At 47.1% G+C, this 286,958-nt stretch overlaps 2 protein-coding genes and 1 pseudogene across 2 annotated transcripts; 1 reads left to right on the top strand and 2 right to left on the bottom strand.

Moving 5' to 3' along the window:
- Window positions 1-38,707: 38,707 nt before the first annotated feature.
- On the bottom strand, window positions 38,708-38,771 carry LOC130829597 (U2 spliceosomal RNA; annotated as a pseudogene).
- Window positions 38,772-81,534: 42,763 nt separating this feature from the next.
- On the top strand, window positions 81,535-248,736 carry GRAMD1B (GRAM domain containing 1B). Its single transcript, XM_057750692.1, has 20 exons — window positions 81,535-81,908; window positions 124,520-124,597; window positions 206,317-206,527; window positions 213,444-213,464; window positions 223,711-223,795; window positions 224,323-224,426; window positions 225,144-225,239; window positions 226,620-226,700; window positions 231,082-231,197; window positions 233,019-233,175; window positions 234,236-234,428; window positions 236,036-236,179; window positions 237,147-237,265; window positions 237,530-237,672; window positions 239,616-239,719; window positions 240,328-240,531; window positions 241,492-241,582; window positions 245,176-245,283; window positions 245,604-245,721; window positions 248,223-248,736. Exons 1-20 carry the CDS (start codon window positions 81,535-81,537, stop codon window positions 248,310-248,312), a joined length of 2,637 nt encoding a protein of 878 aa, XP_057606675.1. The 3' UTR covers window positions 248,313-248,736.
- Window positions 248,737-258,872: 10,136 nt separating this feature from the next.
- SCN3B (sodium voltage-gated channel beta subunit 3) lies at window positions 258,873-278,693 on the bottom strand. The gene is made up of 5 exons (XM_057695064.1): window positions 278,593-278,693; window positions 270,825-270,988; window positions 268,242-268,467; window positions 263,948-264,086; window positions 258,873-258,936 (listed from the first exon to the last, which is right to left on the bottom strand). Exons 1-5 carry the CDS (start codon window positions 278,645-278,647, stop codon window positions 258,873-258,875), a joined length of 648 nt encoding a protein of 215 aa, XP_057551047.1. The 5' UTR covers window positions 278,648-278,693.
- Window positions 278,694-286,958: the final 8,265 nt, after the last annotated feature.

Here is a 286,958-nt window from a genome sequence, read left to right as displayed (position 1 = left end):
CGAGGACACAGAGGGGGAGGGGAGGCTGGGACGCAGTGAGAGAGTAGCATTGACATATACACTACCAAATGTAAAATAGATAGCTAGTGGGGAGCTGCTGTATAACACAGGGAGATCAGCTCGGTGCTTTGTGATGACCTAGAGGGGTGGGATGGGGAGGGTGGGAGGGAGGCTCAAGAGGGCGGGGATATGGGGATATATGTATACATATAGCTGATTCACTTTGTTGTACAGCAGAAACTAATACAACATTGTAAAGCAATTATACTCCAATAAAGCTGTATATATTAGAAAAAAGAATGTTGGCCCTAAACCCTGCCCACCAGACAGGGACTCATACCATACTTGCCAACCCTTGCCCCTGGTAAATGGGATTCTAATTCCTATAACTCTAGTTATTCTCAGGAAGTGAACAGATCTCCTAGAGTCATAGTGAAGCTTACTTTTCCTCAACATTCTTACCTGCCCACCTCGAATTTCACATTTCTGTGTCCAGGGAAGAGAAGACTTTCCTGGTATCAATCCTTTTCTGAATTACACCTAAGATTTCTTTATCTATAGCCATAGGCCTAAAACTGTTTAGCTGTCCTTAATAGCTCAGGCTCTATAGCTAAGACAATCTCTCTTCTTATCCAGGCCTGGTTCATTTCCCAGCCTCCTTCTACTACTCCCTACCTCCATCTCAATTCTTAAGACTCACCTCAAATGCTACATCCTATAGCCCTTAGGATCCCTTGTTTACATTCAATTTATTTCATACGAATACTATAATCCTGTGCTTATCTCAACCTTCTTCCTGGATTGCAAATTCCTTGAGGGAGCTATCTCACATCTTATAACTATTGAGGCTTGTGATCAACAAATGGAATTGAGTTTGAAAGAAAACAGTTGCTAGGGCTTCCCTGGTAGCACAGTGGTTAAGAATCTGCCTGCCAATTCATGGGTCACGGGTTCGAGCCCTGGTCCGGGAAGATCCCACATGCTGTGGAGCAACTAAGCCAATGTGCCACAATTACTGATCCTGTGCTCTAGAGCCAGTGAGCCACAACTAATGAGCCCATGTGCTGCAACTGCTGAAGCCTGTGTACCTAGAGCCCACGCTCCACAATAAGAGAAGCCATCGTACTGAAAAGCCAGTGCACCGCAACAAAGAGTAGCCCCAGTTCACCGCAACTAGAGAAAGCCAACGTGCAGTAACGAAGACCCAACATAGCCAATAAATAAAAATAGAAAAAGTAAATAAATTAAAAAAAAAGAAAACAGTTGCTACTTTTACTATTGACAAATAAATGGAATTAATTAAAAAGAAAATAGTTTTTTTACAATCCTAATTTTTGTAACTGTATACCCCACCCCAGCCCTCAGACAGACTAGGGCTTCATAGTTCAATGAACACAGATGCAATCATTTAAGCCTTTCTGGAAAGCAGGTACCCTTTCTCTTTGCAGCAAAAGAACCAGACAATCTTGGGTTAGGAGAAAATTGAGAAGAAAATGGGCCTCGTGATTGGGAGACTCTGGGAATTCAGAGAGAAAAAGCCTCATGTCTTTGGTATCAGAGAAAACTGTCTGTGCTGGGAGTAGACACCAACAGCTTACTAAATGACAGTCATAAAGCCAGAGCCTGACACTCAGGTTTTGACACCTGTAACTAAAAGCTGTGTTTGCAGCCTGGCCAAGGAATCATGTTATCATTGCCTTTATTATTAAGCAGCTGGTGCTCCCAAGCTGCTCCAAGCTTTTCCTTCCTTTATGCTCTTTTAGCAGGAATATTTACTATTGCTGTCTCCTTCCATTAGTCTGCTGGGATTATTATCCTACATGACTCTATGTCTCCAGAGTAAACTGCTCCTTTGTTCGGGGGAAGGGAGTAATAAGAGATGCCAGATTCTTAGCAAGAGAAATAGGTGCCTAGTGTAGACACAGTAATTGCAACTCCAGTGAAATCAGAAGTCAGTTTCTTGGCTTAAGACTAGCAATTGATATAATCTTTGAACTTTATAAAAGATGTTTTCCCCCCGTGAGAACTTTTTTTCACAGGCGTATTGAGAGGAAAAGGAACGTCTCAGATCCTCTGGAAGCCCTTTCTCTCACTGCAGCAACTGGCTCCACTCTGGAGCCAGTGACAGCAAAATTTTCTGTGCCCAGTTAATGAAAGAGACACACGCATGCAGGCTGCTTTCGTGGGTGGTGCAGGAAAAAAAACAAAACACTGTATGCAAACGGTACACAGCCTAGGAAGAAGTAGGCCAACCAAATCTGTAGCTTAGAAGCCATGGGAATGATCGAGAAATCCTATTAGACTGCAAACATGGTGAAATGGGCCAGAGACTCATAAATGCTCAGCTGGTCCTGGATTCCCCTCTGCAACAGCCATTATATGCTATACATTATATACGGTCCGCCTAACCCCCCACCACCCTGGCCAGAGCTGGTTAGAGACTGGCTGCAGTCCAAGTGTGTTGTATCTACTTAGAGCTGCAGTTCACAAATATGGGAGCCAATTTAGACCTGTTCCTGGGATAGCCATGAGGGAGACACTATACCAGCAGTGCCTGTGCAGGTCACAACCCTAAAGGGAGATGCATGGTACTGACAAACAGGAGACAGCCAAGGCCAAAGCTCTAGCAGCACTCCTTTAGAATTCTGCCCGAGGGAGCTCCAGCTTATTAAAAAGAATTAAATATAAAAGTTAAAAATAAATTTCTATTTGCTCAAAAGCTGAAGGTATTATCTATCGCTCCAAAATATACCCTTAACCTAACCCACTGCACCTTCTCTACTGGGACCACCCCTGGGTCAAGCCACCAATTTCTCTTCCCTAAACAAATGCATTAGGTCTCTCGCTGGTTTCCTGTATCCACTCATGCTCTACTTCCAAACTGCTCTCCACAGAGCAGCCAGAGCCATCTTCTCAAAAAGTAATTTGAGTCGTGTCATTCTCCTGCTTAAATTCTTCCATTGCTTCCCATTTCACTGAGGACAAAACCTGAATTCCTGACTGCAGGCTGCAAAGCTTTGCCAAGCTGCCCACTTCCCCGCTCACTTGGGGCAACGTCCCATTCCCTCACTGTAGGTCAGACATGGTGGCCTTCTTTTGGTTTCTGAAACATGCTAAATTCACTCCAGTATCTGGAACTTTGCGCCTAATGCTTCCTCTTCCTGGAACAGCTTCCTCCACACATCTGTCTCCTTCACATCACCCCAGCCTCAGCTCAAATACTTTACAGAAGCTTCCCCATCGTTCCGGCTAACAATCATTAGCCAGCTAAGAATTCACTCATAATCATTCTCTAGTCTATGGCTGTGCTTAATTTTCTTCTTAGCACTTACCCTTATCTGAAATTTTGTTTGTCTACATGTTTGTTTTCTGACTCTTCCCAGGAGACTCAGTGAAAGAATTTTTTAATTGAAGTATAATTAACATACAATGTTATATTAGTTTCAGGGGTACAGTATAGTGACTCAACATTTATATACATTGCAAAATGATCACACAGTAAGTCTAGTTATCACCTGTCACCATACAAAGTTTATACAACCTTCCATGCTGTACATTTTACCCCAATGACTTTTTATTTTATTTTATTTTATTTTATTTTATTTTATTTTATTTTTAAGCTCTTTATTGGAATATAATTGCTTTACACTCTTGTACCAGCTTATGAGGTACAGCAAAGTGAATCAGCTGTATTTATACATATATCCCCATATCCCCTCCCTCCCACGACTCCCTCCCACCCCTCCGTCCTGGCCCTCTAAGGCATCGCCCATCATCGAGCTGATCTCCCTTTGTTATACAGCAACTTCCCACTAGCTATCTATTTTACAGTTGGTAGTATACATATGTCTATGCTACTCTCTCACTTCATCCCAGGTTCCCCTTCGGCCCCCGCCCCCTCAACCCTGTGTCCTCCAGACATTTATTTTACAACTGGAAGTTTATACCTCTTGATCCCCTTCACCCATGTTGCTCACGCCCCAACCCCCTTCGATTGGTAACCACAATCTGTTCTCTGTACTATGAGTCTGGTTATGTTGTGTTTTGTGTGTTCATTTGCTTGGTTTTTTAGATTTCATATATAAGTGAAATAGTATTTGTTCTTCTCCATCTGACTTTTTCACTTAGTATAATGCCCTCAAGGTCCACCCATGTTGTCACAAAAGGCAAGGTTTCATCTTGTTTATGGCTGAGTAATATTCCGTTCAATACACCACATCTCCTTTACCCATTCATCCATCAGTGGACACTTAGGTTGGTTCCATATCTCGGCTATTGTAAACAATGCTGCAATGAATATAAGGGTGCACAAAAAAATGTTTAATTGTCTTGCTAATTAATGTTATCCCACATGGCAAATTCTCAGTTAATGTTTGTTGAGTGAATGAAAGACATACACAAGGATTTAATAAGCATATTTTGGCTTCCATAGTAAGTCTATACAAATGGTACGTTAACAAGTTAACTTTTGTTGGCATGACTGGTTCCTAGGGACTGTAGGTTGACTATGCTTTGGTAGCATTAAGGTATGTATTTAATCATCTCTTGTAGCACTTTGTTAGAGATTCTCCAATCTCTGCTTTTCTGGAAAGTATAGTTGAGCTCAGGGCTTTACTCCTTCACTTTCCTACAATTTCTCAAAATGACTGACTCTGGGTCTGAAGTTGCATTTGATACATTATTTCGGCACTCTGGGATGAAACGATCTGAGCGTGCACCCTTGAATTAGAGTGACTAGAGGCTCTCAGTGTCTCTTCACTGAATTGGGGTTTCACTTCCGTGTCTGTAGTATCCCGTTAGGACCCACAGGAGAGGCTCTTCACATAGTGGTTTACAGTCATTCGGTAAACATTTTCCAGGATTGGCTCTGTAATGACCTCCTATGTTTCCATCAGGCCCCTAAACTGCCTAAACATGTAACTCCAGCCTTGCCTGGGAGGCAGTAGTAGAGGGGTAAGGTACCCAGGATCTGGATTCTGGCTGCCTGAGTTTGCATCTCAGCTCTGCCACGTGCCGATGATGGAACCCTGGTCTTCAGTTTTCTTATCTGTAAACGGTCCTGACTTTGTAAACTTCCCAGTACCCAGCTTTCCTGGGCTAGAACCCTTTTTCTTCTCCCTAGCCCTTTCTGGAGTACGATCTGGAAACTGCGCACCCCATAGACCTCCCTGTTGCTGTCATTGTTCTCCTCCTTTCAGAACATCTCCTGTTTGGGAACCTCCCTGCTTGGATCACTGCCTGGTGCCTGTCACCATCCCCTCCAGGTGTCACGTGCCATCTTCCTGGAAGAGCTTTCTCTTTATCTGCTGCTGTGTCTATCCCCAAGCACAGGCCTCCTCCGAGGCAGAAGACTTAACTATTGGGTCCTAGACTCTTTGTCTGCAATATCTTGCAGCCAAACTACAATTCTGGGGGTCCCTGTCACTAGGCAAAGCCCCTGGTGGCAGAGAATGAGCAATGAGATTTTGACAAAGGACAGGGCATTTCATCACCAGTCTTCACTACTAAAAGCCTTTATTGATTGCTTGTAGGTTTTTGGTGCTGTACTTAGTGCTGTTTGTAGCCATCCAATCAAGACTCAGCACCCACCCCTGAGATTTATAGTACAACCCAAGATACCATGCTGGTTTCCTAATTCTGCTTTTCCCTCACATGCTCTGACTTGATTTTCTTTTTAGCCTCGTCTCATTTCTTTCAGACTAGAGGAAATTAGAGCCAGAAAAAGCCTTTTAAAAATAAAGCATCTAGCCCGCTGCAGTCCTCAGTAGCCACTGCCTGTCAGGGAGAGAGCCTGACGTGGCTGAGGAGGTGATAGATTTTCTCAGTGAGACACTTCATGTTGCAAAGCATATTAACCAGATTTCTGATTAGCTAATTGCCTGTACCCTGCAAGGGCCCATCAGGCTTTTTCTTTGTATTGATCAGAAAAGGAAAGCAAATTCAGAAGGCAAATGAAGACCTAACTGTAAGAGAGGCAGCCAAGGAGGCTCAGCTGAGAGAATCAGTGATAGTTTTTAGAACCCAGACTCTGAACACTTGCTGCTTGGAGCCCAAGGGAAGCCGTGTATTCACTCCTTGAGGATTAGGGACTTCGGCCCAGCAGCCTGCACAGTGCCCACTGTGCCATGTCAGTGGGTGGAGTGCTGGAGGACGGGAGTTCTGTATTTTAGAAGATGTCCCAGGGGAAGGAGCTGTGGAATGCAGAGCAACATTTCCCATTTTCTCCTTAAAAACATGCCCCTTGGAGGAGTCTTCCCATTTCACGTAATATGGAAGGAATCTCATAGTGTCCATCTAATCCAACTCTCCCATTTTATAGATGAGAAAAGTGAGTCCTAAAGAAGGGAAATTCTTTTCCCAAGTTCACACTGCTTATTTCCAGCAAACCTCGGACTTGAGTTTGGGCTTCCTAGGCTCTAGGCTTGTATTTACCCACCATCTCAGGCTGCCACTCTTTCATACCCCACCCATATCCTTTTGCCTTTATTTTCAACAATGTGTCATAACACCCAGTGGGGAAAGAGAGAGTGGAGGAAATCATCCTTAAATCCCAGAGGTCTAATGTGCCACTGAAGAGAGGCCTAGATGCCCTGTCCCTCTCTGAGGCTGGACTCCCGGTGGAGCCGTGTTTCAAAACAGTAGTAGATCCTGCAGGGCTGGGCAATGTTCACAATCAGTGAAAACACCTGATTGGATTAACTACATGGCCCCGGGGACTGAATCCCACTGGCCTCACTTGAAAGCTGGCTTTTCAAAGCGCGCACATTGGCTGGTGATATAGGCCAGATGGGGGAGGGGGAGGGGAAGGGGGGGGAAGGGGGAGGGGAAGAAAAGTCCCCTGCTTGGCAAGAGGAGGGAGGGGCACCACTACCCCACGCCCAGCCAATCTGGCTTCCCTTTGTGCTGGGCTGACAAGGGGCAGCTGGTGACTCCGGCAGGGAGACGGGCAGAGGAATCAGCCACTGCCTGTGGCCAAAGACCAGCTTGCAGTAGGGAGAAAGATGGTCCCAGAGCATCCCTCCCTCACACGCAGGCACTTACCCCTGGGTCTCCCTTATCTATTCTGGTAGGCTGGTGCCCAGAGGAACTCTTCAGAGCAGCTAATGATACCCTGGATAGCCACTAGCTCTTTTGCACTTGGATTTTGGCACCAGACTCCCTGAGCTTAAATCCTATCTCTACCCTTCCTAGCAATGTCATCGTGGGCAAATTCCCTCACCTCTCTGTGCCTTATTTTCCTCATTTACAAAATGGAGATAATAATGTCCCTACCTCATAGCATGCCTCCAGATACAACAAGTAAGTAAAATGTAAATCCCTTCTAACAGTGCCTGAAATTTGTAAGAGCAACACAAGCCTATGCTTTTATTGTCATGATCATTAATCGTTCATATTTTTTTCTACACAGGAAAAACCGAACATTTGGCCTGAAAGTCCGTGAGAGACACAAACACAGAAGCTCTGGCTCGTGGAACCTCCTGCCCAGTGACTGGAAATCCCAGGGATTCTTCTGTATCTTTTTTCCCCTTAAGCATTTGCTGTTCACGGTGACTGGCTTGACTGTGGGAATATTATCAGAGGCATTGTTCAGGGAGTGACATGTTTTCTGATTCCTGGGGCATCAGGATGGCCGGAACTAGAAAGTCTCTGTTTGCTGGCCTGACTCAGTGGTAGTAGAATAAGCCTAAAATTCAAGACCCAGCTATGTCATTTTCGACCTGCTTGAATTCAATAGACTTCCTTCCCTGCTCTGAGCCTCAGTGTCCTCATTGTGCACATTGGAAGAAGTGTTGGACGGACCTCACAAAGTTGTTCGCTATCCAGTAAGAATATATTTGAAATGCGAGCTAGCTGAGACGATTATTTGACACAGATAAAGGATTAGATTCCCACATCAAATACTGCATGGCTTTGGCCAAGGTGCTTAACCTTTGGAAAACTCAGCGTTCTCGTCTATAAAGTGGGGATAATGAAATTAACTTCACAGGACGATGATGAAGATGGCAGCAAATCTTATATTGAGAGCATTCAGCACAAAATCTGATACACTGTAGTAGTTATTATAAAACGTTGGTGTTATACCCACCCCACACCTCAGCTCCTTAGTACACACAACCCACACAGCCACGCAGCAGGTGTTTCTGAGAACCACAGACACAGTAGAATCCTCTGATGGGAGAACTTGGACTTTGGGAGGTTCTGTCCCCTCCAATCTCAGCCTTGCAGGTGCAATTTTTATTGCAGAAGCTTCTTGTTATATTTTGCCTGAGGAAATAGCAAAGCCTTTCTTTCTTCTCTTGCCTTTTCTCTCTTATTAGCTTGGTTTCTTTCCAAATCCCCTTGAAAAAAAAATAGCCTCGTTATGTTTTCTGCCAGGAGTTGGAGCTGACCATGGCTGCCTTTAGGGTCCTGACTGCCTGGAGAGGGCAGAATCAGCCCTTTTCCCAGCTGAGGCTGCAGCCGAAGGGGGGCTGGTGCTTGGACTTGACCTCGTCAGGAGCAGACTGGGAAGGGTGAACTACAGGTTATTAGGAAGATTTAATTTGAAAGGAGTCACATGTTCACTCTGGGCATGGCTTTCTGGGGATGAAGGATGAGATGGGGGTGGAGAAGTCTGAAAGGGTATTTTGGGTGAGAATGAAAGTTACAGAGGAAGCATTAATTCACTGTCCTGGTTCCACATGCCTGGATTCCTACCACTTGTGGGAAGAAACTATGTCTTCATTTCTCTATTTATACAAAATGTCCTCTCTGATGCACTGATACCATAGTTCCTGTTATTTATTTTTCTAGTTTTACTGAGATATGATTGACCCACAGTGCTGTACAAGCTTAAGGTGTACAGCATAATGACTCAACTTACATATAATTGTGAAAAGATTAGCACGATAAGCACAGTTCCTTCTAGCAGGCTGATGGGAGTCCTACATACTTCACATATAGTAAGCTGACAGGCAGAGTGCGGTGAGTCAGCCCTTGGGGGAAACAACTGAGAAAGGAATTTTCTTGGCTCCATTTCTTACTTAATTGGGCATTAATTAACATCTGTTCCACAACTGCCCCTTCCATAAAAGATAGAAATATTTCCAGCCAAGACACATCCTGTAATGTGTGTTCTAGTACACAATATATCAATATGCAACATACCTACCTCCCTGAGGATTGAAATGGCAACATACCTACCTCCCCGAGGACTGAAATGGCGATAGAGAAGCTGGTTGTTGTTCATTTTGGCATTGAATGAATTTGGCCTCTTGCCCCAATAAACTTTCTGAACCTTAGTTTTTTTATTTACACAATGGGGAGGTGGACACCTCCCTCTTCAAGTGGTTGTAAGGAGTGCAGAGAGATATAGACATAAATAGATAATAAACAGAAGCAGAAATAGAAATCACCTAGCATAGTGTCTGGTGTTTAGCAGCTGCTCAATTAAAGGAAGCTTTTTATTATCTTACTGATTAATATCCTTTTTAGCTCATTTATGAGTTTGCTCAAAGAGTATCTACCACTCATTTCCTCCCAGATCTGAGGCAACAGAGCAGTTGATGGGGTGACTGTAACTGGCATAATCCTGTGAGTGGGGAGAAGGAAGAGGAGAAGGACTGAGCTTTGGGATTCAGCAAAGCTCAGCTGTATCACTGTGCTATCTGTTGACAACTAAGTGCAACAGCTACTTACTATACACCATTGTCATTCTTAGTAATACCGCCAGAGTTCCAGGGTGCTTCCTCTGGGCCAGGCACTGTGCCAGGGGTTTGAGTGCAATATTTCCATCCAGCATCATGATGCTAATTTCATAAATGAAAGAACTGAGGCTTAGGAGGTTCAGTAACTTGCCTAATAAATATCCAACAGCTAGTGAGAAACGGAGATGAGATTGATACCTAGGACTGTCTAGCTCAAAAGCCCACATTCAACCCACTGTGCTCTATAGCCCAAGCAGCCTGGAAACTTGCTCTGAATCAAAGCAGGGAGGGAAGAGCTATGTCCTGATAGCTGTGATGAATCTGTCCTGTTTCCCATGCCAACCAAGTTGCTCAGGGAAGAGGGGACCCATGGAGACATGTGTCCCCTTCATCTGAGGATTGCGTCTAGAAGACAAGTTCCTAGACCTCGAAAGGGGACTGACGAACGCCCAGGATGCGTTAACGCTAGACTTCTCTCTGGAGGTCACACAAATGGAGCAGTCACATCGGTTGGTTGCTTTTCCAGGGTACAGCATCACATTCCCTAAATCTGTGTCTTCAATCCCTAGTCCCCCCAGATGCTTTATGAGAGAGGGTTTCCAGATGGAATGAATTGAACAAGGGAGGTGTACTATATTCCTCGGAAATTCACAATGCTCATAAACATAATAAAGGTTCTGAAAAGTCTTGCAGGAAAAAAACAAACAAACAAAATAAAACATGGTTTGCTTTCTTTAACCCATTCTTTCTCAAACACACTTGGCCACAGAACCCTTTGGGTTGGAGTGTCACGTATTAACAGTCCAAGGAAGTAGTGTTCATGAAACAGTTGGCAAGAACTGGTGTTCATGGAACACTATGCAGAGTTCAAAGAGCACTGGATAAGGAAACAAGAAACCACCATCATTAGCTTTAAAATGCGTATAAGTCAATTACCCGCTCTGGGCTGTAAAATGAGAATGTGGACCAATATAGCCTCTAGGCCTCCTTCTAGCTCAATGACTCTCTGACTATGACTACATCTATAGGCAGTGGTGAAAGATTAAAACACACTCCCAGGGACTTCCCTGGTGGCCAGTGGTAAAGAGTCCGCCTTGCAGTGCAGGGGACTCGGGTTTGATCCCTGGTCAGGGAACTAAGATCTCACATGCCACAGGGCAACTAAGCCTGCACGCCACAACTAATGAGCTTGCATGCGTCAACGAGAGAACCTGCATGCCACAAACTACAGAGCCCACAGTACTGGAGTCCACGTGCTAAAACTAGAGAGAGAAACCTGCACGCCACAACTAGAGAGAAGCCTGCAGGCCGCAATGAAGAGGCGTGCACTGCAAGGAAAGATCCCACACGCCGCAACTAAGACCCGACGCAGCCAAAAAAGTAAAAAGAAAATAAATAAATAAAATAAATCTGTAAAAAATAATAAAGTACATGGACTTTGTCTTGTCAAACTCTGAGACGCTGTAATATTTTAAAAATGCAACATTAAAAAAAAACACATTCTCAGTTCCTGGGAATTTAAAATCATTCAAAAAAAAAAAAAAATACACGTGGAGCCCACGCACCACAATGAAGAGTAGCCCCTGCTCGCCACAACTAGAGAAAGCCTGTGCAGCAACAAAGACCCAACACAGCCAATAAATAAATAAATAAATAAACAAATCCAATAAATAAATAAATAAATACATTTAAGGCCAAAAAAAAAAATTACATGCATGTCAGAGCAGAGCACAGTGCCTGGCAGCACACAAGTGCTCAAGAAATTTTTGCTAAATAAATGAGGGGATGTGAGAAAAATGTAAATACATTTAAATGAAACAAAATCAGTATAACTAAAGAATGTGTGAGAACATGAGTGACTGAGATGTGGTGGGAATGCTTCCAGATAAAAATAAATTTTGAGCAATTTCAGAAGGGAAGGGAGGTAATTAACATATATTCAGCACTTACTATGTATCAGATAATTTACATATGCTATGTTAATCTTTGCAATCCTATGAGGCTTAAAAAAGTTACCTTGTTCAGGATTGCACATTTGGTAAACTGGAGAGGAAGAGGTTGGAATTAATACACCTTGGATGTTCATTATGTATCGGGCACCAGGCTAGGTGTCTGACATGCACTATTTAATTTAATCCTCTAACAGTCCTACAGAGGACATATTATTATTCCCATTTTGAAGATTAAGATAGCTTGGATTAAGAGAGAAGTGGGGAGGGATTAAGCATCTTGGTCAGAGTTACCTAGCTAGTAAGTGTGAGTATGAGGTCTCTAAAAGGACTGTCTGGCCCTGAATAGCAATGTGAACAATATGGATAACAGCTAAGACGTATTACATTCCGAGCACTCTGCATTCAGAATCTCATTTACTTTCGGTTACTTTCTCCATTTTTCATTCAGGGAAACTAAGGCTTAGGGGAACTTTCCTTAGGTTGAGGAAATTGTCCAAGTTGACAAATCTGGTCCAGGGTGGTGACAGATGAAAGGAAAAAGAAGATATTAAATATATTTCCCTGCACTATACAGTAGAAACTTGTTGTTTACCTATTTTATATACAGTTGTTTATATCTGCTAATCCCAGACTCCTAATTTATCCCTCCTCCCCACTTTCCCCTTTGGTAACCATACGTTTGTTTTCTATGTCTGTGAGTGTCTTTTTGTTTTGTAAATAAGTTCATTTCTACCATCTATCAGATTCCACATATAAGTGATATCATAATATATTTGTCTTTGTCTGACTTAATATGATAATCTTTAGGTCCATCCATGTTGCTGTAAATGGTGTTATTTCATTCTTTTTTATGGCTGAGTAGTATTCCATTGTGTGTGAGAGTTCACTCTTCCTCACTCTGCTACCTGCTTCTCAGTGGCATTTGACAAAGGACCCCTTCTTGATTCACGGTATAATTCCAGGGGAGGTTTCATTTTTCTCTGCATTACCTCGGTACACACACTTGTGCTATCACAACTTCCCCAAAGAGAGTATGAGAGTGCATCCAAAATACTGCACCCGACATTCCCAGAAGGAGGTGTAGGTGGTACCACATACCATTGCCCTGAGAAGCAGTTCTAGAGGAGCTCTGTCATTGAGGTCGTGAAGTGCCGGAGGGAAGGACATTTGTGAGGAGACTCTGCCAGGGATAATAATATCTTCTGGGAAGGGAATTAATGCTATGACCCCCTCACCAGTCTTCCACTGAGAAAGCCCCTTTGATTTATAGGCTGATACTGCCAGGTAGTATTAGTGTAGGCGTAAGAAGTTGATGGGGAAAAATGTGTTCTCTTTTGTGGGTAATGTGAAAATATCTGCGTCAGAGAGCAATCAGAATGATGTGCAGGATGGAGAGGAAAAAGGAAAATAAATGGAAAATGGGGGTTTAAAAGCAGATCTTGTTAGCTGGGTCTCTGGAGGACGGCAATGAAGAAAGATTTGTCATTTCACTTTTTTGTGGGTTAAGCAGTTCCTGCTCCTTTGGTGTTTTTCCTTCTTCACCAGCCTTCCTGGAAGAAGGGATAGCTTTAGAAGTGGTTCTGGTGAGAATGGAGTGTTAACCTGTAAATTGGCTAATTATGTTTTCTTCCTGGGCTCAGGTGACCCCCTTGAGAGACACAGGTGCCCTGGGCAAGAGTGACTGAAAGAGACTGACACTGTCCCTCCGGGGCCACTCCACACCCAGACAGTTCTTTTCCACCCAGTGGAAACGTGCATGCCCTGACAATCGCATTACCTAAGGTCCTCACTTCCCTCGCCAGCTGTGTGACCCTGAGCTAGTCAATGCACCTCTCTGAGCTTCAGTGTTCTCATCTGCAAAATGAGCGCTTTGAACCCGCTGACTCTTCAGGTCCTGTCCCGCTTTGCAGTACCCAGACTTCCACACCACCCATCCGGATTCTGCCCCATCCTGGAGACCCTGCAGGTCACCTGTGGGCTCGTGCAAATCTCTGCCATTCGCCTTCCTCACATGCCTGTTCACAGCTTTGCGTGAAACAGCGGCGATCTGGCTTCCAGATGGGCTATCATCTCCTCCCAGCCACGGGGAGCTGCGCTCCTGGGCTTGGTTTCCGCACTAAACTTGATGGTCTGGTTTTAAAGGAACTGTCTGGTCGCGTGTCCCCGAGTTACACTGCAGTGCTAAATGTTGGAGCGAGGCAACACCGGGAAAATCCAGGCAGGCGGCAGGCTTCACCCGGCGGGGGAGGGGGAGGGGAGGAGGGAGAGACGGAGGGGAGCGGAAACCACGGAGGTAGAGTCGGGGACGACTCGGAGAGCCGCGCAGAAGCGCCGGGAGGGGGGCAAATATATATTTATAGAAAGCGGGAAGGCGATGCGGTAACAAGTACACGCCGAGCCAGCAGGAGCCTCGCAGCCCGCGGAGGGGGAGGGGGTTCCGCTTCCTCCCCCGGCGCCCCCGCCCCCCTCCCGCGCAGACGGCGGGCCGCCCGCGTGCCCAGCGCCCCTCGGCCCAGCCGGGCTCCGCGCTCCTCCTCCTCCTCCCCGAGGTGGGACTGGCTCTCCTGTTCACAGAGCCGGGCTCCCCCGAGATGTGCTGAGCGGTCGCCGGCAGCCCGAGTGCCCTGGACGCCGAAGACCGGCGCGCCCTGCCCGCCCGGCCACATGAGTGCCTCTCCCAGCAGAGCCAGGTAAGAACTTCCTGACCTTCCTGAACCCCAGGAGGAGCACACCTGGATGCTGGGGGGAGATGCTGAGGGATCCCTGGGAACCTGGAGGCTGTGGGAACATGGAGTGGGGGCGGGGGTGCGGTTCTCATCTGAATTGTATTAGAGCGACCTCAAAGTTACCGAAGGGCACAGTAAAGCTATTAACATGGATTGTGGCCCCGCTGTGGTGTCCACACCTGAGATTTGGCGTCCCCAGGAAACCACTGGGAGCGACTACTTCTTCATGAATTTCCAGAGATGGCTAAGCTGGCTTCATTCTCCATTCAGTTCTGGAGATGTGCTTAGGCGAGTGGTGAGGGCAGGGCTGTGGGCAGGGGGTTATGTCTGCGTCTCTCCACCTTTCTGGCCAACGTTTGAACTGGGGACACTGGCTTTCCTTGTTCTGGGCAGTGCTTCCCTGGCCCCACCTGGCCGCGCCCATCAGTCAGTGCCTGTTCCCCTGGCATGGTGGAAATCGAAGATTTGAAAGAAAAAGTAGACATCGTGAGGTTTATCTGATGGTAGCTAGTAAGGCTAGGGAGAGGTTCTGCATTTCCTAACTTCCTGCTAGGGTGGAGGTGGAAGCTCTAGTAATGGAAGGAATTCCTGGTTTGGACCTAGGGATGCATGGAGTCCCATGCTAGAAGAAACGGAGTCACTCTTACGAAGTGGATGGAGGGATGAGAAGGTGTGGCCGTTGGAATGAAGTGGATAGAGCCCAAACAACTTGTTGGCAACCATCAGCCAACCTCATGCCTGGACAAACTTCATCCACCCAAAAGTTCTTTAGCAGGGTGCCAGTAGCTGATAGCGTACATCCAGGGTTTGAGTGCTGGGGGACCTCAGAGCAGCTGTGAGAGACAGCTCCATCACACACCCAGAGTCAGAGAGGGAGACGGTGGGAGGACTGTGCACATCACACGCACTGGAAGATCCCTAGCTTTATCCAAGGAGACAAAAAAACTTGTAAAAAAGTAATAAAATGTTTTCATGACAGGAGCAGATGTAAAACTCCCACCACTCTGGATGAGGACAAAGACATTTGTACAGGAGGCTGAGCTGTCTCCCCTGACAGTGCCCACGTGGGCACATCACCTTTCGGAGCTACAAAAGGATGTCTTACGGATGAGGAGCCCTCTGCCTGGGGGCTTTTCAGGAGGGATGTATCTCAGCTGGGGCTGTCTCTTTGAGCTCAGGAAACTAATATTGGAAACAAGTTGGAAATGCTGGATTTCTGTCCCCCATTCCAGTGTCCCACTTTGCCCCTAATCTGATCTCAAGGCTTGCTGTGAAACAGGTGCATTCAAACAAGGGTGTCCACACTGTTCTAATGTGACCCATTTCCTCTCTCTCTCTCTTTTTTAAATTAAATAGCATTTAGAAGGTTAGAGGGCAACATATAGATATATATCTCTTGTGTGAGTTCAGTCTTATGCTCTGGCTGAGGGTGATGTTTATTCTGCCTATTCAGCGGTGCCTCTGCCTTTGTTTCTTGTTTTTATTTATTTATTCATTCATTTATTCATTTATTTATTTTATTTGGTTGCGCTGGGTCTTAGTTGCGGCATGAGAACTCTTAGCTGCAGGATGCATATGGAATCTAGTTCCCTGACCAGGAATTGAACCCAGCCCCTTGCATTGGGAGCACCGAGTCTTAACCACTGCACCACCAAGAAAGTCCCTGCCTTTGTTTCTTACTTGAAGATCATGTCTCTTGCCCGTACCAGATGTCCCTATCCGTGTCACGTTGTCACGTTCACTGCTTCTTACAACTTGAACTGGCTGCCATTGATGGTGTGCAGTGAGGTCACTGGTGAGGTCACCCGTGTCTGCCTGAGGGCCCTCCCCTGGGCTCATTCATGTATTTTATAACTTGCTCAGAAGATCCTGTCCTCAGCTTGCAACTTGGGCCAAGAGCTGTGCTGGGCAACATCAGCATTCAGAAGAGCCAGCGTCTCTGGTGGGCACCGGGAAGTTCTGGTTTCCCCTGTCCATACGCAAAGGCTGCTAGGTTTTGGAGATTTGGGGCCGGGCTTTGGTATTCGTGTTGGACAGAAACCGTTATGAGTAACTGATCAATACCTAGCCAAACGGGGGTGGCGCTGCAGTACCCGGATGTGCCACCCTCATCAATGTGAGTGCTTTGTTTGGTTTCTTGCTCAGCTGTATTCAAGGATAATAGGCCTTGAATGAAACTGCGTCTGTATAAGGAGACGGCATAATAAAGGGGGCCCCCGCCACACCTTCCTGCCTTTGGTTTTGGACCGTCGAAGTCACGTGATGTCTTTGCAGCTTGGCTCACTGTTGCCTCTCCCGTCAGGGCTCTCTGGTCAGAAACATCTGTAGTGTGCACACCTGCAGCTGAAACCACCAGCCCAGGACTGCAGCTGCCGTTTAGAGGTGTCTCCGTGGCTCTGCTTCCACTGTCTACCACTTTCACACAGACGGCACGTCGTTTTCAGCTATTTGTGGCTTTGGGCTGCTATTTACAATTTTGCTAGGAATTATCACCCATTCCGATTGCCCAGCCGAGAGGGTGCTTTCTCTTGGAGTGCCTGCTGTGGTTTATACTCTGTTTTGATTTTCATGGTCCTTTCTTCTTGATCCGGATCCTTTCTTTCTGCCTCTCCTTTCCCCACTTTGCACTTGTGGATCGATACATCTGGAACCACATTTCATATTCTGCCTGGGCATGATTATTCTTCAGATTGTACTAAAATCATCATTTCCTTGGTTTGATCCAGCACCCTAACATGCACAAAGCGGAAACACCACATGTATCTTTGAGATGCCAGGGTTCCATATAGCCTTTTTTTTTTTTAATTGACTGCATTGAGTCTTTGTTGCTGTGGGCGGGCTTTCCATAGCTGCAGAGAGCAGGAGGTACCCTTCACTGTGGTGCACAGGCTTCTCACTGTGGTGGCCTCTCCCGCTGTGGAGCACGGGCTCTAGGTGCACCGGGCTTCAGTAGTTGCGGCACATGGGCTCAATAGTTGTGACTGGCAGGCTCTAGAGCACAGGCTCAGAAGTTGTGGTGCATGGGCTTAGTTGCTCGAGACATGTGGGATACTTCTGGCCCAGGGCTTGAACCCGTGTTCCCTGCATTGGCAGGTGGACTCTCAACCACTGCGCCACTGGGGAAGCCCCCAAATAGCCTTTATTCTGGTGTGTACGTGACTCTGGCTTCTAAGGGATGCCCTTTTATCCTGCTTTGTACCTGGTGGGTACACATTGCACATCTGCCTACTGAATGAACATGGCCAATAAAAGGCAGGAGGGTGGAAACAGTGTTACAGCAGAGGGGGATGTTTTAGGAAATGGGATCCTGAATAGGCATTTGCTGTTATGAGGGTCTGCCTGATTTATTGAAGCCTCATTTGGTGTGTGTGAAAATAGAGTTCTTCAGATAGGGGAACACTTGGCATTGGACACGAGTACAGATCTGTAAGATAGCAATAAAAATAGGAGTTTAAGTCCTTTTCTAGTGTGGGTTGACGTTGATGAATCTGTGTTAGTGGTCTGCTAACCACTTTTTCATATAGGCTTTCCTCAAAGCAACAGTGAAGTTCTGTGTGCAGAGAGGAAGTTGCCGGCAGTCCACAGGAGAGGAGAAAGATGGGTCCACAGTCCAGGGGCCCGTCCTGGGCAGAGAATGAACTCAACTCTGTTGGTTCCATCGGCCATATTAACAGACTTGAAATAACCCAATCCTTTGGTTTGAAACTAGGTCAAATAGTGGGACACGTTCTGAGACCACCCCCCTTGACAGGGATGAATGAAGCAGGAAGCATCTCTCCCCTCTCTGTACCCATGTGGGCTTTCGGTGCAGCTCTGGAGCCCCTGGTTAAAGAAAAGTTTCCCTTTCTGAGCTGGGATTGTGTTAAGTTGCTGTGGAGGTGGCTGTGGGCTTCAGGGATCAGAATTGGAGAGTGCAACTTGGGCATTTATTTTTTTAAACAAACTTCATGAAATTAAAAGTCGATTTGTCCAGAAAACAAGACCAGTGAGGTACCTCCTGCCTGCCCACCTGCCAGGAGCTGCTGAGCTCAATGAATAATAATATTTGGCTAGATGAGGGAGGATGAGAAAAGGCAGCCCCTGCAGCTCATTTGTCATCGGATCCCACTGATCTCTGAAATTCCATCTTTCTAAAGATTTTCAGTGTCTGGGACTTGGTGGAAGGGGTAAGGGATAAAGATAGGAATGAGGTAGGAGAGCAATTCCTAGAGAAATTTGTGAAACCCTGTGAGCCTGTAGGCAGGCAGCCCGGGGAAGCAGGGGCAGCCCAGGTGAGGGTGTGGAGCACTACAGGAGAACCAGTCCCTGGGAAGGAGAAAAAGAAATGACACATAGAAATGATGAAGGAGGGCGGGCGGGTGGGGCAGCAGAGAGGGGAAGCAAGCCAAGTGGGAGGAGAGAGAGGGAACAGATGGAGTAAGAGGAAGATGCAGAGAAGTGCAGAAAGGGGTGAAAAGGGGGAAAAGAGCAGAAGATCGTGAAAGCTGCACCTCGCTTTCAGGTTTTTTCGCTTCCCCTTTTTCCTCTGGAAGAGGGAGGAAGCAGGTGATCCAGCAGAACAGCGTGGTTTTTGTGCTGTTGGAGCCTTCTCATGAAGCTGTCAAGCCTCAACCCTTCACGGCAGCCCGTTCTATTTTTACATTGTGCAGAATTGAAATTAAACAAATGACCTGTGATGGCGTTTTCATGAAGATTTTATCCAGCACACCCACACAGCCAGTGCCGGGGTGGCTGAATATTTCGCATAATATTCCATTTAATCAGATAAGAAGGCATCCTCAAGAGAAGCCTGGGCCTTGAGAAGAGCTGCTTTGAGGAGGGTGGATGGAAGCCAGAAAGGAACCTTGTCTGCTGGCTCCCTTGGGCTTGTTAGCAGGAGAAGTTCCAGTTGACCAAATTCTGGGGGGGACCTGTATTTCCCCTCCCATTCCCTCCCCCCCCCTTTTTTTTCTTTGGCACTGGCTTTGATTTCCAGCATTTGTGAGACTTGGTCCAGTGGAAGCCCTACTTAGAATCTGGGCACTCACCCTGTTTGTTGGTCAGGTCAGGGAAGCTTGTGTGTACTTTGCTGGTGTGATTACTTTGCTTAGGTGGCAAGAATAACGATGTTGTACATCTTGTTCCTGGTTAGAACACAGAGCAGATAATGCTTTGTTGGTTTAGACGTGGTTGGTTTAGACTTACTTCCGTAAGTCGCAGGAGATTGAGTAGCAATTCAATGCACGTCCCTTTGCACATAACCATTCTTTTGGAGGGAAACAAACAAACAAACACAACAATGCGTGTTAAGGGGGCCAGTGAAGACAATTTTGTTGGGCAGATGTGAAAGCGAAAGATTATTCAGAAGACCTGTCCCTTCCCATGCACATGTTTGTGTTTAATAGGGTATTTATGAGCTCTTTTGCCATATGCATTGAATGTTTATATGATTTACCGTCTGTTAACCTCTAAAATGCTGTTTTGGCACGTCCAGCAGTCAAGGCTGGATAACAGTGAAGACTGTGGTTGAGTCAGTTTTGACTTCAAAAGGAGGGATGGATGGGACAGTGCGACTCAGAAAGGAACTCTTCTACCTGCTGGCGAGCCTTATAGAGACTGATCTTCCCTTCCAGAACTAAACAGGCTTACTAGTCAGAGACTCTTCCCTGCAGTGGCTATAAAAAGGTATCTTCGTTTCTGACGCAGAGAACAGTTGAGAGCATTGACATGCGCCGTATGGATGTGTGTTCAAAGACCTGGGGAAAGGAAGGATTGACAGTCCATTAAGAGAAAAGTAGAAGCCAGTTTCCTCCCTTTCTCTCTAATGGGGCATCCGTGTGTGTTTTCTCTCTGCATTCTTTTCTCTTGGCTATCTGTTTCAGGCAGTTTATTTGGCCTGGCTTTGAAGCGAATGAAACTTTTTATACATCTTGGGGAAAAGGGGGAAAAAAGATGAACTCAAATCAGGACTTCTTTTACTACCCTCAGGTTCAAAGTATGGCCCCCCAGATATAAAGCCTCTCTCTCTCACTCAGGCCTCTCAACTGTGTTGTGCTCAGAATTGAACACGATTCCACGATGTCAGCCCCTCAGCCATTGGAGCCACACATGACTGTCTCCCTCATTGCTTTGTCTTATGTTTTCCCCGGACTTCTCTACTGGGACCCTGAGCTTTTCATGCTCAAGTCTTTATGTAATTGAATCCTCAGAACAAGTTCCTCAAATTTTTTGGAAGTAGAGAATTGATGCAAAGACTTTATCCAAAAATTTCCCCTTTCCTGGTGAGGTTGACAAAGTCATCTCATGAGTCTTGACAGTAAACAAAGTACCTTGAAGTCCTCATTCTTCTTATTTTATTACAACTAAAATAGCATCTGCATCCTGTATTATAGAGCTCTTTTATTATTTGATGTAATTGTCATGAGAACCTTATGTCAAATAAATTATTATTACCCACACTTTATAGTTGCAGAAACTGGGGCATTCAAGACACGATGCCAGAGATCACATAGACAGGAAGTGGTAGAGCCAGGACTTAAACCAATGTTCTATTTTTATACACTGTGATCCATTCTGAAATACCGTGGTATCATTCTTTCTTTTGTGGATGCTACCCTAAATTTTCAGTGCCATCTTTTTTCTCATAGCCTTCCCTATCAGCGTTCATTAGTTCTCTATCTCTGCAGGTAGGGATGGGTACATGAGGGATTCCTGAAAATATGGACACCCATGCAAAACTAATTAGAGGAATTTAGAACAGAGAGGCAGACTATATTACTTTCCTTGACACCTACTTCCTTTCTTTTAGGTTTTGGTGTGTTAACCCACTGCGAAGTGTTCTTGACATTTAAGTCAAAGAAAATACTGAATGAAAGTGGGCATTATACCTACTCCTCGTAGCTCTGCTATCCCTCCTTTCCTCATAGATTGTCCTGAAGGAAGAGCTCCGCCCCATGGGCTGCCCCAGCTGAACCAGTGGCTAAATAAATTGCTGGAAGGCAAAGAAGTGATAGAACTTGAGGGAAACTACCACTTCCAAAAGAGAGCTGAAGCCAGTCTGTTAGGATTCAAGTCCCTGTTATTTGGCCTTTTGAGGCCTTTCTTCATCTTGGCTGAGGCCATTCCTTCCATTTGAATTCAGTTGGCAACAGTCAATAGAGAATGTTAATTTCTGGTCCTGGCTGCTCTTCTGCATGCATGAGCTCCCTGCTATTGGTCTGAGAAAGTACAGACCCAGGTAAATAAGGCTGTGCGGATAGCTTTATTTAGCAGTTAGCCCACCCCAAGCTGAATGATATATTTTGGCTTGTCACAAAGCAAGAACAGGTGAGCAGGGACAACAGGTCTATTTTCCTAGAGTGTTTGCCCAACTGAGGATGAGATGAGAGGATTTATGAAATTGGCTTAAAATAATCTTACCTATTTTTTTCTCCCCAAGTATGATCATTCTTAACACATCTGGATGCCTCCTGCACCTGAGTTCAGTACTAGTCCCAGGTTTTTACTCTTCTTTCTGAAGCCTGATATCACTTAGCAACAGCCAAATTTGATTCAGGCATTGAGCCTTTGGGTATCTTTTTTTTTTTGGCTGCACTGCATGGCATGTGGGATCCTAGTTCCCCAACCAGGGATAGAACCTGCGGGATAGAACCCATATCCTCTGCATCAGAAGCGCGGAATCTTAACCACTGGACTGCCAGGGAAGTCCCCAGCCTTTGGGCATCTATACCTGCACTGATGATGATACTGTGATCAGTTTGGACAACTGATCCTGGGAGAGGGTAAAAAAGTGGTACCCACAAGCCTGAAATCAGAAAGAGAAGAATACAGGCGTTTGCACTTTCTGTGGAGTTGATGCCTGTGTTGACAGTGGAAAGAAATGAACCGATGGACTGGAATGTAGGTTTTCCAAGCGCTGATGAAGTGTCCTTATCTCTTGTCCTTTCCTACTGGGGTATCTTATCTTTACCAGTTGTGGACATGATGTATTCTCACCACAGTTTTATTCTCTTCTTGTTTATTTTTGTCATATTTTTTTTAACCACATCCTCTCTTTATATTCTTTTTTTTTTTTTTCGTCTCTTTATATTCTTGTAGCGAACATTTGTTAAACAAGAAACCAGATGGGTATTGGGGATACCGAGTTAAGTAAGATAATTCTCTCTTCAAAGAGCTCATGGTCTAGTGAGGAAGGTAAACTGAGAGGAAGAGTCAGAGACAACTTGTTAATGGCTATAAAGAGGTAAGACTAAGGTGGCCCAGGAACACCAGACCCAGAGCAGCCAGCAGAACAGCCCAGGTGAATCTGAGAAGGCTTTTGCAGAAAAGGTTATGTTTGAGCTGGGGTTTAAAAGGGGAGTAGGCAGGTTCCAGATGGGAAAGGGTGAAATCGTAGTTCAGTCAGAGAGCCTATACAGAAACAAGGAGTTGTGGGATGTTTGATGTGTTCAGACAGTAGGGTGTGCTGTAGGAGAGGTGATGAGGCTGGAGCACTGAACTGCAGTTGGATTCTGAAGGTGCACAGCTGTACTTGAGAGGGGCAAGTGAGAGCCCCAGACACGCTCCAGCAGGAGAGTGAGAAGAACAGAGTAGCGTGTGTAGGAGACTGACTCTGGCCGCAGTGTGGAGGATGACCAAGACAGGGAGAGGCTGAAGGCCAGTTGGCATAAAGGGGCTGCTGAGTAGTCCAGGTGAGATTTGGGAAACTCAGATGGGGTCTAAGCCCTGGCAAGAAAGGTTGGAGTAGACTATCCAGATTTGAGAACTAGTTTAAAAAAAGAGTCATCAAAATTTGGTAGCAGGTGGATGGTGGAGGCTGAGGGAGGGAAGAGGAGGAGCCACAGCTTGCATTAATGTTCTAGCTTGATGTTATCCCAACTAGGTCAGTAGCCATAAACTGAGATATGAAGTATCAGAAAAGAAGCAGAGTCTAAAGGGAGGGTAATGAGATCAAAATCTAAACAGGATGAGTATTGAAAAGAGGCCGCCAGAGTAGAGCTGCAGGGGCTCGTTCGTAAACGCAGCCACAACAGTTCCAATGAAGTTGTAAAGGAAGATGGACCGAGAACAAGACAGTACGGTTACCCAGAGCTGAGGAGTTGAAGGCAGCAGAGAGTTTAGGGGCACCACTCTCAATGTTTGAAAGAAAGGAGGACATTTAGAAGAGAAGTAAGAATAAAAACAAGATTTTTAAAAAGAGGGAAAGCACTTGAATGTGTCTGTCCATAAGGGGGTGGGGGCAGCTAGATAGAAAGAGAGAGGTTAAAGATACAAGAAAGAGAAGAGGCAGCTAAGAGAGTAGGGTCTCTAATAACTCAAGAGGAAGCAGAATCTAATAAAAACAAGGATGGCTAGATAGATAAGTTGATAGGAGGGATTAAATTTGTAAGAACCAGTATTATAAACCACAAGATCCTACTGTATATCACAGGGAACTGTATTCAATCCCCTGTGATAAACCATAATGGAAAAGAATATGAAAACATATATATGTATAACTGAGTCACTTTGCTGTATAGCAGAAATTAAACACAACAGTGTAAATCAACTATACTTCAATAAAATATTTTTTAAAAAGAACCAATATTATTTACGGCCTGCTAAGCATTGTGCTAGGTATCTTACATTTATTGATTGATTAATTTAATTCTCATTAAAACCCTATAAGGGGAGAGAAGGAATGCCCCTTTCTTAGAAAAAAATAGGAAAATAGCAAAAGATGAGTGCTACCTTCAGAAGTGCAGATGTGAAGCACCATTGGATGCCACTTCAAGAGAGATGTTCAGGGGTAACTTTAAGAGGTAACTTCTGTGTCCTCTGTGAAGAGGAGGTGAAATCGTCTTCTGAGAATAAAGTAGGAAGTGGAGTAGTGAGTTCAAAAAGAATGGAAAAGTTTTAGTTCAAGATTATTGACTGCGGGGACTTCCCTGGTGGCCCAATGGATAAGAATCCACCTCCCAATGCAGGGAACATGGGTTCGATCCCTGGCCCAGGAAGATCCCACATGCTGCAGAGCAACTAAGCCCGTGTGCCACAACTGCTGAGCCTGTGTGCCACAACTACTGAAGCCTGCTCACCTAGAGCCCATGCTCTGCAACGAGAGAAGCCACAGCAATGAGAAGCCCGAGCACCACAACTAAGAGTAGCCCCCACAACTAGAGAAAGCCCACACACAGCAACGAAGACCCAACATAGCCAAAAAAAAAAAAGAGAGAGAGATTATTGACTGTCGGAAAGCAAAAAGATTTCCATATAGAGCTAATGATACCTGGGCAGAGAAGGCAGCTGGTTTGGATTTCTGTTGGGTAGGAGATATACTGGGAAGGTTTGGCAAAACCACAAGGTGTCAAGGGTGCTGGTGAGACTATTCTTGAGGAAAATGACCCAGAGGAAAGTAAAGCCAGGAGGTGACCAATAAACTGGGAGAATGATGAGACAGAAGAAGAGATTTAAGGTAGTAATGGAATGAGAAATTTCAAAGGATTGGAGTTTGAGATCCTGGTGACACATCTCAGAGGTCCTTTGAGATTCTAAGTTTGATATCTGGATAAAAGCTTGTTTCGGCAGGATGTATGCTAGTGACCACCTCCCTTAAGTTAGCGTTGCCTTAATTGTATTATCAAAAGATGGAGCTCTTTACTGTTAGGTGGGTGACCAAGAAAGGCTGTGAACTCAACATTGGGTGTCCCCATCCATCTGGGATTAATTAGGTGTGGATCTCACTGGAAACAGAATACTGTGCTAGGTGACATCTCGTGATCCATCTGCCACTAGGTCTTATGATGATGTACAGTTGCAGAGCCCAATTAACAAGTATTTTGAAAAATTTCTAAAACATGTGATTGCAAACTTTTTCCACCTGGGACTTTTGAAAGTCCAAGCCACAGAATCATTTTTTTAATGGACTTTTAAATTAAATATTTAATTTAATTTAATTTTACATCATCAATACCTTAAAATAAATTTGTCCCTTCCAGAGGACAGTTCTTAGCTCTCACTTTGTGAAATTTTAGGTTCATGAAGTGAATTTTTTAGGTCATTCCTCATACCTCACTCTAGCCAGGTAACATCATGGTTTCCATTTTCATCCAAGCTGGCATATTGTGTAGGGTTGATTCACCACCGAGCCACATGCTTCCTACAAGTGTTGTCACCAGAAGCCAAGCAAATGATGGGCCTGCTGAGGCGAACAAAGAGTCTTTCTGTCATCCAGGGAACAACACCAGCATGGCTGTCCGGACCCTTCTGACTAGTTCTATTAGAGTTCTCTTTGGCTTGTTTATCCTGACTCTCTGTCCTCACCCTCTCCCCCAGGCTTAGCCTCAGGTCCTCCCCTCTCCCCACCACTGTTTCTAGGTGTCGTTTGCTGCGTCATTACAATATCTGTAGTTTGGTGCAGCTGCATGTCTCTGTTCTACATGCAATCAAAATAACACAGGTCTCTAGGTATCTATGAACAGCTAGTGTCATGCAAAAAGAGCTTTAGAAATCAGGGGAAAAAATGTCTCAGCTCTGTTTCATCTGCTTGTTTATTTACCGCAATTACAGAGCACTGAAGCAAGGTTTTAAAACATCCTTTCTTTGTCAGTCTGTTATCCTTTCTTCCAGGTATTTCTGATTTCTTCCGCTACTGTTCCTGTAGGAGACTAAATGTAAGGCTTTGATGTAAACGCAGACACATTACCCAGGAAACAATCTGTAAGAGTGTCCTTCTAATGATTCAGTTAAAACTTGGTTTTATAATGAATTCGGGATAAGAAATATTTAAAAATTAGGATCTCAGTTGCCTTCTGTGGCTTCACCTTTATGTATCCCTGGCTATTTAGGAGCCTAGAATCATCTTGTTTAACCTTCTACAGATGAGGGAAATGAGGCTCAGAGAAAAGTCAGTCACCCAAGTCCATAAAACTGGTTGGTGGCGAACCCGGGACCAGCGCTCCCATCTCCTGACACAGAATTTAGAGTCAGCAACAGAATCTCCAGGGCCTGGAGAAGGGTATTTTGAAGGGTAGAATGATGTTCCCATTTAGGTGACAGCTTGTGGGGCAACCTGTCTGGTGTTCTGGTCCTCAGTTTGCCTTCTGTGTAGATGATCTTGTGAAGTTTTCCTCCTGCGCCCCTTGAATCTGTCTCCTCTTCCCCTCGTTGTCTGTGGGTGTGTGTTTGGCGGGAGAGTAAATTCTGTTTGACCACCACACATTTAAAAGTTGTATGCACCCTAATTGCAAATAAAAATTAATCACCTGATCATTTATAACGTGTCACCCTCTGTTAACAGGCAGAGATTCATGTTAATAATTCATGTTGATAATTGCGAGCTGCCCCTTTCTACAGCATTGTTGGTCTCTTCCACGGCAGAGAGGCTAGACTCACGGCAGCAGTCAGGTTTGCCTGGTCCTGTAGCTGGAAGGGTGAGGGGTGTGGAGGAGTTTTCAGTAGCGTGGGCACAGACCTCCCTGGTGGCTAGACATCGATTACCCAGCTTCTGGCCTGCTAAGGTGTGGCACAGTCTCCCTGTGTGACCTGCCCTCACAAGGGAATCTGAGTTAGTGTTTTCCCTTTCAGAAAAAGTGGAAGTTCTCCCAGGTCACTGCCTTGTCAGTGGCTTGGATGGATTAGATGCTTAGGGCTGCAGAAACTGGTACTTAGCAAATGTTCCTAACTCAGACTTTTGTCATTCCACAGGAAAGGCATGCTGGAAAAGGGTAAAACATGCTTAGAAAAAAGGCTCTCTCCAAGGTATATCTCTTACATACATAGGTAAGAGAAGATCATTTGACCATAGACAGGAAAATATATGGAAACCAATTATACTACTCATAAGAAAATTATGGAGGTCCACTGAGAAATTTTCCTGGTCTCCCATCCTTGTCTCCTTGGAACATGAGTTCATAATCTACATTGTGGAACCCTCAGTGAAATCACCCAGGCTCTTTTTGCCGGAGCTTGAGGTCCCTAAGAGTTTAGCTGTACAGAACTCACAGTCATTTGGAGAATTGTCTCCTATTTGCTGATTATTTTGTTCTCTGATTTGGTTTCCCCAGGGAGAATCCCATCTGGACAAAATATCAGTTAACAGCCATGTAGCCATCCATGTTAATAGCTTTACTGAGTGTGTATTTAGACATGCTACCTGTGAAGAGCAATATGAGATGTGGTAGGTGTTTCAATACATTGATGGTCTCTATGGTTTGACAGTTTTCCTGGTCTTGTTCAAATGCTATTAACTGCTTCCAAAATGTTATGAAGTATGTGTTTGTCGTCTGGATTGTCCCTGTGTTATCTGTGTTATTGTTTCCATCTGTTCTTAAATTACTCACTCAGTAATTTTGTGTTTTGTCTGCCCAATTATCCCCTGCCCCAGTCGAACTGAATCTAGTTTTCCAGGGTAGACCATTTTGCTGTTGAGTCTCAGAGATGGAAAATGTGAACACAAAGTAAACATTACTACTTAGAGGCCCCTTCCTTTCTCATGATAAACCACTGTCTCTGTTGAACTCTTAACTGAAACCACAGTCCAGAGTTTCAAGGAGCCATCTCTCGAACTCGGGTATCATTAAGGTCTGGAGATTTCCAACCACAGATTTACTATCTTTGGAATAAAAATTCGGAGAACTGCCTAGCTCACGTCTAATGCAGGAAGGGCAAGTTAAAGACTGCCTTGGCATCCTTCAAATCACTGACCCTACAGGTTGACAACCTTCAGGTATTACTTTGGTAACAGCCTCCTGGTGCGTTTCTCTGCCATTTGGTTAAATTGTTGCAAAGCAACTGAAAGTGACCCTCTGCTTTTGCTTCCATATCACCCCAATGTAGAGCTGATGGGCTGTCACTCTGCTGAGTGCTTAGGGACAGATGCGGGAGATGCAACCATAGGAGTGAGCTATATGAAACATCATTTAAAGCTCTGTTGCTTAGTTGCCACAACTGAGGTGGGGCATGATGGCATCTGTCTTCCTCGGTGTCGCACAGAGCAAGAAAGTACTCCTCTTCTGTGAGTGAGCGTCCTCAAAGTAGTCACAGAGTTTCAATAAAAGGTATCCATTTGACCTTGGCATTGAGCTGGGTCTAATCTATAGCTGAAGACTTAACATCATTTTCATCTTTGTCATCAACAATTTTTATTGAAACTTTTATCATGGGCCAAACCCTTTGCTAAGCATAGTGTGCTTCTGGTCTCACTTAGCTTACAACACCACCATGAGTCAGTACTATTAATTTCCCAATTTCACAGATAAGAAAAATCAAGATTTAGGGGACTTAAAGACTTCCTCAAGGTTATTTGACTAGCATTCAGAGCTGAGATTCTAATCTAGGTCTGATTTCAAGCCTGAGCTTCCAACACAACTGTGTTACATGAAACAAAGCTCTCAGAAACTACTTACCAGGAATTGTACAGTACGAAGTTACGCTTATGGAGGTGGGGGTGCAAAGAAACATAAGATACTCCCATCCCCATGTGGCTTCAAAAGTTGTTGTGCGAGAAGTCATTTAAAGATAATTAACAATACACTAAATGTCCAATATGTGAAACATAATAAATATTATATTAATAAGGAGGGGAGGTCTTGGAGAAAGTGAGATTCACACTGGGCCTTGAGCAGTAGGCAAGATTTACGTAGATGAAAAATAAATAGCAAAAGCATTTCATACAGGGGAGGTGATGTGAACAAATCTTAAGGATGAGCAAGTGCAAGGCCTATTATATGGTTGAAGGGCAGAGAATGATGTGTTGTCTGTGAATGAAATACTTGTGTACTCATCTGTTTGGTCAAAGATATTTAATGAATGTCTACTCCGTGGAGGTGTCCTGGAGGGGAAGAGTGACAGATAAGGTTGAAAATGTAGATTAGAGCCTCCTAGATATAAAGTTCAGGAGTTGGGACTTTCCCTTGTAGACTGAAAGTTTTCAATCTGTAGTCTAGGAGTTATAGATGGATTTTAAAACCTTCTCTGACAAATGTTCAAACTGGTTGCCTTTGTCATGTCCCTCTTTCTTAAGTTTTTCTGGGCTTCACATTGAGGGGTGGGCGTTCCTCTAAAGGCATCACTTATCTATATGGAGAATGCCACGTTTAAGGGATGGGGGAAGAAGGAAAGCCTATTAAAAAGTCAAAGGAGGACCAGTTGGGGAAATTAGCCTACTGTCAAGTCACCAAAGCTCAGAAGGAGAGAGTTTGAAGAAAGTGTAGAGGGAAGGGGTCATGGGTGTTAAGATGCAACAAAGAGAAGAAAAGGAGATTGCCGATCACGAGAAATTTGATGATTGACTTTGATGATTGGTCCATCAGTGATCTCGGAGAACACGTTTCACTAATGCGGTGGGGACAGTAGCCCTATTGCAGGGGAATAATGAGCAAAAGGAGGGATGATGGTCACAGTAGTGCAGGCTGCCTGTTTTACGAGGTCAGTGGCCAAAGTGGGAGAACATGAAGATACTAACAACAGAATTAATCAAAGATTTTTTTTCTCAAAATGGGCTAAGCCAGTACATATTTGAATGTGTCGGATATAGACAGAAGAAGAAACTGAAGAAATTGAAAACAAAAGATGTAACAACTTTTTGTAACAAAGATGGAAGGGAGCTCTTCCTGTCTGTCCACTGGGATTGTATAGCATTATATTCTAATGATACCTGGATGAGTAGAACTTTTAAAAACTGGCTGGTTTCACTGGTGCAGTTATTACCACCTTCCCATACCCCTCACTCAGCTCTCTGCCCTTAAACCATAAGTACGTATTATCCTTAACTCACCTGCTCCTGGATGGTTACCGTATGGCAATGATTGTTCATTTATCTTTGGAATTGTCTTTTTTCTCAAGCAGGTGAACTTCTTGTTAACTGTGTTTACAGCACTCTAAAGAAATTTCTATTTGGCTGTTTTGCTTCAGACGTCTATCTTCATGACTTAGGATTGTTGGATTACTGAAGCTCTTCTCTTTTGTAAAAATGAATGAGTGGATGAATATTTGACACAAAAATCCATCCACCCACCAACATGTATGTATGTGTGTATATGCAGACACCTGAAACACAGCAACAGCTCCTGTGTCCCAGACGCTGCAAATATTAGGGTTGCAAAGAAGAGTAAAGTTATAGGCCCTGTTGTCACAGAAATTCACTCTTTAGAAAAGAAGTCAGATTTGCAAACTGACACTTTATCTCTAACATGAGTAGGGCAAAGATAGAAGTATGTCCAGGTGCTCTAGTAATATAGAAGATGGGCATTTGGCCCTTCCTGGGAGTATGGAGAAAAATTTCCTGGAGGAGGTGATGCTTAAGCACTTATATTTTGAAGGATAGGAGAAAGCAGGCAAAGAAAAGTGGGGAGAACCTTCTAGGCAGAGAAAGCATAAGCAAAGTTTCAAAGGCCAAAGAAAATGTGGTTTTTATAGGAAGCATTAAGTTATTTTAGAATTACAGATGTAAAGTTAAGAGGGATGGCTTGAAGGAGATGAGATATGCCTGGGTGGGTGTACCATGTAAGGTTATCAAGGACCTTCTATACATGCTAAGACCCTTAGACTTTGTTCTAAAGACAAGGGAGGTCTATTGTGGAATTTGAGCAGGGTAATGTCATAATCATATTTATGTGCAGAGCTGGTCTGGTTGCAAATGATTGATTCAAGAAAGTGATTCAATTAGTAGTGTCTTTGGTTTCAATTTACCAAAAACTCAATCAATATCAGCTTACACAAATATGTAATGATATTTTTCATGCAATAAGAAGTCCAGGGACTTCCCTGGTGCTTCAGTGGTTAAGACTCCGCGCTCCTAATGCAGGTGGCCTGGGTTTGATCCCTGGTCAGGAAACTAGATCCCACATGCTGCAACGAAGACCCAGCACAGCCAAATAAATGAATAAATATTTTTTAAAATGCCTTAGTGAAAAAGAAGAAGTCCAGAGAAAGGTGGTTTCTGGCATTGGTTTAGGCACCTAACAATGCAGTTGAGGACCCAGGGTCATTTCTACTACACCATCCTCTCCAGTTTTGCTTTTGATCCTCGTGCTGTTATTTTGTGGTCATGAGAAGGCTGTTCCTACTCACGTATCATGTTCATGTTCAAGGTGGAGAGAAGGGGAACATGGTGGTACCAATGTTGTCTATCCCTTTTCAAAGAAGCCTAGAATTTCCTGGAAGCTCCCTGGTACACTTGCCTTCCTATCTCGTGGGCCAGAGCTGGAAAGAACCACCACTGGCTGCAGAGGAGGCTGGAACAAAATATTTATTCTTTTTGGCTTCCGTAATAAACAAGGGCAAGGAAAAAAAGGCATTTGAAATGAGTGTTGAGGTAGCCAACCAACAGTATATGCCACAGAGATTTATCTCTACGAGAGGCTCAGAGATTGGACTGCTTTCCAGTAAATAGCTTCCCGTGCCAGGCAGTAGAGGTGACAGAGGACCCAACTCAAAGCAAAGCAGTGAACACATCTCTGAGCTGTTAGAAGAGACAAAGCCAGAGGAGGAAGGGCGCTGGGGCGTGGGTGCCATGAGCATAGGTTGTGGCCCAGGTACCATAACGACCTTCTCCCTGCTGAACCAGTACACATTTGGTTCATATCCAGGTTGGTTATTGAAAATGGACAAAATCCAGCTTTCTGCCACGGAACCGACTTCTCCTTTACCTCTTTGCACGCCTCACTAGGTAGGCTTCAATAATTATTTATTCCAATGCTGGAAAGATGCTAGATACTGTTGGAGGATATGCAGGATGGAGTTGAGGAGGTGACAGCAGAAGAATAAGGACCATGACCTTCCTCAGGTTGCTCGTGGTCTCTACACGGAACAGTTTAAAAATTGTATAAGTGAAGATGGGAGCAAGTGCTGCCGGCTTGGTAGTGTCAGCAACCGAGCCCGGGGCCACAGGTCTCCTACAGATCGGAGTTTAGTGATTCAAGGTCGGATGTCACCACTGTACCTCTCCCCGCACTACTTTGCAGAGTTGTCTGGCTGTTCTGTCCCATGCAGACATGTCAGGAATCAGTGTTTGGTGGGCTGCTCCCCCCCCATCCCCCCACCCAACCTCACCTTCACAGATGCACGAACACTTGCTGGAGTCTACCCTGTCTTCAGCCCCTCTTCCCCAGCCAACGTGTCAGAAGGAAAGAGAACAGCTCTGGCACATCCATCTTAATGATTTATTTCTCAATTTGAAAAATTATCAAAGCAATATGACAGAGTTACAAAAGCGTTTGGAGGAAATGGACAATCACTCATAGTCCTACCTCCTTAATATAACCAGGGTGTCATCTCTTATAGTTTTGATCACGGAAATCATGCTTTTTTGCCTTCTTGTAATCAGAAAGTGGGTGCAGTTTTGCATCCTGCTTTATTTACAGACTTAGAGCTCATTAAAATTGTTGAATAAATGAATATTGACACAGAGTCTTCACAAGAACAAGATGTACTACATCATCCCCATTGTTGTTACGGTAAGTTGCTTTCCATCTTCTCTATTCAAATAGAGATGGGGGAGATGAAGATTTTCCGGGCACACTACTTCTAAGGTGTAGCTTTTGAGCTTTGATAAAGACAATAGGAAGTCTCTTGGCATGGAGTCGGGAAACTTGACAAGAGTTGGAACCCTGATGGTCAGGATTGAGATAAGGGTCACTGTGGTCCCCTCCATCCCTAAGACAAACCATTTTAAGTGCAAAGACAATCTCTGTCATTCATGACCATGGGCATGATTCTCTCTTTCATTTCTAGTTGCCCAAATCTTGCCCTTTTGTCTGGTGGCTATTCAAGGAACTCCAGGATCTTTCTGGGTTAAAGGAAGTGAGGGACTTGGACCAAGTCCTTGGAATCTGAATTCTCTCCTCCCACAGGGATTGTGTCTGAGTTGCTATCCCTGCTCCCTCTGTGATCCAGGTAGTTGCTATGTTTTAGAATTGCCATGGGATTTTGGAAACTCAGTGAGTACTAGTTAACTAAAGTAACACATATGGAATTATTGTAGTTCACGATTCTTGTAGTTCAGTTCTGCAAGTCCTACACTCACAAAATTTACCTAGGCTTCCACCTACCATATTAATCAGCATCATCCTTTTCCCTCCCACCCATTCCTACCTCTTGAATCATTCCCAAGAGCTGCTCTATAAGGACACAAGTGTCTGCTTTGACAAACTCATTCATTCCCTTCGCTCATTCCTCTTCTCAGCTCCTGAATCCCTCTGACAGTATAAGAAATAGATCCAATAAGACAAGATTATTGCCTTCATTTCCTTTAGGCTGATTTATCTTCGGAAGCACCTCCTCTGTCTTGTCTATACGTGTCACACCAGGATGATAGCTGTTATGAAAATCCAAAGATAAATGCCTCAAAATATCAGCAGCCAAATTCCAGAATTTATCTCACGTATGCAAACTGAGTGATCAGCCTCCAGTTTGATGAGAAGTTCTGGGTAGTCCAAGCATTAGTGCTAAGAGGGTAGACTAGGTGCTGGGTGCAGGAAAAAGGCAAGTTCCCATGGAGGAACTGACTCACGGAGTCTCTGGAGTGTGACATCTCAGCAGTAACACCATCAGAAAAGAAGGAAAGGAGACTCTGTCACCAAGGAAGCTGGCACCAGGTGTGGGGACCATGAGAAGCAGCAGATGAGGAGGCAAGGAAGCAAGCTGTAAGGGAAGGGGTGAGTCATCAGCATGCCCTGTTTATCCATTATTGCTGGCTTTTATGAAGCTCCCACAGTGACGGATCTCTGAACTGGACATGCTCCCTGCCCTGTGCCCTCAAGCACCACCCAGAATAGCTGGAAGATAGTGTATACTTAAAAGTTTCAGTAGCTCTCTGTTATTCTCTAAATGGGAGGTCCTAACGTAGGGACTTGAGGAGAAAGGTTAGATACCCAAAGAAAAGCTCACAAAAGATATTGAACTTGAATGAAAAGGATTTCCCTTCACGGCCATGTGCTCCCAGCTGAAAGAGGGCATCTGTGTGAATGGCAGTTGTTCTGCCCCTTTGTATGTGGCTCCTCTGTGTTTTAGATGAAGAATGGAAAAGTGCTTAGCATATAGGAGGCACTTGGAGTTGGTGTGTCCCCATCTTTTTTTTCCACTTAGCATAGACATTTGGCTTTTCCTACAGGTACAAAGCCAAGAGCACTGTGGTGGACAGAGCACTGGACTTGGTAATAGTTATCAAAGCTACCATTTACTGAGTGTATCCTGTGTGCTAGTGACTTGGTGGAAGGTATTATCTTTCCCGTTTACTTTTGAAGACACCAAGACTTGGAAACCCTGATTAACTTGCCCAAGATCATGGCATTAGTAAGAGGAAGACTTGGCATTGGAACCCAGTTTCATGTGGTTCCAAAGCCTGTGTTTTCTATTCTTATGACATTCTGTCTCTCACAAACCAGAAGAACTAGTTTGGATTCCCAAGCTCTGCTACTTCCTAGCTGAGTATTTCCTCACTCTGGCCTCAGTTTATTCATCTGTCAAATGAAGGGGTTATGCTAGGTGTTTTCTGACGTCTCTGTTAACTCTCAAATTCTTGCACTGTCTAGTCTTAACCAGGACTTTCATCAGCATAATCTTAATCAGTCTAGATATAAGAGGAAGGACGAAAAACTCTTCATTCATTTAATTGCTAGAGATTCAGTGCCAAGCTGCGTGGTCTGGCCTTTGGAACTTACCAGTAGAGCAGGGAAAACAGACACAGAATATGTTACAAGCACTGAGTGTTATGCAGAAAGATAACAGTGTATGTAGACACTTCTGAGGCTAGTTCATGGAACTCAGTTCCTTGAACATCTGCATGTGTCTCAGAGCCAGCAAGCGCTAGAGATTTCACAGCAGGTATAACAGGCGCAGTACGCCACCTGAGTTCAGTCTTCAGTCCCCATTATTCTTTTTTCCTATTTTCTTTTGCTCATATCAGCCAGTTTCAGTGGGGTTTGTGGAGGAATGCATGAAACATTGTACTGTGTCAGCCTCAACAGGGACCATGGAAGATGGTGACAAGGAGGAAGGAGGGCTGGAGAGCAGAGTTAGAGGGATGGAATAAGGTCAAAACCATGGGTTATGGCTTAATAACATCTTTCAAATACTCAGTACAGTAGAAAGCATATGAAAGGCTAGGAAGGAGAAAAGAAAAGAAACATAGATTCATAATGTCTCTGATTTGGAAGGGACCCAGTAAGACGTGAGCTCTGACCCCATCTAATTATTTAAATCCCATCTACAACATCCCAGTAAGGCTTTCTAACTTGAATGCTTTCTTTGGAGGTAACTGTCTACCTCCCAAGGCAGGCCATCTGACTGGAGGACAGCTCAGGCTGGTGGGTGGGGGGTGGGTGGGTGGGATTCTTTCAGCTGAGCTGATTTTTTTTTTTAAACTTCTATTGTATGGCTTTAAGTCAGACCTTCTAGGTTACATTAAGTTGATTCAGTTTTTGTTTCTGTTTTCCTTTATTTGAGTCCTTCAAATATTTCAAAGTAGCCATCATATTCCCCTTATAGCTTCACTACTGTGCACTAAAGACCTGACCTAGAATTTTTTATTAAATGTGTTTTGTAAACTTGATTCTCTGCTCCAGCCTCATTGTCCTCTGGAAGCACTTCATTTGGTTTGTGTCCCCTTAAAAAGTGGAACCCCCAGAACTGAGCACAGTATTCCTGGGAAATCAGTTAGAGAGTAGAGCAGGCATTCAGACATTTGGACATGGATGTAGCCCAAGGTCAACTTAAACTTTTTTGCAGCTGCTTTAACTATTTTGACATATAGTGAACTTATAGTGAACTAAATTCACATACCATCAATAAAATGGCTACGACCCTTCCGAACATGCAATCATCTTGCCTACATTTCTTTATCCTGTTAGCACTGATGTAGACATACTGCTGGGTGCATTATTAAAGTCTAAATGTTGACTGTGTTTTGTAATTCCCTATTCTATTATTGCAGTCTAATAACTGTGTCAAAAAAGGCAAAGAGGTTCATTTGACATTCCTTGGTTTTAGCGAAACTTGACTGGCTGCTGTTGGAAACAGCTTTGCTTTCTGAATGTTTATAAACTCATCTTGGGAAATAATCCAGTTTTGGAATTGTGCTAGAGATTCAGTTCATGCACACTGGTCTATACTTTGTAGAATGTGCTTTCTTTTCTCATTTTTTGAATACTGGGGTAGTTGCCCACTTTCAGTTTTAGGTCATTGTTTTTATTCTTCATAATTACACACACACACACACACACACACACACACACACACACACACACACACGTGCATATGCACACATAAAGCCAGTGGGAGAAAGTGTGTATGAAGGAGCAGCAGAAGGGCATCAGGAGAGTTAATGGTGAAGCATGTATTTGACAACTCAGGTTGAGAGGGAGGGGAGAAAACTGAGCAGTGTGGGAGGAAGCCTCCACAGACCCCTCTGGGGACCAGGGAAGGCTCTTTAAAGGATGATGTTTTTGCTACCACACCCAGTTCAGGGCTGTGCTAGGGTAATGCAAGTAAAGCACTGGCCTCGGGCACAAAATCTAAGAAGGTAATAAAAAAAACTGAGTTTTCAAGATAAATAATATATTACTGCAGTGTATTTTTTGAAATAATAATAATGCAGAAAATCCTGAATATCAAAACTGTAAATGACAAGATCAGTATATGACAATTTCTCCTATTTTTCTTAATAACAGCTTTATTGAGCTCTAATTCACAGACCATACAATTAACGCATTTAAAGTATAGACTCCAGTGGCTTTTAGTATATTCGCTGGGTTGCGCAGCCATCACCACGATCAATTTTAGAATGTTTCATCACCCCTAAAAGAAGCCCTGTACCCATTAACAGTCACTCCCTATTTTCCCCCTAATTTCCCCAGTCCTTGACAGCCACTAATTTACTTTCTGTCTCTGTGGATTGAATTTGCTTATTTTGGGCCTTTCTTATAAATGGAATCATACAATATGTAGTCATTTGTGAGTAGCTTCTTTCACTTGGCCTAATGTTTTCAAGGTTCACCCATGTTGTGGCATGTGTCAGTACTTCATTCCTTCTTATGGCTGAATAATGTTCTATTGTATGGTTGTGCCACATTTTACTTATCTAATCATCAGTTAATAAATATTTGGGTTGTTTCTACTTTTTGGTTGTTATGAAGTTTTCTTGTGGATATATGTTTTCATTTCTCTTGGGTATATACCTGACTAATTGGTGGATCATATGGTAAATATATAAAAGCTCTTAAGGAACTGCTAGACTGTCTTCTAAAGTGGCTGTGTCATTTTATATTCCACCAGGAATGTATGAGGGTTCCAGTTTCTCCACATTCTTATCACTACTTTTTATCATCATTTTTATTATAACCATCCTCGTGGGTGTGAAGTGATATCTCATTATGGTTTTGATTTGTATTTCCCCGATGGCTTGTGACGTTGAGTACCTTTTAATGTAATTATTGGCTATTTGTATATCTTCTTTGGAGATATGTCTATTCAGATCCTTTGCTTGTTTTAAAATTATTGAGTTGTAGGAGCTCTTTATATATTCTAGATATAAGTCCCTTATCAGACAAATGATTTATAAAAATTTCCTCCAATTCGTTGAATTGTCTTTTTACTTTCTTGAGAGTGTCCTTGAAGCACAAAAAGTTTTTCATTTTTATGATGTCAAATTTATTTGTCTTTTATTGCTTGTGCTTTTGGTGTCATGTTTAAGAAACCATTGCCAGATTCAAGGTCACAAAAATTTATGCCTATGTTTTCTTCTGAGAGTTTAAAAGTTTCAGCTCTTACATTTATTTCCTTGCTCCTCATGGTCTATTTTTGAAAAGCAAATTGCATGATATTTAAGACTCAGAGACTCCCTCCTTACTCAGATTTCATCTTAAAATCAAGATTAGGAGAAAAAGAGTTTAATAGAGTTCTTCTTTACAGGTGACCTAAAGCATTGCAGTTTTATAAGGCAAAGATGTACGGGACACCTCCAGACACTTTACTATTATTTTAGGGTGTTCAAACATGGACATTTGGGTGCTAGACTGATTGACTCTGCAGGTGGTCTGAGGAGATAAAGAGTATAGGAGGCTGCTGTCTGTCACCTTCTGAACATACCACCAACTCTGCTCTCTGCCTGCTGTCCTGTCCTTTCTCCTCTGGAAAGGACCTTTGGCCTGAGATCCTTTCCTGAGTTGACTCTTGGTCCCCTCCTTTTCTCGTAGTTGCTTTCACATGCTAGTGCCCTCCCACCTCCTCTCCCTAAGCCGCATACCTACCTGTGCACCCCACCCCCTCCTGATTCTGTGCCTGAAGGCAGTCTGGTTTTCACAGAGCCTTTTTTGTGTATCAGGGTAATGGTCAGCTCTTCTTCTTCCCATGTGAGCCCCTCACTCCCTCCTCCTCTGCCTGCCTTCCTTGGAGCTAATTCATACACCCCTCAGATACTACACTTGATCTTAGCCAAAAGGCTGAGAAGTGATCATACATACCTCAGGATGCTGCTTCTTTTTAATTTTTTTTCTTTTCCTATAGATAGAACTGACGAGGTTTCCATGGAAACTCCTGGCCAGAGGTAGGGGACTTTTGAACGGGGGTGAGATGATGGAGAGTTGCTCATTTCTGTGGGGCTTTGGGAGTGCTTCCCTCACTCTTCTCTCCATTCCCTCCCCGACTCTTCCCTGGGCAGCTCTTGGATCTGTTTTTGTATGATGCTCTAAGAGCCTGGAGCCTTGTGTCTTAGGATTTCACAGATGGTGATGATAATGGCCCTGAAAGTTGCAGCTTTAGGAGAAGTCTCCTTCCCGGTGGTTGTCTGGCAGCTTCAGAAAAACTTGAATCTGGTGTGTTTCACAGGAACAGGGCAGGCTCTTAGCGACAGTCCAAGTTCTCCCTGTTGTGCTGTGAGGCAAGTCCCAGTTAGAAGAACTGGGTCCCGGATCACCACCATCATGTTCATGTTATTGGACAGAGATAGAAGGATCTTCTGAAGGTCATCACAGCCACTCCTGTGCCTCTTGATGGCACTGCGTTTAATCTGACACTTAAGGTAATTTATCCAGGTGCCTTTCTCTATGTGGGCTATGCTCTTCTTGAAATCCTAAGTGGGGTTTCGGGTTTGGGGGATGACACCTGGGTTGATCAAACCTTGAACTGTGAGTAAGAATCTAGTCCCATACAATAGGGATTTTTTTTTTTTTTGGAAATGGGCTATTTTGAGTGGGAGCCTTGAAGGTCAGTCCTCAGTATCCACTGTCTTCCCAGTGAGGTAGGGCAAACCCGGGTGGATGTGTGGGCTGTGGCCAGTGGCGCAGCCTCCTCCTTGGCATTAAACAGCCCTTCCCTAGAGAATGTCTACACCGCCTCCCTTTGAAATCTCTGACTGCCTTGGAGATGCCAATCTAAGCTTTGGTTAGATCTGAAGTCTAGAGTTGGGGGAAACCTGACCCAGTCCTTGAGTAGAGCAGGTCTGCCTCTAACTAGGGACTTACACCCCTGAGATTCAGGGCCATTTGTTTTACTGTCCTGGGCCGAGCCTGGGGTGGGAAGGTGTTGAGATTCTTGCGTGATGGGTCTTTATGTGAATGCTGGGTCTTAGGCATTCACAAAAAACCCAACGTGCTGGAACTGGAGGAGATTTTGGAGTCCAGAGGTTCTAACATGTAGCTAAGAGGTGTTAAACATGTTATTAATGGTTCCCAGAGGGCTGTGGAGTTACTACAAAGACTCCAAAAAGCCACGCGTGCACTGAGCACGACCTGCAGACCAGACACATAAACGTAGCCGCCGTCTCTTAGGACTACACTGTTTTTTAAATGATAAAAAGCAACCCCCCCTCCATGCAGTTGAAAAAATTACACACTACTGATTTTTTTTTCTAATTTATTTATTATTTTTGGGGAGGTACACCAAGTTCAATCATCTGTTCCTATACACATATCCCCGTATTCCCTCCCTCCCTCGACTCCCCCCACACCCTCCCTCGAGTCCCCCCCACCCCCACCGTCCCAGTCCTCCAAGGCATCTTCCATCCTTGAGTTGAACTCCCTCTGTTATACAACAACTTCCCACTGGCTATCTACTTTACAGTTGGTAGTATATATATGTCTGTGCTACTCTCCCACCTCGTCTCAGCCTCCCCTTCACCCCCCCAAGCCCCCAGTTCCCCAGTCCATTCTCTGCATCTGCATCCCTGTTCTTGTCTTGTCGCTGAGTTCATCAGTACCATTTCTAGATTCCGTATATGTGAGTTAGCACACACTACTGATTTAATGTAAACCTGCTAGTTTACAAACAAAGTAAAGAGGGGCTCAGGGAGAAAGAAAGAGTGAGAGGGTGACTGACCTGAAGTCCCAAGCTAGACCTGGAGGCTTGCGGCAGGGTCAGTGGTAAGTGTGGGGACCCAGTGCTCTGCTCGTCTGCACTGTGGGAGGGGCCGTCCCTGGTGCAGAGGGGCTTCCTCCAACCAGCGCCTAGCCGTGCTTGCTCAGGGCCTGAGAAAGAAACTACACATTAAAAGTAAAACTTGGGTGGTTTCACCTTCCCAGAGTAAGTGAAGGACGTCAGTAAAAAAAAACTAAGGGTCTTTTTTTTGTTGTTGGCAGTGGGGGAGAGAGGGATGGACAAAGAAGCAGTAATTCTGAGGGCATACAGTTTTTTGTTACCCATTTGAAAAGCAAATTAATATTTTTTCTTTTTTTTTTAACTTTTTATTTCCTATTGAAGTATGGTTGATTAACAATGTTATGATAGTTTCAGGTGTACAGAAAAGTGATTCAGTTATACATATACATGTATCTATTCTTTTTCAAATTCTTTTCCCATTTAGGTTGTTACACAACATTGAGCAGAGTTCCCTGTGCTATATAGTAGGTCCTTGTTGGTTATCCATTTTATTTTATTATTATTTCTAAAAATATTTATTTATTTGGCTGCACCAGGTCGTAGTTGCGGCATGCGGGATCTAGTTCCTCAACCAGGGATGGAACCCAGGCCCCCTGCATGGGAATTAGGAGTCTTAACCACTGGACCACCAAGGAGGTCCCTAGTTATCCATTTTAAACTTAGCAGTTGTCAATCCCAAACTCCCTAACTATCCCTTCCCCCCATCTCTCCCCCCTGGTAACCATAAGTTTGTTCTCTAGGTCTGTGAGTCTGTTTCTGTTTTGTAAATAATTTCATTTGTATCATTTCTTTTTTAGATTCCCCATATAAGCGATATCATACAAGAGATATTTCTCTTTCTCTGACTTACTTCACTCAGTATGATGCAAATTAATATTTTAAATTAAGTTTCTATCACAGAGTGTGAATCATAAGAGAAAGATTGGCTAGCCTCCCTTTTCAAGGCCAGAAGTAGAAAGAGCTTTGAACTTGAATCTAATTGTAGCTTTCGATCTGGCGCATTTCTCTCCATTTCTGAACCGGAGTCGGTCAAATCTAGGATTTGTTTCTTTAGGGGATTTTTAGAGGAGTTGTGAATACTAAGGTCCATGATTAAACATCATTGATTTTAAATTATTTGGGGTGTGAGGTTTAAACTGATATTTGAATTCCAAGGTTCAGCTTACATTGTGAAAGATGTCTCAATTTTTCCATTCTGAAGACCTTGCAGTTGGTTGATGTACACGTATGAACGTGATGTTTAAGTGTGTGGGAAATGGATACATGTGGCGTTGACTACGTTATGTACTGTGAGGAAGCTTCCAGGAACATATGTGACCATGTGGCTTGTCGGGGCTTAGCAGGCCACAGATGGTGCACTCAGACAGGGTAACGGGGGAGAGTTTAGTAAAGAGATTCTTTTCAAAGATGTGCGGGGATTTAAGGGAAATTGGCAAAGAATAATGAAGTGCTCTGAAGGTTGGCAACTGCTGTGGGAGAGGGCTGCCTGACCGGAGCTGTGGCCTTTGGTGCAAGGATACAGTCAATCCCTGTGACATGGCAAGGAGGAAGCTGGGGTTCTGTCCCCTGTCCTCCTGTCTCCAGCCATCGCCTCCCTTGGAGGACCCAATCAGAAGCCAGAAGACAAGGGACCCAGTTATATTGTTCCTAAGAGTCAGCCTCCAGGGTCACAGAACAAGATGGTGAGATCTGGAGGGCACATGGAAAATTTCCAGCACTTGGCCAAAGTTGAATGTGTAATTGCAGGTGAGGTAAGATTGTTTTCTGAGAACACTGAGGTGTTCACTGAGACTCACCTGGATTTGCACTTAAGAATATTTCTACACTCATAGACTTAGAGCATGAACTCATGGTTACTGGGGGAAGGAGGAGGGAGGGACAGATTGGGAGTTTGGGATTGACATGTATGCACTACTGTATTGAAAATAGATAACCAACAAGGGCCTACTATATAGCACAAGGAACTCAGCTCAATATTCTTTTTTTTAAAAATGATTTTATTTATTTATTTTTGACTGCCTTGGGTCTTCGTTGCTGTGCGCAGGCTTTCTCTAGTTGTGGCAAGCAGGGGCTACTCGTTGCTGTGTGCGGGCTTCTTACTGCAGTGGCTTCTCTTGTTGCAGAGGACAGGCTCTAGGCGTGTGGGCTTCAGTAGTTGCAGCACGTGAGCTCAGTAGTTGTGACTCGCGGGCTCTAGAGTGCAGGCTCAGTAGTTGTGGCTCACGGGCTTAGTTGCTCCACAGCATTCAGGATCTTCTCGCACCAGGGATCAAACCCATGTCCACTGCATTGGCAGGCCAGTTCTTCAACCACTGTACCACCAGGGAAGTCCCTCAATATTCTGTAATAACCTAAATGGGAAAAGAATTTGAAAAAGAATGGATACCTGTATGGGTGTAATTGAATCACTTAGCTGTACACCTGTAACTAACACATCACTGTTAATCAACTATACTCCAATATAAAATAAAAATTAAAAAAAAAAGAGACTGGTTTATTTTCCACCATTGTGCCAAAAATCATCTCAGAACTCCCTAATTAACTCCCAGATTCCAAATCAGTGGCCTCTTTCTAGACCTCGGTCTACAGCACCTGACATGCACCATCCTGTCTTTCCTCTTAAAATACTCTTCATCTTTGGTTTCTGTGCTGGTTGGTGTACGTTCTTGGTTTCTTGTTGGCCTATCTCAGTAGTCCTGCCCAGAGGTGTTCCCTCCCATTCACTTCTCTTTTTCTTCTCTCCTGCAAAATATAGATGTCTAATAAAAACTAATAACTGGTTGCTATCTGATTGTTTCCTCCTGTTGATTTTCTTGTAAAGTTCAGGGGAGTGGGGGCCTTGTGTGTCTTGTTTATTGTGTTATTCCCATTACCTTAGCCCAGTGAACCAGTGCTGGATGAGTAAGTGATCAACAAACACTGTTAAGAACCTGCTGTACAGCACAGGGAACTCTACTCAGTGCTCTGTAATGACCTATATGGGAAAAGAATCTAAAAAAGAGTGGGTGTATGTATATGTATAACTGATTAACTTTGCTGTGCAGCGAAAACTAACATTGTAAATCAACTATACTCCAATAAAAATTTTAAAAAATACTATTTGAATGGAGAATGGTGTATAATATTCCTCCAGTGTTTCTTTCTTAGGCCTTCTCCTCAACTACATGTTCCCCAAATAAACATTTCTGACCTCTTTTTTTGAACTCTAGATCAAAGGTCAGCAAACTTTTTCTTTTCTTTCTTGTTTTAAAAAATTATTTATTTTATTTATTTATTTATTTATTTATTTATTTATTTAATTTATTTATTTTTGTCTACATTGGGCCTTCGTTACTGTGCGCGGATTTCTCTAGTTGTGGCAAGTGGGGGCTACTCTTCATTGTGGTGCGTGAACTTCTCATCACAGTGGCTTCTCTTGTTGAGGAGCACCGGCTCTAGGTGCTCAGGCTTCAGTAGTTGTGGCACACAGGCTTAGTTGCTCCTCGGCATGTGGGATCTTCCCGCCCCAGGGATTGAACCCATGTCCCCTGCACTGGCAGGTGGATTCTTAACCACTGCACCCAGGGAAGTCCCTGCAAACTTTTTCTTAAAGTGTTTGGTAGTAAACACTTCAGGCTTTCAAGCCACCTGGTCTCTGTCACAACTACTTGACTCTGCTCTTGTAGAAGGAAAGCAGTCACAAGCAATAAACTTATGGGTGTGGCTGTGTCCCAATAAAACTTTATTTACAAAAACACGCTGCTTCCGGGCCATCACTGGCAGACCCTTTCACTAGCTCGAGTTTCCAATCAGTGGGTATTATCACATGGTTGACTTAATGGCACCTCAAATTCGATTTGTCTGACCTGAAATTATTACCTTCTCTCTCTTCATTCTCCAAAAGCCCCTCCACTTGCTGTGATACTTCGCTCAGTTTCTTATCTCAGCTCTTCTGATCATCCAGGATGGAGACCCCAGTCGGCTTCATTTTTACTGTTTCTTTCCCCCAAGCCAATCAACGACCAAATTCTGACCCTTTCATTCTGCGATTCATTTCTGACTCAGTGCTGCCGCTCAAGCTCTCCTTAACTCTGCCTTGGTTACTGCATTGCCCCCGATCACTGATGCCTGTTGTGCTTGGGCAGGTCTGACTGAGCCGTCTGACTCACTCCTCTCACACCTTTCCCAGTTTGCTGTTACCTACTGACCGCAGTTCAGATCCTTTAACAGAGTTTCCAGCCTCTTCACCCTCTCCTTGGCATCCATTCATTTCGTCATGCCTTTGTTCTTTCTCTCCTTTCATCCTGGAATACCCTTTCTGTGTCCACTGCCCACGAAAATCTTTACGCTTCAGGACCCACATCAAATCCTACTTACTTGGAGGCCCCGCCGCCACAGCCTCCCAAGCCTGAGTGAATCACATATTCTGCTGCTCCCATCCTGCCTTGTGGTGTGGTTGGTTGGTTGTTTACACCCCTCTTCTCCTCCTTCGTTTTGGTTTCTGGGCTGGTGTACTTTCTTGGTTTTCTGATGGCCTATCTCAATGCTCCTGCCCAGGAATTTGTTTGTTTGTTTGTTTGTTTGTTTTTGCAACACTCCTTAATGTTTCAAGCTTCTCGAGGGCAGGGCTATTCATCCTCATAGATTCAAATTTAACTTTAGGCCTTGCAGATGGAGGTATCATTTGTTGAATTGAATTACACCTGTAACCATAAGACCCTTTAGTGGGGTTGTGGGATGAGTCCTATTGGTTGTTGGAGATCCTTGGTCCTTGACTGTATCACTGTATGTCTATGTCCATGTGCAATTACACTTCTTCTTGCATCTGCCTCTTTTCGTTGCTTCCTGGGTTTCACCATTATGCTTCGTAGTGGAGCCAAAGTAGGTCTGGGAAAATACTGTCTCGGTTTCTTGGTCCACCTCTGTCAGGAAGGACATCCTGAAATATCAGAAAATTATATAGGCTTTGAAGTTTGACAGACCTGAGTTGGAATTCTAGTTTTTGACCTAGCTGTTGACCTTGGACAGGTTATTAAACCTCTTTGCTTCTAAGTGAGATCTGTTAAGTGAGATCCTAATACCAACCTTATAGGGTTGTTATGAGGGTGAAATTAGATTTCATATACGTATTTTTCCTCTCCCTATCTGCCTTCCCTCTGTCATATTTTTTTCTCTGTTATTTTGGAAGAGTTTTAGACTTGTTTGTAGGGGTGACTTCTAGCATTCTATACAGGAGACGCTTGTGTGGAATCCAGGGGCCTCCTATCGCAAAGGGGAATCCCTCTTTTTTGTGCAAAGGCACTCAATTTCCTCCAACCCCAGATTCTTACAATGTCACTTGGAATGTCAGTCACAATGTACTTCTGTCTTAAAACACAGAAAGCTTCCAAGTGTCTCCTGGCCTGAATGGATGGGAAGTAGTAGCAGCTAGCCAGAGCATGTTAACTTGTTGAATCCCTTGCATCGGCTGCAAGATGTTTAGCAGATCTTTTAACCCCCGTAAATGGAGGTGGTAACATCAGCCCCTGTCTTGGGTATGTGGGAAGGAAGCAGAAGGGATGCCTAGTCCATTTTATGCACATTGAATGAGTGCATCATGCATTTGCTGAGTGCTGGTTGGATCAAGGTTGTAACCATTTGTTTGCTCAGAGGGCATTTTGGCAGAGGTGTTTTGCATTTGGGTTCCTTTTAGGAGACAGGTGGGATGAGAGAGTCTGAGGTGGCCAGAGGCAGTCTCTGTGCCTCCCGGAAGAATTATAGGTCACTGCAGTTGGGGTGTGCAAAGCTGTTGAGTACCAAGATGCTGGCATTTTAAGAAGCGTCATCTGGTTTCATGCGTAATGGCTGGATGTGAAGTATCCCTAGGGAGATTTTTCAGAAAAGGACTAACTTGGCACAGTCCTCTGGTGGAGTCATGGCTCACAGCGGCTTGCCACGCACTTCAGAAAGGCAGCGTGTTTGCTGACACACAGGCCTACACACACGCACGTGAGACCCAGTGTTTATCATCACAGACAGGCTGTATTTGGAAGGAAAGGAGGAACCAAAAAATCCCCAAAGACACTGAATTAGCATCCTTTGCTTGGCAAACTAAAGACGGTCATTTCAGGCAGCGCGAGGTCTTGTGCCAAAGTGAGCGGATTTTGATGGCTTCTTAGGGACAGAGCAGCCACACCAGCATCTGCTCCACAAAGCACAGGATCACAGATTCCTTGACTTCCTGGATTCAGGCTCTAGCATCCCCAGAGGTCTCAGAGTTTTGTTTTCTGGCTCTCAGTGTGCATACAAACACGCGTTAAACTGCCTGCTCAAGCCCACACAGCACCCTACATGGCCGGGTGCTGTAGACTGAATACACGCATCCCCCCACCCCCAATTCATATGTTGAAACCTCATCCCCAGTGTGATGGTGTTTGGAGGTGGGACCTTCGGGAGGAGATTAGGTCATGAAGGCAAAGCCCTCATGAATGGGATTAATGTCCCTATAAAAAAAAAGCCAAAGAGCTCCTGTGTCCCTTCTACCTTGTGAGGGCACAGGGAGAAACCCATCTGTGAACCGGGAAGCACGCTCTCCCTAGACCCTGAATCTCTAGGTGACTTGACCTTAGACTTCCCAGCCCCAGAAGCGTGAGAAATAAATCTCTGCTGTTTATAAGCCACCCGGTCTATGGTATTTTTGTTATAGCAGCCCAAACGGATGAAGAAGAACTGGCAGCAGGAACTGGGCATGTTGAGATGTCCCTTCTAAGAGGAAAGGTGGGCTGCTGCACCGGCTCCCTCCTCCAGCGAGAAAGAGACACAAGGCCTGGCGGGCTCTTTGGATTTTATTTTACTTCCTTTTTAATAAAGAACTAACCATTTATTTTATTTATTTTTTTGGCCGCGCCACGCCGCATGGGAGGTCTTCCCCGACCAGGGTTAGAACCCGTGCCTCCTGCAGTGCAAGCAGAGGGCACTGGACGGGCGGGGAAGTCCCTCTTTGGATTTTAGAGGCAACTTATTCCTCACCTGGCTGTACTGCTATGCACCACTGACTGAGTGATGTGAAAAGCTGCTAGTTTCAAGTGGGGCCCAGAAGAAGAGAAAGTTGTACAGCCGGTCCAGGCTGCTGTGCAGGCTGCCCTGCCACACGCGCCACGTGACGCAGCAGACTCAGCAGTGCCTGAAGTGTCAGAGGCAGACAGGGGATGCTGTCGGGGGACTTTGGCAGGCTCCTGTAGGTGAAGTGCAGCACAGATCTTTGGGATTTTGGAGCAAGGCCCTGCCTCCTCTACAGATAACTGCTCTCCCTTTAAGAAATAGCTCTTCACCTTCTACTGGGCCTTAGTAGAGACCGAATACTTGACCATTGGGCAACCAAGTTACCGTGAGACCCAAGCTGGCCTCCACAAACTGCGTGTTATCTGACCTACCAAGCTGGGCATGTGTGGCCATTCTCCATCATCAAATGGAAGTGGTATATATGTGATTGGGTGAGAGCAGGCCCTAAGGCACAAGTAAGATACATGAAGAAGTGGCCCAAAGGCCCACAGTCCCCACCCCTGCTTCTCTCCTCTAGCCTGCACCTGTGGCCTCATGAGGAGTTATCTATGATCGGTTGACAGAGGAAGAAAAGACTCAGGCCTGGCTTACAGATGATTCTGGCGTCTACAAGCTGGAGAACCAGGAGAGCTGGTGATGTAATTCAGTCCTCGTCTACAAGCATGAGAACCAGGGGAGCTGATGATGTAACTCCTGGTTGAAGTCAAAAGGCCTCAGAATCAGGAGCGCCAGTGTCCAAGGGCAGTGAAAGGTGGGTGTCCCAGCTCAGGGAGAGAGCAGATTCACCCTTCTGCTTTTTGTTCTGTTCAGACAGTCAACTGATTGGATGATGTCCACTCACATGGGAGAAGGTGATCTTTATTTACTCAGTCTACTAATTCAAATGCTAATCTCCTCTAGAAGCACCCTCCCAACCACACCCAGAAATAATGTTTAACCAGCTGTTTGGGCATCCGTTAGTCTAGTCAGGTTGACACATAAAAATGAACCCTCACAGGACTTCCCCGGTGGTCCAGTGTTCCACTCTGTGCTTCCACTGCAGGGGGCATGGGTTCGACCCCTGGTCAGGGAACTAAGATCCTGCCTGCATGCTGTGGGGTGCAGCCAAAGACAGAGCAAAACTAGCCATCAGAAGCTGCAACATTTTTTCTTTGAAATAACCAGACTCACAAATGCAGATTATACATGATAAAAAACCCCCAACAACTGTGGTTTGCATGGAAGTGGGGGAAATAGTAACTTTACAGTGGAGAAAGCTGCCAGACACTGGCTCAGTCAGGTGATTAAGGGCAGCGTCAGCAGTCATAAGTCATGGTGACTGCGCACCTTCTTGACGCGATGTGTCAAGAATGGTGCTTTGGACTTCCTAGGTGGCGCAGTGGTTAAGAACCTGCCTGCCAATTCAGGGGACGTGAGTTCAATCCCTGGTCCAGGAAGATCCCACATGCCGTGGAGCAATTAAGTCCGTGTGCCACAACTGTTGAACCCGTGTGCCCCAACTACTGAAGCCCACATGCCTAGAACCCATGCTCTGCAACAAGAGAAGCCACCACAATGAGGAGCCCGCGCACCAGAACGAAGAGTAGTCCCCACTCGCCACAACTAGAGAAAGCCCGTGTGCAGCAACAAAGACCCAACACAGCCAATTAAATAAATAAATTTATTTATTTAAAAAAATGATGAAACCAACGGCTCACAAAAGATACCTGACAAAAAAAAAAAAAAAAAGAATGGTGCTTTACCTCTGTGGTCTTCCTCCCCCAAACCCGTAACACCAGTCTAGTCATGAGAAGACTATCAGTGAAAGATCTCAATTGAGAGCCATTCTACAAGGTGTCTGACCAGTATTCCTCAAAACTGTCAAGGTCATCAATAATAAGGAATAGCTAAAAAACTAAGAGGAACCTAAGGAGACCTGACAAGTAAGTGTGTAATGTGGTGTCCTGGATGGAATCCTGGGATAGAAAAAGGACATGAGATAAAAACTAAGGAATGAAGTATGGGTTTTAGTTAATGATGTATCAGTATTGGTTCAGTAATTGTGACAAATGTACCATATGGATGTAAGCAGTTAATAATACGGGGAAGTGGGTATGGAGTTTATAAGAACTCTGTGTATTATCTTCACATCTTTTCTGTGAATGTAAAACTATTCTAAAATTGGAACGTTTATTTAAAAAACAGCTGTGCTCAAATTGATTCAGTAAAATAAACGAGGCCTCTAGTCCAATGGTTTTTTTAAAATTATTTATTTATTTATTTATTTATTGGCTGTCTGTCTTCGTTGCTGCACATGGGCTTTCTCTAGTTGCGGCGAGCAGGGGCTGCTCTTCATTGTGATGCGTGGACTCCTCATTGTGGAGGCTTCTCTTGTTGCGGAGCACGGGCTCTAGGCACGCGGGCTTCAATAGTTGGGGCACACGGGCTCAATAGTTGTGGCTCACAGGCTCTAGAGCACAGACTCAATAGTTGTGGCGCACAGGCTTAGTTGCTCTGCGGCATGTGGGATCTTCCTGGAGCAGGGATCGAACCCGTGTCCCCTGCATTGGCAGGCAGATTCTTAACCACTGCGCCCCCAGGGAAGTCCCCAGTCCAATGGTTTTTAATATTTATTTTGTTACACAAAACACTTTATTGAAACAAAATGTCAGGCGGTATCTGATCATAGATGAATAAATGTCGATTTGCTCTGGCAGAAGTGGGGAGGAGCCCTGCCCTCACGGTCTGTGCCTGTTGGGCCCCCTTCCCCCCACCTGTCTGCCTGTGAGGCAGCACTGAGGGTCACCAGCATCCCCATGGCACTCCCTGCTCTCCTTGGTCCTCCCTCTCTCCCACAGCATCCCAGTTTGTCCCTGAGCACCTGTAGAAATGAGTATCCCCCACCCGAAAGACAGCTTTTTATCTTTTTATGATTTTTTTAAAGACTGATGATTCTCAGCATTTTTTTTTTCACATTGGATCAAATCTGTTTATAATTTCTATCTATTGGCTTTAGTCCCATACAGAATTCGTGTCAAATATAGTTTTCCATGGTGATTTTTCTATTTTTTGAAGACAGGTGCTTTTTTCCTCTTCCCGGCCCCATGACTCATTTCTTGTACAGGATATATATTCCCTTGTCCCTTCAGTGGGTTGTTGGTGACAGGGTGGCCATTGTTATTTGACCCCGTAGAGGCCGGTCTCTTGACCGCTTCGTATGACCCCATCTGTAAACTCCCTTCTGGCTGCGCCTCCTTCCCCACTTAATTCTAGGAGTCTTTCCTGTCCTCCCATGCTCATTGCCCTTTTATTGAACCCGCCTTGCAGCCTGGCTCTTCTCACAGTGGATATTTCAAATTTCCTTTACTCCACTTTCCTCAAACCCATGGTCCCACCACTTGCCCCACTTTATCTCAGCAGATGAATCCTTAGTACTACTTTAAAAACAAAATAGCAGTCAGGAAAGGAGGAATCCTTCGACTTCTTAACCCCACACTGCGAAGCTCTACTCATCCTTTTTCCCTCCCCTCTTAAGAGTCCTGTCTCCCACCTCAGGCTAATTCCACCATCGGTATTTCAGGTCTCATCCCCTCCTGCTTTCTCAGACCTTGTTTCATCTATTGTCCCTTGTATATCTGAGCTTTTGTTCCTGCACTGAAACTGTTCTTGTCAAGATTCCCAGAGTCCTCCTTGGCATCTTGATTTTACTTAATTCTCTTATCAACTAATCACAAAGCACCTACAGTGTACCAGACACTGTACGTACTGTGCCGTGTGGCTCCATCAGGGCAAGAGGCAGGTGGAATCAACGTGTATACATGGGGCTGGGAGAGATGAGAAGATAATAAATAAAGGAGTGAGTAAACTTATACAGTGTTGGGAGTAGAGTGATAAATGCTGAGAGGAGAAATGAATCAGGGTGAGACAGGGTAAGATAGGATCAGGGTAAGACCTCTGAGGTGGTGGCATCTGAGCTGAGATCTGAATGAAGTGAGAGACTGGACCATTCTTGGATCTGGAGGAAGAGCATGGCAGCCAGTGGAAACAGCAAAGACAGTGAATGACCCAGAGTTAGGAAAGAGTGTGGGGTATTTGAAAACAACCGGAAGACCCATGTGGTCGGGCTGGAGTGAATCAGTTACAAGGGTAGAAGAGGAGATAGGACGAAGGGGCAAGAACCAGATCACGTGCCTGTGACCTTGGAAACACATTTTTGTTTTAGCTTCCAGATTTTTCTCCTATGGCTCTTGCTGCTCCTACTCAGCCCCTTGCAGATCCTCCTCTTCTGTGTGTCCTTGATGTACTGGTGTTCAGCAAGATTCTATCCTAAGCCACCCTTTCTTCTCTCTGGACAGACTGTCCCTGGACAGGACACACAGAGCAGCCACTTTATAAAGCTTATTTGATTCTGATTACTTTGAGTTCCATATCTGTTCTGGTTAACTACTTTCAGACCAAACTCTAATTTTTCTGTAGATCAAATATGATCTGACCAAGCAAGGATGAACATGGGGTTCTTGTCTTCCTTATTTTTGGGTTCTATAGTTCTATAAATGTAGCCTAAACCTGTGTCTTAGTCATTGCTGTAGGCCTAATGCCTAGTACAGTGCCTGGATGATTGCTGAATAAATCCAGTGGAAGCAAGGCAGATTTATTCCTCGGCAGCCAGGTCACGTGATTGACTGCTAGTGAATGTTACTCTTACCACACTCTTACACTCCTAGGGATGAATTTTTCAGACCTTCACAGGCTGTCTGTGAGTCTGTTACGTTTTATCTTGTTATGCTTGGCTCATGGTTCCCGAATTTCAATATTTTTAAGCATATTTCTTCAGCAGTGTGACCGCTTTCCCTCGGAGTTTTCCATCATCTTTGATTTTGACAAGAATGCCTTTTGTATTTTCAATTCAGTCATTGATAAGATGGTTGAGCAGGATGAGGTCAGAGACATGGAGAGCCCTCCGGGTAATGGGATAACTTCTCAACCCTGCTCAACAGCTAATCAGTGTGTTTTTAGAATAATGGGATCACTTAATTTGGATGCTAGAAGGGATGCAGAAGGTCTTGGTCAGGCCTACCTATTTTGCAGATGAGGAAACGAAGACTCTTCTATATTAAGTAATTTCACTAACATCACACAATTAATTGAAGGAGGAACTGGGAGGAGGACCCACACGCCAGTTACTCTAGGTTTCCATATGCAATTCATATTTTTTTTACCCTTTCCTACTGTTTGTTGCTGCATGACAAATTACCCAAAACCTAGTAGGTTAAATTGGTAATAAATATTTTTCATCTCACACAGTTTCTGTGCTTCAGGAAGTCAGCAGAAGCTTGGCAGGGTGGTTTGGCTGAGGAGCTCTCCTAAGATTGCGCTTAGATGGCACTGGGGCTGCAGTCATCTGCACTGTTGGCAGGGGCTGGAGGGTTCACTTCCAAGGTGGCTCACACAGAGGGCTGGCAGATTTGCAGATTTGTGCTGGAGATGACGGATCTCAGTTCCTCATCATGTGAACCTTTCCATGGGGCTGTTTGAGGGTCTTCACAACACGGCAACTGGCTTCTTCCAGACCAAGGGAGCCAAGAAAGGGAAAGCAAAGAGGAGGCCACAATGTCTTTTATGAGCTGGCCTCAGAAGTCACACTCCATCGTTTCTGTGATACCCTGTTAGTTACATAGGTCAGCCCTATTCAGGCAGAAGGGTGGGCTCACTGGAGCTAGCTCAGAGGTTGCCTTCCACATTTGGCCAGCACCTCAGCTGAGGCCCTTTTTACTATGGCCTCTGAACGACCTTCCCATCGCTATCTAATTTCTTTCCCTTTTGAGCGTAAATCCCATAGAAGTGCCTGATGAGTCTTGGTAAAATACAACTCCGATAATATCATCCCTATTCAACTCCTTTGCCCTCTGTTTTTAAAAGAGTTTAAAGGTTTCTCGTTGCTAAGATGATCATATAATTTATTATCCGAACCGTAGCATTTTTGAGAGTGAAGCAGTGTTCTTAGGAATTATGCATGAAGCAGAGATGTAAATGAATACTGTCTTGAGAAAACCAGGACTTGCTGTCATCCTGTTGCTTCCCAAATAGGAATAAGAACCTTATTCTGTTCATTGCTTTCATACTGGCAACAGCTTTCTCTTTCATCACTTTCTCTCTTAACTCTCAGTGTTGATATTCCTTCTGCTCTCTCCAGTGATACCGTTTTGTGTGTTTCCCAAACATAGGCTTGCCTTCCTTCCCTGGTGGTCCAGTGGTTAAGACTGCATGCTCCCAATGCAGGGGGCCTGGGTTCGATCCCTGGTCAGAGAGCGAGATCCTCTATGCCACAACTAAAAAAAAAATCCCTCGTGCCTCAACTAAGACTCAGCATAGCCAAATAAATAAATATTTAAAAAAAAAACCATAATCATGCCCTCATGCTTTTGCGTGTACTGTTCCCTCCAAACGGAATTGCCTCTTCTTTTCCAACGTCATGATTCCAGCCTCTTCTCAACACATTATGGGCTTCCATCTGAAAAACTCCGTAGTAAATTTTTACCTCTTCCATCCTTCTTTTCTTTCTTCCCACCTCTCTTTTCTCCTTGTCTTCTTTTTTTAAATTAATTTTAACCAGAGTATAGTTGCCTTACAATGTTGTGTTAGTTTCTGCTGTACAGTAAAGTAAATCAGCTATACGTATACATATATCCCCTCCTTTTTGGATTTCCTTCCCATTTAGGTCACCAAAGAGCATTGAGCACAGTTCCCTGTGCTGTACAGTAGGTTCTCATTAGTTATCTATTTTATGCATAGTATCAACAGTGTGTATGTCAATCCCAATCTCCCAATTCCTCCCGCCCTCCCTCTCCTTTTCTTCTTTTCCCGTATAATGACTGAGCACCTCGTGTGTGATAAGCACTGTTCTAATTACTTCCATGCACTTGGCATAACTTTCTGCTCGTAGTTATTTGTGTACCTTTCCTGTCTCTACTGCAAGTTTATAGTCCCTTGAGTGTAGAACGATGTCATACTTATTTAGCAAATCTCAATAAATGTTGCATGAGCCATTGAACGTTGTACATCCTTAATAAATTTTATTTTATTGAAATCAAACAGGTTCTGGGAAAGAAAGTTTCTGGAAAGATAATCTTGATTTTCATACTAAGGAGGGGCTTTTCTATTAAAAGTGGTTTTCTTTCTCAGCTGAGACACAAATGAAATTAAGTAGTAAAATTTTGGAAGTGTATAGAGGGAAACAGTGGACCCTTCCTTCCTTTGAAGTTTTCAGATACAACCCTGCCCCCCCCCCCACCTTGGTATATAATCAAAAGATGCCTGGATTCATTTTTCAAGGAAGGGATTAATTTTTACATTGTTTCTTTTTCCCATCTGCCTGCCTTACCGGAAAGGACAAAGGAGATATCAGAGCTTCCCTGGGTGAACTGCAGGTTTAACTTATCATCCACAAAATCAAACATATTCAAGCAGCGACTTTCAACCTTGGCCACGCGTTAGAACCACATAAAGAGTGTCTAGAAGTCCCAATGTCTAGACCAAATACATCTAACCAAATACATCAGAATCTCTGTGGGGGAGACCTGGGCATGAGCACTTTTCAAAAGCTCAGGTGGTTCCAGTGACTATCCCAGGGTGAGAACACCTGTGCTCAGCCAAAGCGCCCTGGGTGGGGGGGTGAAGAGACCCAAGTTGCTCATGACCTTGGGTAAGTTTTCTCTTTCTCTCTTTTGGCTGTAGTCCATCTGTGAAATAGGGTTTCTCGTTCACGTGTTTTTCTGTCCTGCTGAACTGCTGAGAGAATCAAATGAAGTATCCGAGCGAGAGGCAACTAGACTCTGAGAATCCTGTGACCCCAGTAGGCTCTAGCTGCTGTTTCTCGGTAGTAATGGCTTGGTCGTTCTTTGGGACAATGAGGCCGGGTTGATGAATGCACCTCATACGGTGGAAAGGAAGCGTCTCTCCTCTTTGCCACACCTTCCTCCTCCCTTTACTCACCATCCTTCTGTGGAAAAGTCAGCTTGCTGGTTCTGCTTTCTTCATCCCTTTTCCTGTGGCTTAGAGGTGCCGCACCATGATCTCACTGCTCTACTGTCCCCCGAGATGTGATGGATCCTGAGAGACCTGTGTGTCCTTGAGCCCAGCGGTACCACCTCATGATCTGCAAGAAGATCTCAGTGCCTGGAGACGAGGACTTTGCTTTGGAGGATGTCTACCCAGTATCCTGTTGGAGTATTTTGTGCATTTTGCTCTCCTTTGGATAGCAAGGGAAAAACAAAACCGTGCTTATTATCTGGCATTATGCGGGTAATAGTATCTAATGTTTATGAAATATTGTGTGTAAGCCAGGATCTTTTTTTGCATTATCTATTTCATATTCACACCAATCCAGCAAGCATGGCACTATTATTATCCCCATTTGATAGATGAACAAGCAGAGACGTAGAGAAGCGAAGCAACTTCTCCGGGGTCATTGAACTAATAAGGGAAGGAACTAGTACTTGAATTCAGAAAGCTGCAATACGGGGCCTTTTTTTAACAGTGTGGCAGGCGTTGTTTAAAGTGATTTGTCTTTTTTAATTCAATTAATCTCCATGACAACCATATGAAGCAGATTCTCTTGTGTAGATTTTATAGATGAAGAAATGAGGGCACAGTGAGGTTAAGTAACTTGCCCATTGTCTCACGGATGAGAGGAAGTTTTATGAATAATAACTTAAAGGAAGACTGACTAAGCTTAGCCCCAAATGGCACAGGAGTCTCTTACTTCCCCAGCCCAAGAAGTTAAAGTAAGGAGAGCAGAAGACATCCAGCCATTCTGATGCCAGAGGCATCTCAGCAATTCCTATCAAGGGTCTGATGTTTCCCGGGTTCCAAAGACTGTGTGTGTCCACTCAGAACTTCATCCTTAAGGTAATCCAGAGGCAGGTGGGGTTATCAGCCCCGTGCGGAGCTCCTGTCCTTCACCACCAGGCTCTCTTGCCTCCCACAGTGTTTGCTTGTCCTGGAGGCTTCTTCACACAAACTGGCTCCAGTGACCGATGGACACGGTGAGTGGTGGCCTGAAGTTTCCTCCCACCGTGGGAACAAAAAAAAACAAGAAGAGGAAGCATCAGACTGATGAGCGAGGCTTCTGATGAGAGTGGCTTAAAGTGGAAGCCTGGTTGAGTGCTTAAATGAGGAGGAGGAAGAGTGGATCAAGTAGGGAGCATGTCCACTGGGGACACGTCACACTAGGGAGAGCCAGCGGAAGGCTTGAGAAGCTGCACCTTCTACAACTGCCCCAGTCGCTAGTGTCCCAAAGGGGCCATGGTCTCATAGTCCCCTTTTGAAGGAGAAATCCATCTTCTGGTTTACTTCTGTCCACCTTAGGGGCATCCTAATAATCAGACAGGTAATAATAACAATAGCACTAATGGTAATAATAATAATAGGATGCTTGTATTGAGTACTTACTGTGTGCCAGATTCTGCGCTATGAACTCTGATGAGTTATCGTATTTGATTGTCACAATGACAAGGCAGGAACTGTTATCTCTACTTAGTAAATGAGGAAGATGAGATGAGAGAGGTTAGCCGAGTCTCCTGGTGTCCCAGCCAGGACGTGGCAGTCAGGAGTCAAGGCCAGGTCTCTGCAGCTCTGCAGTCAGAGCAGCCTTGGCCTTCCTGCCCCCCACCTCCTGCTGCTTAGTGGTCCCACAACCAACCTTGTCATCACAACCCCTGTCACTTTCCAGATTTAGAATTCCAGAGCCCAGCCTTCCGGCTCTGTCGGGAAGTAAAGGTGATTTTTCTACTCTCTCATTTTTTAAAAAAACACCTTATTATGAATTGGAATACAAATACAGGAGATGACACCCAAGCGATAGAACTCCATCTCTCGACACTCTAGTGCAGTCTTTTCCATTTTAAAAAGTCGACATGTTTTTTGAGTCCCTGTTCCTCTCCAGGTTCACTTTTCATCAGTTTCTTTTCCTTACACTTTATTTTGTGAAGAATTCAGGGCACTTGACCTGTGGAGTTTCTCGCAGTCCGCACGGTGCTGCCTGTACACTCATCTTACAGTCAGTTCTCTGCTCACTTTATTGCCTGCAAATTTCTTGCTGGATCCAGAAGTTTGACCTGAATAGGTTTGATCTGAGTAGATCTTTTCGGCAAGTTCATGGGCAGGAAGCACATAAAATCTGTCTCTCCTTTTCTGATCTTAGTAGTCATTGATGCTCGTTGTCTAGAATCATAAGTTCATTGGATTTGCAAAATGGTGATGTCCCATCATTTATTTTTCATATGTTTGTTGGAATACTTTAAAAAAGAAATACTTCCCTTCAGCAACTATTTATCTAGTGTTGTAGTAGATAGAGTAGAAAAAGAGGATAAGTGTTGACTCTTTTCATTTATTTACCAGTTTTTAAGATAATCAATTAATTCCCTGAACTACTGAAGGAACCATTGAAGGTGACCGATTAATTTTTGTTGCTTTAAAAATTGAATCTCTCTAAATTAGAAGTTTGGGATTAACATATGTATAGCACAGGGAACTATACTCAATATCTTGTAACAACCTATAATGGAAAAAAATACATATATATGTATGTGTATATGTGTGTGTGTATGTGTGTGTATATATATATACATATATATATAATTGAATCACCTTGCCGTACACCTGAAACGAACACAACCTTGTAAATTAACTACGCTTCAATTTTTAAAAATGGTTAAATTTTAAAAAATCTTGTTATGAGGGAAAATGTCCAATTCCAGAAACAGATTTTTAATTATGTTGTACTTATTTTGGTAAAGATGTATGTCTTCATTTGTGAATCTGAGATTTGTATATGTGAATGATGATACAATTTTATTTGAGCATAGCAATATAATAAAGAAATATTGAGAAGTCATTTTTTTAAAACCTGAATCTCTCATGTTAAAAATGAGGTAACTGAGAGCCAGAGAGATTAAGTAACTGACTTAACATCACACAGCACATTGGTGGCAGAGCTGTGAAGTGCTCTCCTGCCTCCCAGTTCATTCTGATCTTCCCCTTTCAGGAGCAGAACCCAAGACTTGGAAGCCAAGGCTCCAGAGCTGTCTGAGAGTATGTGAAAGGGCCAATAAATATCCGAAGCACTGTCCAGCTCCCCTCCTGGCTCACTGCCTTCACTACTCGGCCCCTCTGCCAGGTCGAGACTCACTGGGAAGGGACGGGGGCCGCCTGCAGCTTGTGCGTTGCTTCTGAGCGGGGATGAGTTGCCAGCCCTGGAAATTCCGGTCTCAGGGAGTCGTGGGAATGTGCCCAGGTTGCTATGGGGAGGCTTTAAGCCCTAGCTGGTGCAAAGCAGCCCCCTGCCAAATCCCATCTTGCTGATACTCAGTGGGAAAGTGGGAAGTCAGAGGAGAAAATTCCAACCTGTCATTTAGAAGGGAAAATAGCTGAGAAACCATCTCCCCACCATGTTTACGAACTTAGCATCTTTGCCTGAGAGAGAGATAGAGAGGGAGAATATTTGGTAGAGGAAGTCGGGGGAAGAGATGGGTGGAAATGATCAAATGGGGTTAAGAAAAGGGAGGCTATGTGTAACCCTGTGTGTGGGTTGGGGGGAGGCTGTCTGGCTCCTGGAGACCGTTCAGCACTCCATCTATTCACACCTACTTATGTAGCTGATGACCTCAGACCCACCTACTTGTCCTGCTCTTCCCCTTCCCTACTCCTCTTATTCTTACTCCCCTCTCTGCCTCCTTCCCCCAGGCTCCTAGGCTAGGGGGAGCGTGCCCTTTTATGTAAGGATGCAAATCCCTGCTAACTTGTGGGTTAGAGAGCCAGTCAAGGACAAGGACAAGACTGCTACCAGTGGCCCTGGTCTGTGTCCTGAAACACACTGATGTGGTTACTTATCCTGCCTGGAGAGCAGGGTTGCTTGGACTGCATTCTTAGAAATGAAATGAAACTTGACAGTGGGAGATGCTACTGCCTCTACTGAGGCATAAAACTGGGATCTTTGGGCCAAGGAGTCCCAAGAAGCTGATCACTGTAGTTCTTTTTCCCTTGGAAGAAGATTCTGGAGGACTTCAACCTGAGAGGTCGTAATAGGCAAGATGCTATAGCAGAATGTTTTTAATATTTTAAGTTGTGAAATTAATTCTGATGTGATCAGAATATTATTTAAAAAATGAAGTAGACAGTAGACCAGGGTACATTATTACATGGAGAAGGTGAGTATTGTTTCATGAAACTCTTTTTTAGTGTTGTGTGTGTGTGATTGTGTGGGTGTGTACTGGGTTACAATGAATTTCTTACCATAAGTCACAGCCAAAAACTTTGAACATCATTGCTCTTTTAGAAAGTGTCAGGAGTGAAGATTAGGATTTACTATAGGGTCTGCCATGAAATTGCTGTGTGACCTGTGGTGAGTTGTTAACCTCTCTGATCTTCGTTTTCCTCATCTGTGAAGTGAATGAACGAAGCCAGATGAGAAGATTAAACCGATGATTTCTAAGATTCCTTTCAGCATCAGATTCTATAATTTTTAAGGAAAATGAGAATTCAACCTTTTTAGAAGATTCTTAAGGAAGGAGATGACATCCTCTCCAATAAGCAATAATTTTTTCCATTAAAAAGCAGCTCTTTCTCTTTAGGCTTCATTCATTCATTCATTCACACACCAAAATATGTGTTGATGTGTCAGACACTGTTCTAGGTCTGGAGAGCCAGCAAGTGGGATAATATACAAAAATCCCTGCACATGTGATGCTTCCTTAGAAACCTCTGTAGCAGATTACAAGTTTTCTTTCCCCCACTTACCATACATTTAAAATAAAACAAAATAAAACTGAAAACCTGTAGACTTGAGAGGATAGTTATCATTTTTCCAATAATTGATTTAGATCCTCAGTTTTTCCTTCCATGATGTGGGAATGCAATCATGGGATGCTAGCAATTCGAAGTCTGAAAGGATTTCTGAATGTCTTTTTTGCTCAGAAGGGTGATCTGACCTGATAGTCTCAAACGCATAAAAATCTGAATGTTCCAGACAGAAACTTATTATTTTCCTTGGATTATTTTCTTTTTTTCTAGGAGCTCTTGAAACCACAGACCATTCACTGAACTGCAATTCACTTTAAAAGATTCCAATTTCAGCTCCTTGACACATTCATCTGCTCTCAGTATAGAGATGAAAAGCCTCCCTCGAGGACTTTGGGGTTGGGGTGGCATCTTCTTGGCCCTTAAGCCAAGAACTCTGTTGTTCGGAGAAGTGGTTGGGTAAAATGAAACCTGCAGACTCCTGGCTACCAAGACGCTTAAATTCAGTGTTAGGAGTGCTGGAAACTTCGGACTCTGAAATCATCCCGACCACCAGGGGGCAGTAAGAACTTGTTTTTCCACACCACCAATGCTCGCGCTTCCCGTCTACCTTAGCCTGCAGTAAGGCTGGTAAAAGGACCTTTTCAAAGTATGCCAGGCCAAGTCAGAGCCCCTGAACACCAGGGCAATAAGCAATCAGTTAGCTGACGCTCCTCTCTCTCATCTCCCAAAATTAAACGTGCAGGTCCACTCACTGATTCGAAAGGTGTCTATTGAATGCGTTTGTGTACCAAGTACTGAGCTAGACTCTGCGAATCCAGCCTTCATCAAGGCAAAGCCTCTGCTCTCCAGGACCTAACAGTCTCGGTTTTTCCATAAATGACAGACAAAGGGCTTGTTCCCCCCCAAGGCGGTTCCACGTGGTCCTGAATCCAGGGTTAGAAGGCTCTTTTCTTATAGTGAGGTGAAGGTTCTAGGCTTTGGGATCATAATCTTGACAATTTCAAATGAGAGAATATAGATCTTTGTGAATGAGATTTAGGAAATGCCCTTGGGATTAGAGCTAAACTTTGGAACACCAGTTGGAGCCGACTGTATAGTCTCATCGCGAATCCTAAGTCAGGAATCACTGTTTTGCTGTTGTAAACTTGCAGGACTGATCCATCTTTCTGGACCCACGTTTTCCCAGCTGCTTTCAGAGAAGGCCGGGACACTAATAGAAACCTAAGTGAGACGGAAGAGAATGATACTGTGGGGCATTACGCCAGCCAAGAAACCCCACAGGGATCTTGCTGGCCCTTTGCTACGTTCTACAGCTGGTTGTTTGTTTGTGTGGCTGGGAGCTCCCCTGCCACCTCTCTTATTTGATGTAGACACAGGTTCTAGGTTGTGTTAAAACAATAATACTGGAACCTGGAAGTCAATAATTATCCAACCGAGGGATCAGATATTCTTTTCTTTTTCACAATAACGTGGATGAGTTGAGTGTGTACATGGATGACATGTTATAGCTCACTAATTTCTTAAAGTTAGAATGGAATAAAGGAAGAATTCTGGGATGCACTTTTCCCACCCCAAACTTTTTTGAGTGGGTATTGCCCATAGACACATTGAAAAAGTTTGGCGGGATTACCTGTGCATGAAGGCACTGGTGGGTAATGAGCATTTATAATTACATGCAGTAACTGGGATGTACAGGGAATCTGCTAGGATGATTTGGACTGTCTCTAAATGGTTGAGTATGAATTCATGCAGGGATAAACCTGCCTCCTAATACCAACACTGATCCAGCTGTTCAAGTTTAGATTTTTGTGCTTTCCTAGGCCAGACCTGTGAAGACTGTAGGTCCTTTTTAGTTGAAAGCCCTGTGCAGGTGGAAGCAGAATGCTGCTTCTACAAGCTCCAGATAAAGAGCAATAGTTATTGTCTCAGAAGACTGGAAGTAATCACATAAGGAATGAACTGGTCTATAATGTTTGTCCTCTTTTTCATTTTATCTGGTGTTTGCCTGGAGGCAGCACTGATTAATTTTTACCAAAGGCCAGAGAAAAAGAAATTTGATTACGTAATTTGATGACCTAAGCATTTTTAGGTAGCGAAAAGACCTTTGAAGGGGAATTAAGAAACCCCAACCTGTCATTGTCTTACCACCTAACTACCAAGTAAGCACTTTCCATAATTATGGTAACTTGGAAAGGCGCACCTGGCTGGAAATCCTACCTTGGCCTCTTACTGTGGGACTCATGCAAGTCCTATAATTTCTCTGATCCTGCCCTCTCATCTATAAAGTAGCGTTAGACCTATTCGGCTTTCTTTATTATTGAGGTGTTGTAAAAATCATATTGCTCATTCGTGTAGAAGTATTTCAATTACAAAGGGCTATACAGATGGGGGTTTCTATTTTGGTACCTGTCCCTCAAGGTCTCATCTGATCTCAGAAACTTCCCCTCTTGCTCCCTTGACAGTGGTGAACGACTGCATTTCTCGGCAGACGCACTTCTGATCTTATCTGTTTTGCCTGCACTTTCTTGCCCTGACACCCAGACAGGAGTTTCTGAGAAGGAGACTTGATAGCCCTTTGTTTATTTGTCTTTGGTTTTTAGAATATGCCCTTTGTCCAGACTCTCCGGTGCTGAGTTACCATAACACAGCCTAATTACCTGTTGGCTTGAAACTCAAGGACCTTTGCCTGCAGCTGACATGGCTTCCTGTAAACATCTACTTGTGAGAAATCCGCCTTATTTCTGCCTTCAAAGTTGGTGACTTAGATGCCTGAAAGTATAGTTCACAAGGAACAAAATATCAACAACAAAACTCACAACAAACATTTAGAGCATATACAGTCTTTTTTGTCCACAGGTAGTTAGCTTTCTTCACTGTCTTTCAAGGTCAATAACAGATATGTGACTTACCCTCACTGAGTTCCAGTTAGTTTTGAACTGTGGTGGAATTAGAATTATTGAGTCTCGAAATGAGATTTTAGAAATGGGTTCTCTGTGTCCACGGCCCACCAGACATCTCTGATTCTAATAAACTCAGGGAGGCCGAGGTGGGAGGGCTGAGATTATGAGGACAGGGACCAGACCCTTAGGAAGCTTCGAGGACAAGGGAAAAAGGGGTTTACAAAAGCAGAAGAAGAAATGGGGAAAAAAGTAGAGGGGAGAATTCTTACTGAGAAAGGGAGAAAAGAAAGAAATGGAGGAGGAAAAGGGGAGTGAGAGAGTCAGGATGGGATAATAGGAAGAAGGTGAGGGCCTAGGAGAAGACTTCTTTGCTACACCCTCCTGATGAGACAGAGGAGAAACATATTTTAGAGCGAAATCAGCTGTTTGCAGATGTCCCTGAGATGCTCCATCTGTGACTCTAAGACCATCAGGGATTTAAGCCTCTTGAGTGCCCAGTTCTGCACCAACCAAGGCACCCCCGTGCTGCTCGTCGCTAATCTAACAGGCGATGGCAGCTGCATCCCACATCCCTGAAAGGCAGTGTAGCCATTGCCTCTTCTTGAGGGCTGGAACATGACATGCTTTCTCAGGACTTGAGGAAGGACAAGGAGGACCTAGAGAGAAGATGCTGGTAGAGAGGACTCCCAGATCACTTTCGTAGGGAGAGGCTGTGAGAAGTGATGAGAGCAGAGGGCGTGTCATTAGAGGACAAGAGCTCAAGTTCCCCTGCTCTGCCGCTTAGTTTCTGAGTGGCTTCCAGGCAAGGTTTAATTTTTTTTAACCTGTGAAACATATTTCCACCTTCATGCCTACCTGTGGTTTATTGAGATAATGGATGTGACTCCTGAAGTGCCTTGTCTACCTCTTAGGGCACTTTCCCAGGGCCTTCAGTGTAAATGCTTGGTAGTTTACCTCTTTAGTAGGTTATGTACTCATCAAAGGCAGGATACTTACAGACTTATCGCCTAGCCTGGTACCTAGAATTTAGCACGCATAACAAATAACTGCAACAGGCATCTAATAAATGAAATAAACAAGGCAGATGATGGTTTCCTAGATCACTAGAAATCATGTCAGCTCTGGAACTGCTCTGCTACTGTTGAGTCTTGACGTGGCAGGTGTGGGCTTGGAGTTACCGTCTTAAGTTTCATTTCGCCAGAAATTAAGAACTACCTAGGGACCATCTGCACATCCCTAATTTTCTTCTTTTTAAATTAAGGAATGAATTTAATTTTGACATTTTTTAGATTAAAGATATTTTCTTACCTTAAAAACAATCAATTGTTATGAGCAAGTGAAATCTATAATGATACCACTTAGTACAACATAAAAAATCACACACACAAATGCAATGTTATAATTTTAGTGTATGTGCAATATATTTCCACTTCCAGCAGATATATACAAATCTATACAAATAACCATAAATGATTAAATATATAGTAGATGTATGTTTTTTTTTAAATAGTCGCATTTCTCCTTTGAGTGAAAATACCATGATTTCCTTAGTCATTCTGTTTTTTAATATTTTGGTTGTTGGCAACTTTTCACTGTTAAATAAACATTCTCTATTAGATAAGAAATAATTATTATTACTGTTGAAAAAAGAGAAACAAAACCTAAAGCAATTTGTTGAGTGCCTGTTATGTGCCCGGCACTTTACTTGTAGTGTAGTGTATCACTTAATTTCACAACTCAGTAAGTGTGTATTATTTTTCTCCTTTTGCACAGAAAAGAAACTGAAACCAAGAAAAGTAAGTAGCTTGGCTAAGTCACTTAGGCAGTGAAAACAGAGCTAGGGTTTATGTTCAGGTCTCCCTAACTCCCAAACCCGATTCCTCCAAATAACAAAACTCGTAGGTGCAGGAATGTGATGGCAAAGGTGTCACTTATAGCTCTAACTCATTTTATCCACGTTGCTTTCCAAAGGCATGGTGCTATTATATAAAGCCCCACTCCCCAAGTATACTATTTTCCCCATAACTTTGTCTGACTTCGTTTTTTAAGCTAAGAAACTCAAAGACCTTTATCTATTCTCTTTCTTACCTTACAAGTATTGGTTTTTAGACAGAATCCATCTTGAGTTTGAGAATGACCTGCCTGCAGAGGAGCATCAATTATATCACAGTCTGCCCTGAACTCGCCTAAGGGTAAGGGCTCTCACCCTTACTGGAGGGTGCGGCACACATGGTTTCCTGCCCTCCAAACTAGCAATGGAGAGAAGGTCCACTTCCTTCCTTATTCAGTATCACCCCTTTATGCCTTTGAGAAATGCAGCAAAGTATATATACTGTCAAAATGAGAGCTATGAGGCACTCTGCTGTGATCTGTCCAGCCTTTCCCTCATCGCATTGGTGGTCGCGCTGGGGTGTCTGGGATAAAGAACTCAGGGACCATTTGCACATCCTGTTTTGTCTTTTGAAATTCAGGAATGAATGGAATGTTCCACGAAGCACAAGAGGAGGGATCAGAGAGGAGGTGTGGGGCTCCCCCTCTGCTGGTTCCTCTCTGAGGAGCTTAGAACATGCATGATGAGCTAGAGTCCTTTCTTGTTCGTCACCATTTAATCACTAACTTTTGCCCTTTTGCTTTGTTGGTAAAACAGTGAACTTTGAGGCTTAAGTGTTTCTTATTGAGTCCCTGTTAATTGCTGGTTCCATGATGCACATAAAGGTTCCGGATATCATGCACATATACATGGACTTTGTGCAAAATCCACACAGCTGCCATTGCTGTGGCCCAGCCAAGGATTAAACTGGTATCTTATTGTTGAGGCTTGTTTGGGGTTTTTTTTCCTCTGGCACCAGGCTCTCATAAGTTTTAGAAAGAAATAAAAATGGTTTCGCTCTGGTTCAAAGAGGATTTTCCCCTGCAGCTGATTTTACTATAATATATAGCTTAATATAAAGCCTCGCATTCTGAATACAGTTAGCCTTCAAAGTGGATTAAGATTGTTGTGCTTGGGGCATTTCCAAGGCATTAGTTACAGTACATTGCATTAGCTTTACCAGTTGTCTCTCCTGTAATGAAAGGGATAGAAAGATCACCCGCTTGAATAGAAGACCCAAATGCCATCTTTTAACTTCTGTGGAGTGTGATGGAGATGATAATTGAACAGGCAAAACCATTCCCATTGTAAGGAAGCAATCAGGCACTCTCTAGTTCCCTTAGTAAAGGCAAGCACAGAAATCTGAGATGCTGGACGCTGAGAGTTCTTTTCATACCAGTGATCATGACCATGATTGTACCAATTGTTACCATTTTCCACCTCCCCCCTTCTCCACAGGCTTTAAAATAAACAAACCTGTATTTTAAGCTATTAAGTTGACCTCCGTCTTTATCCACGTCTTTTTTTGTAACTGGGGAGCTGCTGAAGTGATAAGTGGATTTCATACATGCAGCCTCTGTGTGGCACTGTGTGAAGTGGATTTTTATAGGGCTCCCTGGTGTGTGTATGATGTGTCTGTGCAACCAGACATCCCTTGCTGCTCGATGTACCTTATTACATTAGTGATGAGTATGCAATGCTTATACACACGATTGCAGGTACAAAACTTATGTCATGGACTTTTCTTCGCATTTACTATGTGCTAGGGATTGTGTCACGTGCTTTATGTGCATAATCTTGTTGATCTCTTACAACACGCCCGTAATATAGGCACTGTGGTTAAATTAACAGTCTGATTTAACCTAAGTTAACCCTCAGTTAACATAGGTTAACTGAGGCACTGAGACGTTAGTTAACTTGTTAATAAATGGTGGATCCAGACTTTGAACCCAGCCAGTCTGATTCTAGAACCTTGCACTTACCTGCTAGTTCATACTGTCAACCATACGTGAGGAAATAAAGGAGTAATATAAGCTTAATGTAACTGGAAAGTATGCCATAAATGTCAAGGATATGCAGATATGCCTGCCAGCTTTGGGAATTCGTATCTGCACATACCAAAATCAACATTTATCTCAAACAGGTCATGTGATGGATATGAAGAATGCATATTTTACAGGGCGTGTGTCATAACTGTGTAGTAAAGGTGTATGAATGAGCTATCAAATCAGGTACCAATTTAGGACCAAGATGCTGACACTGAGACAGAGGAGAGACCAAGCTAACCGTGGGAGAGCACAAACTCTGGCATCAGACTGTGATGCCAAAAAGTCGGCCTCTGTGCACTGGTGCCAAATCGAATCTCTGAGACAGTGTTTTGGGTGAAGTAGAAAAGAATAGCTTTATTGCTTTGCCAGGTAAAGGGGGACACAGTGGGCTCCTGCCACTCAAACATGGTGCATCTCAACCTGGGGAGATTTGGTGAGGAGTTTTATAGCAATGGTTCAAGGGCAGATTTGCTGATAAGAATCAGAGTGTGTGCAGGGCCTGCGCTCCTTTAGTCTGGCCTCAGGTGGTCTCCTCCCTTGTCTCTGCATCCCCCTACTTCCCTGATTAGCAACTGTTTGAATCTGCCCTTTGGAACTCAGGAAAGGTCATGGAGGCTGGAGTCTGTTCCTTACAAACAAGAAATGGGGAACTTCCCTGGTGGCACAGTGGTTAAGATTCTGCCTACCAATGCAGGAGACACAAGTTCGATCCTTGGTCTGGGAAGATCCCACGTGCTGCAGAGCAACGAAGCCCGCAAGCCACAGCTACTGAGCCCACGTGCTGCAACAACTGAGGCCCACCTGCCTATAGCCGGTGCTCTGCAACAAGAGAAGCCGCCACAATGAGAAGGCTGTGCACTGCAACAAAGACTAGCCCTCACTCACCGCAATTAGGGAAAGCCTGCATGGAGCAACGAAGACTCAACGCAGCCAAAAAGAAAAAAAAAGAAAAGAAAAGGGGGACACCGAAAGGCTTCTATGCCCAGGAGCCCCACAGGGTCCTGCTCGGTTTCAGTTGTGCAATTTGAAGCCCAGCCCAGCTGCTGATTAGCTGCGTGTCTTTACATGACCTTTCTGAGCCTCATTTTTTCTCATTTGAAGATGGGGATAGCCATTACCTCATTGGGGTGATTTGAGGATTGATTGAGATCATGCCTGATTCATAGTAACTGTGCAGTAAATGTTAGCTAGTCTTACTATGATTGTGTTTGGATTGGTCTAGTTGAGATAAAATTCCCTTCCCACCTTCAGCATAGAACCTGTGTCCGTCAGTTGCTCTTTGTAACATTTCCCCTCAGAAAACAAGCAAATTGTTCCTGGAACCAGGGCCAAACTCTTACCCATATAAGGGACTTAGAGCCCATAAAATGGAAAACAAATTATTTTGACAACGTGCTGCAGCGAGCACTGTTAGTAAAACAGTAACAGGGAGGATGAAGCCGTTTAGTGTGTAGACGTATGTGGTTGCTTCTGTAAATGGAAAACTGTTCTTAAAGTTTAGATTTTACAGAGTACGTGCTACTGTGTTTCTGGACTCAGGTCCTCAGAAATTAATGGACTAACTTCGTCTTTGTACCACGGCAAACAGGCTAGCAAAGGCAGCCAACAGAGAGGCACTTCTTGAGCCGAGTTCCTTATCTATAAAATGTGGGGGTTGGCTTCCTCTAAGGTATTTTTTCCACTTTGAAACTCCAGCGGAATGAACAGTCATTTAATTGTGGAATTAAATTGTGACTTAGCGTTGGCCTCATAATCAAGATTGGCAAACATCCTTGGGACAGGAGACCGTGGAAGAGGATGGTTGTTTTCCGGAGTGCAGGGCAGCCGCAGAGCTCAGTGGGCCTGGGCTTCCCACGAGGGGAAGTTGGGCCTGTCTGGAGATCTTTGGAAGAGAGTAGGATGTGATCTTTTCTTGCAGGAGTGGTTAAACTGGGGCTCTCACCAGTCACCGAGGGAGAACTGACTAAACTCCATTTCAGGGTGTTTCCTTAAGAGTTGATAGGTAAGCAGCTGTTTCCAAATGCATTCTTGCTCCTTTTTAAAATTGCTCCCCAAAGATCCATAGTCCAAACACCCTTACCTAAGAAACCTGAGCTTTTAGTTAAATCAGGAATAGATGTTCTGGGCAAAGAGCCTTATAGTCCCAGGTGACTTCTCCCAAGACCTCCTCTGTGAGGTAGGCTGAGTGTGCCGTGATGATCTGAGGGAAAGTATGACCGTGGTCAGAGCTGTCCTGAGGGAACTGCAGGGCTGAGCCGGACCGCGTTCTTCAGCCTTCCTCTCTCCAGAAGGGCAAACAATCCTCAGAGAGCGTGAGGCTGGGAAGCCAACTGCACTGGGTCCCTCTTCAGACCTCCTGACTCGCCCCCCAACACTGCCCCACCCACCTTTTCTTCACTCATAGACATTCACTGAGCAGATACACCGTGTGGGGCAGCGAGCTCCATAACAGGATGATAAGGATGAATGGGACAGAAGTCTTGCTCTGGTGGCATTACAGTCTGAGGGGACGTGGAAGGTGCACACGAGTAATTATGATACAGCCTGGAAAAGGATGTGTTGCAAAGCAGTGTGGGTAAAGTGCGCCAGGGCTTTTTTTAATACAAGTAAGGATTGATTTAAATGAATGTGGAGGACTTTCTCGAAAAAGAAAAGAAGGGGAAGTCATAAAAGGACAATTAGAAGAGTATTGTGGACTTGCTCCAGAACCTCAGAACCTCTGGGATACTATCAGCCTTTGACCTGGAAATGCTTGCCAGCATCATCTGGTCCCAGCCTCAATGTGACAGCATCCCCCACACCTTCGGTCTCTGCTTGATCATCTCTCCTGATGGGGAACTCACCATTTATTTTTGGATGAACAGTGTCTGGTCATTGAAGGAAGTGGGGAGAATCTCTGACAGAGAGAGAGTGTGTGTGTCTGTGTGTCTGTGTGTGTGTGTGTGTGTGTGTGTGTGTGTGTGAGAAGGAGAGACACACAGAGACAGAGAGAGGGAAGAAAAAGAAGGGGAGAGTGAGAAAGAGGCAGGTCAGTGACCTAGGTTTTCAATACCCTGGTGAGGCCCTGCCTGAAGGATAGTGGGACCAGTGAGTGCTGACTGGTTGTTCTTTGGTTAAGCTGGGACATTTTATTTCGGTGGCGATAGAGCCTAATGTCCTGGTTCCAAGGTCCAAGGATGCAGGGGTGAACTTGCACAGAGTGAGATCATGTGAGCCAGCCTTCAAGAACGGAGACTTTGCCCTGGTTGGCAAGATTGAAGCCATTGCCTTCCTAAGTCCTGGAAGCAGGTTACATCTCCCTTTGGAAGCTAAATTAGTACCCAAAGACCACAGAGAAGATACTTTTAAAAGTCTTTAGTGTTTACTAAGCTACCATTTCACCAGGCATTGGCAAGCCTCGTTTTAGGCAAACCAGCTTAGCGGAGGCTCTGGCTGGCCCATTTGTGTGCAGGCCTTGCTTGGAGCGTTGTGTGGACAAATCTCAGTAACAGAAGCCTCCAGGCACCGGCACCTGCAGACTGCTGACTCACTGAGATCTACAGGTGGACTTCTTAACAGGTAAGGGATGTTAGAGACACTTGGGTACAGATTAGGAATTAGGGCTTCACTGACATCATTAGTTGCAAATGAGAAACTACTTAGGCCTGAATGTGCTAATAAAAAGTATATCTCGCAAGCACTTCCAGCAAGTGAGTTCTACTAAATATTTGGGATAGAGTTTATTTTTTAAATATTTAGAATTCAATAGGAAGGCCCAAGGAAATTGGTTTTTACTTTGTGGTATGTTTTGGATAGGGAACAAGTAGAAACTGACTGAATTAGACAGAAAAACAGTGTCTCGGTTTGCAGAATTGCAACCCCACGTATCAGTTTATTTACCAAATTGCAAATCAAATAAAAGTCTTCACAAAAAATGGCAGAGAGAACCAGTCTGAATAGTGGCTTAACATATATATTTTACAGGAAGTTGAAATAGAGTAATATGGAGGAGTACAGAAAACACTGGTTTGGGATTCAGACTACTTGGGTTTGAATCACATCTTAATAACTAAAGTTTATCTCTCTGGGCTTTGTTTTCCTCATCTCTAAAATGGGAGAATTGGCACAACCTCAGGATTTTTGTGAGGCTTAAATGAGAAAATACAGTGCCTGGCTGGAGAAATTTTAGATGAATCTGCAAATTTTTAGGACATTGGAACAGTTCTATTCTATGCTTGGCTGAAACAGATTTTTCATTTGGTTCAAGGCATCATTATCATATATTTGCTTTGAAATAAAAGGATATGAGCATGGAAGTTGATTATTTGCAGGCATACTTTTATTAAGTAGTAGTGTTACTGCAAAGTTGTATATCAGTTGAGCAATATTTAAAATGCATGAGGGGAATTTCCCACATAAAGAAATTCTATCCTTTCCAAAAGTAAATAAACATTGTTTCGTCTTTTGTGCAAATCTAAACATTCAGGTGTTGAGATCAATTTTAGCAAGGTGTTTGTGTTTCATTAACTTCTTGCTCTCTGTGGGCTTATGAAGGAATTAGATGCACACAGAAGGTGTGTGGACAAAAGCAGCATGAGTATTTGGACTCCTTAGTACCATTTGTTTTTTAATTATTCTTTGAAGTCAAAATACTACCTCCAAAATAACACTGGAAGAAATTAAGGTAGAATTTGACCAAAAGATATTTGACTTGCAGAAAGCAATTTCCATTTCAGCCTTATGACCTTGGTCTAAGATTGATCTTACCAGTGCCTCAGTTTCCTAGGTGGGACAGGATGGAGGAAGAATAGACCAAATAGCTAATGAAACTGGACATCTGATGTTTCTTCCAGGACTATAATTCTATTGCATAAGGAAGTTCAATGCTCATAAAGCTTTCCAGCTGACAGAGTTCATATGTCGTCCAAAAGTACTAACTTACATCAAGGGAGTGGTTGCGGGTATGGGAAATGGAGCTCTTTCTTTTCTTGGAAATATGAAGAAACAAGGTCACTCAGCGTTCAGTGATGTTTCATGTTCACGTGGACATCTGGTATTCAATGGGTTGTTTCCTTGTAAAGTGTGTCTTATTCAAGTTGATTAATTGAATAAAAGTGTTTCTGCACCTAAAGAAGCAATCTATTCTAATGAATCCTTTTTGTAAAACAAATGTTTTATATTATAGGATGATCATTCCAATGCATATGTCTTTAAAATATGTTTTCATACACCAGGATTGATTGCTTAAAGCAAAGTAGACCTTTCCAGTTCATAGACTGTGAGAGCTATGATAGAGACTTCAGAGATCACCCTGCATAACCAATCCCCAAATCCCAATTTCAGGGTGTTCAAAATACCATGCAGTCCCTGAATTGAGGTGAACTGTGTGGGTAGTGGTCCAGCATCTCAGCTCCTAGAAGAGAGGTGGGGGGATGGAAGAACTGGCGTTCCTCGAGGGAGCAGTTGCAGGGCAGAGTACAGCCAGGGTCGAAGCGGGTGGACTATTATTCCTGAAAAGTGGGAACATCTGACAGCGTGACTTTCATTTCAAGGCAAGAGCTCACACTAGATCCAGAATTTTACAGGAACGAATTACCTACGCTCACTCCCTCCAGGTGCATTCCTTGCAGAGAGATAAATGACTTGGGCTGCCGTGGGAATAGTTGTCCAGACGTGGATTACAGGGGCCACAGCTGAAAAGCCTCCCCTGAGCCCAGCCTTCTTTAGCTACTTCCTGTGTCACAACGAAATAATTCAAATTTTTGGTTTGAAGTGGAATATAAAACCTAGTATCCCTGTTTTGCTTGGCAAACATGCCGTTGTATCCCATTAGAACAAATGGGACTGTTTTTACAGTTTCAGCATCATATCCCAGGGTTCTGCTCAACCCTAGAAGCAATTTAGAGCGCACTGCTCCAACACCTCTATCACTCTGGATCTGGGTTTGCGTCTCTGTAAAAGGGGGCTATTTTTCTGATTTCAGGGAGGTGGAATAGCCTGAGTTCCTATCAAAAATAAAAGCCTTAGGTGGTGGTTGTAGCTCTTGACGGGAATCATTTCCTAGAGCTTTGGGGCCCTTCTCTTTGAGAGCATTAAGCCTCCAAGTCTTTGTCTTGGTCTTTGCGTGCAAAGCTCTTTATCATCTGTGAAGCCTGTTTGAGATGCGACTTTAGTAAACATCTGTCACCTCCCTGTGCCTCCTTCTCTAATCTCTAAAACAAAATGAACAGTGGAAATAAAGGGATGCTTGGGTCGGATCTTTCAAATCTCTGTTTAGTCATTCTGGAATTTTGTGATCACCAGGATGTAAACTCCTCCAGGGCACAGACTTGGTTATGTGCTCACACACTCCGCCACCCTGTTTTCCAGCACTTAGAACATAGCGTGCTCAACTAATCCGTGTGAAAATGAGCGAATGAAGATTTATGGTAGATACAATCTCTTGCTCTCATCCCTCACCTAACAGAACATTATGATCCAGACTGTTCTTTGTGTAATTCCAAGAATATACCCTGCTCTCTTTTACACCTCAGTGCCTTTGCATAGGTGGTCCTTCTGACTGGAAGCATGCCCCCCTTGGTCTTAGCTAGAAAACTCCTGTGCTAACCTTCTACCTTGGTAGGTCCGGTCTCCTCCATGAAGTTCTTTCTGGATCAAGTCCTCTCTCCCCTGGGCTCACACTGCATTTGCTATGTGCTTCTATTGAAGTGGGTTTTCTTACCAAATTGTAGGTCTTGGGTTGGTGTTCTGCTCTCCCTTCCCTGCCCCCTGCCTCAAGATTTGAAGCAGTTGAGGCCAGGGTCATCTTTGATAAACATTCAATAATTATTTTGAGGAATAAATGAATAGTTTTACAGAAGCTTTTCAGAAACCTTTCACAGTACCCAGTATTATGGTATGCTTAGAGTCTGGGCATATTAAATACTTTTTGATTGATTTGCTAGATTACCAGGTACACCCCCAAGCTTCAATTTTCTTAGCAGATATAGGCAGAACTCCATTGTAAGTGGCATAATCACACAGTCACATTTTGTTCCTCTGAAACATAACATCTGCCAACAATAACACACACACACACACACACACACACACACACACTCTCTACTTTTCCCAATCTAACTCCAGATCCTAGAAGAGTGTTTAACACATCAAAGATGCTCAATAACTACTTAAGAACGAATAGGAATAACAGCACTCCTTCCACTGCCTGGTTTCTGGAACGTGTGGTCTCATCTTGTAGCCTCTGTGCTCTTCCACCCGTAGCAATCGAGTTTTGTCTCCTGTCCTCACCACCGCTCTTCCCTCAGAGGTCACCAGTGATCTAACTACAAAATCTAATGGGATTATCTCCGTCTTCCTCCTGCCTGACTTCATTACAGCATTGGGCATCACTTATCTTTCTGAAATGTGGTGTAATTGAAAAAGCATGAGTTTTAAAGCAGGGACACCCTGGTTTAAATTTGTGCTTCTCTTGCACTTGCTTGCTGTGTGAACTTGGGTGAGTCAGGCACCTTTTAAAATCTCTCCTCATCCTAAGATGGAGCTTTTGTTATTCATTTCTCAGGGTGATTGGGAGGGTCGAATTGGATTTTGTGTGTGAAGCATTTTCCCTGGCGTCTGGCTTGCAGTAGTCATTCAACAAACGCTGGCTCCTTCCTTGCCTTGCCTTCCAAATCATCCCATATTCTTGGTTTTCTTCCCATGTGTCTCTGAATAAATCTTTATATGACTCTTCTCTTCCGTGCCCACCTCCTCTCATTCCACACTTTTCTCCCGCCGTTTCAGATTTTCTCCATCTCCTACCTGCAGTATTTGCCATGCATGTATATAGTCGATACTTCCACAATATGGACTGATTGAATGACAGTCTGTGTGTCCCATCTTTTGCTTCTCCCATATATATTTCACACTGTCACCAGAATTGATGTTCCTCAGATACAGGTTGATAGTCACCCCCCCCAAGAAAAAACCCCCAGCAACCCTTGAATAGCATCCCTTTGTTTACAGAATAGAACTAAACTTTAAATACTCACCAATCTGATCCTCTTGTTTGTCCAGCTTCATCTCCTCTAAGTCCTTCCATAAGCCCTGACTACTTTCTCCCTATTTTCAAAAATTCGCCATGTGTTTTTTGTCTTTGTTTTTTTCTCTTCAGTGCCTTTACTTCCTTTATTCCAGAATGCTCCATTCCTCTTTTCTACTGTAATTCATACTTTAAGTCTTAAATACTGATTCCTCCATGGAACCTGCCTAGACCCCCTCTTTGCCTCTGGTTAGGATTCATTGATTTTCCACTCACACCTGTTTGCACTTATATTTTGCACTTAATTAACTCTGCCCTGTGAGGCTGTATGCTCCAATGCACATCTCCACATCTCGTGTCGTGCTTGTCTTGCTGTCTCCCCAGTGCTTAGTAAGGAGCCTCACACAGTGCTCTAGCTTAACAAGTACTCTTAGAATTAAACTGAATGGAGAATCAACAGGGGTAGTCATGTTTCCTAACACGGGTCTTATAACGGAGACTTAATTAGGTACAAAAAGGCCGACATTTATAGGGCACTTACTATGTGCCAAGCACTATTCTAAGTGCCCTACACTGTTCAGATGCTCACAACAGCTGTAGGAAGGAGACACTATTTTTTTAAAAATATTTATTTATTTGGCTGTGCTGGGTCTTAGTTGCAGCATGCGAGATCTAGTTCCCTGACCAGGGATCGAACCCAGGCCCCCTGCATTGGGAGTGCGGGATCTTAACCACTGGACCACCAGGGAAGTCCTGGAGAAATCATCTTGATTTTTTTTAGATGTGGAGACAGAGACACAGAGAAATTAAATAACTCATCCCCACATCCAACAGCTGGTAAGTGGTGGAAAGGGTCCGAAGCTCAGAACAAGCCTGTGGGCCTGTGCATGCAGTCACTAGTTTACCAAGCCCATGGTATTTGGGGACCCTTCCAAGGAAAGCAGCAGACGACCCAAAGCAGGCCACCTGCCTCCCCTGGAATGGATGACAAGGAGACGGGTGGGGTGACCACAGAAAGTCTTTTCCAGCCCTGACGTCCTTGGAAGATTTAGAGGACAAGTGATGATGTCTGTCTGCAAAAGCAAGGTCAGCCAAATGTTGTGCAGAATAGTCTGGTTTAACTCCTAAGCCTTTTGATGAGCAATTAAACCAGAGAGGCTTATCTGGTGACAGTCCTCCTGGGGTAACGTCATTGCTCACCCTGGCCCTGCCGAAGGCTGGTGGAAGCACGCTTCCAACCTTGTGCATTTTCCAAGGCTGAGAGGCCTCGCCAGCCTGCCATCCTTGGGAACTGAGACTAGGGAGAAGTCTTGCAGTTCTTTCTTCCTTTTCCTCAGAAGGAGGAGCTGGACGTGGAGGCTGCTCCACTGTGGTTTTATTTAGATTGTGTTTAGCCAGCATCCTCCAGCCTCTTCTAACCACACAAATTGAGTGCGGAAACCACACTGACAGCTTCGATAACAAGCTGCTGCATGGGGCGATGAGGTAGGGATTAGAGGAAGGAACAGACTTGGGCTACCTGGGGATGGCTTAAAGCTTATTCTCTCCAATTTCACCTGTCCCCTTAGTCCCCACTCCTAGCTCGTTGTCCATCACCACCCTCATATTTCTGTCTCACAATGCAAGATATTAAAGTTGTCTGTGGGTTTCCAGGAGGTGTTTAGTATCCAGTAATCAAAACGCCCGGGGCCAGAAATGCATCAGTTCAAATGGACTTTGTTTTAGGCATAAGTGAATTGCTTTTATTTAAAAGAGAGAATCTGGGCCCCACAGACCCATGATGGTTGGGCCTTTACGAAGTCATTCTTTCCTGCTTCTGCCTCTAACTAGGCTCCAGTTACCTTTAAAGATGTGCAGAGAAAGCTGCTCTCTAGCCATCTTTGGTCACCCATTCCAGCCCTTAACTGGCCTTCCTCTCAGGAAATGTTTATCATCTAACCTGATTCTCCCACACTGAGTACTACATAAGCTCATTTCCTCTTGCTCGGTAGCAGAAGAAGAGTTTTAGCACATGATCTGGCCGTGCTTCATTTTGTATTTGAAGACAGTTCATTACACTGTCCTCACGGCCTCGTCCACAGTTCTATCAGGATTTCCAGCTTCTCTGATAGCAACAAGTTCCTTTTCATGAATGCCCAGAGCCTGCTTCTTTCCCTAGTACGTGGGCCAGCCCTTGGGTCTGGCTATTCTGATGTCGTGCGGGAGAGAGACTCTGCATCCTCACCTTGAGGATGGGGACTGACTGTCTTGTGGCAACTGTGTTGGAAGGGACATAACTGTCCATGCTCTTGGAAGCTGTCTGCCCTTGGCATCCCTGAGGCTGGAGGGATGTGGCTGGGTAAGGGCTTGCCCCTTCCACCTCCCACTCACTTGGGTGGGCACCCACGAGAAATCTAGCTTCACAGCTGCTCTTTTTCACTTAAGTTCCCTCCTGGAAGTTTCTGCTGAATAACGGACTCTGGAGTTTGCGGGGCTCCAGAAGTAACAGACAGGTGTTGGGTGTCTTGTGTCTGCAGGAAAAGGGAGCCTGAACAGTTGAGAATAAACAACAGTTGCTTGGTAATATGAGCTCCTTTCATTAAAGTCAGAGGCATGGCTGTAAGTTGGGGGAAGGGAGGCCTGTTTGTTCTGGCACCACCTGTCTGGAGGGCCAGAGGTGAGGGAAGTTTCCCAGAGAACCGTCCCAGTCGGTTGAGAGGCAAATGTGGGAGAGAAGTGGGGAGTGGGGCACTTGGAGAGGAATGCACTGGCTAAGATGCTGAAGCTCTTTAGTCCTGAACTCCTGACACCAGCTCCTTTGAGAAATTGTTCTTCAAAACTCTGCACTTCCATTTCCACATTTGTAAAATAACAGATGGAACTGAATAGCTACATGTCATTTCATGAGATCCCCAACTAAAATCAGGGCTGATAAAATGCTGGTGCTCCAAGGGACCTGCTTTCCAGAGCTGATGCATTTGATGAGATTTGGGTGGCCTCTAAGTGGCTTCAGATGACCCAGGTTCAAGTTCTGGCTTTGTCATGGATGAGTTGTTGTGTTTTTATCTATGACCTTAGATATCTTTCTGTGTCCCACTTCAATAAATTATAAAATAAGGGTAATATCATCTTTCTCACTGCTAGGGTCACTGGGAAGATAAAATATTTTGCATGAAGGCCCTATATGACAGTGTAAAGGTTACTCTACAAACAAAACACACAGGACACTGGACAGAATCAAAGGAAGGACAAACTTGATCCTTCCTTCAATGTGCGTAGTTTTCACAGAAATGATGACTTGCAGCTGTAGGACATTTCATTTTCAGAGTAGTGTCCCACTTATCTTACTGATAGTGCCACAGTGAAAAGGAAAGAGCTGGGGGTGGTGGGATGGGGCATGTATTATTGTTTACTTTTTTTTTTTTTTTACTGAAGTAGGGTTGAATTATAATGTTGTGTTAGTTTCTGGTGGATGTGTTTTGAATAGGGTTTTTTGGGGAGACAGATACCATCTTTTCTTTAAGCCGAGACTGCAGGTGGAGGTGAGCGAGAACAGTGGTTGGTGGGTGTCAGGTACTCTGGGTATCTGCTTCCCAGCCAAGTGAAACCATTGCAGATTTAGTTTGGAGAAGCTTTTCCCTCAGGCCAGGAGAAATGTAAATGATCATTCTCAACTACTCCCGGGCATCAGGTTTAAATTAAATCTCATAGGATTTTAGATTTTAGGTTCAGAATCTCTTGTGGGTGGAAAAGTGGCTGAAGTGTGTGGGAAGAGGAAGCTTCTGGGTTTTCTTCCTTGGGCATACATTTAAATTCAGAGGGCTCACAGTTGACTTCGAGGGGGCCGTTCCCCTTGTTAAATCTCCCATTCCCCCAAATACCCATGGAATCTTTCGGCCCCTGTCTGTGGATCCTCCTGCTTTGTTTTGTCTTGCTTTGTGTTTTGGCTTGCCAGTGAACAGTAGTGACCCGCCTTCCTTTTGCCCCTTAAACACTTGAGACCCTGCTCCCTTACTTCAACAGACCTCTCAACAAGCAGGTTCCTTGAACTGCGAAGTTCTCAGATCCCTGGCAAAGCGCTCGTCCTTGGTGGGAATCCAAGGCAGTGAGCAACTCTGTGGCTTAGCTCCGGACCCTGAAATTTGGAGTGACAGCCTGGCCTCCTTGGCATTCCCGGAGCCGGAAGCAGTGTCCTGCTGCTTGCCAGGCCTGACACCTGATGGGAAGGGGTTGTCCCTTTCCGGGCCACATCCGGGAGTTAAAATAGAGTGATACCAAACCAGCCTTGAGAGAGCCAGTGGCCGGATGTGGAGAAGGGTCAGAAAGAAGATAGGCCCACTGTTCCAGGGAGTCATTTACAGGTGGGCCTGGCTCTGGCATTTTGGCTACAGTCTCTCTGTTTCCCTGAGCAAAGCATGCTTCCCTCAGATTCCCAGTCTCGTGGAGGTTGTGCGGTGTCATGATGCCTTGGGCTCCCCCCCGTGTGTCATTGCAGGGCATGGTGGACACTTGAACTGCAGGAATGTATTTTCTTGCAGTGAGTTCTGGTGGTCTTCAGGAATGAGATTTTTCCTCAGCTTTGGGACACTTATGAAATGTTCTCATGACCTTCATCCTGGCACAGAAGCTGGGCATTGGCTCCCTACTGGACTCACAGAGAGGGGCAGAGAGGATTGGGTGAATTGTATGGTGGACCTAATGGTGCATTACTTGTGTTCCTCCTGGTCTATTTGAAAGCCACCATCTGTACTTTGGTTCTTACCTGCAGGATGTATTGGAGAGGCACATGCACTGGGCTGGGAGGAAAGATGAGTGGTAACAGTCTTTGCTCTAGGAGCTGGGCTGCTTTAAACTCAGTCCCAACATAGCACTCCTCAGGTCTAGGGCCAATCTCTTAGGCAGTACCCGAGTCTAGAGAGTGAAGGGTTCAGCAGAGCTTGGGACACCATAGGACTGAGCCAGACTTTCGTTTTCATGACCTGGGGACATACGAGAGTTTTTGTGACCCAGTCCATGCCCCTTGCAGGTGGATGCAGGATTGACCCAGCCACCAGGAATGTAAAGGGTACCCTCAGCTTCCTGGGACTCTCTTTGCTGGATGTTTCGCCTTCTGGGTGCTCATCTCCCTTTAATTTCATTCTGTGCCTGGGGTGGGGCTGTGGTGTTGACGGGGTCACTCAAGATGCACAGAGATCACTCCCTTTTCCTTCTGGTCTGGTCTGTCCTGTGTCTCTCAGGTCCTATTGTCTGTCCTTCCTCCATATGTCATGTCTGCTGATCTCAGCTTATTCCACAGAGCTGTCCTCTCTTCTCAGCTTGTCATTTTGGAAGCAGCCTCTAGGAACCTCACTGTCTCCCTCTGACTGTGCCCAGGCTTCCTGTGCCCCCACCTGCACCCCAAGTGACTCAAAGAAAGCACCTTTCTCAGGAGAGGAAATCCAGCCAGAAAGTCCCCTAAGTTTTCCCTCAACCCTGTAAACTGGGTGGCCTAGGAGTCAGGACCGAATTCCTCGGTTCCTCCCTTCCCTTTCTCCCCCTCAAAGAAAAAGCCGGGAGTTAGATTAATGAGAGCTGCCTGGCCAATCGTCGCTTTGAGAAAGTTTGGGCTGCGATCCTATTTCATTAGGCGGATTGGAGCAACCTTCACTCGGAGGTAGAGCCCCTCCCCAGGGATCGCGTGTACAGTTACACTAGCTGTCGCCGCCTGTGCACGCCCTTTCTGGACAGAAGTGACCCCCGCTCCCCAGCCCGCTCCTCGCCCCCTGCTCCTCCTCTTTTGTTTTTATCCAGCGTCTGCTTCCTCTCTCTCTCTCCCCCCTCTTCCTCCTCCCTCTGCCGCTTCCTCCCGCTCTCTGCCTCCCTGCAGCGCCAAGCCGGCTCCCCAGCCTAGTCCGCCGAACGCAAACCGCTGAGAGTTTGCCGAGCCGCCCGCCCCCTGGGGCCCGGGCCGCCGAGTCCCGCTCGGGCACGGCCGCCAGCCGGCGAGGGAGCGCCGCCGAAGGAAAACAAGCGGGCGCGCGAGGGGAGCCCCGGAGGGCGGCCGGGCGGCGGCGGCGAGCGGCCGGGTTAGCGTCCGGGCGGCCGCGCCGCGAGCCCCCGCGCGGCGCCCGGGGAGACGAACTTGCCCCGCTCGCGGCTCGAGCGGCGAGCCTTTCCTAAAGTGAGAGGCCGGGCGCCCGGGCGAGGGGCGGGGAGCGGGGCCGGCCGGCGGCGAGGCGCCGGGGCAGCGCGGAGGCGGCGGGCCCCATGCCGGCGGCCAACATGATGGAGAGCCTGCAGCCGCCCGCCCTGCAGGTACCCGAGCCGCGGGGCGCGCCCGAGGGCAGCCCGGTCTGGTCCAGCTCGTCGACCCCCACGCTCCGCCGCCGGCGCTTCAAGATGCGCCGCATGAAGAACGTGCAGGAGCCGAGCCTGGAAGCCGGGCTGAGCCGGGACCTGCCCGGCGTCTTGGCCCCCGGCAAGGAGTTCCTGCAGCTGCCGTCCATCGAGATCACGCCCTCCAGCGACGAGGACACCCCGTGGTCCAACTGCTCCACGCCCAGCGCTTCCCCGCGCCGCAAACGCTTCCTCCTCCGCAAGTGGCTGCGGGTGAGGGAGCGGAAGGAGTGCAGCGAAAGCAGGTACGTGCCTGTCCCGCCCTCGCCTTCTTCCCCTTTCCTCCCCCGGCCTCCCCAGAGCCGTCGTGGAGGGGGGGGGGCAGGGCACCCTGGGAAACCTCGCGGAGGACTGCAGGAGCCCTTCGCCAAGGTGGACGGCTTCCCCACGTGTCACCCATCTCCCCAGCCCCGGGGGGGGGGGGGGCGGCGGCGGTGACTTTACATTACACGTGTACACGGGGCTTCGTGCTGCGTTCCATCCCCTTGGATCCTCACAGCATCGTGAATAGTAGCAACCATAGCATCTAAGGTTTATTGAGCCCTTATCAAACTCTGGTCAGTATGGACGAGCACTTCACCGTACCTCCACATTTAATCCCCACAAAACCTCTCTGAGGTAGGTACTCTCTCAGTCCCATTGTACAGATGGAGATCGTAGAAGGCGACAGGGGTGAAGTGGCTCCTCCACTCAGACGGCAGTTTCTACTCTACTTCAGTTTTTATTATTTTATTTTTGGCCACCTCAGGTTGCCTTTCCTCGCGCCCATGTGTAGAGGAGGTGGTGGAGTAGTCACACCGAGTGAGTCACATTTCTTACTGCAAAGAATCTTTAGACACGTAGGTCCGGTCCACACCATTATGGTTTGTGCCAGCTACTTTTTGTCTGGGTGAATGTGGTATCTGAGTAGTAGGGAAGCTCGCCTTCCCTAGAGCAGAGAATTGGTATAGAAGGCCATAGGGCAGCTCCACACTGCCTTGGCCAGGGGTTGTGTTTGAGCCAAGCCCATTGCCTGGTGGCGGAGGGCGGGTCGTTCTCACTGGCTCATTAATACCTTGGACCCTCCCCATTTACTTTCAGACTCTAGGGCCCTGTGTCTTAACAGTGGTCTGTGCCTTTGTGTGGGGCAGCTGAGCAATTGGCCATCTTCCCCAGGACTCCTCCTCCCAGTCTATTCAATTCCATTCATTCCAATTCAGCAAGTGTCTATTGAATGTTCTTCTGAGTTCAGTCTGGTACCAGCTAATGGTGCTGTGGCCAGGAGGCGGTGGGGGTGGGGGAGATGAGTATAGTTTGGGGATGTGGAAGTTGAGAAGGAGGATGGCAAGAGACCTGGATAAGAAATTAAGGCACTTGAGTTTCCTTGGTATTGAGGAGATGGAATATTTGGAAGACATGTACTATGTGTGTCATGTGGTACTGGCAAAGAGAGAAGGAAGACTTATGGAAGGAAGCGGCTCAACCATGACATGTACAGATAGGAAGTAGAAAACAGCAGGAAGGGTATGAGGTTAGGAGCATGAGATCAAGAAAGGGGAACATTACGGGCGAAGGCAAAAGAACAGGATAAGATGTGTCTTTGAGCAGAGGCTGAGAAATTGGGCTGGGTTATACAAATGATGAGCATTTTAAGCCTGCCAGGCTTTCTTTCTCTTTTTTGGTTGTAATGACTGGATGTGGTTATCCCTGCAGGTGCAGATGTAGAGCTTTGTTCTGGGGCTTTTTGGGGACCTGAGGATAACAATTCTTTCTGTACTGGTACTTCATCCTGTCATCTTTTCCAGAGAGTAGAGGGAAATGGGGCAAGCTTGGTGGGAGCTAATCTTGAACTAAAATAGTTTGTCTGGGTTTGTCAGCTTTCCCCTCAAATGTGAGAGACCCTGAAAGAGGCCCTGTTTTGATCTTGAGATTCTGTATACAGAGGACAGAATATGGGCAAGATTCTTACGTTGGTGGTCAGGGTAGGGATACGGGGTAGGTTTGGTTAGATTTAAGAAAGTCTGTTTTGGTTTTGAGGGTTGTCTAAAGGTGCAGTGGAGGGAATTCCCTGGTGGTTCAGTAGTTAGGACTCCGTGCTTTCATTGCCAAGGGTGTGGGTTCAATCCATGGTTGGGTAACTAAGATCCCTGAAAGCCGCACAGCCAAAAAAAAAAAAAAGTGTAGTGAAATCTTCATTTTTGTTGGAGCAGGGTACATACTTTTAAATCAGGAAGGGTTTTCACCTTCTAAGAGTAGTTTAAAAACTGGTGCAGTTGAGGAATTCCCTGGTGGTCCAGTGGTTAGGACTCCGAGCTTTCACTGCTGGAGGGCCTGGGTTTGATCTCTGGTCAGGGAACAAAAATCCCACAAGACACATGGCTCCCCCTCCGCCCAGAATGGCAGTAGTTTCCAATGGTGGCTTGTTGGATTAGAAGAACATATGTATATATGTAGAAAAGGCAACCTCTGGATTCAAATCCAAATTTGTCTGACTCAGATCTCTACTCTTAACCACTTTTAAACTGCCTCCTGTTGGAATCTCTTTTGATTATGGCCAAAACAAAAACCCATCCCTTTTAGGCCTTGGAAATAGAAGGCTCCTTGGAAAGAAAAGAAGCAGTCAAGTGAATGGGTGCCTGCTTGTAAATGGCCAAAACGATTCCCTGAGGAGGAGTTGGCATTTAGAGACGGTAGGGCACAACGAGTATTGGACCTCAGGGCAGGAGAATGATTTAAGTTCTGTCATTTCTTCGCTGTGGAACCTTGGGCACCTCCCTTCACCTCTGTGTTTTATCTTCTCCATCTGTGGATTAATGGGAGGTCTCAAGAGTGATACATGTGGAAATGTTTTGTCAACGTCCCCTTGCTATGCAAGGAGGAAGGAGTATTGTTATTTTGTGAGTGGCTCACATGGAGTGGGTGTGTGATTGAGAGTATAGGTTATGTGCTCACGTGTCGTGGAGCAGCACCTGGGACTCCTCACATGTTACATGATTTGGAGGTGATGATTGGAACGTGACCCAGCTCTGGGTTGGATTAGGGGGGATTAGCACACCAGGCCCAGCACGGCATCCTTCCTCTTCATGGTCCCCACTCCAAGTCTACCTCTCCACAACAGAGAAAAGCCGCTTTCAGGCCTGCGATGCAGTTCTGTCTGATGTGGTAGAAGGCACGGGCCCAAGACAGCCTCAGCTTGTGGGTTTTAACTGCACAAAGTTGAAAATGTAAAGAGAATCAGAAGACCCCTTTCCTCTCCTTAACCCTGGGAAGAAAGAGGCAGAGAAAATGGTGACGTTAGCAAGGACCTTGGGGTCCAGTACTCTGGGTCCAGCTTTGTCTGATTCATCTTTGGCGCTTCATGGTCTAGCACAGTCCTTTGCCTTTCTTCGTGATCAATAGGTGTTTATTGATGGACCCATTAATAACGAGTGAATGAATGATTCCGTTTTCTCTCCTCTTTGGAATGAAATCATCCTTATTCATGAGTCAGGGAAAATTTCCTGGAGGAGAGGAGTCCAGAGGTGCGTTTTTTTTTGGTGTGTGACAGCTTTATTGAGATATAGTTTACATGCCTTACAGTTCAGTCAGTTTTAAAGTTCAGAATTCAGTGGTTTTTAGTATATTCACAAATAGGTGCAGCCATCACCACAGTCAATTTTTGAACATTTTCATGACCTCAGCAAGAAACCCATACCCTTTATATGTCACCTTCAGTCCCCCTCTACTCTCCGCCCCTAGCCTTAGATAGTCACGGATCTACTTTCTATGAAGGGCTGAGATTTGAATGGGAATCAGATGCGTCTTGGTGAAGGCAGTTTGGGTATGTTGGCTTGAAGATGGGGGGATATGACCAAGTGTGGTCTTGATGAGGGATGTAGAAAAATGAGGGTGGTGAGGTGATGGGCTGACAGACTGTGATTTATGCTGAGGAGTTTGAATTTCAATTAATCAGTCAGCCAGCAAAGATGTATTGAGATCCTATGGACCGTATGCTTTGTCTGCAAAAAGGATTCAGCTCAATGGGCAGCCATTGTAGGTTCCGGAACCTGGGAGAGACATGCTCAGAGTGGTATTGGAGGCAGCGAATTCTTACTGTTCTGTGTGAACCAGGCGTGAGGTAGAGGCCTGAGCCTTGCACTGTTCTTCCAGCAGTTAGCGTTACAGCTGGGCATTGTCATCTTAGCCACTGTTTCACATAAGGTGGCGCAGTTTGTTGCTGGCCTTTTGAGCTCCGTGAAGAACGTACTCTGAAGTTGATGGGGCAAACTCTTAGAATTAGTACCTGCGTGTCACCCCAGAGCCCTTGGCCATAACTGGTTGTGGTGATTGTTCAAAACCCAAGTTGAGGATTAGAGGCACTCTCTCTCCTGCTGGTTTATGGCAAGAGGTCAGAATTGGACAGAGACGCAACTTTGGCGCCGGCATCCTGACATCATTCTCTGGAGGGGGCAGGGAGAGCTGACAAGGTGTGGCTGGCTGATTGCGGGCTCTCTTTCTGGGAGACACAGAAGCACTTCTCTGCTCTGTCTCCCCAGGATGCCCTCCTTCTTATCACCTCTTGCACCACTTTCTCTTGGCTCTTCTGTCCCCTCTTCTGTGTGACACATCTGCCTTGTCATGACTTCTGCTCAGCTGCGTATCTGACCTCAGGTGGCGCCTCTCCCTGATTCTGCCAGCCTGGTGGGCCTGGTTATCTATCTGATGCCAGTCTAGCTGGCATGTGGGTTTGCAGGTAATGATTATCCATCATTGGTCTTCATCCCCTTCCTCTGACCTTTGGAGGGAGTCTTGCTTCAGTTTCCAGGGAGCAGGCTGATGTGTGCTACACCCATCCGCTCAGTGCCTGACCCTGCCACGTGGAAGCACAGAGAGTGTGGGAGGGAGAGAATTCCTGTTGTTTTTTCACACAAAGTATCAAACGTGTCTTTTTTTTCACACAAAGTATGGAACAGGAGACCTGTGATTTGTCAGCAGATTAAATAAGTAATGGGTGCTGGGTAAGGGTTAAACTAGGAAAAAACCTCTCTTCCAGCCCCTTAATTCCTTGAGGGCGGGGACTGCATCTTAGTTTCTGCTAAGCACCTTAAGTACACATTTAATCCTCACAACAAACCCCCAGATGGGTTTTATGGCTGGGGAACCTGATGCTCAGAGATTCATCTGCTTCTGGTGGCACAGAAGCAAGGGTGAGATCTGAACCATGTTCTTTTCATTCCAGAGCCCACGCTCTTTACAGCTACACTGACCCATCTCCCCAGGGCGGTTGGCTCTTGTGTGTTTGAGATCACATCCATGTGGAGGGGGATGTTCCGAGGGAAGGTAGGAACCAGGTCGCTGAGGAGAAGTGTGTAGGTGTCAGGGGTCAGAGGTCAGCACGGGGAGATGTGAGGGTGGTGCTACCTGGCGTAGGTGAACTACTTCGTGAGAAGCAGCCAACCTAGGGCTGTAGATGTGGTTTCCAGATTCAAACAGTTTGTGGAAACTTGAGAAGGTAGATCTGAGCCCTGTGGGCTGATTCACACTGGCCAGTTTCCTCTATGGCAGTTGGTATTTTGAAAGTTTCCATGGTGGTTATGCACCCAGGGTGCCAGTTCCATGTCAGGGCAGAGACTAGGATTTTCATGGGGCAAATTAACAAGTGGTAATTCTGCCCTACTTGGTTAGTTTTTCCCAGGTACCATCTATACACCAGTTGCTATGCTGGTCACTGATAATTGCTTCTAGGGTACCTCTGGAGTTTTCCTTAAGGTGCTTGAATGGCTGAGCTTCCGGTGGGTAATTTCCTTCCTGACCCCAGTGGGTGAGTCTCTGGACCCTGAAGCAGGTGTTCAGATACAGAGCCAAGGTGGCCTGAGAGCCTAGGAGTGGTTGCCTGGTTGCTGGGTGTACAAGAGCTTTACAAAGTCTGCGGGCTTTTCCTAGAGCCTTTGCCCTCTTGGGATTCTTTCCTCCGTAGCCCAGATTGGTGCAGTGACTTGCTAAGGGGCAGTTGTAGCTGGTGTGAAGGCAGATGCTTTTCAACATCTTGGTGGGATAAGGTCTGTGAGCTCTTGTCCTATGACATTGGAGCCTGAGGAACCTTCCTTCTCTCAGAGGAGATGGTGAGGCTTCCTGCAGGGATGCATAACGGAAAATTGAATGTGGAAGGAAGGCAGGGTGGAGATGCTTCGAGCTGGTGCACAGAGATGTCAGGACATAGCCTTCCCCTGGCTCCCTCCATGCCACTGTGGGCAGCCACGTGCCACCTCTTAAAGGCAGTCGTGGTGTCAAATATTCTTCCCTGTTTTCAGATTCTGTGTCTGGGTAATCTCATCAGAATCATCGCTAGGAAGTTGTGGCTGTGCCTTAGCTGAGATCAGTGGTGAAGAGGAGAGGGAGGGGGACCCATGGCTTTTTCATTTGAGACCCTGATACATCTTTTGGGGCAGATGCTATGAAACCCTTTCTTATGCATCCTTTGCACGTATTCTAACTGGCTCTGGTTGTTCCACCATGATTTTGTAGATGAGATAAAGAAATCGGGTGATTAGGCACGTCTCTGTGGTAGATCTGGGTTACAGTCTGGAACTTGGGCCTCTGACCTAAAGTCTGGGCTAATTTCTATCTAGCACGTCTCTGGAGCTTCTTCCAGCCTGGAGCCTCCTTCCTCCACGGTCTGACCACAGAGGTTTTTTGGTCTTGCTGTTTCTGGTTCACGAGTTTAGTCAGGAAATGAGGGGGCTGAGTGAGAGCACTGAAAAAAAGAATCCACAACCCACTCGGTTTTTCCCCTTTCTTTTGCAACTATGCAGAAAGAATTTGCCTTGTGGCCTCGTTTGGGCAGGGGTGAGTGTGGTAACCCTTGTATTATTTGCTCCAGAAATTAGGGAAATACAGAAAGACGATGGACGGTTAGTTTAACAATACGTTAGTTTAACCATACGTCTTCCAGCTTGTTGTCTTAAAAGAAATCTTTACATGATAAAAGTCAGTGAAACAAAAGAAAAAAAAAGAAAACCCCCAAAAAAGTCAATGAATATGGTGTGTGTGATCAAATAACTAGTTAATATAAAACTTTTGAGTAGTAGGGACGAGGAAGAGAGCTCATCATTTTACTACGCTAACCCAACCATCCATTAGTAGCATGCTTGGTATCTATCTCCCAGTATTTTTTCTCACTCAGAGCTTGTTTGTTTGTTTGTTTGTTTGTTTGTTTGTTTTGTTCACGCTGCACGGCTTGGGGGATCTTAGTTCCCCGACCAGGGATCGAACCTGTGCCCCCTGCAGTGGAAACGTGAAGTCCTAACCACTGAACTGCCAGGGAATTCCCCAGAGTTTCTTTTTAATTGAGACTTTCCTTTCTCATCAGCTCTTCTGTACCTTGTACCCGTCGTAGGTAAGGGAGAACATAAGTCCAAAGGTTGAGGACAGGGAAGTCCGTGAAATAAGGAAAAAAAGTATTTCTGAAGCTTTGTTTCTGGAGGAGCCATCAGGATGCGCTGTTTCTCCAAAGCGGGGACATGAGCCCTCTCGTCAAAGAAGGTGCCTCTCAGCCTCATCCTCCTGTGCTCCGTAGCCCAGCCTCGGCGTGAGCGCCAGGCTGACCCCCCAGAGCAGGCTGCCTTGAGCTGGAAAGCATTTGTTTCCCAGCTGGGTCCTTACATTCTGAAGCTTCCCCTGACTTTTCTGTATTCTCTGGGTTGGATGGAATGGCAGTAATAAGGTTACTCTGAACAAGGTGGAGCTTCTCCAGAGAACAATTTGCCCTTAGCTTGGGTGATCCCATGTGTCTTCCCTGTGTCTGTGATGAATCACATCTTCCTGACACGGGAAGAGCTCACTGAAAAAAAAAAAAGCCCCAGGAAAAGAGGACTGCCTCCTCTCCTCTCTTGCTTACTTCTTTCTGTATTTTCAGGCCCTGCTGTTGAGAAAGTTCTGCTGAAGATCTAACCGAACTCCCGCATGGTATAATTCAAACTCATTCTCTCTTGTTTTGTCCTCAGTGAAGATGAGAGACTATTGGGTCATTGTCCTTGAGAATATTCCTTCAAAGGCTTATTATTAGTAACGTGTACTGTTGCTTCCAGATTCTAAGAGAAGCCTTGATTTGCACTACCAGTTACTTGATCTTCACTGATTCTCCGGTGGAGGCTGTGGAATCCTGCAGACACGATGGAGGAATTGGCGGCCACACCAAGTAGAAGTGTTAGAAGACAGAGCCAGTCTCGGGGGTGGGGAGAGTAGGAAGTGGCCCGCCCATTCAGAAAATTCTTAGGAACACTGGACAATTCCTCTGAAGTGCCACGTCCATGCTTGGACTGCTTCCCGAAATGCCTCTGTTAGTCAGCACGCCTTTTGTTTAGCAGCCAGGGAGATTGAAAGTGTAGATAACGTAGGAGAAGTAATTCTCAAGTTCAGCAAGCATTTTTCGGCCACTTACAGGGAAGATCAGGTGCTGTCCTAGGTGCTTGGGGCACAAAGCTGGATACAAGTGGCTCTTCCTTGAGGAGCTCACAGCCTGTGGGGGAGACCAATGTGCAAAAGATAATTTCAGTAGAATGTGGAATTCAGACTAAAACATAGAAAAAAAATAGCTCTGAGGAAAAGATCTGCTGGGAGGAGGAGGGGAGGAGGGTCCTGGGGCCTAGATTTCACTCCCGCATAGCCTTACTTCCCTTGCACTCAGTTGCCACCTGTTAGTACCTACAGTTCTGGTTCTGCATGTCTCTCAGAGAATCCAGTCTTCATGGCGGATGGGATTTGTGTGGTCATTTCACCTTAGTCAAACTGAAAAGTCCAAGGTCAGTGGATGAAGCTGGTCAGTGGCAGAGATGGCTCTAGAACACAGATCTCTTGCAACCTAACTATCATGTTCTGCCCACCCAATGTCCCGAGGAGCCCATCTTTGCCCAGCGTGGAGTCATATCGTCATCAGTGAATCCTGGAAGCTCAGGCGGGCCTCATCCATTGTTAGGGGCAAGGTGATGGTTGTCCTAGGACGACTGCCCTTGCACCAGTCTAAGGGACTGTCTGAGGCAGCATGGGGGTGGAGGCTCTGGTTCTGTTCTTTTCTCTTTTTCTTTCTTTCTTTTTGCTGTGTGGCCCTGGGCAGGTTACTCAATCTCTCTGGGCCTCAGTGTCTTTCTCGTTTGTAAAATGGAGAATATACATTTCTTCTTCATCTTGTAAGACAAAATTTAGTAGATGTGTCTGAAGAATTGTGCTCATGTTATCATTAATTAATAAAACTGACATTTCTTTGATGGTCTGTGAGGCCTCTAAGTCTGCTTCTCTGGTTAGTGTAAGCTGGAACAATGGTTTCTTGTTTCTTTGATGACTTGTCACTTTTCTGATCTATTGATAGGTTGCTGAAAATGAGTTTATTGATATGATCTGTGGGCTGCTCTTGGCTGTCTATCTCTTCATTGTTGGTCTGCTTAAGGTTCTGAATCCAGGCTTATTTCTCCTTCTCTGTTTCCCCTCCCTCTTCCTCTCCCCCCTCTCACTCCTCCTCCTAAATCTACATACTATCCTTGGGCAATTTCATTCACTCTCTTGAATTTAATTATTCCTGCATAATGATGATTCTCACATTTACAACTCAGTCCTCATCTCTTTCCTGAACCTTAAGCTCATCCCTTCAACTGGGTGATGGGCATTTCCATTAGAATGTTCTTCAAAACAATCCATACCTTCCCTGGTGGCGCAGTGGTTAAGAATCTGTGTGCCAGTGCAGGGGCATGGGTTCAATCCCTAATCCCATGTTCCCACATGCCACGAAGCTACTAAGCCCGTGTGCCACAACTCCTGAGCCCGCATTCTACAACTATTGAAGCCTGAGAGCCTAGAGCCTGTGAGAAGCAACAAGATAAGCCAACAAGAGAAGCCACCCCACTGAGAAGCAACAGAAGAAGCCAGTGCACTGAGAAGCCCATGCACTGCAACGAAGAGTAGCCTCCGCTCGCCACAACTAGAGAAGCCTGTGCAGTAATGAACACCCAACACAGCCAATAAAACAAAACAAAAAAACAAAACCCAGTCCAGAGTGCAGATAGGATTAAGATGGCAGAGTAGGAGGACGTGCGCTCACTCCCTCTTGCAAGAGCACCGGAATTACAACCAACTGCTGAACAATCATCGAGAGAAAGACACTGGAACTCACCAAAAAAAAGACACCCCACATCCAGAGGCAAAGGAGAAGCCTCAATGAGACGGTAGGAGGGGTGCAATCACGTAAAAATCAAATTCCATAAATGCTGGGTGAGTGATTCACAAACTGGAGAACAGTTATTACTGCAGAAGTCCACCCACTAAAGTGAGGGTTCTGAGCCCCACGTCAGGCTTCCCAACCTGGGAGTCCACCAATGGGAAGAGGAATCCCCAGAGAATCAGACCCTGAAAGCCAGCAGGATTTGATTGCAGGACCTCCACAGGACTGGGGGAAACAGAGACTCCACTCTTGGAGGGCACACAAAAATATGTGCTCACCAGGACCCAGGGGAAGGAGCAGTGACCCCATAGGAGACTGAACCAGACCCACCTGCTGCTGTTGGAGGTTTGCCTGCAGAGGTAAGGGGCAGCTGTGGCTCACCGAGGAGGCAGGGGCACTGGCAGCAGGGGTTTTGGGAAGTGCTTATTGGTGTGACCCCTCCCAGAGTCTGCCATTGGCCCCACCAAAGAGCCTGTGGGCTCCAGCGCTAGGTGGCCTCAGGCCAAACAACCAACAAAGTGTGAACACAGCCCTACCCATTAGCAGACAAGCCGATTAAAGTTTTACTGAGTTCCGCCCACCAAATAGGATTAAAACTTTGCTGAGCTCCGCCCACCCAGCCCTACCCACCATCAGTCCCTCCCATCAGGAAGCACACACCAGCCTCCTAGATAGCTTCCTCCACAAGAGGGCAGACAGCAGTATCAGCAGTATTTCATCTTGCAGAACTGAAAACCACAGCCACAGAAAGATAGAGAAAATGAAAAAGCAGAGGACTTTGTACCAGATGAAGGGACAGGATAAAGCCCCAGAAAAACAACTAAATGAAGAGGAGATAGGCACCCTGACAGAAAAAGAATTCAGAATAATGATAGTGAAGATGATCCAGGACTTTGAAAAAAGCCTGGATTCAAAGATCGAAAAGTTTACCAAAGACCTAGAAGAATTAAAGAGCAAACAAACAGAGATATGCAACACAATAACGGAAATGAAAAATACACTAGAAGGAACCAATAGCAGATTAATGGAGGCAGAAGGGCGAATAAGTGACCTGGAAGACAGAATGGTGATCATCACTGATGCGGAAAAGAATAAAGAAAAAAGAATGAAAAGAACTGAAGACAGCCAAGAGACCTCTGGGACAATGTTAAACACACCAACATTCGCATTACACGGGTCCCAGAAGGAGACGAGAGAGAGAAAGGACCTGAGAAAATATTGGAAGAGATTATAGTTGAAAACTTCCCTAGCATGGGAAAGGAAATAGCTACCCAAGTCCAGGAAACTCAGAGAGTCCCAGGCAGGATAAACCCAAGGAGAAACACGCCAAGACATATAGTAGTCAAGCTGACAAAAATTAAAGACAGAGAAATGTTATTAAAAGCAACAAGGGAAAAATGACAAATAACATACAAGGGAACTCCCATAAGGGTAACAGCTGATTTCTCAGCAGAAACTCTGCAAGCCAGAAGGGAGTGGCATGATATATTTCAAGTGATGACCAAGAAGAACCTCCAACCAAGAATACTCTACCCAGCAAGGATCTCATTCAGATTCGAGGGAGAAATCAAAAGCTTTACAGACAAGCAACAGCTAAGAGAATTCAGCAGCACCAAACCAGTCTTACAACAAATGCTAAAGGAGCTTCTCTAAGCGGGAAACGTAAGAGAAGAGAAGGACCTACAAAAACAAAAACAAAACAATTAAGAAAATGGTCATAGGAATATACATATCGATAATTACCTTGAATGTAAATGGACTAAATGCACCAACCAGAAGACACAGACTGGCTGAATGGATCCAAAAACAAGACCTATATATATGCTGTCTCGAAGAGACCCACTTCAGACCTAGGCACACATACAGACTGAAAGTGAGGGGATGGAAAAAGATATTCTATGCAAATGAAAATCAAAAGAAAGCTGGAGTAGCAGTACTCATATCAGATCAAATAGACTTTAAAATAAAAAATGTTACAAGAGACAAGAAAGGACATTACATAAAGATCAAGGGATCCATCCAAGAAGAGGAGATAATTATAAATATATATGCACCCAGTATAGGAGCACCTCAATACATAAGGCAAATGCTAACAACTATGAAAGAGGAAATGCAAGGCAGAAAAAGAGACACAGATATAGAGAACAAACACATGGACACCAAGTGGGGAAAGCGGGGAGGGTTGGGGGGGAATGAATTGGGAGATTGGGATACCAAATTGTACACTCTAAATATATGCTGTTTATTGCCTGTTAACTGTATCTCAATAAAAGTTCTTAAAAAAAAAAAGAAACCCAGTCCATAAGTGAACTCTTCACCTTTCCCTCCAAACCAGTTCCTCTCGCTCTGTTCCTTGAGGTGGGGGTTGGTACCCTTCAGTTGCGCAAGGTTTCCTTCCCTGGGAGGAAGTCTGTCTTCTCATCTCCACCATTGTCACTGCTCCCTGGGCCATCACCATCTCTCACAAATGTTATTCAAGCATCCTGCTAACTGGTCTCCCCGATGCTGCTCAGCCTGCAGCCAGAGTGGTCTTCATTACCTCACTTCCCTTCCCCATCCTGCTTCCTTTTACTGCTGATCCCAGTCCTCTGCCTCCAGCCAAGGTAACCTGTCAGTGCCTTGAATGGGTTGTTTCCTTTTGTTTTTAGGTCTTCATAGACATTGTTCCTTTGCACGGAATTCCTCTTTTGTAACAATGAGCCGCTTGGCCACCCTGCCCTTCTTCTCCTTTGGATCTTAGCTTAGTTATCCTCCTTCTAGGAAGCATTTCCTGACTCAGGTATTTATTACATCTGTGTTCTTAAGTTGTGACTGCTTAGTCACATCGTATCCTTCACTGGATCAAAAGCTGTGAGGGCAGAGTTAATTTTGTTCAGTGTTTGTTTTATTCAGTGCTTGCTAAGCTCTTTGCATGGAACATAGTGGGAGCCCGGTAAACATATACTTAGGGAGTGAATAAATAATCAGATGGATGAAGGGCTCTAAGGAAATTTGATTTTCATGGAATTCTATTGGAAATCATTTTACAAAGCAAGAAGTCCTCTTGAAGCTGAATAATTACACCCTTGTGGGCCACTTATGTAAATCTGGATTACTGTGTATTGCCTGTCTGTTTTAAGTCTGTTGGTTTCTTTCATGGTTTTTCCTTTGTGCTGTGTCTTCCCTCAGACTGCAAGCCCCCACAGACCAGTCACAGCTGCTCTTACCAGACACGACTGCTCTTCTAAGGGTGGTCACTATTCAGGGAGACAAATTTGGCATCGTTAGGTGGAGAGGGGTTGACCTCTCCCGAAAGAGGTCGTCTCTGGAGAGCAAGAGCACATTGAGGGCAATATTTTGGCTTGTAGTCAACCCAGGCCCAGGTACAGTCTACAAACAGTGGTTAGCCTTTTCCCACCAAAGACCTGTGGCAGCTTTGAAGGCCGTTTGTATTTTTGGAGCAGTGGTTGCCATGGTAACACAATACATTTTTTTTTTTTCCCCTTGTCTTCTGATTCCAGGTCAGGACGACAGTTGTTCTTCTTGCAGGAGAGAAGGATTTGGTGATAGATGCACCCTTCCTTCCACCCTTTTCCCCTCCTACTTAATCCAACCCATATTTATTGAACACATATTATATGCCAGGTAATAGGTGTTCAATAATTACTCCAGACACCAGAACCAATAGTAAACAAAATAGTTTCTGCCCTAGGAGAGCTTATATCCTAGAGAGGGGAGAGAGACAGTAAACAAATTAACAATGCAACATCGATCCCTACTTCCTTAAAAACAAGTATATGCAATGGAATATTACTCAGCCATAAAAAGGAATGAAATTGGAACATTTGTAGAGACATGGATGGACCTAGAGATTTTCAAACAGAGTAAAGTAAGTCAGAAAGAGAAAAACAAATATGGTATAGTATATACACATATATTCAGAATCTAGAAAAATGGTTCAGATCAAGCCGTTTGCAAGGCAGAAATAGAGACACAGATGAACAAACATATGGATACCAAGCGGGGAAAGTTGGGGGGGGGGTGGGATGAATTGGGAGATTGGGATTGCCATATATACATTACTAATAAGAAAAAAATATCAAATTGTACACTTTAAATATATGCAGTTTATTGTATGTCAATTATATCTCAATAGAAGTTCTTAAAAAAAAAAAGGTACTTGAGCACATCACTGAAAGGGAATTAGTGTGTTTTGTGAAACTGGGAAATCAGGAGTTGTTTCTTATTTATTTATTTATTTGTTTGTGTTTTATTTTTATTTTTTTTTTGGCTGTGTTGGGTCTTCATTGCTGTGCACGGGCTTTCTCTAGTTGTGGCAAGCAGAGGCTACTCTTTGTTGTGGTGCACAGGCTTCTCATTGTGGTGGCTTCTCTTATTGCGGAGCATGGGCTCTAGGCACGTGGGCTTCAGTGGTTGTGGCGTGCGGGCTCAGTTGTTGTGGCTTGAGGGCCCTAGAGCACACAGGCTTCAGTAGCTGCAGCACTTGGGCTCAGTAGTTGTGGCACACCGGCTTAGTTGCTCTGCAGCATGTGCAGTCTTCCAAGACCAGGGATCCACCCGTGTCCCCTGCATTGGCAGGTGGATTCTTAACCACTGTGCCACCAGGGACGTCCCCAGGAGTTGTATGGCAAGGACTGTCTTCCACCCTGCTCTGGAGAGAGTTATGATGGGGGCAGAGCTGGGGACTGACTCCCCTCCCACTGATAGCAGGACATCGTTCAATTCTGGAATGCAGATGCACCTGTTGCTCTGACCCCTCCCAAGACTTAGGGAGACATGTTCTTAAGCTGGGTCTCTCTCCGCAGCTATCAGGTACCAGAGCAGTTGTTCTCCTGGTGTTTTGCTTCTTTCTTCCTCTTCGCTCTAGTGGAAGCCAAGAGCCAAAGGGCGGCCAGTACAAATGGCCCTTCTTTATGCCGTGTAAGGACATCCTTGAAGGCAGGTCGGAAATGCCATTAATTGGGGGACCGTAGAGTGGGGAGCCTTGTACTGGGAGCCTGGGGGGGAGGTGCAGAGGAGAGAGGGGATGCTGACACCTGCAGTTGGGAGATTCTGGTTGGAGCAGCAGAGAATAGTGCCCGCATGGACACAAATGAACACAGTGCCGACAATGGCAATGTAATAATCTCTTAATTTGGGGAGTATTTGATTCTTTTCTACATGATTTACGAGGCCCGGGGTTCCAGAAGGCGGCAGGGAGTATAATGATTCTTTGTGTTTGCCCCAGCACGTACCACAGTGCCTGGCACACACCGAGCCTTCCGATAACATGCTTCTGGCATGACACTCCCCCACTGCATTTGTTCCCGCATCCTGGGGGGGGTGGGATGTAATGAGTATGTCCACTTGGACTTAAGGGAGTTGAAACTCGGAAACACGCCCGCATACATACAACTGTGTAATGATGGAAACCTGACCCAAAAAGATTGTGTCCTATCATCTTTAATCCAGGCCTTTTTCTGTGTTGTACAACGATGTATATATCTGGCATTGTACCCAGGCTGATGTTTGTGTGCTGACAATGTGGGTCATTAAAATCCACAGGAAACGGAAAGTAAAGACCAAATGTTAGAAGCGGCTGTTTCAGCATGCCTCCCCCCGTGAAAGCTTTGCCTGGATTGTACGTCCCCTCCAGCCTCTTCCCATTTGGAGGGACGCATTAAACCTTCAGGCTGTCACAGCAAGGAGAGATCAAACTCTTCACAGTCTGACAGCTTGGCTGCTCTGCGCCGGCCACTGAGCTCTAACCAGCCTGTGCCCTTGAAGGGTTTAGTCTAGTGTATTTATTATTCATCCACTCATTTGTTCAATAACAGATTTTCATTGAACGTCTATTAGGCAGTCAACGCAAATCATACAAATAACTGTAAAATTTTAAAATGTGGCCAGTGCTTCTACAGAGGACAGCAGTAGCGGTTACGTTTGGTAATCCTGGTTCTTGGCCAGCTCTTGTTGTGAAGGACGTCCTCTCTGTAGAAGCTCTTCCTGAGCAAGTGGGATTGGATGGACATTTTGTTTTAGGAGAGCAGAAGCAATTTCCTCCCAGCATAGGGCCCAGCTCATTCATTTCACAGAATAGGAAAATGGTTGGTGTTCTGTTGGCTGGAGAGTCCTGGCTGTGAACATGGGGTAGCTAGAGCTTTTCCCGCTCCTCCCTTTTTCTGCTGAGTGTAGGACTATTGAACTTTCCTTTGGTTTCTCCAGCAGAGGATGGGCAGGGAAAACAAAAATTCTGTTTCTGACAAGCATCGTTGGTGCAGTGATTCAGAACTTAGGCATTTTGTGCATTTTTCTCCCTCATAGCCACAGAGATTCTGGAGTCCTAGAGCCTCTACCCCCAACTGCCTGCTAGATTAAGGCCCCTTTTGGTGACAGGTGCTGTTTGCAAATAATTCACTTTCACTGTCTTAATCAGCTCAGTGGTCTCCTCAGAGGGTTAATAAGAAATAGTTGGCACCATGCAGGGAACTCCAAACCCCGCTAATCCAGGTTAAGTGGATAGGTACTGCAGAGTGAATGAATGGACCTTTAAAAAGAAATACACTGTATCTTAATACATATATTACATATGTATGTGTGTATATATACATATATTTTTAAACCCTGTGTATCCCTTAGGGCAAGTGAGGTCCTCACTGGCCGTGGGATGGTGACTCAACTTTTACCAGCAAGAAATTTTAATCTGCCCATTGAATACTATCCTTGTCTTGATGTCAGCATTCGGGTTAGATCCACCCACCTCAGAGACACTTAGAGACTTGGCCTGCCCTATTCTGGGTGAGGACAGGGTAAGCCCACCTGTGGCTGACTGAGGGCACGTCCGGAGTCACAGGTGGCGACTGACTGTGAATTAGAGAGTGATGGGAGCAGCTGAGGAAGAGAATGCTTCTACCTCTCCCAAGGCTGTTCCTCTTTGCAAAATACTGTTGCTGATTTCCCAGGCCGACACTATTCCTCACGGTGTCTACAGAGATGACTTCCCAAAAGGGCCGCCTTTTATTCCAGTAGCAGTTTCCAGCCTGCTTCCAATGGGGTAAAATTCCAGGCTGGAGCAAGTTTTCTTCCCTCAGGTTGCTTTGCATCATCAGTTTCCTCCTGCATGAGTGGACGATCATGAGAATACCCACCTTGTAGGTTGGTTTGAAGATGAACTGAGAAAGGTAAGGCATCTCTCCAAGTGTCTGTACACAGTACGTGCTCGCTTTCTGATCGTTTCCTTTTATCTGCTTCCCCTTTAAATGCAAGGGAAAGAGGTGTTTTCATATTGGTGTCCTTTGGGGCCAACCTTATCTGATCTGAAGGACAGGCCCTGGGACTTGTGGTTCTTCGTCATTGTGGCACCTTTGCTGAGTCATTTGGGATTGGCAGACCTGGGAAAAATAGTGGTCCAGAGGGTGGTTAGAGCAGTGTGTGATCAGCTAAGGCAGCCTGTCCTCTCTCAGTATTTCCCGGTGCACTTCTGGAACCTGATCCCCCTTCTTGTGGGAAGGAGGGGGGGGCGCCACGTAACCAGCCCTGAAGGTGTTGTGCATATTTTGCCCAGTGTTGAAACTTCCTGTGATGTGGCTCCGTGAATCTTTGATTTCAGCTTAATCAGTGCTGCCGTAAGGCTCTGTTGGAGGACTCTAAATGCTGGAGGGCAGGATTGTCTTCTGACTTTGAGATGAGTGGCGTTCTTTGATATGAAGGATAATAAGGAGAGAAGATGCTTTTGGTGCTAGGGAGAAGATGCAGAGAGAGAACGTTTAGAAAAATGAGAAGAACTTGTACGAAAGAGGCAAGGTAAGATTTAAAGACAGTCTTTGAGAGATATGGGCGGGAGAGGGAAGTACACACTGTTGGGTGTATAATAGGCTCAAGGATGTATTATACAACAGGGGGAATACAGCCAGTATTTTGTAATAACTAAATGAAAGTAACCTTTAAAAATTATATAAAAATTATATTAAAAAACATATGAGGCATTTGTGAGATTAGGGTTAGTTTTGTGTGTACTCTGTAATGTTTGTGCCATCTTTCATGAGACTTATTTGTGGAAGTTATATTTTGAGAAACACTTTAACTTGGGATATCTGAATATTTTATGAGCACTTAGTCTTATATTAGTAGGAATATTGTGATCTGTTTTATCCCCATCAACATCATTTGAATGTGTCCTGTGTAAGAGACACGTTTAATACTTAGGAAAGTAGGAAAGCAAACATTTAAGTCTGCTTTGGTAGACTCTGCCACTTAATATGATTTTGATGTATTTTTTTCTTTTTTGAGACTCCTCACCACCCAATTTTATTGTCTTCATAATATTTTTCACTTTTGAATTTATCCTGTTTTTTAATTTGTCTCTTTTTTGATGATCCGTATCCCATCTCTGCATCCCTCCTGCTAAGCCACAAGAATTTGAGGTCTTTAGGAGCAGGGCCCTTGCCTGCTACTATGTCTCTAGTGGTTAGAACAGAGCTGGCACCTAGAAAATACTCAACAACAGCACACAGTGCATCCTTTTTATGGAATGAGTACGGTTAGTAGTTATCCTCATTATGAGTGAGAGCACCAAAATGGCTAAGAAAAAAATGTAAAATACTTCCTCTTCGCTCCAGGAGTTTATATTCTCAGACCCAAAGGGCAGCTGTGGGCAGAACTCTGCTGTAAGAGTAGATTGACTGGAGTTTTATTGTTTTCAATGCAATTAAATACCTTTATGGCTTTATACGTGTCTCTTAACTTCTTTGGCCTTTGGTTTCCTGTTCTGAAAGGGAAAGAAGTGGACAAGATCCTCTTTTTCTTGTTTTTTTTAAAATATTTATTTATTTTGGCTGCGCCGGGTCTTAGTTGTGGCATGCAGGATCTTTGTCGTGGCATGTGAGATCTTCGTTGTGGCATGTGAACTCTTAGTTGCGGCACGCATGAGGGATCTAGTTCCTTGACCAGGGTTCGCACCCAGGCCCCCTGCATTGGGAGCTCGGAGTCTTACCCACTGGACCACCAGGAAAGTCCCGACAAGATCATCTTTTTAGGCCTCTTCTTGCTGTCAGGGTTGGTCCATGGTTTTGTTAATAGAATTATAGATGATCATAAAATGATGAGCTGGAGACAGAGTAACAGTGAAAGGAAGCAGGGCTCAACAGGAGTCTGCAGAAGTGAGCCAGGACAGCACGTTTCTGTCTCTGCCTGTGAGCTGCGTCTCCGGGTATCTGAGCGACACTGGTCCTCATCCGCTCCCTGCTGTGCAGTCAAGGCTGCCTCACTCTTTTGGTTCAGTTCATGCAACTCCCTTCTCTGCCAATCACTTGAGCTTTCAAACTGATTTCCCCACAGAGTTCCTTCCTTCCTTAAACCTTACTCAGCTTCATTCCACGTTTAAGGCCAGAAGGGGCCTTTGCGGTCATCCAGCACGCTCAGCAAACCAAGGTTCAGAACGGCGATGCTACTTGCTCTGGGACCCGGACTTCAGAGCCCAGCTCTAACGCTGTTGCTCCACTGTCCTAGTGCTCTGTTTTCCATGTGTTCTTATCTTTAATAGGTGACTGTTGCTTGACGCACGTCTCCAAGATGAGTGTATATGGATGCTATAGAGAACCCAGTTGGGTGCCCTAAAGTCTTCTGTTCTCACTCCAGGTACAAGGCTCACTGAAGGTTTGCTACAGACTTACCTTAGCATTAGTTGATGAAGGTGGTAGTAATTAAGTAGTCAGCAGTTATTTGTTGCTTGCCTCACATTTGTTTTGCACTGTGCTAAAGTGGTGGGAATGCCAAAGAAGGAGCTAGACTGCCCCCAAGGGCTGGCAAGCAGAGTAAGGAGGACCTCCTAGATTCCTCCTTCACCTGCTCCCATCACCTGTAGTCAGGCACCTCTCACATCCCTCCCCGCTCATCCGTTCTCTGCATCCTCATCCCCTTAGCGTGAGCCTGCATCCCCTCTGCTTTATTGAGAGCCTCCCACTTAACCCTCTACTTCTGATAAACAGATCACTCCCCTCTCCAGATGTCTTCAGTGCCTCCTTGTCACCTACAGGATGAAACTTCCTCCTGTTTCCGGGACACACAAGGCCCTCCGTGATGCACACCCTGCTTACTTGCCCACATCCATCTCTTGCCGTTCCCATTTCCGCCTTCACCTCCAGCAGTGTGGGGCTCGTGCTCAGGTCAAGGTCCCTGACTGAGCTTGCATCCGTTTCTTGCCATGTGCCAGTCTCTCCACTCGGAATATGGTCTGCTAGTAAAATTTTACGTCTTTTAAATGTCAGCTCAAACGCTTCCTCCTCTGTGAAGTGCTTTCCATGTTCCCATGCAACCCAGGTGTTCTTTCCCTGGTGTGGGTGCTGAACTTTGGACATATACGTCCCCCCTCACACCCTCTGTGAAGCAATTATCTTATCGTGTGTGATCTCATTATTCGATGGTAGGCTGTCTCTTTCTCCACTAGACAGTAAACTCCGTAAGGATGGAATGTATCTTTCTCTTTTGTAATCTTTGTGTTCCCTCGAATGGAGCCTGGCACATAGTAAGTTCTCCAGAGATGCTAGTTTGAATGAAAGATGTGATTTCACTAAGTACTATTGAAATTAAGTCAAGGGCGAAATACCTTTTACCCTAAGAAGGAAGAGTTATTCCAAATGCTGTAGAAATGTCAGAAAGAATTGAGATGGGAAAAAAGGCCACTGGACAGTCATGGGTGACCTTTGATAGGAGAACACTTTGTATCAAGCAGTAGAATTGGAAACTTGATTGTGGGGGGTGAAGTGAATAGAGAGGAAGTGGGTGCAGCTGGTGGAGATCACCAGTTAGGGGAGGGGGATAATGAAAAAGGCTGGTGACTTCAAGCAGTATGATGAAACCAAAAGAGGCTGACCCATTTGGAGTGAGTATTCACCCTCTTGGGGCAACTGGGCATCACAAATACCAACTTGTCTCAACCAAATGAGACTCTGTCAGCTGAGCTCAGGAATGGAGCCTGCCCATGCATTACCTTCTCACTCACATTGCCTGGAGAAGAAACTGGGTATAAAGAAGAGTCTGAAGCAGATGGCTTTCTTGATCTAAAGGATCCTAGCTAATGAAACAGGGAAAGGCCAGGGTTTTCCTCTGCTGTTGTAACCCCACACTCATTTACTGCTGATGTGTGAATGATAAGCAGAAAAGACAGAGGAGAACTGGAGCATTTTGAGTGATAAGAATGTGTAGGGTATGTGTATACAGGTGGGATTTTTTTTTTTTAGTTTATTTATTTTGGTTACTCTGGGTCTTAGTTGTGGTGTGTGGGCTCCTTAGTTGTGGCATGCAAACTCCTAGTTGCAGCATGCAGGTAGGATCTAGTTCCCTGACCAGGGATGGAGCCTGGGCTCCCTGCATTGGAAACTTGGAGTTTTAACCATGGCGCCACCAGGGAAGTCCCAACGTGGGATATTTTTAAGTGTCAGCTCTGAAAATGGACAATCACAGAACGGGATTGGAGCCTCTGGGCTACCCTTGGTGCTCCCATAATATTCCCCCAACCCTGAATCAGATCTCCTTAGCCAGTGACACATGATGTTGGAGAGGAAGAAAAATTTCCTGTACCCTTCTAGGTTCTCATGACTGGTCTAAGAATAAAATTGACATGAGACAGATTAACAGGAGAAAATCAAACAAAAGTGTAATAACATGTACATCCACATGGGAGAGATCCAGGAAAACTGAGTAATTTGCCACAGTGGCTGAAGCCCTCTCCCTTAACTGCCATCCTCAGCTAAAGACAGAAGAGGATGCTGAGGGTGGGGAGAATCGGTTCTGGGAAATTACCAGGAAAGGCACAGATTGTGCTGAAGATTTAAATTGTTGCCTTCTCCACTGATAAGAGTTGCTAGAGATTAGATCCTCCTCTTCTAGGCGGAGAGGGGCTCAACATTATGGATGGACATTTCCCTTACAAAGGGAAATGTTTCTCACAAAAGGGCAACTCCTACTTGGGGTTTAGAGCCCTTCCCAGGTCTGCTGTTTTCTCAGGAAATAACCAGCTTAAAACAAGTAATGTGCCAAAGAGACATATTTCAGGGTGGCAGATTCTGTTCGTATACAGTGTTTAATCATCTTAATGCTCTTAGCCCAGCAGAGTTACATAGAGGACTCAGACCTAGAGGGCTTAGCACTCCTGTGGGCTTCAGGTATCTTGAGCAAAATGGCCTGCCTTGTCCTGAGCTTGGAAAAGCGTTTAAAGAAGGTTGTTGTGAGGGGGGGGGCTGTGTTGGTCAGAAAGAAAGTCGTAGATGGGTTATAGTTACAATGGAGTTGGGGCAGATGAGGAGACTTGGTTACATTAAATGGGACACTTGTATTCTTGCTATAAATAAATCGAGACGAAATAACAAAATTGGAATAAAAATATTTTCTTCAAATACTGACTTCTAAGTGAGATGATGTGAAAAATGCATGTAGTAGGCACTCAGTAGTGTTAGTTTCCCCTTCCTCTGTGAAACAAACTTTTGGTTATTCATAATTAATTTTCTTTAGACTTTCAGCTTCATTTCTCAACACGTGAAGATTCTTGAGGGTGGGGTCTTACGGTACTTTTGTGTCTGCTGCTTTCTAGCAAGGTTCCTGGCCCACCCACAGTGTGCTTTCTCCTCTTTCCCCTGTTTTCAGGCTGTCATTCAAAGAGTTCTTTAAACGAATTTTAAATTTACTTTGTAGATTATCAAAATCGGTTTTATGCCCTTGTCCATGCGGGTGAATCCCAGAGCAGAACTTGAAGAGGGTTAATTGAACATGGATATGATGGGCGGGGTGGGAGGTTGTTTCATTAACATTCTCAAACCCCAAATTAATGATCTGTGGTTTATTCAACTTCTGTTTTCTTTTGTTCACTATTCTCGTAACAGGTATTCCAGTACCTGTTGCCTTCTTGCTAGTAAAAAGTGGATAATGAGGGAATTCCCTGGTGCAGTGGTTAGGACGGTGCACTTCCACTGCAGCGGGCACGGGTTTGATTCCCTGGTCGGGGAACTGAGATCTTGCATGCTGAGTGGCTTGGCCAAAAAAATCCCAAAAAACAAAAACAAAAAAACAATGAGTGGTGTATACCTGATCAGAAAGTTGTCATAATGCTTGGCCAAAAAGATAGGCATTTACTACTGTGTGGAAATCATTTGTGGAAACAGATCAGGGTGTTAGACCCAGACGTCGTCACTCCGGGTCTGGTGCATGCTGTTTCTTCCCAGGCCCCGAGGGACTCTCTGTGAGTTGGTAAATGACCGAAGTTCTTGGTTAGGACTGTTTATTTCTTCTTCTTCTTCTTTTTTAAAAAAATATTTATTTATTTATTTATTTATTTATTTATTTATGTGGTGGTACAGGGTGTTTGTTGCGGCAGGCGGGCTCCTTAGTTGCGGCTCCAGGGCTCCTTAGTTGCGGCATGCATGTGGGATCTAGTTCCCTGATGAGGGATCGAACCCGGGCCCCCTGCATTAGGAGCTTGGGGTCTTATCCACTGCGCCACCAGGGAAGTCCCCAGGACTGTTTTTATTTCTTCTAATTGGAAAATAACCCCACGATAACAGTTTTACCATAAACTAGTTTTTCCTGGGGCTAAGGGCAAAGTTGGATGGGGGATGGCTGGGGACGGGGATAGGAGTAGGGTAGGGAAGGCGGGGCAAGGAGGCTGAAAGGCCTCTTTCAGGAAAACAGCACAGCCTGCAGTCTGTCCTTGAACTCCATGGTCCCTCCATGGTATCTGGCCATTTGTCTGCCAAAGGGGTTCTGCATAAACACTGCACCTCCCCCATGTGTCCTGTGTCCTGCAGGACTCAAGAATTTGTCCTTCTTTCTAGATGCATCAGCCTCTCCTCTCCTTGGGTGCCTCTGTCCTTGGTCCCTGGGGCAGAACACAAGGCTTTCTGTATCTTGCCTACCTTAACCTTTAGGACTCACACACTTTCAGCTTAAGGGGTTTGAATTCTGTTAACTGGAGGGAAACAGATAAGTGATGACAACATTGACTGACAGTTGGGAAGCCAGGGTCATAAAATGTCTTGAAAGCATATTTATTTTTAATCGAGTTGGATTTTCAATCAGCTGTACCATAGGCTCTGCCACGTTTTGGGGGGTGGGGGCGTGCGGGGGGATGTGATCTGAAGTGTTCCTGTAGGGATTCTCCAGCTGTTTCTGGGCATCAGCGGCCCAGTCTGCTGCAGGTTGGGTCCTAGATCGAGCTGCTCCTACCTCGGCTGGCAGTAGAATCAAGTTGGCACTGCCAAGTGTTTCCTACACTTATTTCTGTGAAGAGGCCCTCAGGGCACTGGCATTTCTGCTCTGCGGCTCCTCTGCCCCTCCTGAGTCCTGCTCTCAGACCTAAATGGGATGGTCCTGTCCTCCCTGGTCTTCAAATCCTCCCCCTTGGGCTCAGGCCAACCCTCCACTGGCTTCCTAGAAGTCTCTCTCGGCCGGACTCTGGCTCTAGGAAGTCCTGCCCTCTCCCCGGGCATGGTGCTCTGGCTTGTTTGGCTTGCCTGTGGCTTTTTCACCAGCTGGTTGATGAAACAGCGCTTCTCTGAGGCATAAGTTATTTTTTTCAGGTATCATCAAACACTTGTTTATTTCTATGGTTTCACTTGTGGCCTTGAGACCTCATGGCAGGTTGCATTACCTGTCCCATCTCACGTCAGTGCCCGTTGACTGGTTAAGGCAAACGCTTGTCACGTCTCGTTTCAAGGTTTTTGTGGCACTGGGCTTCCCAGGTGTTCTTGCTTTCTGGCTGAGGGCTGCCTCCTGCAGAGCAGAGACAGTTGACAATTTCAGCAGAATGAACATTCACGCGCTTCCCAGCTCCCCCACCCCAAGTTCAGGTCTTCCCCCGTCTCATCACTGAGGTCATTCCTGCCACCCACCCCTTCCCAGCTTTAAGTGAAGTCCCAGCATCGTCATGTGCTCAAGGTGAAAGAATAAAGAATTCTGGGGTTGAAAGCCTGGATCGAGATCCTCGTTCCTTAGCTTACCAACTGTTCGCTCTTAGACATGTCATGTATGGAACGCTTATTTTCTTCATCTTTAACATGAGGATCCGGAATTCCCTGGTGGTCCAGTGGTTAGGGCTTGGGGCTCTCACTGCCGAAGGCCTGGATCCTCTCCCCGGTCAGGAAACTAAAATCCCACTAGTTTCCTAGTACAGCCAAAATGGAACAAAACAAAACAATGAAATGAGGATCAGTGTGTGTGTGTGTGTGTGTGTGTGTGTGTGTGTGTATACATACACATATATTTTATCTGCTTTCTAAGTTTGGAAAGATCAGGTGAGAGAATGTACAGGGAAGCACTTCGAAGACTGGAAAGCACTGTTTAAATGGGAAGGATCACTGTTAGTACTGGACACAACATGTTAGTATATGCAGCAGCTTGAATACACTGAAAAAAGCAGCAGGTATTTGCGCTAAAGGAGGGTCTCTCTGATGCAGCCAGCAGGTTATCTCCCAGGCTCGGGCAGGGCCACCATTAACATAGGTGATAACATAGGCTTGGATGTGTCGTAAAGGGAGCGGAGCTCTGGGTCAGGTAGGAAGAGAAAATCAGTGAGCTAGGCCCTGGAGAGACAGCCAGGTTCTGTGTGACATAAGGTGGAGTCGGCCACGGTGGGAGATGCAGTTATCGAGGTGGGGTCTGTGGGATCATGTAGAAGAGACACTTAGGGGATGATATGGACAAAGCCTGGAGGAATGAGTGGACATGATGGATTTGGGGAGCACCACATGCTCGGTGTCAACAGGACTTAGGCAGAACTTCCTGTAGGGGAAGTTGAGAAGTTGGTCTCGTGTTGTAAGGCCTTGTGTGCAACAGAGATCTTTGGACTATCATCTGTGGCATTGGGGAAACCTTCACAGGACTTGAGTCTGGGAAGAGGCCTGTCTAGAGCTGTTTTAGAAGATGAAGGCGGTGGTCTAGGCGCATTCCTTGCTGGATCTGCTTGCATCTGCCAATTGTGCACAGAGCTTCCCAGTTGTGATTTTCATGACATCACGTTGGCGCTTGAAATCAACCTCAGTGGGAGTAGTTACAGCACAGAAGTCAGCAAGTGGTACAAGTTGGTCCCCTTTCCCCTTCAAGCTCGTTGTTAAAACTTCATCCAGCACAGTTAAGGGGCCGTTGAGTACTGTAGGACTTTAGTACTATAGTTTGCAGACCTGGGATATGCTTTAAAAATCCTTCCGGCTCTACCCAGACCCCCAGAATCAGAATCCAGGGCAAGTGAGTGGGTACAAACCTATTTTGTAAAAAGTTGTCAGTCAGTTCTTGTGCAGCCAGTCTGGTGGGACCAGGGCAGGGACAGGAGGAGTAGGGAGGAGGGGATGCATATAAAAGATGTTTCAAAGGTAGGAGCAACAGAACTCAGAGACAGATTGGAGGTAGAGAGTGGAGGAGAGGAAACTGCCAAGACTATTTCTGAGTTCCTTGTTTGGACAGCTAAGTGGATGGATGGTGATGCAGGTGGCTGAAGGCAGGCAGGCAGATGTGAGTTATTTGGTAGAAGAAGTGAGAGTGGGGAGGGAGAGGGTAGTTTTGGACATGCTGCCGTGGAGGCAGGGTTTCGGTCATGTCCTGTAAACAGCTGGATCTGGGGAACTGATACTTGGTGGAGTGGTCCAAGATGGTGGTACAGGTTTGGGAGTCAACATGTGGGTTGTTGAAGCCATGGGCTTGGATGATTGTTGGGGAGGAATGTGTAGGGAGATGGGGACTGTGGACAAAACACCAGGTTTTGTATATTGATTACTGAAGTCAGTGGTTCCTTGGAGGGTGGGGTTCCTTTAGGTGTTTCCAAAATTTTCAGAAGCTTAACAAAAACCACAGATTGTTTGATTTGAATTCTGTCAACCCAGCGTGGTGAGGCATGTTATTGGATGCTGACCTGAGTGGTAGTTGTGTGCCTTTGATTGAAAACACACACACAGATTAACCAGGAGACAGACAGTGTGTTGTCAGTTATCTCTTTCAAAACATCATAGCTGGGAGTGTGGTTCAAGGGTTCTTGGTGTGGAGGAGGTAGGGACGTGTGGGGAGCACGAGCAGGGGCTCTTGGTGTGTCCTGGGAACGTCTCCTGACCTGCCCCGTGAGGGGAAATCAACGGAGAAGGAACTTTAACCCCTCATTTTCAGCAGTTTATATAAAGGGACCAGGATCAAGATGATTGTCCAAGGGACTTCCCTGGTGGTCCAGTGGTTAGGACTCTGTGCTTCCTCTGCCAGGGGCCCGGGTTTGATTCCTGGTTAGAGAACTGAGATCCCGCAAGCTGCGTGGTGCAGCCAAAAAAAGAAAAAAGAAAAGAAAAAAAAAACAACAAAAAAAGATGATTATCCAAGATCAGGTTTTGGGGTTATCTGTGGACAGAGTGGCTTCTGGCTCTCCTGGGGCTTGAGAGCACTCTGCAGCTTCCTGTGCTTACTTCCTTCTCCAATGTGAATGCTCTGGATTGGGAAGGAAGGGTTTTTTAAAGGCAGCAGGGACCACAGCGGGAGGGGGCTGGGGAGGAAGGAAGGTGAGGGAGTGTGGGGGGAGGCTGGCCTGACTTCAAGTCCTGGGAAGCAACTCGATGGTCCCGTTACCTCCTGAGTAAAGGTTTACCGCCAGGAGACCTGGTGAAGTTTCATTTACTCTCTTCAGAGAGCCCAAGATTTCACTGTGAAGCTAAGTAGCGACTGAGGCCAAGGAAGCTACTGGGATGTGGGAATCTAGAAAAAGGCAGTGTGTTCCTTTAGCTGAGAGCAACTGAAGAGAGATAAGCTGACACAAGTCCCCTTGCACCCTCTCTTCAGGCCCCATTTGAGGGATGTAACGGGGTAAGTGTAATTCTTTTAACTGTGTGAGGTGAGAGACCTAGAATTTTATCATGGCTGAGGGATGCTTTACACTTTGTGAAAACTATCTCAGAACAGAGCATTCAAGAGAATAATTTTTTTTTCCAACCAAAATTTGATTATCCGTATTCTTGAGAGACAAAAATTAGCATGAAAATTTAAAACTCATTGTTTGGGATAAGCAGGTACAAACGGCTATATATAAAATAAAGAACAAGGTCCTACTGTATAGCACAGGGAACTATATTCAATATCTTGTAATAAACTATAATGGAGAAGAATCTGGGGACTTCCCTGGTGGTCCAGTGGGGAATCTGCCTTGCGATGCAGGGGACACGGGTTCGATCTCTGGTCGGGGAACTAAGATCCCAATGCCATGGGGCAACTAAGCCTGTGCACCACAACTACTGAGCCCGTGTGCCTCAACTAGAGAGCCTGCGTGCCACAAACTACAGAACCCACATGCTCTGGAGCCAGCACACCACAGCTAGAGAGAAAACCCACATGCCACAACTAGAGAGGAGTCCGTGAGCTGCAACAAAGAGCCCATGTGCTGCAACTAAGACCCAACGCAGCCAAAAAAAAAAAGGAATATGAAAAAAAAATATATATGTATAACTGAATCACTTTGCTGTACACCAGAAACTAACACAACATTGTAAATCAGCTGTACTTCAATTAAAAAAAAAAAAAAGTAATACCAATGTCACCAAAAAAAAAAAAAAAAAAAAGGAAGAAAAGTCAAACTCCCAGTTGTAAAATAAATAAGTCATGGGGATGTAATGTACAGCATGGTGACTGTAGTTAATAATATTGTTTTGTGTATTTGAAAGTTGCTAAGAGAGTAAATCTTAAAGGTTCTCATCATAAGAAAAAAAATTGTTAACTATGTATGGTGATGGATGTTAATTATACTATTGTAGTGGTCATCTTGCAATACATAGAAATATTGAATCATTATGCTGTACACCTGAAACTAATATATTTTACGTCAAAATAGATAAGTAAACATTAAAATTTTTTTGAATTAAAAAAAGAAAATTTAATACAGGCATTTTAGAAAGAAAGAAACAAACAAAAATTTGCAGCCTTGGGCTTCAAAATCTTTTCCCACTGATATTTATCTGTGATGCCTAATTGGAGGACCACCGTTCTTTCCTGTTCGCCCTCTGACAGAGGCTGTGTCAGGCGTGAGGTACGGCTTCCTCATGTCAGATAGCTGAGAGTTGGGCCACAACTTTGGCACAGGGGTGGGGCAGAGAAGGGCTGGCGTTAGCAGGGCCATGCCAGCCCTCATGGGTTTTCTTACAGTGGCAACTTTATTTACAAGGTTCACATATGTCTAATTCAAGTTGGCATCTCCAGACACCAAAGCCTGAAGCTTAGTCTGCTGGAAACACAGATGAATGAATGGCCTATCAGGAATTCATATAGCTTGGTGGGCTCCTTGAGGTCACAGACCAGCTCTTACACATCCAGTAAGGCTTAGCAGGACACTTGGAACACAGGTGTCCGGAAAATGTGGATGAATGTTTGGACACACACTGTAATCTGTACTCAGCAAAGTGTCTTTCTGGACTGGCCGGGGAGTATTCAGCAGAAGCGGAGCCCTCAGAGGGAGGGCGGGTCTAGATATTTGTGTGTTCATTTCTCAGACACATGGTGTCCACCTAATAGGTGTAAATAAGCACAGTGCTGGGCACTGGGGATGGAAAGAAACGACACATAAAATAGGATCTTTGCTCTCAGATAACTTACAGTGTGGTAGAAGGTATACGGAGGTGAATCCATAATTACCATATCCCAGGAAGTGTAAGTGTCATGATGAAGGGACGTGCAGGGTGACCTAAGCACCATAGTGGGGGCGGTGGCCATCGAGGAAGATTTCCCTGAGAAGGTACTGCTTTTGGAGGGTGATAATAGCTGTAATATTGAGCATCTTCTGAATTCCAGATACCTTTCTAAGTATTTTGTGGGTATTTAATTTTCACAAGAGCTCAGTGAAGATGATCACCCCCATTTTATAGAGGGCGAAATTGAGTAGGTGGAAGAAGAGCGGCTAAAGCTACACTGGCAATGAGTGAAACAAAGAGGGGAGTGGAGTAAAGAATAAGCCAGGCGGGAGAAGAGCAAAGTCAAAGCCAGGGACAAGCAGAATGACTGGCGTGGAGAGTGAAGTTCTGGAGCGCGTGCAGGGGATGTGGGTGCTGGGAAGGTAGATGGCAGGCAGCTTATTGGGCTTTTATAGCTTAGTTGTAGGCCAAACTAAGAAGTCTGAACTTTGTTCTGAAATTAGGGGACGCCTAAAGGATTTTAAGCCAGGAAGAGGGGAATTCCCTGGTCGTCCAGTGGTTAGGACTCCGAACTTTTGCTACCAGGGGCCCGGATTCAGTCCCTAGTCAGGGAACTAAAGATCCCACAAGCCACTGGGTCAAAAAGAGAAAAAAAAAAAAAAAAGTAGTAAGCCAGGGAGAGCCATGATCGTGATCAAATCTGCATTTCAGGAAGAACACTGTTGTATCAGTGTCGAGGATACACTGGAGTAGGGCCAGGTTGGCAACAGGCAAAGCAGTTAGGAGCCTATTAAAGTAATCCCCACAAGGAGTGATGAGAGCTTGACCTCAGGCAGTGGCAGTCAGAGTGATGAATGGAGGATGGGATGCCTTTGAGGGATTGTAAGGTCGTATCTGCAGGACCTAGTGTGAAATTGATGTGGAGGTGCATTTCTAGTTTCCGTGTATCCTTAGTTGTGGAGTCCCAGGAGACGGGCAAAAAGATGGTTAATTCAGTATCAGGCATGTTCAGCTTGGGATTCGTGTTGGACCCAAGAGGGTCCAGTATCATGGCAAATGTATGATAATAAAAATAAGTATTATTAACATTTTGGGAGTACTTTTATTACTTGCCAAGCCTTCTGTTAAGTGCTTTATATCAGTTAACTCTTGCTCAATCCTCCAAACAGGTCTGTGACGTGACTTACACTTTAAAGGACGAGGGGGCCGGGTGTAGAGAGAGGTTAACAAGCTGCTCTGAGTTTCTCAGGGAACAAGTGTCAGGGCAGGAACTCACACCCTGGGTTTGATCTGGAAACCTCTACACTGTCCAATAAAGCTTTCTGCGATGACGGAAATGTTCTCTAGCTGCACTAATATGGAAGCTAATAGCCACATGTGGTTATCGAATTCTTGAAATGTAACTAGCACAACTAAGGAACTGAATTTTTAATGAATTTAAGTAGCCACATGTGACGAGTGACAGCTCAGCGCTCTGCTGTCTTTGGGAGCCTTTAACGTATCCATCATAATTGAAGCCTTGCGTGTGGGTATGATTCCCCAGAGATGTACTGCAGTGGATTTTAATCATCTGTGGGTCACATTTTCTATATGAGAATCAGATGAGAGCTATAAATCCTCTCCCACGAATGTGTAATATAACAGTTTCAGAGATCTGCAAAACCCAGGCTCCCTGGGTATAAAGCTGGAAGAGCAGGAAACCCAATGAAATGTGAACTCCTTAAGCATGGAGGTTTCATCTGTTTCGTTTACTACTCTGTACTTGGTATCTAGATTCTAGAACAATGCCTGGCCTGTAGTTGGTATCAGATAATTTATTAAAGAGTGGCTGAATGAGTCCTGGGAAACATTTTAGGACCAAGGAGAAGAAGCGTCCGTGAAGTTCCCTAAAAAAGAAGAGAAAAGCAAAGGTAGGATAAAATCCAAGGACGAGCAGAGGGTTGTGTCACAGAAGGCGAGAAGGTTGAAGTTTATAGAATGGGAATAATCATCAATGCCAGACCTGCCTGGGTGGTCAAATGAGGTTAGGATGTAACTGCTGTCATTGGTTTGGCAGTAACAGAGGTCCTGGCTGGTAAAACCAAGGAGGGGAAGGGTTGCAGTCCAGGTTACAATGACTAATTCCCGAATCAATGGTGAAGAAGGAGAGGCAGTGAGGGTGATGTCTGGTGGGTCTCAATCCTGGTTGCCCCCAGAATCACTGGGAAGCTTTTAAACAATACTCATTCCTGGACAGGCTTAGACTCTGACTTGGTAAATTTGGGGAAGGGGCAAGGAATCTGCATAGTAAAGCTCCCAGCTTATTCTGATACAGTTTTTTTAAAGTAATTTAAAGTAGTTTATTGATTGCCATAGGAGCATTAGAATGTTTTAAAGATGAACAACTTTCAATTACATAGAAAAATCAAAATAAATGAGACATGCTTGAAACAGGGAGATAAGGATTTCTTCTTTGTTGACTAATGACCACTTAATTATCACAGTACATTATATGCAAATCTCTGATACAGTTTTGATGAAAGTTTGGCAGTCACCAAATAGTGTATTCTTTCAATAAAATATGGCCCTAAAGGGAAGGAAGGAAAAATAAAGGAGTGGAGGGAGAGATTTTTTGTTTTTAGACAGAAACATGGGTATGTTTAGAGGCAAAAACAATTAAATAGAGAGATATTAGTGAGTTGTAACGAGTTAAAGGATGTTTAGCTGGATTCTGAATCCCTGAATCTTTGACCAGCTACCCACCTTGCTACTTGTTCCCAGGGGAGCCATTAAGCAGAAGCAGTCCTGCTTTCTTTGTACACAAATCATTAATTTTCTTGCAGAGCGTGTTATTTTCTAAGTAGTATTTGAGAATATTCAGGTATGTTGTGTAAGAAGCTGGCAGTCATTGGCAGTGTCCCAAATCACATCTGTTTACTTATTTTCTATTATTAGACTTTCCTAGACCCCCTTGCCAGATGACAAACAGAAACTCTTCTCTCTTATTCTCTATTTATTCGCTACCTGCCCTTTTTCCCCCAGACACCCTTCCTACTTAAACTGAAATGGTAAATGCCAGAGTCATTTCGCAGGTGGATATAATTCAACATAAAAACCCAGCCTTTTCTTTTGTCAGTGATGCTGTGACTCTACTTTTCAAGTCAACGGCTCTCAACGTTTTTACCATAAGAATCTCTTCTGTTATCTTTCTCCCATGTGTTGGATGTTTCAAAATATTGATCTGCCGAACTGACCATGAATATTAGGTACAATTGATGTCCAGCATTTCTGGCACACCTACCAAGGCGTGTGTAGACGCTGTCTGTAGACGATTTTTACCATTTCTAATCCTTACAGCAATCCTTAAAGGCATGTGGTGTATACCCATGTCTGACACTTAGAAAAGTTAAATAATTTGCCCCAGTATCACTGTGCTAAGTGATAGAACTTGTGTCTTCCTGACTCCAAATCCTGAATTCAGATATTGTGATTGAATTACTCACAGCTTAATCCTCAACACAATTCTACAAGTGGTGTTCTGTTGTTCCTATTTTCCAGGGAAAGAGGCTAAGAGAGGGTAAGTGACTTGGTCAAAGTTATAGGGCCAATAAGAAACAAAGCTGGGGGACTTCCCTGGTGGCGCAGTGGTTAAGAGTCTATGCTCTCAATGCCAGGGGCTGGGGTTTGATCCCTGGTCAGGGAACTAGATCCCACATGTGTGCCTCAACTAAGGGGCCCTCAAGCTGCAACTAAGACCCGGTGCAACCAAATAAATAATTAAAAAAAAAAAAAAAAGAAAAAGCTGGGGGCAAACCTAGGTCTGTCTCTCTCTGTGCTCTTCTACTACATCCACTGCTTAAAACAATTTCTTCCCCCACTTTTTAAAATTTTTATTAATTTTTATTGGAGTATAGTTGCTTTACAATGTTGTGTTAGTTTCTTGCTCTTTAGCAAAGTGAATCAGTCATACGTATACATATCCCCGACTTTCATTAATCAGACATGTATCAATCAAAGCCACTCTGAGCTTTTCGGAGCTTCTAATTAGCATAAGAAAATTGGTATTAACACATTAGGTTGCTCTGATGACAGCCCAAAACAAAGAAATGTGAAAAATGGATGCACTGCCTTAGTGTGGGTAACCGTACAGCTTCCATTAGGCTCTGGAAGTACTAAATGACAGCTTGACAGCCCACAACTGCTTGGAATCCCCTGAATCTCTTAAAACCCCCTTCTGGGCTTAGGAGACTCTATTGGTGTTGTCTGGGCGAGAAAGAGTTGTTTCTACTTGGGAAGCACCAGCTCAGAAAAAGTGCCAAATTTAGTTTCCCTGGGAGTGAAGCTGTACTTTGCAGAGGGCCAAAGGACACCTTCCTGGTGGCTTGTGGGTTTAGGCGGAACTTCGGGCCAGTGTTCATGGGGTGGGGGGGGGGGGGCGGAGGGAGGAGGGGAGGCCAGTGGCATCATGGGAACTTACCCAGCCCACATTGCGGGGCTTCCTGCTCGTAGCCTGTGAGTTTCTGCCTCTGGAGTGTCCTCTGCCTCAGATTACAACGGATTTTCCCCAGCCAGCGTTCCTGGTTTAGTGCGACCTTCTAGGATAAACTCCCAGCACTAGCTTGCTGGCAGAGAACAAAACCAGGACCCTGGAGTCGATTTGCTTCAGCTGGTTTCCCTCAGGAACATTCCGGAATGTAAAGAAGCACTTCCCCACCTTACTTAGTAACACAGTCTGCTGTTTCAGAATTTAATTTCTACAGTGATTTTTATCAGCAGCTTCAATTTACAGCAGGAGGGAGTTTAGTCATCCTCATGCCTTTTCTAGCTCTTCTGGGGGAAAGGCAAATGGTTGCTTATACAGCTTCTCTTCCTTGCCGTGTTAAGCTGACTTTCAGTCATCTGGCGCCCAGGCTAAGGCCTTCCAAATCCGAGTTTCTTTTCAGACTTTCTAACAGACATGTTCATCTGTGAGTGCCCTCTGCTGGACTTCCTCCAAGTTCTGCTCAGCTTGCTTAAGCTGTGGAGCCCACACGGGCCACCTGTCCATCCAAGGCCTTGACTGCAATGGAGTGGTCGTGGATGTGGCCCTTGACCTTCTGGCTTTCCACACTCCTCTGTATACCCCCTGCTGTGGTGGTGGCTTTTCTTCAAGACCTTAGGAGACTGGCAGATTCATTTAGGGAGCAGGGCGAGCTGCCTAGTATCCAGGTGACCTGTACCCTGGAAAAGACTCATATGAGAGGAACTGCGAGTTTTTTCGAGAGAGCAAGGCCAAGTCTGAATCTCTGGAAACTCTGCTCAGCAACGTTCATTTCATGGGGTTGAGCGCAGGTGGAGTGGTTGGCATTTATCTCACCTTTAAAGATGGTGGGGGGAAAAAGTGAGGAGGAGAGAGGTCCATGCTCCTCCTGGAGGGTCGGGGTGGGGGTGTCTGGAGGAGGAAGGAGCTGGTGCACCCTGCAGCTGTTGTTGCTGTGGATTTACCTGCAGTTTCTCCTGTTCCACGTTCACCTCTCCCGTGTGTTGCCTGAAACTCCCCAGCAGAAGTGTCTGTGACCCGCGCCCATTCATCCTTCCAGCGTTGCTGCAGCGCAGGGCTCAGTGAACACCTGTGCCTCATAGGCCGGGGCTTAGTACGTCCCTGTCTCCTAGCACAGTGCCTAGCAGGCGGTAAATGTTTGGTGAGCCAAGCAGGATGCCCTCTCGGGAATTACCTGGTGGTCCAGTGGTTAGGACTCCGCCGAAGGCCCGGGTTCAGTCCCTGGTCGGGAAACTAAAATCCCACAAGCCACACAGGGTGGCCAAGTAAATTAAAAAAAAAAAAAAAAAAAAAGGAAAAGAATGGCCTCTCTTTTCGGTTCTGCTCATCCTGAATCCATTCAAATTTCAAGTGTCAGCAAAAAACTGTTGCTGTTGAGACTGTCTTCTCTTACCAGCCCTAGAAGGAAGCGTTCTTTCTCTGGTCTGTGTTTCTGTAGCATTTAATATTTACTTCTGAGAGTTATTTTCTACTTGTAAATGTAGTTTAAAATTTTAGTTTATATTGACTCTTACTTTCCAGATTGTAGAGACCTTGAGAGCAGGATCTTTGTCTGATTCATAGCTTTATTTTCCATGACCCACAAAACGATGCCTTGCAGGTAATAATAGCATTTGTACAGCAGTTAGTAGGTGCCAAGCACTGGGACATACTTCACATATGTTCTCCATACTTCACATATCTTCATTCTTTAATTCTCACAACAGCTTTACATTTTTTAATCCGTAACAAAAGTAAGAACTATTGTAACATCTGTCTCCGTTTTGTAGGTGAGGAAAATGACTAATAATTCGCTCAGGGTCATGTAAGTAGGAAGTGGAGGAGGGTGGTTATAATCTGAGGCAGCATATTCCAAAGTCTAGACTTAACCTTGATGCTGCCTTTGTTGACATACGTGCACATAGAGGGCATTATAGAAATAACTGTTGAATGCATGCAGGTTGATATTGCTTTTTAGAACCAATAAATCGTTTGAAAGTGATCCATGGCTGCTTTCTTCTCCACCCCCGGAACTGTTTTCTAAGCCATGGGAAGGCCAGAAGGGGGCGCCGGTGGTTGGTTCTAGTTTTGGTTTCAGAAGCTGGATGGGTTGGCCTCTTTCAGGTTCTGGTTTGGAAGTCAGCAGTGCCATCTAGTGGGATAACTTGCTAAAATCAGCTCAGGATTATTTTTCTGAAACCCTGGTACGTGTCAGTTCTGGGAGCCCCTGTGTTAGCTTTGCTTCAAGCTTTGGTTGCTGGAGGGAGGGTAGGGTGAAAAGGAAGCACAGCCCATTATAGCTGAAATGGAGTCAAGTTTGACCTCTTCCATGTAGAGGCTGTAATGCTGATTGCGGTCATTGGGTTAGTCGAGCCCCTTTGGGTGTTAGGTGGTGTGAAACACTGGCCTCCAGACACTCCTCCCTCCTACTTCTCCTTACATGTGCTGCCAATGGTATAGACTGGTATTCCTCTCTCTTCTTTCCTTTTAAAAATATTATTATTATTATTATTATTATTTTGGTATTCCTCTCTTGATGCTTGCCTCTGGAGCTGAGTCTGCTTTGGAATTTAAGTTTCAGTCACCTTTGGGTTGCCTACTACTGTAGTCTTTTCTTTTTAATTAATTAATTGGCTGCATTGGGTCTTCAGTGCTGCACACGGGCTTTCTCTAGTTGCAGGGGAGGCGGGGAGCTACTCTCCGTTGCCGTGTGCGGGCTCCTCATTGCGGCAGCTTCTCTTGTTGTAGAGCATGGGCTCTAGACACTTGGGCTTCAGTAGTTGTGGCACACAGGCTCAGTAGTTGTGGCTCACAGGCTCTAGAGCGCAGGCTCAATAGTTGTGGCACCGTGGCTTTGTTGCTCCATGGCATGTGGGATCTTCCTGGAACAGGGATCGAACCTATGTCCGCTGCATTGGCAGGTGGATTCTTAACCACTGCGCCTCCTGGGAAGTCCCCCTACTGTAGTTTTAACACCTATCCCAGGTTGTATAGAAGAGGGTGCTTGATACATGTGATGGGTCAGTTCCAACATAAGAAATCCCACAGGTCAGCAGCACGACAGTGTAGTTTTGTTATGTTTTTTTTTTTAATATAAATTTATTTATTTATTTATTTAATTGGCTGTGTTGGGTCTTCGTTGCTGCACACAGGCTTTCTCTAGTTGTGGCGAGCAGGGGCTACTCTTCGTTGTGGTGCATGGGCTTCTCATTGTCGTTGCAGAGCATGGGCTCTAGGTGCGTGGGCTTCAGTAGTTGCGGCACATGGGCTCAATAGTGTGGCACATGGGCTTAGTTGCTCCGCGGCATGTGGTATCTTCCTGGGGCAGGATTGGAACCATGTCCCTTGTATTGGCAGGCGGATTCTTTTTTTTTTTTTTAAGAACTTTTATTGAGATACAGTTAACAGGCAATAAACAGCATATATTTAGAGTGTACAATTTGGTGTCCCAATCTCCCAATTCATTCCCCCCCAACCCTCCCCGCTTTCCCCACTTGGTGTCCATGTGTTTGTTCTCTACATCTGTGTCTCTTTTTCTGCCTTGCATTTCCTCTTTCATAGTTGTTAGCATTTGCCTTATGTATTGAGGTGCTCCTATACTGGGTGCATATATATTTATAATTATCTCCTCTTCTTGGATGGATCCCTTGATCTTTATGTAATGTCCTTTCTTGTCTCTTGTAACATTTTTTATTTTAAAGTCTATTTGATCTGATATGAGTATTGCTACTCCAGCTTTCTTTTGATTTTCATTTGCATTGAATATCTTTTTCCATCCCCTCACTTTCAGTCTGTATGTGTGCCTAGGTCTGAAGTGGGTCTCCTGTAGACAGCATATATATAGGTTTTGTTTTTGGATCCGTTCAGCCAGTCTGTGTCTTCTGGTTGGTGCATTTAGTCCATTTACATTCAAGGTAATTATCGATATGTATGTTCCTATTACCATTTTCTTAATTGTTTTGTTTTTGTTTTTGTAGGTCCTTCTCTTCTCTTACGTTTCCCACTTAGAGAAGTTCCTTTAGCATTTGTTGTAGGACTGGTTTGGTGGTGCTGAATTCTCTTAGCTGTTGCTTGTCTGTAAAGCTTTTGATTTCTCCCTCGAATCTGAATGAGATCCTTGCTGGGTAGAGTATTCTTGGTTGGAGGTTCTTCTTGGTCATCACTTGAAATATATCATGCCACTCCCTTCTGGCTTGCAGAGTTTCTGCTGAGAAATCAGCTGTTACCCTTATGGGAGTTCCCTTGTATGTTATTTGTCATTTTTCCCTTGTTGCTTTTAATAACATTTCTCTGTCTTTAATTTTTGTCAGCTTGACTACTATATGTTTTGGCGTGTTTCTCCTTGGATTTATCCTGCCTGGGACTCTATGCTTTCTGGACTTGGGTAGCTATTTCCTTTCCCATGTTAGGGAAGTTTTCAACTATAATCTCTTCCAATATTTTCTCAGGTCCTTTCTCTCTCTCGTCTCCTTCTGGGACCCCTGTATTGCGAATGTTGGTGCGTTTAACATTGTCCCAGAGGTCTCTTAGGCTCTCTTCAGTTCTTTTCATTCTTTTTTCTTTATTCTTTTCCGCATCAGTGATAATCACCATTCTGTCTTCCAGGTCACTTATTCACCCTTCTGCCTCAGTTAATCTGCTATTGGTTCCTTCTAGTGTATTTTTCATTTCCGTTATTGTGTTGCATATCTCCGTTTGTTTGCTCTTTAATTCTTCTAGGTCTTCGGTAAACTTTTCGATCTTTGAATCCAGTCTTTTTTCAAAGTCCTGGATCATCTTCACTATCATTATTCTGAATTCTTTTTCTGTCAGGGTGCCTATCTCCTCTTCATTTAGTTGTTTTTCTGGGGCTTTATCCTGTCCCTTCATCTGGTACAAAGTCTTCTGCTTTTTCATTTTCTCTGTCTTTCTGTGGCTGTGGTTTTCAGTTCTGCAAGATGAAATACTGCTGATACTGCTTGATACTGCAGTCTGCCCTCTGTGGAGGAAGCTATCTAGGAGGCTGGTGTGTGCTTCCTGATGGGAGGGACTGATGGTGGGTAGGGCTGGGTGGGCAGAACTCAGTAAAACTTTAATCGGCTTGTCTGCTAATGGGTGGGGCTGTGTTCACACCTTGTTGGTTGTTTGGCCTGAGGCCACCTAGCGCTGGAGCCCACAGGCTCTTTGGTGGGGCTAATGGCAGACTCTGGGAGGGGTCACACCAATAAGCACTTCCCAGAACCCCTGCTGCCAGTGCCCCTGCCTCCTCGGTGAGCCACAGCTGCCCCCCACCTCTGCAGGCAACCCTCCAACACCAGGTAGGTCTGGTTCAGTCTCCTATGGGGTCACTGCTCCTTCCCCCTGGGTCCTGGTGAGCACATTTTTTTGTGTGCCCTCCAAGAGTGGAGTCTCTGTTTCCCCCAGTCCTGTGGAGGTCCTGCAATCAAATCCCGCTGGCTTTCAGGGTCTGATTCTCTGGGGATTCCTCCTCCCGTTGCTGGACTCCCAGGTTGGTAAGCCTGATGTGGGGCTCAGAACCCTGACTTTAGTGGGTGGACTTCTGCAGTGTAAGTGTTCTCCAGTTTGTGAGTCACCCACCCAGCATTTATGGGATTTGATTGTAACGCCATTGCGCCCCTCCTACTGTCTCATTGTGGCTTCTCCTTTGTCTCTGGGTGTGGGGTGTTTTTTTTGGTGAGTTCCAGTGTCTTTCTCTCAATGATTGTTAAGCAGTTAGTTGTAATTCCGGTGCTCTTGCAAGAGGGAGTGAGCGCAGGTCCTCCTACTCCGCCATCTTAATCCTATCTCCTTGTTATGAGTTTTTAAAAGGCAAGTCTGTGAGGCCTTGCAAGGAGGGAATGATGAGTAGCCACTCCCAGGGAACGAGTGGCGAAAAAGTGCTTTGTGTAGAGTAAATGAAGGAAAAAAGGATTGCGTGCACCCTTGATTCTGCCAAGCAACTGGAAGCTTTGTGTGTGGTGCTGTTCTGATTTCTGGCATGTGTTTGTATGTGCATGTTTGTGTATTTGAAAATTTAATGTAAATTGCTTCTCAGCTCATTTACTTATTTTTTTAAATAAATAAATTTATTTATTTATTTATTTATTTATTGGCTGCATTGGGTCTTCAATGCGGCGTGCAGGCTTCTGCTAGTTGTGGCAAGCAGGGGCTGCTCTTCATTGTGATGTGTGGGCTTCTCAGTGTGGTGGCTTCTCTTGTTGTGGAACATGGGCTCTAGGTGTGTGGGCTTCAGTAGTTGTGGCACATGAGCTCACGGGCTCTAGAGCACAGGTTCAGTAGTTGTGGCACATGGGCTTAGTTGCTCTGAGGCATGTGGGATCGTCCTGGAGAAGGGATCAAACCCATGTCCCCTGCATTGGCAAGTGGATTCTTAACCACTGCGCCACTAAGGAAGTCCAGCTCACTTACTTCTTGCTGAAAGGTCAGAACGTGAGAGCATGGTTATAACTGTGACCACAAAAAATCATGTGCTTCTTCGGTGGCCAGTGCACAGGCACCGGGGCAAACATCCTACAAGACTGTTCAGAGTTCGCCCTCTGCTGGGGATCTAGTCTAAGGAGTATACTCTGTAAAAATCAGTGTGTTTTATGGCTGTGAACAAGCCACCAGAACAAGGGAACAGTTTTGGTTGTGCTGGGCCTGGGTTATAGTGACATTTATGGTAATAGGAATTTATTATAAATACGATGGTGAGTCAAACATTATCTGCACTCTAGTTATATTAAAACTTCTATTGGCTGCAATGTCTTATCGGCACTTTCCATTCAAGGCTACTGTCTCCCTAGTCACTGCTGTGCAGGTGTGAACGTGTTACATCAGTTCATTTTTTAAAAATTAATTAATTAATTAATCTATTTATTTAGTGGCTGCATTGGGTCTTTGTTGCTGCGCGGGCTTTCTCTAGTTGTAGAGAACGGAGGCTACTCTTCGTTGCAGTGTGCAGGCTTCTCATTGAAGTGGCTTCTCTTGTTGCGGAGCATGGGTTCTAGGTGCACAGGCTTCAGTAGTTGTGGCACGTGGGCTCAATAGTTGTGGCTCGTGGGCTCTAGAGTACCAGGGAAGCCCTACACCAGTTCATTTGTAATTGGGGTGCGAATAAAAATGGATGCCCCACTTGTGATTTGCACAAAAGAAGAGCAACGTGCAGTGATTCTTTTTTTGTGGTCTGAGGGTGTACCTGGTGCTGTTATTTATTGAAGACTGTGCGCAGTATGGAGAAAGTGTTTTGTCGCGCAGAAGTGTGTATGAATGGGTAGAGAAATTCAAGGAAGGTCACACAAATGTTAGCCATCAAGAAGGAGCCGGATTCACTTCTGATGAAGAAGTGAAGACAGTGGTGCATTCGTGGCTCGCAGCTCAGCCTAAAACATTTTTTAATGAGGGAATGTGAAAGCTTGTTGACAGAATGACAAAATGTATTGAAAGCAGCGAGATTGTGTCAAAAAATGATGTATTTGTCTTTTTTAACAGTTAATTAAAATAAATTCTACAGCCAGAGTGCGGATAATTTTTGACTCACTCGTGTAGAATCTATGCAAAGCAGGAGTTTGCTAACTTTTTCTGAAAGGGGCCATACAGTAGATGTTTAGGTTTTGTGGGTCTAATGTCCTCACTACTGCATTTATTCAGCTCTGCTTTAACTACACAGCTCTGCCACTGTAGCAAAAAAGCAGTCCTGGTTAGTATGTAAATGAATGGGTGTGGCTGTGTTCCAGTAAAACTTTATTTATGGCATATAATTTTGAATTTCATGTAATTTTCATGTGTCACGAAGTATTGTTATTATTAAAACATGTTTTGTTCCCAGCCATTTAAAAAAGCAAACACCGTTCTTAGCCTACGGGAGCTCCAAATTTGGCCGGGGGGGGCTGTGGCTTTAGGACTCTTGATTAGGTATCTGGAGTATTTAATAATTAGCAATTAATAAAAATTATTTGTTCACCAGCTTGTTGTTCGTTTAGTGTCGGGAGGTGTCTGAACAACTTTTCTTTTTCTTGAGTGAGACAGATGACAGTTGAATTCCACATACCTTTAAGCACTTGAAGAACTTTGTGAACTGAAACTCTGTAATCACCGTGCCTACAGGGCTTTAAGGAGTGGATGGACTCCACCTTCTGGACTCCACCTTCTAATCCCTCCTTTAGGCCCCATCAAGTCTCAAGTCCTTCTCCTGCTGGAATTCCCCCCTCTCCCCACCCCTCCCCTTCCTGCCGCCAAGACTGCCTCGCGCTTTGCGTGCCTCAGAGGAGGTTAAGAATGGGATTATTATCCCGTGCTAGAGGTCTAGAGGCCCAGGTACAGAGAATGCCGGAGGCATTCGCTCCCTGAGACTGTTGGCCCGGGAAGAACAAGGTGATCGGTCAGGATCTTTTTCTTGTTATGATGGGTGGGGTTTTCACCAAATGTGTATCTCAGTTCCACCATGTGGCAGTATACCCACCCTCTGTGGAAACTCACCCGGGGAACGTCTGCCTTTAAAGTGTTGTAACCCCATTTCTCCTCGAGCTGAAGTCTAGATGCTCTCCCCCAGGATTGAGAAAGAAGCTGAACGTTCACGGTTCACATCCTGTCTTTCCTCAGCAGCCAGCAGAGCAGCCAGCAGAGCAGCCATGACGATGACTCCAGCAGGTTCCTGAGTCCTCGGTTGCGGGAAGAAAGGTAAGATCACACGACAAGGGAGAGGATGGGAGCAGCGAGTACAGGGGGTGGGGGAAATGTTTGAGGGAGATCGTGCTTCTGCCATGAGCGAGAACGGTGAGAAACTATAGAGGAATAGGGGCCTGCCAGACCGCTGTGCTCAAACGCGGGTTAGAAAGAGGGTGCTCCCCCACGACCTGAAAGGGGACCGATTCTAAAGGCTTTTGGTGTTCAGCAGGGGCGGAAGTCAGTGTGTGGAAACCAAGTCTGTTGGAAAGATGTCAGAGTGGACTTGGGACCTAAGGCACGCTTTAAAGGTTGGGTGTGGTGTGGAGCAGGAGGGGAAGGAGTATTTTGTGCCTGGGTTGCATGTGTGACATCGGCGTGATACCTGAAAACTGGGTTTGCCTCTTGGTGGGTGTCAATCAAAGGATGCAGACAAGCCAGAGGTTGGAAGAAGGAAGGATTTATCCCAAAGCAGTATTTTCCCAACAGCAAAATAGGGGAAGTTTTAAGCCTAAGGGTACGTGTGTATTCACGAAGAGGCTTAGTGGAGGAGAATTCAGCATAGAATTGGGACAAAGGTCGACAGAGTTCAAGCGTTAGTTGATTGAAGTGAGGAGGGTCAAGGTCATCCCTCCATCCTCCACCTGGGCAGGGGCCTCATTCCTGCAGAGCTCACAGACGCGTCTCATGTTCTGTGTCTCCCTTGAGGAGGAACTAGGACTCTGTTTTCCTGCTGACCTGTTGTGTCCTGCTTTTCCTTTGTTCCTGCATTCCCTTACTTCCCTTAAGATTGTTGATTACCAAGAGCTGTTCAAGGGCAAGCATGGTGCCCAGGCTTAGCTCACAGAATGGCTTCTCTACGTCAGGAAAGCCATGCGTAGTTCTCTTTCTCCAGGGAAGAACCTGTCGAAGTCAAATCCGGCTTCTGTACGCTGACACCACATTAAATCTCGGAGACAGTTTTAGGTGAAGTAGAAAAGAGCTTTATTGCTTTGCCAGGCAAAGGGGGCCACGGTGGGCTGATGCCCTCAAAACTGTGTGTCCCGACCTGGGGCAGGTAGCTAGGAGTTTTATTGTAATACTTAAAACAGGGCGTGATCCGCTCGTGGACATGCTCTGATGGGCTGGTGGTGAGGTACGTGGGAGTCAGCACCATCCACCTTCTGGTTCCAGTTGATGTGGGGTCTCGGTGCTTGTGGGCAGCACACCGTTTACTGCTCCCACCTGGTGGGCGTTTCCGTATCTGCAAAACAGCTCAAAGATAGTGTCCTGTGTATCCCTTGAGGGGGCACCAGGACCGTGCCCCAAGGCGGCACTATTGTTTCTTTTGACTGTTCCTCCCTTGTCTACACATCCCCTCCCTTCCCTAATTAGCAAGAGTTTGAACCTGCCTGTTGGAATTTAGGGAAGGTCAAGGAGGTTGAATGAAGCCCATTTCCTGTAATCAAGAAATGGGGGACACAGAAAGGCTTTTGTGCCCGGGAGCCCCACAGGGTCCTGCGAGGTATCACTGTCTGCTTACCAGATGGCAGCAGACACCAGGATTGGAGTGACACCAGGTGTCAGAGGTTAATGGAGAATGAGGTGGGATGTACAGGGTGAATACAGAGCCTCCTGGATTCTCATTTGAGGCTCTGAGGTGGGACTGGCTAAACACTCGGGCTGTGAGGACCAGGTGGCATCGGCTGCATGTGCACCTCTGAATGGTAGACTGGCGGGGGGGAGTCTGTTGCAGCAAGTTAAACGTGCGTTCCCAGCAAAGGTGGACCGTACTGACCTTAATGGAAAGGGGGGTCTCAGCTGGCATGCCACAGGGCTCTGCTTTTGGTCTAGTCTGTTTACCGTTTTTATCAACAAACTGTATGAAAATGCAGAAGGTACTTTGACCTCATTTATCAAACTTATGGTGGCTGCTCAGCTGAGAAGGAAGAGAGAGAACACCAAGGATGATAGAACCAAGACAGTATTATTTCAAATAGAACGGTAGGTGGAAACAATAAGGAGTTTTTTAAAAAAGGAAGTGTGCTGTTATGTATTTATAAATTTATATTACAATAGTTTCTTCTAAGTGTAGAGTTCCTACAGGGAGCCTAACTTGACAGGATTTCATGCGGAAAAGAACTTAAGGGCTTTCTTTTTAACCAGCCAAATATGAGCCAGTAATATGAAGCAAGTACCAAGTGATCTTTAAAAGTCTGAATTCATTAATGGAAGGGTGGAGCATGGATTAGAAAAAGAAACAAGGTTTCGCTGTAGTCTGTGCTAGTTTAACCATACCTGGTGTATTATGCTCCGTTCTTCAGAAATGGATATCGATAAATTTGAGTCCAGAAAAGAGTGGTCGAGATGATAACTGTCATTGTAAGGACTGGTTGAAGGAAAGGGGCTTAGCCTGGAAAAGAGAAGCTTCAGAGTGACTATAGCCGCACTCTTTAAATATCTGAAAGCCTGAGAAATAGAACTAGAGGGGTAGAAGTTACAGGGAGAAGGATTTCAGCTCAAGATAAGGAAGAGCTTTTCTGTGATGAGACCTGTACGGCAACAGAATAGACTTTGTAAAGTAATGAACTGTTTTCTCCATACAAGTATTCAGGCAAAAGCTGGACGGTGTGTCGTGGAAAGGATTTCATCCTGCGCAAGAGGGTGGCACCTTCTCTTTAGATTATAAAGTTTTATGAGTTCTGCCCTAGTTCTCAGTTTTGTGCTCGTTCCTAACCAAAATAACAGTTCAGCTCATCAGTTTAGGTGGAGGCCTCCAAGGGGGAAAGACTAACTACTCTTGTCGAGATGCTTCCTCAGTTATGATTTGATGGCAGTCCCTCAGTCTCTAGAGTGGCCTTCGCTCTCTTTTCAGTGCTCTCTGAATTTCGACAGCCATACTGTCAAAATTGGAAGGGTCCACAGAGTTCCCCAGCTCAACTCCCCTCCCCATGCTTGTGTGCCAAACATCTCCTGAAGCGTTCCATCCATTTCTTTTTCTTTCTTTCTTTCTTTCTTTCTTTCTTTCTTTCTTTCTTTCTTTCTTTCTTTCTTTCTTTCTTTCTTTCTTTCTTTCTTTCTTTCTTTCTTTCTCTCTTTCTTTCGTATTTTTTGATTTATTTGTGCTGTGCCAGGTCTTAATTGTGCACTTGGGGATCTTCCTTGTGGCTTGCGGGAATCTTTTATTTCCGGCATGCAGACTCTTAGTTGAGGCATGCATGCGGGATCTAGTTCCCCGACCAGGGATGGAACTGGGGCCCCCTACACTGGGAGCGCGGCATCTTACTCACTGGACTGCCAGGGAAGTTCCGCGTCCCATCCATTTCTGATCATCATGTCTTCAGTTGCCCCTCGTCTATCCGCTCTGTGATTGGCAGCTCCTTAATTCCTTCTATTTTATCTCTGCTGCTTGGGGTATTCCTGGGAGAGGTGAATAAGTGCCAGATTGCACATACTCTGTAATATGTTTTTCCCAAGGCTGCTTGCTAACTAGTGAGAGCCCTGCCTTTTGTTCAGTATTTGGGATTATATGCTGATAAAAATTCTCTTCTAGCTCCTTTTCTGCCCACTCGCCCAACCAAATGAAATGTTATGGAGGATCTCCCATCCAAACCTTTGCCCAGAAAAATCCTCTAGATGTCTTCCCTGGTCCTTCTTCTCATCCTTGGCGCACAGACAGCCCCCTGAACACTTCATGGTGAATGTTGGATATAGTTTTGCACTCGCTCACATTGGGCAGTATGGGAAACAGAGGGCTGTGATCAGGATACTTCATGGGTGGTCTCTGTGGACCCCTCCCCTCCAAACTCAGGACTGGTGTGCGTTCACCATGGCCTTTCTGAATGAATTCTTTTTTCTATTCTCAGCCAGTGCGTTCTCCTGGAGAGAACCAAGTCCTCAGAGTGCTAATTAATCACTCAGCCACAGCTCAGGACAAACCTTTACACCCTGCACCTAATCCTTCCTGTAATATGTTTCCACCCAATTAAGAGACTCTCTAGGGCGTTTTGGATGTTGCTCTGTGATATCCTGACCTAGAGCAAGTGTGAGATCAGGACGCTGGGGAGATTTTCTTTAGTGGTGGGGAATCTGGTTTGTGCTCTTGGCTCTGGGCCAGATTAGACGAACAGCGCGCCCTGCTGGTTATGGTGGCATTTCCCATACTGGCCAGGCCTCCCTGGACAAACAGATCATCTCATTTACTCTTTGTCACTTTCCTGAGAAGCTGGTAGAGAAGGGCTGAAAATGATCAAGTATGAAATGGGTAATACGGACCCTTTTCTGTGGCTGCTCCTAATTCTTTCTTTTTTAAAGATTTATTTTATTATTATTTATTTATTATTTACTTATTTTGGGCTGCGTTGGGTCTTCATTGCTGCACATGGGCTTTCTCTAGTTGTAGTGGGTGGGGGCTACTCTTTGCTGTGGTGTGAGGGTTTCTCATTGCAGTGGCTTCCCTTGTTGTGGAGCAGGGCTCTAGGTGCGCGGGCTTCAGTAGTTGCGGCTCGTGGGCTCAATAGTTGTGGCTTGAGGGCTTAGTTGCTCCGCGGCACGTGAGATCTTCCCAGCTCAGGGATTGAACCCGTGTCCCCTGCATTGGCAGGCGAATTCTTAACCACTGCACCATCAGGGAAGCCCCTGCTCCTAATTCTCCAAACCATGTTGTCAATTACAGAATGGAGGATCATTCTATAATGTGGGCCAAAAAAAAAGAAAATTAACATTGATTTCTTCTGTTTTAAAGATCAAAATTATAATCCTTCAGTATGAGATAACTTTCAACTGGTTAAATGAAACATTGATTTCTCTTTTTTCTTGTACAGGGTTCCAAATGGATATAATATTTAGAGACAAAATAACTACACTATTGTAGTCTAAAAAAAGCCCACATTACAGCAAAGAGAGAAATGCCTCAATAAGACATCCAAACTTAAGAACTTCTGAGGATTTTTTCCCCCTCATTCACATCAATATCTGTCCTGAAGGAATAAACGCCTTTGGAACCATGATGGGGGCAGAGGGTAGGTGGGCGCAGGGAGACAGTCATTTCCTGGGCACGTGTGCATCAGGGAGAAGGGTCGATTTGGAGAAAAGAATCAGTTTATTGGGAAACAGGGATTGTCTCAGAAGTGGGAATAATTCCCTCAGCGTTCTGCTTGAAAGCAAATAGATCTAACTTCCCCAAAGTGTGTATGTGCATGCGATGGAATTTGGGACACCAATTCATTTTCATGCTTTGAGGGGGAGCCAGGGGTACACTTACAAAACACTCGTTCCTGGGTTCAGCCCAAACTGGCCCAGTTGGTAGGTTTCTCAGGTCACCAGATCTGTATTCACCTAGTGGCAGGACCTTTCATACAAAGCCAGGAGGGTAGAAAAAGGAGCCATTTTTTCTAAGGACTGTTTATGTACAGGATGTTAGTTTCAACACAATGTGGTCTCAGTTGACCAGGAAGCCTTTTTGTGGTAGGAAGATGAGAAGTGGACAGGGCTGGAGTGTAACCGAGGACCCAGGCAGGGCTGCCTGTGTTCACGTCTGCATTCCTGCATGCAGGCAAGTGTGCCACAAACCTTTACTGTCTACAACATACGGGAGCCTGCCGGAGTCCAGGATGCAGGATGAATAGGGGCTGGCCCTCTGTCGCTGGGCCCTGCAGTGTGCAGGAAAGAGTGAGAGCCTCAGTTGGCAGACGTGGTTTTGTCTGCCTTCTTCTGTATTTTTTTGTAATTTATTTTTTTTGGCTGTGTTGGGTCTTCATTGCTGCGTGCTGGCTTTCTCTAGTTGTGGCAAGTGGGGGCTACTCTTCGTTGGGCTGTGCGGGCTTCTCATTGTGGTGACTTCTCTTGTCGCAGAGCATGGGCTCTAGGCTTGCGGGCTTCAGTAGTTGTAGCACATGGGCTCAGTAGTTGTAGCTCACGGGCTCTAGAGCACACAGGCTCAGTCGTAGTGGTACACATGGCAGGCAGATTCTTAACCACAGCGCCACCAGGGAACTCCTGTCTTCTTCTGTATTGACTGAGCATTTTTTAAAAAAATATGTATGTATGTATGTATCATATCTGGCTGCATTGGGTCGTCATTGCTGCGCGAGGGCTTTCTCTAATTGTGTAGACTGGGGGCTACTCTTCGTTTGATGTGCGGGCTCCTCATTGCGGTGGCTTTTCTTGCTGCAGAGCATGGGCTGTAGGTGAGTGGGCTTCAGCAGTTGCTGTGTGTGGGCTCAATAGTTGTGGCTCTCAGGCTCTAGAGCATAGGCTCAGTAGTTGTGGTGCAAGGGCTTAGTTGCTCCGTGACATGTGGCATCTTCACAAACCAGGGCTCGAACCCATGTCCCCTGCATTGTCAGGTTGATTCTTAACCACTGCACCACCAGGGAAGCCCAACTGCATTTTTAAAAGCATTTTACTCAGCTTGACTGAACCTTAGTTTTCTCATTGGTAAAAGTCTTTTCTTATAAAAGAGTGCATGAGACAACATGTGTAGAATGCCTGGTACTTAGTAGGTGCATAGTAAGTGGTGACTGCTAGTGCTCTGATGGTTTTGGCTATGGTGAGTTTTAACTCGCACTTTCTTAGCAGATCTGTGCTCTTCTGTCCTTGAAGAAGTAGAGATAGAAAGAATGTGTAGAACAGTGATCATCTGCAAAATATCAGATATAGACCCTGAGTATAAATAGATTAAGGCATGGTGTTTGCCCTCAAGATCCTTCTTGTCTTATGGTGAGATGTACCTGTAAGTAAGCAAGTATAATGTAATGTAATAATTGACAGATGGAATTTTGTCTAATAGAATTTTTTTATAATAGAACTAAAGAATTTGTTTACTAATGCACCTAACCTGTGCAGTGACTCTTGCATACACTTTTTATTTTTTGGCTGTGTTGGGTCTTCATTGCTGCGTGCGGGTTTCTCATTGCGGTGGCTTCTCTTGTTGCGGAGCATGAACTCTAGGCACACAGGCTTTGTTGGAGGAATCGGTAGAGGTAGGCAGGACACTGAGGCTTATAATGCAGGAAGCAATGTTTATTGTAGCAGTACAGGCCCAGTGGATTCACATCCAAAGACTGAACCCCAAACTAAAGGAGAGCTTATCCTTTTATAGACTAGTTCCCGTGCTTTTGGGAGCCTATAGCTATGTTTATCTATGCAGAAGCAATGTACAGAAGCCAGGGTGCATACGTTAGTTTTTTTCTTATCTCATTGACCCAGATGTTTGTGCTGCCCTTGGCAGGGTCTTGTGAAAGGGGCCGTAAGTTATTTATTCCCTGGGGCTTGTATTTTCCTATTTTTGCTTTGTCCTTCCCTGCTTTGTTATTAACCTGCCTCAGCTTCAGTAGTTGTGGCACGTGGGCTCAATAGTTGTAGCTCTCAGGCTCTAGAGTGCAGGCTCCGTAGTTGTGGCACACAGGCGTAGTTGCTCCGCAGCATGTGGAATCTTCCCGGACCAGGGATCAAACCTGTGTCCCCTGCCTTGGCAGGAGGATTCTTAACCACTGTGCCACCTGGGAAGTCTTGCACTTTTAATTAGAAACCTCTCAACAGCCCTCTCAAATAGATGCGATTATTATCTTCATATTAGAGTTTAGGAAACTGAGGTTCAGTGGAGTTAAGAAATTTGCCCAAGTAATGCAGGTACTCTGCTTGGGGTGAGGATAGGGGAGGAGGGAGGGAGAGGGCGGTGGTATCCAGAAAGACTCCAGGGAGGGGCTGTGCTTCAGCTGAGAGCTGCAAGGTGAGTAGGAGTCCGTCACATGGGCAGCATTCCCAGGCGAGGGAACAAGATGTACATAAGCATGGGGGCGTGAGAAAGCAAGGCGTGTTCAGGAATGGCAAATATTTCAGTACTGCTGCTGAGGGTGTCCCAGGAGTGGGGGTAGCTAGCGAGTGGCTGGAAATGTTCTTTGTACAGGTAGGTAGGTGCCTGATCATGTCACATCCTGCCATGACAGAGTGGCCTATATTTATAGATGGGGGAAGTGAGCCAGGGATTTTGAGGAAGGGGTACCCAGGTATCTTCTAGATATTCTTGTGAGAAAAATCCATTTGGTCCTGGTGTGAGAGGTGGATTCAAGGAACAAACACTGGAAGCAGATAGACAAGGAAGGATGCTGTGGCAATTGTCTACCCATTCTTTTCCTCATTGAATAAGAGATTTATTGAGCACATACTGTATGCTAGCTACATTTGTGGGCGTTGGTGTGTACAGCTATAAACATGATAACCATTGTCTCTCCTTTCATGATGCTTACTTTCTCTAGTGAGGGAAGATAGATAATAAACAAGAAAACATCAAGTAGTAAAAAGTGCTATAAAGAAAATGAGAAAGGACAAGGTGGTGGGCCAAGGCTTTTGAGGACTACTCTGAGTTGGGTGGGAGGGATGGTTTACTGATGTGACATTTAAGCTGAGACCAGGTGGGCACATTTCTGAATTATGGTAGAAGGATAGAAAAAGATGAATTCTCTGTGCCTCACTCTCCTCATCTATAAAATGGGTATAATAATAGGTCCAACCTCATACTGTTGTCAAGAAGATTGAATGCGTGTGTGTGTGATGATTGGAACAGGAATGGTGCCTGGCATATGGCTAGCTTTATATATGTCCTTACTTTTATTGTTATTAATATCAATACTATTATTAAAATACTGGGTAAAGGGGGAAGATTTGAGGAGCAGGGGTGGTAGTGAGTTTCATTTAAATGTGTGGCATTTGAGCATGGAGCGTGCAGGTGGAGAGATACACTAGGTCATTGGCCACACATGTTCGAAGCTCAGGAGACAGGACTAAAACTTCTTGTTTGGAAATGAGAAAATAGTTGAGGCCAAGAGTCTTAGGATGAGCACAGTTTAAGCAGAAGACAAGGGAAGGAGGAATTTGCAAAAGATTGCCCACTGAAGCTAGGAGAACTAGGAGACAGAAATATCGAGGAAGCAAGAAAGAAGAGACAAAGAGGGTAGAGATAGGTAAGATAAGAACTAAAAAGGATCTTCTGCAGTGGCGATTAGGAGGTCCTCCATGACCGTAGAGCAGTTTTAGAAGAGTATATATGAGGAGGGGAGGAAGGAGAGACTGAACATGGGAAATTCATTCTAGACGTTTGCTTGGGAGGAAGAGAAATAGGGGTGTTTGGGGTGAATTTTTATTTTAATATAGGGGACACAGCACGTTTTTAATCTCAAGTAGAAACCGGTAGGTCAAGGGTGAGAGTTTTAGAGAGGACGTCATTCATTCATTCACTCAGGAAACACTTGTGAGTTATGCTCCGTTGCTCTGCTCCTCGAGTTCCCAGCCTGGTTGCGGAGACAGTGTTCGCACAACTGAGTGTATCGCAGAGCGTATGACAGAGAAAATACAAACTTGGATGTGTGTATTGAAGGAAGGGAACATGGGGCCACGAGAGAGTGTATCAAAGAAATTGGGCCTGTCCCGAAGTGGGGGTGGTGTGAGAGTGTGGTGGTTGAACTAAGGCCTGAGATGGGAGGGAAGCAGTGAGATGAGACAGATGAGATGAGATAAGATGGGGCAAGAGCTTGGTTGGCCATGACAAGGACTTGAGTCTTTATGCTCACAGCACTTGGAAGCTATTAGAAGTCTTTTGGAGGGAGTTACAGGGTCAGATGTACATTCTGGAAAGACTGCAACTTGGAGAAAGGATGTAGAGGATCAGCTGGGGCAGTTAGGCTATTACGAGAGTCCAGGCAAAGGATTGGGTATTGGTAGCTTGGACTTGGGATGCTGGCTGTGGGGGGGATGAAAAGAGGTCGATGAATTCCAGATACGTTTAGGGGATAAAATGTCCACAACTTGGCGATGCACTGGACGAAGGGTATAAGAGAGAAGGGAGGTCTCTAGCGTTGGTCTCGGCGTTCCATCTTACTCTGCTAGGGGGTGCCTCTGCTGAAAGATAAGGAAACAGGGGTTTGGAGGAGGCAAGAAAAGATGGATCTAGATCACAGGTGAAAGGATTAGCCTTGAATAGGAGATAATAGTGGATGTGGGTGCAGGCGCGTTCACAGGTGATGTGGTAGGACGGCGGGGGCGGGCGGGGGGAGCGGTTAACAGCAGCAGCGTCTATTTTCTCTGTGTAACAGGAAAAAGGATCATCTCTTAAGATCAAGGAAGGTAGAATGGGAGTGGAATGAGGCTTGGGCATTATTTATTTGGGGATTTCTTGTATCACCTCTTCACTGACTAGCTTAAAAGACGTTCATGTCTTACATGTCTTACTAGAACTCACCTTCATTTCTCCCAGTTGAGGTAGGGAAGGCAAGTTTCATCACGTCTGTTTTCTAGGTATAGCAGCATGCTGTGGTTAATTCTGCCTGGCACTTGCCTCACGCTGTGCACTCTTTGGGTTACTTACCCGTCTCCCCACTAGCCCATGAGACCCTGGAGGACAGAAGCTGTATCTCTTATATCTGGTGCAGGGTAAGGGCTCTGTACCAGCAGCAGATGTGTCTGGAATTTATGAATGAACAAACCGAGAAACCAAGGCAATGAAATTTGAGCCCCCGGAATTGGAGCCAGGCCAGAAAGCAGGCCCACTCCTTCCAGCTCAGGTCTGGGCATCAGAATAGATAGCTTCCTATTAGAAGGAAGTACGTTTTCACTTATGTCTCAGAAATTGTCCCCAAATCGCATATTTCCAGGGCACTGTAGCACCGTCTACCTGCTTGGTCACCGAATTCCGCGTGGCCTCGTGGAGACTCAGGTGATCGCTCCGGTCAGCTCCCTCACTGGGAGGAAGGAGCCCGGAGGAGCAAACCCTCTGGGAGCAGTGCCCGTGCCCCCCCACTCCTTCCAGCAGCTGACATCACATGCAGGTACAGCTCCATCCTCCCTGTCTGAGGACAAAGGGGGAGAGGAGACTCACCAAGTGCCCAGAGCGCTGCCAGATGTGGGAGGGTGGAGGCGGGCTCTGTGCGGAGCCCGGGCCGCAGGCGGCGGGGATCCCGGGAACGCAGAGCCTGAGGTCCTGCTGCCCCGGGCCCTCCACCCGCCTGTGTTCTGTGTTGAACGCCTGTGCAGGGAGCGCTCAGGTGCAGGGGCCAGGTTGACAGCTGAAGAAGCTTCCCCAGAGCGAGCCCCCAGCCCCTGAGGTCCCTGTGGCCATGTGGCGGGGTCACCCCTGGGGCCCAGCATGGTACAGAACGTGTGCTCCCCGATGGTCTCTTGCAGCACAGCTGTGAAGCAGGCCTGCCACCACCACGTCTCCTCCTTGAGGAAGAAGCTGTCCTTTCTACGAGCCAAGTAGGTGGCAGGGGGCCCTGGAGATCAGGGCACGAGGACTTGGCCCTTGGCTGGTTTGGAATGACCCGGGGCTCTTCACAGAGGTGGGAGTGCTTCGGAGTGTCTCCCACGTTTGGGAATATTGCAGTTCCTCGCCAAGGGGCAGGCCCCCAAGAGGGGGAGTGCTCTGTTGCCAGAGGCTGAAGGGAAAGGAGAAAGGGGGTGCAGCGAATGAGGCTGTGTGCTCCTCGGTGGAGGGAATGAATGACTGGGCCTCACCCTGTTGTCTCCAAGGAGTTTCCTTGGCTCTCTAGGTTCTTCATACCTGGCTGGGGATCATTATTTTCTTCTTTCATGGTAAATTACTTCAGTTGGTAAAGAACTTGGAGGTCCCAAGAGAAAGGTGCTGGAGAGAATGGTGTGTTCTGCCTGATGTAGGATTCTCTGGTGTCTCTGGGGGTGTGTTAATTCCCTCCCAGTGATCGGGACCTATGGGTAGGGACCTTTGGGGGTGTTGCCTTTGTGTGTTCACATCTCATATCCACTCATTTGGGACGTTGCTTGAGCAGCTGCCAGGGAGATCTGGGCTTAACCAGGTGTGGGGCTCTTTTACTTGATGTGGGCCCTGGACCTGGCAGAATCGTGGGGTGGTGTTTTCCTTGCCGAATACGATGGACCTTGGTCTTTGTGATGAGCAGAGGTGGGGAGGTTTTCTGGAGGAGAAAGAGGTTCCAACTTCTAGGATCAGAGTTAAATCCAGGGGCTGGCAGGCATTGGAGAGAGGGGGGCATGTAAGCTTATGGGCAGTTTTGTTTCGTTTTCAAGAGAAACACAGCAGTGAGGGACAGGGAAGATGGGACAGGTGGGGTGAGGGGAGGACAGGAAGAAAAAAGGTAGTGAAAGGCTCAGTGGATCTCAGAGGTAGGTAGGGGCTCGAGGTGGTCGGTGACAGTCTTGATTCTCTCACGTGCACAGGCGTAGGCTCCCACGAGTGTTCCGCCCTCGTTGACAGGGTTCTCTGCCCAGGGTGCTCTCGGGTGAGGTTTGAAGGTGGGGAACAGAGACCCAGTCCTCACTCTTCGGAAGTGGCTCCTCGGGCACTGCCTACCCAGTGCTGTGGGCACACGGCAGGCCCCCAGCCTGTCATGGCAGAACCAGAGAGTCTCTGATTCTGTGGTGCTGGCGACAGGGACAAGAATCTGTGCAGTGGTCACACGGGACTCAGGACCCTGCTTTGAAGACAAAGAATGACTTCCGGTTAAATCCTGTCTCTACCACTTTCTGGCTGTGGTGCTTTCACAGCCTTGTTTTGTCTTCTCCAAGTCTGCTTCCTTCTTTGAAAATGGAGATCGTTGTACCTACTTTATGGAGGTTGTGGGGATCAAAATGAGATAAAATGGGAAAAACATTTGGCACTGTGTCCGGCATGCAGTAAATGGTACCTTCTGTTGGAGTTACTGTCAGCAAACTGTTGGCCAGGGCCACGCCTGGGAGGTGAGTGGAAGGTTGAGTTTGGAGCTCAGAGAACCGTAGTTGGAGACCTGGTTAGAGTGAGTCCTGGAGATGCAGCGTTTGATGACCTCACAGTTGCCCGGGGAAGCCAGTCGGTCAGCTTGGGTCCTCACGCCTCCAGCTTCCTTTCCATCTTAGCATTGATGATGTCATAATTGTATTTAGTTGTTGGCCTTGTTGTTGTCTGTCTCCCCGACTCCTCCTAAACTTCTTGAGAGCAGGGACCGCCTTCGTTTTATTCACTAGTGTCTACCCAGCACTCAGCAACTCAGCACATGGTAGGTGCTCAGTAAATATCTGTTCTATGAATACACGGCTAAGGCTCTGCTAGCTCTAACGTACTGTGATCATGGGACTCTGATAATAGTCTGGACAGCCAGCCGCTGTAGCCCTTAGACATCTGTTAACCTTCGTGCCAGTTTCATGGTCCTGGAAATGATTTGATCTGTGTGCCCCTTTCTGTGGTTCACACACACGTGTGCTTAGAGATGGGTGCGGCCCTGTGGCGGTCAGCACATAGACGCTTGGGTAGTAGAGAAGAACTTACTTTAGGTCTGGGCTAAGCTCTGACTGTGGGGGGCAGGGCGCTTCTGCCTTCCCCTCCCACCAAGTTCCCAGCTCTGGCTCTTTCTGTTGCTGTCAGCAGAACTGTCTGCAGGTGTAACCATCACCTGCTCTGCATTTCTCCTACTCTAGCATTTCTCCTTTTCTGCCTGAGAAAAGGGGGTTATTAATTATAGCTCAGCAAACCACCCTCTCTCTGCGGATGCCGTAGTTGGGATTTAGATTTGGACAACTGGCAGGATGGATGGTGAATTTCATCCCCCAGCATCTCCACTTCCTGCTGGGAGAAATCCCATCCTCCTACCAGCCAGGTGAAGAAGGAATGTGAGTGGGTGACAGTTTGGGGCTCAAGTCGGGACTCCACCCACAGGCTTGCCCTGCACTGCTCTGCATTCTTTCCTCCCTCTTACTCCAGGGCTGAGATGCAGTCGGAGGCCTAAACCCCTGGGTTCTCTTCTCAACTTGTCACTGATGAATAATGTAAGGTCAGAACAGGTATTTGCAAAGGCCACTCCTTGCTTTGAAGCAATCATTGTACCAGAAGTTGATACTCTAGCTTGGTTGCAAATCCCTATGGGTAAAAAATTTTTGAGCGGTACCACCGATATCATATGTAAATGTATCTACAGAAGGTGTGTGCGTGCACTCCTGTATGAAGTATTTTGTATGTTATATAATTGAGTGGACATTTTAAAAGAATGACCTAAAAAGAAGTGTAAATGTAAGTTCTTATATTTCCTTCCCGCACTGCATGGGTAAGTGTTCACATCACCTGGATAATGAGCAGCCAGCTTGAGACACCAGGGTACTGAGGCCTCAGGCTTTTAACAGGTTTCAGAATCACTTGCAGTGCTAATTCAGTATGCACAGTCCCGGGCCCCTCTCTCCGATTCTGAGCCCCTAGGAATTTGCACAGATAACACATACCCCAAGTGATTTCCATGTCTGGGGTCTTTGAGAAACACACCCTGTAGTCTGAAACCTAGCTAGTATCAAGAATCCAATTTAGTAGGCCTGGGCCAGTGAGAGACTAGCTGCCCCAGTCCTGGCCTGTGACATCAGTTTTAGGGAACCTCTGGCAGACCCTTGGTGCCTTTTTACCCAGCCCGGGACGTTGGTGTCAGTGCATGGCTTCTGTTTTTTCCTTACCTTCTGCATAGCCCAAGAATCACCATTGTGCAGCCCTGAGAAAGGTGGCTGGGTGGGTTGGGATGTGCAGTTAATCATTTCATCTTATCTGTCATCACTTTCCAGGTTGCTCAGTGCCTCTTTCCTTGTTATCCTCCGGCAAGGGAGCCACAAGCAGTTCACTGCTGGGCTCCCTCCCTCTCTTTGCCAGTCTTCCTTAGTCCCAGGGGGCAACTCTTCCATTGAGATGCAAAGAAACCCATTGTAACCCTGGTTCAGAAGGGTCCTCGGGCTGGGGGGTGGGGCTGAGGGAGTGAAGATGTCTGAGTATCCCCCTCCCCCCATACACACACACAAAATCTCCCTTTGTCACTCTTTATGTGAGTGTAAGGGGTAAGTTAGTAAGTAGAATTCGGGGTTGGACTTTGAAACTCTTAGTTTATTAGTTTGGCTCCATGCCAGAGTTGTTTTGGGCTCCACAAAGTAAAGTTTCACCTGCTCAACTCCTTTCCCTCTGAAAGTGAAAGAACTGTTACCCACGTTTCCTTTTCCTGGCATCTTAAACAATGGGTGGATTCGCTTCTGGGTGAGAGTTTACATCAGTTGTCCTTGTAAATAAGGGTACAGAGCAGAGATCTGCAGAAGGAGCCCTTAAGAAGGAATTTAAAGGGGCAAACACTCTCTACTCCTGAATTTTTTCTTCACTGTCTGCATCAGGTGGTTTTCTGCGTCTCTGTGAATAACTTCCATAATAGGAAATTGGCTAAGAAAATTAATCGGGGTCTTTTTCAGTGAAGAAATCTATAATTATAAGAAACTACTGCAAATCTGCAAATGAGAAGAGCAAACGCAAGACATCGCAGAGTGTCTGTGTACTTAGTTTGTGGGCACAATATCAGTTCTGAGGTATTATTTGTTATTACTAAGAATAGCTTCTATTTTGAGAGCTTATTATGTAATCAATGCTGTGCTTTTCATGTGCTGTTGTTATTTAATCATAATAGTGACCCAGGAAGGGAAGTTACTATTCTACCCATTTTCTAGATAACACAGAGTCCGTTGTCTTTCCTTGTGATGTGGCAGAGCTGAGATTTGACTCCAGAGCTCAAGTTTTTATTTGCGGTGCTTTGTGACTTCCCCTTGAGAAAGGATACATGTGGGGTCCAGTGCAGGACCTTCTGCTCTTCCTTGTATCTGATGGGTCTGTCTTTACCAGCTTCCTAGAATTTGAAGCTCTGGATGTGAAAGTGTATGAGCCAGTCTGTTAATGAAGGTTATCTCTGGAAAGATTCAAGAAGCCTTCCCAGAGATAACCTTCAAAACCAGACAGAACAGGAAACAAACAGGGAGACAATGGACCCCAGTGATTCTGAATGATAGTGAAATATGCCCAAAGGCCAAATAGGTTTTTTTTTTTTTTTAACTGTTTTTGAGTATGTTTCCTATGCCTTGTTGATTTTGAGAGGAGCCTTAGGATTTTAACAAGTCTCTGACAACATCTCCTTGTGAAACTTTCGGTTTCACTGTTATGCCCAAACTGCAGAATAGAACCGTTGTTACTCTTCCCTCTCTGCAGGTACCAGGAGAAGCCCCTGTAGGCATCTGCGAGACCTGCAAAAGTGCACCTTCCCTCTGGGCTCACCAGCACCCCCTGCTGGTGGTAGCTTTGCCTGAGAGGCCACCTGATCCCTCAGTAGTGAGATCAGCCGTGAGTCAGCTGGCAGAGAAGGCTAAGGGAGTGGCCTGGCCTCCACTCCTTCAGTTGTGGTGGGCAGGGGTGTCTTCTCGGCAGGATAGCTCCCGCCTCCTAGGAAGAGAGGACACTGGGGGAAGGGAACTGCCAATGCAAAGGAAGAACTGCTGCTTGGCGTTGCTGTGCCAATGGGTTTGTATGCTCTTAGACCCTCTGCTCGGATTCCTCTGGGGCCCATGAATTCTTCCTTGGGCTTTTAAATAGCATGCTCCTTGGTCATTTTTTTCTTTCCCACCCTACCCAGCTTCCGTAGCTTAAATGTCTGTTTGTTTTCTGGGTGTAAGTGCGACAGCGACAGCTCCAAGGATACACTGGAGCTAGAAGCCTTCCAGAAGACACACTGAGGACAGCCTGGAGAGGCTGGTAGGCTCCGGAAGCCCTCCCCTCCACGTTTCCCCTTGTGTGCTGCTGGCTCGCATCTCCTCCCCAGCCCCTGGTGCAAGGATGGGCGCAGACCTGCACCTGCAGCTTTCTACCTGGTTCCCAGCCCCCTAGGAGAAACCTGGGACCCAGAGGAGGACACTCAGATTTAGAGAGTTCCCCTCAGTTTCCCCCTTACCTCTGCCGCTCACCTGGTCCGGCAGCTGCAGAGAACGACGGGGGAGTGAAACACTCTTCAACAGCGCTCCCCCCCCCCACCCCGGCTATAGGTCTTTTGTGAAAATTGGTACAGGCTTAGGACTAAACCGCCAGGGCAGGGAGTGGGAGAATTATCCACCATAGGCATTTATGAGCCTTTCCATTTTTGAAACACTTGCACAAATCTGTCATGTGGAAGTCTAGATCAGGGACCAGCTGCTGGCTGGTGCGGTGTGACTGGGCCTGGAGATGATGGGTCAGCGCAGAAGTTGTGTAACCAGACCAGTGCCAGCTTTGCATTGGTGCCAAGTGCAGATGGCTCCGAGGTTTGGGGGAACTCAGGGAGTTCCCATTGTTCCCAACCCCCAGAGTGCCCTTAAGACAGTAATCATAGAGGCGACATTATTTTAGTTAACATTTGTTGAATGTGCCTATTATATGTCAGTCACTGTGGTCTTGTTTAGCTTTCCCCATCTTCCTGTGAAATAGCATAACTATTGCCTCCATTTTATAGACAAGAAAACTGAGGCTTAGAGAGGTATCGTAACATGCATAGGAGCACACAGCTGCTAAATGATGGGCTGGAATTGGAATCCAGGTAATTTGACTGAGTTTTAACCACTGTGCAACACTGCCCTGTCCAGTTCTAGAAGGTGATGTCCTGGCAGTATCATTGATATTCCTGTTGCTTGTGAGGTCCCAGAACGTGCTTGTGGCAGAGGCAGGTGGGTCTCCCGTTTGCCTGTCTTGTACCCTGAGGAGCTACGGTGTGAAGCCATGCTGGTACTGGCAAAGACCTCGGAGTCTGGCCTGAGCCGTGGGCTTCCCTAAGCGAGCCGCTGTGGGAGGCGGGCGGCCTGGCACTGTCCCTCCATCCAGCCAGCGGAAGGTAACTGGCCCCTGGCTGTTTCCTTTCCTCCTAGAACCTGAATCTCCTTCTTGCTTTGTCCTGACTGCTTTAGAAGCATCCCCGCCCTAGCCCTCCCACAATTCCTGACATTGCCAGAGAGCAGTTCAGCTTTGTGAGACCAAGTCAGACTTGAACTTTGCAGAATTAGCTGCCGTCTCCCTAGTTGCCCGCATGCTGGGCAGTTTCTCTCCAGCCACAGCTCCTCTCAGACACTTCGGTCAAACCCTCTCGTGGAAATTTCCACTTTGAGTTTGTAATTGCCTGGTCTCCTTTCTCCTCCCACTTCCAACCTGATCAGTTTCCTGATTTTTTTTTGTGACTCTTCCTTTCCCTTCTTATTTTCATCTGGACTCTTTCATTGTTCTTTGATGGCTTTTCCCCCTGAACTCACCTGCATGCCCCACAGTGTCCACTACCCTTCAGCATTACCTGGAAGTGTCTCCCTTTGGTCTTTCCCTTATTCCTTTTCTGCCTTTTCCTTGTTCTAATGGTTGTCTCACCCCCACTGTTCTAATGCCTTTATTCCCCTGAAAAAGCAGGTGGGTCTGTCCAGTCTACCTATACCATCATCAGCTCTTCAGGGGTCTTAAAATTTCATGCTCTGTGGGGAGAGGTCACGTGGGTGGGGGAAGACGGGAAGTGGACCCCTGAATTAAAAAAAAAAGTTCTTAACGTTTAAGTAGTATTTACTGTGCCAGACACAATTCTAAGGCCTTCCGTATGTGATCTCTAATCCTCATAGCAGCCGATGAGTTGAAGAATAGTATCCCTGTCTTACAGATGAGGAAATGGGGGCACAGAGAGGCCAAGTAACTTGCCCAAGGTCACACAGGGAGTGAGCGGTTGAGTTAGAATTCAGACCTAAGCAGGATGACGTGAGAGGCAGACTCTCCATCAGGGTCAGCTGCCTCTGAAGAGTTGATGGTTAACGAGCACAAGCGAGGAGACAGCACCTTCCAAACTGTCAGACACACACAGTCACAGCCATGGGAACCCATGAGCTCTGTCCCCTTTTACTTCCACTCTGCCTCCCTCTTTCTTTTTCTGTCTCTTCTCTCAAGGGAAGCCGCCGTTTTCTGTGTATGAGAGAGCAGGCATCAAGTGACCTCTCAAGGTCTGTCGTGCTGGGAGACTCCCTGTTTCATTGCCGTCTTTTCAGTTTACAGTCAGCAGTCAGACTCTAGAGAGAAGGGATTTCACCTTTTTGGCAAAGGCACTCGATGTGTATTTGCGGTCTCAGGACAGGCAGAGCGATCGGGCTGCGCATTTTGTAAGCAGTGCAGATAAGGCCATCCCACTGCCCTTTACTCAGAGAACCACACACCGCAGTGCAGCAGGCGCGGCTGATCTGACCGCGGTTGGAAACAGCCTTCCCTGCGTTCCTGGCTGCGCCTCCCACCCAAGGCAGCTGCCAGAGGAAGCGCTTTCTGAAGGTGCAGTGTCAGCCTCCGAGCTGTCCTCTGGGAACTGGGTACCCGGTCTCCCCACCACACCTTAACCGGTCCCTGCCCACGCTCACTCTAGCCTCTTTTCAAGCATCTGGGTTTTGGGGTTTTTTTTCCCTTTTTCCCCCCTCTTTCTTAACTTGGTACATAAGCACAGCGATTAAGGAGTTAGAATATAATACCTAGGGTAAAGTAATTAGTACAAATAATTGCCCTGGAGAGAAAAGGTTATAATGATGTCATAAAGAGGTCCGTCCCCCGTCCCCCCCACCCCGCCTTTCTCTGCCTGCCTATCTATCTATGTATCTATCTCTATCTTTTCACTAAATGCTAGGCAACATGGAAGGAGATGAAGTTGTAGAAGAGAGAGCTTCCGTCCTCTCGTTCAGAAGACAAATGCATGGAATAGAGGAGTTTATCCTATAAGGGATCCTCTAAATCAGTTTTTTGCTGGTAAGCAGCAGAGGTGCAGATTCAGTGGCTTCTTAATTAGATCCTCTGCATTAGCTTTTCTTTCTGTTTTTCCTTCAGTGTCATTCTCTTTTCTGTCTTTTTTCCTGGAGTTATCTTTGGACCCTGGGACATAGGACAGTCCTTCTCTTCTCTCTCATTAAAGCTTAGCACTATCCCCTACCTCCCCCACTGCTCCGTCTTCTAGGCTGTCTGTTCTATAGCTAATAGCACTCTCCGTGCTGCTTTGAGTTCAGGACATATGAATTCCTTTGTAAAATATACACAGATGCTTCTGGTGGAGCAGCTCTTCTAAATGCCGTCCTCCCTGTTCACCATCCAGGGCTGTGTGACATCTGGATGCCTTTAAGAACGGAGTAGGTGAATGTGTTGGGTCACTTGAGAGACTGGGTGGAGTCCCGTTAACATGGGTCTGATTTCTGTGTGAATCTGATGAAACAGAACATCCTCATTTGTGGGTACTAGCCTTCTGCTCTCCATCTGTTTGTACGTTTGACTGTCAGCCCAGGAGCAGAGAGGACTGCAGGCCGCAGCGATAGCCAGAAGGCACATTCCAGGCCTCTCAGCAGAGCGCACATGTTGGGTCTGGCATGGCCCCTCACCTCTGCTGTTTGTGTGGAGGTACGGGTGGAACGTTGCCCCCACGGTACTAGCAAAGCCTCTTACCCACTTCAGGTTGGGTGTGCTTGTGGCCACAGTCTAGGCGTATAGAAACCAGGCAGTGACGATGAAAAACAACCCATTGCCCTAAATAATTTTCTGTTACTCGCATCCTCATCCTTTTTCATTTAGTTTTATGGAACTGGGCGGCTCTTGGCTAATAGAGTTGAGATGGGAAAGGGAAGGGAGAAGTGACATATTTGGAGTTTATGGTGGCTGGAAGATAATGTACCTTCAGGAACCAGGATACACATCTCCCCCCCCCCCCCCTTTAATTTTAATCTTGATGGTTGACTAATTTGGTCAGGTGTCTTGGTCCACTTTTCTGCTTAAATAAAGCGATCATGAATGAATCTTTGATGACTCTTTTTTAAAAGCAGTTTCCGTCAGACACAGGAGATTTGTTAAATGTGTCCAGTAACCTTTAGATAGGACCAAGATATTTTTTTTCCCCTACTGTTTTATAGTATATTTTCTAATTTGCTATCTTCAACAAAACGGGGGTCAAAGGGAAATTGCAAATTAGTTGAGGTTTTATGTTCTTTTAGTCTGTAGTAATGGGGAGCAGGAGTTGGGGGGCAGATTGAGAGGTGGGAAATTTGATAGTATAATGTTTAGTGAAAGGGGATTTGGAGTCAGTGAACGTGAGTTTGAGTCCCAGCTCTGCTGTGCTGTCTGTGTGACCTTTGAGCAAGTCACTTAAAGTCCCTGAGTCTCAGTTTCATTATCTGTGAAATGGGGGAAACAATACTTACCTCACCGGATGCCTGTGAGCATCAAATGAGGTAATGGATTTGAAACCATGTGAATTACAGAGTACCGTACCAATGGGAGTTGCTACTATTATTGTCCCTGCCAGACCCACGGACGCTGGTAAAATAAACCGGTAGGCTTGTTGATGCCGTCATTCTTTTGGAAAACTCTTTGCTTGATGTGTTGGTTACCTGACTGCACGGATTTGTTGTAAAGTCAAGCTTGAACCTAAGCAGGTAATAGAAAGAGTGAGGGCAAGTGCAGGTGGTAGTGGATGAGACCTCACAGTCACTGCTGTCCTTTTTTAGTCCCTGATACTTTAATCTCTCTTTTTAACACTTGCTTTGCTGGGTATTCTATGCTCTGGAAGCTGGATTGGACGGGGGTGGGGATCAGAAAGGAGGGGGAAATGTGGGCATCATTTCTCTCAGGATCTCACCATCTCTGAGGGAAAAATCTATGTGGAATTGGGCAACACGTGCTGGGAGACCTTTCTCTGACCTTTTTGCTTTTTGCTGGGCCTTGATTTCCTTCTCCGTAAAAAGGAGCTGAAGCTTTAAGGTCTCATCCACCTGTACCTTTTTGTGGGTCTGAAATCATAGGCTTGATAGACTCCATGTCCTTAACAGCAAGCCCAGGTTAGCATGTTAGAAGGGCTGCTAGAGCTGGAGCTGACAGGGAGAATGATGGAAGGAGCTACTTAGGGATGCCCAAGGATATTGACCTGCTTGTCCATAGGTTGCTTTCTCTGACTGGGAGAGACATCTAAAGATTCGAAGGTGTCTGACTGAATTCTTTGACAGGAAGACTGGTGGTCCACCAGGGCACACAACCCGTTTCCTTGCTGGTTTCCAGGAGGGGAGTTGCTCTTTTGTAAGTCTTGCTGGTACGGGCACCAGCAGACTCACTGAAGAATGGACATATGTGCTGTGCTTTCAGTAGAGGCTCTGCACTTTGCTAAACATGTGAGCAGCCTGATGCCCCGCTTCCCGCTGGGGCCCGGGGTACTCTGATCCCTCTCCCCTGCCCCCCCCACCCCGGCCTGCCACAGCCTATCCCAGGTTGCCCGAGTAAAATGGGCCACAGAGGGAAGCGGCAGTCACTGCAAACAGAGCGGCCTGTCCCTGCTGGGCAGGAAACCTAGAGTGATGAATGGGGCCGGATGAAGTCATCCTGCTCCTCCAATCAGGCTGCTCCGAGAGAGCCAGGGGCCTCTGCAGATCCAGCCGGGCTGCCGGCTGCTCTCATGTACCTTTAGATAGAGGCTGTGAGTCTCTGGGAGTGGAGTGGGGGGGTGTGAACCGCCCGCTCCGGCTCCTGTGTAGGCCTCAGTCAGTCTGAATGTTATTGCAAGGTGAGTGGCTTCACCGGGCGCATTCCTCTCCCTCTGCGTTCTCGGCCTTGCCTGCCGGGCTCGGCTTTGTGGCTCCAGCACCTCCTTGCACAGCACCTTCTGCTTCCATCTGAGTGCCTGTACCTTCTTCTTGAGGTTCTCACACCCGCCCCCACCGACCCCTAGCCTTCTCCCCTCCTGCTACCCCCAGCACTTGCTCAGCACCCGCCCTCTGGCCTCCTCCTACAAGCTCCCCTCTCCCTGACCCGTGGGTACCCGTTAGCCCCGGTGATGGGCGGGCAGGGCCTCCATCTCTGTGTGCTGTCCCCCAGCAGGGGGAGCCCTGGCGAGACCTGCACTTGCCTCCTGGGAAGAAGTACCAGGCATGGGGAGATGCCCCCTGACTCAGCCTGATGTGGGCATCTGTGGGAACACAGGCAGGCCCCCGACTTGCTGGGGACCCCAAGGCCCCTTGCTCCCCCCCCCCCCGCCCCCCCACCGGCAGAGGAGGTCCTGGGGCCAGAGTGTAGAAATAGGTCTCTCCTTTCCCCCGACCTTCCAGAGGGGCGGTTTGTTCTTTCCGGGTGGACCTTCGTGACTCTGCCTTTTCTCTCTGGATGCTGCCGCTGCTCCTTAGGCCAAGCTGAGATCATGGAGCCGGCTGATATGGCGACAGCAAAGGTAGGATGGAAATGCTGCCGGCCGCACTGTGCGTAAGTGGCTTCGCTTGGCAAGTTCTGCCTTTGGTTCACTTTTCTCTCCCCTCCTCTCCCTCAGCCCACCACTCCGGAGCCTCCAGGGGCTGTGTCAGAGCAGAGGGAAATGGTGCGCGAGTGAGGACCTCAGGGGAGGGGAGGAAGGCCGGGGCCGCCGAAGCACACTCCTCACCTCTGTGTGCCTGCAAGTCTGGTGGGGGGCGGGGACCTGTGGCTTTGTCTGGGCTGACCCGTGTGTGTCTCTCTTTCTCGTTAGCTTTGCCTTGGCTTTCCTTCATCTTTATCCTGTCTCTTTTCAGTCACCCCTCTCCCTTACTCTCTGGTCTTCTTCCTCCGCCCCCTCCCCACACTCCAGTGCTCTCTTAACCCATTTGTGCCATTTCCACACTTCCACCTGCTGTTTGCTTCTCTTTTCCCTCTGCCTGTTGTATAAGGAATGGGTGGGGTCGGCGTGGGCCGGACAGTCTTGAGAGCAGAGACTGCCTCTCATCCTGCAGCAGATGTTGGCCTTGGGATTGGCGAGGAGTTTGGCTCTGAGTGGCAGATGCGGCTGCTGTCCCTCCCACCGCTCATCGGATGCCCCAATGGAAGTGCGGGTCTGGGCACCTCTAGGGAACGGCGCCTGGGTGCTGTGTTGCGCGGACACTGTAGGCGCACTAGAGGGCGTCCCTGAGATAGGTTTCTAATCTCTGCTGACTCCTGCTTGCAATTTGAAATTTGGTTTTTTGTGCATTTTTCCAAACAAGGAGCTTGAGCCATTGAGAATGCTTGGGGGGAGCTAGGGAGGCTGAGTCTGTAAGCCCCAGCGCCAGCTCCTGTGTACAGGGAGAGAGAGCTGTGGTCCTTCCAGGATATCTCAGTGCTTGGTTTGGGGGCCTTCCTCTTTGGCCAGATGGCACGGTCTCCTTTCTCTCAGAGATGGAAGACTGGACGAGGCTCAGGCTTCTGGAGCAGGTTGGGTACCCCATGTGTGTATGAAAGAGAGAATGAGGTAGGAGGTCCAAGCAGCAGTGATGCTGTGGGCAAGTAATGTGTTAAAGTGGTTAGGACACATCTCTGGGGGTCGCAGAACTGCGTTCTCAGCCCCTTTCTCCCTCTCCCACATGCTGTGTGATCTGATCCAAGTTCCTTAACTTCTATGGGCTCTCATTGCCTAGCCTGCGTAGTGGTGGAAATTGTATGCATATGTTTTAACCAGCTTAGATCTGTCAAATACTTCCTTTCCCTTGCAGACAGGAGCTAGGGAGAGCAAAACTAAATGAGAACAGGCCTCCCTGGATTCCTGGACCGCATCGCCCCTCAGTACCCCCACCCTTCCTCTCTCTTTCCCTCCTTCCACAAACACTTGAGTACGCACACGGAGCATGGTTGGTGCAAGGTGCTGCACCCCCTTGGCTGTGTGCAGTGGCAGCCACGGGAGCAGGCGTCTGCCGCTGTGTTTGGCTCCAGAGCAGTTTGCTCCAAGCAGTTTGCTGTCTGGCTGTAACGCTTCCCTCTGCGATGTCAGGTGTCCTCTCTTGCCAGGCTTACCTCTTACGAGCCTGCTAGTCAACTAGCTCTTAAAGTTGTGAGTGGTTTGGGTTCAGTCAGCTGGCTCTCGAGGGGTGGTGGTTGGTGAGTGCTCTGGGAAGGGTGTGGTTTGGGGGGGTTCGGGGAGTTATTCTGCAGTTCGTTTGGAGATATGTGTTTATGTTTGCATTTACATATGGAGGTGCAAACAGTCAGCTTCACTTTTTTCTCAGGCTCTTGCTATCCCTTCGCCTAGACTGCAGATTATCTAATCAGGCAAAGAATCAGGCCTTGGAGCTGGACCATTCCTGAGTCTAGCATTTGCGTTCAAGGCCTCGACCACAGGAGTGAATCTGATTGGTTACAGAAACAGACGACATTTAACACTAGCACTGGGATTCGTTTTCTTTAACCTTCTCTAGCCCAAACCTTTTGGAGGGAGTTTAGTTCAAGTGTATTAAATCCTGGCCTGTGAACCATTAAGGTCCGGTCCTTGGATGAACTTTAGGATAGGTCCCTGAGCCTCTATCATTTGTAGGCAGAATTTTGTATCTCTGTATTTTTCTGGGAATAATATCCATGGCTCTCATTACATCTCCAGAGGGCTTCTAACACAAAAAGATTATTTAACTGATCGAGATGCTCCCATAAAGAGCCTATTTGCGTTTTGCAATCCAGGTATAAAGAACACCTATACATTTTGGTTGACACACTGACATTGGAGAAAGCTGTGCAAATGCAGGAACCATGGAGTAAAAATTCATCATATGACTCACTGGTAACTGATTTAAAATGATGTGGATATCATTTTTTAAATGTCTAAATACATGTAAATGCATCCCCCTTACCTTACCTTTCCCTTGTAATATCTGAGGTCCTGTTCCCTGGATCCCTTTAGCCCCCAGTGTGTTGGGTTCAGTTACCCCCAAATGAAATAGCTTTTGGTTGGAGGTGTGGTCACTCTTGATGACAGCCCTGCCTCTTTAGACTGTGTTCAGTTCCTGGAGGAGGGCTTTTGGAGGTGTGACTTCATCTCTTGGGGTCTGGATTGTGGTATTGCCGTGGTGCTACTCTTCTTTTTCTTTCAAGGTTGCAATTTCAGACTGGGGCCATCTGATGTCCTGATGTGACTGTGTCAAGATAGGTAGATGATAAATTGTGTCCTGAGAGTTTCTGTTTCAGCCTTGAGAATAGAGGTTGGTAAGCATTTATTAATCCATTCACTCAACAAATGTTTATTAAATGCAGATTATACACCAGCAGACATTCAGTGTGGAGGTTTTCGATGAATAGCACATGATCACTGTGAGCAGTTAGCTGCTCCTGGGTTCTTGGGGAAGACGGATGAGTAAACAAATTGTGATGGCACCAGAGTAATAAGGATTGTGATAGACGTTCGAGTCACCAGGGAAGCACAAAAGAGCCACTGGATGTTGCCTGGGCAGGCATAAGGGCTCTCTAAAAGAAGCGACATTTGATCAGAAGCACGGGTGGGAGTTTATTGGGTGGGTGAGGGAAGAGAGATTATCTGATTACGATTTGGAGTTGAACGTGTCGGGGTTCAAATGCTGGCACTGCCACTTTCTGACTCAGTGAACTCCAGCAAGGATTTTCTTGGCTTTTCCTAGTCTCAGTTTCTTCCTTTGTAAATGAGGGTGATACCATCCACCCTACAGAACTGTTGTGAGGATTCAGTGAAATAACTTAGGTAAGATGCCTGCACATTGTAGGTGTTCACTGAAGAGTAGTGAGGCAGGAGAGGGAGACAGCATGCATGTGGCAAAGCCCAGGTCACTACAAGTAGTTGGGCCTGATTGGAGCATAGGACACGTGTGGGAGATGGGAGGCAGATGATCGCATTGGAGAAGGAAGCGGGAATTGACACACCGTGACAGCCTTATCCATGTAGATGGGAACAATTGAAGGTCTGCTTTTGACTGCAAGGTCGACAAATCATTAAGATTTTCCTCATTTTGCACCATCTCTGACACTTTATTTTTTACATGTTGGTCTTCCCCCACGAGACTATAAGCTTTTAAAGGACAGGGATTGTGCATTCTTGCTTTTTAAGCCACAAAACCCCTAGCATCTGGTGTATTCCTTGGTATATGATAGATGCTTGATAAATATCGGTAAATGAACAAACCAAGTACAACTGCAAACCTAAAGATGAGGATGGAAGGGCAGATATGAACTGATAGCAGGAGAAAAACACTAGTCATCATCAGTGAGCTAGAATTTATGTGACTTTGTGCCTGATTAAGTGGCAGGCGGGAGAGGAGGCATGTAGGATGAATTCCAGTTGTCTGACTGGGTGGCTTTGCCCTTGGTGGTGCCATCTGTTGCGGTAGGCACAGGAGGTCAGGGTCAGAAGGAGATGTAGAGGGATAATGCAGAGTTTCATTTATTCTTACAGTCTTTGAGGTGCCCACGAGACATTGAGGTGAAGGTGTTCAGGAACAGTTGGGAATTTGTATCTGAGGCCACGGGAGTGGTCATAGTTGTACACATATATATTTGGGAGGCAAGGCATTGTTCAGTCGAGAGTAGATTAGGTCAGGACTTCCTAGGTGGTGCAGTGGTTAAGAATCCACCTGCCAATGCAGGGGACACGGGTTCGAGCCCTGCTCTGGGAAGATTCCACATGCCATGGAGCAACTAAGCCTGTGCGCCACAACTATTGAGCCCATGTGCCACAACTACTGAAGCCCACGTGCCTAGGGCCTGTGCTCCACAACAAGAGAAGCCACTACAATGAGGAGCCTGCGCATCACAATGAAGAGTAGCCCGCCCTCCCCTCACAGCAACTAGAGAAGGCCAGTGTGCAGCAACGAAGACCCAACGCAGCCAATAAATAAAATAAATAAATAAATTTATTAAAAAAAAGTAGATTAGGTAATTATAAGAAAAACAGTTGTAACTATGTGGGGATGGATGTTAGCTAGACTTATTGTGGAGATCGTTTTGCAATATATACATATATGGAATCATGTTGTACTCCTGAAAATATTATAATGTTATATGTCAATTATATTTCAATTAAAAAACAAACAAACAGTGTATTAGGAACTTCTTTGACCCAGATGGTCACCCAAGGACTAGGGAGTTGACAGGAGAAACTTTTCAGACTCCCCATCACGGCAGTTAAGAGGCGGAAGCTCTCCTTACAGTAGAGTGTGAGATCTTGGAACTGAGAAGCCCTTCTTCAGAGGGGAGTCTGAACTTGTAGATTTTGTAGAGAAGCTGAAAAACGTTGGTGGACTGACACAGAATTGCCAGATATTTATTTCACCTATAAAAGGTAACAACAGAACTAAACAGAACTAAAATAGAAAACTACCACCACTGTTGTTTGTATTTAGAGAATATTTAAACACAAAATTTGAAAGGATGAGTTATCAAAAATTAAAAACTCAATATATTTAGTTTTTTGAAACTTACCACGTTGCCCTTCTTTTTCTCACTTGTCTGTGGATCCATGTAAAACTTCATCGTGGTACACGCCAGCACTTGGGCACCCCTGAAGCCGCAAAAGTGGCCAGTGGCTGAGTACAGAAGGACATGGGCGTTTACTGAGTAGCTCTGGAACCTGGGCTCTTAGGTTTACTCATGATTATGCTAGTGTCATGTCTGTTGTGATATTAAGAGAGTATCACGGGTATGAGAGTCTGAAACATCTTTGAGCATTTCGTTTTTAGCTTTATGGTGCTGAATAGAAAACATCCTGATGTAGGAAATGAAACTTTAAAATCCACCCCATTAGACACAGCCTACTGCATCCAAATAAACCTGTATGTATTGGCAGCGATCGTAGCAATATGTTCCAAAGACACTATTTCTGGACACCTGTCATGCAAATAGGAAGTTCTGGTCTCCTTAAAGGATGGTGACAAATATTGGATCCTTTTTCTTGCTAACTCTTTTGAGTTAAGACCATACTAATCAAGAAATAATTATCACAGATTTGATATAGGTTAGCTGAGAACATTCACCATTACTCATTAGTTGATTGAAAAATTGGTATAATGATTACAAACGTACCTTCATTTTGGAAAACAGAAGTACTCTGCCCTTCTGATTAGCTGTCTCTCTTACGGGACTTACTGCTTTAAACTTTATGTTAGAATTATTTCATATCACTACATAATGCCCATGCCTTGTGTTCCATATTAGATTATAAGCTTCTATAGATCAAGGGTGATATTGGATTGATCCTTGAAATATCATCTTGATTTGCCTGGGTCATGAACACATTAGGTACCCAATGAGTGTAGTTATTGTTGAGTAAATAAATAGCTGACTGACCTAACAGAAATATCACAAAATAAAGATACAAAAATATCCCCAACAGAATAGGAAAAATGAGAAACTTCCTTTAGGTAAAGGAGAAAAAGTAGACCAGGGAGCATAGAAACGGAGCCTCTGGTTCTTGCAGTGGGAAGCAGTGGTCTGTGGACGGTGGCACTTACTCAACGTTACGTCCCGTGTTGTGTCATTGACTCTTAGCCTCACGGACTGTTGTCATCATTGCCTTTTTATAGTTGGAGCCGAGGCGTAGAGAAGTGAAGCAGCTCGCTCAAGGTCACACAGCTGGTTCAGTACGGGTGGATCTGAACTCAAGTCTGGTTTCAGAACCCGTGTGCTAAACCACAGAGCACCCCTCTGGAACTGGTGTCAGGCCCCTGTCAGTTAAGAATGCGGCTTTTCTAGGCTCGTCCTATCAGCGAGCAGCTTCTCTGCCAACAAGAGGTTCTTGTCTTGTCCTTGGCCCGGAGACTTTCACTGTGACACTCGATTCAGCTGTCTGTTAATGGTAGTTCTCACATGTAGCTTCTCTGTGGAAGGTGAAATCTGCGTTTGGTGGGAGGAGAGCAGGAAGCAGCTGGCTGTGGGTGCATCAGTGTCCCTCCCTGAGAAAACCTGAGTTTATGAGCACCCTCGGGGGGCCCTGACACCAGCAGTCACCCCAAATTTCTCCAGAGAATAAACCAGGAGGAGCAGGGGGAGGGTACTTAGAAATCTGCCTCTTTTCTTCCATCTGGCAGGAGACATGTTTTCTTTTGTTATGAATGTAATTAGTGAGGAGTGAAATCAGGCCACGTTCCCCTCTCCTGGGGGATGGGGTTTCTCCTAGGTGTGCATGTCTTTCCTGACAGGAGGGCTTTTACCTCCTAGAGGCCGCCCTTCTGTCTGTGGGCAGAAGGCATTGTGATCCAGGGCACACTGCTGAAGGAGACCTGCGTCAGGCGGAGGTGTTCCGGAAGCAGGGGTGATGGGGGGGGGGTGGCGGGCAGGGGAAGGTAGGGTGGAGACAGGGAGTCCTCTTTGGGATTTCCGTCGCCACGTTGAGCGGGGCCCGGGACACTCCTGTTTCCTTTCATCAAGCCAGAGAGTCTCCGTGGAGAAGGGATGTCTGCAGCGGGCAGGGAGGGAGAGCTTGGCCCGCATCTGTGCCCAGGTGAGCAAGGCAGGCGGTTCCCCTCCTGGTCTGGCTGAGAGGGAGAGGCGCCAGGGCTAGAGAGCGGAGGGCTTTGTGGTTCCGGGGCACAGGGCTTTGCTCTGTAGCTTTTGCTCTTATCTCACAGCTGGGAGTGGGATGAGAACTAGGCCTCCCAGGGCCTCAGCTTGTATTCCGTCCTCACTGGGCTCTTGTGAGAACCCCAGACCTAACGTGTGGGAGGCCACCGTACGCTCTCGAATGGACAGACACCCGTCTGTGGAAGCCCTGGCCGCCTCCATCCTGTCTCCCTCCCACTCCAGTTGACCATGTTGGTGAAGCAGCTGGGGCAGGATGAAGCCTACCGGAGCTTGGCTTTGACCTTGTCTGTCCTGTTGGTTGCCTGAAGGAACCTTCTGGATTAGCAGATTGTGAAGGAAGGGCAAAAAAGGATGGGGGGAGATAAGCCTGTCCAGCACCCTAAGCAAACCTCTGGGGTCACGGAGGCAGGAGGAAGCATTCTTCAAGTGAACAGAGCCTGCCTTGCTTTCCCCACATGCTTCTCAACCTCAGCCGCTCTGTGGCCTCTGCCGCCCGCCCCTCCCTACAGCGGCCGGGGACTGGAGGGCAGGGGTGTGCGCAGGTCCCTGCACAGGAGGGGTGGGGCTCAGGAGGCTCCCGGCTGGGTGCTGACACAGATGAACAGACCAGAAGGCAAGGCGAATGCCTGCAGCCCACAGCGTCGCCCCAGAGCCAGTGACTAATAGTGGCAGAGGGTGGGGGGAGGGGACAGTGAAGTGCTGGGGAGCACCTGACGGGCGCAGCCCTGGCCATCTGCCGTCCCCTCGCACAGCCTCTATTGACTGCAGTTTGGAATGTGGAAGAGGACTCTGGCTGGAGGACGAGGAGGAGGCTTGTTGTTGACACGTTCGGGAGGCTGCTCCTCCCCCGCTGCTCCTGTCGCTAGCTTCCTGACCTCCAAAATGCTCCTTAAATATAACACTCTCCGCGCCTGACCACTCCCCTGCCTGAGCGTGGAGCTTTGAGTCCCCAATGTGTGACTGCAGCACTGCTCTGCCCCAGTTTTGCCAGCTCCTAGAGGCAGGCGGCTCTGCCCTGGTACTGCGGCTCTTCTCTCCTTAGGAGCAGGGGCAGAGGGAGGGCAGCACAGATCCAAGAACCAGAGAGAAGGCGAGCTTCAGGGACCATGTTGTCCATCTATTTTCTGCTCCAGATATGCTCCCAGTGACTTCCCAAGGTCGCGAGGAGGCGTGAGCTTCTGGTGCTGGAAAGAGCTGCTGTTGGGGAGTGGGAGTCACGGGGGCGGAGTTCTCCGGTGGGCTCACAGCTGCTTGGTGTCCCTTGGCTGGGGGCTTGGGTGTCTGCTTACACATCACCGGCTCTGGTTGAAAGACCTCTCTCACCATTCTGGCCCCTACTCATGCATGAAGCAGGAGAGGCTAGTCGTGGTTTTGTTGGACTAGGAAAGGAACAGCATCAGGGTGGGTGAGACCTTCAGGCTCCTGGGGGCCAGGAGAAAGTCAAAGCAGCTAAAATTAAAACGGAACTTTTTCCAGCCTTCATTCCAAACCCAGTGAAGTCTGGAAGGAACCATTGTAGCAAGAAGCTTAGAGTGATACAAACCAAGCTTTTGTGAACCAGAGCTTGTAAACACAACCAACTTGGAAATATTTGTGAGGCTGGGAAGATCAATTTTTTGAACTTAGAGTTTTGAAAATGCAGATAACACAAAACATTGTCATAGTCAATCCTTCCCCCCCACCACCCTGCCCTTTCATCAAGGCTGTTCACAAAAACCCATAGGAGAAGGTTGGTGTCTGGTGAACACAGCTGTACCTCTTACCTGTCCCGCTGACCACACTGACCTCCCGTCCTCCAGGCGTGACTGCCTTCCTGAATGTTGAATGTGTCACTCCTTGACTTTTCATTTTGTGGATACAGATTATCTATCTATACAGATTTTGTATCTGTGTGGATATAAAATATCTATCTATTTATATGTATATCCATCCATCATTTTATGTGTTCTTTGGCTACGTGTATAATACATATAAAATCACACTGTAGGCATCCCTCATTGATTTGCTTCCTCTGTTCAACATTGTTTCTGAGCTTCTTCCACTTTGTTGCATGTGACAGTAATGTATACATTTTCTGTGTGCTGTTGCTATATACCATCCCACATTAAGAAAATACCACAGTTATTTTTCCTTTCTGTTGTTGACAGAAACTTTTCCCCCAGTTTTTTGGTTGGTTTCTGCAAACCACCTTTACATCCAGTGACGTGAAATTTCTAATGTGAGTTTCTTCACTAAGGTGGGGTAGAACCCTTAGGTATGAGGGGGTGCATTTCTTCAACCTGACTACATAGTACCAAATAGTTTCCTTAGGTAATCAAACCAATATACACTTGAACTAGCTTCCTTCTAACCTTGATATTGTTGGACTTTTTAATTTTTGCTAATCAAATGGGTATGAGATAGTATCTCATCGAAGCTTAAATCTGCATTTTCCTAAGTATTAATGGAGTTGAGCACCTTTTCATATATTTGTTGATCATTTTCTCTTCTGAAAGTGCTTATTCAAATCATTTGTCTGTTTCTAATTGTTTCTTTTTCTTATTGATTTATAGGATTTTAAATATAAACTCTGAACAACAACTTTTCCAATTACATATGTCACACAGATCTTCTCCCAGAAAAATCTTATCTTTTCTATGATCAGTGTTGATCAGATGTTCTTAATTTTACTGTAGTTACAGTCTTCTCCTTTCTGGACATTGTTTTTTGTGAATTGCTTAGGAAATCCTCAGGCAACAGTCTGTATGTGGATCTATTTGTAATTGTCACTTATCAGGGGAGATTGCTTTTCCTTCCTTCTTCATTCACTCACTGTCAAGGTTGAAGACAGTTTTCCTTTTATATCCTCAGCGGCACTGTGTCTTTCAAGTTCACCCTTAGGGTGAGGGTAGAGCCAGCAGGGCCTTGCTTTACCAGATCTCCTCTTGCGCCTCTCACATTAGTGGGGTTTTGGCATTATCTCTTGTCCCCTGTGCTCTGTGAGGCCATGAAGACCAAAGCCCAATCTCACAGGTTCTGCAAATGCCTTCTAGAAAATACATCCTCAAGGCATTCCTTGATTTTCTGGGTTTCTGCCCTCGCTCCATTTGTGCCTCTAAATATTCTTTACTGTTTTGATAGCTTATCAAGCTTTTTAAGAGAATCTCCCCCCCCCCCCCCCCCCGTTAATGTTTTATTTTATGCAGCATGTTTTGGTTGCTGTTAGCAGGAAGGACCATCAGGATATCTAGTCTGCCATGGTGCCAGAAATGGAAGTTTCCGAATTTAGTTGTTTTTGTTGTGGTGGTGATGGTGGTTTTTGTTTTGTTTTATTTTTTTGTTTTAATTCTTGCCTTTCCTGAAATACAGATATCTAGGAGCAGCCAGCTAGATTGCAGAGTCAGGCAGGAGCAGGAGAGTCTAATGCATCTGCCTGATTATATACAGATTAATGTAGAATTATGTCAGTGCTGACAATTTACTGGTCAGGGAACTTTTCAAACCATACAAAACAGACTGTCCTCTATGAGAAGATAAAAGAGGGAAAGTATGTTAAATGAGGAAGCTCAGGGTGCTTCTCACATCACATACATACAGTGACACTCAAGCCAGCTAACTCATCAGTAAGAGGAAGAGGAAGTTGGCTTGATTTAGTCTCCTTTTTACCTGTTGCCTGGATTCTTTTTGTTCTGGGAGCATGTTAGCACTTGTAAAAAATAATCTTCTCTTATCAGACAAGCTAATTATAAACATACATTGTGATTGAGAGACTGGGTTTAGGAGTCGGATGTTCCTGCATTTAAATCCCAGCCTTGCAGCTTGTTGGTTATCATTAGACGAATCAAGACACCACACTCTTTATTTTTGTTTTTTGTTTTTTTTTCTTGGCTCACAGGCTTAGTTGCTCTGTGGCATGTGGGATCCTCCTGGAGCAGGGATCGAACCCATGCCCCCTGCATTGGCAAGCGGATTCTTAACCACTGTGCCACCTAGGAAGTCCAAGACACCACACTCTTTAGTTTTTCGCTGCATTACCTGGAAAATAATGATAGTTAACTACTTCATAATGTGTGTGTGTGAGGATTAAATGAGATAATGCTTGCCCTCAATAAACTCTTACTAATAGTTGCGAAGCAAAGGAAAGTTTAAAAAAAATAAAAACAGGTAAAGGGTAACAGTTAAAGAGTTTTAACATTATTATCATGTGTTTCTAATGTAATACTTGGAAAGCTTTGATCCAGGTTTTTACCTGTGATCAGAGCAGCTGATGGGGCAGGATGAGAATATTCTCATCTACCTGGAGTACTCGAAGTAACATTAGTCTAGGGGCTGGGGTCGCATGTCCTAGGAGGGCCTTTAAGTGAATTTTCTAGGTTGTAAAGGAGAACTCTATGCACTTCTGGAATCTCTTGCATCTCTATAAAAACCTAGGCTGACAGTATGGCCTGGGAACAGGCTCAAGGAGCTTTAAAAACATAACTCCCGATGTGTTCAGAAGTCCTGAAAGCATTTCAGTGTTGTCTGGCACAGGGGCTGTGGATGGAGGGAAATTCCATCACCCAAGGGTATGTTTAAGAGTATTTCTGCAGAACTGTCTGGACCCTGGAGACAGACTACAGTGTTTCAGTTAGGTTTGAATGAGGTCACTTCAATTAAACACTTGCTCATGGGACCCCTACTGTGCAAGCCCTCCTACTCACCAGGCAGATAGAGCTGAACCCATAAACACCCCTGCCTTCATAGAGCTGATCATCTACAGGGAGGAAGGCAGAATGACAAACAAGTAATTACAAGTACAGTGAGTGTCCCAGAGGAGACCTTCACTCCAGTTTTTCTTAAGAGTATCACTTTAAAGGGTCAAGTGGAGATGGTGTGCATACAACGCAAATGGACATCTAGACTGCTTTGGGGCAAGTTACAGGGTAAAGGCTTATTATGGTTCAGTTGAAGGTTGCTATGTCATAATTAATCTCCTCTTTGTTCGTTCTCATCCACCCACATTACTGACCCAGTTAGTCAGTAATCTAGGGGAGGACAAAAAGGAATGACATAGCCAGGGAAGTTGCTGGGGCTGGAACTCCTGGCCCCAGCTTGGACGATTTTAAGAAGAGCCTTTTCCCAGGGATCGCACGTCCGAGTTGATGTTGAAAAATCTTAGTCCCTCCTCACTTGATGCTGTGACTGGTCTGAATCTTCGCGGAGCCCTGTACTGATGACAAAATGTTATTTAAATCCTACACCAGGCCTTTGTGGCCACCTTAAAATGTTCCCTGACTCCAGGTGACTGGGGGCGCTGCTGGGCCACCGTAAGCTGCTGCCTCACCATGAGCCTCAGAAGTCACGGCAGGCGACTTCCCCAGCAGGGAAGAGAACTGTGCGTTCCGTGTACTGTGAACTGCTGGGGAGCTCACAGCCGCAGCCCCGCGCTCCACTCTGCCTTGCTGGGGAAAGGGCGAGGACTAGGTGGTCCCGTGCAGCTCGCCCGCCTTCAGACACCTAGGCACCCGGCCTCTCTGGTCAGCTCGGCTTCAGACTGGGGGTGGGGGGGCGGGGTACGGTGCGGCAAGGCTCCCCTCCCCCTCTGGGGTGGGGCATTTTAACCGTGTGGCGGATGCCCAGGGACGTGCTTGTCTTCAGATGTTTCTGCCGCTCTTCTCTTTCTTCTCCAGTACCCACCCCCTCATTGCTCACCCACCCTCTCCCTGACTTTCTGTCCCATCCTGGGACAAAACATGTGCTGTGTCTTTAAATGGGCGGAAGTGGCTGGCAGTGCTTTGCTTGGGTACTGCATTGATTAGGAGATTATATGGAGCTGCGGGAGCTGCCGCCTGGGGGAAGAGAGGTGCGGGTTCTGCTGGGTTTTTGCTCTCCTCCTGGGCTCTCCTTGGGTTCCTTTCCCAAGGCTGCTCTGGGCCAGCGTGAGGTGAGGGTGGGTGGGTGGCCGGCCAGCCTGCCTGTTGACAGCAACTCCAGGGCTTGTTTTGCAGCCCTGCCAGCATTACCCATCTCATCAGAAACTGGCAGTGGCAGCAACCGCTCGGGCAGGCAGCTCCAGCCCCAGGCTGGGTTTGCAGAAGCTGTCCTTTGCCTCTTAGTCCAGCTTTCAGCTGGGAACGGGGAAGGAGGGAAAGCGGCAGAGCACTTCTTCTGGCTGGCACTGCCTCTCTCTCTCTCTCTGTCTCTTTCTTTTCTTTCTCTTTTTGGGTTCAAGTCACATTACATGGGATTCTGTTCTTTTGGGACTTCGTCGTCATCTTTTCAAATATGTCCTGGGACCTCCGGAGCTGTGCCCGGGATGCTAAGGACACGGTCAGTGGATTATCGTGACTGTACTAATGAAAGGATTCAAGCTGTCCTGGTGAGTAGAGAAAGGGATAAGGCACCCTCCCCTGCCGCTGGCTTTCGTCACGCCTGTGTCCCCCCAGCACCTCAGCGTCCTCAAGACAGGTCTCCTTCAGATAGGCCCCTCTCCCTAGCTGGGTGCCGAGGGGTTAAGGTGGGGTCCCCGCGCTCTACAAAGTTGGCTTGCCCTCTCTGGCTCACCCCAGCTTCTGCACTGCTGCAGTGTTTTCTGCCAGCATCTTCCTGGGGGACGGGTTTTGTGGAATTGGGAGGCTGTGGAGAGAATCAAGCTGCAGCTGAAAAGAGGCTCCAACTTTGAGGGGGCTGAGGGGTGGCGAACACGGAGGGAACTGGGTAAAGAAAGAAACGTTTCACAAGGGCCCGTGTGTCCGCGTTACGCTGGTGGTGCGGACTTGCTTTACCTGACAGGCATCCCGAGGGGCCCCTCTCAGCCGGCTGCACCCTCACCCCCGGCGGGCAGTCTCTGACCTCGTAAAGGCCTCTCTCTGAGGAGAGGGTCCGGTGGGGGGCGGGGGGGCTCTAACCTCTAGCATGCCTGGTGTCCAAAGGAGGGTGGACCGCCCCCCTGCCCACCACGTGGACACACTTGGGGCTCTGCAAGCCCCTCTTCCTCGAGCTTGGGGTGTGGGGTATCTGTATGGTCGTCGCAGAAGTGGTCAGAATATTTTTACCTTCCGTTTTAAAAATAAAACCCTCACCTCTCCCTCTTCTCCTTGGAGTCAGATGGGTGAGTGAATTGGTTTTTTATCTGGTTGAGCAACTGGAGATTTTGCTTGGAAAACTTCGCCCCTCCCTGCAGTGTGGTGTGTGCAGCTCAGAGGAGAAAGGCTCCTTGGGCTGGAGATGGAGCTTCCTCTCCTTGAAGGCAGGGGAGGATGGGAGGAGGAGAAGGCTTGGGAGCGCTCCCTGCAGGGCTGCGTCCTGCCTTCCCTGCGGCCAGCCGTCCTGGGTGGGGTGGTGGTGGGTCACCTCTCTGGACGGGAGGGTGATTGTCGGCGTCCGGGTGGGTGTTGAGCAGTTTAATGCAGGGAGTCCTGGCCTGGCTTTCGGCCACATCTGGCTTTGCAGGAAACCCACCTACCCCAGGTTAAACCCTGACAGACTCAGCCTAGGCTAGCCATCCTCTTTTAGGCAAGAGGGTCCTTCAGTGAAAAGATACTTTAGAAAAGATACTTTGCAGAAGGGAAGGGGAGGAGCTTAGTTCCTTCAAGCTTAACTCTTTGTAACTGTGAGGTCCCGAGCAGTGGTGCACTTCAGGGACCACCCAGCCTGTAGCGTCTGCTCCTCAAGATTTGGTATCAATTCCTCGCGTTTTTGACTCTTGTGCTGAGAGCCCTCTTTGAGTTTGAGAAAGGGAGGTAGAGGTACCATGGTGCCATCCCTGCCCCTGCTTTCTTGGGGCCAGGTTCCCTGCTTCTTCTGGGTTGGAAGCCGTTAGCAAGCCCAGTCCGCATCCGAAGCTGCCCCTTTATTCCTCAGCAGAGCCGAGCTGGGCCTGTGACTTGGATGAGGCCTCCAAGGAGAGCCCAGGTGCTGCCGGGAGAGTGGGGACACTGGCTCGTCATCAGAAATCACTCAGCCTTCCTCCGCGCCCCTGCTGTCAGCACAGCCAGGTTGGGCTGAGGGGTGCTTGGCTGTCATTCATGATGAGACATCACTTTAATGCATAGCGCTTCTCTGCTCAGCCCGGGATAGTCCCTCGGGGACACGCAGAGATGTTTGCCTTTGAAAATCTGCCTTGAGTATCTCTTGATGCATTTCAACAGGAGAGCAGTTTTAGGCTGGGAGCTGTAATTGGAGTAACCTTGTCCTTTTCAGCTGAATAAAATGTTACCAGGATGGGGAAATTGTGTATGTGTGTCTGCCTGGGTACCGTCAGACCTGGTGATTCACCATCTCATCAGGTACAGATTTATCGATCCATTTTGGCCCAGGGGCCAAGACCCTGTAGTTGTGTTGTAGATGTTTGGGCTGGAAATGCGGCTGGCTCGCTTTGGTGGGATCCCACGTCAGGGTACTCTCTACTGTCCCAACAGGGAGACTTGGTAGAAACAAGGCGACAGAGATACTGTCTGCCTTGTTCTGGGTAACACTGTCTGCATATGGAAGAGAATGGAATGAATTACCTTTCTAATGTTTGAATCATTTCTAGAAACATTTCTGGAATGCCTACTGTGTGTTAATGATATAAAAAATGCTGACAATCATAATGATAATGGCAGCTGACATTTATTGAGTGCTTACCATGTGCCGAGCACCATATTAAGCACGTCACATGTATGAAGTCACATGGTACCTATAGCGTAATGATTAAGGTCCCCACTTTACAGAGCGAGGAAACAGACACAGAGAGGTTAAGTAACCTGCTTAAAGGCGTACAGGTAGGAATCTGGCTTTGGATTTGCAGGGAATTTTTCCCAGTGATTCCTTTGTTCGCTTTCCCATGTACTGTATGTATGTACATGTGAGTATATATGTATACTACATATTGGCTGTTTTTTTCTGTTTTACTGTCTCTTTGCTTTACCATTTTTTGGTTAGTTGCTTAGGCTTTTAAAAGTGTACGGAAATGTGCTATCTCATTCAGTCCTCACTGTAATTCCATGAAATGGCTGGTATCTCCATTTTAGAGCTAGGGAAACTGAGCTGCAGAGTGATAAAGGGTTTTCACTAAATTCTTGAAACTAGTTAGTGAAAGGCCAGGATGCAAACTCTTATTACTTGATCATGATTTCAGTTTTGCAACTATCACAGCAACAGCAACATGTATCTGGTTAAACCTACTTTCCCAGAGAGCAGGGTCATGGTCTAAAGATTCATTATTCATCTATCCCTTCATTCTACAAATGCTGACCAAGTAATTATTAGTTTCACAGCCCTGTGCCTAGGTGTTGTAGGGGGTGAAAAATGTGAAGAACTTTGCCTCCGACTTGTAGAGACTGGTAGCCTCACCAATAGAGTGAGACCTGACCCCCTTCAACACACACACACCCTACAGAACGAGGCAGTAAATGCTAAGGCAGTGAACAACAGGCACTCTAGAAATTCAAAGGTTGGAATTTATTTCAGCTAGGGTGGCAGAGAAGCTTCTTGAAGTAATTGGCATTTGAGTGGGGGTGTGAAGGCTGGATGGTGTTAGGTGAGTGGAGGCTGTACTTTGTACAGCACTAATACCATACCTCTTGGAGTTAGGAGGTTATCACGGGGTGATTTTGGATGAAGCTGATCAAGATACGTGTCTGTGATTGACAAGTGGCTGGATGGTGAGCTAGAAATCCTCCTCCCAGTCTAACCTTCCCCTCATTAAGCCAGGGGCTTTAGGCTGTCTCAAAAGATGACTCTGTGATTCCATCTCCTGATAACTTGGTGAGCAAGGTGAAGGTGGCGGGGAGGAGATTGTGAGAGGAGGTACACAGGCAAACGGGGCTGTGACCAAGCAGAATGGTGGCGCATGTAATTTGGAAGCCAGGTAAGTTTTTTAAAGAACACTTCACCAGTCCTCCTTAGCTTCTTCATGGTTAACGTGTGTGTGTGTGTGTGTGTGTGTGTGTGTGTGTGTGTGTGTGAGAGAGAGAGAGAGAGAGAGAGAGAGAGATGTAAAGCTGTTCCTAATTCCTGTAGAGCTTCAGAAACTCAACCACTAAAAAAAAGTCTCCAGTTTCGTGGGGCTGCTCCCTGTACAGATTGTTTTGGCCCCCACAGGACTTGGCAGCCTGTAGTGACATCTGTCTCGGTTCTCTGTCCTCACGTTCCTGGTCCTCACATCTGTTGGGGGCTGTGACAGACCTTCAGGACAGTCAGTGTGCTGGAAGAATTTCATTCGGTGAAAAAAACTGAGTAAAGACAGAGTCTAGGTCTTGACGCATAATGGGGGAAGCATTTCTGTGGCCAGGTCTTGGTCCACAGATGAGAGGAATTTCGAGTTTGTCTCCGTGTTTGAGTGGGTGAGTGAGCAGTCATGCAGCTTCACACTGTTTATTTAGGAAAGTGAACGCTGTGTGAGAGAACCCAGTCACTTATGTTCTTACCTGGTAACTGGGACAGGAGTCCGTTTGCATGCCTCCATCTTTCATGGGGATTGACGGCCAGCCATATTTTATTTGATATAACATCACTGGTCCGGTATACTTCTCTTCAAATCGGTGAATGAATGGAGTGCTGTTCCTTCTTCAGCTCTGGTTTAGACCCAGGAAAGAAGAAATGGTTGGGCTGCAGCAGGGAGGATTTAAATTAGATGTAAGGAAGAAAGTCTGCAATTTATCTTTCGAGGTCCTTTCTGTGAGGTTTACTGTAGAGGAAGAGGAAGCCTTGGGCATGGCCTCTGCACCCCCTTTTAGACCCGCGCTTCCTAGCTCTTCACACATTTACCAGAAGGTGAGCTGTGGTGAAGATTAGGCTCGCTCTGTGGCTGGAGATTCTGGAAAGTCAACCTGTGAGTCTGAATCTTGTCACCGCCTTTTTTCCTGCTGTGTGGCCTTGGTAGGTATCTCCGTTTGCCTTGGGTGTAGCCGTCTTGAAAGTGGGATTAAATAACAGTGCTGGGCAGATTAGTGGGCCTCTCAGCTTTCCTTTTACTAATGGTTTAAAAAAAGGCCACAGTCCCAGTAGAGTGGGTCACTTGTGATGTGGGCCATTGGTGCACTTCTTTAGCCAGCAGGAAACACTAAAAATAAACCTTCATCTGAAAATATTAAATATTCATTTACAAACATCCCCCACCAGGCAACACCTCTTGCTAACAGTGTGAGATTTACTTTATTACTTGGTAGGGTGGGAAATTGGTGATTTCCCATGGTCTGGTAAATCCAGGGCACTGAGTACTGGTCATCTAAGCATTTAAATCCCTTGAGTGATCAGGACAGCTTAGGGCAATGACCAAATCTTCTGACTCTAGATATCTTAGAAGGATAGGCCTTTCCTACCTCTTACCCAGGTTTTTTTTCCTCCCTACTTTGGGAAATTGCATCTGGCTAGAAATAAGCAGCGCCAAACATTATTTGCCTTGTGGTTTGTTTGTTTTTCTTTAAGGACTTTTATTGAGATACAGTTAGCATACAATGAACTGCATATGTTTAGCGTGTACAGTTTGGTATCCCAGTCTCCCAGTTCATCGCCCCCAGTTGCCTTGTGTTTTTGTTGTCGTTGCCGTCGTCATTATTCCTTAAGAAGAAAGAGGTTTACTACATTAAATTGTAAGCTTCTGGATGGCAGAGATTGTGTCAAACAAATCAGATGGTGAGCCCTCGAGGTTCTTTGCTGCTGGCTAGAAACTTCTTCTTGGCTGTTATGAGACTCCTTATCATTGCGTTTTACTGCTAGAAGAGGCGATTTAGGGTTTCTCATGACAGACCTTGAAGAAGAGAAGGCTTCTGATCTCTTGCCCAGTTGTGCAGAAGGCTGAGCGTTGGTCTCCAAAATGAGTTGTTAAGGTGAAAGCATGTGATAAACTAGGTATTGGCTAGATGTTTTTGTGTTTACTTATCCTCAGTGCTGTTCTTTGGTTTGTATTTGCGGAAAGATGTTGAGTTAAACTAGATAGGCTAAGTCATGCTGTGATGACAACCACCACCCCATCCCCACCTGCCAGCTCAGCAGTGTAACTCCTTGTAAGTTGAATAAAGACGCAGACATAGAGAACAGACTTGAGGACATGGTGGGGGAAGCGGAAGCCTGGAAGAAGTGAGAGAGTAGCATTGACATATATACACTACCAAGTGTACAATAGATGGCTAGTGGGAAGCTGCTGCAGAGCACAGGGAGCTCGGCTCCGTGCTTTTGTGACGACCAGAGGGGTGGGATAGGGAGGATGGGAGGGAGGGATGGGGATATATGTGTAAGTACAACTGATTCACTTTGTTGTACAGCAGAAACTAACACAACATTGTAAAGCAATTATACTCCAATAAAGATCTAAAGAAAAAAATTGGGGGACCACTCCAAGTCCCTCCAAGACTCTGGAAAACTCTCCAGGGATGCCATCCGCCCTTGTGGTAGCGCAGTGATCCAGGGTGTAGAATCTCCTGGCGTCTCCTCCACAATCACTACAGGGGGAGGAGAGCATGCCTCTTAAATGCTTCTCCTTGGAAGCAAATACACTGTGGTTGCCCTCTCAGCACGTTGACCAGGACTAGTCACATGGCCCTGCCCCACTACAGGAAAGCTGGGAGATGTAGGCTTCTGATGGCAGGAAGAGGAGTATCGTTGAGCACCTGTAATGCCCACCACAGCTGCTTTTATGGAGGTGTGGGCGTGGGCGCCCTCCCCTACTTAAAACCCACAGTGTATTCTTACCGACTATAGCACAAGGGCCTTAATTCTTGATATCCGAGCCGGGGGTGTGGTGGGGGGGGATTTGTGTGACCTTAGTCCAGGTGTCGGCATGCTCACCCGAGGGCTGCATTCAGCTTGCCGCCTGTTTTTATACACGTGGCAAGCTAAGAATGTTTTTTTTTTTATGTTTTTAAATGGTTGAAAAAAAATCAAGTCATATTTCATGACTTGTAAAAATTGTATGAAATTCAGATTTCAGTGTCCGTGAATAAAGTTTTGTTTGCACATCATCTGTGGCTGCTTTCATGCCATGGCAGCAGAGGTGAGTAGTTGGGACAGAGACCTTTGGCCCCCAAAGATAAAATAATTGTTGTCTGGCCCTTTACACAAAGTTTGCTGCCCCCTAGGTTAGGCAAATAGAGATGCCTGTAAGTGCAACGAAGTGATGCGTTTTTACTGGCTACTTCCTAGCTGGCAGTCTTGTTCCAGGTACCTTAATAGGAATGATGATGTTGATGATAAAGCTAGTACTTACATAACAACTGACTGCATGGCATATTATACATGTTTTCCGTATATTAATTCATAGCAGTTATTTGGGCTCTGTACTTTTATTATGTAGGTTTTACAAATTAGTAGCTAAGGCGCAGAGAGGTTGAGTGATTGGTCCAAGATCACACAGCCCAAAATTGTTCAAGCTGGCAGTCTGACTCCAGAGCCCATGCTCTTAACCACTACAGTTAGAAAGCAGTTGGAAGACAGGTCTTTGCCCGTGAGAAGAGAGGAGGCTAATACCCATGAAAAGTTAGAGAAATATTCTAAGGTAATTTATGAAGACATTTAATGACGCGAATTATAAGCACCAACAATGTGCAGGAACAGAGACGGGGAAGAGCAGTAATGGGCGAAACAGATGGAGGAGGGCTGACTGGAGCAGATGGGATGTGGAGCAGATGGGATGTGGGTTGATTCTTGAAGGATGGAGGCCACTGAGGTCTCAAGAAGGTGTAGCGGGCCTCTTGGACAGGGAAGAAGCAAGAACTGAGCCACAGAAACCAGAATGAGGGCCTGGTGGTAGAAGAGACCAGAACAGAGCAGAAGGTTCAGAGGCAAGTCAGGGCTCACCTGCCTATAGCCTCCAAAGTGAGGCAGAGGCCACAGACTTGCTCTGCTCAGCCGTGAGAAGCCCTCAGGCTCAGCATGACCAAAGAGCATGGGGATACATTTCCCAACTTGGAGGGCAAGCTGCTCTGGGGCTGAGAACTGGAATAAGTTTGGGAGCACATGTGAAGAACAGCGTTAGAAAGTATATATAATAACAATGCTTCTCTGAGCTTTCCGTTAAAAAAAAAAATCTCATATAACCTTCACACAACCCTATAGGAAAGATAGTATTCATCCCATTTTACCGGTAAGGAAACTGAGTCTGAATGAGGTTTAAGTAACAGACCCAAGACCACGTGGAAGTGGCAGAACTGGGATAAAGCCGAAGATGTCAAGCTCTAAAGCCTGTACCCTTAACCGCTGTACTTTAGTTCTTGCATATCGTGTGGAAAGAGTGTTTATTTGGTAGAAATGCTTTAAACTTTGCGTTTTAGCAGAGCTTTGCCAAGGAGGTGGGGAGTCTTTCTGGGCAGTGGTGCTCCCTTTGTCCTTCAGTCATTCAGGAGAATAGTTTCTCCAGTGCACTCACCCCCCCATGGTGAGCTGTGACCCTCATCCCCTTGTCATTGCTGTTCTGGTGGCCGTCACTTCAGGGCTGGGTCAAAGTTTATTCAAGAAAAAAAAAATTTAATTTATGAAGTGTATCATGCATGCAAAATAATGTATCTGTACAGCTTAAAGAATACTTAAACATTGTCACCATCTAGTTAAGCATTAGAACATTACCTAAACCTTCGAGAGCCATTCAATTTTTGTTTGTTTTGTAAAATTTATGGAAATATTCAAAGGCTGGGAGATCAAGCCTCAGAAAATGCAAATCTTGGGAACTGAGCACTGACTGGCTTTCCTGAATCTGGGTTTGGGACTTTCCTTTCTAGAGGAGGCAGGCTCTGCTTCTCAGCCGGCACCGCTTTGTTCTAACACTGGCATAAATGACTGCTCCATCATGTGGACCCCAAGGGACAGATGTAGATGGTTCTGCTGCTTTTTATGTATGATTCTAGGCAAGGTACTTACTCTCCCCAAGGCTTAATTTTCTCATCTATAAAATGGGGCTCATCACACCTACCTTGGAGGGCTGTTGTAAAGATTGGGAGGGTTAAATGAGATCATTCCTGTTAATGCGATTTCGGAGGAGACCTGGCACATTGTAACCACCTTATAAATGTTCCTGCTATTAAAATCTTTATTGTTTTATGTTTGGCATCGCTCAAAAAGAGCATGGTCATGGTCCTTGCTCTACACACCTAAAATCCAAGATTGTTTCTCGTGCCCTAGCTGGACACACAGAACTCTGATCCTTATCTTTCCTGGGTAGCCAGGAACAGTAGTCTTAGGCCACAATCAGTCAGTTTCACCCCTCCTCGCAAGTTAACAACCCCCTAAGGCATGTCTCCTGTCCCACATGGATACGGTCACTTGGTTACTTAACTGGGGGCTGAAACTTGTTCTACAAATCACTGGGTGTGTGACCTTTGGCAAAGCACCAGTGCCCTCACCTCTAGGATGATAGGCAAGATTAGAGCAGCAGATATTATCTCTTTTGGATCCCTATGGACTTCAGGCTAGGATCTCTGCAGTACATGACCCTTCAGTATTCTTCCCAAGTTCCTACTGGATTCTTCCTATTGTCTCTTTAATTCATTTATTTATTTGTTTACTCAACAAATGCTTCTTGAGTGCCCACTGGGCTAGGTGGTAGGAACACAAAGATGAGTAAGAACTGGTCCTTGCCCTTAAGTGGGGCTTAGAGGGAGAACCAGAACTGGACTCCCCTGTAGGGTCTCACCAGCGCTGCGTATTATAGGAAAATTCCACAGAGGGACTCAGATGCCGCTCCTGCTGTAGTGCAAATAGATTTATCTTTCAGTTAAGATCTTTTTTTGGACCCTTTCTCCTGAGACTGGGAGCCTCATTGTTTCATAATAGCTTGCCTGCAGCGACCTCAACTTTTTATCTTGCCTGAATGAATGGTCATGGTGTGTATCCGGTGGCATTATGACATGACATGCAAAACCCCTTTGTTTTCCAGAGGCTTAACTTGACAAACCTCGGGATGAAAATTCTGGGAACTGTGACCATTGGGCTTTTGAAGGTGATCTGCTTTGCTCATTGCACCTTATTTTCCTTAGTCATCTTTTTGGTCTAAAATGTACCGTTTTGATATATTTGTTTATTTTGCATCTGTTGACTCTGGCATGTTCAAATGATTTTTTTTAACTCTGATTTTATGAATCGAGGTTTCTGCTCCATGTTCTTGCTTTCTTTGATAAAAGCAAGCAAACTAGATTTGTGCTCTTGTGAGGTCCACTAGTAATGGGAGCTAACTACTGCCATTCAGCTACTGAGCAGTCTTTGTATAAACCATTACATTTATAGCTGCAATGATAATACTCCTTTTTACAAAAATCTCTACTTGGAGCAGTAAATACTCAGCTCTGTTAAATGCTTGGAATATTGTGTGTACAGCTACAGAATTGGTTTTCCTTGCTTGCTGCAATCTTAACTTCTTTCTCTGGCTAAACTTTCCTGAGTATATTTCTAGGCATAAGTTAGAACCACTTTAAGCTGGCCATTAGTGCTAAAGATAATTCATAATTGTCATCACCAGCCACAAAAGACCCTTAGCCACCATTACCAGGAGCAGGGCTGTCAGCTCCAGATCAGCACCTCTCTCTCTGTTCTCTCACTTCCGGGAATGGGCTAAGCTCCTCAGACTCACTACATGAAAAGCAAATTTTATAATAGTCTCCCATCCAGCCTTCCCCTCACATCCTCTCTTAGTCATTCACATTGGAAACTTCTGAGCTATTTTTTTACTTGTTCTTCCTCACTCCCCACACGGTTACTTCCGTCTCTGCAGCGTCTCTCTGATCATCCTCTGCTCTCTCCCGTGACTGCCGCCACTGACTTAATTCATAACCTTTGAATGTCTTGCCTGGCCTGTTGTAATAGCCACCAGGCTGATCTCCTCCTCCTCCTCCTCCTTTTTTTTTCTTAAAACAGCGTTATTGGGACATAATTCACATACCATACAATTAACTCATTTAAAGTGTACCGTTGAGTTTTTAGTATATTCACAGATACGTACAACCATCACAACAGTCAATGTTAGAACATTTTCATCACCTCAAAAAGAGACCCCATACCTTTTAGCTGGCATACCCCAACCCTCCCAGCCCAGCCCTGGGCAACTACTGATCTACTTTCTGTCTCTATAGATTGTCCTGTTCTGGACTTCATGTAATCCATGTATATGTATACACACACACACACACACATACATATGTATACATATTTTCCATTTGTGAAGTTTATGTGTGTATATACACATAGGCACGCACGTGGGCATATGTTTTGGTAACTGGCTTCTTCTACTTAGTATTATGTTTTTAAGATTTATCCAAGTTGTAGCATCTATCAGTACTTCATTCCCTTTTTAATGGCTGAATAATCTAATCTCTTCTGTTAACTCTTGGGTCCATTTTTCATTCAACTGTCATGCAGATCAGATTTCCAACCCTTCTTCAAAAACTGAATTTGGCTCTGTGTTGCCTACAGAATGCAGTTGCCTCCCTGGCGTGTCACTCAGGGCCTCCTCCAGCCTGGCTGCATCCTGACTGCCCAAGCCTTGTCACCCACGCCATCCTTCAGTGACCTCTGCTGTCCCCGCCATCCTAGCAAAACTCTCCTCTGCAGAGTCTCTCGCACGCCTTTGCGTAGATCTACAGTCTTAGTTACGCTGCTCGTTTGTTCCTGCTCTCTTCTCTGCCTATGGAAATCCCATTTATCCTTCAGAATTTAGCTTTACTATCGCCTCCTTGAAAAAGTCTTCCCAGATTCATCTTATCCTCAAATAGGAGTTAATTAGTTCTTTTCCATTCCCTGAGCACTTTGCTTGGATTCCCATAATTACATTTTGTCGTATTAGGTGTCATTCTATCGTTATAACATTAAGTCTTCTCTGAGAGTAGAGACTTACTGTAATTTTTGTTCTATTTTCTCATTGTACTTTCCTTTTTTTAATTTAATTTTTACTTTATATTGGGGTATAGCTGATTTACAATGTTGTGTTAGTTTCAGGTGTACAGCAAAGTGATTCAGTTATAGAGATACATGTATCCATTCTTTTTCAGATTCTTTTCCCATGTAGGTTATTACAAAATACCGAGTAGAGTTCCCTGTGCTATACAGGATCAGTAGGTCCTTGATTCTCATGTGCTTTCTACAGGTCTTTACACACAGTTGGTGCTCAAAGAAATATTTGCCTGATAATTGATTGTACTCTTGTATTTGTGTGTTGCTTTTCAAAGTTCTTTTATAGATGTCTTCTTTTGAAAATCAAAATTAAATTTTTGAAGAAAAAAATTATCAGTACTTTTAACTTGTTTGATTTTTTTTTCAACAAAAATTGTGGGGATTTTAGAAAATTAGAAAATATAAAGTAAAAAAAAAAATCAGTCATAAAACCACCCCTCAGAGATAATCTACTTTTAACATTTTACATTATATCCTTTGAGCTATTTTTTCATAGAAGGATAAAAATAGATGAAATTTATAACTTGTGCTATATGCTGTTCTTAAGTTATTTCTAATTTTTCAAGATTAAAAACAATGTCATACTAACATTCTTCAGATAAAAATTTAGAAGCCAGATTTCTAGGTCAACAGTTTTAACACATGTGTGAAGTTGCCCTTGGAAAGGTTGTTCCAATTTACACGCCCACCCTCAAGGTATGAGAGTATTTGTTCCCTGTGCCCTTGCCTGCCTGGCATTACCATTCTTTTTAGTCTTTGCCAATCTGATACTCCACAAGTGGTATCTCAGAGTTGCATTAATTTGCATTTCTTTGATCATTGGCGACATGCTTTTAATTTCCTTATTACCCATGTATATTTCTTCTGTGAATTGCCTTTTTTGTTCTTTGCCACCTTCCTGTTGAGGTGTTTGTCTTTCTCCTTGCTCACAACTCTTTAACATCATAAGGATATTAACCCTTAGTCATATGTTTTAAGTACTTTCCCTGGAACTTTTGTCTTTTAACCTCAGGCTGATTTTTAGCACATTGAAGTTTGAATGTGATCAAGGCAGTCTCTTTCCCTTTTTGGTGTTATTCATAGAAAGTTCCTCCCAACATTAAAAGTATACATATTTACTTGTGCTTTCTTTGAGTCCTTCTGTGGTTTTTGTTTTGTTTTGTTTTTAATATTTTATTTATTGATTTAGGTTGTACTGGGTCTTAGTTGTGGCAGGTGGGCTCCTTAGTTGTGGCTTGTGGGCTCCTTAGTTGTGGCCAGCAGGCTCCTTAGTTGTGGCAAGCAAACTCTTAGTTGTGGCATGCACGTGAGATCTAGTTCCCTGAGCAGGGATTGAACTCGGGACCCCTGCATTGGGAGTGCGGAGTCTTTAACCACTGTGCCATCACGGAAGTCCCTGTGGTTTGTTTTAGAATTTAATACATTTGTCCATTTGATGTAAAATTGTATCTACTTCTGTAAAACTCAGGTGACTTCATTTTCAGTCATGGGATGAGAAGGGACCATCATAAGTCATGTTCATTTTCCTAGCATCAGGGCCCTGGCCCAGGTAGATAGATGGGTACCTCTTTTCCAGAGTATGACAGTCTACCCCTCCCCCCATCAGTTGCCCACATTTTCCATCATCCTTTCTGAAATCACCTCTATTATTGTGTGCCAGTTACATATTAATAATCTCTCTCTCAGTAGGCTGTTTTATGGCAACCTACAGCACACTGCTTGGCACGTGAACAGTCCACGTCCAGTTTTGTTGAGTGAATAACTGAATGAGTGAGTGAGTGAGTGAGTGAGTGGTAGTATGAGCAGTGAAGGCAAGTCGCTGAAGATGCTGTAAAGTAGCAGCAGCTCTTCCATTGAGGCAAGGCCTTGGCCAAGCAACAGGGTAGGGAGAGCATTTGCCAATTACCGTGTGCCACGGGGAAGTGTGGAAGGAGGAAAAATCCTGATGGGGTTTTGAGAAGGTGTCAGATAGTCCAAGGGTTAGGGCAGAGCCCATATGCTCATATATCACACTGAAGGTACGGAACATTGTGGAGGCGTGCTGGAGAATGCCAAGGGAGAGTTCAGGATCTGGGGGGAGTTTATCAGGGGAAGATGCATTGGGAGCAGAGCTTTGAAGGGAGGCTGGGACCATGCAGGTTGGATTTGTGGAATGGAGTCATTTGACGGAGAGAGAATGATGTAAGCAAGCGGTCTTTCTTTTTAATTTGAAAATAGTGTTTTTTGTTTTTCTTTCCTTTCTGCCTTCTTTGCTTTGGATCTCACTGTTTCCTCATTCTCAGCTTTTCTTATCCTCCCTGCTTTTAGTGCCATTTAGAAATCATCATGTTAAAAGTTGTTAGTACAGTTGAGAAAGTTCTTTTCGAAGTGCTTGAACTCTCTGGTAGAAAGACAGCAGGGAACAGGAAATAAATATGCCTCCGGGCAGCCTTTTGAGAAGATTCCAGCCATAGCAGCCTCTCTCCAACTCCACTTAAAGCGAAGGGGAAAGAGCTGGTACAACAGTGTAAAGCAATTATATTCCAATAAATAGCTTAAAAAAGGTGGGGGGAAGGGGAAATTTGTGTTTTCTAAGATTTACCTAATGGGCACTCCCCCATTTAAATAAATCAATGAATGAGTGAAAATCTGCCTGGGTTCCCTGAGATGCGCAGCTGTTCAGGAAGCTGATGAAGAACAGACTTGAAGGAACCAACCCAATTCTCTGTGGCCTGGGAAACTGGGTGAGCGGTGGCGTTTTTGCGATGAGGGATTCCGAGGAGGACACCTTGAGGGGTGGCCATTCAGCCAGTGCCTCACCACATTTGCTAGAGGTGGAGGAGACCCTGCCCCGTGAGCTCCCAATCTCAGGCATTAAAGGAAATGCCGAAGAACAAGGAAAAGAAACTTCTGAAGTGCAGAGAGGTACTGGGCAAACTCCAGACATAGATGCTGAGGAAACCAGCATGCAGGCCTCATTGCAGTTGGCTGGTGTTGGCTAAAAACTCTTCTTAGACATCAAGTAATCAGGTAAAATACTCTCAGTCCCAAGAGAAGAGCAAGAAATGGGCTTCTGCCTCCATAAGGATTCATCATTTTCTCTTTGTAATGCCATCCTTTCTATCAGGGGTCAGCCAGCTTCAGCCTGCTGCCTGTTCTTTAAATAAAGTTTTATTGGGACACAGGCACATTCTTTCATGTACATGTTGTCTATGGCTGCGTTAACCCTGCAGCAGCAGAGTTCGGTAGTTAGGACAGTCTGTGTGGCCTTACTCGCTGCCTCTTTGCAGAAAGAATTCACCGACCCTTGCATTATATTATGAGTAGATGACTAATTTTCAGTTTTTTTCTCAGGAAAATCGTGATTTGCATCACCATGCAGTTTCCTAAATGAGCGCCCCTTCCCATGTGGCACATATTTGCAAGGTGACTTGCTGGGATCAGTGGTGTGGTCTCGGATTCAGGCCTCTTGCAGACACACTGAGTGGCTAGTACTCTAATAATAGACACTATTAGTTTCTAATGTTTGTTTACTGCTCAATATATGCCGATATTGCAGAGGAACTGCGGCTCGGAGAAGTTAGGAAAGGTGCCCCCAGATTACGTAAAGTGGCGGGGTTTGAACTCAGTCTGTAGGAGAAAACCCTGACCACTCCCCTGTATTTCCTGCCCACCTCCACTCCCTGCCCCCTTCTCCTTGTGGTTTCTGGATCAATCATCTGTCAGCCTTTGCTCTCTTGGATGAAATATGTTTCTCTTGGAGCGTCCATTCCTTGGTCCGCTTTCTTTTTGACCCCCACCCCATCTGTGATCTGGCCCCCCAAGTCCCACTTCCTTGGGGCTAACTTTCCCAGGGAGGATGAGTTTGAGAAACAAATGAGGTCTTGGGTTCCCTCTGCATCAGCACTTCCTGCCTAATCTTTGGAGCCGCAGCTGTCTCGCAGGTGCTCTGCCTTTTCCCGGAGAACCAGCTGGAATGGGGCACATGGTCCAGGGCCCCAGGGCACCAAAGTGGCAAAAAGGCAGCCGCTGGGCAGGCTGAGCTGGCATTTCTGACCTTTGTGGAGAGAGGGCGTCCTTAAAGGGACAGCAGGCTCTTTTTCTTCCCTGGTGGCCTATTGCCAGTTCAGATGCCAGGGATTTGAAGAGGCCATTGTTCTGGTGACGGGAGGTGGGGGCCCAGACCGCCCAGTCTTTTCTCCTTTTCCCGTTCCCCACTGCGTGTGCCCCTCTGATGTGCAGCCTGGCGAGGGTGGAGGGACGGTGAGCTCCCTTTAGTCCCCCCCTCCCCCTCCTCCACCGTCTAAACGCAGCCTGTCACCAAGGCCAAAGAACAGAGCAGCCCTCACACAGCCACCGGCTCCCCTCCCCCAGGGCCGCTCCAGTGGAGAAGGGACAGTCAACTCAGGCAGCCCTGAGGTGCCCCAGTGAGCTGTGCACTTGTCCCAGGTGAGCCGGGTGAGGTGATGGGACTGCTTCTCTACACGGGCATTCTGTGAGCCACCTGCACTGGCCTCATCTTAGGTGCCTGTTAAAACTGTAGATTCTTGGTTCCAGTTCTAGAACTTCTGGGGCGCAGGAATCTGAATATCCACAAGCACACCGTAGTTTGAGAACCACTGACTTCGTTAGTGATCTCCAAACCTGCCTGGTCCTCCGGATCATGCAGGGACGCACTGAATCAGAGTATCAGCTGCGCGGGCCCCCCGAGTTTAAGCAAGGCAGCTTCTCTCTCTTTTTTTTTTTAAATTTATTTATTTATTTAATTTATTTATTGGCTGCATTGGGTCTTCGTTGCTGCACACGGGCTTTCTCTAGTTGCTGCGAGTGGGGGCTACTCTTCATTGTGGTGCGTGGGCTTCTCATTGTAGTGGCTTCTCTTGTTGTGGAGCTCAGGCCCTAGGTGCATGAGCTTCAATAGTTGCGGCACATGGGCTCAGTAGTTGTGGCTCACGGGCTCTAGAGCACAGGCTCAATAGTTGTGGCGCACGGGCTTAGTTGCTCTGTGGCATGTGGAATCTTCCCAGACCAGGGCTCGAACCCGTGTCCCCTGCATTGGCAGGCGGATTCTTTACCACTGCGCCACCAAGGAAGTCCAAGGCAGCTTCTCTTTAGTGGTTAAGTGCGGATGTCCTGGGGCTGGCCCTCTGGGCTTGACGCCTGGCCCCACCAGCTACCACCTCTGTGATCTTGGGTAAGTTTCTCAACCTCTGTGTGCCTCAGTTGTTTCACCTGTTAAAACGGGGATAATTTAGTCCCTATGGTATAGGGTGGTTACGAGGATAAAAGGAGTCCATATTTATAAAGTTAGCCCAACAGAACTAGCCCATTAGTAGTACTGTAGACGTTTCTGTGAATTTCGTTTTTTTTTTGTTGTTGTTTTGGTAAACTGGTCATCCAGGTTTCATCCAGGAGATCACGATTTGAATAGTCTTTTTAGTGGTGGCGTACCCTGGGTAAGTTGGCCTTGTGAAGGGGGAAAGCCTTATGTGCTTTAGTAAATGACCAGCAGTTCTCAGGTGCATCCTTGCGAGAGGTGGCCCTACCATCTGCTCTCCCTGTCACTTGGCCGGTAGAGTGAGGAGAAGAATCCTACCCTGATTTCCACCTCTGGGCGAGGTGAGGCTGATGAGTACTGGAATGCTGGCAGGAAGGCCAGAAGCCACATCTGCTAGGCTGACTGACCTCTTCAGAGGGAATTGAAGGAGGAGAAAACAAGCTGCAGGCCAGAAATAGCTAGACATAAATACAAGGTATTCTAATTACTACCCACACCCAGCTCCATCCCCTGAGTTAAATTGAACCTTCTGCATAGCCTTCCTGACCTCAAAGAAGAACGGACACAAGCACACAAGCATCCGTGGGGGCTTGGGGGTGTGTGTAACCAGGGGTACGTGGGTGGCGCTACCCTCAGGAGGACCGCGGAGCCAGAACGGGCACTGCTACAGTTCAGCACGCATCCAAGTTTTTATTATAACTTTTTGGTTTTGCTCAGCCATTACTTGTCTGAAAATGATTCTGTTGGACTGAATTTTTCCATGTTTAGTATCCAGCTCAAAGCTTCTTTTGCTTCCTGTGCTCTCTAATTTCTCTTTGCGTTCATTACTCAGGAGTCACATTTATCCGGGTGCTTATGGGCGTGGCGTGTGGTTGGAGGAGGGTGGGAGAGACACCCGACCTGGGAGGATTGAGCTATTCCTTTCTACCTGCCCGTCCAGGGTGTTCTGGGAAATAATCAAGGCCGGACAAAAGGCCATTGGTCTCATAGAGAATTCTAATGCCGTACACCCAGGCGGTGGTATTTTATAGATCCTGATACAAGGGGTTTTGGTGAGTCAAATGCTAGATTATTTAGAAGAAAACAAGCCCGTCTGCAGGGCATGTCTCGTGGATATTTTCCATCTTGATCACAAATGTCAGCATACAGGGTACCCAGCAGTGGGCAGAGCTTTCCTAGCATCCACTCACTCCCACTGGGGCATATTTCACAAGATTTCCAGGAAGCTTCACAGGCGCAGTTGTGTTCGCGGTGGGGATTTTGGTACCTTTGGTGGCTCTGAGACCCACAGTGATGGGCAAGAGGAGGACCTCAGTGGATTGAGGGGCACATGTTGTCAGCCCTCCTTGGGAGGATTTGGCTGCCTGCTTAAGAATATTGATTCATTATTTTAGAGGCTAATTGCAAAGATCCTTTGGTTTCTTTTCCACCTCTTCCAGGGAAGCTGCAGAGGAAATCACTGCTCTGGGTGAAAAGTTAGACTGAGTGAGATCAAAAGGTCTGTCCACTTTGGAGATTGTGTCTGTGGATATATCTCTGGCCCCTCACAATAGAGGGAAGACCTTCCCTTTCAGTCTGGAGAAGAAGGATCTATAGAGTAGGAGCAGATGGAGATTCCCTACTGGTTTCCAGTACTAAAATCAGAAGGCCCTGTGCTCATTCCTACCCTGTAGGGTCACTGGGTGTTGTCTCTGGCTGGCCACTTCTCAGCACAGGTGATGTCTCAGAGTTGGGAGGTTTTGTAAGATCATCTGGAGCAACCTGGAGATCGGAGTGTAAAATCAACCTCTTGACTAGAAGCACACACTTAACTCTTAGAATATTCCTTATTACTTCAAACCCAATTATGCAATCTAACTTCTCTCTAGAAAAACAAAAAATGGGACCTTCTCATTTTTGGCTTTCTCTCTTCCTCTTTTCAAATACTTGATATCCTGCTTACTTTAAGGCATTTCTCCTTTGGTCTAAAGACTCCCAGGTACTTAACAGTTTTGCACAGGGCAGGCTGTCCAGAGCCACACTGTCTTATTTGTCTTATCTGAGCAATAGACCTCGTAAAGAGTGGTGTTCTTTCTAGGTATTATTTGCAAGGGGAGTTTATTACGTCCCGTCCCTTGCTTCTGTTGATGAGGCCCAGGTGTATTGTAGTTACTCTCGCAGCCACGATGTAGTTTTGGTCCCTGCTGAGTGCTGTGATCTTTGCCCTCTCTACTTGCATATTCCTTTGGGCTTTGTAGAAAAAAGGGCGTTGCCATAGGCCAGGGCTCTCTCTCCAGGACCCCTGACGTCAGGGGTGCATGGCTGAATGATGAACAGCGTGTGGACTGCGAGAAACGAACCTGGTCTTGCTGAGCTTTGATTTTGGTTGGAGGGCATGGTAGTGCTAGCACGTCACAGCATGTGCATGTGTTGAGACGGCGTCCCCAGCTTGCCGAGTGCCCGCTTTACTCGCTTACTCAGATCTGTCCCTACCTGTTCCTTTCCAGCCCTGTCAGGTTTTGACTGGAGAGTTAGGCCAGGTCCAGTCTTTTTTTTTTTCTTCTTCAGATTATCCACAATGACTTTATTATTTATTTATTTACTTTTAAATAGACTTATTTATTTATTTATTTATTGGCTGTGTTCGGTGTTTGTTGCTGTGCATGGGCTTTCTCTAGTTGCAGCAAGCAGGGGCTACTCGTCATTGCGGTGCGCGGGCTCCATATTGCCGGGGCTTCTCTTGTTACAGAGCACGGGCTCTAGGCGCGCAGGCTGCAGTAGTTGTGACACACAGGCTCAGTAGTTGTGGTACACAGGAGTAGTTGCTCCGTGGCATGTGGGATCTTCCTGAAGCAGGAATGGAACCAGTGTCCCCTGTATTGGCAGGTGGATTCTTAACCACTGCACCACCTAAGCCCCAAGGTCCAAACTTTTGAATGGGGATTAGCCCCCAGCTGCCCAGCATAGCTGTCCTCATGGCATTTTAGCTCTTCTCTGGAAAGACAGGAGATGCAGAGGAAGGGAGGGGTCAGGCGGGTAGTTCGAGGCAATGATGTGTTCAGAAGAAAGTATAAAGAGAACAGGCGTCATGGCCAATGTCCCTCTCTGCTGTGGTCACCATTGCTGCTTTATTCTGCCCCAGTCTGTAGCCACAGAGCTCTTTTTTCTTTTTTCCTTTGTTTTCTTAATTAGCACTTGGAGATGTGTGAGGGTGAAGAATGGTCACAAGCCTCTAGAACAGGAAATAACTTCGGGGGTAATCTAGATCAACCCCTTCTTATAACAGATGGGGAAACTGAGGCCCGGAGGAAAGGTGGGATACATCCAAGGTCACCACCAGTGTCATGTGGGTGCCTGGACCTCATGAAGGTGGATGCTGTCTTACACAGTCAGTTTGGGGTTGGAGCTTGTTAGTAACTCCTTCCACATCCTGCATTGTCCTCATCAAGAACCAAGCATATACTGTGTCCCCAGCTAGGAGGAGGCCTGTCTTGGAAACAATGGCCAAAAAAACAGCCCAAGTGCTGCCCTTGGGGAGGGTGGCTGAGCAGACTAACTGCTATGGCTGGACATGTGTGGAGAAATGGACACTGAGAAAAGATGTCCATAGATGTGAACAACTCACATCATAGGGGAGGCCAAACGGGTCCAGCAGCCTCACAGAGCAGCTTGGACACGTCTGCAGAAGCCAGGGTCCAGGCCACTCTGCCATCGTAAGGAAAGGGAGTTGGCGGAAGGTCTCTCAGCACCCGTGTGAGAGCATTCCCAGTTATCCTCCTGAGAGTCTGGGGTGAATTAAAGAAGAGCGGTGTCAGGGTGCGTGACCAGGGAGCTCTGGTGCTTTCTTTCTTTCTTTCTTTTTTTTTAAAATAAGTAAATTATTTTATTTATTTATTGGCTGTGTTGGGTGTTTGTTGCTGCACGCAGGCTTTCTCTACTTGTGGCGAGTGGGGGCTGCTCTTCATTATGGTGTGTGGGCTTCTCGTGCGGTAGCTTCTCTTGTTGTGGAGCACGGGCTCTAGGCACTCGGGCTTCAGTAGTTGTGGCACACAGGCTTAATAGTTGTGGCGCACAGTCTTAGTTGCTTTGTGGCACGTGCGAATCTTCTCAGAGCAAGGCTCGGACCCGTGTCCCCTGCACTGGCAGGTGGATTCTTAACCACTGCGCCACCTAGGAAGTCCTCTGCTGCCTTCTTTCCACCTGGGTTTTCTGTCCCGGCCTCATTGCCCAACCAAACTCCTGAGACGCAGAGGTGTGTGGAGCGGGGTCAGGAGGCAGCAGAAGCGTCCCTGGCACACACCAGGGACCCCCAGCTGGGGCAGGGATGCTGCTGTGACGAGGATCCTTCCTAGCGCATCATGACCGCTTCCCCCCCCCCCCCCCCCCCCAGCCCAGCGCTTGTCCCCTTTCTTCCCCTCCAGCTCCAGTGCAGTGCAAGGGGCCTAACCATGGTGTTTTCATGGCGTGAGCTCTGTTAGCTGCCACAGCTGGCTGGTTCTCTCTAAGTTAAATGAAGAGTGGGCAGGGGCTAGACGGAGATGGACAAGAGTGGTCATGTGGCCCAAGCCTCAGGCCAGTGGCGGGAAGGACTTAAAATCTGTCCTTAAGTACCGCGTGTCAACATCTTAACTGGGGCACCAGCAAGCAGGCGTCCCTCTCTAAGACCTTAATCCAGGATTAAGGAGAGGTAAGTTACCTCTGCAAAGAGGTGACTTAGAGGGGACTTAGTCTCTCCGGAGGCAGACAGAGGTGGAAGCCACAGCATGGTCATCCACCTGTCTCGGGGGCTGGGTCTCTCTCTAGAAATTCCAGACTGGTACTGAATCCTTGAGCCTGAAATTTGGTGTTTTTCTTAAACATCAGCATCCTATCCTGTCACCTCCCTATTCACACATTCCTTCATGGTAATTGCTGTGTATCTTAGGTGGGAAAGAGACCCTGGAAAAGACATGGAGATGGATTTGCCTGCAGGAGTTTTATTGGGAATTGCTCTTGTGAACAAGCCTGTAAGTGAGTGAGGGAATCAGGATTGGGCAGAGGGAGAAGTTAAACTTTGATGCACTTGGGCCAATCCCATGGAGCTCTGGTTCTGGATGGCCCAAATTGAGGCAAAGGGGCAGGTTTTCATATCCTGATGGACTAGCCATTTGGTGTGGTTTGTCCTCAGGGAGAGTGCATACTCATCCTTGAGGCTGCTCTCTTTGGTCAAGGGTAGGGCCCCAAGAGGAGCTTGCATGTAACCCATCAGCAACTCTTACAGCAGGGAGATGAGTCCCTCGTTCTGGAAGGGAGCAGTGCACTGAGGTAACCGCTGCACTGTAATGTTCTTACATGTGTCTCAGAATCTAGGATGTTGTGCTTGGCCTTACATCTCTTCTTCCTCACAATCAGCCTCTTACAGAGCAGGGGTATTATTAGTTAATCCTCTTCCATGTTCACCCTGGGATTGTGGGCAACTTTCATTTTGCATGATCATGAGCTCAGCGCTGTGCCCATGTTTTAAAGGTCTCCAGTCCCACTTGTGTCGCCACCCTCTTGGCAGTTTCTCCCCCCAGGGCCTTCCTGCTTGAGCCGTTATGATCTCCTGGAAAGAGGACAGCTTGCCTTAGGATGGTCTCTTTTCGGTGAGACTGAGTCCTTCCCTTGAGTTGTGGATCCCATCTGGCAGTCTCCTCACTTTCTCTACTTTCACTTCTCATTGCTTTCTGGGCTCCACACAGACTCCTCTTACCACCTGCTTCCCATTGAATCATGACCACAGATCACCTTTACCTTCCTCAATCCCATCTTTTCCTCCCAGGAATCACCTCCAGTTCCTTGTCCCCAAGCCTTTCCACATATGAGGTGCAATGTTTTGGTACATGGGAGGGTCTGGGCTTTCTCTCTGGGGCAGAACACTGTAGTGCCTGCTTTCCTGTATGGATTTTTGCTATGGCAGCCGAGCACCCACTAATTCTGAAGATCTAGAAACAGGGATTTTCATTCTCTTTTTCAGTGCATTTCAGAATCTCACCAAACTTATGTACATGACATTGTCTTTTCATGTGGAGAGAGCAGTTTTCTAAATCACAAGAATACAGCAAAGATAATCAGGTTAAATTAAAACCCAAAGGTCGGACTTCCTAGGTGGCGCAGTGGTTAAGAATCTGCCTGCTAATGCAGGAGACACGGGTTCAAGCCCTGCTCTGGGAAGATTCCACATGCCACGGAGCAACTAAGCCCGTGTGCCACAACTGTTGAGCCTGTGCTCTAGAGCCCATGAGCCACAGCTGTTGAGCCCATGTGCTGCAACTATTGAAGCCCATGTGCCTAGAGCCTGTGCTCCACATCAAAAGAAGCCACTACAATAAGGAGCCCGCACACCACAATGAAGAGTAGCCCCCGCTCACAGCAACTAGAGAAAGCCCGTGTGCAGCAACGAAGACCCAATGCAGCCAATAAATAAATAAAAATAAATAAATTAAAAAAAAAAAAAAAAGCCAAAGGTCAGGGAAAAGATAACATGTTAGGATTTGACCTATTCAAATTTGTTAAAGGCTCACAGATGTCCTGAATACACTTGTAGATGTGCTCATAGTCTCTTGACTCAATTTCTCTTCTGTGAAATTGGAATAAGAAGACTAAATGAGATGTTACCCAGTGTACCCTTTATAAAGTGCCTAGAACAAGGCCTAGTACACAGCTCTCAATGCATGTTAGCTCTGATGATTATATGGAAAATTCTAAAAAGAGAGGAAAAATATCTTAGTTAAAAAAAGTTTGACTTTTAGAAAATACAGATCACTGGGCTATACTTTCAGAAGAATTTCTGCCCTACATTACTAGCGAATTAAGATGACAATTGTATACCCCAGTGATTTCTTAAACTTTGCTGCACATCTGAATACTGAAGCCCAGCCGCACCCCACCCCCCACTCTGATTTAGTTGGCATAGGGTGTGACTGAGCATTGGGGTATGTAAAAGCTACTGGATGTAATCAAGTTTGGGAATCATTGGGATAGACCATTCAGTGCATTTATAATTGATCCTGGCTGAAAATCTAGGACTGATGGTCAGGCACATTTAGAAAAGAAAAAGGTGATCCTCAGGTGTCAGTTACTCTATGTGGATAGGGTCATAAGAAAATTGGTAGAGAGCACTGGCAGACATAGGCTTTGGCTAACATGTAGAAGGAGTTCCATCCCCAGCAAGTTCTCTTCCCAGTGGGCTAGGGGATAGGTCTTTGTATCCTACGGGGCTGCATTTGGCTCTAGGGAAAGCTTTTATCCTGCTAAAGTTTGGCCTAGGGGGTAAGCATTGTTTCAGTGGCAGTGTTGGTTTGCCCTTGGGTGGGAGTGGTGTTGGAGCTATCTGAATCCTCATCCCTCTCTCCCCACCCTTCTGGCCATTTCTTGCTTCAGGTTTTAATTATGTAGACAGCACTGCTCCTCATGTGAGAGATGCAGTATTCATGAGACGTCTTGAGTTACAGCTGGGTCAGAGGCAATCAATATACCTATTTGGAACCCCTAACCCAGGTTCCATGGATTAAAGTCTGGGTTTGGGACCTCGGAGAGGGCAGAGTGGAAATCTGTGAACCATCAGTTCTCCTACGTCAGTGGTTCATAAAACATGACAAGCATTCATTCTGAAAGATATTTAATAGGGTCTCCCGAGTATACCAAGTCTTTTATATACACTAAGAGACGGACATAAAAGACCTATAATGGTCCCCTCTCATGTTTTGAATTCTTCAGAGATATGTGGACCTCTCTGGCTAACAATTTAACTTTTTTTTTTTTTCTCTTCCAAACTTCGAGGAACACTGTTGTATTTCTACGTGTCCCACTTCTGCTTCCTTGCCCACCTTTCCCTTTTGACTGCAGCCAGCTGACGGCAGCAGCATTGCAGCATGGCCAAGAGTGGACTGTGGGGTCAGAAACTCTGGTGTCTCTGTCCACTGTGTGACCTGGGGAAGTTATTTAATCTCTGAGATATCTCTGTTCCCTCATCTGTAAGGGAGGGTTGATGTGAGGATTAAATGAGGAAATGCATATTAAATGTGTAAAAACTGTGTCTGGCTTATAGAATGCTCTAGATGCTTTTAGCCATTTTATTATTACTGAATAACTGGAGGGCAAGGATGGTGTCTTACTCCTCTAAGCTCCCTATAGAGTAGTATATCAATGAGCATTGGTCAGGAGATAGACACCACACCAATAATAAGCTGAACAGGGGAAATTTAATATTAACAGATTTAATCATTAACAAGTAAAAGAGTACAGCAGACTCTAAAGAATGCAGGAGTAGCAGAGGTAGGGAGGAGCCACTACCTCTAGGATTGAGGCAGAGCACCCAACAAAGGAACAAATTTGTAAGGGTGCCCCCCCACATGGGCTAAGATTCAGAGCTCATCGGATGGCTGTGGCTGTCATCCAGCGTATGGCACAGAAAGTTCCTGAGACACTGCAGGGTAGGGCAGATAAACCGGAAACCACCCATCAGGGTGCCGGTGAGGCTCACGGTGAAACGCTCACAGGGCACAGCTCCACCATCACAAGACCAGGCAAAGAAGGGTGGCTTTGGAGCTGAGGGGCAATAAATGGATAACTGGCCTAAGTAGGAAGGATGAACTTACCTTGCAGGGCTGTGTTGAGGACCAAACGCAGTATTAAGATAGTAACTGGTTATGATTAAATGCAGTGACCTTTGAAGTGCATTTTCCTTAGTAAGTGTTTATTTATGGAAATAGCATTGGTTTGGTGCAGACACGGATTTTAGAAATACTTGTGTGACCTTGAGTCAGGAGAGGCTTCTATACTCAGTTTCTTCATCTGTTTGATTAAATAAAAGTTTTATAAGTAAATATATAAGAAAATAAAATATGTGGCTTGCACATGGTCGAGTCTAAGTAAATAGATCTGTGTTCCTTTTCTTTCTTTGACTCACCCTGCACACTTCAGGAATCTCCTAGTTGTTTATGCTTCAGAAAAGCACTTGTGCTTTGGATGATGATCGTGTTAGAGTCGGGCTCACTTTTGCCTATCATTCCCCGTAATTCAACAAATTCAAATTTAGTTAAAAGTCTTTGAAGTATTTGCTATGTGAAAATTCTTCTATTTTTGTCGGGGTGGGAGTAGGAGTCAAAGATAAGACTTTATCTTTTATCATCCCTACCTCCCATTCTTTTTTTTTTTTTTTTAATATTTATATATTTATTTATTTGGTTGCACAGGTCTTAGTTGCAGCAGGTGGGCTCCTTAGTTGCAGCCTGTGAACTCTTAGTTGTGGCATGCATGGGGGATCTAGTTCCCTGAGCGGGGATCAAACATGGCCCTCCCACACTGGGAGAGCAGAGTCTCATCCACTGCACCACTAGGGAAGTCCCCCTACCTCCCATTCTTGTCCACAATGGTTGTTAAGCACTTGAGGTGAACAAGATACTGTGTAGACACCGACTGTCTTTTTATAGCATGTGATTGAATCGGACTGGGTTGAATGGGACCGTTTGGTTCAGTTGGATTTGCAGGGATCCCTTAACTTCTTTTTCTTCCCCGATTCCTCCAGGGTGCTCTTTGGAAAGTGCTTTTGATACTGTACAAGACTCTCAGAAACCTCTTTTCCTTTCAGAAATAGAAACTAATGTCAGTTTTCCATATCTCTAAGGGAAGGGTTTGATTCAGAAAAATATACCTACTTTTACCTCAATTTCCTAAATTCATTTATAGAAAAGCAGTTTGGGAATTTAGGCAGCAAATAGCTCAGCTGTTGAAATGTGGAGATTGAGTCCGGGAGCAGGAGTTCCCTCCGTGGAAGCCCAGTCAGCTCTGTTTTGATCAAAGCAAGCGCTCTGAGGTTCAGCCGGCCGCTTCGGAGTTTGTGACTTTCAGGAAGGCTGAGGAGAACAGTGCCATCTATGAACACTGTGAGTTTGAAAAGACCCTTTCCCTCCTCCTGACAAGTCAGTAGCCTTCTTTTGATACACAATGAATGGTTAAGAGTAGGACTCGGCTAAGGGGGTTCTGGGTTTCAGAAACATGCTCTACTGTTTATTAACCATACACTATAGGAAAGTTTTTAAACCCTCTTCCTCATGGTTTCCTCATCAGAACAGTGGGGATGATATGTACTTGTTTCTTACCATTGTTGGTAGGATTAAATGAGAGCATTCACATCAGAGACTTAGCGAATTGCATTACGTGTAGAAAGCACTCTAGTTCTGTTTATTATCAGGATAATTTTGGTTTTATGTAGCTCAAGTGAGGAGCTTCTAATCATGGAAGAAAGACGTATGTTTTATAACACAGTAGACATAGTTCAGATTCTCCAGTTTGCTTGCTCTGTAACTCTCTTACTATTTAACGAGGTCCAATTTGGGAGGAACTGGCCAAGAACATTTTGGAAACTGAGGAAATAGCATGCACATACCACATCTTTAGGAACTGAGATCTTTCTTAGATCCAGACTCAACTGAAGGCTTCTTCATCACTAGAAGATATCCTTTCTTGTGTTTTTAAAAAACAGCTATTTTTAAATCAATGTTGATAATAATAGTTTTCATTTATTGGACAGACACTGTGTCAGATACAGTGAAAAGCTTGTGACTTGTATTTACCTCTTTTAATCCTCACACAATCCAGTAATATTCTGTTATTTTTGTGAGTACTTAAAAAACTTAAAGTCTGAAGCTTAGTGAGGCTAACTTCAAGGGTCACAAAATTAGTACAGTAAGTCCCCTACACACAAACAAGTTCCGTTCTGAGAGCACATTCGTGAGTCCAATTTGTTCGTAAGTCCAGCAAAGTTACCCTAGGTACCCAACTAACATAATCGGCTGTACAGTACTGTACTGGAATAGGTTTATAATACTTTCACACAAATAATACATAAAAAACAAACAAAAATAAAACATTTTTAATTTTACAGTACAGTACCTTGAAAAGTATAGTAGTACAGTACAACACCTGGCATACAGGGACACGTTCTCATCTCTGAAAGTTCCCAACTTGAAGGTTCCTATGCTGGAGACAACGTAATTCAGAGAACCAGCTTTTGAAGTCAGGTTTGTCTGATCTCTGTGTCTGCCCTTTTAACCCATTGCTGTCAGTCTGCATCATGAAGATACTAACACTATCGGGCTGTTTAGAGCTGTTTCAGAAGAAAGGTGAAATCTGTGCACTTTATAGTGGAAGAAACAAAGCTTCCAAAAAGTTAGTATGATTTGTCCAAAGTCACATAGTAAGTGAGTGGAGAAGGCAAAAGGCAGGTGTGAGCGGGTTGGCCCCACCAACCTCTTTGTTTACTGTCTTAATGGAGGACGGGACAGTCAGTGCCAAGGTACTTACTGATACCTGTGCTGTACCCAGTACTCCTACGTGTTGGAGGAACATGAAAGAAGTTGCCTGCAGTCTTCTTAGGGAGATAAAACCAACAGAATGAACAACAGAATCTACAATTAAGCTCTAAAATCTGTACTACAGTTACAAGCTCAGAGGTAGGGGACATAGCCAGCTTCTCTTGGGTACTTTTTCATACCTTTATTTTAGTCTATCATTTTTTTTCAACCCTGTAAGAGACAAAATACCTAGTTTTGGCTTTTTCCGATGAACAGACAGTCTGAGAAGGGGGTAGCTGGGCAACTTAGAGTCACAGAGCCAGAAAGCAGCAAGACGTAGCTTTGAATGCAGATCTGACCCGGAAGCCCGAGATCTCTCCCTAGAGTAACAGAAGCAGAGGCAGGTGGGTGGTCCACAGTGAGGTCAGCATTTCAGAAGGGGCAGGACTTGACCGGACAAGTGGGGGTGGGTAGAACTGGGGCAGTGCTTGCGTACCAGGGCATTGCCAGCACACCTTTCTTTGGCGCTGAAATTCCTCTAGGTAACTGAGGTGGGGGCCAGACAGCCCAAACCTAGGTGCTTCTTAAACACCATGAGGCTGCTATTCTCTCAACTGGTTGCAGGTAGCAACAATCTTAGAAAGACCTTTCTTGATGAGCCTGTAGGGCTTGGCAATCCCAGAATGAGACTTTCTGCCAACAGATGCCCAAGAAGTATCAGCTCCTAGCATGAGTCTGGTGAGCAGGACACAGCTGGCATCGATGGATTATAATGATTATTATTCACCTTCTGCATGGTATCCTGTGCAGCTGCAGCAGGCAGACGACACTCTGCCCTTTAGGGACGTCCAGAGAGTGAGAATGCATAAACCAACAGTTTCCTACTCAAGGTGTGGTCCATGGAGTAGCAACATGGCATCACCTGGAAGTTAGTTAGAAAGGCCGACTCCTGGGACCCTAGACCTGCTACATCACAATCTGTGGTTTAACAAGATCCTCAACTGATGAAAGTTTGAGAAACACTGAGCTAACCATCACCGTTGTTTTTGTTGTTTGTTTTGGCCCAGGTTTGGGGTTCGTCTGCTTCTCCCCTCAAAAGACGACGGTGGTACTCAAAATTCTCAGTCATACTTGGGGTGTTACGGGATTTCAGGTCAGGTGATCTGGATTCCCAGCTCAGCTTTGCTTGCCGTGGGGACCTTCCACCTTCCCAGGGCTCAGCATCCTTATGTTAGATGTCATAACAAGGCCTACGTAGATGATTGTTGCGGAAATCAAATGAATTAATGTGAGTGAAAGTGCTTTGTAAGCCATAAATGACTTTTAAAGTATTCATTAATATCACTGTTGAATAGAATACCTCTCATCTGAAAGCACATTCGTCCAGGGGCTGTTTCAGTACCAGAGCTTCTTTCCAGTGACGGGACAGGAGGAAAAAATTTTTGGAGGTGCCTCTTAGAGTATGAAAACTCAGATGACCGTGCTTTGTCATGAATGTAAGTGTCTTACTTGTTAAGGGTCTGGCCTGCAGGTATCACGGTCTGCTGCCTTGGAAGTTGGGGAGGATGCCCTGAAGAGGCCCTCGACATTTTCTGTTAAAGATTGTGGTCTCCGGTGCCTGCTTCCTCCTTCCTTCTGTTTCCGAGGCTCAGGCAGTAAGAGCAGCTGTCATCCTTTGAAAGATGCAAGCCTCTATTTTGAGCCAGGCACTTGTGTTTTGATTTAGTGTCACCTCCTTGATACAGGCTGACCTAATAAGCAACACCTGGGAAATAATTGGTGGCCGCAAAGGGAGCAGAATCTCTGGGGAGCATCATCTTGTGTTTTGTCAGATTTGGGGATGGAGACGAAATAACGCCGGCGGCCCCAGAGGCTCTGTCCTCCAGGGCGGCATGAATAATTGAGAGCTGGCAAGCTGACTGCACCGAAGAGTTGCATTATGTAAAGCGGCAGGCGGCAGGGTGTGCGCGCGTGTCTGCGTGCGTGTGTGCGAGTGTATGCGCGCCGGAGGGGTGCGTGTCTGAGTGTGTCTGTGCGCTGTGCGCGTGCGTGCAGGAGCTCGGGAACAGCTGTCTGGGAGGGAGTCCGAGGGAGAGAGAGAAAGGGAGTGAGGGCCGGGAGAGAGGGGCTCGGCGGTGCAGCCGCGCGACCACGCCAAGTAACAGCGCAGGGGAGGTGGGGGGAGGAAATTCAAGGGGAGTCATGCTTACAATTCCCGAGCTGTGCGAAACCGCTGAGAAAGGAGGCTCCCGCAGCTTGTGAGAGCCCTGCCCCCACGGTTAGCCACAGCGCTGTGGGGTGGTCATGGAGGTGCGTGCCCTCCGGTGTCCTCAGGGCCCCCGATTCCCACCCCCGCCCCCCACTGCCCAGTGCATGAATGAATGAGCTCTGCACTGCGCTCCACTACCTTCCCAATGGCTGCCAGGTTAGTGCTCACTCGTGCCGACGCTTGTGTGTGTGTATGTGTCAGTCCATCTTTGTTTCCTCCAGGCATTTTTTAGAAGGGGCTCCTATGCCCAGGGATCGGGCGGGGGCCCTGGGGGGCTGTAGCCAGGACCTGTCAATCTGGCTGCGTGCTTTTTCCAGCCGGCACAGGCGGCTGGAGCTGCGGGGAACACAAACCTTCCCAAGCACAGTAAATCCGGAGTCCATGTTGTTCGCTTCTGTTCTGTGTTGGGGGATCCGAAAGCAGCCAGCGTGACATCATGCTGCAGAGATGCCACATTCTTTTTCCTCCCTGGCTTTTTTCTCTTCCCCTTCCTCACCTCCGTCATAGTAGCACTGCCTGAGCTGAGCTTTGGAGCACTGAGGGGGTGGGCCTGGGGCTGGAGGAGGGAGAGGTTTCGTTGAGGCTGATGGGGTCTCCTTGGCCAGCAAGACTTATTTGGGGTCCCCTAACTTGGAGAAAAGAGGCCAGAGAATTGCATTAGCGGTGCGTCACAGAGAGCTGGCCAGAGCTTCTGGGGGAGGTGTGGACAGGCCATGTGCTCCTGTTCTCCACCCACTGACTTAGCTCTGGGGTGCCCCTGGTGGGGGAGAAGTGACCAGAGCAGTGGTTAGCAAGGGAGGGGAGGCAGGCTGGAGGGTTATAAGGCAGGCCACCCTCTCAGATGTAGACAGATCCTGCTTCTCCCGCAGGCAAGAGCTGTGGGGTGGATGGATGGATGGATCTGGCTAGCGGGAGGAGAGGATGAGAGGGGAAGTTGATAGCCCCCGTCTCAGGGAAATAAAGGGATTTGTTTATTCTTTGGCTTAGCCGGCATTTGGCTCAGAGATTTGCCATGTGTTTTCAGAAAATAGATACCCGGTGGCTGGGCCTTACTCCCCCACACCTCCTTGCATTGTTAGCTGTTTGCTTAATTTAGGCGAGTGGAGGGTGGGGGAAGACGTGAAGCTCTGTCTCCCTGGGGACTCAGCCAAGCGCTCGGCCAGGGCCGGGGAAAGGGATCTTTGCCTCTTTGCTTTTTCTGACACTTGCTAGCACGCTGCTCTGTGGACGCCCCCTGACTCCTCTGCTGCCTGCCTCTCCTCTCCCGGCTAGCCTTGAGGTGGGCGTGGGTTCCTTCTTTGCCTTGGATAGCGCTCCACCGGTTAGAGAAGTTTAGGACCGGGATGGAAAGAGCCGGCCTTGGAGGAAGGGAGGAGAAAGGAACGTTTTGGGGAGCTGCTGGGGCAGGAGAGGGTCGGTGTCAAGGCCATGGACGGTTGTATCCCGTTGGGAGAGAACGAAGGCATGGGAGCGTCTGTCGTCCGGGAAGAAACTCCTCCTCTCTTTCCTGGCCCCCCAAAATTTCCTCTGCAGGCGTGAGGCAGCCTGGAGCCCCTTCCCTCCACTGTGGAGTTGCCAAGCGCAGGTGCCTTGGCAGTGGGACACAGACACCCTCCTCCCCAACTTGACAGAGGAGAAGCAGACTCACAGAACAGAGCTGTCAAGGTCACACGTTTTGTTAGACCAGGGTTTTCCAGCTGTTTCTGTTAAGGGGTCAAGAGCAGATACTTTAGGCTTTGTGGGCCAGGCCATCTCTGTTGCAGTGACTCAAGGCTGTTTTGTACAGTGGAAGCAGCCACAGACACATAAGGACGAACGCATGTGGCTGTGTTCCCAATAAAACTTTATTTATGGACTCTGAGATTTCCATTTCATGTAATTTTCACACGTCACAAGATACTCTTTATTTTCATCCATTTAAAAATGTAAGAACCATTTTTAGCTCGTGGGTCACACAGAGACAGGTGGTGGGCTGGATTTGGCCCGTCGGTCGTAGTTTGTTGGCCCATGAATTAGTCCTGATTAGAACGGCCTGATGATCACCTGAGACCTCCTTGGGAAAGTGTGAAGGGCTTGAGCAGCCTTCACTCTTCATGTGTTTGCACATATGGACTGTTCTATTCCTGTGACAGACGAGACAGGGCTGGGTGCAGTTTCCCTAATGACCTCAGACAGACCCTCCCAGCATTGTTCTCGGCCAGCCAGGTGAAACCTCAGCTTCTCTGTAAATCAGGCAGTAAGGGTCCAAGGAGCAAATGTTTGGACTAGAAGGCGGGAAGGCATTTGCTAAGGACTTGACATCTCTAAGAAAGAGACTCTCTAAGGGCTGCGGTTTTTGTATCTGGCCTGGAGATACTCATATAAGCGTTCAGAATTGTAGTATATCCTGAGTTGGGCTGAGAATTGGGTGAATTCTTCATCCCGCTGGAACTTGGGTTCGTCTGGTTGGGGGAAGGAATGGTGGGGGCAGAGAGTGTCCCCTGTACGTTACACATGCATGCACTCTCCTTAGCCTGGAGGCTATAACCAGAGACTTAGAAGAGAACAGTGACTAATTCCAGATTCCTCTTATTCAGAAAATGACTCCAAAAATATGTTTGCACTCTGATTTCCAGAGCGCATGGAGTGATGGTTCTGCTCCGTTCTGAGCTCATCAGAGCACTTCTTTGCTGTCTTACAACCATTGCTGGGCTCCATAGTTCACGGGGGATTGAGATGAAATGGAATTCATTCAGAGGAGAGTGAACCCAGTGGCTGAGGGATCCGTAGTCCTGCTGTATGAAGGGTGGCTGGGAGGGACCGGCAAGTCCAGGAGAAAAGAGTGAGGGAGCATGAGAGCCACGTTAAAAGCGCATGTGGAAGAGGAATGCGATTGTTCTACACCTGCCAAGCAGGTAGATATAGGACCTTTGGTGGGAAGCCACAGGAAACAGATTGAGCTTAAAATAAGAAGAGTTGTGCAAAGGTGAAATGAATTATACATCATCAGTTAATTATCTCTCTGTCACTTGTCTCTAAACAAAGTTTAGGTGGAGATACAGGAGAAATGATTTTAAACTTCTAAAAATAGGTTTGAGGCATTAGATTCATTCCACCCAGAGGAAGGAGAATAGGAACAGAGGTGGGGCTGTAGCTAATGAACTGACCTCAAGTCTGGGAGAGCTGGAATAAAAGAAAGTGCGTTAAGTGCATTATAACGTGTTTTTTTTTTTAAAACCATAAAGAACTTTCTGATGGTAGCAGGAGACAATGAGAAGGATCACAGAGGGAAGCCCTGGGATTTTGTACTCCGAATATATTTTTAAGTGAGGGTACAGCCTCTCTTGGGTGACGACGTATGGATCTGCCTGCAACTGGGCAGATTGACTGACCCCTCTTACAGACCCCTTTGTTCTAAAAGTTCTATGATTTTAACGTGATGGTTGTTCTTCAGCTTGTTTCTGTTTGATCTCTAGCAGAAAGTAAGTCAGAACTGGGTTTGAATCCATAGGATCTGGAGGGGATTAGCCACACACTTGGCTCTGACAGTGAGGTTAGGAAGGAGCGACAGGAGGGAAGGGTGCACCCAGTGCTGCGCTTCACCCCCAGCCATCTACGCCCTGCACACCCCTTAGCCTGCCTCCTGGCTGGGAACTTTCTCCTGATAGCACGGCCGTGGCCTCTGGTGCCTGAGGTGGCATGGCCCTGACCAGAGGGGAACTGGTGATGCTGAATGAACTAGGGGCCCAGACTGCCTGGACCTTGTTTCTGGATCCTTTGCCTGATGTAGACCTGGGTCCCTCTGTCTCAGAGAAGCTGCTGTTCTCGGTGTGTCGTTCATGCTGTGTCCTTTATCCTCTCTCTGTCTCCCCACGCACGTCTCTCTGGGGGCTAGAGGGCATTCACACGCACGCTCCTCACAGAATGAGAACGAAGCTCAGGGAGGAGGGTTTGCATGTCTGTCTCTACCGCAGATGGTGGGCTCCATAGAGCCTGTGTCCCTAATGCCCAGAACGTGATCTGGCTCGGAGCGTGGTCTCCTGAGCTGTTTGTTAGACGGATGGATGGACAGACGCGCAAGTTCCTCTTAGTTTTAGTAGCAACATTTCTTTTAGGGGGGTGGGGAAGGGGCCCTTGTGGAGCAGACGTAGAAGAAGCTGGAAGTTCTGTTCAGTGGAATTCCTCCCTGCCTTGTCCTCGTGGTGTGTGGCCTCCCAATGGATTGGAAATCTCCTTCAAGGAAGGGGCTTTCTGGGGTAGCTTAGCACCTTTCCACTTTCACAGCCTTTCCCGTTCTCCTGAGTGTTGAGGCTTCTGAAATCCTTTGGGTGGACTGTACTTAGATTTGGCTGAGATTGATAGTAAGTCAAGTGTAAAAGTATAAACACCCTGAACCACGACACAGTGGCTGCCCTGTCGGGCCCTCAGGATGAACACATATCACACAGTAGGAGACATATAGTAGGTATTCAGTAAATGCTTGTTTAGTGACATCCAGTCAACAAGGTCATCTTAACTTCTAAAGACTGTGAAGTTCAGAGAGCTGGGTGGAAAATGATCACCGAGAATCGTGGAGAAATAAGGACCATGGCGCTTAACAGTATAGATCAGTTCAGCCAACACTGTCTGCGAATCCAGCAGGACTGTCTCCCAGATGCTAGGTGTTTGTCCTGTTGTGAACAAGCTCAGAGAAAGGAAACTGTATACCACCAATAAGTCCCTATGTTTAATTTCAGCATCTTCTGCTTCCTGTTGTCTTGATCCTCCTAGCCCTGTGGAAGTGGGCGCTAGCTGTGAATAGCAACAATTTGTATTTTCACCCCTTGTCTTTGCCTCATGAACAGGACAGAATTTAGAAACAGGATGCAATTCCTTAACTGGAAATTCACTTCCTACTTCTAACTCCCTTTTCCCCTCCATGAGCAAATTATAGGAAGACCCTTACATTGAGGATGCACTAATTAGATTTTTTTCGGTGTTTGTTGTTTGTTTGTTTGTTTGTTTGTTTAAGCTTTTCCTCTTCTTCCCAGTAAGCTGGGTTGTGATCATCCAACAGGCAAGGAACACAGGTGTTGGCTTGGCCAAAAAGTTTGTTTGGATTTTTTCCGTAAAATTTTACGGAAAAACCTGAACTTTTTGGCCAACTCAATACAACCCGCCTTTTCTCAATGGCACAAAACAGCTCAGAATTTAAACTCAGACATGTACACTTATGTCTAGACAAAGTGACCAGGCTAGCAAAGTCTGGAAGTGATGTCACATTTTAGTTTTCCTGGATTCCAAAGTCAGAATAAGAGCCAATGAGCCAGTATTATAAGAAGGCAGATTTGGGGCAGGCTTAAGAAAGAAATATCTGACAGAGTGGCTGAACAGTGGCTTTAAAAAGAGCACATTCCTTTGTTCATGCAATACACATCTGTGATCCCAGTCATTGAGCTAGAGGCACTGGGGAACCATGCATTAGACAAGGCCCTGGCCCACATGGAGTGTTCAAGCACTCAACACCAACAGAAGATAAGACAGCTTCAGCTCCTGATAAGTGCCAGGAAGGGGGGAAATGGCACGATGTGGTAGATGATTGCCTGGAGACAGGGATGCCAAATTAGATGCGGTGGTCCTTCAAGACAGGCTGCTCTGGGAAGGTGACATTTGAGCTTTGATCTAAAGGAATCAAAACTCTAGAGTGAGAGTTATGGGGCAGGGGTGAACTTGGTGTGTTCAAGGAACAGAAAAAGTCCAAGAAGGGCAGAATAGAGTGAGGGAGAATGTGGTACAAGAGGAAGCTGAGGAAACAGATCCCTGAGTTTGGATCCCAGGAGCTGGATTGCTGGTCATTAAGTCCATCCCCCTAGAAGGTTAGGACAAGGACACAGAATGGATTTGGTGCAGCCTGTGAGCCCATTGCCCAAAACAATTCACCTCTGGCTTTGACTTCTGAGGCTGGTTCTGTAGCATCATCACAGTTTTCAAAGGTTATCAGCATTTGTTCCTCTTTGAAATGTCCACAGAGATAACTGGAGCTCTGGCTTCTCCCTCAGCTCTGGCAGGACCCAAACAAACTTATTTTGTTTTTGTAGGAAGGGGGAAAAGTGGGTCAGACTGTTTTGGCATTTCAGGCATGGAGTCCTGGTTCTATTGCAGGCCCTGGTCTCCATGGAAATGAAAAATAGTGTTTGTCATGCCTGTTCCTGGATTGAATTCCAAACTCTGGGCTGAACAGAAGCTGTAGGAAAGCCAGGGAGTGGGGGAGTAGGGCAGATGGAGGCCGCAGCCATTGTGATGAGCCTGCTCTCCTCCCTGGCTTGTGTGGAAAAGGCAGACAGCCTCTGCCCAGTCTCCAGCCCAGTCTTCACCCATCACCTCTCTGACTAAGAACATCAGTAGAAGGGTAACTGACCTTCTTCTGCCTTACTCCCTGGCCAAAGACTTTCCATGGACCTGCCCTTTCGTCAATTAATTAATAAATTCATCTGAAGTCACTGCTAAGACTTTCTTCACAAGTAGTTCCTTCCAGGTTTACGTAGCTCCCTAATGAGAATGTATCTAGTCTGTACCTAGAAGATATTACATTAGTCAGCTGGCTGCAGATGTTTTGGAGGCTCTACCACCTTTCATTCCCTTTGTAAGATTAAAAAAAAAAAATTAACTTTCCATAGGCATGTGAACAAGATAGGGAAGGAAGAATAAGTCAGTAGAACTTGTTGGCCATAAGAAGTACCCTGCATTATCTACAGAGATGGAGACCAATGAGGGACAGAGTGCAGAGAGAGGCCAAGGCCTGGACCATGTGGACCCTGTGAGCCAATGTTCACATGACCAGTGGCCACATAGTGAGTCTGGAGAATTGTCGGACTTCCATTTGTAAGGTGTCTCTGCCAGTGGTCTGACCTGGCAACAATCTAGTTCCACCTTCTTGGTTCCAAATTTCAGACAAAACCTGTCCCTGAACGCTGTGTATATTTCACCCAAAGGCCCAGCTTGGGAAACCCCCGGGGCATTTCAGCAAATTACTGGAACAGAAGAGGGGGAACGAGATGTTCATCTCTGTCAAAATCTTGCTCTTGCGGCAGTAGAGGGAGACCCACTGTCAGACTCTGCAGTTGCATTGTATTATGAACTGTGGTAGGAAAGAAAGGCATTGTCCCAGTAGACCTCTCCTTCCCTGCCCCTTGCTGAAATGCAGTGTGATGCTACATCCAAGCCAAAGTGTGGCGTGCTAGGACCAGGCTGAGAGAGACCTGCTTTAGAGTAAGTTGGGAAGAGAACCTCTACGCCATAAACGAACAAACCAACCAAAACCCCCAGCAACAACAAAAGCATCTCTTCAGAAGCTGTCTGGCCCCTTCAACCAGGTAATCACAGTTTGACACAAAAGGCACAGTTGGCTTTTTCTCCCTTAAAGAGCTGGACCCAGTGGCAAAGTTGTTGCCAGGTCTAGAGTCTAAGTGATGGGCTCTCAAGGAGTAGATTCTACGCATGGTCACCAGGAGCTCCTCTTAGGAGGAACAGTAGTACATTTTCCATCCTTTCAAAACCCCACCCCATCCGGTATCCTAAAAAGCATGAGGGGAAGAAGCCACTGAGACTTGCAGTGCTGAGCACCCTGTCCAGCTGCCTGTTAATCCCTTGGTGGACAGTCACGTCATCTCTCTGGACCTGTGCTTCCATCCATAACAGTGAGAGGAATGGACCAGATGACTCCTTCTGACTCTTTCTCTGCAACAGTCATGCATCCCTTGGGGACCTGAGACTGTGGTTTTATTTTCATTCATAGGTAAAGGGGACCAAGACCAGGAGCTCCAGGACATTATAATAAGAACTGAAGCAGGCCTGAGAAGTTTTTTTTCTAAGTGACTTGGTGTTTTGCTCTCCAGGGAGGAGGGCCCAAGGGGGATTTGGGGCCCAGCTGGGATTCATGACTTGGGCCATTATTCCTCCTCTACAAAGGTCTGCCCTTCCCACCTATGGTGCTCTGGATTTATGGGTACAGAGACGCTAAGTGACAAGCAGAGACACAGAGAGGAATTGAAAAACAACCATCTCCAGGGAATCTTCATAAACTCTGAATTTGGAACCAGTTCAGGTGGACAGATCTAATGGAGGCATTTGCAGGTAGCATGTAAATTTCATGCAAATGTTATGCAAATACACCTGTGGCCTTCCTATCTCCAGACACTTGAACACGTGCTATGGGAAAATTCAAAGTGGAGCTGGCTACTTTGCATGGATATTTGCAGTGTTATTATAAAGAACTGTGGAGGATTACTGATGAAACTTCTGAATTGGTGTAAGGATGGGAGGTGCCTCACTGGAGAACAGAAGAGTCAGCTGTTAGGAATTAGGAACCACTCGCTATCAGAATCAGCTTTAGCTAGATGCTACTAAAGGCGGGGGTGGGGAGGGGATGAGGTGTTTGTAATATGGCTGCGGGAGTGGGATCTAATGGTCATTGTCAGGCTCCTGCGCCAAGGACGGTCGCTGAGTCGTAGTCTTACTTTGAGACCTACACCTTCATGCCACTCCCCAGTGACCCTGGGGTCTTCTCCGTTGGCAGTTCCAACTCAACTGATTTTCTGTTCCAGCGAGTGCACCCACACGGTAGACACTGAACAGCTGATACACTTAAGAGAATCGTAAGCAGGTTGCTGTCATCTGGGGCAGATACGTCACTTATCCCTTGATACTTCAATGATTAGTCCTTGGTAACGCTGGTTCTCAAGATTTGGTGTGCATCAGATTGAGCTATGGTGCGTGTTTAAAATGCAGATTCATAAGACCATGCCCTGGAAATGGTCACTGAGTCCGGGGTGGGGCTGGGAGTTCACACGTCAAGGAAGCATCCCAGGTGGATTTGGTCCCCACCATGGAAGTAATGTCCGAGAGCATTCAAAGCATGTCCGTATAACCCTCTGAGGACAGAGGCAAGGATACGTATTCCACTTTAACAACAGCAGCTCAGAAATACTCATTGAGCATTCGCTGTGTATCGGACACCGCACTAAATATTTCACGTCTGTTATTTCATTTAACACAACAGTCCTCTGAGATAGGTATTAGTATCTCTCATTTGTCCGAGGAGAAAAATAAGGCTGAGAGGCCAGGGTCACACGGCAAGGGGCAGAGCTGGGACTCAACCCTGAGCCGGCTGACACCGCACTCTGGCAATTAATCCTGACCCTGCAGGGCCCAAGCAGGCCTTCAGCAGACAAACGTTTCATCTGAAACTGGCTTTCTAAATTTCTAATGAAATGCTCTTGCTCTTAGGGTGGGGTGCCCTGGAATGTATCAGGGAATCTTTACACAGTTACCAGCATGAGGCACTGAACCTATGACATCCAGGTCGTGGCAGACCTGGGCTTAGGGGACACCAGAGAGTGAACATGAAGTGTCGGGGGTGGGAAGGAGCGGGTCTGAGTGGGAATGAGCCAGGGCCAAACGCACTCTGGCCAGAGAGCCGGAAAGGAGCTGCTGGGGGTGGGGTGACAGGTACCTATCTTGCAGTCTCTGGGGCAGAAACGGTTGACTTTTCTGCAAGCAAACAAGTTAACGTCAGTGAGGATCACTGGAGCACTAGCTGACTGTCCTGCTCTCCTCGGGGGTCTGAAACTGGGGGTGGCTGATCGGGGAGCCGGCTTGCCGGACCACACTGGCCAGAAGGCCGAGCAGAACAGGGCTGTGGCTCCCATGTCTCGAATGGGGGTGGGAGATGCGGCCAGGAGAGTCACCACCGAAGGCCCAAGAGCCTTGGTCCCCTTTCCACATGACCCTGCTTCTCAGGGACGTCAGCCGGACCCAACTATGGGAAACAGGATCAAACTGTAGCATGAGGTACTGTGGTCAGACTTAAGGAAGCACTGTTTGTTAACAAGGTAACAGGAGGGTAGTGATTGCTGGAGTCTTTGCTGGAGGTTTTAAAATAGGAGCGATGGGAAGTGAGTGAATGACCTCTGGGGCCCCTGCAGTGGGTGGTTGGGCGGGGAGGGTCTCAGCTGACATTTTTGGGGAAAATTGAGGATGACAAGAATCTCTTAAGTATTTATTTAAGTATGTTATGCTTCAAAAACACACAGTTCCTTGTAAAGCTCTGTGTACTCCATGCTATTTTAGGCCTTCATACCTTTGTTCATGGTGTTCTTTTGGTTTTTGTTGTAGGTTTTTTTTTTGATGTTCCAGGAACATTCTCTTCCCTCCTACTACCACGCCCTTCACCTGGCTCACACTGACACATTTTTCAGGACCCAGATTAAATCTCAAGGGCCACATCTTCAGGGAAGCCTTTCTTGACCCCTGGCTAAGATTCCTTTCCTCTCTCCTGTCACATCACTCATTGCTTATATTAAAATGAGAGGAATACGTGTCTAGCTCTTCTGGACGATAATGTCCCGAGCACAAGGATCCTTTCTGACTCACCAGGATGAACTTGAACGCCTAGTATTTTATGCCAGGTGCTCAGTAAATGTTTGTGGAACAGAAGATCCACACATGAAGTCCTATCACCTTGGCCAGTCACTTAACCTCTGTTTCTCAGGTTCCTTATATGTGAAGTTGAGTTGGATGTATTAATTCTAAAATCTGAAAGGGGGTGTCAGTCCAGTAGCTCCTCCAATATTTGTATCTTCCTTTTCTTTCTACAACAAACCTGAGGTCATTTTTAGCTTTAAAATCCAAAGATTTTGAAATACAATGTCATGCTATTGTTAGTTGAGGGTGGCAGAGTCAGATTAGTGGCACATCGTAGAGTTTGTAGGAAAGACAATATTATGGGTTATGAGATTCCTAAGAATTGGTTTTATTTGCTCAGCTGGACATCTTAATCTGTAAGATAATGGAGTGCCTTTTAAAAGAGTTTTAGGGGGAATTCCTGGCAATCCAGTAGTTAGGACTTGGCACTTTTACCCACCGAGGGCCGGGATTCAATTCCTGATCAGAGAACTAAGATTGCACAAGTCACGCAGCACGGCCAAAGTCGGGGGGTGGAGGGGAGCTTAATAAAAGAGTTTTAGGAATCTAGCAAGTCTAGCTGTGATTTTGCTGCGTTAGAACTATAGTAGCTCCAAACATTTCTTCTTGTGGAGTGAGGGATCAGAGTGGAGGTGGGGCATGGGGTGGGGGCAGAGCATGATACGGGGGCTTATTCTTGCGTGTCACCGTTGGGTGGGAAAGGCTGACATATCGTGGAAAGTGAGGGAGCCTGGCACAGGGGTCTGTGACTAGGCCTTGGTGGCTGGTGAGGCAGAGCACGAGCTGGAGACGATGACTGGGAAACTTCTGCACCATAGTGTGGAGTTCAGATTTTATTCCGGGGTGGGGATAGAAAACCATGGAGGGCTTTCACCGGGGGTGGGGGGGAGATGGCCAAAAATGACAGATTTACTTTTTGTAGAAAGTTCATTTTGACCGCAACGTAGAGAATGGATGGAAGACTGGAGGCAGGAAGTTGGTTCCTTCTTTCTTTTTTTATGTCCACCCAGCTCCCCATCAATCCTATTCCTCTATCCTTCTGTCTCTTCACCCAGCTTGGAGGTGTGGATGTGGGAGCGGTCGTGATCCTGGGGGTTGTTAAAGCCATGGATGTGAAGACCTGCACTGGAATGAGACTCAGCTCAGACATTAGCTGAGTTCATACTACTTGCAAGTCCCGTGGAGCAGGGAGGGAGGCCCTGGAGGTGTGTGCGCAGGTCTTAGCTTTAACACCAGGCAGAATGTGTTCAATGCTTTGGCCAGTTTAGTGGTGGAGATTTAGAAAAGCTTTTTGGAGAACGTGGGGTTTGAAATGGGTCTTAAAAGATGAACAGGACTCCACTGGGTATATATGAAGGGCAAGAGTGCTTCACGCATAAAAGTGGTGAGTGGCTGGGGAGTCAGGGAGCCGGGGGAGAATGTGTACTAAGAAAACCAGGGGAAAATAAGTAGGACTAAAAGGGGGGAACTCTTTAAGTGAGTACAAAGAGGAAGTATTGAAATCTAGGTAAGTGTCAAATTATTTTCAGTAAAGAACTTGGAATTCCATTCTCAGGCTTTGGGACTTTAATATGAATGCTAGTAGGGGGCAGAAAGATAGTATCAGGCTTTTACTTAGAAAGATTTCAGGACAGAGGTGTGAAAGGGCATGAAAGAGGAAAGGAGAGGACAAAACCACTTAGAAGATTATTAGAAAAGTCTAGGCCAGAGGCATTGAGAACTTGAGCTAGGGCCCTGGGGATGGAAGGGAAGGATGGGTTACAGAGCTTTAGGGAAATGGAATTGATGGGATTCAGGGACACAGTTTTTGTGGGGGTGAGATGGAAAAGACGCGTTTGCCGCCTGAGAGACTAGGAAAGGATGATGCCGTTGAGGACGGGCAGTAGTGGGAGGGGTCTTGGGAGGAGAGATGACAAGCTCGGTTTTGCACCTGAGGTGCTCGTGAGACATCGATCTGGAAGAAATGTTACGTTGGCAGCAGGTTGTTGGGCTGAAGCTGACAGGTGTGATCAGGGCCAGAAGCAGGTAGAGGACGTCCTCTGATTCCAGGCATAGTTGAAGTCATGGAAAAGAGAAAATGGCTCAGGTGGTGAAGGGGCCACCTGTGAGAAGAGAGTAAATTTCCGGCGGAAGAGCAAGAGAAGAGCCAGTTGCTGAGACAGGAAGAGGAGTAGAAGAGAGGGGTGTGTGTCATCAGGGAGAAGGGAAGAGAATTTCAAGAGCAACACAGCAACCTTCTAAGCACAGAGGTTAAAGTGGCACCTGATGGTGTAAGTTGTCTGTGGACTAATGTGTTGAGAGCAGAGTTTTCTGTATCCTTGGGTGGCACGTGGAGGGTCAGCTGATGTGGGTCACTAAGGGAGGAGGACATCTCATGCACATGTGGATCATGAGTGCCTGCCCGATTCATGTGGTTTTGGATAGTTGAGGTGAGTTTCCTTCATGCTGGAGTTTTTGCACACCCCTTGCTTGAATCCTTCCTCAAAACCCAGTTATCAGCAGGGATTCAGAGTTTGAGGAAGGATAAAGGGACGTTCTTTCTATTCCTGGGTCTGGAATCACCGTATGTGAGGATGTCCCTTATCTCAGGAAAAGACGGGAGCCCAGCAGTGGGTTCACGTGTCTGAGATGGGTGTGCGCTGGGTGTCATCCACGCTCTAGTATTTCTCTGAGCAAATGAGTGGAGGTTAGGGGCAGAGGTCCTGGCTGTTCTTCTAGTGAAGCAATCCTAGGAGACAGTTTTAGCCCTGGAGTACTTGGCCGTGGGTTGAAATTGGCCCAAGAGAAGAGGGGCTACCCCAGAGAGGTGAGCACCTGAGCCTGCTCTGAGGTCCCCCACGCCAGGGCGGGTCCGAGGATCCACTTGCTGCAATTCTAAGGCTCCGCTTTTCCAGCTGAGGAAAAGGAACACAATTTCTTTTCTCCAGGGTTTGTCCTAGTGGGTGAGTTTAGAAGTCAGAGAGGATAAGGATGGTGGGGGTGGGGTGCGAACTTGAAGAGCCTCTCTCTAAATCACAGTTGTTGTTGGTATTATAACTGTTTCCAAATTGAGATTCTGTTTGGCAGAACATTCGGCCCTACGTGTCTCCATACATCCTCTGGTTACATTTGGCTTCCTTTACTCTGGTCTCCGTTTGTTTCTTCTTTCCATCCATTTCCTTCCTAAAGTCAGAGCCCTGCCCTCGCCCCACTGCTGCCATCCTCCCGCACTTGCTGGTTTGGGCTCTGGGGCTTCCTTCCTTTTCTCTCTGCCAAGGATGCCCAGGTGGAAGGTTCTGCTGAAACGGGCATGGTTCCCATTGCAGATGGGTCCCATGGGACATCTGAGCTTGCAGCTGGATCTTCATGCAAACGGCAGTGTTCCCCACCCTGCACTCCACTGGCTGAGGGAAGACGGGGATGCAGCTTCCTGTGGTGCTTCCTGGGGCCTCGAGGGCCTCATGGCCTTGGGTCTGGCTGTGCCCGGAGCCCAACCCTGCTCTGACTGCCGAATACATGCGAGGCCCTGGGCTTTCCACCCCCTCCCCTTGTGCTTCTTTGGCTTTCCAGTCTCACGTGTGCTTTCCTTCCTGTGCTGGTCTCTTTCCTACATAACCTTTCCTTCCCCCATCGCTTTCCTTCCTCCATTCTTTCAGAGCAAAGCAAACATCTGTTTTAACTTAACTGCATTTCATTTTCCTCTCCTCTTCCTTTCTTCATCTCCTCTAGTCCGTTAAGAACACGAGCTAAATATTTATGCATTTTATAAGCCTTGGTGTGAGGGGATTTGGTGCTGTGGGATGCAGGGTACCTACTGGAAATGAATTTGGGGGAGGGGACATGGCATGTGAGAACTTCCACTGTGTACATCTCTGTCCTGGGGGAGGGGCAGAGGAACCAGCCTGGCTCACAAGGAAATAGAATGGTGCAGGTGAGTTAAAAGTCAGAAGACCCAGATTTTGTTTCTAAGCCATCTGTGATCAGTGAACACTTGGTTCTCTTTGCCATGTGCTGGTCTTCATTTTAAAAGCAGGAATTATGGCCCTTGTCATTACTACCCTGATGGAATTATTTAAGGACCCAGTGAAATAATATATATGTGAATGCTTTGGAAAGTGGGATTATTTTGTTATTTTTATGGGCAGATATCTCTGAGATAAAATGTAGAAACTGGATTTTGCAGCATGTATAAAATGAGCTAATAGTATTGATATGATCTCTAATGAGTCTTTCAGCCCTTAAATTCCATTTTCCCGAGACAGTTCTTAGAATATAATGGGGAAGGGGGTCCTAACAATGTTTGATGGATGGACAGACAGGTGGTTGGATGAATGAACGACTCTCTCAAATGTCTAATTGCCCTGCTTACCCTTTCCATTCACATGGGCACCACCGCCCCCTCCTGGCCAGCATCAGTATTACAATGCAGTAAGTCCATAGCTGGGCCCTTTTCTCCCTTTTTCTCCCTATTTCTCCCCAGCCCCGAACCCTGGCTCCCTGAGCTGGCTCCTTGGGACCCGTCTTCGGCCTTCAGTCACTGACTGCTTGTCTTTCCTCCACCTCCCTTTCCACCCCACTCCCTCTCTCCGTCTGCCCCTGCAGCACTGCCAGTAACTCGAACCGCAGCACGCCGGCCTGCTCCCCCATCCTCCGGAAGCGATCTCGCTCGCCAACCCCACAGAACCTGGACGGAGACACCATGGTGGAGAAGGGCTCAGATCACTCCTCGGACAAGTCCCCGTCCACACCGGAGCAGGGTGTCCAGCGCAGCTGCTCCTCCCAGTCCGGCCGCAGTGGTGGCAAAAACTCCAAGGTGAGCCAGAGCCCGCTGGGGACTGTCCTTGCTCGTTAGCTGGCTGCAGGGAAGCTGGCACTGGGGGGACGGTGAGGTTGAGAACCCCTTCCTCAAGGGACCTGATGTGATTGACTGGCCCTCGTGTCCCAGAGACAGCCTGCATTCAGTGAGGCAAGGTGGGGCCAGCTGGGGAGACCCTCATTAAATTTTATCTTCTCAGCTAAGCACTCAGAGAGGCCCCGGGAGCTAGAAAATCGACTCCACAATGACCGTTATCTCTCTTTGTGGGCTGGGGAGTCTCACGTGCCTTGAGATTTGGAGGAGGGATGCTCTGAGGGTCAGGTCTGTTTAGCCCTGCTACCTTTTCTAAATTTGAGGTAGAAGGGAACATTATTTGGGACAACTGTAGTGCCAGGAAAGGAGTCCTCAGAGAAGGTTGCAGAATGCTGTTTTAACTTCCGCCCTGGCCATCACCCTGCCTGACCTTTGGTGATGACCCATTTGGTACTCATTTGGACAGGAGGACAGTGACAGGGCTCTCCATCCCTCCCAAGTGTGTCCGTGTTACCACCTGAGGTCTAGGCCTTTGCCTAAGGAGGGGCATAAAATAAGCGCCAGGGGGCCTGAGCTAACCACCCCCCCCCCCCCCCAGCCCCTTAGTCTTTTGGGAAGCAGGAGATGTCTTTGCCTAGATGTTCCTTCAAAAGCTTCTCTTTCCTGCTGGACTCACAGGCCCTGGGGAGGGGAGGGGACCCAGGGAGGCTCGGGAGCTGACTTCCCACCTGAATGTGTCTTTTGATTTCTTGTTCTTCCTCTTCTTCCCCACCGTCTCCCAAATACCTTCTTTGCATGCATGGTCTTAGTCTCACAAGCGCCTCTCAAAAGTAAGCCATCTTTTGTGTGTCTTTGGTCTCCCCTCCGGTGTTGAATTGTCTGTAGTGCTCTGCACCCCTCCCTCTGCCCCCGCCCATCTTGGCCCATGTGTCTTGCTTGGTTCCTTTCCCCGAAGGGCCGGCTCCACTGCCCCTGGCAGGCTGGCTGGGGTCACTGAGGGACCAATCCCACTGCCCCCGGAGTCAGAGAACAGACCCGCCCCCACCCCCGTGTCTCTGCCTGCTCCCCAAACACTGCCTCGGCTGGGAGTCTGTTCCCTACGTACATGGTGCCATCTAGAAGCAGAGTCCTGCCAGGGCTTAGTTTCATTCCTTTGGGGAAAGGAGGCCCCCCGATCTGGTGGAGCTGTAGGTCCTGATACTCCCTTGTACCTGCTCTGGTGCGTGATTCCCCAGGCGAGCTGATTGAGGGTCACAGATTCCCTTCCAGGAGTTCCCTGGTGCAGGAGAGCAACCCCAGGAGCTCACCCTGGCCCGCTCCTTCCCTCCGCTTGCCCGCTGAGAGCTGCTCAGCCTGAGCGCCCCTTACTGCTTCCACCTACTGTCCAGCCTGGGACTCATGGTGCTCTTAGGATCCTGGCTCGTGATCAGAGGGGAGCTTTTCTCCCAGAGGGCGTGGTGCCAGCACTGGGAGGTTGTGGATGTCGACAGAAGCCCCTGCCAGGCCCTGTACAGATGCGGCCAGGTCAGGGAGTCTGTGCAAGAGTCTACCCAGGACCCCGGGGTTTCAGAGGCCTGAGGAGAACTTGGAGGGAGAGAGGTGTAATAATAGGTGTTTTAGAACAGCGGGGCTCAGGAAATGATACCCACGGGGAAAGGGGGTGGCTATAGCCTGAAGAAGAGAGAGCTGAGGGGTAATTAATCATAGTCTCAAGCCTCTGTAAGGGTTTTGGGGAGGAGCAGGTGAACAGCTGCTCTTGTTCCTGAGAGATGAGTGAGGGGTTACAGGGCTAATCCTACAGTCTGACGTTCAGGCTAAGAGCTCATCTTAGTTCCAAGGATTTTAAGTGACCGCTGCTGGCTGTGGGCAGGGGAGGAGGAACTCTGCCTGCGCTGAGGAGTCCCCCAGGAGTCCTGTGTGGGCTCGGGGGGCTCGGCAGGTGCAGGCGTGTGTGGGGACGGGGTTTGGAGGTGACCTGTCAGCTCCTCCTGTGCCCCTCACGCCTTGGCTGGGGAGAGGGCAGACGCAGCGGGACAGGGCATCCGGTTATTCCATTTCTCTGCCTCTGCGCACAGTGTTTGTGCACTTCTCCATCCTAAGGTCAAGCTCTAAGCTTCCTAACCCTGTAACCCCTGTGCCTAGCAAGGCACTCAGCAAGCAGAGCAGTACTTATCTGTGGTCGATAGCACTAATGCAGCGCCTCTTTTGGTCAGGTGATGGGTTGAGGGGAGGATGAATAATGAGGATTTTTTTAAAACTCCTGAATGGTAGGTCTTCTTTAAGAAAGGGGTGTGAAGACCAGGTTCCCACCCCCAGGCAACGTGCAGTCTGGGAAGGGAGATAAGAAACACGGATTATCCAGGTTATTTGCGCCCAGATTATCTACAATCCCAACCTGACCTTTAGAACCACATGAGTAGCTGGGATGCTCCGCGACGTCAGAGGCAGGAGAGCTCGGGTCTGAGGCGGGGTCCACAGGACCAGGCTGGAGCTCCCAGTGGGCTTGTGGAGGGGCAGCACGAGGCCTCGTGAAGGGAGCAGGAGCGGAGCGTGAACCCAGAGTGCATCACAGCCCCTTTCCTCGGCGGAGGTGGCTGATGGGGTCCAGGTTCTCTTTCCCCGTGAAGAGCTTGGGTGAGGTGGGGCCGGTCCCGTCAGCCACAGACTGAGTTCCCGCACTTTGGGGGGCCGCCTCCCCACCCCATTCTCTCCCCAGTCGTGACCCGTGACCATCGTCACCCACACCACAGCCGTTAACAAGGACTGACTTGTGGTGGTGGTGGGGGGCGCCCTACCACCCCAGGTGGACGTGGCAGCAACCGTGGTTGGTCTGGGAAATGCGCACGTGGGACAGACTTCAGAGAAGACACACGAGAACCGATGTGAGAATTAGGGTCTACGCAGGTCAGGGCCAAGGGAAAGCTGCAGGGGTGAGGCGAAGAGGGGAGCAGGGTGTGCTCTTGCCGGGGCCACACCCCTCCCCCAGCGGGGCATTTTCTCAGGTTGACTGAACGTATCCCCAGCGAGGGGTCCGGCAGCCAGAGCTATTGTCACTATTCTCACAGCCGGGCCACCTCACGGCCTGTGTCCTGTGCACCTCATAGAGGAGGTGACCTCATATATTTTCCAGCCTGGCTGGAGAGTGCCCCCACATCCCCCTGGAGCCAGGCCTCGCTCACAGGATCTGTCTGCCCTTCTCTGCACCCCCATTTCCTCGTGTGTTAATTCGTTGGGGTTGGACCAGGTAGCCGGTGAGGCCCTGCTCCTGTGACTCAGCAGTTATCCCGCTGAGGCTGACCCTGGCTGGGCAGCCCTACCCAGAGCCCCGGGCTAGACATCAAAGCCCAGCTCTCTTATTCCAGGACCCCTTCATTTGTACCACCGCCCAGCTTCCGCTCTGTAGTGCTGGCTTGTGGCCGCCAGAGGGAGCCCCGTGGCCGTTTTCCTGCTCCACCAGCTCCCGAACCGGGCTCTGTGCGGAGCCGCTAGCCCAGGCAGGTCCTTGCTTGGCCGCGTTGTGCCTCCCCGTGCTGGGTGTGCGGTGTCACAGGCTCTGTGGCTCTGGCGTGCCTTTTCCCCGTTGACTCTTTCCCTGTTTTTCAATCCTAATTTTTTGTGGTTTCCTTTCCAGTATGACAGACTTAACCTGATCAAAGTAAGAAATTGTTTTCTCCCCCTAACTCCTAACTAGTGCTCCTCCGTCCCACCTCTGCCCCCCACCCCAACTTCCAGACTCCCGGGCCTTTGCACTGGCAGGATGTGTAAGGAACTTGGCTGTTTCCAGGGCCCTTGGAGTCCCTAAGGTGCTTGCTCCTCAGACCTCACAGAGGAGCATGGAAACCGGCTGGGCTCAGCCCTGTCCCAGGAGCTCTGACTTTGGGCAGTTTTCCTGACCTCCTCCTTCCCCTTTGGCCAAATCCACCTATCACCTGTCAGAAAGCCCTCACCCCACTCCCTCTTCTGTTCTTCCCTTGCCTCTGGCCCTCTCTGCGCAGGAGAACAGAGAGGACCAAGAACCCGCCAGGGCAGGGCCCTCAGAGGTGCCAGTGGACGCCCATTGTCTCTCACCCTCTGGGGCCACTGCCCTGTGAGCTCCCCCCACCCCCACCCCTCACCCCCACGGCTCCTCTAGGACTCAGTCCTGGAAAGCGGAGCCGTGGGGATCAAACTTGCCTCTGAGAGGCCGGTCGGAGTTCAGGGACACACACCCACATGGCTGTTTCCAAGGGCCACTGTGGATTTGGCTGGAGGGGTGGACACCCTTGGCGGTGACGAGTAACAAGCCACCCACGAAGCGCTGGATGGGGCAGCGTCTCAGGCTGAGGGATGAACGTCCTTGCTCTGTGCACCTCACACTGCAGTATCTGCGAACACGTATTCTTATCCCCCCTTACACAATCAGCTGACACACGCAAAGGCATCACACAGCTGCTCAGAGACGGGCCCGGGTTCCCTGGTGCAGGCTCTTTGTCCCTCTGGAAGCTCTTTTTCCAAACGGATTCAGAAGGGCCGTGTGTCTGTGGGGCAGTGCACGAACGAAAAGAGAAAATCTCCTTCTGTTTATCCAAGGCAGGAGGGGGCACCTGAGCGGGAGTAGCTGCAGAGGATCTCAGGTGCCCCCTTCCTCCAGGGGTCTCACATGGAGGCCAGGACAGTGGGATAGGGAGCTGGGGGCAGGTACAGAGTTTTCTCAGCCGTGAAGCAGGTGTCTGCTGACCTGGCTTTGGTTTGATGAAACTCAGGCAAACTGCGGGTGGTCGAGGCCGGCAGCTCCTACAGCGTGCCTTTCCACTGCCGAGAGGGGTATTTTCATGGATACCAGCACCGCCTCACACCCTATGATCTCAGCATCCGGATCCAGGAATTAAGATGTTCTGAGGTGCAGGTAAAATCCGATGCAGCCTCCTTGGCCCACCTACTTTCCTCCGAAGTGGCTAGAGGCTAATTTCAGCCCACGATTCCCATGCTCCTTCAGTGATGAAATACTTGGCTTTGAATATGTGGAGTTGGCCCCTTACCTGCTAAGCCCTCAGGACTGGAGGAGAAGATGAGGCTGTGCTGGGAATATGTGACTTCTGGATGGGGCCACGGTGGAGCCCTTGTTGGGAAGTGACCAAGGAGAGCATCTTGCCGGGGAGGATTGAGAGCCTGCCTTGCCATCTGCCCCCGGCCAGTGAGATAGGGTGTGAGGATGAAACAGAGCCACTCAGAGGTGGCGCCGCCCACGCCTGTCCTTCCTCTGGGGCACATCTGCTCTTCAGAATGAAGGTGAAGCTCTCTACAGAGTTCTTCCGGTGGGATGGGAGAGCCGGCAAGGGGGGTGATCACGTGACCAGACCCTTATCACTGCAGTCACACTCAGCCCCGCCCCTGCCCTGCCAGACACTGCACAACAGGCTTCCTGAAACCGTGGCTGCCTTCTCCTCCCCTATAAGTTGGGACCCCGTAAGACTAGGCGGACAGGATAAAGGTTGCTAACTGTGCCCAGGAGCCACACCTCTGCCTATACAGCCATGCCTCGGAGAGACTGCGGTTGGGCTGCAGACCGCCACACTGAAGCAAATGTTACAGTAAAGCAAGTCACATGGATTTTTTGATTTCCCAGTGCATTTAAAAGTTATGTCTATGCTATACTGTCATCTGTTAAGTATATAATAGCATTATGTCTAAAAAAGCAGTGTCTATTCAAATTAGAATTAAAAATAAAATTTTAAATTAACTAAAAAATACTGAGTGCTATTGGGAAAATGGTGTCAACAGACTTGCTTGATGGGGGACTGCCACAAACCTTCAATTTGTTAAAAAAAAAAAAAAGATGCAGTATCTACAAAGTGCAATAAAATGAGGTGTGCCTGTAGTTAAGATGTGGACCTGTAGGCAGCGCTTCCCTCTACCCAGTGATTCTCCTCCGGAATTACACCGTTGGCAAGCTTTTTTTAAACTGAAAATACCCCAGCTTCAGTCTTCCCAATCTAAACCTGTTGGAACAGCACCTCGAGGGATGGGGCCTAGGCAGGGGTGGGGTGTGTGTGTGTGTGTCTCTGTCTGCCTGTCTCTCTGTCTTCCAAGTGGGATGTGTATAAAAGATTCCTGGCCACTGAGATGGGAGATAGGCTAGCACAATCTTAGCCATCCCTCCTCTTTCCCTGAGCAACTTTGTTCGTGTGAAGATGAGTGACCTTTGCCCAGGGCTGGGAAAGGAGAGCACCTGAATTCTGGCTTTGGGTCGGACCTGGGTTTGTTGGTATCGAATCATAGCCCCATGTGGTTGGGAAGGACCTTTCGCAATGATGTGCTTCAACCTTCCTCCCAGTGCACAACCCCGGACCACTCCTGTCCACTGTCCCTTGGGTGATCAGCCAGTTGGACAGAAGGAGGAATGTACTCAGTTGGAGGGAAGTTTCTAGGCAGTCCCTTGGCTCCCCGACACCAGAGGGTCCCGCCCTGCCTTTCCGAGGGGCTACGTGGGTGGACGGCTGTGTTGGTCTCCGTCGGTACTTTGCTTCTGATCAGGGCCCATTGGGGACTGGGTCTCGGATGCCTGCAGCGCATCCCTCAGCCCCATCAGAAGAACCTTGTGATGGGGTCCGACTCCCTTCCCGTTGAGCTCTAGCTGGTGCTGCTGTCGCCTGCCACCCCAGCTGCGGGGGCCTTCCAGCATGGACTACTCCCCGGGCCTCCTTTCGGGAGCTGTCTTGAGAAAGGAGGACCCCCCCAGCCCCGAGCAGCAACATGGGGGGCCCTCCGCTGCCTTGGGGTTCCTCCTGCCCGCCCGCCCTCCGCTGTCTGTGTAACCTTCCCCCTGGAGCCAGGAGTACGCTGGCCATCCCCGCCACCTCTCCCTGACTGACATTGTTTCTCTTTTACTTTGTTCTTTCAGAAAAGCCAGAGTTGGTATAATGTAAGTATCCCTTTTCTCTTCTTGTGGGGTGCCTGTGAAGCGTGTGGGGGTGGCCGTGTTCAGGGGATGGAGACGGGGGGGCGCAGTGCGGCTTCCCTGTGGGCTCACGCAGACTTAGGGGCCTGGAAAGGTGGGCTTTTCCCCTGACCAGATGCCCCCCTCAGAAACCAGACACCATGGTCATCCTCTGTAGCAGGACAGGACTGCTGGTGAGGGAGGGTTCGATTCCCAGAGACCAAGCAGGGATGGGCTGCCTTATCTGCCCCCTAGAATCCCCGACAAGGGCCTGCAGCCCTGACAGAGGAGGCCAGGCCAGGGAGGCTTACCAAGACTAGACAGAACTCCAGGACGGGACAGTCCTGGGGCCTCAGCGTAGGGCCAAGGTTTTCTTCCCCTAACCAAGAGGTTTTGGGGAAAAAGCATCCAGAAAACTTCCCTGTTAGTAGAGAGGCTGTCTCATGTCACGGAACGTGAGTTCTGCCCCAGGGTCCCCTCAGTAGCCCCACGGGCTCGCTCCTCCCAGAACGCATCCGCTTCTCCGGGGTCCCTGAAGGTGCAGCCTGGGCTTGTCCCTGTGCTGCTTCAGCCAGGCACTCCTCCCCGGGGCTGCAGGATCTTGAGCTTCTCCCGTGAAGAGCAGCTGACTGAAGTCTCCGCTGCCTGCCCCAACGAGCGCCGTCCTCTGCGGCTGCACAGTGGACGGACGCACGGCCGTGGCCCAGTCTCAGGTCACTGTCTCTCATCCCTGACCTTGCCGTTCCCCGTGTTTGACCCTGATGGTCGCGTGGACACATCTTCCCCGCTCCCCTGACCCCAGGCTCGACTGCAGCAGGTCGCGTGGACTGGGAGAAGGTGCGGGAGCAGGTGGCCGAGAGACAGACACTGGGGACGCTCTGGCGAAGGGGAGGGGGAGGAGGGGAGGGGCTTGGGTTTGGTGTAGGAACTTGTGTCAGAATCACTGTGTGTGGGGGGTGGTTTTCCCACACGGCTCAGCAGTTCCCCAGAGTCAAGCGCATGTCAGTCAGCCCTGTGGCTTCCAGCCTCCTGCTGCTCGGGGACCACCCAGAGATAGGACTGATGGGTCCTAGCCGTAGCCTCCCCAGCGCAGACAAGGCAGAGGCTGGCGGGCTGTGCTGATGGCAGGCGAGTTGAGGGACGAGGTGGCCTGCGCAGGGGAAGAGACATTCTTCAGCTCCTCGGCTCCCGTGGACCCGCTAGGGTCTTCACCTGGGCATGTGGCCTCCCCGTGGCGTAGAGCTGACATCCTGGAGGAGAGAGGAGCTCCTTCTGTGCAGGAGGAAGTGGAGGGGGTGGAGAATGCTTTCCTGGGAGTGGGTGGGGCCTCCAGCATCCTTTCCCTCATGAAGTCTTCCACCCTCCTGGTCGGTATTGTAAAATTAGTGTCTCAAAGGAGAACAAGAAACACGTGGCTGCAGACCCATGAGACAATGAAAAGGACCAGATTAGGACGTGCAGATCCTCATCCGTGTTGCTAGTCTCCACCCTCTCCCTCTTATCTACTCCTCTCTCTTCTTTCCTCTTCCCAGCAGGCTTTTTTGTTCCGTCTCTGTTTCCTTCCCTTGAATCCTTCCCTACCCTGTCCTCGCTGCCTCCCCCGTTTACTTTTCTCCACCTCCATTTGCCTCTCCTTTCTGACTTCCGTTCTCCTGGCTGGCTTTCTTTTCCTGATTGTAGCAGGTTTTACCTACCACCCCCACCCCTCCCATCCTTTCACCTCTAATTTCTCCCTCAGCCCGACACAGAAGAACTGGCGGCTGAGCCCTCGGCAGAGCGGCAGGCTAGAAATAGGTGCTGCCGCTTGGCTAGACCGTGGTGGTGGGCCAGCTGCCATCTGGGCCCAGAGGTCAAGGGTTCTGATGGCAGATGACTAAGAGACAGAGGAGCCAGGCTGCTTCCTGGTGGATTCCGCCTGCAGCCCAGACGAGCTGGAGCAGTCCGTCCTCACTGGCTCTGTACATCTCATACAGTTGTCCTCCAGAACACGCCTGGTTCCGAGGCCTTTCTTCCCCTTCCCCTCGATTAATCCTAGGCTGTCTCCCTTCACCCTCCACCCCTCACCCCAAATGAGTTCCGGAGACGCTGGCTGTCCACCCAGCACAAATCATGACCTCACAGAGGCCAAGTGCCCAAGGGGCTCTGCTGAGCAGTGTTCCGTGATCGCCTCCTGGCCTCTCGCTCTCACACTGGGGGTTCTTCTGGAAGCTCAGCCATACCAGACGTGGGACCCATCCACCAATGGCTTCCTCTGCTCCCCGATTCGGGGTTGCCAGGCGGACGTGGACCCTTGCGCCTGCCCCCCCCCCCCCCCCGACCTGGGGGCTGCCTTCTTCCACTGTGGTCTGGTCCTGCCAGACTTCCACTGTGGACGTCCCGACGTGGGGTCAGGACAGGGAGCAGAAGGGAACAGGGTGGGGGAGGGGGAGAGAAGTGGCAGGTGGACATTGGGTGGAAGAGGCAGACGCTGAGCGGATGGAGGCAGCTGAGAGGTGGCGAAGGATCTCCAGCCGGCCTGAGCCGCCGCTGTCGGGGCTGCGTCTCGGGTATCTTTGCAGTTCTGCTTTGTGTGTTTCCACGTCTGGAGGGCACTCAGCTGCCGTAGTGGGCGGAGCTCTGGAGGGGCCGGCGTCGAGCAGCACCGGGACCCCCTCTTCCAAGTAAGACGCTGCTCTCATCCTGAGACCGATGCCCTGGCTCTGGGCTGGTCCGCTCCTGCGTGTCTGTGGAGGAAGCAAGATGCTGCCCGTCCACCCACGCGTCACCCCCGTGAATGCCCGCCGTGGGCTTCTCCGTGGGCACGGCCTGAGCGTGGCGGTGCTCCTAGGCCGGATGCTCTGGCGCCATCTGGAAGGCAGGTCCGGGAGGTTCGCCACCTGAGCCTGAGCTCAGAGCTCCGCGTCCCTGCCCTCGGGCGTGTGGGGCCCCCTCCTCTGGGGCCCGCACCACTGCAGCGCGCTGTACGCTGTGCGCGTGGGCACAGGCCCCATCAGGAAACTTCAGTTCAGCACTCCACTCCCCAGCACTGCCCGCTGTGGTCCATCCCTGGTTTCTCAGGAGGCCCTCGCCCTGCCCTTGTTGCTTTGACCTGGTTCTCTGTTTTCCCTTGACCTGCTCGGTCCTCCTGCCTCCCCTCTGTGTTGCCCCAAGGCGTTTGGACTCTGACCATCAGAAAGGCCACCCCCTGTCGCCTTCTAACACCCGTGGTTGGTGGTCACTCTCCAGCTGTTCTGCTGCCTGAGGCTCCATCGTGGGCACTGGAAATCCTTCAGATAAGCAAAGGCTTTGTTGTCCCCAGCCCTAGGGGACTGTTAGAAATGCCTGGCCGAATTCAGGACAGGCAGGGTCCGCCCAGGCTTGCCGACTGTTGCAAGGACATCTCAGCCCTGTGGGAGTAGCCTGGGTCTGATATGAGAGCAAGCCCACCCAACCCCTGCCTGCCCCTCCCCGGCCTCTGCCTCCACCTGCCTCTCTTCTGCATTTTACTTCTACCTATTTAGCCAGGGAGGAACTGTCGCCACGGTGAAAAACCACCTTGGCCTTTATAAAGAGGGGGTCCCACGGAGGGAGGTGGCTGGACCCCAGGGACACGTGGAAAGGCTGAGGCAGGAGTCTCTGGTCTCCAGCAAGGGATGTTCACGTCAAGAGTGGGGTTTCAAGGCCGGGCTGAATGCAGCTGCCCTGAGTCCCTGCCAGGCCTGATGACATCTGCGGCCCTTGAGCCCCCCGCCTCGGCCACCCCACTTTGACTAGTCAGAGCCCCCAGCTTAGGGGATAAGCAGGTGGAGGGATAAGCAGAAACAGGGAGCCAGGGCGAGAGTTGGCAGGGGGGTGCAATCTGTCCCCCAAAGATGGCCCTGCTGGGCACAGTGACTTACATCTCAGAAGAAGCCACGTCACAGACGTCTCTGCCCTGGTGCTCCAGGTGGACAAAGGTGCTTCCTCACCTGCCTCACTTCTTTCCTGGAGGGTCGGTTGTCTCCATGGCACCCCAGGGATGGGGCGTTTCTGAGGTCAGAGGTTGGTAGCCCAGACCTTGGCGGCTGCCCTGGTCCTGACTGGGGATGCTGGCTGTCTGGCAGGGAAGAGGGATGGTGCTGGTCCTGTGGAATGACCAGGCAGGCCTTGTAGGCATGCTATTGAGCAAGAGGATGGAGCTTTGTAGGAATGAAATTTGGATGCTGGGGGACAGTGAGGAAAGTGGGAGTGAGTGCTGAAAGGCACTGCCGAGGACACCTTGGCAGCCCGTTGTTTTTTTGTTTTTTTTTTTCTGGGGACAGACTCTGCTTCCTGTGCCTCTGTCCACCTCCCCTCTGTTGTTTACCCATGGACCCCCAAACCCCGACAACCATCTTAACTTTCTCCGGAGTGGCCCCGTCTCCAGGTGAGACCGCTCCCAATCCCATTCCTCTCTGTCTTTCTCTGTTACACCCTTGCCCATCTGCCTCTCTCCTTCCTTTGCTGGGTCACCTCCCCCGTCTTCATGGCCCCTTTTCCCACGTCTGGCTCCTCCCTACCCAGATTTGGTCGAGAGTCCATTATTTCCTTTGAGGGTCTTAATTGGTTTCTTCCCAGGTGAAGTCAGTATTCCACCAAAATCCATCTGTTTTTCTCCTGGGCTTCTCCACCCTCTCCCTCCCGCTGCTCTACCCAGGGAGGGGGTACCACTTGGTCCCAGCTCCCAGTGTTTGCCATCGAGTTAATGTTTAGCCCGGGGCAGTTCCCTCTCCCCAGGCTGGAAGCTGCTTGCTGCCCTGCCCAGTGGGGGTGTAGGAGACAAAGGCTGAGCGCACCGGGACTCGTCTCCTAAGGGCTTATCTTTCTGGGTGTGTCCTGCCCCTGACTCACCCTGTTGGACCCAAGACAGTCATCCCCTCATCTGCTGCAACAACACTCAACTGTTTCTGGGGAGTTGCTGTCTAAGGATTCAGCAATTCCTCATGGGTCCTGGTACTGCCTGGATCGTTGGTCTGGTGTGGCCCAGGAGAGAGGCATTCCAGTCTCCCTGGAGAATGGAGTTCTCCTACCCCACTGCTGACAATAGGGCTGATGCAGGGTGGAGAGAAGCTTGGATATGTGGGTGGAAGAGTGTTGGCAGGGACTGGGCACTGAGGATCTATGCCTGTAGGAGTAGGGATGTGTGTGGATGTGTACACACAAGACGCCAGGTAAATAGGAACGGTGTCAGAGGTGTAAAAGGAACGCATTCATTTAGTAAATAGTTTTTAAGTGGCTGGTACTTGAAACACACCTTGCCGAGTGCTAGAGAAGATAGTTTGAGGCATGGCTGCTTCCTGGAGGAAACGGTAGTCTGGTGGAGTAATCACCCTGCGTGATAAGACCGGTGGAGGCAGTGGCTGTGTCTGGGGTGTGCACAGTGAGAGACGGAAACAGGAGTTTGGGGGAGGACTCAAGACTCTTCCTCTACTTCCTCCAGCGCTGTTTAACTGGGAGATCCCAGGCTCCTCTGAATCAGAATTTTGGGGTTCAGGAATCAAGAATCTATATTTTTAATGTATTTGTTAGATCATTTTTAAATACAGTTGAAGTTTGAGTGTTACTGCATCAAGTAGCTGAGAATCCCAGGACAAAGGCAGCGTTCTCCATCATGTGCCGTCTGGAGACCCTCCTGGCAAGGTGGGCATAGCTGGGGAAAGTGAGGGAGGTACCCTGTTTGTCTCCAGAGTCTGATTTTCCTGGGAATCCAATCTTCCCGGCCCCAGTGCTGTCTGACCTCTGCTCCCAGCTTCTCTTTCTGGAGCCCTTCTTGCCCCCATTGGCCTGGCTCCCATTCCTTTCCAGGGTTCTCAGCTTCCTTGCAGCCTGTCTGTCTCCTTTTGACCCGGCCCAGATTCTCTGCCCTTAGCATGGCTTCTTGGCCCTCAGGGCCTGAGCGGCGGCCTGGGAATCCTCTTGGCCTTGACCTCACTCCTGCTAGTGCTGGAGGCAGGACAGCATCCCTGGGAAGGAAGGAGATGCCTCAGACAGAACAGCAGTGCCCCTGGCACCTCCTCCCCTCCCTTCCCCCACTTGGAGCCTTGGCCAGCTGCTTTCCATTGCAGGAAACATCTGCTGGGGGGGGCAGGCTAGGCTGGGGGTTACTGAAGGACGTTGGCCGGTCCCATCACCCAGATCCTGTAACGTGAAGCATGTGTAGGGCTCTGGCCCTGCCCGCCCACCCGCCCTCCCTCCTGCCACGGGCAACTCTAACAAAGAAGTTGTTTGCTGGTCAGCCGAGAGGAGCACGGTCTGGGAGGAAAGGGGGGAGTGTAGGGGTGGGGGTGGAACCAGGCTCTGGTGCCACAGCCAGCAGTGGCCGCTCTGCCTGGGTGAGGACCGTGAGTCATAGCGACCAGCGCCCGCCCCGAGTAGCGATTGCACATTGAACGGGCTGTCTTATGGGACAGGCCAGTCGGAGCTGGGGAGTCGGGCGTCCGTCCTCCCTGGAGCTTCAGACCAGCCGTGAGCCACTGTGCCGTGTGTGAGTAACGGGGTGGGGGGCGGACCTCTGGCCGCCCTGTGCACCAGCCCCGTCATCTGCGTCCTGGCCGCAGCCGGCCTCCACAGTGGCTGTCCACACTGACCTGGAGGAGGGGCTTCATCACGTCCCCTCTGGGTCACCCTCAGCCCGGACACCTGCCACACTGGGAGCCGAGTGGGGTGAGAAGCCGAGCCTGGCCGGCCAGGCTGTCCTGAGAACCATGCTGACCGCACCCTCCTACTTGTGAGGCTTTGCACCGGGAACCAGGCTCTAGGGGAGCAAAGGAGGCCAGGAAGGCTCACATAGACCCTCTGCTGAGGAGCCAGAGGCCGCCCATCTGCATCCAGCCAGGCGAGACCGACTGTTTGCATCCTGTGGGGACGGTGGGGGATCGGAGTTTGAGGAGTGGGTTCCATCGGGAGGTGGACCCTGGGTAGCAATGGAATCTCTGACGGAATCAGGGGTCCTCTGGAGCCTCCTGCTGGAGCAGGACAGCCGGCCTTTGCAGCAGCACCTGAAGAAGCTGACGGATGGCCCTGCCGGCGTGGAACTCTGCTGCCGGCCCGGGTCCGAGGAAATCCCAGCCGTGAGTGCACATCCTCACTTCTCTGTGCTGTGTGACAGGTCTGCTGCGTCTTGGTTGCTCCCCACTTGGCCCTGCTCCCTGAGGGCCCCGGACTTGATGATCCTTGGACCAAAAATTCTTTGGCCATTTAAAATGAAAACAGGTGAGCCGTGCCTCACCTTCAGAGGAGATGGCTTTAAGAGCGTGAGGGCACCAGGGAGAGGGTCACAGTCTCCTGTGTCAAGAAGGTGGATGGAGGCCCACTGACTAAGATCTCTGTACTTTAGACTCTAGGAGGTGAGCCGGTCTGCCTTCCACGCTGGCAGCCTGCTTGAATCAGAGCACTGATTTGCAGGCCCGGGTTAAATTCCTACACCCCAGGCAGCCCTGGCAGAAGTGGCTGACTTCCGAGGTCAGGGCTGGCCCTCCCCTCCCCACAGGCACGGCTTTGTTCCCAGGAGAGCAGAGGGCGGCTGCTTCCATTTGCCTCTGGTTTGGAGATTAGGGCCGGACTCCCTGCACCTGCACCTCTGTCAGTGTCTGAGTCCCCGCTGGATGTGACAGAAGCAGGGGTGACAGCGCTATGGAGGGAACATTAGAAAGGGGAGGACTTCCAGGCTGCAGGTAATTGGATGCCTGATGTCCAGTTTCAACTGAAGGGGTTTGGGGTCACCTGGTAGGCTGGTCCTCAGGCTGATATTGGAACTTTGTAAATTTAAAGAGAGACCTGATGGATACAGTTTTTTAAAAACTTGTGGGAGTTCCCTGGCGGTCCAGTGGTTAGGACTCTGCACTTTCACTGCAGGAGGTGCAGGCTTAATCCCTGGTCAGGGAACTAAGTTCCTGTAAGCTGCGCAGCGTGGCCAGAAAAATAATAATTGTGGTAAAAATACACGTGACGTACAATTTATCATCTTCGGGATTTCTAAATATCTATTTCAGTAGTGCTAAGTACATTCACATTGCTGTGCACCCAATTTCTAGAACTTGCAAAACTGAAACTATAGCCGCTGCAAAGAAGACCCACTTGCAGACGTGGAAGGCTAATGGGAGCCCCCCCATTAAGCTAACATCTCATCCCCAAGAGGGTATGCTTGGCTTGGGCAGCCCTGTTGTTTCCCTCTTAGCACAAAGACGCGGAGGCAGCGCAGACTGAGGGCTCAGACCGGGAGCTGTGGGCCACACTGCCCTGGTTCATATTCCGCACTCTCGTTTAGGAACCAGGTGCCTTGCGCAAGTTCCTAACCTCTCTGTGCCTCAGCTTCCTTGTGTCTAAAATGGGATGATAAAAACGACCCTGTGGTTAGAATAAAGGATGTTGTCAAGGGCTTATGACAGTGCTTGGTGCATGGTCATACCTCACTCCGTGTTAGCTCTGCAAGGTCGGTTAGACGTAACTAGGAAGTTACCCACAATCAGGTGGTCAGGCAGGGTTTTCAGTGTGTGGACTCTGTTCTGTGAGGCCGGGGGGCCATTGAGATTGGATATCTGGATATCCGTTTGAAACTACCATATGGGTCAGAGGATTCGTGTCTCCTGAGGTCTTTTCTAGCCGTAGAAGTCATGGGATGGGCTGGTTCCTGATATTCCCTCCCAGTGACCCTGATACTTGGTTCAAACTTATGGTGGGTGATTTTTGAAGTTTGGGACTCTGCAGCATATCATTGCTTTAGGGAAGGTAGCACTTTTATAAGTCATTTTATAAATAAGCCAAAACAAGAGGTTCAATTTCCAATTAACTCTGGACAAAGTAGTTGAAAGTACTCTCTTCTTTCTCAGTTATCTGGAGAACCTCCCCAAACTGAAGTCATGCCGTTTTCTCTCCTCCAGCTTCCTGAAATGCTGTTCTCTCTGGCACAGGGGGCAATGAGCTCAGGTAGTCAGTTCCTGCTTCCAGGGTGGTCAAGCTGCAGCCTCAGCTGTTTCGCAGGCCATTAGCTTTGCAGAAAGCCACAAAATGAACAGTGCAGAGCTCACTCCATTGTCGCCACAGCCAGTGAATTCCCAGGGAAGTGAGTGAAAAAGTGTAAATGGCCAAGACCTGTCTGTCAGCAGTACCAGGACGGTTTGTCTACCTGCATGCGCTCTTGGCATAAGTAGGTCAACAAGTCACCTGGGTGGCGTGCAGATGTCTCTGTCGTGATGCCCGGCCCTTCCCAGTCTGTGCACTCATCCTCAGGTATCATCCTTGGGTGCCTTTCACCTAGAGGCACACGACTGATTGTAAACTTGGGAAGAGCAGGACTCCTGTCTGTTCAACTGATTCATGGAATTTCCAAGAAGGATTCGCTAAGGCAGTTTATAGGTATGAGTTTTCACAGAGGCACCAAAAACTAGGTGGGTGCGAGGGCATCTGGCAGCACAGTTGGTGGTGGGAGGTGAGCACAGAACCAGGGGTCGAGAGACCTGCCACTGACCAGCCAGGGGACCTTGGGCAGGGACTTCTCTCTGAGCTTCGTTTCTTCATCGGTAACGTAAGGGTTGGATTAGATAGTCTTGCAAGGGATGGTGAGGGAATGAAGTTTAGGTACCTCAAGTTGCCAGATACGCTTTTAAATTCTCTACTTGTGTGCTTTTTTTTAGTGCTAGTTTTGTGGGTTTTTTAAAAATCCAGTCTTTGTCAAGGTGCAGTTCCTCCCCTTCCCCACTACCAGTTTTATTGAGATATAATTGACATTTTACTAGTGTTATTATGTTTTATGATTTTTTTTTCCTATCATGAATGTCAGACACAGCCAAGTGCTTACGGTGTTACTCATGATGACAACTTCTGAGGGTGCACTGGGCACGCTCATGTCTTGGGTCCTGCTGGGGACGTGGGGGAGTCCCCTTAGCCACTGCTTCACTGTCAAGATGGTGCTTCCTGCTGGCAGAAGGCAGAACAGCAATAGCCTGGAGCTGTCCCTCCTTCCTTTCTCCACTTGGGGTGTTGTGCGGGTCCTGCTTAGTATGTTTGACACTTTCTCACTGATGGACACTGGATACAAAGCCTTCTGCAGCATCAGATTCTCTCCATCATGTTTTTCCATACCAAGCCCACTTTGCCTAAGCTGGCCTCCTGGGGTCTCTGGCATAACAGAACCTCAGCTTTGCCTTTAAACATGCAAGCAGGTGCTCCTCCTGCACCTTCCTCCCCAACCCACGAACCTGGGAACATCCTGCTAACCGTGGCCATTGTCATGCAGGTGTTAAGCCCCACTTACAAGCAGAGAAATGAAGACTTCAGAAAGCTCTTTAAGCAACTTCCAGACACGGAGCGCCTCATTGTTGGTAAGCAGAGTGACCTGGGTGTGGGGGCGGGAAGGAAATCAGGCTGCTTCTGACTAGAGGTTCCCCCAAGTAAGAACGTCTGTCTGGGAACAGGGAGAGAGGATGTCCAGAGCACTGAGCCCAGCGGTCAGGGCTCAGGGCTGAGCTCCACGTGCATGATGGTCTCCAGGGAACCCAGCCTGGGAGGAGTCGCTGCCACTCTTGTCTCTGCAGATGGGCCAGCGGTGGAGAGGCTGGGGAAATTGTGGAGGGGGATGGGCATTAGTTGAATTGTATTGGCCTTTCTTGCCTCCTCTGCTATCTCATCCACCCCATGCCTCCAGGCAGTAGCGTATTTCACATCCTTCATGTTCCCTATCAGGAGATGCTAGGAACTCCCTTAGCCACTAGTTCAGTGTCTCACACACCTGGCCCATGGTGGGCAGTTGGACTCCCTGGGGCTGATGGGGGTTGGGGAGCGTGCCTAATTGTACTGGTTTGCTGAGAATTCTCCCTGTCCCTGAGCTCTGTCCCGGATTCTACCACAGATTACTCCTGTGCACTCCAAAGAGACATTCTTCTCCAGGGCCGACTCTACCTCTCTGAAAATTGGATCTGCTTCTACAGCAACATCTTCCGCTGGGAAACTCTGGTAAAGACCTGGGGCTTGCTCCCTGGGGCTGTCCCCACGTTTGTCCTCTACCCAATCTTGGCATAATTCACAAAAGCACGTGCCTGAGTCTTGAAGGGCAGATCTCTCTTCCATGCCTCCCCCTCCTTCCTCTTTGGATGTGGAAGAGAGTGTTAAGAGCATTTGGTTTTGGGGAAATGCAGCTAAGTATTTGGCAGGAGTCACCACAGAAGCAGAATAGTAGAGTAAAGTGGGCATTGGCTTTGGGACTCAGAAGAACTGGCTTATACTTTCTGGGTTCTGCAACGAATTAGCTATGTGATTTGAGGCTAGTCCTTTATTCTTTATTTGCCTGTGTTTCCCAATCTTATAAAATAAAGTGAGAAAAGACACACTAGAAGACTCTAAGGTCCCATCCAGTGCCATTGTTCTGTGTTTCTGTAAGTAGCAAATTGTGGTGGGACCTCTGTACATGTATCAGGCTGTGCAGAAATAAGAAAGAAAGCTCCCTGGACCAAGAATCAAGAGAACCTTGGACTCTCAGCAAGGCTTGCTATGTGACCCCTTAAATGAGGGACTAAAGCAGGTGATTTCTAAGGCGGTCCCTTCCAGGTTTAGAAGTTTGTAGCTTGTAATCTAATTTCGTCTGTCTGAACCGGTGCCGTGTGAACACTCTTTGCCTGACCCTATTAACACCTCTTGTTTGTTATTCATTCTCTGTTTCTGTGCGGATGCCAGCTGACCGTTCGTTTGAAAGACATCTGCTCCATGACTAAAGAGAAGACAGCTCGCCTCATTCCCAATGCCATCCAAGTTTGCACTGACTCGGAAAAGGTAAGCGGAGCCTGATCTTGGACTTCCTGCTCCCTGAACTCCAGCCCCCCTACTCCTGGACTTCTGCCATTCAGTTGCATTAACACGGAGGTCAGTAGGATTGGGGTGAGAGGGCGTAAGGTAACGCAAATTGCAGGAACCCCCTCTGTGGTGGGCAGGGTGCTTGGAGTCTGAGTAGGGGTGAGGGTGGAGTGGCAGAACATTGGGCTTGGAGCCAGAACACCTGAATTAGAGTCTTGTGGCTGTAGATACATTTTATGTAAACGCTCTGAGCCTTAGTTTTCTTGTATGTAAGATGGAACCAGCAGTGCCCATTTAACAGAGTCTTAAAATGACCTCACCCTTTTGAAAACACTAAATTATAAGGCAGTATACAAATGTAAGTGGTATCATTGTGTATCAGGACAGCTCATCAAGCGGGATGAGGAGTCTGATAGGAAACAGATTGTCCGTATTGTCGGCATGAGGAAAATGCGGTAGATAAAATTTAGAGCAGAGAAAACACTGTGATCTTTGGCCTTTAACCAGAGCCTGAAGACTGATAGCTTCAGGGCTAGGGGAGGCCTGAACACTGGTCTGCAATGCCCTTGGACTCGGGCACTCCAGAGGCAAGAGCCCTGAGACTTAGGGGCCTGGTAGTGTTTCCTTCGAATTCTGTTTCTGGCATGAAGCAGCTTTGTGATTACAGAGATCACCTAACCTCACCCATCTGCTTCTCTTTACTAAGTATTTGTGGTTATGTTTATTCTCCAAAGCTTTTGTGTGGTTTAAATGAAGCAGCATTTGTGAAGCACCTAGAATGTGTCCAGTAAAATCTGGTTTTCTGTTGCTTTCTTCCCACATATTGTAAAAGGTCCCCACAAATGTGTAAGTTCCATAAGAGCAGTGGTCTCTTTCTATTCTTTTTGTTATCGTGCCCAAAACATGTGGAAGAGTGTGTGCACATGTATTAGTGTGTGTACATGTAGAAGAGTGCACACACTAATATTCAAGTATTTGTTGAATTAATGAATCGAGGGTGAGTGGGTTAGTGGGTTTGCCTTCTCCTTCCCTTGGGCTGGTTCCCAGCTCATCACTTATCCAGTCCATGTACGTGGGGGGCTGAAAACTTCAAACCAGAAAGAGAAGCACTGAGGAAAGTGTGGGTGAACATTGAAGGACTTGGAGACAGTGGGGACTCAGAGGTCCCAGGTACCTGGTTCCTAGTGTTCTGACCCCGTTCACTACAGAGCCGCTGTGCTGTGATCACGGGTGACTGAGAGTCAGCAGTGTTTGAGGATGGAGTCAGTAGCCTTTTTTTAAATGAAGGAGCACCATGTCTCCATCCATGATGTTGTAAATCTTAACAGACATTTCTTGCCATTTTCTCTTTCAATCCAGCACTTTTTCACTTCATTCGGGGCCCGGGATAGGACGTATATGATGATGTTCCGGCTCTGGCAGAATGCTCTCCTGGAAAAGGTGAGTCCTGCCCAGCTCCATCTTCAGCGTCAGGATGCACACCCACCTAGAATGTTCTTTCCTGTCTTACTGTGACATTGGGCTGCTTCAAGGAAGCCCATGCTTCTCCTGGTTCTGGAAGTCCTCCAGGCTCACGGTAACATATCCTCCGCTGCTGGTGACCCAGGTGCTGACTGCAGCACATCCTCCTAAGTGAACAGCCTCATTGCTACCTGGAGCAAGGCCCTGCTGACAGGGCACTGCAGTCCCGCCGTTTTAAAATGTACTGGGCTTTGTTTCAATCAGGTGCAGTAGGACACACAAACACAGAAGTGACCATCACGAAGGAAGAGCTTTTATACTCACAGGTCCCTGGAAGCAGAGGCCCAGCCTGCCAGGCAGGGCCACACGGGAAGCTCCAGGTCAGTCAGGTGGCAGCGTGAGAGAGGGGAAAGCAGGGGCAAGAGCCTTCGTTGTGGGTTTTCATGGGAGAGAACGAGTGAGGCGGAGTGAACGGGCTGAGCTGGTTCAGGACTGACTAGTTTGAAGATTTCATTGGGCTTCAGGAGAGACTGTCTCCAGAGAGACTGTCCTGGGGTTATTAGTGCAAGAAAGTATTGGCCTGGAGTGTAAGAGCTAGAAAAAGGAGGTGGTTGGGGGTGTGGGCTTTGGCTTGGTGTGTTTACATAGGGAAGGTGGTCCCCCTGGCAGGGTGATTTCTATCTCTAGGAATTAGCTGATCCTACAAGCGGCGGGCCCTCCCCAGGCAGCAAGGCCTCAGATGCTAGAGCATCAAACGCACAGAAAATAGGATTGGGAGTTTGGGATTAGCAAATGCAAAGTATTATATGCAGAATGGATAAACAACAAGGTCCTACTATATAGCATAGGGAACTATATTCAGTATCCTGTAATAAACCATAATGGAAAAGAATATGAAAAAGAGTGTATATGTGTGTGTGTGTGTGTATGTATGTATGTATATATGTGTGTGTGTGTGTGTATATATATATATATAACAAAAAATATGGAAAAGAATATTTATATGTATATATATATATATATATAGTGAGTCAAATATACATCAATAAGATAAATTTTCAAGAATACAGAAAATAAGAAGATAGAGTTAATACAGCCACCAGTTGACCACCGGAGTGAAGGGGACACTGGGAGATGCAGATGAAGGAGATGTGGCTGCAGCCTTAGAGAACTCCCCACGCAGATGCCGGGGGTGTTGAGAAACAATCTCCCAGCCAAAGAAAGAGACCTAGGGGGAAATTATATAATATAATTATATAATATTATAATTATAATTATAGATATGACATGTATGTATTTAAATATACGAGGGCAAGTCAAAAATTATCCGCACTCTGGCTGTAGAATTTATTTTAATTAACTTTTAGAAAAGAAGAATTCATCATTTTTCGACTTAATCTCCTTGCTTTTCAATGCACTTTGTCCTTCTGTCAACAAGCTTTCGTATTCCCTCGTTAAATAACGTTTTAGGCTGAACTGTGAGCCACGAATGCACCGCTGTCTTCATTTCTTCATCAGAAGTGAATCTTCGTCCTCGTAGAGCTGCTTTCAGGGGACCAAACAGGTAAAAGTCCAATGGAGGAAGACCAGGATTATAGGGAGGATGCTTTAACACTTCAAAATGAAGTTTTTGCAAAGTGTCGACAGTGTGGGCAGAAGTGTGCGGATGTGTGTTGTCATACGAGATCACAACGCCCTTGGATAGCAGACCTCTGCATTTAATCTGAAGTTTAGGCTTCAGCTCTTCAGCAAGCATCTCACTGTAACAAGCACTGTTGATTACTGAACCTTTTTCCTGATAATCTTCTACTACTACCCCTTGAGAATCCCAGAAAACTGTAAGCATCAATTTTCCAGCTGATGGTTGACTTTTGAACTTTTTCTTGGTCGGCGATTGAGGATGTTTCCATTCCATACTCTGCTGTTTACTCTCATAGTGATGAATCCATGTCTCGTCACTAGTAATAATTCTCTGTAAGAAACTTTGACCATCCTTAGCATATCGGTCCAAATTTTGTTTGCAGGTACCCAAACGCTTCTGTTTATTGCTCTTCTGTGAGTTGTTTTGGTACCCATCTCGCACAAACTTTTTGAAACCTGTCTGTCGTGAATTACTTCATACTGAGGTATTAAAGCATCTCCCTATAGTCCTGATCTTGCTCCATTGGCCTTTCACCTGTTTGGTCTGCTGAAAGCAGCCCTACGAGAACAAAGATTCACTTCTGATGAAGAAGTGAAGATAGTGGTGTCTTCGTGGCTCACAGCTTAGCCTAAAACATTTTTTAATGAAGGAATATGAAAGCTTGTTGACAGATGGACAAAGGGTGTTGGAAAGCAAGGAGATTATGTCAAGAAGTGATGAATTCCTCTTTTCTAAAAGTTAATTAAGGGAATATGGGGATATGTGTGCAAAAACAGATGATTGAACTTGGTGTACCCCCCAAAAAATAATATATAAATAAATAAAATTTTTAAAAAAGTTAATTAAAATAAATTCTACAGCCAGAGTGGGGATAACTTTTGACTCACCCTTGTATGTATGTGTGTATCTACCTTGACTCCAGCCCAAACTTATTACTGTCTCAAGAAAATTGAGTAGATTTATTATTTAGAGTTTATTCTAACCTGAATGTCTATAGACCTCGTATAAATCCTGGTAACTTATTTGAGTTGAGATCTTCTACCTTTATTAGCCATGGATAATGTTCAAATGATAATGTGTTTGGGTCTTTACTGGCAGGTTTGAATTTTCAGTGCACAACCACTGTCATTTCTAAATAAGACAGAGGGTCATTCATATGGTTCCCAAAACCCCTCGCAAAATAACTAAGAATTCTGCCTGACGAGCAGAGTCCGCAGGCTGTGCTCGTCCTGGCGGTGCTCAGACGAGTTGAGCCCGGGGGGACCGGGCAGGAAGGGCTGCGTGGAGAGGGTGAATTGTGGAGAAGGGGAGGGTGCGGTTTGGCAGAGAGGCAGAGGTGTCCCGGGCAGGGTGGATGGTGTATGTAAGGCCAGAGAGAGGAGGGAGGAGGTCCAGGTACAGGAGAAGCGGGTGCCTCCCTCTGGCACTGGGAGGGCCTCCACAGAGGGCTGCCACCCCAGACCCTGCCGGCTCAGAGAGAGCCCCGACTATGCTGTTCCGGGCAGTTCTCCTTAGCTGGGAACCCGGAACCCTGGCTCATGGCATCCTGCCAGCTGCCTGCTTCTTAAGCCATACCTTGAAAGGATGGGGTCAGAGAAAGCTCAAATTCCTTATCAAATCTATTGATGGGAACATTCTTTAAGTTTGATTTTAAAAAAAGAGACATTGACTGCTTCTGTTTTTCTGAATGCTTCTCTTTTACACGTACTTGTCCTTCCCACCTCTCTCCCTCCTCCCAACCCAGGACTCATCCATGGCCTCCACCTTGCTTTTTTTTTCTTTCTTTCTTTTTTTTCTTTTTCTTTTTTGGTGGGATCATCCTGGAGCAGAGATCAAACCTGTGTCCCCTGCATTGGCAGGTGGATTCTTAACCACTGCGCCACCTAGGAAGTCCCCATGGTCTCAGCCTTCGACCTTCGTTTTTTGACGCTCTGTTGCCTCTTTCCCGAAACTCTGAATATCCTGAGAGCTAACTTTTCTTAGGACAGTGCTTTGAGGAGGACGTGTAGACACCCAGTGAAATGAGAAAAACTGTGGAACTAATACATAGGCCTGTAGGCAAACTGTAATTAAGAATAAAGAAGGAAGTATTCAGGTAGTGAAGAGGGCTGGATGCAGTGACCTTGGAGGCCCCTGAAACTATGAGAATGTAGGCTTCTTTCCAAGCACAGGAACTGCCCAGCTGTGGAATGGGCCACCTTTGAGGTCACACCTCATTCTTTGACCTGACCATCAGGACCTGCGTGGCCGCTGTTAGTATAAGGAGATTTGTGCAGCGTGGGGGAGACTGGCTCAGGGGGCCTCTGGTGCTCATTCTGAGTCCACGTCAGAAGCGCTGTGACTGCCTTGGCCCCGGAGTAGCACCGGTTCATGCTGCTTAATGCCGGGCCTCACCCACAGGTGCAAGAGGTGGGCAGTTACCATCCTCAAGGGCCCGTTGGTACCACTGTGCAAACCTGAGTTGAGGCACCAGGCCAAGTTCCTGGCTTTGCTAAAAGCCGTATTCTTAGGGGGAAGATGGGCGTCTTGCTGAGATCCGGAGAGGAGGGAGGGGCAGGGGATGCGTTGTCGTGGAGGCGCTGCTCTCTGCTTAGTTCAGCCCAGGGGGCTGGAATTTGGCTTCTCCTACCCTTGAGGGAGTCCAGCTCAACTCAGTGCCTCTGTGGAGAGTGGGGTCCCGAGGAAGGAGGGTCACAGCCTCTCTGCTGTCCCCTGCAGCCCCTGTGCCCCAAGGAGCTCTGGCACTTCGTTCACCAGTGCTACGGGAACGAGCTGGGCCTGACCAGCGACGACGAGGACTACGTGCCCCCTGATGACGACTTCAACACGATGGGGTGAGCGGGGCGGGGGGGCGGGCTGTCCGGGGAGTCCTCCTGGAGGGGCGGGGCCGGCTGGGGAATGGCATCTAAGCAAGGCCCTGGGGGAGTCGGGGAGGGACCCGGGAGGGGGCTGTGGGAAGTCCCCTCCCAGGCAGAGGGAGAGGAGGCGGGCAACTGGGCCAGTGAGCAAAGAGCAGGTGGGAAGGGGGGAGGTCAGGGAGGTCAGGCTGGACTCTGGGGGCCGCTGGGCCAGCGTGATGCTTGGCTTTTCCTCAGAGGGGGATGAGGAGCCAGAGAAGGCGTCACACAGGTAATCGACGTGATCTGACTTGACATTTTAACATCACTCTGGCTCCTGGGTTGAGGATAGACTGAAGGGGAGCCAGGGCAGACTGGCTCAGAGGCTGCTGAATCATTTACATCATTTAGATGAGAGGTGATGATGGTTTGGACCAGGAGGGTCTCAGAAGAAATAGCAGTAAGTGGTTAGTTTCTGAATGTATTTGGAAGATAGAACCAGACCTGTTCTGAAGGATTTGCTGATGGGTCAGAAGGGATCCAAAGGTGGCTGTAAGGATTTACCGGCAGGAAGGATAGAGCTGTGCTGAGCTGAGATGGACAATACTATGAGTAAAGCAGATGTAGGGGAAGGTCGGGAGCTTGATTTTAGGCAGGTTGAGTATGAGATGACTGTTAGCCACGTGGAGATGTCAATTAGGCCTTTGTGTGTATGTGTGTGGAGTTTGCTGAGAGGTCTGGGCTAGGGACATAACCCGGGGGTTATTAGTGGCTGAGACCACAAGGTGACTGAATTAACATGAGGAGAGACCCGGGGACTGGGCCTGGGAACACTCAACAAGAGAAAGAAGCAGGAAAAGAAATCACAAAAGAACATCTGGTGAGGTAGGAGGAACATTAGGAGAGTTTCATATCCTGGAAGCCAAGGGAAGGATTTTGTGAGACGGAGCTGTCGCTGCACCACATGCTGTTGACAGGCTAAGACAGATGGGACTGCAGAGTGTTCGTTCCAGCTTGAGGCTGGAAGGTAGAGGCTTGGTGGTCGTGTGAGAGGCACAGAGGGATCGACAGCAGGGAAGGGGCGTTGACTGTGTGGTGCGTAGACCTGGGCTCGGGTGCCATTTCTGACACCTAGTGTTAGTATCACAGCCTCTGTGAATATCTACTTGGTTATCTCTGAAACGCATGGAATGATTTACTCAGAGTTGTTGTGCCCCCAGATGAGGTAATACGTAGAGTGTAAGTTAGATGCTGAAGACAATGGTGATGATGATTTCTCCCTTGGGAGAGGCTCCAGTGGCATCCCTGAAGTGTCCGCAGAAGCGCACTTGCCTTTATCTCAAGGAGGGTTTTTCCTCAGGTGTGCAGTGCAGAGAAGTTTGCTAGTTATGATTCAGAATCTGGGCAGAACCCTCGAAGGGCACTTGTGTCCAGAGTCCTGTCCTAGTCACCATGGGAAATCAGATGTATGCTCAGAGCCCAGATGTTTGATTCACATGGTCAGGTTGCGGTGGGATGAGAAACCAATGGGAAAAGAAGTTTAAGACAAACTGGTCATATTTAGGTAGGGAATAAATCTAAGGAGGGTGCCTAGAAAAGGTGAGTTTGGGGACAGAATTTTCCTACGGGGATGGGGTGTCAGGTGGGAAGGAGGTTTTAGGAGAGCATTTCGGGGGCAGGGAGTGGTTGGAGGAAGGTCATGTACAAAGCAAAGAAGCAGGAAAGCCCATAGTTTTGGATGGATCGATGGGTGTGTTTCTTGTGAGTTGGCAGTCTTGGCCGCTGAGGTTAACATGGGTTCATGTTGTCTCTTTTCAGCTACTGTGAGGAGATCCCTGTAGAGGAGAATGAAGTGAATGACAGCTCATCCAAAAGCAGCATAGAGACCAAGCCGGATGCCAGTCCACAGCTACCCAAGAAATCCATCACCAACAGCACACTGACGTCCACGGGGAGCAGCGAAGCACCCGTCTCGGTACAGGCAGGGAGCCCTTTGCTTCCACTCAGTCCGGTTTGCCAGCCTTGTTAACTTACGGGACCACAACCTGGGGAGCAGGAAGAGGGGAGGCATGTCACACTGGTGGATTTATGCAGGGAGGCATCCTGGAGCAGACGGGCTCTACATTCGAATGCACACAGAATCCGGAGCTGGGTTCTTGGTGCTTCAGGTACCAAATATTGTTTGGCTTCTGAGCCGATGAGAACCACTTCAAGTCCACTGTGTGAGCTTTGCTCTTGGAGGGCTGCTGTGATCAGCCTGCCAGTGGAGAACTATTCCAGGTCTTCTTTTCACTGCCTTGATCTAGAGTCAGTCATACATGAATATAGGACTGCGAAACTGCTACCTGTTCCTTCATTCTGTAAATTGTGATGGAGCTCCTAGTACCATCACTCCAGTTTATTTTCCTGCTGTGCTAGACTTTGCAGAAAAGACAAAAATGTGTAAGAAGGACTGTGTCCTCTGGGACTTGGTTACAGAAGGGATAGAAGCTTGGTGAAGGAATTATGCGGGTGTGAGCTGGCAGGTAGAAGAAAGGGTTCCCAGAAGAGGGAGCCTTGTATTCCAGTGGCCTAGGGGTCAGACCACTTAGCCTTAGAGTGAAAACATCATCCATTTGATGCCTAGTCTCTGTTTTCTGTCTCTGAGGTTAACTTTAAAATGTAAAAAGTTGTACCTGTTCCATGCCGGGGCTAATGGAAGAATGAATCAAAACCTGCTTAGGAAGCCTTTCGAGCCTCTCAGAAAGCAGGGCACTAGTTGGAGGCAGGCCCACGTTGTTATAGGGTGGGGGAGGCATGGCCCCAGGAGAGGAGCTGGACTAAAGGAGCTGGCCCTGCCCGCTGTGGGGCTTGGTGTCAGGAGAAGGGCAGGGCCTTGTGCTGTGTTCTGTCTTCCACAGCAGAGCCGGGGAGAGCCCTGGTCTTGGCAGCCCAGCCCCTGAGCAGCTGCGTTCTGAACCTGCGGGCCCCCGTGACCAGCTCTCTGACTTCCCCGCGGAGGGTAGATCAGGCTGACCGCTCTGTCTCCACCCCAGTTTGACGGCCTGCCCCTGGAGGAGGAGGTGCTGGAGGGCGACGGGTCCCTGGAGAAGGAGCTCACCATCGACGACAGCATCATGGGGGAGAAGATCGAGATCATCGCGCCCGTCAACTCCCCTTCCCTGGACTTCAATGACAACGAGGACATCCCCACCGAGCTCAGTGACTCTTCTGACACCCACGACGAAGGTGGGCGTCTGACAGCGGGGACAGAGTGGCCCTTCCTCTCTCCAAACATTTTGAAGCCTCAACGGATGTTCCCATATGGAGACTGGACTCCGTCTGGGTTCCTGGCGGAAGGGTGGGTGGGTAACAGAGCTCTTGTTAAAAAAGGTACACGTGTTATTAGCAAACACCCCTTTTTGCAGGTACTCACCGTAGGGTCCTTGTTTCTTGTCTGTCTTTCTTTGCTGGGCAGGTAACACTTTGTCCTACCATTTAGTCATGTCCCTCCCTGTGCCTCCTGTTGGCAGTGGCTTGCCCGGCAGCTCTGCCCCTCACAGTGTTTATGGGTCTACGCCACCAGCTAAGTGCCAGTCCGCTGCCCCTGGAAATCGTTAGATTTTAATAGACACTTGCCTTGGTGACTCCAGCGTGCGGCTTTTGAACCTGGTCTGTTGCCAGGTCAGACGGACCGTGGAGGCTGCCCTTCTCGCTAATGTTTCTAAGTGGGCAGCTTCTTACTTCCCTCCTGCACTGGGCTGGCGTCTAGCGCTCCCTCGGGAACATGCTGCCTCTACATTCCAGGGCGAGAGGCCTGATCCTCAGTGTTCACGAGTGTGGTTGATGGTTTACCTCCTTTGAGCTGGTGGTGGGTTATGACTTGTGAGGCTGCGCAGACCGTGCTCACTTACCCATCTGTGGACAGTCTCCTGTGAGTCACCTGTAGTGGTATCTCACCTGCGGTTGCCTTGCCCACTGCCATCTAGGGTGCAGGGTCGGTACAAGTGAGTGCGCAGGTGGGCGTTGTGTGGTAACGGGGGTGCCGTTCATATAAGCTGAGACGCGAGGATCCCCCCAGCTGTGCCCCGCAATCCCGATCCTGCACTGTCATGGGCCCGGACCCTCCAGGATGCTCCTGAGTTCCTCCCTGGCGTTCGCAGGGTCACAGGGATGCCAGAAATGTCATCGTCCTGCTTGAGGTCAGATACCAGCCACTGCAGCTGTCATAATTAGGGCCTGTGGGGTGTTGAGGGCTCAAGGGAAATGCGGGGGTTTGAGCTCTCTGAGCACTCACCTGTGCTCAGAAACTCTCTCCTGTAGAAAATTAAATGTATTGAAATCACAGGGGGTGTAGGCTGCCTTATGGAAGGAGAGCAGAACTCGGACAGTCAGAGACCAAGTCAGCCTAGAAGGTTTTATATAAACAGATTCATCAGCGTCTCTGGACACTCCTTTGCCACGGGTTGCAATGACACTTGCTGTCAATTGTTGTTTAACTTATAGACTCTTGGTAACTGATCCTCTGGGTTCTGGCAAGCCCAGGAAGTAGTCATTTATTTAAATTTTAGTCTAAGATCACTTTAATTAGGAAGGCTTGAGAGTGTAGGGGCAAACAACACATTCCCAAACTCTTTGTAACGGGTGAGTGGATAGGCTGCAGCTAGAGTCTGTCGTGTGTGTGCCAGCCGAGGAAGGAGGCTGCCTGACACAGAGCCGCAGACAGTGGTCACTGCGGCCCTGCTGTCCCCTCCTCTGAGCCCTGGTGGCTCTTCCCACATTAGCCACAGTGACATAAGTGCTCTGGAGGAGTGCCCCTCACCTTCCCTGTCTCCCTCCTCACCCTCCCTGTGCAGGGGAGGTCCAGGCCTTCTACGAGGACCTGAGCGGCCGGCAGTACGTGAATGAGGTCTTCAACTTCAGCGTGGACAAGCTCTACGACCTCCTGTTCACCGACTCACCCTTCCAGCGGGACTTCATGGAGCAGCGCCGCTTCTCAGGTCCGTCCCTCCCGGGGCTGGCACCTCCACCCCTTCCCTCTCTGTCCACTCTCCTTCCCTCCTCCCAAGTGCCCTCCTTTTCCAGGCCGCCTGATGGCCCGGAGCACCCCCTCTCCGGCCGCACGCTGTGCTGGGGCTCCTCGGGGCCCTGCCGGCTGCTCCTCCCCCCACCACGGCATCTGTGTGCTCGCCCTCGGTGCCGGGCCCCAAAGGCTCGGCGGTGAACAGGGCCCCCAGGGCTCACCATCCAGTAGAGAGAGCGGCAGCGACCACGTCTGGGCGGCACCTGCTGTCCGCATGGCGCGTCGCACTGTCTCATTCAGTCCTCCAGTCTGCCCTGTGGGCCAGGATTGTGGTCCCCACGATACCAGTGAGGACGCTGGAACTCAGACCATTATTACACGCCCAAGGTCATGCGGCTACAAAGGGCCCAGCCGGGATTCAGACCTCTGCTCTCAGAGTGGATGCTTGGTACCTGCGTGCTCCCTGCCCCCGCTCGGCCGCACCGCAGGGAGCAGCAGGGCTGCTCAGCATCAGAGTCTGTGGCAGAGCCCTCGGGCATCAGCGCAGCCCTCTACCAGGAGGCGGGGCGTGCTGAGGGCACGGGGAGGTCGTGCCTCAGAGGGGAGGACTTGTTCCCAGGGCTCCCGGCCCCGTCACAGTAACTCCAGTGTTGCCAGCGCCCCTGTAGGTGGCCCCGGGACCTCCTGCCCCAGCCCCAGAACAATCAGCATTCTGGAGCCCTGTGGAGGATTTCGGCCCGGCTACAATGAGCCTCTTTCTGCGTCAACGCCCCCTCCTCTCACCCTCCTCCCCCGGCCCTCAGGCTCCCACTGGCTTCCTTTGGGGGGGGGGGGGCCCGTTGGCAGTCAGTTCAGTCAAGAGAAGGTCACTGGAGGGGATGTTCAGCTGTGGGGACAGCACGCCTCTCTCCCGCCCTCATCCCGGGGCTCCTCTCTCCCCTCAGATATCATCTTCCATCCGTGGAAGAAGGAAGAGAATGGAAACCAGAGCCGAGTGATTCTTTACACCATCACCCTTACCAATCCTCTGGCTCCCAAAACTGCCACCGTCAGGGAGACACAGGTGAGCCCAGGGCAGAGGCAAGTAAGGGGGCTGGAAAGGCCTGTTCTGTTGTGAAGGATTCGGGGGAGACGTCAGGAAGCAGTGTCTGGGTGCGTGTGTCGTTTAGCCCTGAGACGGCGGCACTTGACGTGCTTAGATGTGCTGTTTCCTGTGGTGCTGGGCCCCCGTTTGGAAGTCGGGGGGAAGCCGGGGGGATTGGGAAGGAGGTGCTTTTCCCATCCTGCTTCCCTGCAGCCTCGCCCCACGGCCCCTTCCTCCCCACAGACCATGTACAAGGCGAGCCAGGAGAGCGAGTGCTACGTGATCGACGCCGAGGTCCTCACGCACGACGTGCCATATCACGACTACTTCTACACCATCAACCGCTACACTCTCACCCGCGTGGCCCGCAACAAGAGTCGACTCAGGTGCTTTCTCTACTGCCGAGCGGGTTCGGGTTCAGAACAAGTTCCTGGTGCACCTGGGGGAGCTTGCGTCAGAGAGCGCGTTGATGTGCTCCTGAGGAGGAGGGGGAGGCTGGGTGTACCGACTGCTGGCTCCTCCTTTATTCTCTCTTCTCTCTGCAGCCTCCAAGACCCCACCCCCTCCCCATCCTGACAGGTTTCACGCTTCTCTCCACCACGCGTTCCCTTTACCCCTCTGTGTGTCTCTTTAGTAAAACTTCCACAGCCATTGCTATTTAGTGATTGTCTGCAGTTTATAAAAAGTGTTGTGTCGGTACTTCACCTCCATGAACTGGATTCTTTAGAATAAGCCAAGGAAGTGGATGTATCCTCACTTTTCAGATAAGAAAACTGAGTCATACAAGTTAAGTAAGTTTTCCAAGAGACAAAAGTGCTGAAACCCAGGTCTTAGAAAAGCCGATCTCTGCCCCTCCCGCCCTGCTGGGTGTGGGGCGTGTTGCAGGTTCCTGTGCGCGTGTCTCCCTGCCGGGCAGCAGCTCCGGCCACACTGGGCAGCAGGAGCCCCGTCCCACACAGCGCTTTACTCCCCGCCACGGGGCCTGCGCACAGCAGACTCAGAAATTGTTGATTGAGCGATGACGCAGATGCTGTTCGTGCGCAGAGTCCTGTCCTGGGCACTCAAGGGAGGGAGAAATTCAGACCCTGACATTTTAAGAAGCTTGTAGTCTAATTGAAAAGCCAAGACACACACCCATTTGAAAACAGCTGATCGTGTACCTGTATCAAAGTTCTTTTGGTTGTATGGAGCAGAAATTCACACGTCATTCAACTAAAATAGGAGTTTAGTGAACGGCTACGAGAGATCTCTGGGGAAGCAGGAGGATCTGAATACCCACACCTTGAAAAGGGCCTGAAGCTTTCTCATCTTCTTTAAAAATTTTTTTTTGGTTTCTGTGCTGCCCTCTGAGCAACTTGTCCTCCTTCCTCCTCCCTTCTCTTCCTTCCTTCTTCTGTCTCTCCTCCCCGCCCCCCGCTTCCTTCTTCCTTTTTCCCTCCCTCTCCCCCTACTCCCCCTTCTCTCTTCTCCCCTCTGCCCTGCTATCCCTCCCCCACAGCGTCTGTGTTCCTCACTTCCAGCCTCCTTGGAGGGTCTTTCCGATCGGATGTCCTTTCCGATTGGATGTCCTTTCTGTCCAGCTTACGCAGAGACCTTTAGAGAGAGGTGCCCACCCTCAATCTAGGAAATGATTGCTGGGTGGGGGGTGAGGTGGCCATGGGCATGTGCACATCAGGTCATGGCTGGGGGTAGTGGGGTCCTCCTCTTCCTCCTGAGGGCAGAGCAGGCAGCCTTACACGTGGGGAGCATAAGCTGGGAGCATCCAGTGAACCTTCGGGAGAGGCTGAGCAGCACGGCTGTGCAGGAGCAGCAGAGCTGATGCCGCGGGAGACGGGACAGAGAGGCCCCACGAAGGGGAGAGAGTGCTGGGGGCAGAGCAGGAGCTGGCGAGGTCCTGCGGAGGGTGGAGAGGCAGGAGCCAGGCCAGTAGCTGATGAAACTCTTAAAGGTGGAAGCTGTGAAGCCCGAGAGCCTGCCCTTGGCTAAAAGTCTCTGGAGAAGGAGAGAGGGGCCCTGGCCCTCTCAGGAGGAGGCTCACAAGCGAGCTCTGGGCTTGGAGTCAGAGCCCTTCTTGTCGATCTTTGGTCTGCTTACCAATTCTAATGTTCAGTTTTCTTATGTATAAGATGAGGGTAAACCCACTAGCCTCACCTACCTTGAGGGGTGGCCGTGGAGATCAGATGATGCTGTGGATGCGAAGGGGCTTTTTAACTTGTAAAGGGCAGCACAGATGTGAAGCTCCTTTGGCCTTAAACCTGAAGTTGCCTTTTGCCAGCGGAGGCGGGTCTGTCCCGGAAACGGCTCACCTCGTCTGTGGCCTGTTCCCCAGGGTCTCCACGGAGCTGCGCTATAGGAAACAGCCCTGGGGGCTGGTGAAAACATTCATTGAGAAGAACTTCTGGAGTGGGCTGGAGGACTACTTCCGCCACTTGGGTGAGCACCGTCACTGCTGCCGGATGAACTGTTCCGCCGGCACCACCCGGGGAGTGGAAGGCGTGGGGCACGGGGAGAGATGGGGGCGGCAAGGGGGCTTCACGGGGTCCCTGAGTCTGCCCCAGAAATGGATACAGAGTTCAGAGCGTATGTGAACAGGTGCCTGTTCAAGTGACTGTGACTGTAACCTTTACGAGATGGTTATCATGAAGGGATCCATGACCCCCCAAAATGAGCCTGAGATCTCAGCACACTGGTGGTAATTCTGTTACGAGAAGGAAGTAGCCTGTGAAGGAATCCATCGGGAAATGTGACGTGCCCCAGATGGCATACGTGAGGGTGCGTGTTGGCAGCCTTTGTCTCTACACACTGCTGAACAACCCAGAGAGGGCTTTGGACTGGGTTGGGTCCCAGGAATATTTCCGGGGGCTCATGGGCATCCCTGAGGGACCCTCGCCCTCCTAGTTAACACCCCAGAGTACGGCATGGGAAGATGGCCCCCTTAGAGAGGGTTCGGCTAGGGGTAGACAGAGCTGCTTCCGGAGGCCAGTGTGTTGGGTTGGAGGTATGGGCACGTGGCCTCTGAGGTGGCCTTTTGACCCCGACAGAGAGTGAGCTGACCAAAACGGAGAGTACCTACCTGGCCGAGATGCACAGACAGTCTCCCAAAGAGAAGGCCAGCAAGCCCCCGACAGTGCGGAGGAGGAAGCGTCCCCACGCCCACCTGCGGGTGCCGCATCTGGAAGAGGTGATGAGCCCCGTCACCACACCCACCGATGAAGATGTGGCCCACAGGATCAAGCACGTGGCAGGTGTGTGCCAGGTGGGGGCCGTGGGGGGCGGTGGCTCAGGACCGTGGCGGGAGCTGTGTGCCTGCGCTGGGCGCGCGTGCATGCCCGTTTTCCTGCCTGGGATGGACTGTGTGTAATTGGCTCACAGCTCATTCAATCTCAGGCTCCGGGATGCTCTACTGTTTCCCTTCGCCCTTAAGCTCCTCAGCCCCTGCTGAAGCCACGTGTGTGCTCTGCTGAACAAAAGTTGCCTTTGGGTTTCTGCCTCCATGTTCCCTGAGCTCTGTGGCTCCTGCAGCTTCCGAGTTCTTGGGAAATGCCCCAGGGAGAAGCCAAAGCTCAGAACCCACAACACAAAGGTCAAGGAGCCCAAGGCCGTGCCAGGCCGTGGGCTCCCTCCTCCCATGCAGCCGTTCACACTCTTGTGTCTTCGCTCAGTTGTGGAACCCTGCAGCAAGGGTCGTTCAGGCTGTGCTCTGCACTTCCCCGACGTTCATCAGAGCTGGATGGAGCGGGAGAGGAGGAGGAGGGTGCTAGCCATCTGTGTCCCGCCACTCACTGCAGCCAGAGCACTCCCAGGTTTTTCATGTGTTTTACATACAGGACTCCTGACTCAATTTGCATTTGAATAAACTGACCCTCAGAGGGTTACGTGACTTACTCAGCATCAGCGGCCAGTTACGGATAAAGCCAGAGCTGAAGGCTGTCTCTGGTCCCAGCCTGGTGCTGGCCCCCTTCCACGGCTGCAGGTCGCTTTGTCCTGCATCTGTATGTCCTAGCTGCAGAGGTCAGGTGATCTCATTTGTGCAGTCACTTTCATGTCCCCCTTGCTCTTGAGGAGCTTCCCTTCTACTTTTGGAGGGCTGAGGGCTGGTCCACGTATCACATTGTGGTGTGACAGTTCTGTACACAACCAGCATCACATCAGTTGTTGGTGAACTCGCGGGCCACATGGTGATGGCCTCTTTCTTCTCCCCACAGGTTCCACGCAGACACGGCACGTCCCCGAGGACAGCCCCAACGGTTTCCACCTGCAGAGTGTGTCCAAGCTGCTGCTGGTTATCAGTTGTGTGTAAGAGACTCCAGCTCTCCTCCCCAGCCCTGCCCCCGCCGCCTTCCTTTCTCACCTGCCGCCTCCTCCCTGTCTGTCTTCCTCAGGCATCCAAACACCCTTGCTGCTGCCCTTGCTTTTGCTTTCTCCTCCAGTCTCTCTCCAGCTTGGTTGCTCTGTCATTCCTTGCCTCTGCTGCTTTTTCTCTGTTTTATTCAGCACTTACTGTGTGCTAGGCCTTCAGGATTCAGAAGAAAATGCTGCATGCAGCATCCATGCCCTTCAGGGGCTCAATTTCAAGTGGGTCTGACAGACAGGAAATTCATAATTACTACACAATTGGATAAATGCTAACACGGAGATGCTACAGAGCATCTTAGGAGCCCATTCATTTGTTTGTGACAGCGTTCTGAGTGTCTGCTCTGTGCCAGGCATCGGCACTGTGCACCCTTTGGCAGCCTGGCCAGACAGAATCAATGACTAGAGTCCAGGAAAAGCGTGTGCTTATTACAAGGAGTGTATAATCATTGCCATGGGCTCAGTAACTTGCACAGAAAGATGCTGGTCCAGGGAGGAAGTTGAAAGAAATGAGTGTGTAAGATGGGAGGACTCAGCTTTCCGAAGTGTAAGTCCAGAGCCAGCTCAGGACTTTTCTAAACCTTGAGCAGGAGCAGCTTGGACAGCTGAGTACAGACAGCTCCTCTACTTGGTTGGGCCCACTGCCTGACCGCCCAGCCCTTCCTGCCTGCAGCTGTGCTGTGAGACATCGGGGCACAGCTCATGGGGCTCTGGAGCTGCCCAGACACTGGCTCTACCAGGTGTGCACCAGGCACTAGACTGTCCATAGCTCCATCCTGCTTCTGTGACTCTCACTCCACCCCAGCCCTTCATGCCTTCACTGAAGCATTTTCAGAAATGCAGAAGCAGGGGCACAGTTCTGCCCACAGGAAACCGTGAAGAAAGCCCTGGACTGACATGGCTGGATTTGCACTTAAAAAAAAGATCACCCTGATGGTAATATGGTGCATGGACTAGACAAGAAAGGACTGGAGGCGGTGGGGCCATCAGGAGTAAATGGCAGAGATCTCGGTGGGAGGGGCTGTCAGACTGAGATGAGGGCCTGGGGCTGAGAGGGCCCAGGAGGTGAAGTCTCGTTACACCTGGTTATGTAGTGAAGAGAGAGGACTTGATGATCCCCATGCCTGTAGATGGTTGTGTCATGGACAGAAACCTGGAACTTAGAGAAAAGCTGTCAGAGAAGCTGCTGTCCGTTCCCGATGGCTCTGAGTTGCCGTAGGTTGTCCAGGTGGCTGTGACCGATATTTGTGATGTGGACCTGGAGCTTAGGAGGGAGGTTTAGGCTGCGGTTGCAGATTTAATCGCCAGTAGCATCAGAGCCATGGTGGTGATGAGGTCATCATCGGGGGAGAGTGTGGAGCGTGGGAAGGGAAGTGGGCTGAGGACACGCCTGGGGACCGCGTAGGGAAAGGGGCCTGAGAGGGTTGCGAGGGGGGGCTCTCTTGCTAACCTTACCTGAATATGTAACGTAAGAATAGGTTCCAAAGTCTTCTGCCAATGGCATAAGAAACCAACATAGTCTTACAAAATTAAATACAAAAACAACCGTAAAACCAGTAAAATTCACGTTTAGCAGCATCATTTTCCTGTGATTCGTGCCATTGTTAAAACTGAATCTCTGATATTGGTTTTGGACAACAGAAAACTCTAACCGTGGGTTAGTTCTGTTTAAGCTCTTTCTGCGTTTTGCCGTTATTTAGTAGAGAAGACCGGGTGGCCTGAGTAAATTATATAGCATATTAACAAACGTTGGGGCTTGGTTAGTTTAGGATAATTAAACCTCATCATTCAACCCCAGAGGGTCCAGCCAATGGGTCTGCTCCCAGCGTGTGAGTGGACCCTTCTGGTACAGCGCAGGTTGCCCTGTGTCTAACAGGCCCCAGCCATCACTTCTCTCTTCTCTGTTTAGGCCAGCCCCAAGCCTTCACTCAGGGAGCATGCAGGGGTGTCCCTTGACCTCCACGGAGCACAGACAGGACTGTAAACACAAACCCAGATGCAGGTGCTAAGATTGTGTGCAGCACACTCTGAAGAAGTAGCGTTCAGATGATCCTGGGGGACTGACGCAATTAAAGGCAGTATCGTTGAAATGCAATACCACGTTCAGAAGTTCTCGTGGAAAGCTCGGAGAGCCCCAAGAACACAGCTGAGTAGCACCAGGTGTTTGCAGCTGCCACTTTAAGGAATGCTGCCTTCCATAGTGCTGGAAGCCCAGGTGGGAAACACAGTAACACACACCACACGTCACCTGCAGCGCACATTTTGAAAGGTCAGAGGCACAGTATAGATTTTCTTTCTTTGTTGGTCTTTTTTCCATCTATTTGTTTTATCTTCCCATTTTTGTCATTCTTTTTCCTGTGTGTCTGTACCTCCTCCTTTAATGAAAACCACTGCCCCTTGTGGAGGACTTCACGTAAGTTCCTCCCGTGCACGTGGCAACCCCAGCTGGGTAGGTATTATTGTCCTGTTGAGGGAACTGGGTTTTAGAGAAGCTAGGAAACTTGATTGAACGTTGAGACGTTTAAGTAGTGAGCCAGGCTTTGTACCCAGTTCTGCATGTCTGCATCCTCTCTTTCCTGGAGTCTTGATCTGTCCATCCCATGAACCTCTGTTATAAAATGATATTTAGGCCACTGAGGCCAAGAGAAGAAAATTCCCACGGCCCTCGGTGACTCTCCATTTCCCACTGGGTCCTCCAGCCCCTGGTCATCCTGCCACCTCCCTGCTTGGAGCAGTTCCGGCCCATCCCTGGGAAGCCCCTGCTGGTCCTCATGCCCCCTGCACCTCTGGCAGGTGCACAGAGGAAACAGCAGCTCTAGGGCCACTGTGTTAACATCGGGAGGCGAGGCAGATGGGGGCAGAGCTGGGAATCCTGCTGGAACTCCCCCCAACCAGTCTGGGTTTGTAGGAGGACGCTGGCCGGGATTTATCACCCTTGAAATGCTAGGAGTCCGTTTACAGTTGCTCCCCCTGCTCCTTCCTTGCTAGGTGTCCTCATCTGCTGTGTCTGCTCCTGGTGTTTGTTTCTCACAGATGCTCACTTTCCCTCTGGCTCGAGTTGAGTGCAGCTTTCCCCTTCCCCACACGAGCCTGTTTCTAACCTCTGCCTCCTCCCCGCTTTTCTTCCTGGCTCCCATTAGGATCTGTTTCAGGTACTGGCTCTATGATTGCTCCTTTCACCCCCTCATCTCTGTTCCTCTCCATCTTACCTCTCTTCCTCCAGCACCCAGATTCTGGGTGACTTGTTTGTCTCTCCTTCCTGATGCGTTCACCCCACACACCTCTCTCTCCATGGCCCTCCTGCTAGGTCCTGGCGCCTCCAAGATGAGAGTGCCCCTCTCTCTCTCTCTCTCTCTCTCTCCCTCCCCCCCCCCCGCCCCCCGCTTGCTTCATCCCTCCAGCTCACTGATTCACTCAGGTGACCCAGGAGTCAAAGACAGCAGTCTCTGGGCTGGGGGAGCCCCTGGCTCTGAGGGGGAGGGTGCTCCCCCAGATTCCATCTCATGGCTATTGGCTCCCCCTTGTCTTCTTCTTAGTCTGGTGCTGCTGGTCATCCTCAACGTGATGCTCTTCTACAAACTCTGGATGCTGGAATACACCACGCAGACCCTCACTGCCTGGCAGGGTCTGAGGCTCCAAGAAAGGTAATCCTGGCCTCTTCCCTTGCTCCCACCTCCACCCCACCCAGTGCTGTGTCCCGGCTCCTGCCTCCCAGTCTCCTTGGGACGGCCCTGCTGCCCTTGGTGGGGGATAACCCTTTGGGATGAGTCCATAGGCGAGCTCTGAAAGCTGTCCCTGTAGTTTTAGTCTGCTTCTGATTTGGGGCATAGGGGAACCCGGGCACTGAGCAGAGGACAGAGAGAGCACTCTGATGCGGCTCTCTGTCCTTTAGGGGTCTGGGCGCATAGGATAGTCCACTGGTCATAACTCCAGCTGCTGGGGTACCCCTTCTTCTACCCCACAGGTTACCCCAGTCTCAGACAGAGTGGGCCCAGCTCTTAGAGTCCCAGCAGAAGTACCATGATACGGAGCTCCAAAAATGGAGGGAGATTATCAAGTCCTCGGTGATGCTTCTTGACCAGGTGAGATGTGCCCACCTTCTCTCCCTGCCCTGGTTTTCTGGAGATGGAACTTCTTCCCTTCTGAGGAGGGTACCATCTCCATCACCATCCACTAGACCTCCTCCTCCCATTCATTCTTCTCCCAGGCCATCCATAGTTCTAATTTTAAAGCCAACCTTGAGTGGGCTGTTGGAAACACTGTGTATTCCCCAAAATTATATCAATGAAATAATACACTGGATTTGCAGCAGGAAAACTATAGGTTAGATGGAAAGGAGAGCTATTGTTTTTCTTGGTAACCCACAGCCATCTGACAGGCATTTAAAGAGACAGCCCCCTTTTTACAGAGGTTTATCTTCCCAGAGGGCATGCCTTTCTAATTCTTTTTGATGTGTGCCGTCCCCTCCCTCACTCCCTCAAAACACACACGCAACACACAGCGTCTCCAGTATGTGACTCCTCCTCGGGGGCTGTGCTGAGTGTGTGGGAAGATGGTCGTATTGTGTCTTCTTTTTGTAACATCTTCTTCCTGGTACAGTTTTCTTTCTGAAAACTAGGTGCATCTACTTAAGAAAGTTGTCCTGGGGCAACATCAAGAATTAGCTTCCTTTTATCAGACTGAGGTGGAATCCTAACCTTGCTTTTAACTGGTTTTGTGACCTCGCGAAAGGGATTTAAGTATTAGTGACCTTCCGTTCCTTCATTTATAAAATGGAAATTATAGTTGTCGCTTCACGAAACTGCTGTCACATTTGATCTGATGGCATGTGGGAGGCACTTATTAATATTCAGTTTTATTTCTCCTTCATGGTTCGGTCTCTCACTCTCAATTAAGGAGAGAGAATTTTAATGCAGCTATCAGGATCCAGTTTAATGGGTTTAGAGGATCACATGTTGGAGCCATGTTTAAGGAGGGCATTTTTTTTAACCAAAACAGGGTAGACAACCTAGCAAAGAGTTTGGAAGCTCTGGCGTATCAGGAAGGGTTGACAGAATTACAGATGTGCTCAGGAGCAGGGAAGACTGGGATGGGTGAGCGGAACAGGCGGGTCTTCTGACGTTGGGGTCTAACAGCTAGAAGAAGGATTAGACTGCTTGTGAACCTCCAGGGACTGATGCAGGGCCAGAAGTTATAGGGAATCAGATTTTTGAGTCATTAACTAAAAGTGGATTCCTTATGGTTGGAGCAGCCCAGCAATGGAATGGGCCACTTTGAAGGACTGAAAGTGCTCAAAGGGTGATGAGGTGATGTGGGATGAGGGACTTATGAATTAAAGGGGGGTGCAGCTGGACTGGATGACCCAGTCATCTTCCAACTGTGGAGTTCTGTCCAGGGTAGGTCTCCTTCGGAAGGAGCTTGGGACCGGAAGATTTGTAGCCTGGTAGACTCTACTCTACAAGCGTTACGATCAGTGTCTCATTCCGTTCTCTTTGTTTCTTTTTTTTCTTATTTTTGTTTTTGTTTTGACCACACTGCATGGCTTGTGGGATCTTAGTTCCCTGGCCAAGGATTGAACCCAGGTCCCAGCAGTGAAAGTGCTGAGTCCTAACCACTGGACAACCAGGGTATTCCCGTCATTGCATTCCCTTTAAAAGAACGTTAATGGGCTCCTTATCCCTACTGAGCAGAGGACACAGAAGAACTAAGAGAAGAAAGTAGTGGATTGGGCAGAGAGATCAGAGGTTCTCAAAATCCATAACTGTTTCACCGTGAAATGCTAACTGTCCTGTGTTCACAAAGCAGCTTACTTAGAGCCAGGGTTGAGATATGTTGTGCAGTGACAGGCCATTTTAGGACTCTACCACTGGAATTGCCCCATGTAGACTCCATCCCATCATGTGGGAGGTGTCTGTTTCTGAAAGGAGGTTCAGGTTCAGTTAATTCCATGGTACGGGTACAGCTAGGAGCCTGCTCAGTTCTCTACTTGGCACCTGGAGTGGGTAAGGTAATGCAGCCCCAACACACCTGAAACGAAGTCATTAAAGATGACTGCAGTGCAGAGCCCTAGTCAGGGGTACCTAAAAGTCCAGGGAAGAGAGGTAGCTGTAAGCCAGAGGAAGTTTGGATTTGCTCTGGGCTTTAATATTAGATGGGTGAGGTTGGACGGGCAAGAGAGGAGTCCGAGCTGGGAGAACAATGTGGCAGATGTACCAGGATAGGAGGACGGTGTATGCAGGATCACTGGGAAACCAAGCTGAGCGAGTAAACCAAGTCAGTGGCATCTGATGTGGGTCCTGATAGCGATGGAACCTTCAAGAGAATTCTTAATTCAGTGAAACGAGGACCACAGATCATTGAGAATAGCAGCGCTTACCCCAGGGATTCCCAGTGCTAGATCGGCTGTCCCCCCTTCGGCCTGAGACTGTGTCCTTTGAGAACCACCCTCGTTTTAGGAGCCTGCTCCCTTTTGCTCCCTGGTGTGGTGGGGGGACCTGCCAGAGGCGGGCGAGGGAGTGCTGCTGGATGGAGGAGCCCACTGAGGGCACAAACCTGGACTGAGGTGGGCTTCCCTGTTTTACAGATGAAGGACTCACTCATCAATCTTCAGAACGGCATCAGGTCCCGTGACTACACATCAGAAAGTGAGGAGAAGAGGAACCGCTATCATTGACAAGGCAGGAGCGGGGGCGGCTGCAGGAGGCCTGTGCAATACATGTACATAGACCATATAAATATATATATAAATATATATATACAGAATATAAATATATATATTATATACAGATTTTAAAAAGAGATAATGCCTATGTACCAGGGAGAAGGAGCGGGACCGCCCTCTGTGCTGGCCAGCGGAGGGGCCGAGGCGGGCAGGGACCACCTCTCAGCACCGACCTCCCCTGATCCTCCTCCTCCCCATCCTCTCGTCCCCACCCCTTCCCTTGCTGGCCATTCTTGGCTCTGAGAAGGGAAATGTTGAGCCAAAGTTATGCCTGTGAAGACCCTGGGGGTCATGACAAGAAGTCTCAAGGGGGCATTGCTTCAGGTGCTTCATTCCCTAATCCCCTTTTGATTTGTTTCCAAAATAAAAGAGAACCTTTTCTTCCCTACCCCACGCTTCCCCAGGTGTTCTCTTGGGAACATGGAAGCAACAAGGGCCGGAGCCCAAGCTAAACTCTCCCATATGAGGCCACCCCCTGTACGTGGACCGTGGACCACAAGTGAGGTGGAGAGGACCACGGGACAGCTGGGGCGGCTGCTCTGGAGGGTTTGGGTTTTGTAGCCGCAGGCTCCTGAGGGCTTGTGTTCTGAAGGGCATTCTCCTCCATCACCCCCTGCACCTTCCTCTATCCTGCATGGGGTGTGGACCCAATAAGGGCTGGGGATTTCTTACTCTCCCACCCCCCTTCTCTCTGGTCTTTTCCCAGGCTGGATCTGGGTGAAGTGTCACTTTTTAGTGCCTAAAGCCCTATTTTTCCTCTGTGCCCTAAGAGCACATTGTTTATTCGTCAGGGTGGAGCATTTTTGATCTTGTTAAACCTCTTTTAGTGATTGTAAGCAAGTCAGGTCTGTGGCTCTAACCCCTTCCCTTTGAGCTGTCATTTGATTTCTAGGATGAATCAGGGTGTTCTAGGACCTCCAGGGTTTGAGAGAGTGAATGCACTAGCTGTTCACGGATTGTAGGGTGTAACCACAGAACCACTCTGAGCAGCGAGCACTAATATCCAAGCACTCTTTGGCTGCCAGCATCATTCCCTCTTGGTGAGGAACCAACTTAGTCAAGGGAGACAGCTATCTGAGATACTTTGCACATGAAGGAAGACCTAAGCCTTGGAGGGAATGGATTTGGCAAAGGTGCATGCGTTTGGGCAGGAAAAAGCCAAATCAAGTCTGCCCCACAGGGGGGCCGTTCCAAATCCTGTTTCTCAGAGTCGGGAGTGGAAGTTCTGGCAGAGGGAGCAAAGCCTTCTCTGGTCTCTGGACCCAGAGAGGTATGAGATCACTAAGGAGTAGAAAGAAGACCATGGGTTAGGAAAGTGAGTCATCTAGGGCCTTTTGGGGGTTGGCTCGCAGAACCCATGGCCCATCTGGGCATGTTTACCCTCCACACACTCACTACCGTTTCTCCCTGGGATGGCTCGAGGGATCCTGCCGGCACCAGGCAGAGCTTGCAGAGATTCTTGATCAGGGAAGGATTATACCAGTTTGGCAAGGCGAGCTCTTCCAGGTTGATTTTTCTAGTGGACCTCTGGATGGAAGTGGCAGAGGAAAGAAAGATCTGATCACTGATCCAGCCCAAAAGAAGAGCATGCTGTGTATTCTCTTAGACTCTCCTGAGCATCCCTCTTTGGCAATTAAAGAAAGTTATTGACTTTTCAGTTTGTCTGAGAAGAGGGCCTTATCATTGCCCTAAGGACAGGATGAGGAAACAGAAAGATGCCCAGGTCATCCCCCCCTCGCCAGGGGAGTAGGATGAGAAGGTTCCATGAGAGTCATCTAGAATTGATATCCCTCCTTTAGAAAAGGAGATATGAGGAGATGGAATTGAATATAATCCTTGACAAGGGTACATGTGTCCACAGGCCAGTGGGTCAAGGTCATTCCTGTCCAGGACTGTGAATGGGAGACCCTGTGAGGGTCAAGGCTCCTGGGCCCTGCGCCAAAGAAGGAGGAAGAGTGCAGGATCCTAGGAATTTTCCCGTTGGAGGAGCCAGAAGTCAAAATTATTCCCAGAAACTTTTGAAAGGACAAATGAGAAATTCTCTAATTTATTCCATACATAATTATTTATTCATTTAAATTATTCTATTATTAAAGGTACCATGATGGGACCTTTGGGATGACTTTGAAAGGGCTCTTTGCTGGGAATAAAGTGGTATACGTGGGCCTGGCTATGCAGAATTGTTCTGCTTTTGCTTCATCTCTTAGACCCCTCTCAGGGAAGAGTAGGTGACAGGGAGGAATGGCCAAGGAACCCTCTTGATTTCTGAGGACTGGACCCAGGAGACAGTGTGTACACAAGGGGAGCGTCTCTTGATTTCTGAGGATTGGACCCAGGAGACAGTGTGTACACAAGGGGAGCGTCTCTTGGCCTGCCTCATCTCTAAGAATCACGGATCTTTTGTGGGTGCCTTCTAGTAATTCTTTTTTTTTTTTTTTTTAATTTGTTATTTTTTGGGGGGTACACCAAGTTCAATTATCTGTTTTTATACACATATCCCCATATTCCCGCAACTCCCGCTTTCTAGTAATTCTTTTGACTTTCAAACCAGGAGAAAACCAGCAACTCTGTTCACTCCCAAACAAAAGCTTTTCCCCTTTATTCTGTAACCTGTCAAAGAGAAGAGACCTCACCCTTGGCGTTCAGTCTGGGAGTGAAACACGTAAATACGTGACTGACAGCCTGGCTTGTAAGGGAGCATTAAAACCACTATTTCTTATGTTATTTCTTCCAGCCAGGGAGTTTTTTGTTGTTTGTTTTTTCACATAAGAACTCAGTCATATAGGAGTCTTTTTGCAAGGATTCATGTAGTGAGACATTTGAGAACTTGCACTCAATTTCAAAGGTTTTGCAGTTTCTAGACAGGTGAGAACAGCAGTGGGTCTGCACTCCACTCCCGCTGACTGTGGGGGGTTGACAAGGCCGGCATCCATCGTGAAGAGGCCAGTCAGTCCTGTCTGTAACTCTCTCCTTTCCCCCATTCTCCCCCCCCCCCCCCCCCACCCCGAGACAAAGGGATAACATTCCAGCACAGCAAGGTCAACCACTTGGAGCTCTCTGCAAGGGCACTGCGCTGAGAGGATCAGGAGGCCTGGGCCTTAGTCCCCTGAGTTTCAGGAGCCTCATTTGTAACAGGAGGGGCTTGAGTTAGACTATATCCAAGGTAGGTTCTAGCTTTGGCATTACCTTGGAGACTGGGTCGGAGACTGGCAAGGCTGGGCTTTCTCAAATTTGGAAGGTGCCCTGCCAGGAGAGGACAAACCTTCTGGACTAGAGCTTCCCTGGTGACTGGATGAGTCGTAGGACAGTGTCTGGGTTCCCGGGAAATCCAGGGTAGTTAAACTTTCTTCCTTATGGGCTGAGAGGGGTAGGGAGGTCCAATGAGGTGGGTGGGGGAGGGAGAGGGAGAAAGAGAGATGAAGCTTGCTGTGTTGCTCAGTGTTAACTTGGGGGTGGGTGGGTAGGTATTTCTTCCTTTGCTGGCCTAACCCTAGTCTGGGAAGGGTCCTTTTGGACGTTGTCTAAGCTGAGAAGAGGACGATGGTGGCGAGAAGGGCGCCATCTTGGGTTAAGCTCGTCTTCTGTCCCTGGGCTGTGGAGACTTTCATCTCTCCATCCTTCCTCCTCCTTGCTAGAGCAGACGGCGGAGAGAGGTCATTCCTGCTTCTACCACCTCTCTTTTGTCTCCATCCTTGGGTTGCCTTAGAGCGCTGATACTAAAAACCTGGGATTACAAGGAAGGGGGAGGACCAAGAAACCTCAAGAGGAATGCTTGATAGAAGTGGATTCTCTCCGTGGCCCTGTCCGTGACCCAAGCTTGACCATGTCCAGTACGTTTGCAGGCAGCATGTCTGGGGTGAAATCTTGGAGGAAGGACTAGGGGAAGAATCTTTCTGGACTGTGTGGTCTCAGAAGGATGCTTTCTGTGCCATCCCATGCTGGGCTTTATCTCTGCGGGGCAGCCAAGGCCAGCCCTTCCTTCCTAGGGGCCCCTAGGAGAAGTAGCAGACTCCTCGCTCCCTCAAGTGGCAGGGCTGTGGTCTCCCTGCGCCACATCCCCTGACTCCACCTGCCTACTCCATTAGGAAGCTTGAGAACCTCTCTTCCTGACTCTTCTCCAACCTTTGTCTCTAGGCTGTGGGACAATCATTCCATCCACACTTGACATCCTCGACTCTCATCCCCCAACTTGCAGCGGGCTGGCCCCCCTCCCCTCCACCTCTAGGTTTTCTTCCAGAAGATGCATTTTTGGGTCCGAGAGGAGCCCTTTTCTGGAAGGCCATCTTTTAATGCCCCTGCTTTGCTGACGTGGAGCAGGAATTTGCACACGGTGTAGAGAGCTCCCCCCGCCCCCCCACCTCTCTGCCCACCTCGTTACCTCACTGCTGCTCCGGCCACGGCTGTGACGGGCCCAGCCAGCTCCCGGTTTTGGTGTTCTGTGCGAAGCTCAGGGGTCTGGGGCCTTGTTTTCTGTTGTGACTTGAGGTCCTCAGCAGGCCTGGGAGCCCAGATTGGCGCTTTGGCTGCTGGCAAGAAGCACCTTGCCTGCCAAGAGGAATTGATGCTAGACGATGTACCCGACATGTGAAGGCGAAAAGAACATGGTTGCCTCTGCCCCTCGGCCCTCCTTGCTTCTCTCAACATGCGTAAGCAAAACGGTGGCCTCTGCTCCAGGGAAGAAGCTGGCTCTGTCTGGGGAGCTGGCCCCGGACTTGGGTGCCACGTGCTGGGATTGCATAGTGAAAGCAACCATTTTTGCCAACAACCGTGTGTGGCTCCCCACATTTCTCTCTCCCGCACTCTAGGGCCAGACCACTCTCTGCATGGACCAGACCATCTTCCCAAACCCATGGTGCTTTCCCCCCGACTCAACCTAGACGCCAAGGTGGGGAGGGAGGGGTCAGAGGCCACCGTGGCCCCCAGATAACCGTGACTTGGGGTGGAGTGGGGTGAGGCAGAGGGAGCAGCCCCCACCACCGGCACTGGGCCACGTATGGGAAAGAACACAGGTTGATCGCAGTCGAGTTGTCTGGCCATCTGTATTCAGACCTATAATTGTACTTTGCCTGGCGCTGTGCGCAAGGTCTGAAAACTTACTGCTAGTACCTAGAAACACACAAGGCTTCCCAGTCAAATCTTAATGTAAAGTAGCTAGAGCCATGGAAGTACAGTATGAATTAAAAAAGTATTGAACTACAAATAACACGTGGTGTGTGTATTCATTGCCTGATTCATCAGTGCTCATCATCCCAGATGTTTCTGGTCTTCCCAGGTGTGATCGCAGCAAGCCCTGAAGGCATGTGTTCACAGGCAAACACAGACACGCATGCACGACATCTGGGGCCTCCTTCCCAGGGGAGGGCGGCAGCCTGACAAAGTGGAATGGATAAGAAGTTTGGCAATCAGATCTGAGTCCAGATTGCAGCATCACTGTTTACCAGCTGTGTCCTTGGACCCCAACCATTACTCCAAACCTCAGTTTATTTTAGAGATGATATAAAATATATATGTGTATATATGTGTGTGTGTTTCTTAGTATAGTGGCTAGTACTATACTAAGATAATTTTGTATCCTTGTTAATTAGCACTACTGTTATTCTAGGAGCCTATGGTAGACTGTGAATCCCAATGACAATTTCTTGTGTAACGTTTCCCATTTGGGGCCTTGGCACGTCTAGGAAGACGGACACTGGGGGACAGCTTTGCTCTATTTCCTTATGTTAGCTAACCTGGTAAGGGGGCGGGGCCCCTCCCTTCACTAGGTCTTCCTTACTGGGCCCCTTGCCACCTGGCAGGAAACTTGTGTGATGTCATTCAGGTGGGAACACAGTGACTTGGATGCCTTTGTATCTTGGTAGGGAAGGAAGGGAGATGATATGTTTATTTCTAGACTGTTAAATGTATTTTTTTTTTTTTTTTTTTTTTATTTTATTTTATTTTTTTTTTGGGGGTACACCAGGTTCAATCAATTGTTTTTTTTACACATATCCCCATATTAAATGTATTTTTCATTCTCTGGGCACACATCCAGTGATTGTGAGTTCAGGAATTGATGTAGGCTGCAGAGGTAGGTAGAAGCCATAGTATACGTAGCAGACACACACGGTGGAGCAAAACCAGAGCAAGCAGTGTTTAGAGACACTTTATTCACATGAACAGGGAGTTTACTGAAAAACACCACATACAGGCCTTAGGTTGTTGCAAGCTTGAGCGGTGAGGAACAACATTTCTAGAATGTGGAAAAAGATTGGCTGTGGAAAATCAAGAAGAAGCCACATGAAGGTGACAACATGGTAACTCGTACCATCAGCGGATTGTGTTTGATGCTTCACAAACCTACCAGCACTCATCCTTCAGCGCCTCCCTCCCCATCATACACACCGCCCATAAGATACACCTCTTGCCAAAAGGGGAAAAAAAGTAATACCAGCTTTGAGGCTTAGCTGGCCTATGATAGGGGTTGAGTCTGATCTATAACTCAGACTTGCTTCAAGTGCTTCTCTACGGGGTCCTACTACAGACACAAGTAAGGGGAGGGGGGCTACACATGCGTCTTCTACCACGGTAGAGTTGTAGAGATTAGGAAAGGCTTGGATGATGACATTTTTAAAACCTAAGGGCCCAGGGCACACTCAGGGTCTAGATTGGTGCTTGAGGCAGAGTGGGTGCTGAAGTGCAGAATGAATGAATGATTGGAGCAGTGTTGCATCAAGTACTCAACACACATTTGCAGTGACTAGGATTCACTGGCCTAGGGATTTTTCATTTACAAAAGAAGGGGAGAGGAAGGTGCTTTTTGTTTCATTTTTTCCATATTCACTTAACTTGGGAAGGGGAACAGAGATATATTCTGAAATGTGTCTAGCTTCTTGGTGCTTCTTCCTGCCAAAATGCAGTTACATGGCCTTTTCTCTGATTTATGTCAGGTGGGTTCCCGGATTCTGAGATGGGTATATTTTCCTTTTTGATATAGTAGTTTGGGGGGAAGAAAAGGAGCTACTTTCTCTTCTCTTATATTCACAGCTCTTTACATATTTCCAGCATATTCCTGCTTTGAAAAATTTCTTTCCTACTAACATTTCTAGTTTGGCATCTAAGGAGAAACCAGAAACTCAGAGAATCAGAAATGTGGGTGTGTTTGGAGGTGCTGACACGACAGGATGATGCTTTTAAACAGACTGAAAATAAAGGCTGGTGTAGGGACGGGTGCTGACCGTCAAGGTATCTCTACACAGGCGTTGAGGCTGTGACGCAAGGCTGAGCTGATGGTGAAGGTCAGCAGCGCAAGGTGCTTACAGGGCCAACTGAGCTGAGCAATGAAGTTCATGGCTTTTAAGCTGAAAGAAAGGGAAAACCAGACCCAGCCTAGCTAGCCTTGAGTGAACTGTGTTATTAAGGATCAGTCACGGGAAATACCCAGCACCAAGACCACAGATGGGGTTCCTAGAGTGATGATAGCCCTTGAGAACATCTCTAAGCCCTTTGATAAGAACAGCATGCCAGATAAAGCTTCCAGAGCAGTCAGTGCACATTTATCTGGGTCCTTTGTAGGGATATGCGGAGAAATGGGGACTGGGTGAGGATTTGAAGTAGGCTGGTGATCACAGTACCTTGTGGGTTTATAGTCATGATCAAGTCTCCCAGGAAGGAGTTTAATTGCAATTCAGGAGAAATAGGTACAAACCAGCAAGATAGGGGAAACCAAAATGAGATAGACTCTGAAAGCACATTTCTAGCATGGACCAAGAAGCAAAGTGGTTAAAGGAGCAGTTGAGTGAGATTAGGGGTAAGAGAAGATGTTTAACATCTCAGGACAAGCAAGAGAGGCAAAGATTAGATGGAGGTTAAAAAAAATGAGAGGGAAGGAAGCAGCTATGGTCTCAGTGGAAAGAGAGCTTGTGCAAGGACTCAGAAGACCTGGATACCTGGATTCTAGCTCTCCATTTACCAACTCTATGAGCTTATGATTTGGTAAAGCTTCTTAGCCCCAGACAGCCTATTTCTTCATTTGTTAACGTTAGCAATATTACCTCACAGAGCTAGTTGTGGAGAAGAAATAAGATAATTGAAACTAAAATGCTTGGTAAATCATATAGCTTAATAAAGCATTAAAGATGAGAAGAGTTACGAATTTAGGAGAAGGAAAAGACTAAAGAAGATCACTTGTAAAGGATAAGTAAGAAAAAAAGAGGTACCATTCAGCTTCATTAAAAGTCACTCAGGAAATATCTGAGTAGGGCTTTTAAAAAGGAAAAAAGGCAAAACGTGCATTCTAGATCACAAGGTAGATGTGCGGTCTACTGAAGCAACAAGGAAGTGGAGTGGTAGAAAGTAGCTTCTATGGCAGGTTCTGTCATCCACTAGCCACGTGACTGGGAAAACCTTGCAGTCATTCAGGCCTATTTTCCTCACTATAAAATAAGTAAGAAAAATCTATGTTCTGTCCCCTATTTCAGAGGGATTGTGTGGGAAATTTACCAATGAGAAGGGCCTTGAATTTATTGAAAGTGTTTTCTTCAATAAAATCAGACTCTCTGTACACGTGAACAAGGACTTATTTCAGGTGCTTTCCCAGAGGTGGCAGAGGTGAACCGAGGTCGTCAGGTGAGGCCCAAAGCCAAGGGAGTGGGATCTTTCCCCATAAATTCCCCCAGATCTGAGGGACGTCTTGTTCATTGAATCCCAGTCACTTTCATCTCACACCCCATAAAGCATCCTTCCGCCTCTCATCACAAGGGGCCAAAGGACATCACACTTACACCAGCTACTCAAAATGAAAACAGGCACTGACTAAAATATATTCGCAGTGTTCATCTGCTCTCCTAACATCTAGGAAAAAAACAAACAAACTTAGACATTATGAATTCCCAGGTGAAATATTTGGACGCCACCTAGCCTGTCCCTCCCCGGTCACTTCACTCATTTGCTAACATCTGTCTCAGACTAAAAACATGTTTCTTGAACACCATTCCAAGATGCGTTCTCCTTGTGGAAGAAGTCTCAGATTCACAACTCTCTTCACTAAAGAAATTCTTCAGACCCACCTCACGTCCTTCTCTCTGCCTTTTTGGCCAGTTTCTAGTTACCTGAATCACTCGGCGTTATCCTCAGCCAGGCAGTCCGCCCAGTTCTGTGCTTGTGAAAGAGGCACGGCCATGGCTAAACTCAATTTCGAAGTCTTTTCAAGAACAAAATTATCCCATCTTAGGAAGTGTAAACTAGCAGTGCTTCAGGCTTATGCCTGCTCCAGTTTATCCTTTGAAGTCTCTTATCAGTTGAGTCCTATCTGAGTCTCCGTTGCCTCCTGTATGAGTAATAATACTGATACAAAGAAATTCTGAGGGGAAGAACTTAGGAATTGCAGACCCAGGGCCCACAGGAAAACAATGCCACCCAGCCACATCAGGTGGGGTGCTCACCTGGGGAGGCACTTCCACATTACCCCATTAGGATCGTGAACACGTTGTATGACTTCCCAAGTCCCCTGCCTTTGGCTTCTTGGAGGACTGACACGAACCCAGGCCTTTGAGACCTCCTGGGATCTAGCCCTGGAGCACCAAGCTCCGCAGAACGTTTTAGTCCGTGCTTAGTGAACTTGCTGTCCCTGGAGGGCCTAGAAAGGCATGCTTTGTTCTGATGCTCCAGCCGAGTGGGCCAGGAACTTAGAGAAACTGACTTTGGGAAATCCCACTTCATGACACTCTTTTGCTTTAACCCAAACGAATCACTCCGCTTCCTTCTGCTAGGACGTCCATTCGCTGGCCACAGTGGAGAATGCCCAGCTCCAGCTGACCTATGGGCCAACTCCAGCACGTGTGCAAAGTCGGGTGGAGCACAGGGGAGGGGTCCAGTTGGCATGGGAGCCGCTTGCTTGAAAGCGAGGACAGGCTGAGGTTGAGTCGTGTAGAAATGTTGGCTCCTCAGTTCTGGTAAAGTCTTGTGGTGTGTAGAGGTCTGATGGAGTTAACAAGTCAGAGCTGAAAGTTCAGTGGTGAGTGGAGGTATGATGAATGGACTGAAGGATGGACGCAGGAAGGGAGGTGATGTGGCCCCTGGAGAACCCTCCTGACGCCGTTGCCATCACTGAACACGGGACAGCCAGCGCTTCAGTGTTCAGGCCACCTACCAGTGATAAAACAGCTCACTGATGACTGCCAGCCAAGCCCAGCCCAGTCCAGCCCAGCCAAAGACTCTCTGACCTAATCTATGACTCTTACACAGAAGGCAGAAGAGGAATTATTTTTTTGTCACTGTGGTCAATGTGGGTAAGGAGTTCAAGTTGCCCCAACACTCAGTCCTTGAGTCCTGCCTTCTGAAGGACTTGAACCTGGCACAGAGCTTTATGACTTAGGCATCAACTTAAGTACCCTGAGAGTGAGGACTCTGGGTAAGGTAGAAATCTAAGGGGTCAAATCTAAAGTCACTTCAGTTTGTGGGTGACAAAGTCACTTGTACAAACTGCCTCATCTACCTGCCCCTCCCTTCCCCGTACATCACCTCAAGTCGCCCCTTCTATTCCTCCACTGGTACCGCAGAGTTCTCTTTGTTCTCCGATGGGATGGCCAGGTAGTCAGACCTGTTGGAGGAGAGACGGGGGCGGGGACAAAATCAGTGCATTTGTACCCAGAGGTGAGAACACAGGAAAAAGGCAGGAGCAAGGGGACAGGAACAAGGATGTCTCTAGAACAGCTCTGCCTTTCCTTCTCGCTGTGTTACCCAAGAGAAAAGGAGAATGGCCCTTTCAGCAGACTAGAATAATAGTTTTGTTTTTTCCTTCCACCAGCAATGTATGAGTCTTCTCATTTATCCACATTGTTCTCAGGACTTAGTACTGTTGATTAAATCAGCCAAACTGATGGATGGGAAATTATATTTTATAGATGTTTTAATTTTCATTTCCCTGATTACTGGTGAAGTTGAGCATGTATTCATAAGTTTATAAGCAGTTTGGGTTTGTACTTCTGTAATGTGACTGTTCATTTGCTTTACCAGTTTCTCTTCTGAGATATTTGTCTTTTTCTTTGATGGCTTCATGTCTTGAAAATATCTTCTCCCAGTCTGTTTGTCTTTATATAGAGTGTAATCAACATTACCATTTTTTCCTTCCTGATTTGCGCCTTTTGTATTTTAAGAAATCCTCTCTGTTCCAAGGTAATAACAATATTCTCTTACAGAGAATTAGAATTTTTTTTTTGGTATCAAGTTTGATTTTTTTAAGCTCTTTATTGGAATATAATTGCTTTACACTCTTGTACCAGCTTTTGAGGTACACCAAAGTCAATCAGCTGTATTTATGCATATGTCCCCATATCCCCTCCCTCCCGTGACTCTCCCCCACCCTCCCTGTTCCGGCCCTCTAAGGCATCACCCATTATCCAGTTGATCTCCCTTTGTTATACAGCAACTTCCCACTAGCTATCTATTTTACAGTTGGTAGTATATATATGTCTATGCTACTCTCTCACTTTGTCCCAGCTTCCCCTTCGCCCACCCTCCAACCCCGTGTCCTCCAGTCCAGAGAATCAAAATTTTAGAGTTTTACATTTTACCTTGTCTTGAAATCCACTCACAATTTTTGTTTAGTGTGAGAGATGGGGAGTCAAACTTTATTTTATTTTTTATATGGATAACGAATTATCATATCATTTACTGGACTGTTCATTCTTCCTTAAATGGTTTTTTATGTAAGCATTAACCTATTTGGGGGCTCTCTGCCTTTTCTGTTTGTCCATGTTGTATGTCTAGGTCAGTATCATAAACTCTTTACTCTAATAGCTCTATAAGGAATCTTCATATCTGACAGTGAAACGGAGCAGGACCCTATGGTCCTTGTCCACCTCTCCCCCCATGTCCTCCGCCTGCCTTTTGTCTGTGAAAAAACTGTAGCCAAGGAATAAGTTTAATCAGAAAAATGAGAAAATACAGAAACAAAGGAAAACAATCCAACAAGACTAAATAATAATAGTTTAGTCATTAAGCAACGTCAAGGACCTTTAGTTCCTTCTCAGGGTCTATAGATAATATTCTGAGCCCTATCCTGTGAGCTGTCTTATAGATACTGAAACCTGCACCAGGTGGAAGCAGTTACTACATGATGATCAGGCTGTAGCCATGACATAAGCTGCCACAGTTCAGAGGACTGGCCTCAAAGAAATGGGAACAAACTGACCCTGGAACTGAAGATTAATTGTACTTAAATCAATCAAGATGACGCTGGTCAGACCACGGATGACCAATTTCAAAATGATTATCAGAGCTGACTGTGCCGTAGAAACAGCTCCCCCCTCAGTCTAGAAAAGCTCCTGCTCCCTGATTTTGGCGGGGGTGGGAGGGTGGTCAGCCATTGGACAGAACCTCACCGTCCTTCCTGGTCACCAGCATCCAAAATAAAGCAAACTTCCCTTTCCACCAACCTGGCCTCTTTTATTAGCTTTTCAGTGCCGAGCAGCCAGACGCCACTTGCAGTTACAATAGGAAAAGCCCTACCAGCCACCTCCCCCAAACTTATTGTTCTTTGAAATAGGCAAACTATGGCCCGTGAGCTAATAATGGTTGCTACTTGTTTAAAGGGTTGCACACAAACAAAACCAAAGAACAACAGGGAACAGAGACCCTCTGTAGCCTGCAAAGCCTACAATATTTACGAACTGGCTGTCCTCTGGCTTAGACTAGTTTTAGCCTTTGGGCTTCTGTACGACTTTTAAGATCAGTTTACCACGTTCCTTGAACAATCCAATGGGTATTTTGATTGGAATTTTACTGAATTTGCAGATTAATTTGGAAGCAAATTGCCATGTTTGTAACAGTGAGGTTTTATTCTCCATTTATTTAACTCTTAAATCTTTCCGTAAAATTTTGTAATTTTCTCCTGAAATATCTTGCACGTTTTTATCAGATTTATCCCCACGTACTGGAGAGTACTTGCTGCTATTGTAATTGAATTTTTTAAAATGTTTTAAATATTGAGATGTTTCTCTAAATTTTTGTGGCTGGAACATAGGTGCTTTTATATTTATGTTTATAAATATTTATAAATATTTTGATTTGTATCATACAGTCTTATGGAATGTTCTTACTACTTCTAGTATTTTGTCTATAGATTCCCTTGGATTTTCTATATAGGTAATTATATTGGCTATGAATGATAATTTAGTTTCTTTCTTTACAATTCTTACTTTTTTTTTTTTTTTTTGTATTTACTTAGTACACTACCTAGGATCTCCAGTATAATATAAAATAGAAGCAGGGAGAGGTGGTATCCTTGACATGTTTCTAATACTATAGGCAATTCTGCTGAAGTCGCAACATAGATGATATTTGCTGTAGGTTATCTTGGTTGCTGTCATTTATCAGTTTAAAGATGGTTGGTGTTTAGGTTTAGATTTTTGCATATTTATCCTGCTCAGGATATATTGTGCTGCCTGAATCTTATGTCACATCTTTCCTTAGCCACTGTATCTCTGAATATTGTTTCTCCTCCATTTTCTCTCTTCTATTCCAATGGATCTCATTTTTTTTTTTCTATCTCTTTGTGATATTCCATCTTTTTATATCTCTGTGCTCCACTCTGTGGAACTTCCTTACATTTATCTTCTGGTTACCAGTATCTCATCTCTGGGGAGCCAATCCATTGAGGGTTTTTGCTTGTTTGGTTTTTTGTTTGTTTTTTCTGCACTTTTTTTTTTTTAATTTTAATTTTTTTGGCTGTGTTGGGTCTTTGTTGCTGTGCACAGGCTTTCTCTAGTTGCGGAGAGCGGGGGCTACTCTTCGTTGCAGTGTGCGGGCTTCTCATTGCAGTGGCTTCTCTTGTTGTGGAGCATGGGCTCTAGGTACGTGGGCTTCAGTGCCTAGTGGCACATAGGCTCAATAGTTGTGGCGCACGGCTTAGTTGCTCCTTCGGCATGTGGGATCTTCCCAGACTAGGGATCGAACCCGTGTCCCCTGCGTTGGCAGGTGGATTCTTAACCACTGTGCCACTAGGGAATTCCAATCCATTGAGTTTTAAATTTTATTGACTGTATTTTTCACTTCCAGGTTTTTCTTTATTCCTATTCAAATCTGCCTGTACTTTTTTCTTAGCAACTTATTCTATTCTTATGCTTTGGTTCCTCCTTTTATTGTTTTAACGCTTTCAAACAAACTTATTTTCTATATTCTACCAGGTCCTTCTTGTGTCTGAAGTTCCTGGGATTTAATCCAGCTATTTGTTACTTCTCTTGCTCATGTTGGATTGTTTCCTGCTGTGTCTTTTAGTTTTGAATCAGACTGTGGAATCAGATTCAGCAATGCTTTATCTGGGGAGCACTGTGAAGCCTCAGCTGAAAGTGGGTCCCTTCAGAATAGTTTTTCATTTGCTTCTACATGGTTATCACTGTCTGGGGACTAATTTTTTTTTATTGACTTTCTCAGCCTAGAGGTTCCTGGATCATGTAGGTAGTATACATTTAAATCCCAAACACTGTGAGAGCAGGCTTGTGGCTACCAATTTGCAAGAACCTTTTATGTTTTACTTGGAGTCAGGCCAGGTAGGTATGTTTCCTTGGCTTTTCCCTGGGCTGGTGGACTGATGATTATTTTCTGATCTATCCTTTGCCTGAGTTGTAGCCCTCTCTGCGTCCTGGCTCTGCTGGTGACCTCAGTTCCAACTCTGTTTCTTGTGCAAGCCCAGCTGTGGGCACTTCTTGTCCAAGTGTGGCCACTCCCTGTGCTCAAGCACTAAAATCTGATCACCTAGGTCCCCAGCATATCATTTCTTTCTACCTTTCTACCTGGTCAGTTGTAATTTTTTACTGTCCTGAGATCATAGATATCATGAAAAATGATGCTTTATCAAGCATTTCTAAGTGATAATAGCCTAGGGTTTTTAGATTATCGCTTCAGCTGTGTAAATCCGTGAGGGTTATTTTCTATCTTTCCTCTCCCCAAATAACAGGCCAACATGGCCCCTTAGACCCTTGGACCCCATCATTTGTTACATGTGCTCATGTAACAAGTGGTGAAAACAGCCAACATACAGTCTGGATGTTGGAGCAGGAGAGCCCCTCTCTGGGTATTCAATCACTGCTGAGCTCCAGGGGGCAGAACATGTTTGGAGCTCCTTAGCTAATAGAGGGCAATGCTCAGGTGGCCTGATGAGCTCTGTGGTTTACAGCAAGCAGCTGAATGTGATGGGAAGAGCATGAACGTTGGAGAGGCTTCAGTTCAAATCCCAGCCTCTCCTCTCATTATCTGTGCAGCCTCAGCAAGCCACTTAAGCTCTATAAGCTGCTTCAGCATCTATGAAATGGTCATAATAATGCAATTTTGTGGGCTTGTGGTGGCAGCTGATGGGCTTTACATAGTGGATAAGAGTGCAGGGCAAGACTTAGCAGGCATGAAGTCAAACCTTGCTTTGCCTCTTATAATGGTCCTGGGCAAACTTTCCCAGGCTCAGCTTTCGCATCTGTAAAATGGGTATATTCATGCTGCCTACCTCAAAGGTTGTTGTGAGGAAAGTGGAGGAGTGTGTAAATTGCTCACCATCTCACCTGTGAGAGCAAGTGCTCTGAAGGTGCGAGCTATCATTATTTTGGCATCTTTGGACTTACGCGTTTTCTTGGGCTGCCTCTTCAGCTTTTGAGACCTTCCTGTAGCAATATATCATCTCGATGAGCAGCCACAGAGTGAGGAAGACTAGGAGGATGTACATCATGATTTCTGAGACCACAGAGGTGAAGTCCTCTCCAGCTGTAAGGGGGAGAGTGAGGTTCAGAATATGCACGTCCAACAAACCCAGAGCTGTCACTGAGGTCCCAGATATATGAGGCCTATTTTTAGGTATGTCTTAAATAAGCACTGGGCCTAAAGGAACTCAAGAGAGTATCAAAGAGATTTAATATCCTCTAACTCTCCTGTCTGTCAGCTTTCTCACTGACTTTCTTCAAATGCTCTGGAGGGAGGGATGAGGGAGAATGGTGGGTGGAGGAAGAAGTCATAGAACAGTGGAAGGAATCCTGGAACTGGGTGAGATACATACATCTGGGTCCCAATGTTCCTGCTTCCTGGTGTGTGAACAGTCATTTCCCTGATCTGAGAGTTGGTTTCTTAATTTGTAAAATAAGGATAATAATTCTCACCATACATTACCTGATATATCTAAGAATATCTCGTGAGATGTAAAAGTCTGCACAGATGTGAGGCACATGTCTTAGTTTAACTATCTCTGTCCCTTGAGCTTAGGGTGGCTTAGGGTGGCTGAGTATGCTATCTCCAGGGAGAGGGCGTCATAAAACGTGGACAGGGCCAGCACCAGCAGCCCACCCAGTGACCTGGGCAAGTTCTCTGCCAAGTCTGGATTAGAAACAAAGACATTCCCAGCTCATCTTCCTTCCTGGTCATCCCAACCCCAAACAGAAATGAGGGTTGGAGAATTCCGCGTATCAACCAGGCTGTCCTACTTCCGGTAACACAGATCTGATCCTACCGTATCCCTACTGAAAACCTTCCAGTGTTCTACACCTCCCTCAGGATAAAGACCTGCCTCTATTAACAGGGCATGCAGCCTTCCTCACCTCATTTCCATCCAGTTGGCCAGCTAAATCTCTCTACCCATACACGCTGTGGTCTTTTGGAATCTGTGGACATTTCTTCTTCCTCTTCCCTCTTCCTAGATTGTATCTCACACCCCAGGGCTACCACTGTCCCATCATCGCTTCCTGCTTTTCAATCTCCCAACGATTCTTCTAGACTCCACTGAAGTCACCTCCTCTGTGAAGCCTTCCTCAACTTCTCTTGCAGTTCTTATTCACATTCTTCCCCAGGCACTTTTCTATCCATCTATTATAACACTTCCCAGATTGTATTGTGATGTATTTATCGCTCTTCTCTACTGACTGTGTGTGCTTACTAAGAACATATTTATTTTTGAATTATCAGCACGTTGCCTAATCCTAGAATACTTGAAGTATTCAATAAGTATTTGTTGAATGAATGAATATAAATAAATATTGATCTTCCTTGTTTCCTAACAAAAATGACAATTAAAACATTATAGGGAGTTCCCCGGTGGTCCAGGGTTAGGACTCCACACTTCCACTACTGTGGTCCAGGTTTAATCCCTAGTCTGGGAATTAAGATCCTGCAAAGTGGGCGGTGTGGCCAAAAAAAAAATTTTTTTTAATTAAAAATAAATAAAACATGATACACGGCAAATGTCCTGACATCTATTCCTTCCTAGTGGGAAGGAAGGCTGCAGCCACATCTCCCTTCACTAACTCTCAGCAGCAAATTAGGCTCATGGTCCTCAGGTATTCACAGGGCCCAAGTTGTCCCCAAGGCCTTGCTCATTAAAAGCACGGCATAGTCACAGCTGTGACCTTCAGCTCAGAGAAGCAGCCCGAGGGCTCCAGGTTCACCCAGGTTTCTTAACTGGAACTGGAGGTCACAGTTGCAGCTAGAGGCACAGGAGAATGCCACGTACATCAAATGTCTTTTCATGGGCTGGCTACGGCCTGGTTTGCGATGTGCTCGACTCAAAGCACCCTATCTCTTTTTAAATGCAGTAGCAAGTGGTAGTACCACAGGAAGCTACCCTTGGTAGCTGTATTCAACTCTAGGTGAAGAGAACTCAAGTTTCTCTCTTAGAGCCAGGAGCTGAGAGCCTGCGCCAGGATCAGTCCGGCCTGAGCAAAGAGAAGCAGGGAGGTTTTCTGGGACCACGGGGATGGAGCAGATGCGGGGGGGGTGTCATGGTGGTGTGGGGCAGTATGTGAGCAGTGAATACGTGGGGGTGGAGTGGAGGGCGCTGCCAAGGGGTCATAGGGGGTGGGGAAGAAAGAAAAAGAAAAAGTGGCAGGGAGTGGGGCGGTGGTGGAAGGAAAAGATGCATTGGGAATGGAGCAAATAGAGGCAAAGATCTGGACTGCAGTTCTGCTTCTGGAGCTAATGTGCTTCATGTCTGGGCAAGCCCTCCTTCTCCAGAGCTCTGTCTCCCAGCCACAAAACGAGCACACCAGAGCTGCACCCTCCAATCACCCGAGGAGTCATTTCAACTTACATACACCAGACTGCACCCCAACCTGCTGAGCTCACACCGCAGCAGTGGTGCGGAGCCGTCTACCCTGAAGGAAAGCCCCTGGGAGATTCGATGCCTGCTCTTTGTTCAGATCCCCCAGATTAAAAGAGAGCCAAGCTTCCTTCCAGCCCTAACATCCCGTGGGTCTCTGTGGCGCTGATAACAAACTTATTTTCCCTCTATTCTTACCCAAGTCTGGCTCTGGTGCCGGGCAGGCGGACTGGCTCCGCTTTGCCACACTTTCCACCAGCTGCACAAGGGTCTCTGGAGGCAAAAGCCTTTGAGAGCACCACGTGGAGACAGGCAGCTTCCTAGTGCCTGGCAGTCACCAGCCAACAGTCCTAACGGTGAACAGTAGAGGACGCCAGGCTCCCTTTCCCCAGGGAGCACAGGTGTGTAAACAGAAGAGGATGATGGAACTTCTGAACAGAAAAATACCTTAGAGAACTCCCAGTTCAACCCCTTTGATTCACACAAGAGGAGACGGGCTCGGAGAGGGGACGAGGCTCATCAGGTCTGAGCCAAGTGGCCTGAGAGTCTCTGTGTACCATCAGCATTGACCTACCTTCCGTTTTAGTCTTGTCTAAACCGTGACTAAATCATGACATCGCTCACTGTGCTGTTCACTCGCATTTGCTTCATGAATTTTACCACCATAACATGATAAAAAATAAATACACTTGTGGCCTGGAAGTCAGGATTCCTGGCATCCTTTTCTAGGCAGAACCTGACTTTAATTTGACCTCTCCTTTCTTTCCTGCCCCATACCTTTTGCCTGTTCACCAACCAGCATCTTGGGGCAGCCAAAATGCTGAGAACCTGTGGAAATAGGTTGTCTGAGAAAGGCTAAGTGAAATGGAGTCACCACTGAGCCTGGGTGAGGAAACACAAAGGGAGGTGCATATATCACTCTTCTGCCACGTGAAGGGACATTTGCAAGGGGCAAGGAGCCACAGCGCCCTGAACAATGAGTCCACTGAAAGCAGAACAAGAACAGTTCTAATTTCACCCTCAAGATTCTGGACCCAATCACAACAGAAACATTAGATTTAGGTTGATGAAAGGATTTCCCAGCCTAACAAGGTACCAGCTATGGGAAATCTGAAACCTAGAGATCTAACCATATTTCCTCTTCTCCTAGTTGAAAATGAGGTTATGTAATGAGAGACATTATGGATGGGGAAGGAGTTGCTTGTCTGATTACTGTGGAGAGAGACAGATGACAAAGACTGTCAGACTTTGGTTTAGAGCAGTGGTTCTCAAAGTGTGGTCCCCAGCAGCATTGCATCACCTGGCAATTTGTTAGTCATGCAAATTCTTAAGCTCCACCTATAGACTCAGAAAGTCTGGGTTCAATAAGTCCTATAGGGGAATCTGAGGCTGGCTGAAGTTTGAAAATCACTGGTTTAGAGGTTTGTATAGGTCACAGACAGGAGGGTAGATGACCTCTAGGGAACCTCAGGAGATTTCTCTGAGCCTACTGTCAGAGATTCAAGAGGCCAGAGAAGGTGTAGCTGACTTGGCAGTTTTAGGCTTCATGGACGCTGTCCTTTTTCTGTAAGGGTGAGAGTGCAGGGACCAGGTAAAGATCATTGCACTCTCATCTCCAAGCCTTTCTGCTGTGAGGAAAGGCACAGAGAGGCAAGCTGTTGGGCAGCTTGCAGGAAGCTGGCCACTCCAGGAAGACAAGCCAGTGGTGACATTTTTAGTTATCACCAGTCCAAATACATGGGGTTTTGCATTCTTCAAGGGGCTCATTTGTGTGGAAATCCACTGTCGTCCCTCCCACCAGAGCAGGACAGTCGTGAGAGCCTGTGACCTAGCCTCACCTTCCTCAGTGACACGGAGGGGGATCAACCGAGTGGTCTTCACAAAGGGGCGATGTGCCTCGAACTCAAACTCCCGGGACACGTTGCACGTATAAAGGCCAGAGTCGTTCAGGGTGACATTGAGCACTGTGATGGACACGTCCTGCAAGTCTTTGCTCCCATTCCACTGAAGGCGTCCCTGGAAAGGGCTCTCCACCTCCTGGTGGCCGTTCCGATACTCGTAGATCTGCAGGTAGAGAAGCAGAGGGAGAAGGGCCATGAGAGAAGACAGGGTGGAGATGGGGACAGGGCAGAGAAAAGGACCAGAATGGTGCTTGGACGGGGGGATGGGGACAATGTTACCAGGAGCTCCTGAAAGTGGGAGTGGGATAGGAGGCTTGAAGGAGGGCAGAGAAGAGAGCAAAGACAGGGAAACACGGGCAAGTGTCAGGTGTCAGGGCACATGGATGTGGCAGGAAAAAGAGTGGAAAGAAAGAGAACAGAGGAAGGTGAGTGAAGTGCACAGGAGACCAGGAGAGGGAAATTGAGAGAAAGGAAGGATCGGAAGGAGGTGGAAAGAGAGAACAAGAGAGAAAGATGCACTGCGGGATCAGCCAGTGAGAGATTGAGGCAAGAGAGGCAGGCTCGTTTATCATGAAGACATCTGAGAGCTCCGGCCTCCAAACATGACTCTCGGAACTGGTCCCCCTTGAGAGGCTGTGGGCAGTCGGGGCCAGGCCACAGGAAGGAGACCCACTGCTCAAGTGGCCCCGATGAACAGAGATCTGCCAGCGATGTGCACACAGCAGCTCTTCCGCTCTAGGCTGAGTCAGATCTGAAATCTGGTCTCTACGTTTCTTTTGCTCAAAAACTTCCACCTTCTGACATACCTTTTCTTTTTTCCTCTACAGCTGTGCAGTCCATTCTAGTCTCTGCTTGTCACGTGTGGCTACTTACATTAGACTTTAAATTACTAGGAATTCAATAAATTGTAAAATTCAGTTTCTCATTTGCACTAGCCACATGTCAGGTGTTCAGTGCCCCTCTGGCTGGTGGCTACTGAATTGGATAGCACGAATATGGAATATTTTCATCCTCACAAAAATTTCTATAAGCGTTGCTCTGTATTTCCAGCACAATTTTTAAAGCGTCTTTTCCTCCATCTGAGCCACCTTCTCCTCACTTTGGTCAGGCCTGGAAGCAGAGCAGGTGGCCAGCATATGACCAGACCTGAGACTTGTGGGGACCTCAGGTTACAGGGGATGTCCAGGCTCCTATAACCTAGGTGCTAGCCTTGGTCACGGTCAGCCCTGAGCCGGGCACTGGGAGGGCTACTGTCCGAGGCCTGGCACCTGATTGGAGCAAATCCACATCAGAATGGCACGTCCAGCCTAGAGTTATAAATGCGTCTGGCTTCAGGAGAGCTAGACAGGAGAGCAAGCGAAACTCAATTTCATCCTAATGTGCCTCCATTAGGTCTTTGTGGAGAAAACTTGCCTCCAGGAAGATGAGGCAGTGCAGTAAAAAGGGCTCTGTATCTGCTGTTAGATACAAATCTGGTTCAAATCTAAGCTCTCTTTACTAACTTAACTTCTTTGATCCTTAGTTGCCCCATTTGTGTGTGTGTGTGTGTGTGTGTGTGTGTGTGTGTGTATTCTCTATCAGACACATATAGTTCTTCTCATATCCCAGAACTATTCTAAATGTATTACAAATTATAGCTCATGAGTCCTGGTAACAACCCTATGAGGTAGCTATGGTTTATATCCCCATTTTAGAGATGAGGAAACTGAGGCACAGAGAGGTTAAGCAATTTGTCCAAGGACACAAAGTTAAAATAAGTTGTGGAGTCAAGATTCAAATCCAGGCAGCCTGGCTCCAAAGACAGTGACGATGTGAATAACGGCCATCTCCAAGTGTGTGTTCAAAGTATATGACAACCATCTCAGCACTGGCACCAGCCAATCAGAACTGACATTGGCCGTGGCCAACCCCTTAGTTCCTAGATCATGGGAGGGAGGTCTGGAGGTTCCTAGTGGGAAGGATGTAATGAAGCCACTTGGGAGGTGTGGCACAAGTAACCACCATAGGACTGTTTAAATATTTTACCCATGGATGTGTGTGTAGTAGTTCAACGTCAGCCTTGGTCATCCCTGATATTCTTATTTCACTGAGATTTAATAAGTTAACCACATTGAGTGAGACTTAAATGAGTTAACCTATATTACCTCATTTAATGACCCGTAGTGTTATTTCAATTTTTCTACTAATTTAATCCATCCAATAGGATGGTGCAGAGATTAAATGAAAACACCTGCAAAGTGCCTAATGGGGTGCCTGGCACACAGTAGGCTCTAAATACTATTTCTGTCCTTCTTGTCTTTACCCTGCTTGTAATCGGGAATGCCCAGAGCTGGCCAGGCGCCCTCCCTTTCACAGAGGCTGGCCTAAACTAAGGCTGTCACTTATCTGCAGAGGAGCTGTCAGTGCTTTGGAGAGAAAGAGCCAGTGTTCGTCAGATCATCTTTCCCCAGACTGTCGGGAGCCAGGCACATAAAGGCAGAGGCCAGCAACAGAAAGGCCAGAGTCAGCAGTCAGACATACAAGGAAATCTTTACCGCCCTCGGGCCTGTAGAACCATTCCACCACCGTGGTGGCCTCCACCTCCTCCCTCTTCATGCAGGAGATGCAGCGCAGCTTCATGGGGTTGCCCTGAACAGCCTCCGTCTCCGAGGGCACTTCCACACACACAGGGAAGCAGACTCCAACTGGAGAGAGGCCAGATAACAGGGAAGGGACAGGAGGTGTTGGGGGAAAGGCAATGGAGAGCAAGGAGGGAGGGAGGAGAGACAGAAAGGGAAGAATCATGAGACAAACTGGAAAACAGCATGCACAGGTATGTCTCTCCCCAAGTGCACCCTCGCACAACAGGCAGGGATGAGCCAGCATTGACTGGGAGCCTCCCTGGAAGCAGTGGGGATGTGGTACAGCATGTGCCTGAGCTCTACCCTCAAAGACTTAGAGTCTAGGTGGGAAACAGGGCACTCACACATCCACCCATCAACCATCCGTGCACCCCTTCATTCAACCAACATCCACTGAAATCTACTCTCTGCCAGTCCTGATGCTGAGATACATAGATGAATAAAACCCTCACCATGCCCTAAAGGCATTTACAGTCTATAGCAGGGAACACGTACTCCTAAGTGTCATTAAACCGGACCATGGCAAGTGACATACTAGTGATGTGCTCTGTTCCCAGAGGGGGGGCAGTTATTCCTGGCTGGGCTAGGGAGAGAGGAAGAGAAGGATGGTGAGACTTGAGGCTAGAAAGGTAGATTGGACCCATGTTATGAGGACCTCTGTATGCCCTTCACAGTAGGAGGGGGGTCACATGTTTTAAAGCCATGGAGAGATGTAATCATGTCTGTGTTTTATGGAAAATGTAGATGATTCTGACGCACGGTGGAGGATAGAGCAGCAAGGAGGAGAACGGTGATGCTTAACACAGAGGAGGAGAGAGAGACACAGTTAACAATGGGGAGTGGGGTCAGACTAGGGGTGCACCTTGCATGCCACATGCAGGTCTGGGCTTATAGTTCCTGCCCTCATGGCCCACTAAAAAGGGTAAGTACATCACACTGAATATTCAGAATGCATCAAAAGTGGGACGTGGCTGCCAACAAAGTAAGTGCAAATGGGGGCTGTGTTAACAGATGTACACTGTAGAACAAAGGAGGAACAGTTCCTCTGTGCTGTTCAGAACAAATCTGGACTATTATGATCAGTTCAGGGTGTCACGTTGTACAAAATGAAGTTTTCAACGAATGCATGTGCAGAGGAAGGCAAGATGGAGAAGGGTCTGGGGGCAAAGTCTGGTAAGAACAAAGAGGGGACCGGGGATGCTTAGCTTGAACACTGACACATCTGTCTTCAAATATTTGAAAGCTGGCCTGTGGCAGAGAACATAGGTTCTGTCCAACTCCAAAAGTTACAAGTAAAGCCAGCTCAATTTTAAAAAAAATATTTTTTCTGTGCTGAAGCTGTTAATGAATGCAAAAAGCTATTTCGTAAAAGAGTTTACATCTTATACAGAAGATTCAAAAGTGAGATGAATCACCAAGGATTCTTGTATCAGAACTTCTAAGCTCTTCTGATGCTACCTTCTCATGAACTAATAATAAAAACAGAACCCCTAAAAAACGAAATAATACATATTGTAATTTAAAAACTAGTCCACTGTGAATGCCCAGTCTGTTCCTCTACTGGCAGACAGTTCTTTCTAAAAGTAGAGAAAAGCTTTATTTAGAGCTTAAAATGAGACCGAGCAACTAATTATGAGTCAAAAAATGAAATATTTGACTTGGCAACAAATTAATTTTTAGATATAGAGTTTAAAAACTAGAGGCACTATGATAAAATTTAACATATCAAGGTAAAAAAAATTTTATTGGCTTTAAGAATCTCAGCAAGGACTTCCTAGGTGGCGCAGTGGTAAAGAATCCGCCTGCCAGTGCAAGGGACGCGGGTTCGAGCCCTGCCCTGGGATGATTCCACATGCCACGGAGCAACTAAGCCCGTGCACCACAACTGTTGAGCCTGTGCTCTAAAGCCCGTGAGCCCAACTACTGAGCCAATGTGCCGCAACTACTGAAGCCCACGTGCCTAGGGCCCATTCTCCACAACAAGAGAAGCCACTACACTGAGGAGCCTGCGCACTACAATGAAGAGTAGCCCCCACTCGCAGCAACTAGAGAAAGCCCTTGTGCAGCAACAAAGACCTCAACGCAGCCAATAAATAAATAAAATAAATAAATAAATTTATAAAAAAAAAAAAAAAAAGAATCTCAGCAAGCTGGGGATGGTCTTATCAGGCAGCCTACAAGAGGCTCTCCTGCTTCTGCAAGTGGGTCATCACCGTAATGGGGAGAGGGCCCATAACTAGAGAGAACTGATCAGAAACATTTTCAGCATGTGAAGAGTGTGAAGTCTTGAGTATAGGCCTGGAAGAAAAGAGAGAAAGAAAGAAAGAAAGAAAGAGAGAGAGAGAGAGAGAGAGAGAGAGAGAGAGAGAAGGAAGGAAGGAAGGAAGGAAGGAAGGAAGGAAGGAAGGAAGAAAGAAAGAAAGAAAGAAAGAAAGAAAGAAAGAAAGAAAGAAAGAAAGAAGAAAGAAAGAAAGAAAGAAAGAAAGAAAGAAAGAAAGAAAGAAAGAAAGGAAGAAAGAAAGAAAGAAAGAGAAAGAAGGAAGGAAGGAAGGAAGGAAGGAAGGAAGAGAGAGAGAGAGAGAGGGAGAGAGAGAAAGAAAGAAAAAAAAGAAAGAAAGAAAGAGAAAGAGAGAGAAAGAGAAAGAAAGAAAGAAAGAAAGAGAGAGAGAGAAAGAAAGAAAAAAAGAAAGAAAGAAAGAGAAAGAAAGAGAAAGAAGAAAGAAAGAGAAAGAAAGAGAAAGAAAGAAGAAAGAAAGAAAGAAAGGAAGGAAGGAAGGAAGAAAGGAAGAAAGAAAGAGAAAAGAGAAGAAAAAGCTCTGTGCAAAAGTTGGGGAGCAGATAGAGGCGTAGAATGTGCGTTGAGAACCCCACGTAGCAGGGAACCTTGGGGCACATTCATATTTAATGAGACGTGATAAAGATGAGTTTGTTACATGATGATGCCTTCAGAGAAGAATAGGAAAATGTATAAGGAATGTACAGTTACATTTACAGAGGCAGGAGGAAGATGGTATTGGGCAACTGAAGGCTTAGGTTTGATAGACTTTTTTTGGTTTTTTTGTTTGTTTGTTTGTGGGGGGGTGGGGGGCCACTGCACAGCTGGCAGGATCTTAGTTTCCCAACTGGGATTGAACCTAAGCCCCTACAGTGAAAGTGTCAAATCCTAACCCCTAGACTGCCAGGGAATTCCCGGTTTGATAGACTGTTTAACCACTCTGAGACTCAGTATATTCATCAACAAAACGCTGAAAATAATATCTATCTAATAGATTTGTCATGAAAACTCTATGGGATGATTTCTAGGAATGTGCTTTGTACATTTGTTAATGTTATCCTTCATTTATTTGTTCACTTATTCAACATATATTGAGTGCTGACTGCATGCCAGGCACTGCTCTAGGCACTGACAACACCCCAGGGGAAAGCACAGAAACCATCCCTGCTCTCATGGAGCCCACATTCCAGTGGAGGGAGAGAGAAAATAAGCAACATTAAACTGCAACGGGTGCAATTATAAGAAAAAAATAAAACAGAATAGTGGAGTTAGAGCATGCATAGGATCACTGGAGACAGCCTCACTGAGAAGGTGACAGGCACTGAAGCAAAGAAAGGAGAGAGCAAGCTATATGAATATCTGTGTGAAGGTGTGCAGAGTTAATAGCAACTTGGGAGTCCTAGGGTGGGAGTGTGTTGGCAAAAGCAAAGAGCACAATAAAGTACAAGGAACAAAGTGAGAACAGAATGAGACAAGGTAGGAGAAATAAGCCAGGGCTGGATCATGGCTGCTCTTGTAGACCACGATTAGAACTTAGGCTTTTGCACTGGGGGACATGGGAGCACTGGAGGGTTCTAAGGGGAAGAATGATGTGGTTTACACAAAATTACATGATCTGGCTGCTCTGTTGAAAATAAACTGAAGAGGTGAGGAAGGACAAGAATGGAAGCAAAGAGAACAGTTAGAGGCTGGTACAATGATCAGACTGAGAGATGGCTCGATTTTGCTTGGGTGAAGGTAGCAGTAGAGCTGCTGGGGCTTGCAAATGTATAGTTTGCTGGACTAACATCCTTGAATAGGTGAGAGGTGATGTCCTTTAGTGAACAAGTAGATGAGTTGGTCTTAAATACAAACACAGTTAGTTCATTTATACTTAAAGGAGGGAAGGCAGAATACATGCAATCAGGATGGTGAGTAGGGCAGGGCAGCCTCTCTTTGTTCTGAGTTGCCTCTGAGTAATCCAAGGTATCATCAGAGAGCAAGCCCCACTGATTGCCTTCTCCTTCCCAAAGTCAGCTTGAAGTCCTAACAAATAACTCTGCTCATGAGGTCAATTCAATTCATGAGGTCCTAGATAGAACACTGCAAAATGGCCACAAAATCCTCTCATCCTTGTTTGCCTTCCCTTTGCAATATGACTTGCTACTCCTTCCATCAAGAGGTAAAGTATATTTCTCCACCTCGTGAGTCTCCAGTACACCACCGCCTCTCTTTCCATTAAATCCTCTAGATATGCAAGAAAAGATTGTACATATGGTAGACATTTAACCCACATTACTGACTGTAAATAATAAACTCCTGGAATAATCTTGGCCAAATCATTTGACCCTTGGTCTCCTCTTCAATTCCTATAGTAATAATGAGGAAACATGAGAAGGATGAATATATTAATTATGATTTTATCTAACTAAGGAATAGCGTCAACCTATTATCAAGTGGACAGTAGTGTGTATGTAACCAACTCCTCTAATAACCCCAAATCTTTTTCTTCTTTGGTTATTGCTATATCGCCCCTCTTGACTTTGCTCTACAATACTTTCCTTTGTGTTAAGAAAATAAAGGCTTTGATTAGAATGTAAATACTTTCCAAAAGGGTGTAATAAATGATGTTATTTGTAGATATTACCCTGAAATGAGTTAGTTTATCAGATTAGCCAGTCACTTAGAGCCTTGAAAGGAGGGGATGTAAAATGGTTACTGGGGGAAGAAAAGAAAACATTCCCCAACACAACAGACATCTGGGAGAGCAGACCTGGAGAGGAAGAGCAGAGAAGACACCAGGAGGTAAAGAATGAGTAAGGCAGTAGGAAAGGCAATGGCATGGGAGAGGGGTGGAAGGGTGGCTCCAAAGAGGGATGAGAGGACAGATGAGGTTGCCTACCTGGCAATCCTGTATAGCAATATGTGTGTCCATAAAGGAGCTAGAACAAGTACTGGAAGACTGAAATCAGGAGATGAGTTCTCGAGCAAGTCCTTTCCTCTCCCATGCACTCATTTTCTTATCTCTGAATTGGAAATAACACTGCTTTCCCTGACTACCACCACAGGATTGCTATGGGGACCAAAAGAAGTAATAGACTGAAAATTGCTTTGTCAACTGTAAAGCACCAGGCAAGTGTAGGTTCTATTATTATTATTATATTATCATCATCTTTATTATTATTATTATTATTATATACATCATTGAAGGAAATAAGGGAATTTTATTCAATTCACGCAGAAAATAAAAGAATGGAAAAAATTCCATTCATGTTTGCATCATGTGACAGATCAACTTGGGAAGGGTGAACACATCGAAGCTAAGTGCTTTCCAATACTGGAATTGCATGCAAATAAAATGATATTGCATTTGTGAAGTGAGGCCCTCTCTCTTACATTTAAAGGCAAGGTTTCCTGAACCATCCCTCTTTCCTTTCTGCAGCTTCTCAATTTCATGAACCAACGTTCGGAAGCTGAGGAGGGGCAAGATAAGTGTAATATGCACACTTCTTCCAAAGGTTTCTGCAGGAGGATTGAGGGGTGGGGAGGAGGATGGGCATTCTGCCAAACTTAGCAATATTCTATATATATTTCTCTACCATTCATTTGTGCAGCTAAAAGGGCCATTAGATACCATCTGCCCCAACTTCCAAACTTATGTATTTCCAAATATATGTATGAGGAACCAAATACTCTAAAGGTTATTACATAACAAGCTAGTGGCAGAGCTAAGACTCCAATCCAGGTTTTGTAAGTCCTAGTCAAAAGGTCCTTGGACTATAGAATGTTCTCCCCCTCCATTAGAATTCAGGCAAATATGCTAAAAACTTAAATTAGGGTTTGGGAAGAAAGGCTCTGTAGTATCTCACCACAACCTTCTCTACAACTTCCATTGCTTCACTCACACTCTTTCTTTTGCAGCCCAGCTAACCTCTCCTAAGCTTCACGTCCCTAGTCTTAGCCTCCCCTGAGGAAATCTCAGCCTTAAATCTTCAAGGCAAGTGAGATCATTGGCAACCTATTATGTCTGCTTCATCTTCAGGTCTGGTCTACTCTACTGGGGATGCATGGCAGTGAGTTTGCCCTTGGGACTAGCATTACTCTCCCTCTTTGTCCTTTCCAGCCTGTCTCATCAGGTATTTTGTTCAACAGGAAGCTTGGCTCTGCTTCTGGTCACATGCAAAATCCAGATAATGCTGGCAGTCAGAGTTAGTCCTGGAGGCTTAATAAAGTGATATAAGGTAAAGAGGCAGTTTCCATCGGCATACCTGCCACTGCACCAGCAGAAGGAGTTCCATGCCAACCACAGAGCATAATCCCATATACCTAGTTTCAGTAAGGCAGGTGGACACACTCACATCCAGTTATCCTTGTTATTGATTTTTAGCCTGGAGGAAGCTAGCTAAGATCATGTAAAGCAATATCTCACTGGAGAGCACATATTTTTGAGGATCAAAGTTGTCAAGATCGAGATGCCCATAACAATACAACTACACACACACGCACATACACACACACACGCTACTACATCCTCATCAATCCATTCAGATGCCCATACTAACATGTTCTGACATAAACCAGCATACGCATTCAGACAATGAGGCATACATCAACACAGTAAAGCATACTCTCAATCACACATTAAGACATTATCACGTAGACTCGTTAACTCCCACTACACACATGCAGACACCCCACTCCAAGCCCATCTCTAACACCACTCTGCTCAGCTTTACTGTTGCAAGTATAGGACTCCCTTATTTGGAGGGAGAAGGTCACCTCACTCCTTCACAGCAGACAAACAAGAACCTATTTATCTTTGAAGGCAAAAAAAAAACCCATCTCCCCAAACACCAAAGCACCTTAATTCCACATGTTCATGAAAAAGAAGAAAGATGCAATTACCAGGTGCCTATTTATCTAATATATAGCTGAGAATGACTGAAGCTTGTTTTACTTATTAAAATTAAACAGATCAACAACTAAAGTATTTTCACTCTCGAAATGCATGCATCCAGATTTCATACTACATAAAAATTAATTTGAAGACCTCATTGAGAAATGAAATGTAACTGCAACCGAGGTTTTTTTTTTTTAATAATGAACGTGACTGCATTCTCTTTCAGCAACAGGAAAGGGAAAAAAATACTTTGGAATTAACAGGAAGTGGGAGGAAGGGTGGGAAAACCACCAAGGGAGGTTCGGGAATAGAGCAGCCAGTGCAGTGGGGAAGCCTTTTTCCAATCTCAAAATCCCAGCTTCACGGAACCCCTCTGGATCCCATGTCTGGCAGACATGCACAGAGGGAAGCCGACCAGGGCTCCTTGTTGTCACCAACGACATCAATATGGGTTGTTATTGTTAGCACTATTACTGTTATCCGCATCGCGCACGGCAGGGTGCTGGTACTTACCCCACAAGATGAGCAGGAGGGAAGCCAGGGGAAACAATCTGTTGAAGGCAGGCATCTTCTTCAGCGGGAGGCTTCCGGGTCTAAACAGAGAGATTCCCTGGGTCAACAACTGCTTCTTCTCAGTACTTTCGAGGAAACCCTCTGGGATGAGCTGCCCCAAGGGGGCGACTTTCCGACTGAAATAAGGGCCAAGCGCCGGTGACTGGGGAGGCTGTGCGGGCTTCCTGAGCCGGACGGGGGTTTCAGCTCCAAGCCACCCTAGCGGACCGCCCCAATTCGAGGGAGTGGATCGGCAGCTGGGCGCGCTCTCACTGGAGCCCGTTGCCGGGATCCGGATCAGCACCACGGACAGAGCCTTCCCCGCCCACCCGGAACTTCCAATTCCAGTTGATCGGCTGCCTCTCCCGTTTGCGCCTCGGGGCAAGCTCAGCTCCGGAGTGAACCGCAGGCAGGCTCTAGGCGGCTGGGCTGTCTAAGGGGTCCATGTTGATCCACCTCTCACCTCCCTACGAACAGTTCCGCTCCGACCAGGACCCACCCCGACCCGGGAGCGCCGGCTTCATCCGCCCTGGTCAGCTTCTCTGGGCGTGCCCTCACACCCGAAACCACCGCGGGGCTGCCGTCTGAGCTACAAAATTCGTTCCACCTGGGTCCCGTCCACACCCGCCGAGGCTCCCCAGGGAGGCCCGGAGCGGTCAGGAAGGGAGCGGAAGCTTCTGTTTGGCCTGCGATCTCAGAGATGGGGCGGCAGGGGTGGGGAGTGGGCCCCTTCCTCGGAGCTCGCCCGCAGATCGTGCAGGCGCCCCGACCCTGGGCGGCTGGTGGTCAGCTGCCCTCCTCCAGGCCCCCCGACCGTGTGTGCTCAGCCAGCCTTGACATGCGCAGGCGGCTCTCCACCCCCGCCGCCACCACAGACCCACCCCCTCGTGCAACACTCCCCACCCCCAAACAGGCGTGCCCCTCCCAGGGCCGATCCCGGCTGCCGAGCGCGGGGGCGGAGCTCGGAGCTGAGCCAACGCCTGAGCCCCCGCGATATCTCTGCTCTCCGGCTGTCTCCAGGTCTCCCTGTCACATCTCCACACCTCTCCTCAGCACGGGCACGCCTCCTCCCACCAATTCACACCCCGCCAGGCAATCCCCGCTCTTGCTCCTGCACAGACATGCTTAGCCTCCAGCTCCAGGAAGAGGAGGGCCAAATCTCTTTCTGGCAATGATGTCATCTTCAGTGTACGCCGTACATGGCTCCTGGCTTCTCTCCCCTGACCCCATCTCCTCCTGGCTCTCCTGGTATATCCTTTGTCGAGCCTTGATTAATTGCTTCCGGGCACACTGAACGCAAAATAATCCCTGCTTAGAAGTTGGGTAGGAGTGAGGCGCACCTGTTCCCACGTTCACCTCCTCCCTGGATGAGGAGGTGATCCAAATGCCTGTGCAACAGTGGCATTGGGGGTGGGGCAACTCCCTCTCTCTCTAAGCACTTTTTTATAGTTTAAAAGCAGATGGATTGTGCTTTGGCTTCTTCCAACTATGAGCCTCACCCTAGTCCTAGCAGCTGTTTCAATGCTGCGCCCCATCTCTGGAAGGGAAACCTGAACCCTTAAATGTAGTTATAAACTCAAATTGACATAATAGATCAGGAATGCCTGGAACCGAGAGAAAGATTAATGCAAGAACCTCTCCCGGCTTCTCATTCCCTACTGCTCCCTTTCCCAAAGGGGAAGTTTGACATTGATATTCCAAAACAGAACGCAGAGTAACAGCTGACTGTAAGTGAATCTTATGTAGGAAATTCTCCCTCCTAACGTATCACAGAGCAACAGAATGTCCTTCTTCCTGGGCAGGGAGCCACCAGGCCATAAACTCTGTGTTGCTTTGAAGACCAGCCCTTGAATCACAGTGTGTTAGACTTGGATGAGGAGTTAAAGTCCACTTAATTCAACTTCCTTTCTAATTCTTGAATCCCCCAAGGACATTCCTGATGAACAGGCTTGGCCTTTGTCAGTGATGAGAGCTTACTATTTCACAAGTCAGTGCCTTCTAATGTTTAAGGAAGTTCTTCTTCATATTCAACTGAATTCTGTACTCGCTTCCTTCCTCCTCAAACTCCATTAAGTGGTCTGCAAACTGTTTTCCTTAAGGGGAGAGCTATGCTTTCCCACACTCCACCCCAGACTTTTTTGTTTGGGGCTAAGCTTCGTAAGTTTCTTCCAGTGTATTTTCTGGTGGTTTCCAACCCTTAACTACCCTGGTCACTGTCTCAGGAGGATTTTTAGTTTGTCAGCATGGTGACATCCAGGAGAGGAACTGATGTTTTCTGTGGAGTCTGACCAGCATAAATCCAGGGGAATTACAGCCATACTTGCTTTAGAGGGCATGTCTGTTCAGTTACATTTACAGCCATATCTCACTCATAATGAGCTATGGTCCATTAAAATGCCTATTTTTCACTCAGCCTGTTGCAGACTTATCTTGTACTTATACAGGGAATCTTGGGGGGAAAATCCTCTGTACTTATTGCTGTTAATATTCATTATTTTCAACCAATTATCCCATGCTATTAATACTTGTATTGAACCCAGATTTAATCATCCAACATCTCTCTTCTTTAGCTTTGTTTTGTCTTTAGGCTGTACAATCACTTGAATCCAAATATAGATTTCTGTTTTTAAAGGGATAGGAAAAAAACAAGGAAGAGTTCTTTGGCATGATTTTAGAGACCTTACTCTATTTGACTAATTAGACTTCTTTGGTGTTATTGCTCAATCACAAATAAATACCCAAACATATCTCCCTACTTCCCATATTTATAGCATAACACATTCTGAAAATTTAAAACAAAGGGTATATGTGAGAGGAATTAGCCTTATAATGACTCAGATAAGAGAGGTTTACATTTACATAGAAACAGATTTTCAGCAATATATTTCAAACCATTCCAAAGTGGAATGAATTACTTTTGTTATATTCAAACAGTTGTTATCCAAAGAATTACTGAGATGTTGTAGAAAAAAAATCTTCTAAAGGTTAGGAATTTGGAATGGATTGTTTATAAAGTTCCAATCATCTTTGAACTTCTATGACTTTATTGAAAGTCTCACCCAAATACGTACAGTGACTGAAATATTTTCATTCTGATAATTCTATCAACCACTACACTACAGCCATCACCACTACGGCAGCAGGAATTGGCTTAATTATACACAATTTTTTCCTACATCTATTTGTGGTGATTCCTAATAATCACAATGTTCTTTTTTACAATATTCACCAATCCTGTTTTAAATAGTCACTTGGAGGATTTTACGTGAGATTTTGAGAACAATGTACTTGCCTCTAGTTTGCATAAGCCACCTCCCCTGCCTCTCGTCTATTGAAAACAGGAGCATTTGATTTCTTCAGTCTTCTGACATTGGCTTCGACTTGTGACAGTAGCTCTCAGTCACTTTCAAAGTACCTTAAGTTCCCTAAAGTACATTTGGCCTTGTTCTGAAAGGTTTTAACTCATTTCAATTAAGTTATCCCTTCCTTCTTTCTGCCATTTTGTCTTCAATACTTTTTTGCTGATTTTGTTGCTGTTGTTGTTAATTTATTTTTATTTTATTTTTTCACCTTTTCCAATTTGATAATTATCTTCCCCTTACAGTTGAGGGTGAAACTGTAGTTTCCAGTCTACAAACAGAAGCCAGAGCAATCTTTGTATTCTGTGAGACCATGCACCTTTCTTGCTTGAAGCCCTTCAACAGCATCTCATTGAATAATAAAATAATAAATAAAATCTAGACTCCTCACCATGGTCTAGCAAGGCCTGCCCTGAGCCCTGCCTAACTCTTCACACTCACGTCTACCCTTCCCTGTCTTGTCTGCAGTGTTCCAATTACACTTGACTTTTTAAATCTGTACCTCAAACTTATCAAGCTCTTTCCCATAATAGAGCCTTTGCACGAGATGTCCCCTCTGCCCAGAAAGCGCTTCATCCTGTTGCCGGTTTCTTATCATTCTGTTCTTGCCTCAAATGACCTCTTCTTAGAGAAGCACTCCCTGGACATACCCTCTAAACTGGTTTCCTTCCCACTTCCCCCACCTGAAGCTAGTCTCTATCTCATTACCCTGTTCCTTGTTCTTCCCATCTTCTCTCAATATCCAAAATTATCTTCTTTTAACTTTACGTACTTGCTTGTGTTCTCTTTCCAGCTCTCAGGGTGTAAGCTCCTTGAAAGCAGCCTTGTTTGTTCTTTGTGCTGCACTATACCTGTGCCTGGATTGGTACCAGGCAGGTATTCCATCTTCTGTGAATCCTGAATGAATGAATAAATGGATGGAGAATGGATGGAGGAGGAATGAGAAATGAGTGAAGACAGTTGGGAGAGTGAAGAGCTGAAGCCATAATCGACAGAGGGAACAGAAAAAAATAGCCAAAGGACTGGGAGAATGTCCAGAAAGATGCAGTGCCACACTGGGCAAGGGAAGAGAGAATATCTAGACTTGGGGGACACTCCTCCTTGGATGGGACTTCAGCTAATTGTGCTCAGAAATTGGGGAGCAGGGGAGTATGGGGCCCAAGGTTTTCAGAGATTTTGAGGTGGAGGGAAGGAATGACTCTGATAGGGAAAAAAGAATGGCATCTGAGATATGCATAGTTTTCCTGAGGAAGGAAACCCATTTCACTAAGATTAAGGGGGGGTGGGGTGGGGGGGTGGAAATTAGTAACAGTAGTGGCAGTGACACTGTGAGTAAAGATAAAGTATGAGATCTTTATATATTTACATAAAATATATATATTTATATATAAAATCTTTATATCTATACCTATATCTATCTACATATATCTATATCTCTATCTATCTATTATCTATCATCTATCTATCTATCATCTATCTACCTATCTATCTACCTATCTATTATCTATCATCTATCTATCATCTATCATCTATCTATCATCTATCTATCTATCTATAAACAGGAAACAAAATTGTCCACTGAGAGTAGAGGGTAGGGAGGGACAGGGAAACTGGGGACAAGAGAACCAGTCTGGGATCACTATGGGGTCCTTCTTGATGCACAGATGCTGAAAGAAGCATTTCAAGATCAACACATATCTGAAGTTAGAGTCAAGATGCAGAAATCAGAGCCCAGTGTAGGCAAGTCAAGTGACCTGCCTCTGCTATTCTAAGTGGATTTTGAAAATTAGTGCACAGCCCATGGGATGAGAGCGAGGAAACCTCCTTATTTTAAACTGTGGCCAAAGAGCACATATGGGACTGAGAGATATTGGGCTCCCCCAAATCTTCCCCTTATGCTGCCTGCCAGCTGTGTGGTTACTGTCACCAGCCAGGGGATGTTTGGGATTAGAACAGGAAACGGTGACATGGTGACCAGACTATGTAATCTCTTTCTGGAACTGCACTTGGCAGAGAACCTGGCAGGGAGGATGGGGCCAAAAAGGTTTTTTTTTTTTTTCTTTTTTTTTCTTTTAAAAAGAGTTTTATTGAGATATAATTGACATACATTAAACTGCATATAAGGTGTACAATTTGCTTTTTTTCTTATTAGTCGTCTGTTTTATACATGTTAATGTATATACGGCACTCCAAAACTGTTTTTTGAATACAACTGAATTTCATCTGAATGATTAGGGAAGCCAGAACTTTCCTGACACCCTGGAGGGCCCCTCCTGCCACCACTCATAGCACACCCTGTGTACAAAAAAGCCAGTGTCACACTGTTTTTAACCAATCTCCAGGAAACCCGTGGGTCTACATCAGTGAGAAAGCTGTCAACAGGTAGTTATGATAATCCAAACATTTGAATGGGAAAAAAGAAAATATAATTGGTGATAAGGTACTTTACCTCAGAAGAAAAGTTATATTTTCAATTATTGCTGTTAGCCTGGCATATCTTTTTATGCATTTCTGGCATGCATGTGGCTGGAGCTCTTGGGCTAGGCAGAAAGGAAAAGTCTCTTGGAGAAATAAGGATCATTATTACCTTTGCTGCTTATCTAAATACTACTGTTCTGACATTTGGGACAGGACTCAATGCTCATCAGAAACACTACTGAAAAAGAAGAGAAAGAAACCACAACATGAGGCCCACGTCTGGGACATAGGCCTGTGTCCCACGCCTCGTTGTACTCTGAATAGTACTGACATTTTCATTTAACCTCTCTGAACCAATTCTCTCTAATGATCTGCCTCCCAGAGTTACTGGGAGCACAAGTGAAATTGTGTGTGCGGATGCGTTTTGGATTTTGTAAAGTCCTATAAAAACAAGAGGTGTTAGGCTCCTGTTTAGACGATTTGTCAATGCTTACAGAGATGAGATCAGCTGTTAACTTCTGCAGGATGAGAAATAATCAGCTTTTCATGATCATCTTCACCTCCTGTTATTATCATCATCATCAGCATTGTTATCTCATCATCACGGTATGTGAAGGCATCGTTTGGCCCAGAACGTTGCTCTGTACTTCATAAGGATTAATTCATTTAATCCGCACAACAGTCTTAAGAGGTAGGTACTGTTATAATTCTCTCTCTCTTTCTTTCTTTTTCTCTTTCTTTCTTTCATTCTTTTGAAATAAATACAAGAGGAGTTGACTTGCTCACTCACTGTACGTGGCAGAACTATGAGTCAGACCTAAGGCTGTTTGTCTCCAAAGCTCTAAGGACTTAACTTCTTCCTATAACACCATCAAAAGACACTTCTTTGTGCAAATCAGTCAGAAAAGTAATGACTCATTGTGCGATGGAAAGTTCCTAGGTAAATGTTGTGTATGTATGTGTATTTATATGTGAAAAAAGTAGGTATAATCCCTTTACTTACAAAACTTCTAGCATGATGAAAAAGTATGGACTCTAAGTAAATAAACATGAGAAAATCCAATATATTTTGTGTTTCTTTTTTCTTCCTTTTTGTGGGGGTGGGGGCATTCTATAATCACTTACCATTTAGAGAGCTCGTGTGGGTCAACATGAGTAAAAAACCTCCTTGTTTTTGCTTTGTTTTTCTGTCTTTTTTTTTTTTTAAAGGAATAACCTCTTGGCCTCGTCTAATAGTTTTATTTTTAAGAACACAATGTACTTCACTGAATTCTCATGATATACCTGTGAAATATGAGAGACTAGTCATGTCTTTTATTAGAGATAGCAAAAATTAATATTTAGAGAGATTAAATGATTTGTGTACTATTACACATCATTCATTTGTTCAGAAAACTTCTACTGGGTACCGATTCTATGCCAGGTATTATATTAAATCTCTGGCTTTACAACAATAACTGAAATTGTGTGCTAAGGGCTATCATGTCCACAGCCCTGGAAGATGGAGTCACAGATCATGCTCTGGGGGTGGGGAGCAGGGCGACAGCTGGGAACGTTTCGAAAGCAGTAATATTTGAGTAGGTGAGTAGCATTTCCCAAAGACAAGGAACGGTAGATTGAGAGTCAGTGGGTGTTCTGGAAGGCTTTCCTTGTAGATGCAGGTGCCACTCTGCTGGTTCTTAATTTGGGGCACTTTCCACTGAATGACCCTGCCATTTTCAAAAGGTCATGATTTGTGGCTAAATGGAGTCATGGAAAAGAATGATATCTTTGGGATCAGGTAGGTTTATCCTGGATACTCTGCTTGACCCCTGTAACCTTGGGCAAGTTATTTGATACCTCTGAATCTTAGTTTCTCCAGCCATATAATACTACCTACCCATAGCTCTTTATGACAATTAAATGAATTAAACATATAAATCACCTGGTGTAATACTTGGCTCAGCTTAAACTTAATAAATATTATTTTCTTTTCCCTTCATCATAAATAAGGAGTAGACACTATTACTATTTTCTTTTCAGGAAACTAAATTCAAGAGATGTTAAATGACTTGGCCATTCAACTAGCAGGTACGTGGCAGAACTATGAATTTTCTGTTTTCAATTCTTCGATGTTCCTCGCTCACCATGCCCATGGGCCCATATTTCCCCAGGGTGTATGGCCAGGTAGATCCTAACGCACCAACTCCAGGCCTTGAAGGAGGAAAGGGATGGGCCTCTATATCCAGAACATATGAAACAATAACATAGCTTCTAAAAGTTACTGCATTTCTGTAAGTGCTTGCAACAACATGTGACTATGCCTAGTGTTTCGGAAAGGCACTGCGCTGGATTTTGAGTTTCAGAATGATTGATGAAGTCACTGAGAAAACCTGACTGAGCTGAGCAGCTGTCAAGCTCCTTCATCCTTCAATAAAGGCCTCAGATTTGTTCTTTCCTGCTCCCACTCCTTGCTGGAGATGGCTCCCACAGCTCTCAGAGCCCACACTCCTACCGCAGCTTTTGCCAGAGTACCTTGTAACTGGTGTCTGGGGGTCTGTCTCCATCACT

The sequence above is a fragment of the Hippopotamus amphibius genome, chromosome 9 (assembly GCF_030028045.1).
Source record: "Hippopotamus amphibius kiboko isolate mHipAmp2 chromosome 9, mHipAmp2.hap2, whole genome shotgun sequence".
In the NCBI taxonomy this organism is placed as follows: Eukaryota; Metazoa; Chordata; class Mammalia; order Artiodactyla; family Hippopotamidae; genus Hippopotamus; species Hippopotamus amphibius.
This window is presented reverse-complemented; position numbering and strand designations above follow the sequence as displayed.

Coding starts and splice junctions, on each gene's coding strand:
- GRAMD1B (XM_057750692.1), top strand. CDS start 81,535: ATGCCGGCGGCCAACATGATGGAGAGCCTGCAGCCGCCCGCCCTGCAG. Junction 231,198..233,018: donor GACGACTTCAACACGATGGG/GTGAGCGGGGCG, acceptor GTCTCTTTTCAG/CTACTGTGAGGAGATCCCTG. Junction 237,673..239,615: donor CGCAACAAGAGTCGACTCAG/GTGCTTTCTCTA, acceptor CCTGTTCCCCAG/GGTCTCCACGGAGCTGCGCT.
- SCN3B (XM_057695064.1), bottom strand. CDS start 278,647: ATGCCTGCCTTCAACAGATTGTTTCCCCTGGCTTCCCTCCTGCTCATC. Junction 268,468..270,824: donor AGGGCGGTAAAGATTTCCTT/GTATGTCTGACT, acceptor CTCTACCTGCAG/ATCTACGAGTATCGGAACGG. Junction 258,937..263,947: donor GAGGCAGCCCAAGAAAACGC/GTAAGTCCAAAG, acceptor CTCCTCCAACAG/GTCTGACTACCTGGCCATCC.